Here is a 288,358-nt window from a genome sequence, read left to right as displayed (position 1 = left end):
AAAAGCTCAGCTGTGCACAATCGCTGCTTTACTGGCATTGTAGCACCCTCAGCAACCTACTCGGAAAGCTTAGAGCTGACTTTGCATTTTTTGGCCTTGATCTCTGGCGCTAAAGTTAATTGGGATAATTTAGAGTTCACACCCATCTCCCTGAGAAGTTGGTTTAAAAATACATGTAATGTGAGTTTTAAAATAATTTCTTTTGATTGGAAGTATTTGGAAATGTTCCTCTCCACTGGTTTTAAAAGGTGTCATTTTTTTACAAATGCTGAGATGTTGATTAATAGAATTCCGAAAGCATTAACTCAATTGAGAGGACTCCAACTTTTCCTTTTTTATTATTATGTTTCGTGAAAATAAATGCAATAAAAAAAAAGTCCCAGCAGCTCTGTTAAACTGTATCCTCAGCAGTCTCCCTCCTGATAGCCCTACCAGATGTTTTACGATGCTAGACACAGGGCTGTTTGCTCTTTTCTCAGGGGAAGGCCGAGCAAAGCTTTGGCTCAGCACCACAAGCCTTCAGCTTGTGACCCTGTATTTCAGGCACATTGAACACTAGCCTGTATCCTGGGAAGGGACCAGGTGGTTTTGTCTCCCCGCTATTAAGACACCTCAGGGAAGAACAGGTTTTTGGATGGCTATCTTCAGTTGCCCTCTTCCAGCCTCCCCGGGGCAGCTTATTGGAGGTGATGCTGAGGTCTGTCTTCTCCACTGCATGCCCTGGGGTGGCCCTGGGGGTTGTTTGGGAGGATGGCAGATGCAGGCTCTGGCTCCACCTAGCCAGGGCCACCTCCTGTGCAAGGACGGCCATGGCCACCCAACGTCAGGAGACCCACCAAGGGACACCCCTCTCCCTTGAAGCCGAACTTCTGGTTTTGTTCTTCCCAGGTCTGCCATGAAATATGCCCTCTGAACAGAGCAGGAGAGGCTGCAGTCCTTTGTATTTGGGAGGGACAAGGCGGGTGAGGACTGAGGGAGGTGGAGGCAGGGACTGCTTCTGCTCCCAGCCGCTGGCCAGCTGGCTGGGGAAGGATTTATTGCCCTGGCTGCGTTTGGGATGCAGTCCGCTCAAAATAGCCATCCATCTTACACGTCCGAGTGAGCTGCCACAGGAGATTCATTTGTAAGCTAGCCTACCTTCTTCCTGAAGTTTCTTTCTCCTTTATACTGCAAAGGCTAATATATTGTTCAAATTAAAGCGGGCCTGGGGACCAAAGACAGAGCTGGTTATTGAGTGGAATGGACTGATGAGGAGTGGGTAATATATTTAAAGACTGCGTAGGAGCCACTAGGGATGATATAGTCTGATTTATTTGATTTAGCATAATTTATAGTACACTAGACTATGTTGTGATTCTTTGGGATTTTTATCAGGAAATTTGCATTCAATATTTAAGGATCTCTGGGCAGAAACACTCTCGTTCTTTTATTATTTTGGCTTTAAACATATCATGTACCACAGAAGAATTTATAAGTATATAAAGGGTTTTAATACATTCAGATGGCAAAAAAAAAAAAAAAGTTTGAAAGCTAAGATCGGCAAGGGAGGAGGATTCCTGCTTCACCCTTTCCCAAAAGCATGGGTGAACTTCCTTAAAAAAGGGCAATACTGTATCTGCATTATTTCTCCCTGTTTTGTCTTTAGGACAGAGCCAGCCTTGGTAGAGTTGCTGACATCCAGAGGCCAGTGGCTCAAGTGGTGTAAATCAGCACTGACTCTCTCTTCTTGTCCCCTCTAAAAACCACAGCTCCTTCTTTTCTGAAATGGTCCTTGATTTTAGGATTGGAATTTTGCTTATTGGAATAGATAATAGTCAAAATTTTTTTGTGCTCTAAGCATGATTTTTACATCGTAAAAAGCCTGTGTTTTGTAAGTTAGTCGTCTAATAATTTCATTCTGTTCAGAGACCATCCCTAAAGGGAGATACCTCAGGTGAAACTGGGGCTGTTATTAGAGCAGAAATGGCTTCGGGAAAAGATTGGGTCTCTAAGCACACCATCAGGGAAGACTCAATCTTTTTTTCCTGGAAGTTTAAACCTTTTCCATACACAGAGCAGGAGAGGGTGGCGGTCCCCAGCCTGTGCTCCACCGAGGTACCTCGTGATGCACCGAACATCTCAGCAGATGCTGTGTCCAAAACATTTTAAATATTCATAGAAGAATCTCAAACTTAAATCTGTGACATGTCATGGTTTCAGCTGCTCTGCTGTACCTTCTCCTGATGTGATTTATTTGTAGGTACATTCCACGTTTTTGAGGTTTGCATCCCATTAAAGCATAGCAGGCTGCAGCCCTTGAGCTCTCAGCCTAAAGGTGTTCAGTTGGGAAAGTTTGAATCCCTGGTGATCTGCAAACTGCAACACTATTTTAAACCTTTGTTGACAGTCAAGCACATTGAGTATTTAAAGTTTTAATAGGCTTAGAGTTAATTCTGGAGTCCACCAACATCTGCGTACATCCGTAATTTACGAGCGCCTCTTACTTGGTTGGTTTAGTAAATTGTACCTAAGAGTGTTTTTGAAACTTTGGCAGCTCCACGTAGAGTTTCATGATTCATCTGTGCCTTTGCCAACCGCTTCAGTTCTTTTCTTTTTGCTTCTTTCTTTTTTTCTTCACCCGTTTTCCCCATTGGACGACATTCTTAAATACTTAATTCAGGACTGGGGTTTGGAATGCACTTTATCAGACACCTTTTCTGTGCCAAAACTCTTTACACACTCTATTAAGGACAACTTTCCACATACTAATGTATTTATTTGTGAAATGTCTTTTAAAGCCGATGTAGATGGCAGAAGGCAAAGCGCGATGGGCCAAGTCTACTTGTGGAGGAGCCCTGTTCCTTCTTGCAGCTTACACCCCTGCTCTGTGCAGGCAGGGCTTGCTCTTCTGCAACATCTCCCTCTTGCAGTGCCAGCAGCGCAGGCAGGGCAGCCACATGCTGTTTTGAGGAGAAAACCGATGAGCTGGGAGCTCTGGGAGGACCTGTGGAGAAAAAGGTGTTGGTGGGTGTGCACCATTGGTGGCAGTTCCCCGAGGTACCACTGGGTGCCTGACTTCTGGCCAGGGACATTTGCTTTGGCTGGGAGGGTCCTGACGAGAAAATATAGGACAGCTGCCTGGAGGCAGACGGAGAACATGGAGGCTTCCAAAAAAACTTCTTTGTGTCTTTGCCCTGGACAGCCCTTAGGAGCTGGGCTGGGAGCCGCAGGGCCGGATTATTGTAAGTAGAAGAGTCAGTCTTCCTCGCGTGTACGAACCTTTTAGTTTCTGGCAGCTCTTGTCAAAATAATCCTGTTTTCCTCAAAACATGTGAGTGTTTCTGGACTCTTGAGAGGGCTGAGTGCCTGACAAAGTCAGTGCTTGTCTCTATAGGCAGCTAGAGGTGGCGGGGGCACAACTGCGACGCTGGCTGCATTGGCAGCTCTCATAACTTCCCTTGTTATTTTTATTGTCTCAGCCTCCAGAGTGCTTTGATTAGGTTGGAATCCTAGCTTTCGTATTTATTTAATTTTTTTAAAGCAAGTTTCTAGCCCTTGTGGCTGTGGAAAAAGTAGCTTGAAAACATGCAATGTGCTTTGGATGTGCTAAAATCAGAAAGGGAACAAAGAGAGCCCAGTTGGGACAGCGGGCATGGGACACGTGGTTTTTTTAAACTCTGAATTTTTTCTCTGCCTTGCAATAGCTTCAGTCTTGTTATCACCCTACTGGCAGAGGTGTGAGGCCACGGCACAGCTTGCCCAAGGTGACACAGCAGGGCAGCAAGTCAAAAACATGCTCAAGGTGTCTTTGCCACATGTTGCGCTGCTGCTGCCTCACTGCCTCACAAGGGCATTTCCCAAGGGCTGGGCTGGTGCAGATGTTGGTCATGTTGGGAACAGCTGACAACAGAAAAACCAGGAACTAGAAAAGGAGTTGTTTACATCTCATAGCAAGTCAGCCTGCTTTCATTTCATGTTTCCAAACCTTGTAATGGTGCATTTTCAGTGTGTCAGGTTTTGATACCTCTATTATTGTTGTCACATGCTTGCAAGACCCAGTGCAATGCTTGCTGCAGTTGTCAACTCAGGAAAATTTGCCCTTTTGACATGAATTTGGTAGCATTAGTCTGAGAGCATGTGCCCTCTCTCCTGATGCTCTTGTGCTTATGCTGGTTGATTTGACTCAGGCAGACAGCTTGTCTGGGCTGATAAAAGAGGACTTAAACTGAAGGGAGACAGAGGAAGGGATGGAAAAAGATACAAAGTAGAGCCAGTCCCATCTTAAAAAAATCGCTAACTCACAAAGAGTTAATTTGAGCAGGTTTATATTTATGTGTCTGATATTTATCTGTCTGACAGATATGGTTGGTACAAAGCACTGGCGTCTACTCTGTCAGTAGAAGTATTTTATTATTATTAATAACTATTTGTTAGCTCTGGCATCTATATTATGCCAGGCACTGTGCAAAACCCAAGGAAAGCGTAGTGTCTCCCCAGAGAGCTTATACTAATCTATTCTATTGCAACAATATTTTTTTAATACTGTGTATAAATCATTCTTCTAGCAGTATTTAGTACAGAGGTTTACACTTCCCCATTCATGTTTTCATGGCAAACAAATTTGCCACAGTGAAAACACTATGCAGTTCAATCCAGCTATATTTTATGGAGTTTCTTCCAGGCAAGCCATTGGAAACTGTGGCTGCAGAGAGGCCCTTAACACACAGTTAACTTTGAAATCTGCCTAAGCATCATTAACTTTAATGGCCCTGAGCACATGCTTGGAGCTAAGCATGTACTGAAGTTCTATCCTGAATGTATACTGGATTAGGCCTGTACAAAGTGTTTTGGTGAAATGTGGTGTAAACCTTCAGAGAGATAAAAATCCCCAAGGATTCACTATGGATGTGGGTATGACATCATCTGTCACGAGGGGTTATGCTCAATTGCCTCATCAGGCAGTGCGAGCTGACCCTCCCATTCAGGACTATTTTCCCCTCTGAGGGATACTGAAGTCTCCATCAGCCCCGGGGGCCTTTAGCAAGGGTGGACTCTGTTTTGCTGCATGGAGAAGTGCTGTTGTAGTGCCTCACATGTAGGAGAAATGACTTCTAAGAGAGCAGATGAAATCATGATGGGCCAATAGTGTAAAATAAAGGTTTTTTAAAAAAACACCTTCATTGAGTCTGACTAGAACTGAATCTGTAGTTAAATAAATGAAATAGAAGCAAGACAAAAATGCAAAAAATAAAAATAAAAATTTATGTGTGCTAAACAAACAGTATCATCCAGTCTCTAGGGGAGAATAACTGAAAAAAGATAGTATTGGAATAACTTAAAAAAAAAAGAATAATGCCTAATGAGGTCCTTAGGGGACTATTTACGTAGACTGCATGAACGGTTTGATTCAAAAGGGAGCTTTGCCCCACATTCAGAATTGTGTCCAATTTAGTCTTACTTATTTAATACCTGAAGCCAGCTTGCGTCCACTGTTGAACTGACATCAAGAAGCACTGGAGATGCTTGATGGTGTCCTCTTGCCTCTTTGGGAATCACCAAACAGCAGATCCATGATAGCACTTGCCTAATGGCAAAGGCCTTTTGATTCTCCAGTGGGTCACTGCTCCAAAATTACCCCATGTGTCTGGACCTTTTGGGAGCTTCGGGGGAGTTGGAGGCAGAAAGCCTTCCTAACACAGAGAAATATCTGAGCTAATTTTTTTGTTGCTGTGGGAGTATGATGCAGAAAAGGGGTGCAAAGGAGATGGTGGGAGGGAGCAAAATCTTTGGGCTGCCATGTGCTCCTAGGTTGGCTCACCACATCTCATATGGCTTCACCCTAAATTTCTGAAGAGATACCCCTCACTGTAGGGATTTTTCTATTCCCCTAAAATGCTAGACCTTATCTCTTTAGAATAAGTTCAAGTGGGCTTTGGCTATTTATTATAGGCACCACAGGCAGAAAGTAACTCTTCCTTAGGAAATTAGCTATGCTGTGCTGGATGTTACAGAGAAACAACATAAGCCAAGCCATATCTCTAAGATTTAGGAATGACTATTTTTCTGGCTGATGCTTGTGAAATAAGTGAGGTTGGCACAAACAGTTCAATGAAGACTTCACTGAACATGTGAAAGCCCTGAGAACAGAAAGACTGCTGCAAGAGTGTGGGTGGGACATATGTGTGAATAAGCCATTTCTTTCCCTCAGATCTGATTGTTTTTATGTAAATACACACAGACATAATTATAAGTAAGACCACTTGGAGAACATAGATGTGTGAGGGCAACTGCATTCATTTCTTTTGAGTCTGTCTTCAACAATCAGTCCTAGAATTTGAAAATGGTTACGAGTATCCTTTGTTTTTAAGAAAGCTCAGTGAAAGTCATGTCATTTTTCTTTTTAGAATATACCATCATAAAAAGGAGATCTTCCCAACATTAGTCAATCACAGCATGGCTTTGTAGAGTGTTTTAATTTGTGTGACATGAAGAAGAGTTTGGTGCATGTCCTCAAACAGCTGTTTGTAAAATTATTTACTAAAAAAGCAAGAAACTGTTTTATTTAGAAGCACTAAACTACAAGATTGAGAACTGGAAACCAGTAAGAAAGAAGGGAGCAATAAAATATTAGGCAGCCAAATGGCTGTGGCTTGATATATCTCAGCTTTTATTTGATTTTCCCCAAAAGAAGTTGGCAGTGCCAATAGAAAGTCTGTGAACAATGTAACAATATGATGTACTCGTACCAAAATGTAAATACAAAAGAAATGTTTAATTCTGTTAAGTTCTGCAAGAAGCACAAAAAGATGAATCAAATTTTCAGTTCTTTGGAAACACAGAGAAAAATCAAATGCAGAGCTTAAGAGTTTATCTTTACATAGGTAGAAATTCCTTATTAAAAATTTGATCCCAATTAGAGAAGACCAAATGAATACTTTGATGATGATGTGACAGATGGGGTACCTGAGTGATGTGTTTGATCATGATCCCAGTAAAATGAATAAAAGAAAAAAGAAAACAAACCAAAACTCAGAATGTGCCTTACACATCTCTTTCTCAACAACTAAGGATATGAATGAGGATGTATTGACTTTTTAATGAATTTCAAGTTCCACAAATGGGAGCCTTTTAGGATCAAGATATTAGGTGAGCTTGAAATGTGACATTTTTATAAGGCTCTCAGATATGGGTCTTAATGCAAGAGGTTCCAACCCACTCAGATGGACAATAACTCTTCACTAACCTTGGATTAACACAGGCACTAGAGAGACTATGTAGGGAGGAGAAAATAGTCTCAAGCCAAAGGCCCACCCTGCGTGCCTGTGTGTAAAGCACAAGAGGCATAAAGAGCTTTATCTACCTTTCCTAATGCAATCTGTTTTCACAATAAAACAAATGTCTCATTTCTATTATTTTCTTACAGCATGCCATGAAATGGTTATATTTTTCAAAAGCATTTCCAATGAAAGCCAATGAATAGGTCTGCAGGGGTTCAAATATCTGATCTCCTTTTCTATGGGTCTGAGTCTGTTGAATATGACTCCAGCCCAGCCAGCCTGGAAAATGTGAAGTTTATTCCTAAGATAATGTCTGGACTCATGGCTTAAGCAGACAGCACACTGTCCTAGGGAGGCTCAGAGTTACCGCTGTTAAAATTGCTGGGTGCCTCCTAAGTTAGATGGGTGTACTAGACACTCATTTGATAACCAGAGGTTGTTTTGTTTTCAGAGGCAGGGTGCAAGTTTTACCCTCTAACATTGCTCCTTGGCTTTCTCTGGCTTATGGCCAAAGTACCAAGTCAGTTGGCAGGCAAAATTGTATTTCCCATCAAGACAATGGGCTTTGGTCACTACTCAAATACTCTCTTTTGCTCTTGTAAGCCAAAGCATATATTGTAATACTGAAGCTAATATTTACTGTTTGGTACACAACGCTCTATAGTCCTCCTGTGGTCTAGACAAAGCTCATTTCACTGCTCTTGTTTTCCTAGCTAAAAGCTAGTTAAAGAAACGGATGATTGCATGTGTGTAATGTTGAACTCTAAGAGGAAAGTCAAATGCTCTGTTTTTTGCTCAATGTAAGCTTGATCTGGGATCATTGGGACTTTACTTGTAGGAGGTTCTTTTTTCCTAAAGTAACCCAGTGGCTTCCAGAGGGTCAATGACAAAAAGACAAAGTAGTCTAAGAAGAATACTGTGATGTACTCTCTTCCACCTCTTGTCTTTAGTTTTTCCAGCTTGACAGTTTTTTCAGTGGCTGTGATTTTATGAGCAATATGCCTAGGTCCGTCCATAAGATTAAGAAAACATTACACATAAAACATGTACCCAAGTTATCTTTATCAGTTTCTCAACTCCGCAGAAATGATTAGATTTTGTGCAACACACTCCCACAGCAAAAGGATATCACAGTATGCTCTGACGGGCAAGTGTAGGAGGCTGTAAATTAAGTGAAATACATTTATTGGGATCATCCAGTTTTACTTTATGAGAAAGCTGGTTGTCTCAAAATAACCCTCAATGCCTTTTCTTTTTTTAAGGTCATATAGATAGCACATCTGGCAGAGCCTCAGTCCCAGTGCAAACAATAACATTAACTCTGACCAGCCCAAATCATGACTGGGTCAGCTCATTTTCTGTAGCAAAAGAAATCAAGCACAATTTCCTAGTTGCCAATATTTCAAGGACTATATGAAATAATTATATTTTCAGTAAATATCAAGGCCAGGCTGATGGCAAGGCCTCCACTCCAAAGACTCTTTGTGCTAATAAAAGCACATTATCTTTGTAAAGTTATTCACTATTTCATTGTGAGCAAGGCTGTGGCAGCCTGCCCCTAAAATAAAAACTAAAGCCAAATCCCATTTGTTCTGCATCCCCTGTGGGTTATTGCTATAATCTCTGATTGACAATGATTGCATTTTATGAATCCATGAACAAATATTAATTTAATTTACAACATGTCCATTTTTGTTAAATATCAAAGATGGTAATTTATAAATGACATCAGCAATAATTCTGCCTTCGTTCAGGGCCATTTCTGCTGCCAGTCCAGGCTTGGACTCAGCACTTCAGCTAGAAGCTGCCTGCAGGCACCAGATGATGCCCAAGTGTCTGTTTCTCTTTCTGAGGTCGAGGGGACACATCATTCCCCGCATACCTGGGAGGAAGGTCTATCTTCTTCTGGAGAGGGGCATCCTCTAGAGGCACCTGCCCTGTGTTGGTTTGACCCACAGTACACAGGGTTGTCTTGGAGAAATTCCTTCCAGGGCTTTGAAGTAACATGGGCTGCCCCCCAGCCCCAGTGCAGTGCCGCTCCTCCTGCTTCACACGGGTGCTTCACTGGGCTCAGAGATGCTGTTTTCACACAGTTGCTATAGCAGCCTTTCCACAAGTGCCTCTGGAGAGGGTGCTTCACAGTCCCCAGGATCATCTCATTGTGGTATAGGACAGACAACTCAGCCAGCAGCAACCACCTTCTTCCAAGGCACTGGGAAGCTGGAACACCCTTCCTAGTTCTTCACCATTTTTGGCCCCAAACTTGGCCACTCTGAGCCTAACTCAGTACAATAGGTGTCCTGCAGAGTGTAGGAAGCTCAGGGAAATGCTATGTGTAGATCCTGAGCTGTTTACCTGAGAGAAAATGAAACTCCCCTTCCTTTTAGGAGACCACAGATCTGGAGAGGAAACTTCAAGATAACCAATTTGGCCATCAGTGCTTTGCACACTTTTTCTACCTATGCCTCCTCCCTTGGACATGTTCTATGCTTGCAGCGCATCAGCCTCAGTCCACCTTCTTCCTCCACTTGCTACCCCCCGATGGACCTCCCACTCCTGCAGCTGCAGATATGATCTGAAACTAGTCAGGATATTATTGCTTGATTTTTGTTCTTCATTTCCACGTCTTCTCCAGGGAAAAAAAAACGCCACTGGGGAGCACAGAGGATGGAACAAGACAGTGCTCAATGTTACTGGGAAAAGTGTGGGAAGGGAAGAACCCCTTATACTATCAAGGCCAGGAGTCTCCATCTCTATGGAGACCCTTGCCAGCAAACTCTGCCACCACAGAAATGCCTCACAAGTGTCGTGGTCATCCACAAGTGGCAACAGAGACACATTTTGCTCTCAACTTAAGCGTCACATTGGATTGGCGTGTAACTGCACTCATAAATTTACGTACACCCAAAGTGAACTGCCTCTGTGCTGAAAATCTCCCCCGTTACAACCGGAGACTCTGGATGCAGGAAAGATGCTGTCGAAATGTAGCAGTCCAGATTATGGCCTGATTGAACGTTTATCATCTTTGAAAGGCATGGCAGCTGGTGTGAACTTTTGTATTAGATATCAGTGTTCCCTGCTCCAAATACTTCCATGTGACTGGCTTTGGTTAAAGAAGGTACTCTTGCTGAATTTAATTATATAGAAACACAATTTAAGGGCAGATACTACCCCTTCTTGTTACCAAGGAAGATGGCCTGGAGCATTGCTTCATGCCCAAGAGTCTCCCTAGCACAGCTTTCTGGCTGAGAAAACAACATGCTACATCCAGGAAAAATATGAAGGCTACATCTATGCCTAGAAACTGTCACAGTGGTATCTTTATAAATTGTACTGATATAAAAACAAAGTGCCTTAATTTAATTATGTGTGTTTTCCTTGGTTAGTGTAAGACGAGTTCTGGGGTTGGGATCTGAGGACCTTTTTCCTATCAGACTGTCTTGAAAGGCAGAGGCCTTGAAGCAGACCCTGTCTGTGCGGCAGAGATGTGCACACCTGCTGCAGGGCCACGAGGTGCTCACCCATCCCCTCTTTGTAGGACAAGTCTTGCTTTTCCCACATGCACTGTACCCATGGCTTGGTGAGTGACATTTTGGTTACAGTAACAAATTCTGGGTGAGGGAAGGTTATGACTGGGGCTGGGAAAACCATCTGAGCACAAGACTTTATTCAGCAATTTTCTTTCTTTTCCTTCTTTATTTGTGAGTTGCCAGCAAGCGGGTGGGACTTTTCCCAGACGAACTCGTGACTCACAAACTGAGTTGCCTGGCCATCCTGAGTGCTGCTTTCTGGGCAGACCTGCGCCCCAAGCCTCTCAGTGTGTAAGGGCAGTGCATCCTTCTGCTACAAATCTGCAGGGAGCAAGAGCTTGCCATAGCTTGGTGCTGCTCCATGGGCTGGTGTAAGGGAGGGAGCACAGGAGCCCCTGCGCCGCACTGCTGTGCCCCTGCCGAGGAAGTAGATGAGACTTTATTACAAGATTAATAGTGGTTTCTAACCTTTCTGCAGATCACACAGAGGAGAAAGACTCTTTGCAGCTGTGTATCTTAGTATAAGGTGCTCTAGGTGCAGAAATGCATTTTGAAGGAAAACAAGTGCTTTCATTTGGCATTTCCAAAAAATACATGCACTTTGTATTACCCACTGACAATCCATCACCTTTTAATGTCTGCAAGCAGCTCATGGTCTGTGGAGAGCTGGTGAACAGCTTGCTAAGAGCTTGCTGATCAAACCTGCTTGGTTGTGATCAGCCACATGGCATATTCCTGTGACCATGGGGTAAAAGCCCTGTGCTCTCCTTGTCATGTCCTGCTCAGATGAGGGAGACAAGTGACTCAGATTTGTACATCCCCAACGGAGTGGACAACAGTGAGACAAGTCTCAAAGTCCAAACATTTATTAACTTCCCACAATGTACTAACTGGATACATGATAATTGGCTAAGTATATAACGAGTTGTGGCAAGCAATACAGTATGCCTTGCATTTCTTAACGGTAGTGAAGGAAGAGGGGAAAAAGGAAAGGAGGGAGATGAAGGGAATAGAGATCACCGGTCTGGGTTCCTGCGTCGATCCTGCCAGCAAGGGTTCAAGGAGGCATCCGGCATCCGTCTTTTCACTTCACTTTGCTTCGCTCTGCTTCACCTCACTTCACTCTTCCCCCCCCCGCCCCCTTTCCCCCCCCTTGATTTATACACACTTTCCTTGGGTCCGTCCCCTAGGTTGACCCACATCCCTACGTATCCCATGTATGGGGAGGGGTAAGGTGTTTCATGGGATGATGTAATTAGCATGATCATGTTAGCCTTCATTAGCATATTGAGGGGTGTTAACTTTAATATGCATTTCATGGATAATGAAGCAAAGGTCATTCACTGGACAGATGGCCCTTGAAATTTGGCCAGGTGCCCCAGAGCAGAACCGTCCTGTCTCCACAGGGCTCCCTCCTCCAGCTGCATCTTGTGTTATTTGGGCAGCCTTATCAGCTTCGACCTCCACACTATCCACCCCATGACTATAGCTTCATTACTTTCAAGTGTTTGAGACATTCCTTAGCTCAGAGGGCCTCCACTCCCCCTGCTAACTTTATCTCTTTCTCAGGCTGTTTTTCTCAGTCCATGTTTCTCGCAGGCCTGTTTTTACAAGTCGTCTCTCACACTCCTCAAATAGTCTCCAAAATTATCTTCCAGCTTGCAGCTTTAGCAAACACTCTTGCTACAAGTACATCCACTATATTTGTAAGGGAAAGTGAACAGGAAAGGGACATGCAAGTCAGGCTGTGAAAATAATCTGCCATCCGTTTTTTAGAGAAGATGAGACAAGAGCCTCCAAAGTTTGGGAGAGCTAATGCTGCTGGTGCACTTGAGTGGGAGACATCTGCAGTGAAGGTATGTATGAACTAAAAGCCACAGCAAAACATGTCTGGTGAGGTTCTGGCCTGAGCATATTGAGGAAGATGTAGGAGAGATCCCCGTTATCATACTGAGCATCCTGGGAAATGGGAATTGCACCTAAGAGCACACACCAAAACCAGTAATATTTGTACAGGGTAGCAGGCACTGAACTTCCAGACAGAGCGGAATCAAACAGCTGGGGATAACTGGACAAGAAAACACGTGGCTGGAAAGATAGTCATCAAATTCCTCTTACTCCTTTCTCTGGCACTTTGTTCTCTCTGCAAAATGTTGACAACGTTCCTTAGACAGAAAGAGACTAGAAATGGAAAAAGTAAGTGGATAGACCGTGGTTATGGCTTATTTTCTTTCCCCAACAGGGGAATATTGTATAACGGAATTTTGTTCAAGTATCAGTTTTATTCTTAAAATAGTTATTATTCTTCATACTGCATATGAAACAAGAGCTATGTTTTGGGTCTAACATACTTCTTGATAGCAGGCTGTGAGTGAGCTTTTAAAAAAGTAATAAATAAATAAAATAAAATTATTTTTTATTAAATTCATTCTAAATTAATTTAATTTAAACTAAATTAAAATTAAATAAAATGTAAAAGGAGATATGAAAATCCCTTTTTCATGTGTACTTGGGCAAAACAGACATCTGTGGACCCAGGGACTCTCAGTACAAAATCTTCTGTCTCCTGCTCTCTGATAAATGAACTACAAAAGTGGAAACAGAAGACAGGTGTATTTTGAAGACAGTGACCAATTCTGATACTAGGTGTAATCTAACACTGCTGGATTGCCATGTTGCTCAGAGTCAGAATGATATCCACTGGGAGACTGAGCGTCTCTCTCTAAATTATGTGTCCATGAGCTGATGCAAATACAGGATCAACAGTGGAAATGTATAATGCAACAACAACCCATGTGTCTAAGTGCGCCTGTATCAAAACAAGGCCACTGTGTTTCAAGAAACATAAAAGCCCTGAAAGAAGAGAGACCTTGTATGGTTACACTGCAGAAAATTACAAGAACTCAACATCTAAAGCCAAAAACTAAGCAGCAAAATTCCCAGATCAATCTTTCTCATTTTCTTTTCTGTTTTTTGTTTGGTATTTTTTTAGTTTGGTTTGTTTTTTTCCTTGCATTGGATCAGAAGTATTATCAAAAAAGCATCTCTCAAAGTGATTTCAATACTTCCTGCAGTCCTGAGAAAAGATATATAAACCTGAGAAAAATTCTGGAGGGAGGGGACAAAGTAGCTTTGCAAGACTGTGGTTATTCATGGGCAGGTTGTGTGGCAGGGGCAATGTGCTTCATTCTGTGCAAGACAAAAGGTTTAAACAGTCCTTTCTCCAAATACATTACCAGTATAAAAGAGAAGATGTTGGACCTAATTCAGATTTTATTCATTCTATCCCGGTTGAAACAACTTCTGGAAATTTAGTGTGAGAACAGTTTCCAAAAATAGGTAAAAAGCTAAAGGATTGGTGATGGAGATGGCAGCATCCATGGGAAAAGGGTCAGGTGGCCACAGTACTCCCTCATCTTCTCTACGCCTCAGACAACTTTGTCTGAATTTTGCTGAGTTTTGAGTAAAAATGGAATTCTCTGGTATTATTAATTTTGTTTTCTTTGGATCACCCTTCCCTATATATTACCCCAGCAAATTAAAAAAGTGCAAGGAGTTATAGCTTTGATTTTGAGGTGGATATGTGTGAAATACACTGAGTCAGGAGGGCTATGCTAACAATATGTACTGTTGTATGTATGTCACATAGACAGATGACTGTGAACAGGAAAATGCAATCAATCATGATGGCACTTTCTTCCCAGCCCTCCTCTCATGTGACTATACCAGAAAACTATTGATATGCACACATGTGTAAACAAAAGTTGGCATATTTCTATTGCTTTTATATTTTTTCAGATCCTTCTGTAACACAAGGGATAATACTTGCCTCTCATTGTTTTAAGTGGCAATGATCCACTTGCTAAGTGGAAAAACTACAGTGCAAAAGGTTTTAATTTAAAATCCCAACAGAGAAAACAGATTATTGCTGAAAAAACAAAATTCTGGTACCCAAATATTGTAAGGAGAACCTTTTTAAAAAATAAGTTGCTTGATAAAGCAAGAGGTTTATAGCAGTGACCTTAAATCAAGTTTAATTTAGGCATAGTTTGTGTAAATTTCCCTGAAAACCTTTGCCAGGGTATTTTATTCTTCACCTCTGTGTCATTCATTGCTAATGCAGCTGGCTACACCACCACCCATTTTCTGAAGTGGAGCTCCAGGTGAAGTCACCAGCTCCCCCACCTGTCTAAGGAAACCCATAGGCTCTAAGAGGACTAATCACCTATCTTAACACTCTCCCAAAGTTACTTCCCAGTGCATCAGTCACGTATATGATGGTTCAACTAAACCTCATTAAACAAAAACTATCAACATATATCCTAAAACCACTACTAGAATAAAATGATCTTGAATCAAGTTTACTTGGCAAGCTACAGAAATCTGAGGCATTGTGAATGCAGAGTTTTTGGAGCTGGGAAGCCATTTGGTGTGCTGGCAAAACAGCATATGAATTCTGGAGATTTGGGAGCACCCGCAGAGGGTTGGTTACACAAGCAGATACCTTAAGCAGCGCTGCTAATTGGTTTAAATGAAACCAACACTGTACCACATAAAAGCTTAAACTATTGCTCGTGAAAACACTCTTCCATGGGGCAAAGAAATTAAATTCTCCCCAGAGACCTCTAAGGAAGAGAAATCATTGGGCTCCCTTGAAAGACCTCCCTCCTTAAAAGTTTGTTACTGGTTTCTGTGGCTACTTTGAGCTGCTCTGCTGTTATTAAATGACAGTGAAATTCCTTTACTGGACATGGTTTCAACACTTGGGTAGTTGAGGTTGTACAGCCTGGCAGCATTAGCAAGGTAAGCAGTGCTATGCATTTGCCACAGGTAAAGCACAGTTCTGTGCTGTTGGGGCATCTCCCTGTGAGCTCCTTCCACCTCTGGCCTATCTGCATGGACACCAGGCAGCACCATTGCAGGTGCTCGGTGGCACCGTCCTCACAATTGACGCACATGCCCAACACAATGCATGCCTCTCCCAAACTGAGACTCTTTTCTTCCTCTTTTAGATGGATTTTCATAAAATAACCTGTTGCTTAAAAAAAGAGTGTGGGCCTTGGGTGTAAAAAGCTGGAGTGCTGACTCTACACCATCTGGTGACTTCTTAACTGCAACCATGCAGTGCAGCACAAGTCCTCTGAGGGAAGAGGTGACTAATAAACTGTAGAGAGATCCTGAGCTGGTTTAGGAAGTAACATTAGATTTCTGTTGTCTTCACTAGTTAATGTGATATGTGAATGAGTAACATGTGATACAGTTTGAAGCCCTCGCTGTCTTTAGGAAACATATGCCAGTGTAAGTTCTTAGAGGAGGTGGTTTTCTTAATGAATATGTTCTTTGTTTGAGAATGGCAGTGAAGTCCCAGTTTTCTTCTGTCATCTTGTGCAACTTGTCTAAAGCAACACTTATTCCAGGGAATGGCAAATGTTTGAAATTTGAATGGGGTGGGCTCCATTAGCCTAAATTTGTACTGTCACACCCTGACTTCTGCATTGCAAGAAATCCTAATCCCTTCTTTAGCTGCTTGAAATGGACTTTACGGCATATCTCAAGCCAATAAGAAATCCCTAAATCCTCTGATTTGTACCAAAGCTAGAGTTAGCATAGCAGACATTTGAAAGCAAATTTAAGACAGAAATTTCAAACAGAGATTGTATGAATTGGATTTCCACATTGGACTGAGGCACTTTGGACTGGGCTTGCTTTTTGACCTTGCTCAGTGTCTCTCAACTCCGGTGGATTTCTGTGAAGACTGGCAAATGGTCAGCATCTTTGCAAATCAGACCCTTAGTAAGGTGCTCACTAAGAGCAAAGGACACTACTTCTAGACATCAAGTTATCAAACTGCTTTATTTAAGCTTTCTGCTGTGTGGTTCATCTCATTGCAGTGAAAGCTATTGAATACTCAAGCAGAAAAGCTGGGGAGGTTCTCATCACATCTTCATGCTGACTCCCTATTTTAATTTCTTGTATCTTCCATTTGTCCATGTGGACAGCCTTCCTGCATTTCTCTTATGTGAGGCCTCTGGGGAGGGGCTTTTATTGTCAAAACTCATAGAAGGAAGAAAGAAATGCAAAGAGACAGAACACAGCCTCTAGTCATGTCTACCTTGAAGGGGATGGATTGAATTTCATCCTGAATGAGAAAATTTTGAGAAAATTTCAAATTTTCTAGTATTTTCTCCAGCAACTTAATCCTTAATGCCATACTGCAGTAGTTAAGAAACAGAAACATACCGCAAATCTTAGGGATCCAGTCAAGAGAGCAGAAATTTCTGATGATAAAATGTTGCAACAAGCTATTTCCCAGCCATCTTTAGAGCAAGAAATCTTAGTAAGGATACTTCTGTAACTCAATTAAAAACAAATAAAAAAAATTTTCCCACTGCAGAAAGAGGAGCATCATTTGCATCTTAAATACAACTTTTTCATTTCAGATTCATTTCATTCAGATGTACTCCTGGGGAGAAATAATAGCACATCCGTGGATTCTCACATTTTTTCAATGTGCTGTGAAAACATCTGCTAGTACTCATCAAACTCCTCTGTGGTTGCTTGTCCCCATTTTACAGGTTGAAGAAATTAGACAGGCAGGTTAAAGGACTTGCCCAAGACCACACAGGGAATTGGATGACAGAGTAGGTATTAGAATCATAATTTCCTGGCTCTACTTCCAATTACTGTGTGCCAAGGAAAAGGCCTTTTTTTCTAACATAACACCTTGGTTATTTGACTTTGCTCTTTCTCTCTCTCTCTTACTCTTGCTCCATCTCACCTAAAATGTAATTGAAAAAAAAATCTCCCCTTTAGTGTACAGCTTTGTATTTAATCTGTGGTGCCAAATAGATCAAATAAATGTTGTCACCACTGCAGAAAGACCAGGGAGAGTTTATTTAGCTGATGTGATGGCATAGGTGGGTTATAAAAACCTCCCAGATTTTTGGCAGGGAGGTGACCTCTCGAGCCCTGATTAAACTCATTCGTGTTAATCAGGCTGGTCTGCATGGCTTCCCAGGCAGGACAGGTGCAAACCTGACAAAAACACTACCCTGAAACCATAGTATCCCACTATGGATGTCATTCAAAACGCCCACCTCGATTCCTTATTTTTCTTTTCCTGTACCTCTCCAGCCAATCATGCCTCTATATCTGATTTCGGTGACAAATGTTGTGAAGGGGTAGGAAAAAGGTTACTATGCCCTCCTAAATTAAGTTCCCAGAGAAAGTATTTCTTTATGGTCCTCCTTTGTGCCATAAGGAAATGTTCTTTCCATATTTTAAAGGCAGTGTTACTTCACTTGTTACACAAGTTGAGGGATTTGATATTAATGCATCCTCAAGATCATTATCTCCTTTTTTTAAAATTAGGAACCATTGCTCTTTTATAGATGCCTTTCAGTACATTTTTGGAGGAGTAGTTATCACCAGCCCTGGAGATCATGTATTGCCTTAGTCTCGTCCAATTTTGTCCAGTGCCTTGTTAACTGGAGCATCCAGTAGTAACTAGAGATTCATGAATCAGAAGTTATGTGAAACAGCCCTCTGGGAGTCACTGCAACTTCATTTGTGAGAGGTTTTGTAATGCTATTCCTGCATTTTTCTCCTCATGACAAACACAATGGTTCAGTTCTGGGTTGTGTTGGCAAAGGGACGCAGATGGACAATAATCCCAACCAGCTGTGCCACAGAGCTCATGTCCGGTGCCTGGGCTATCGAGGGCCCAGCCTTGGCCATGCAGTCCAGCCTGGGCAGCACCACTGCTAGCACTGCCTCCTGACCAGGTTGGGGCCTGCTAGCAAAAGGGTGAGCAGGACCCCACTGTGCCTGGTACCGCTGCCATGAGATGCTCGGGGATCTCACACTGGTGCGGTCAATAGCGGTGCTCCTCAGCTGGTGGTATGTCAGTCCAGCCGTCAAGTGAGTAAATGTGAGTGTGCCCACCTACTCTTATCCTCTCCATCCCCTCTCCATCTAATACTCTCATCATTCTCCATCCCCTTGGCATAAGCAGGATCCAGACACCATGGGGAATTTAACTCATGCCTGGAAATGTGTGAGGGTTCAGTGCAGATTGTAAAGGTACTGTCCATTTACCTTAACGAAAACGGCTCAACTGAGCAGAGAAACACCTCTGTGGAGGCTGCGGAGATGACATGTCTTGCACTGGATTAAGTATATTGTACACTTACAGCAGGATCTGGAAATCTTCGATTGAGTTATCCGAAGGTTAAATACATTAGCCCATTCTTAAGCTGCCTTAAACCCCTGTTACTGTTTTTGATCCAAAGTATCAGCAAGCTTGCAATAGCTGGGTGGTGCATGTGGCACTCTTCCTCATCTGCCTCTGCAGTTGTTCTTGCATGGAAATGGATCTCTTATAATGCAGAACTCCTTAGTGCTACGTTATCTCTGACCACAAAGATGGACTGCATCTTTCCTGTGAAATACAGAAATACAGTATGAGTTTTTTTTAAATTTTAAGCTTCCCATCTAATGATTACTTAAAAATAGTTTACCGACTCTTTAAAAGTGTCACAAAGAGCGTGTAAAGGTCTGCAGCCCTAGGGCATGGACTGCTCCTTGGGGTTGTGTCTAAGCAAGCACTAATACCCATTAACCTAATGATGCCGTTCATGCATGGTATCTATGAGCAATTGGATGAGGACATTAGAAACTGTGTAAGAGATACATGAGTTTGTGCTTGTCACCGTACTAACCTGCAAAGTTTGTGCATACTGCTGCTGTTGGAAAAGTGACAAGAATGGGACACAGGAAATTATATGGACAGAGATTTGTCACCACCACATCCAGACCAGCAGAGAAACTGTTCATTAGTGACATACTTTAAGAAAAATGTGTTCAGTATAACAGACTGGATTAGCTCAGCAGTACATGTTCAGGCAGGGAGAATTTCAGGTTTATAGCTAAGTAAACGAACGGTGACTTATCTTCTCTTGTACCAGGTGGTATGATGTGTGTCTTGTTCTTCTGCTGCTGCATCACACTCCTTGATACATATATTAAATGAATGAGGATCAAGCTGTTTTGGTTTCTAATCATGTTTTTTAAGAGGAGTCACTGGGCATAATGGTCTGTTTATAGAATATTCTCGGGTTTTATATTTGCCAGAGGTGTACACAGGCAGCAGCAGCGGTATAGTTTGTCTAGATGCCAACTTTTCACAAAAGAAAAGCTTCATAAATCACTTCCCCGAACTGTCAGTGCTGTTAGCAACTCCCTCTGGCACTGTACAGCTGAGGGGGTTATGTTAAGCATAGCACTCCTCTGCAGCCAGAGGATTCCTGCTGTCGTTTATTTTTCTTTCCTAATTACCTATAGTGAGGGAAAGCTGGTCCAAGCTGAGGAACCTTTATAAAACACACTGGATGATCAAAAAACTGCGACAGGCCTCTTCAGTGCCTAACAACTAGTGGTGCACAGTAGCCTGCATCTCTGCTAGAGTGAGCTTGGCATCACTTACTCCTTCCTAAGCATCATGGTAATGAGCATTCCTTGCTGACTTTAAAAAAAAAAAAGTGTTTTTGAAAAAGAAACAGTGTGGGTGTCTGGACCTGAAGTCATATAACTAATGCAGACATATAGACAATACACACAAAAGCTTCCCAGTGTCAGATGAGAAGAACTTGGGCCATAAATTCTCTGTCCTTAACTTATAGGCATGCAGATGGTTTTGATTACAGCAGATGTTGTGTGAAAATTAGCTTCAGCTTGTGGCTAAGTGGAGGAGCATTTTTAGAAAGGGGTTCAGGAGGTGAAGGCTATTTTTAAGACTCCTGTACGTAAAACAAAATCTTTGTCTATAGCAAGGTGGCATAGTTGACTCAAGGTGCAGATCGCACGCACAGAGCAGTAAGAAAAATATTTAGCTTTGCACAGCCACCTTGTATGGGGTTGCTTGTAGATGTGGCATTTCGCATAGCTTCTGCTTAGTGTTTTTATCTGCTTCAAACTGTTGCTGTGCCAGTTGTCACATGGCATGAGTGTTTCTCTGCTGAATATCAGGCAAGGAATTAAATGAGATGAAAGTACTCGTGTTATCTTACATGCTGCTGCTCTTTCCCATGCTGATGTGCAAAGAGAAGATGGTGTAGACTGGCCCTTTTTCCTGGCCCTGGTGCAGAAAGCCAGGAGAGGTTCCCTGCTACAGGCACAGATGATGGTAGCATTTGCACCCAGCTGATGCACAGGACTGCCCACCCCATCTCTCCAGAGCTATAAGGGCTGATTTAGGTGCATAAAGGGGCATGCATGCTGCAGGCAGTATTTCAGGGAGCTGGAGCCACCAGGACTTCCCTACCAGGCACCAGCTCTTAGAGCAGCATGTGCGTGTTGACATCTGAGGCTGACAGGGCAAAACCGCCACTACTGCCTTGGTTGCTTCTCCCTTTGCCCCAGATACATCCATCACGGCTGGGAGACGGCTGCCTCTTCCAGAAAGATGACACAGTGCCCTTGGACTTCCCAGGGAGGGCGATGGGTTGCGGAGGCACAGACATCTGAGCCGGCCATCACCGAACCACTGGGCACGCTGGGCAGCTCTTTGCCTTCCTGCATGGAGTGTTTGCCTTGGCAACCACTGCTCAGCATACATCTCCAGCTCTTGGAGGAAATCCTTCTGTAAATCCAAATATGTCAGGGAGACAGAAAAGTGTTTCACAGCAGCTTCGTCCTTGCAACATAGCCAGCCTCCAGCAACCACCCTAGCAGCCCAGAAACAGAAAAGGAGAGCTGCTGCTTCCTTCCTCAGAGAGCATCGTTTCACAGACATCCGAGCTTTATTCTGTCTTTTGTCCTTATTTCTACTTTTCCCAGAGTATGCAGACAGAGCTATCTTCTATTTAATATTTAGTATATGCAGATTTATACAGACTCATTTTCTGCTTTTTGAAACTCCCCAGTTAGCCAGTTCAGCTTCACTGTACTTGAACATTTGCTTTCAATAAGAAAAAATGTTGATTAAATCAGTGGCCTGGCCAAATCTAGTAAGTTTTTTCTGGCAATACCTTTAATGAGTCCCATTTATTAATTTTTTCCCCCTACCTTACGTGTGTAACAAATTTCCAGATATTAACGTCAAGAAAGGCAATATTTGGCCTGTCATATGAGAAAAGTAAAAACAAACCAGCACACTTCCTTTTGTAGTTCTGGATCTCATGCTCTCTTAATACCTATGAAAGGACCATTTTGTAAAGTATAAATTTGGAGTTAAGTGTTAAAGCATGCTGGTTTATATATGATTATGTACAAGCATGTATGTGCTTATATATACACATGCATATTGTAATGTGTACATTGTAATCAAGTGACCACTGACCCATGCATTCTTACTATTTTTGGCAGGTCTTTACTCTTCCCTCCGCCCCCCTCTCTCAGGGGATTGTTCTTTAATGTAATTACGCTAAATTTACATTCTCTTCGTGGTTTTTAAAAAAAAGAGCCATCATTTTTTAAGCGTTCATATATTATGAGTCTAGTTTTTGGCATCAAATTAAAATGACATTTGATTGTGTTTTTAAAATATTATGGCTAGATAAATTAATTACACCAGAAAATCCAGAAGAAACATACAATAAAAATAATAATAAACATCAGCTGCCACCTAAGTCCAAGCTCACATATTATACTTTAAAACTTTTTTATTTCAAGCAGGCCTGTAATTACAGGAAGGTGGAGGAAGAGGCCATTATTGATGCAAACGCCAGTGAAAATCTGTCGGTCATAGGCATTTGTCCTGGAAGCGTATGGTTCCCAGGGAAGGCAGCAGGGCGAGGGAGGATGTCTTACCCTGCTGGGGGGACTTCTCTGGGTTTAACATCTCTGTGGGGCTTGTGCAGGATGCTGGGCGCATTGCCCCAGAGGAGGAAGGCGCAGTGTCATGCTATCATGACAGCAACACGTGTTGCCCAGTGGACTCCACCTTGGCTCTGGTGGGACCACCTGCCACGCTGAGAAGGTGGTCAGGTTTCCACCACAGCTCTGTCCTTAACTTCCCAGGTAGAGCCAGCAGTGGTGTCAATTAGTTCCACTTCTGGTTCTGTTTTTGTGATATTTGCCTCTGTTAATGGAAACCGGACTCACACTATCAATTTATTTCTCATTCTGTGGGCCACCAGCTGGTAACGATATGATTCTTGTTTACTGCTGACCTTGGCTGGATGTGAAAAAGTGTCTTAGACGTAAACGGTTCCATCTCCCATTCCCAGACCCTTGAGCCATTATTTCCTTCTGCCCTACCAAGCAATGTGCTGGTTTTAATAAAATATATTGCCATCACTTTGAATATTTATATGCTTGAACCATTTAAAAAATCTATTCACATTAGTCTGGTTAGGCAAAAATAGCCCAAAGACGGCACCCACTGCCAACATTTTCTTTGGTTACTGCTACCGAAATTTCCCATTTCATTCTATGGCTGAATTGCAAGATAGTTATTCCTTATTAATCGTAAGCATAGTGCCATTAAGACTGCCAAGTAACAGTATAGCCAATATAACTCCTACTCACTTTATAAAGACAAACATTAAAGTCATCACTTACTTTGTGGCTAAAAAAGGGAAAAATGCAGGAGCATACCAGATGAACCTCAGACATTGCACCCTTCGGGACTTGCCCCAAAACGCCGCGTTGCTGTAAATGCCATCAGCTGCCAAACCCACCTGGTTACTGTGGATCCTGATGCCCTGGCCGTACAACGGAGGCAGTGGCTGTGCGTGCCAAACTGCTGTGGTGAAACTGCCTGTGTCACCAAACTTTTGTTTATTCCTGTAACTAAAGCTACACTTAAAGCCATATCAGAGCCACTTGCTTTTGTGAACCAGTCTGTCACAGTGTCATAGGTTATTCTGACTTTTTAAAATCATGGTTCTCTTAAATTTTTCCCCTCTGTGGGAAATGGACATTTGAAAGCTCGTTCCAGTTTCAGATGAAACCAAATGTTGCATTGGAATTTCCTACGGGACAGAAAGCCTCATGTTCAAGAGGCTTTAGGCAATATGCAGCACTACATGGCGCTTAAGGAGGAACAGGCAAGCTTTCCTCAGGAACTCGTTTCCAAGGTACGGTAGCTGGGCTCTGTGACTCTGATAGATGGTAGCTCATCACAGCAATACTGGTTTGCAAAGATAGAGTAAGCTGGAGTATTTCTCCCTGCTCCCCACCCCCAAATTTCCTGGAAAAGGATGGGGTATCTGTAGTGATTTACTGGGGTTACTGTGTCATCTTGAATTTAATAGGCTGAGATCAGTGCAGATGCTTTGGGTGCCCTTCTGAGAAGTGCACAGCACAACCTCTCTAGCAGGATGAGTAACAGCCCATTTAGCGGAGGGTGGTGCAGCAGTATATTTTGCTGTCTGCTTAGCCTTGGAAAAATACATCTGCCTAGAAACAGGGCCAGAGGCTGCTGTCTCAGGGCATGCAAATGTCTTACTGGTGCTGAGATGAGCCTTTTCTTTATTGGTGTGCATTTTTCACACATTCAGAGTGATCATTTCTCAGCTTAAAGAGCTTTCTGCATATTAATTAAAGGAAACGTGTTTTTTCTCATTTTCTCATTATAAACTTTTACAAAGTGACCATCAGTGAATTGTTGTGTGTTCTTTGGCACATACTTCCTTTAAACTTCAGTAAAACCTACTCAAACACATTAACAGTATACACACAGGCATGAATCACTGTTAATCCTTGCTCAGGGGAAGGAGTTTATGGGGTCCCAGCTGTACAGGGCTTGATGCTAAGATGCAAGGTCGTATTCTCGTGGAGCCACCTGTGAGTTTCTGAACCCAAAGGGCTGCCTTTGCTCATCAAGGCAATAAAATGTACTCTTGTTCTTGCTGGCGTGAGGGGTTTTGAGAATCACAATCCTGATGACATAATGGGTTGCAACGCACAGAGCGCGATACTGTCTCCAGCTCCCCCATACCGAGCACGGTGAAGTTCTGCCTGCTGGCTCCATGTGAGCCAGGCACTGGAAAGAGCCCCTAGGAGGGAAGGGATGGTGAGCCACAGTGGTCGCCCAACAGCGGGGATGCTGTTGGTGCGAATACATAAAGCATCCTTGTTTAACTGACAGTAGTTTAGCTGGAAAAGGATTCGGGCAGCCTGCTCCTAAAATGTGGGGGGTCTGTGGTTGAAGATAAAGGAGACAGGTTGAGCCATGCTGCTTGCACGGCAGGCTCTGGGGATAATATCCAGAGCCACCACAGCACAAGAGCACACAGCCTGGAGCAGTGCTGCTGGGACAGACAGCCTTTATTCCTCCAACTCCCGCAGGACGAGGGCATGACCAGCTGGAAGTGGACACTTCCATCCTTTTGCTTTTCTCCTCCCTTGGCCCTGAGTGGCCCCTTAATGCTTCTCTGGTAGCACAAACTGCCATAAAAAATTCTTTAAAAAGGACGACTGAGAAATTCCCTGGACTTGGAGGAAACTGATGTCTGAATGCAGATTTCAGCCCAGTGGGCACCCTGCCCACATAAATGTCTCCTCAGTAGACTGATGCATTGGGCTGCTTTGCTTGGACAGGCAAGTATCTATGTTATACAACTGGTAAAATGGGATCCACAATTGGTTTTTAAAACACATTTAATAACATGCTGTATGATGGAAAAGTGGTTATATGAAATATCCAGCTTGCTGGTACTAAAGGAATACTTCCACTAGACTTTAATAATGTTCAATGGGACAATAACCTCACAGCTGCCTTTTCAAAGTGTTGATTAAAAAAAAGAAAAGGACATGAAGGAATGGCCATAAATTGGCAATGACACTCATTAAACCTGCCTTAAAGCAGCTTCTTCCTGCCCTGGGCCAGGGCAGGTTGCCAGCGGGGGGGCAGCGCAGGGGCTCACTCCTCCCTGTCTGTGACCCACTGATGGAGCCAGCTGAAATTCAGCAGCTGCCTTCCCACTCACCTACAAGCCTCGAAACAGGGGAAGGAAGCGGCAAGGCAGCTGAGCACTGGCTCTGCGTGCTCCCCGTGTACGCTGCCAAAGTAGCCTCAGAGGGAAAATAAGTGTCTCACACAGAAAAGGGTCCAGCTGCAAATTATGCTGTGCGCGGGATGCAGAAATCTGGGAAGCTTTGTAGCAGGCAGCCCCTCTGGGGCAGGGCTGGTCCTCCTGGGGACAGGCCCACAAAGTCCCACTGTGCCCTAAGTGATGGAGCAGGGATGTGGCTGCACTTTGGCTGGGACAGGTCACTCTCCGGAGGTATTTGCTTCAGCTGGTTTTGAAAGATTCTGGAGCTGAAGGATAAGGGGTTTTAAAATATAGACCATACATAAATATTTATGTAGAGCTATGTAAGGGGTACTATAAAAGGGATATTTTTTCAGTGTGTATTTGAAAATAAATCTGCAGTTTGTGTAGTTTGCAAGCCTCCAATATGTAAAATGTTTTGGGTTTTTTTGTGTGTACAGTGACTTCTTCTAAGACAGGCTATTAAAGAAGAGGGGGACTAGTGACACAAACTTGCTATTTAAAAGAAACATTTTGTGATTAAATGAAAAAAAATCAGAACCCTACTTCCCTAAGCCAAGGAAAATGGTGATGTGCTTACAGTATAATCTGTGCTGTTATTGCATATCCATAATGGAAGATTCCTCTTCATCAAATCCATTAAAGCCAAGCCCGTTTGCTTAATGAGTCTTGCCTTCTGTCTGGGTCAGAGCGAGATGGGGAGAACTCTGCTCAGCAGAGAGCAATAACATTTCCACAGAGGCAGCAGTTTTTGTGGGGAGAGAAGAAACTAATTTTTAGAGAAATGCATCCTTGCAATGTGTAGGTCATCATGGACAAAGTAACCTTAGAGTTCCTTACCCCTTAGGGGGTTTAGCTGAAAAGTGCTACACATACTGATAAAGTATCTGAGTATGAAATTTTGTAAGATGACTTCGAACACACATGTGGAAATCCCTCTCCATTTCAGAGTAGTGAGTATAAAACCTTAGCCCTTCAGTCTTTATCATATCCAGACAGAGAGGCAGTGGGGAGAGGGGAGATGAAGGGGAGTGAAGAATGAGGAAAGAGCCAATGAGAACAGAGCAGGTTTGGAAGTGGGTGTCACTGGAGACTCTTCCTTTCTGGCATTTGGCCTCTTTCTTAAGGGACAGAGGTACCCTGTGTGGGCTCTGGTGGAGAAACTGGCTTTATGAACCTCTGTGAGGATTCCATTTGTTTAATAGTGTGATGTTGAAACAATCAGAGGATTTAGCAAGAATTTTCCTGGTGTGAAATATCACTAAAGTTGATCTTATTTTGGGAGTTCCACTGTTATCATTTTCCACTGTGGCTGATGAGAAATGCTTGTGAAACTATGTGCTGCTCAAGAGATCTTCTCTTTCTCAATCCCTTCATCAAAGCAAACAAAACAAAGTCTTTGGACTGGGCTTTTGGGGGCTGTTTTGGGGGGTTTTTTTGGGGGGGTTGGTTTTTTTTTTTGCACAGGCATCTCTGGTGGGCAGAACCTGTCTTGCGTGCAAGACCAGCCTTGGAGCTCCCCAGAGGACTGAGCATCCTAAAGTTAGACTGTGGCACACAGCTATGGATGGCAAAACCATCCTGAGATGTGCAGTGAAACTGCTCTTTGCCCCTACTGCGAGGTTGCAATAATACTTCAAAAGCACTTTGGTGCGCCTCTCCCTGGCACGGAAAGTAAAACAAGGAGTGATAGACTGGATCTTGCGGAGAAGTCATTCATCGCTCATTAACGTCTCAACTGTGGTGGGTGCAATGATAGTGACAAATGCCAGCTGTTCGGGTGTTTAATAACAGTTCTTCAATGGAGAGTGAATTGTACTGAGTCCTATCATAAATGTTCTCTGACAAGCAACTCATTACCACAAAGCTAAGACTTTTAAGTGAATGTTTAAGTCACTACATCATCATTTGCAGGATGGTATCAGAAAGAAGAATATACATCTGGTAATGTTATTCTTGCACAGTGAAACTCAGCAAAGTGTGCTGTTAATGTACAAACCCCAACAAAGATGCATTCATATGAAGGACTCATCTAAAAGTCACTGATGTCAGATATGCAGTGCTTGGCGATATGCTAGGAAATTGTATTTACATTCCCTGACTGCCATTAATTTCTGAAATGTGTTGTCCTCTTTTTTCCCTTGGGGTCACAACATTTCAGAAATAAGTGTGAAACAGCAGACAATTAGGTTTTACTGCTTAAAACTTAAAACTCCTGTGTAAGTAATCATGGCTGGGAGGCTGGAAAGGATGGATGGAAGAGAAACACTTACAGATAAATACATTTCTGTGCATTAGAGAAGACAGAGCCTGAGGTTGGTGGAAATGGTTTGTTTGGGTCAAACAGAAAACATGCTTGTTAGATCCTGGCACCTACCTCACTTCTGTCTGTGCAATGGGACTATGAATGACTGAGCTGTACATAGTGATCAGGGTGGTTTGGAGGCTTGTGAAAGAGTCTCCCACCTTTTCCTTCATTGCCATGTGAGGAAGAAGAGGCATAAACCTGCACAGCTTTGTCACAGGGTGCTGAAGTTGAAGGCACAACAGCAGAGCCATAGGTAGAGAGGTGAAGTTTGCTCACACACCATCACAGCTGGGGCAGACACGGGGGCTGCCGGCGCTGCTCGTGACCCCAGGGAGACAAGGCTTTCTGGCAGCTTCACCCATGAGGCAATCTTCACTGTGACCTGAGACAGCGATTGAAGTTGCAATCTACAGAATTAAGTGTTGTGTCCTCTTTGCTGGTCCATCTTGAGACCTGTTAGGCTGCCTAGAGCCTCACTGGTGTTTAGAGTCGCAAGAAGAAAAGACTAAGAAAAAGTCACATGCATCAATTAGTAATAAGGGCTGAACTGCTCTGATCCACAATTTGTTAAAGAATAGCAGTAAAAGTATAGACAAGTAACTGACTTCTAACATCTAAATGCTACAAGCTAAAACTAAATACAAATTTGAATTGATGGTTAGCACTTAATTTCTTTGTAAGTAGCATGCTATAACATTTCTTTAAGGCCTTGTGTATGACTGAATTTTATTTTAACTGTAATACATAAGGCAAGATTTAATGGCTGGCTTACAAGAACTAATAAGCATCTAAAGGAAGCTATCTTAAAATGTCAATATGAGCCTGGCTGAAAAGAAATGCCTTGTCTCTAGCCATCTGTTACACACTGGAGTTAAACAGACACACAAGTGCTTTTTCCTGGAAGCCATCTGCACAAATATTGATTGAGTAATTTCATAAAATTCCGATTTAGTAATTTACCAGTTGACGAGGTGATAGTGCACAGTGTAGGTCTGAGTTCCCTGGCATTTCTACTGCAGCTAAAACAACATTGATGTGCATTTCTTTTGCCATTAGCATTATTGCAAAAGGAGACACTGGAATCAAGTCCAACATAACCTATTGAAAGAGTCTGTAAAATATTTTCCTATTAACATCAGGATAAAAAATAATGTGGCATTCCAGAAAATTGAATGGCACTTACATTCCATAATCTTCATCAGATCAGCTTGCATGGGGTTTTGTTTTTCCTTTGACTGGTTTGAGGCTGTTTATATTAATTCCATCCCGTTTTATTTTAATTAGTTTAAAATTCTAGGGACTCAAGATCATCACAGTGTTTAAAAGACCGGGTTTCAGCAGCGGCTTTTTCATCCCCCAACTATTTAAGAGTTGCAAACTTTTTTTCATTTTTCCTCCCTCCAGACACTGACCTTGCCGTGGTGACTCACGCCTTCGTGACCCCTGGCTGGCAGGCAGCTGCCTGCACCAAACCACCGCTGGGGTTTCAGCTGGGGCAGCAAACCACCGCTGGGAAGCAGCCGCAGAGTGTACACCCGCCGCAGCGCATCCCTCCGCCACCTCTCCCCGGCCCCGCCAGCCCTGCAGGATGGCAAGCGGGCAGCGGTCTTGCCCTGCCTCTTGCCTTAGAAACAAATTTTTCCAGGGATGAACTATTCCACTATGGATCCACAATATTTTCCAGTTTCATCCCTTAGTGGGCCACTTTTTGAGGGAGCATTAAAGATATTTTTCATTCCAACCTCTTGTTACTGATTCTTGCCTGATTTCCACAAGACTTGGCCAATTAAAAAATGGATCTAATCTAAGAGTAGAAGATAGCTAGGACTCCACTACTTACAAAATATGGTGAAAGAGTAAAACTTCTTTTAATATACCTTTTGATGAAATGAATAAGTGAGCAGCATGGTAGAAGCAGCATGGTAAGCCCCGATGAGGCTTTTTTAATAGTTGCAGTGTAACAGAGGCAGAGTTTGGGTGCTCAGTTCAAGGAAAGTATTCACAAAGATCATGCTGTAATTCATGCTGAAGAAAAGCTTTTCTGGAAATAAAGACTCATTTGGTCCTGAAAGTCCACAGATCCCACCTCAGACCCCAAAACTGATGCTGAGGCAGGCACAGGGGGGCAGTTGAGTCACTGCATTCTCCCCGATCCACCTAGAGCCAGAGTTAAAGAGAAATGGTCCCATCTGCACTGGTGCTCCTGTCACTTCAGCATTGCCCCCCCCTCTGTCACACCGCATTTTCAGAAGAGCAACTTCTGGTCACCAGAGCTGGCTCAGGAGACAACACCAGGCGCAAGTGCTCAGAAGTGGATGTTCCTCCCTGCTGGGGCGGTGGGACCTGGGCAGCCCAGGGCACACGTAGCTCTGGCCTGTGGTTGCACGGGGCATTTGCAACCCAGCCAGAACCCTGCAAAACTTTTTTAGGTATCAGCACCGCAACGGCTCTTTTGCTCAGTCTGTAGTATTAGGAGCTGGGGTACGTCCAGCCTCACATCTGAAATGGGCATCTCCACTCCTCCCAGAGCAAAGGTAGAGGCTTAGCCCTGGCAAGCATGGATTTGCTTTGCAGCACGGCTTTACTGGTTTGAGTGTTTGGGAGCTGCAGCCCTAAGTACTGACAAAGAAAATGTGAAACCTGGCAGGGACAAAACTTCCAACTAGTATGACTGGATCCCTGGATCCATCCTGACTGTGTGTGATCTATGCATGCGGAAGCAGCCACCCATGGCTCGTGAACACTATTTTAGATGTTGTACGTCCCTTCGGTCCAGTATGGGTTGAATCCCATGGGTCACTTCATGGCTCATTTATAGACAGTTGGGATAAGAGCAAGGAGACTGCATCACGGGACCATTAAGGTCAGAGAGTTATGAAGTCCCAGGCAAAGAAGACATAGGGGAGACATGATTACCTGTAAAACCTTGTTGCCAAAAGGAGTGGGACAGACTCTTTTCTGTGTCCATTGCAGATCAGACACAAAAGGACAAGCTGTCACTTCAGCAGTGGTGACTTAAGAAAAGCATTTTACCAGAAAGAGTAGTGAGTCATGCAATAAATTGCTCAAGAGACTTTTTTAGCCCTCAGCACCAGGGGATTTAGAGAAAAGTTAGATGAACCATGAACACATTAGGTATAGGTGACCCTGCCTGGGATAGGGAAGGGGCCTCCAGATGCCCTTCCCAGCCTCCTCCCAGTGGACTCACAGTGCTGTACTTAATCCCATTGCATCTGGGCCTGCCACCCTTCTTGCACAGGAATGGAAACATCTGTCCTTCTGTCACTGTTATATAGCTGAATACATATTAAGTGAATGTATGTGTATAAATATATGTAGCATATATTTCACAGTTCCATTCTAAGACAGTCTTTCAACTTAAAGCTCCCAAACTGTTCACAAAGGAAACCTCTTAAAGTATGAAGTAAAAAGAAACTTCATTTGCACATGCCATGGCTCATAGTCTATGGGCTGGAATGGCACTGATTTTTTAGGTTTTAAGGTATTATGCTATATCACACTGTGACTTTGTTTAATAGGAACAAAATGGGGAAAAAAAACCCCAAAGGATCAATTCAAGTGAAGACTTGGGAAAACATTGTCATTTTATGAATTATTTCAGTGCTGTGCTCACAGCCGAATCTTAGCTGACGGAAAGAAACCCGATCTGCTCTTTATACAAACAGCAGAGGAAACTGGAGTCTGACCTTGTCTCAGCCCTGTTTCACCATTTGCCTCCTTTGGGAATTTGGGATCAGCCCAATGTTATCTGCTGAACAATGCTCCTGTGTCAACTCCCTGGCCCAGGCATCTGAGCAGCACTCTTTTGGATAGGAGAGAATGGGGCGCTTATTTTGAGGAGAAATGAGCTGTTCTGAGGACAAACATCCAACCAAATTAAATTAACCATTAGCCTAGAAATAGGACCGCACAGTCCTCAGCCGAAATGTGGCACTGGAGCTATTCATTCCCCATAAAGCTCTCCTCAATGCTGCAGGGCATTTTCTTGGGATGAATCTGGGGATCCAGTGGTTCAGCAGCAGAAATGGGAAGAAGAGCTTTGCGGAGGAAACCTGAATTCATGGGGGTCCTGGGGAGCACATGAGAATGCAGCAGTGAAGGGATGAGGTATCAGGATGAAGCTCAAGGTAGATTTGAGGTTCACTCACATGGAGGACTGTCAGTGAGCCATGCCAGGGCTGCATGGTTTTTCTAATTAACTACAATACAAAGCAGAAGCCTGGCTGCTGGGAGCAAAGCCTTCCAGGTCCTGTTTACCACAGGAGTCACACAAATGTAGCTTTTCCTGGCTTTCAGAACCCTTCTATGACCTGAGCCCCATTTCCACTTGCAATTACTACATTATACAGCTTTTCAGGAGAAATATTTTAATCTGTCAGCCTCAGTTCAGTGATGCTTTAAATTTATATCACTGACAACCGTATTTATATATATTGAAAACTGAAATGATAAGCCTCTGAGGTTCACCAAGCCGTGAGAAGGCAAATGCTCAGCTACCTTGCTTGACTGTAAAATGTTTCACATAATGCATTTTCAATAAAATAAGTGAAAACACGTGACTTCTGTTTTTTGGGTTAATAGATGGAGTGAAAGGTTCCATTAACCTACCTTCTTAGGTCTCTTTTCAGGAAATTTCTGTTGATTGTCACATTAGGATGGCTTTTTCTTTAGCTGAAATTATAAGAGAAAAAGACACAATTACCTGTATCATCATCTTAAAAATTAATAAATAACAAATCTAGCCCATTTTGTGGCAATAGTAAGTGATATGAGACACGCTGCAATATCACCTGAATGCTTAAATGTTAGCAGTCACTTATTACTGACCTCACTGTTTCAGAGCAAGGAGCTCAAGGTGAAAGGCTGCCAGGGGAGAAAGCTGACTCCAGCAGCCAAAGTGCCCTGCGTTTTCCAGCAACCCAGGGTGAGCCTGACTTTACAAGAAACGGTCTTTCAGAAAAGCAGATGACAGCCGGACTCAAAACTCATGGCATTTTGCTCACGGGTTGTCCTATGTAGCCTGTGGAAACGTCAAGTTTCCGCGTGCTCAGCAGTGCAGCTCCGGTCCCCAGCAGATGTTTGCAGCCCTCAAAGGATACGCAATAGGAAAACCACAGCACATGCTTCCCTGAAATGGCGTTTTTCCCCAAGATCATCCTTCACCACTGCCCATCCCGCAGGGAGGAAGCCTCCGAGGGAAAGAGCACTGACTTATGAAAACTTGTCAGGCAGGGCCCCGTAAGTCTTATTCCTGCTTGCATTAATGAAGCTGTCAGTGGTCCCTCTGCGTTTCAACCTCCTTCAGCACCCCAGGGTTTTTACTGTGCACGGAGGAAAGCCCACAATAGCCACTCACCTGGGGCCATGGGAGACACTGTTTGTTGGTCTGTGGTGCAGCATGGTACCAGTCCCTTTGATCCGGTAATAAGTACCTGTTTGTCCAGAGCAATCAAGCTCTGATCAGATTTTTTACATGCAAGAAACACTGAATGCACAAAGCAGTAGCTAAAGGCAACGCTCTAATAACTACCATAGCTGCCTTTTAACAGGGCTCAAGTCACCAGGGAACATGGACTAATTTGCTGTAATTCATTTAATATGTTTAGTCTAAGCAACATAATTTCAGCCCAATAGACGTTTGAGAAATCCCTCGTCAGTGTTAATTGGAAGAGGGCTGCAGTAGCGCCCGAGGTGCTCCCAGCCGGGGTGGGGGGGGCGGGGGGCAGTGCAGGGCTTTGCTGGCTTCCCCCAGGCAGGGCACAGCCGTCCCTTGGGGACAGCCCCAGGGTGTCCTGGCTGGGTGGCTGCCCCCCCGCCCTTGCTGCTCTTGGAAATGCAGTCTTCACTACCTTGTTTTTTGTTTTGTTTTGTTTTTACACAACTGGAATAATAAATAAATATCTGAAAGTCAGTGGCAAATTCTAAGCAAATAGGCCAGCTCAGTTTAGGTCTTGAAAACCCTACACAGCGTCCAGCTGAGTCATTGCATGACCCTCATATACCACTTCATGAGCCACACACCAATTTGCACGTGAGTGCTCTCTGATTGCTGTCTCCCTCTGAATGCAGCTGATAGTGGCTTTGAATATCGTTGCTGCAACTTCTGGGCAACCAGGAAGATCTGGACCCCAGGAGCAGGGAGTTTTCCTTCTGCAGAGACAGATGAGTTGAGACAGATACAAGATACCATATCCCCGTCTAATTTATTTTGAAGTATGTACATTCCTGAACAAGGATATTAGATGGCAAAAGCAATGAGAGTTTAATAGCTCACAGATGATGTGCACATGCACGCTTTGCGAACTCCAGCAGACAGCTGTAGCCCAGTCCCCAGCTTATGCCCCTCACTCTTTGCTTTCCTCAAACATTGCTCCAAGTGTGTAAAAATGCTAAGTCCTACAGCCACTCCCTCTCCCCTTGGCCTTGGCAACTTTGCAACATGAAATGAAACCCATCTGAAGTATCAGCAAAAGCTTTTTTTTTTTAATTCTAAGGCTCAGATGTCTGTTGACAGCAGATGCTCAAGTTAAAAGTCATCAATTGTCTTTATCAATTAAATGAACTTACTGATGGGTGGGACCAAAAATAACCCATTGTTATTTTCACATCTATGTCTTTGGCTATGTCATATAAAGCCAGACCCTATTCTTTGTGTCTCAGACACACAAAATTATCAGTTATGAGTAAAGAGAGCCTGATCTCAGTGTTCTACCTGCACAGGGTTTACAGTATCAGGGTGGTTTTAAAACATTTCTACTGTCTAAAAAAAGCTACTTGAAACCTGACTTTACACGTATTTACATGGGTTTGACATGGGCTTACTTCCACTGAACTCAGTGATGTCCTTTCAGTAATTCCAGACTTGCTGGGAGAGATCACCTCAGCCCATTTGGTCTGCAGGCACATACGTAAATCTGACAGACAGCATACAAGCATACCAAGGCTTTGGGTTTTCTGCCATCCACAATAGCAGTCAGAAGGTCTACAAGCAATCTCTCTCCTGTTCAGACATACAGCAGTGATGGCTAACTGACTTACAGATGCCTGGTAATATCTATCAGAGCGCTACGGCTGCCGCCTCATGAGCGGATCCCAGAGACATCCACACAGCAGAGAGAAACCCAACCTTCCCCTCCTCCAGAAGTCCCAGCTGTTTCCCACAACTCCCAGAGGCATTACCTTGGTGAGAAGGAGCACACACAAACCTTGTCCCAACTCTACTCATGATTCCTGGGAGACCAGCTCTGCTAACACAGAAACAAACAACCCTCTTCCCTCCCAACATGCTGGTTCTAATAATAATTTTAACTACAACTTTGTTTAACATGCATCTCTTATTCTAGGTCCACAAAGGTAATAACATCTCCAAAAAAATCCCAACTAAAACCTCAAAACAGTCCTACTGACACCAATCAGGCTGACAGAGAAGGACCTTTTAAAAAAAAAAAAAAAAAAAACCCAACGCTGAAAGATATGGTGATATACAAAAAAAAAAAATTAAAATATTGTCTCCAGGCAGTACATAGTTTTTAAAAAAAACCCCAGCTGTGTCACACAGGGTGCTGAGGTGGCAAGTCAGCTGATCCTGTCCTCTTGTGGTGGTTTAGCCCCTGCCGGGGTCTGAGACCACGCGGCCGCTGCCCCTCCCCCACAAAGGGAGTGAAATACAAAGCCCCAAGACTGAAATAAGGAAAGGTTTAATACAACAGTGCAATAGCAACACAACAAACAACAACAATAACAATAACAGTAATAGTGATAGCAATGAACAGAGCAAAATAGCTACCAAATACAGCAGTTTGAAGCACGATGTACAAAACCACGAGTGCACCGCGCTCCGCGCCAGGAAAAATGTGACCTGCCAGGATGTGACGTCCGCATGGTATCTGAATAACCCAGCTAGAGCTCCCCCCCCACTGCTGGGGAAACTTAACCCTATCCTGGTTAAACCAGGACACCTCTGCATCAGAGCAGGTTTCTTTGCCTTTGCCAAGTGGGAAGGTCCAGCTCCTCTCCAGGTGTGACCCTAAGCAGTAAATGGCATTAGGCAAGATGCCTTCTGAGCAAGTGGAAATTTTGCTTCAGTGAGGACTTCAAGATTTGGGCCACAGACTCCATGGCCATTTGCAAATTGCTGTGAAACTTTGTGCTGTAGGCACATACGAAATTAAAAAGCATTTGGGGGCTCTTATGCACTGATGAACACTGAACATACTATGAAAACCACGTTAAGCTCTTCAGCAATGCCTACAAACGGCCCAGCCCCTTCCCCCCCGCCTCAGCAGCCCTTTACATCTTTGGCTTCAAGTCTTAAAAACCATCTCCAGTCCTGGCATCCCTTGCTGCCAAAAGAACTCCAAGGGAAGAATCCAGATTTCAGCCACGGGTATGGAGTTTTGTTCCCTCTCTTCTTTTTTTCATGTTCTTCCAGAGAGTACCTCATGAAAGGACACCTGGAGTATTTTCAGAGCAGACATTTCAAAACTTGGAGAAAATGGACTTTATGCTCAGTGTTCAATAGTTAAGAGGTGGAAAAGGTCTGTGCAGCAACATTTTGTAGTAGACATTTTTATTCTGCATATGGATATAATTACTTTTATGGGAAGAATATACACAGTTCACACGCTTTCAGCATCTTTGTAAGCTTCGTTCATAGTCTATAAACAAATGCAAATCTCCCAAGTGGGCTCTGTACACTTTTCTGGCAAAAATCAGAGATCAATATTCCCATTTCCTTCCTCATTTCAACCAAAAGGATGTTCTGAAAGGGTGAGATTCACCATCCTTAGAGACCATAAAGCTATTAAAAAAACAACTGCTGCTCTTTACTTTAAAAAAAAAAAAAAAGTAGACAATGCGTGAAATATTTTCCTGTGCTATTTCTTTTGATTCAGTATTTAGTCTGGACATGATCTGTATTTGTCAATTAATACAGAAACTATAGGCTGAGTTTCACAGATCTAAATGCACAAGTCTAGGAAAGATGCTCCAGCAAGGAAGGGAGTGAGTAAACATGGGCTCGCAGGCAGAGATTTTCTGGGTCAAAGCTTAAAGCAGCTGTGGCTGGAAATCTGACCAAGAAAAAGGGGTATCATCACCAACCCTGAAATGTAATAATAAGAATTTGACATCGTCATGCAGTTCATTTTTCATAAAATTCCTCATTTTGCAAATATCTGGCAGGCTGAAGAGAAACGTGGGGATTCTAACTGTGGTTTCCACTCATTTATTAAGTGCCTTTGCTCAGGTAATGTCTAGAGCTGGATCATTTCTTATGTCCCCAAGAACGGATGGAACTTACTTGTTGCCAGTAATAATAAACTGATGGGTTTGGTAGCTCATAAAAATAAAGTCATGCCTGGAGAGGAATGGTGAAGCAGCCTGACAAATCTTCTGAACAGCAAAATGAACATCAACTAAAGTGCTAGGGAGGTGGCTGTTCCAGATGCTAAAAATGCTGACTTTCATTTCACAGTGACATACAACCAAAATGTTTTCCTGAGACAGCAAAACAATAAAGGAAATTTTAGGTGGAATATTAGGAAATATGTCCTAATGGTGAGGTCTACTAGTCTGTGGCATATCCACCCCAGGGAAATGATAGAGGGAAGCCTAATTGCTTGAATAATTTAAAACTTGATTGGAGAAAACAGTGGAAAATATGCTGTGAATGAAGAACTACCTTCCACTGGTAGATTTCTGTCATTCTTCAAAAAGCCACCAACTGGAGTCATTTTGGGAGTGATGGACTGCTGTGGTTCGGGTGCCAAGGCTTCAAAATGCCAGATCAGTCGCATCTGAAAGCGACCGGGAAGGCACACAGGCCATGTTCGGTACATGTGGACTTGTCCTGTTGCGATCGCAGGAGACACTCTGGAGCTGAGACCAGCCCCTGCACCTGGGAACTCAGCTAACAGGCAGCGCGCAGTTTTCATCAGCCTCAGCATGCACTGGTTACCTCCACCTCACCCAGGCGGGTACCACGTACATGGCACCACAGCATGAAGTTCAGAGCCTCATGGTCAGAGTTGTTTGAGGATTGAGATGGCTTTTGCTTCTTTTGAATTCCAGGATTTTTGGCTGAGCTTTGATTTGGTTTTAGGCTTTTTGAGTCTCTCTGGAGCTGAAGGACTTGTACGACTGTTCACCTAATGCATCAGATGAGGACACCTTTCCCGAATCAGTAATGAAAACCTAATGCTAGCTGGGCCTTCCAGATTGGAGAACCCTCCACAGGAAATGCCCTGCTACTGCTGCCCTGAACCTTGGAGGGTCCCATGTCACCAGAGGGAGAAAGTTTCCTGGCTAGCAAAGCATCAGGCTCCCTGGGAACACCGGGAAAGAGCAAAGACCACAAAGGTAACGTGCTTCCTGATGGAAAATTTGGGGTTGGGTGAAGATGCTCAGACTGGGAAGAACGCAAACAGTCTGGGCAAACTGTGGGTACTGCCATGGCTGTGCTACACTGACCTGATAGAATGGGAGATGGTTACTGCCAAGGAAAGCAATGGAGGAAGGGGAAAAAACACATTGAGCAAGTCCAGGAACCCTACTATTCATTTAAAAGCAAGCATGTTAAAAACTATGACACCCAATCACATTATTGCTTTTACAGACAACCTCTTATAGCTCATGCAAACCTGGTCCTGTCTGTTCCCCTGCAGAATAAAAACAGGGAATGAGAAAGACAGATATATTTTATTCTGAAGGTTTCAAGACTGACAATCGGTTCAGGGACTCTGCTAGTTTCCAATCCTCTAGTTAGTTCTCTGCACAATCTCTGTGACCCATCACTGTCACCCTGAATAACAGTGCCTTCAGCCTGCAGAAAGTGCCTTGGGGTTTTCACTGGCGAAAATGAAGGAAGCACAAAAATATTTTCAATCAGTACTGGAACAAACTTCACATTGCACAGCTGCAGTGTAAGTGCCGTCCCCCAGAGACCCTCTAGAATTTGATTAAGGTATATGGAAACTTGACTCATATTTTATGAACATTCATTTTTGTGATATGTTTTTAAAGGGACAGCATATATTTCCATCATGTGGAAGAAATGAAGGCTGTTATTTTAACAGGAATAATATGTTTCTAACATGCAGCAGTTTTTGAGGGCAGCTGAAGAAGCAGCACGGGAGCTGTGGCATTAGCTGCTGTGGGGAAGTCTCTGTTTGGTGTGAGAAGCACCATGAACCATTGTAGAAATCACAGCGATTTCATTTTTTATTTTTAAAAAAGAATAATTGGGAGAAGCAGAAGAGCTTTGAAGAGGGAGGATGTGGTTTCCCAAGCCACCGTGGGATGTGGCCCCCAGGCTGGTGGGAGCAGAGCTGAGTGCTCAATGGCAGCAGGCAGGGAGGGAGGCAGGGGTGCATCCCACACCTACTGGTGAAAGCCCAGACGAAAAGCTGTGATGCGCTCTGGGACAGAAAATAGCATCCAAGAGGGACGTGGTCCCACCTGTCTGCCCACAAAAAAGCCTTTGGGCTGACATCAGCATGGGGGCAAATAAATTAATAAGTGGCCAAACACATAAAAACACATTGGGCTAATTAATAGCAAAGCTGGGTAATGCTCAGCAGAGCACATCCTCCTTCGGGCCATACCATGGGCTGTGAGAACCACCAGCACGTGCTGCACCAGCCCGAGAAAGTGGGGAGCATGCAAAAACTGCCTCCCTATAGACCTTAACATTTCTGCAAGCTGTAACCATGAAATTTGCAGGATGCTCCAGCAACAAGAACAAGCTCAGCCCTGCCTTGTACCTGAGCCCCCAGGGAAGTCAGGGGAGCTATCAGAGATTTAAACCCCCGGTGACAGCAGAATAAACCTTGTTGTCTGCAGAAAGATGGTTGTTCTGTGGAAGACATACTTTGCTAAAACATCATTATCGCAGTAGGAACTCTCTCCATCTGTTTTTATGTAAATAATTTCAAAGTGCATGATTTATGTAATGGATTTTGTTTGAATTAGTTTTCACCAGTGAGATGAGGATAAAGATTTTCTTTTATATTACACAGCTGGTTTTACTTCTTCTTAGCATCCGATACTTTTATTATTTCTATACAAATTCCTTTACTGCAGGAGATTTATTACTTACAGTAATCTTGCGTGGTGTGAATTTCTTATAGCTCATTCATTTGGTCTTTCATGTGACTACTCAAGACTGGAGATAGAATGAAAATGAGGAGATCTAAATCTGGTAAATATTATGGGGTGGTTCATCAGGAGTCATGCCTGCTGTCTCTTTCACAGTATCCAACATTTTATGCACATCACTCAAAGAATTAACTAACTAGTTAATTCAAACAGAGCAGCAGAAATTTCATGCATCAGAATCCCTCAGAGATGTTGAAAATGATGAGGTTTCAGAGACAAAGACTGTTTTTATTACATAGCCATACAAGGACCCCTAAACCCACAGGTGCTAATACAAATAATAAATAACAATAAAAATTTCGAGAGCAGTTTTGGAAAATTCATTAATGCTGAACACAAAGCTGCATGTGTCTAGCTGAGAAATTGTTTGAGTACAGCAAAATTTTGTTAGGTGATAGAACCAGTAGTAAATTTGGCCTGATTTCCTGGGTCATTTGGATCCAAAGAAGAGAAGATAGGAGGCAGGGAATTATGTTCATTCAGATCATTTTCTTTTGGCAATTTCAGAGTGAAACCTTCTGATGCTTTTGTTTTGAAACAACATTACTTTTAGAAAGGTTATTTGATTTAAAGAATAAAAGTAGAAATGGTCAGAAGAGCAAATAAAACATCTTTGCCATAGTACGTGATGTTTCATGCAGTCCCAAACACGTGCATACGGACTGTGACATTTGATCGCTTCCTTGGCTGAGCAGCTCTTTGCACATCCCTATGCGGAGGATCAAAGTTTACTGACAGAAGTTGTACAGGTTCAAATTGCATATACTGATGCTTCTTTGTATTACACTAAATTACTGCCCCTCCATATAGAGGGATACCCCTATAAGATTTTATTGCCTGCCTTAAGAGTCTATTTGGTATGTATCAAAATAATAGCATTTGTAAATGAAGTGTGTGAGAGGCAAGGGGGGGAATGTAAAGTAAGCATTGCAGAGCTACAGCAGCAGGGCAACACCATTTAAAACACACTTCAGAGATGAAGGAGTGTAAGCAATTTGTAGGTATCACCTGCATTGATCTCTTTACAAATAAGCAAGAGCAGTGAGATAGATAGCTAGAGAGAGGAAGGCATGACACAGGAATCTCTTTTTGTTTCAGTCCCAGCCCTGGCTGTGCAGGGGATGGATTAAACAGCGGGAAAGAGAGAGGCTGAGGATGACAAACTAATGGTCTCTTGCTGAAAGATGGAGCCCATGGAGCCCCTCTGCCACCCACAGTGCCCATTTCACATATAATGGCAAAGGAGGAAACCTCAACTCCATCCTTGGAAGCCTCCGGACTTACTGCTGTGCATAACCTTATCGCAGGCAAGGTAAAAATCTGTCTCTGAAAGCCCTGACCCTACAGTGGTCTGGGGAACAAGATCTGGCAGCTTGATCCAATTCCATCCCTACATATGGGGCACAGGGTCACTGAGCATTGTAAGGTGTGGAGCTCCATTTTCACTTTGGGCTACCCAGTATCAGATCATACTTGTGTGAGGTACAGAAGGCATGCAAAGTATGGACACTGCACCTCAAAAGCCAAGGGCTGAAATAGTCTGAGTAAAAACAGTTTTTCCTCATTTCACTCTTTGGTTTTAAGTGAATGGATTAAACACTATTAACCTGGTCCAGATAGAGCAAAATGCATAGAGCAGAGTAAAATACAAGCAACGGCAGAGAGAAAGAAGAGATGTAGAAAGAGGTGTTTCTGGGCAGTGTCTGTTACCTTTACCTGCTAAAAAGCCTTATGGATTATACTGGATTACTATATAGACATACTGGATGCGCCTTCAGTTTTCAATCCTTTTTCAAAACAAATGAGTAGGCAATTACTGATATATTTTATCCTGATTAAAAAAAATAGCATTCCTCATTTTTTCAGTGAGAAATGGAGTTAGGCTTGCAGTTTCTTTTTGTTTCCTGTACTTACATCCTCTAAAAATTGAGTACTTTGACTTTAAAGCAGCCACTGGAGACCAGTGGATCAATGAATAGGGGGATCTGCATAAAGAGTTACTGCACTTTTGCCACAAGGCTAGCATCAAGTTATGTTGGCCATAAAACAAGGGAAGTAAGATGACTTTGTTAACTTACAGTATATGTTTCATTACTGTACAACTCTCCTGCTTGTGGGGAACGTTTTTAATCTCAGCTTCTATCAGCTGTTACAGCACAAAAGTGGAAGAAAAAACACACAGGACTTCCTGAGGTCTCCTTTGAGTTTGGAAAACAAATCAGACTATGTCTATTTTTTAAGAATTAATTTCATTCGTTGTCTGTCCTCAGTATTGCCACAAGAACATTGTGTTTTCCTCAAACTATTGTTTTGTCCATCCCATTTTTCACAGTCTTTATAGGTCTGCTTCTATTCTACAGACTGGTCATTAACCACATATACGTACGTGATAGCTGGTACCCAAAATTCAGCCTGTCCTCACCAATTGACTCCATCTTCTCAATCATGTGGTGTAAAGAATTCCATGCTCCAAACCAGAGGGCAGAGGAAGCGAGGAGGTCCTCAAAACGAGATGATAACTTTCAGCAATAACCTTTGCAAACCTAAGTGAGGCAACGTGGGCTGGAGCACCATCTGCTGGCATCGTCTCTGCTGACTGCTTGCATCGGGGCGCTGCGCGTTTTGATTGCTCCCACACATCCCTGGGCACCACAGCTTACTGCTCCCAGGGGACACGGTGGCCAGGGATCCTCACTCCCACTTCCCTGCGGGGCGTGGGACACGGCAGCATCCCCTGGAGGAGATGGAGGAAGGGGAAGGAGTGGGAGCTTCCTCGTCCGCCAAAGAGTGTCAGGAGCCCAGGGGGCTGCAAGAGCAGGGGACCAGCCTTGCTGCCACGGTCTCCAGCCGCACAGCCGCTGGGGCCGCCTGGGGAGCGCAGCTGGATGCAGACACAGGCGCAAGGCACTTCACAGCCAGCGGCCCCACAGGGCTGCGCATCCCCCACGCTCCCACTTTCCTGCAACCTGAGCAGGGGGGAATCTCGCAGCCGCTGCTGGAGAGGCAAACGTCTCTGCAAAAACAGCTGTTTGTTACAGCATGATACAGTATGTCCCAAACTCAACATTCTTTGCTTTCTGGGTACCGCTGACCTTGCCTGAGGCCTTCCTTGAGTGGAGAGAAATAGATTCTGGCAAGGTTGATTGGCTGCCAAGAGAATTAAATATGTTTATTTTTTCTCAGCACGTTGCCGTAAGTACTCTCCCTGTAAAGCATCCTTTTACTGTCTTGTCTTTTTAACTGTCAGAGGACATTTGCATGTGTTCCCCTTCCCTCATGAGCTGCTGCAAGCTCAGTTCATGTGTGGATTTTGTGCCACAGGCATTCCACGAAGGACAGAAGGGCCCAGGCAGCTGTGCAGAAATCCTGGCTTGCGTGGAGGTCTCCACAACTTGGAGCATCCACAGGTGCCAAAAGCAACTTTTTGCATGGCCACATTTTGTATTTAACAGCCACTGGATAAAATACACAAATACTAGAGAGAGTGCAGAGGAGAGACCAGGAAGAATGATCTCAGAAATGTGACCTGTGAGGAAAGGTCAAACAAACTGAGGCTTCTCAGGACACCCTTGAGATGCAAAGATCAAGAAAGGGGAAAGTAACTATCCCATCATGCTGCAAGGAGAAGCAATAAGTTATTTTCTGTGTCCCTGGGAACAGGACAATAAGTTGTAGACGGCTCATTTTACCAGGAAAAAGGTTCAGACTGCACATTTTGGAGACCTTCCAATAGCACAGATAGCACAGCACTACGTCGAGTTGTGTGTGGAGTCTCTACAGCCAGGACCAAGTAAGGCTTTTCTCAAGAATGAGGGAGGTATAACTGACCTTGTTCCAGTGCATGGGGGTGGATCTTGACATCCTTTTCCAGCTGTGTAAATCTTAGTCTCCTGGGACTAAACTCATGCATCCCTGGAGCAGCCTTCCCAGGAGGAAACACATCTGTCCTCTCAGAGGCACAACCTGGGTGTCTAGGGAATAGAAGAGAAGCTATGGATGAAATTATGGAGCAGATGAAAGTGGATGTTCAGAATTACAGGTTTAAATTTAGGCAGAAATTACACCCAGATTCTACTGTAGCCTCTTAAAAGATTTTTTCTCCACTTTGAATCTGAAGTTTAGTTCTCCCTACCACAGTCTCATGAACAATGTTGATAAAGGTCAGGTCAATGTCTAATCATGCTCATTGTCTCTTAACATTTTAGGGCCCAGTTGTATTATTATGCATTATTCCTGTACACATTCTCAACCTTATAAGCTAAATCTGGTTAGAAAAACTCAGGGGCTATTTTAGACTCCAACAGGGAGACAGAAAATTTGCCATGTTAGAGTAGACAATAAGGACTCTTTGTCTGCATAAAATTGAGAATTCCCATGGCCAATGACTAGATGTGGGAGGAAGGGGAAAACAAGGAGAGTTTTAAGGAAAGATAGCAGACTGAATGCAAGACTAAGTTTCAAATGTTTCCAAATCTCTGTCACTAGCATCAGTGCACTTAATAGAAGTTGTGCTAATATGCAAATGTTTTCAATTCAGCTATTATCTTTTCATATTTTATTTGTTTATTTAGTCATGGTGTTAACAGTGAAAATATCTTTTCAGCACAGTGCCTTCGGGGATATTAAATAAAGTTCCTTTATTTTGTCACGCAGCTCCTGAGAATAGCGTACATGTTTTATAGAGATGCAGCAGATCAGTAGAAGCATTCCCTCACAAGACATACAAATCCAGCATTTTGCACTCATGCAAAGGGATAACAGAAAAGAATTATGAAAGACACAGACGAGCAAAACCTGACACAGACTAGGAAAAATCCTACAGTCAAGCAACACAGAGAGCCAAATAGTCAAGCCTCTTTTAAATCAGGTATTCCTAATTTGTCTTCTAGATCCCAGTATGTAACTCACACTAACTTACACTCTCACCTGTTTGGGTTTAAGTCTGGAAGAAAAACAAATACTTCAGCTCTGGATTTCACCCTGCATGCAGAACCCCATGTATGCCTCAAATGTCTCAAATGTGTCTCTGGCCGAGGGTTAAATTTTAATCTGCATTTTAAAGTACATTTGGTGGTGAGTGAAAAACTCAAAGCGAAAAGAAACATTGCTGTAACCACAAGTTTTTCAAAATGTCATCTATTTGAAACTGCCCTGAATGCTGTAGAGGTTGATTAACAGCTGATGAGGCAGATGAATATATTGCATGTGGCTGATCTGCTCATACACTTCAGACAATTCATTATACAATGGTACTGATATGCATAATAAAAAGAAATTATAGGAAGTTTCTCCAAAGTCTATTATGTACATCTATGTGCAGATATATGCAAGCAAAACGTGGATTAACTCAGTGATCGTCAAGATGGCAGCATGAGAAAGCTTCTTTATTATGACTGTACAAAATTTAGGGACATTTTTTTCTGAATAAGGAAAGTGATGATGAATAATTTCTTGAAAGCATACCAGGCTGCTCATTATACATTTCAGTACTATGAAAGAAGACCAAATTTTATAAAAAAATCACTCTGTATCTTACCATTATCTGTATCCTACCAATATATAGGGTACAAGCTGACCCCAGAGTGGAGAAAAGCACTGGGTGTAAAATTTGTTACAGAAGCTTATGCCTTGAGATAGTGTTAGTCTCCTATTTGTCTGGAGTTCATCAACACTGCAATGAAAACAAGCCAAAGTCTCAAGAGGCCACAAATGCTGCATTCTCTCTGCTGTGCTGATGAAACTTTTAATTACAGAATGAGTGAAGCTAGTTAAACTCCATAAAACTGTCGATTGTGTTGGCCTAACACAATTACAGTTGCTGCAGAAACATACCTTTCTGCTAGCTCTTTCCCCTTTCTCTTACGCATATTGCTCCAAAAACCTGGAAGAACAGAGTTCTGAAACTCCACAAACGCAATTTGCATCACTGGTTTTGTGATGCCATTGTTAACAGCCAAGATCAATAAACGATTTAAGTGTGTCGGTATGCTTTGCTGGCTGCACATAGGTATGAAATAAACTGTTTCTGGTGTAGCCTTGTGTACTGGAGAAACTGAGTGTATTGGAAGAAATCCATATCTGCTCACTGGAAAAGTGGGGAATTTATCTCTGAAAGCCCACTTACAAATTTGTTGCCTGTTGAATGAGATCAGTACATAAAATGGATCACATTCATTTTTGGTGTGATTATGTCATCTACAAAAATGGGTTGAGCTCTACATGTCTTAAATTCCAGATCTTACACTTGGTCCTGTAATTTTTCTGCATGATTTTGTAACAGCAGTGTCCATCCCTGAACTCAGCTTCAAGTATACTAAAGCTGTGAGTCTTAAATTCATAATTCATGAAAATAAAACATTGCAGGAATGTGAAATAAATATGTGTGAATAAAAATATTCCCTAACAGGAACTGCATGAATTTTAAGGGAGTTACACCAAGAATGCTTTTGGCCAATTATTTGATACTAACAGTCACTAGATGCTAGGGAAAGTAACTCATTAAATACTTCTACAGGAGTTCTCATAGAAATGTCTGTTATATTGTATTTCTATGCTGCACAGCTGAGCAAAAGGGGATGCCATGTAGTGTACTGTTTTACATATTAACAAGGCAAGACATTGGCTCTACTAGGCATGGGGAGGGCAAAGCCACTATTATTTTTGAGTTAGCTAAGCATATTTTGATGTTTCTGAAATAAGATAGCAGGACAAATCCTGAGAAAGCCAGGCACCTGATAAAAAGAGATGCTTAGAATCTAATCCAACAATAATGGCCAAATTTCTACAGGGATAACAGACAAGGCTCTCATAGGCTACATCTATGGTAATAAATTAAGCAGTGTCAGGAAACATATTGTTGTAGCAGTCCCTACCTGTTCTCCCAAACAGTTCCTGGGCATGGTGGAGAGAGATTGGTATCTCTCCACTGCGCTTGGAGGGCCCATATTTACATCTTCCCATGTTGCATCTTCCAATGGATGTGTACTTCTTGCTTTAACTGCTCCCATAATGGTTCTCTCTGTCACTGCGGCCAATAGTTTGATGAAAAAGAGCCTGAGATCTGGAGAAGAGGATCTTCTTAGGGGTTTCTCCCATGTTCGCTGCAGTCTCGTCTCACAGACACACTTGGAAAAGTGAAATTCTCTGAAACAAAGGGCAGAGATCTGGTTTTCATCAATGTGTCCAGCACTCCTGCCTGCTCACCCCACCATGCTTGGCAGCTTACTTCAACAGGTTTTGCAGGAGCTGAGGAGTGAGCTGCATGTTTCGATGCAATAGGAGAATCACGCACTGAGGCTGTGCCCACTTCCCCAGAAGGACCTGTCGGTCCTGTCTGAGGAGCAGAGAGCAGACAGAAATGCTGCAGCCACTCCTGTGGTGAGTGGATGGTGCCTGTTGCCATTGCCCTGCTTTTCTGGGATGAGTTGACAAGCTCTATGATGCCCCGGGATTGCATTCCCCTCAGAGTTCTCAGGCAGGGAGGGGGTTGTGCTGGTGCCACCCTCTGCTAGGGAGCCGGAGGACACTGGAGGGGGGGTGTAGCTGCTGGGTGCTTGGCCACCATCAGTGCAAGGCTCAGGACCGCAGTGCCAGGATGAAACCAGCTCCAATTGCTGCATCTGATTCCCCACTTGCTTGCACACACACTGAATCACAAGTCACTCCAAGAAGTCAGAAGACAGCACAATAAACAGAGCCAAGAATCAGACCAAATAGGACTGAGATCTCTAAAAGACTTAGTCATATGAGTAGCTCACAAAACAGTTTCTTTCAACTCCAGCCTCGTACCATCAGTGTTTGCTTTTCAAAATCAGCATCTCTTGTTTTGTTCCACTGTGTATGTTGGCTGTGAGTGGCTTTTTTTTTGCCCTTAAAAACAATCAGCACAAATTGAAGGCATCTCAGGCACTTGCTGAAGTGCAAACAATCATTTAAATTACATGAGGAGGCCTTAGCTACCTCCCCACCCCCAGCTGAGTTGTGCTGTTCAGTCTTGGCACCTTCCCAAACACAGGAACACCAAATGCACCTGAAAGGCCCCACCAGGTTGAAAAACAACCAAAACCACTACCCAGTTCCTGTCCATACAGATTGTCTTACCAGCCTCCACTGGTTTCTTTTCAGGTTTAATCACAACTGTAAAGACTACCTGGTTATCTAGCTAAGAACTTAACTAATGGACTGGATGTGCTTAATGACATAGGTGTGGGTCGTTTACTCTGGACACTCTCTGTCAGACATGTGGTTTTCAGTAAAGCCTGTTGGGTACTGGGTTTTCCACAATCCAGGGGCAAGGCAGTGTGCTAGGCAAAACATTAAAATCCCAGAGTCCTACACAACTAAATACAGTTAGTGACATCCACTAAAGGAAGTCAAGCTCAGCTCTTCCTACACCAACCCCAGGATTTACAAAATTACTGTCCTCAGACTGGACACACCTGGCTACACGCAATCCCCTTTCACCTCCTTGTTGCAGGGATCTCCTCAAGCTTCGATGGAGGCTGCCTGTGGGAGTGCCCGTGGGCAGTGCGAGAGGGACCTCCAGCAAGCCCTGGGTGGGGGCAGTCAGAAGGCACCTGGACCTGTCTTTGGGGCACACTCAGCCTCAGCATCACAGCTGTGTGGTCAACCTCTGCCAAACCTCAGTGCACTGTCCCCAGTGTGATGCTGCAAGTGAAAGAAAACCCGTCACACCAAGTAAAGTCCAGTAAAATCACATGGGAATCAAATTCTGGGTTTTTATTCACCTTTAAAAGCAATCCAGGGTTAAGCATCCTCAGTGTCCTTTTTTCAGTCAGACCTAATAGGTTCTTTTCTAAAACCAGATTGAATTTTTTCCTAGGAATTATATATTTAGATATATATAATATATATAACATACATACATATATATGTACATCCACATTTGATAGATTGACAGCTATAGATAGTTGCATTTAATTAAGGCGGTACTACCAATCTCCTGGCTCTTCACATCTGCACCTGCTTCACACTGATTATGTTCTGGGTATCTTCACAAACCTCGGTTGGGATTCTGCATATCATGGTGCTCATTTTTGTGTTTCTCCCATCTCACTGACAGTGCCTACTAATTGAGGTTCACAGGACCTTTTGTCTTGGGAACACAAGTAAATCCTGTTGCTTTTTTTCAAGGTCCATGTTTCTGTGTTATCTGAAATTCATAACTGGCTTCATATCTAAAATATAATTTGAATGTGCAGTTTATTTCTACAGAATACCAGTCTGCCACAGCTGAAGGTGTTGAAACCCCTGTTAAATCATGGCTTATCTGCAGTTCTGTTTTTCCAATGATACTACACAGAAAAGAAGGACATATGGTAAAGTACCCACTGCAGCTAGCAGCTACATGAGGCTTGCTCTAGTATTTTACTGGTAAATCTTGGGGCCAGCCGATCATCATGTAAATCCACACTCCTTTGTTGGTGTTGTTTTGTAGGAACCTGGTACCATTAGTGTCTCCTCAAGTCAAACAAAACAGCTCATCAGTGGGGAACCCACCAGCCCTGCTTTGCAAGTGAAAGGCTCATCATGAAATCTTTCAATATCAGCAAGCTATTTAAAAATGGAATTTGTGGCACTCTGCAAGAGACTTCTGTAATTTCAATTAGGCTTTCTTTGGAATAGACTATCTGAGAAAAGAACAGGTTTGGAAAATAAAGGCTTTATCTACTTATTAGCAAGTCAATAAAAGCCATGAAGACTCCAAACTTCTGCTTTGGCTTTCTGTGCCTTAACAGGCCAAACAACCTAGCTTCATTTGAAACTGGTTTCAAATTACTTGCAGATGGCTGGATGTAGATGAAAGACTGCATAAAGGTGTTCCTTATTCTATTCTCTACTCCCTAGACTATTGGGCTATGTGCTGACACTTGGATGCTTGTTTTACAATATCATTTGACATGTGGGATTTATGTGTCAAAATTTCATTTAAAGCCAAGAAAATGTCAACTAGCAAGTACAGAGAAGCAGCAAAAGACTCTGCTTTTCAAGACAGAAGTCAGTGAGTCGGACACTGCCAAGTCTTAACCCTGTACCAAGCACACGCAGACAAAAATTTGACCCAACTGCCAGAAAACTAAGATTCCTTTGGTGTGTTCTGCTGAGATTCCATTACTGCCTTTATCATTAAGAAAATAATGTAATAAAATGAGACCTTTTCCCTGAATGCATTAATAAAGATAACTTGTTGGTCGAGCTCCAAAACCACTGGAGCCACATTTAATTTACTGCTTTTATGGATTTAGGATTTGGTTTGCTGCTATGTTCAGTCCACTGCAACAATATAATGGGAAATTGTAATGGCATGCTTAAAAGAAAGGGTTCATAATCTATCACTGAAGCTTTAAAATGTCTTGTGCAGACATCCACAATTAAATGCTACCAAAAATGGGCATTTCACATGGTTTCACCACAGTTTACCAAAAGGGGAAGGGAGGAAGATCCAAATAATCATCAGGATAGCTTTTCGTGCTAGTCCCCTTAAAACAGCTTGGGGTAGAGAACTGCTAAAACAGCTTTTAACTGTTTTGCAACGCCATTCTGCTGGTCCTCATAGTAAGTGAGTCTGGGCATTACTTCATAAAATATCAGATGGCATACCTCTTTATTTCCAATCAATAAAAATAATGAGTCATGTGAAGGTCTTCCTGATATCTTATGACGAGTTGTTCAGAAACGGCTTTTGTCCGTGCATAGTTCAGATGGGGGACACTTTGTCATCACCAGCACATAAAGCATTGAGAAAACCTGACCAGCTGTGGAGTGCGGGACCATGGGCATGTCACATCATGACAGGGATAAAGGTGGTACAAAAGACCCATATCCCGTCAATCTCCACATAAGAAGAGCCCTGCTTCTTAAGGGCCTGACTCTGCAGCTTCCTGTGTTGAGCAGAAGCTGCTCCAACAGCTGCATTCACTTGGGCTTGCTGTTGCCTGTGGAAAAAACGGGTAATTAAGTATTGGCTTGTTTGAAATGTCCCTTACCTGTGAAAGAGATCATTCTTCAGAGTGAGGTTTTAAGGCAAAATGCCAGCCTGAAGGCTTAGACATAAACTGGCATGGCTTCAGCTCACAGGCAAAAGATGGGCTCAAGCTATCCTCCAAATGCCACATGGGTTTCTTCCCTCCTCCCCCTGGGCAGCAGGAGTTTCCTTTTTCCCCTGCTCAGGCTTTAGGAGATGACAGCAGGAGTTTGCTCTCCGCACCGCTGAGCAGGCTCCCATGATGCCATAACATGATCCAGCCCTGGGTGAAAACAAATAAAAGCTCCTGACAGAGAGCAAACACCAAAACCACCCGGTTCCTTTGGATTTATTTTAAGATTGTGGGTTTCACAAATGTCTGACAAATGCCTTCAAATTCTCCTAGAAACGTGACCGACTCTTCACTTTCGGGCAAGAGAAGAAGGAATTTGCCATTTTCATTTTACCATCAGGATTGATTAAATGCTTTGTAGGTCGTGCTGGAAAAAGACGTTCTTCAACCCAGGTGACAAAAAAAGACTTATTTAGAAAGCGCAGTTTGTACAGGGACTTGCTCTATCTGCAGAATTAAACAAACACATTGTTTTTTATTTGCGTTCAGGAGTTTCCATTTGTGCAGCTTTTGCCAGAAGACTGAAGAGGTCTGTGATGTGTAATTTACCGTTCAGTGATTTTAAAGATGAATATTTGGATTCTCATTGATATTTGATTTTTATTGCTCATTTTGTTACCGGGGAGGTTTCCACATGCAGCTTTATATAAACTTGGTCTGGTTTCTTGTTCTGTCCTCAGGATACAGCAGGTCTTGCTTCGCTAAGAGTTTGGAAACAAATGCTCTGGGGTTTTTTGGTTTGGTTTTCTTCCTCTCTACAGCTCATGCTTATACCTTCTATTAATTCCTTGCTGAAGGTAAATTCTTTATTGTTGGGATTTCTGTCTGTGGTTTTGGGACTTCTCATGCTTGCAGACCTGGCAAGCCAGGCTCCCCACAGCAGCCACAGCGGCAGCAAGGCAGGGGGGATGCTGCCACACTTCCACAGGTCCAAAACCTACCTGAAGCCTACAGGCTTGTGTGTCTAACATGGGCCCACCATGACCAGCAAGAAATGGGTGAGACCCTGAACAGCCTGATCACACCAGGGTCCTTTCTGCCAGCTCAATCACTGTATGGATGCTGTGAAGTCCAACCCGACCAAAGCAGCTTTTAGGAAGCTCCAAGAAGCGAAAGTCCACAAAAAGTCCTGAGACCTAAAGTAGGGCTCAGATCAAGTTTAGAAGGTTAAATCCAAGACACTAATGCTGACAGCTGATGCTCAGCAGGCAGCTGACCTACCTGGGAGCATAGGGACCTGAATGCCCCATTGATAAGGGCTGAGTATAGTTCTCCTGCCCCAAGCCTTGGCAGTTCATCAAGCTTAAGCTGAGTCAAGGCCCACTAACAAGATCCCCTTAGAGGGTCACCCCAGTAGATGCCCAAGGGCATGCCTAATAGGTGTTGTCAGAATAGGACTTTTCACAAAATACAGCAGCAATGCTCTTGAGAGGTGGACAGAGGGAGGCAATATCCCTTCACACGACAGCTGAAAGGCTGTAATGCTCTGCCAAGGAGCAAGCAAATCCACTTCATTTCCTCCTCCCTGCAGAGGGCTGACAGCTCACCAGGTTCCCCTGATTGTGTTTCACCTGGGCGCCTAATCAAACAAACCATTCATGAAATAAGAGCTGACTGAGCAGTATTTCAAACCCTGCAAGTCTATGTACAATAGAAGTTGTTTTAAAATTACTTGCCAAATTAGCTCAAGCGAGCCAGAAGCACTAACTCCTAGCCAAAGCCCTCAGTGCAAGTCTGAAAGTTGAAACGTCCCTTACTTTTAGGGCTCTTGAAAGAACAGGAGATGAGGGAAATGACATTCACATTTATTACAGAAATGTAATTCATAATCCCAGCAGTGGGAATGCTAATGCCTTTTGATTGATTACAGTGATTTCTTCATGAAAGCAAAAAGATCTCTGGAGCTGAGGACACTACGAAGAGCAAATGAACCATCTGTAATCATGGCTATGACTCAGGAAAGCAGTTTGGTATATGCCCTACCTTAAGTACCTACTTAAGTGCTTTGCTTCATAGGGTTGTGTTTAACTCAATGTGTTTATTTCCTGTAATAATCTTTTTCTTGCCTTGTTCTCAGTGAATGCATTCTGTTTCTGCTTCATTTGACTTTTAAGAAAAACAGCTTTCCAGAAATGGCTAAAAACATTTTCAAAGATTTATCACTTATGTTTCTTATCTGCCATTAATAAACCATACAAGAACTGTCTCTAAATATTAATACTGACTTCAGTATGTCTATCATCCCACACGAAGAGTATATGTATTCCAACACCTCTGGACATCTCTCTTGACACTAGATATCTTTACCCAACAGCGACCTCTAGTTAATTTTTCCCTCCCCTCTTCCTGCATATTGGCTTGTAGTGTGTAAAGGCTGGGGCAGGCAGAAGTACCTGTCTTGTTCTGTGGGTATTCTACCACAGCATATGAACCACCTCCTATTTGTTGCTTTGTTTATAGAAAGTGAGGTTTATTTACTGCCAGACACACACAAATAACACTGAAGGCCAAAAAGACATCCAGAAAAGTCACAGTTACAATGCAATTGCATCTCATCCATCACTGATCCTTCTTAGGAGTACCTGGTGCAGCACACATGGTCCTTCAAGCGATCATCCAGCAAAGCACTTAAGTGCTCCCCCAACTTTAAGCACACGATTGGTCCCATCAACGTCTATGACAAATAATATCCTTCCTCTCACTGCCTCAGCAGTGGATAGGGGAGAGATCAGGTTTTACCAGATCCATGTATATTTGGAATAACAGGTGAAATAGTATCTTATGTCCAAATGTTGTGCAGTTTTCTATCACTGATAAACTTGAATTCTTAGAAACAGGTAACTCAGCACTGAACATACTCCTGAGAACTAGATGCTCACTAAGCCTGAGGTTTTAAACCTATACCATCCTTCAGACAGTCTTGTACAAGGAATACAGTGATCTTTAACTTAACGGGAAAATGTCTAAGTGGATTTTCCTTAAAGTTTCACATATGAGAACTACGTGTCATTGCTCTTTTGGAGGGAAGGACTTCTAAGCACTTGCAACTGAAGTCTTCAAAAGAAAGTGCCATGCAGAAACGTAAGCAGAGGGCTTTCAGTGTCATTTCCCTGGGCATCAGCAGTAAAGCAAACTGTAACCATTCAGATAACTTAAAAGGTTTGCAGTAACATATCATGATTCCTTAACTTTCTCCTATGAGTAAGTATGCTTTCAGATAAAGAACTGGCAATTTATCTCTACTGGCTGCTCCACTCTTGTTGCTTCAGCTACACCCCCACCCTGGGGACCACAACAGGGGGTGATTGCCTCCATCTGACAGCTCCCCCAAAATAATAATAATAAAAAAAACCAAACCAGAAAAGGGGGGAAAGACAGAAAGAAATATAATTGCTAAAACATGGGCTGTACTCAGAAATTGTTTTTTTTCCCCAAGTAATATACATTGGAATCTCAAGTAAATAGAGTGTATAATCCTTTGTGAAATGGACACAGAGTTAACACAGAAACAAATATGCAGAAACACAAACCGGCACATGCCCACATACGCATATACGTCTGTGTTTTACTCAGACACACACAGAAACTGTGATTCCTTTTATCCAGTTAATTGTATGTCTTCCCCCAACATCTTACTTTCTGTTCTTTCAAAGCCTTATTTTTTAATTAAAAACACTTAATTTTTAAAATTTTTTTATTTTTAACGACAAAGCCACAGCAGACTTGTGGTAGGCTTCTGGAGTGCAATTACCCAATTCCACAGCACCAGTCCCTTTTCTTTTTGGATGGTAGTCACAGGCTCCAGATGCCAATGTCCTGAGGCTAATTTTTTCCATCAGCAACATCTAGCTATTTGGCAGGCTGCTCTAGCATTTTTGCTGGCTGCCTCAGAGCGGTTAAATGGCAGTGCTCTCCATATATTGCCTGGGAAACTGATTTACCTGGGTGGTATTTTAATCAGTGTTTTGCCTTACCCATACATTTTATGCCACGGCTTCCTACTAATAAACATGCCTGTGAATTATCTTCTCATTAGACTTCCACAAAGATATATTTTTATTTGTAGTTGGAGTCCTGTGCTTAAATGTTCTTTTGCGATTCACAAGCTCCTGTGGTCACAAATCCAGGGTACAAGGATTCCTGCACCCCTGTGCTGAGAAGCACTGGAAGCCATGCAATTAATTCTCCTCAATTCACCAGCCAACCTGAGAGAGACAGAAGGGAAATGGTTTCAGACTGATCCCAATTTCAAATTGCATTTGTTTGTTTCATCAGCAGAATAATTCTCTCAGTGTTACTTCCAGTTCACTAAAACATTCTACATGATTCAAAACTTTTAGAACAAACTAATTTTCAGGTGAAAAACTATTAAAAATCTATTTTTTTCTAATTTGCTTAGCAAATGTTGAAAAAAGGGTGTTCTTTTTTGTTTGTTTTTCCTTTTTTCTGCCCAGAAGTGTTCATGGAGTTTTATATGAATTTACAAGTAGATTTACTTGCCTTGAAGCTTTGTTTTTTATCCATAACATGACATTAATTTCATATTATACCATAAAGATGACATAAAAATAAAGGATTGGTGATAACTTCATATATATATATGTAAAGACACATAAATACATATATATATACACACATATACATACATGCATGCTATTAGGTGCCCAACATCCATAGTCTACTTGAAAATATATAATGCCTAAGCTGAGTGACATAAAATTGGACCTCAGTAAAGGCAAGTAGAGGGCACAGTTCAGTCGGAATAAGGGCAAGGCTGCAAGGAGAATCAAGGCTTTTGATGCCCGTGTGGCACTAAATGAACAGGACAGACCTGCACCTGGGGACGATTAAGTTAGATACCAAGAAAAAAGTTCTCACAATGTAGCTAGTTAATAGCTGTCCAAGCCTGCTTGTGGAGGATGGAGATACTCAAGATCAGACCTGAGAAATGCCTGTTGGAAAAGGTTTGGGTGCAGCTGATGTTGCAGGATGACAGGGAAGAGCATCTGGGTGGTCCATGAGCCCAACCTCCATTCCAGCTCTGAAAGCCAGGCTTGCTCTCCTGGCTGTCCTCAGCTCTTTCTTTCACTGAAATTTGTCTCCCTTGCAAGCAAGAAATGACAAGCCATTGCTTCCATCCCCTACAATGAAAACATCAAGAACTTTTCAGAGAATGACAAACAGTAGTCTCTCCTCACAGGAAGCCAACGATGCGCTGCTGTTCAGCTGAAACACTGGACATCTTTCCTGTGAGCTGAGTGATGATGATTAAGCATTCTGCTGGTTTGTATATTAAACCTTTGCATTTTAATTAGGGGTTCGGGAGGAGGACTGTTTTCTTTGGAAGGGGAAGGATGTAATTTTCATTTTTTTCCTCTGGCTCTCCCTCCTTTCAGGAAACTCCCCCCATGGATCTGAAGCATGGATAATTTGCTTTTGTGTCAGGAAAAGTGTCGTCTGCAAAGCATGTAGGACAAAGGGTCCCTTGGTTGCGGGGTGAGTGCTTCAGGGCAGGCGGATAGCTGTGGGGTGGCAGGCAGCTCTCCCCACTGCCTGTGATGAGAAGCACTGCCCTTTTCACTGCCTGCACACTACTCCGAGCAAACAGGAGATCTCCTGTCTGCCCCTTCAGAAGCAGGTATCTCTGTGCATCTGTCTCATGCAGGTGCAGAAAGTGTCAGGGAAAAGCACCAGTGATCCAGTGTTAACACACACTCAGACTCCTCTGCATCCCTTCAGAATAATGGCACTGCTGGGTCAGTTTTACACTCTCCGATAGGCTTTCTCCACATAAGAAACAGGTTCTTCATGCCAGGACTTTTCCTCCTGTGCATTTTTTCTGCAATCCCAGCTGGTTCAGCGCTGTCAAATCCGTCACAAGAGCTATGCCTGCCTCCCCTGGAGTTGGTGACAAGCCACACAAACGACCACAAGAACATTTTGTCTCATTCCTGTGCCTGGAGCCTTTCTCCTCCCCACCCCAAACCACAGCCTTACCCAGAGCTGGTGAATGGAGGTGAAGCATTAAAACATTTTGCTCTGTGCCAGTGAAAAAAACATAGCAAGCAATCATATTTTGTAGGACAAGAAACATCTCTTGAGCTTTCTCTGAAGTGAGAGTTCATATCCATTCCTGACATGGTAGTGTACAATATCCATCTTCTCACCAATGTACCATAGTAAGATATAAGTTGATGACTGGAACAACCTGTAATTTTTATTTTGAATTAACGGAGGATAGGTCCTCTTTAGGATGAATTGAAAAGTCTCCTTCTTGCCTTCACCCATGATTTAATTTAATATGCTGGATTGTGCCTAAGTGTCGTCAAACCACCTGCAGGTTGGTGCCTCCTTGCTGCAGCTGGAGCCCCTGGGGAAGAGCTGGCAGTTCCACGGCTCCCATGGAAAACCAGGACAGCTGCTCCCTTCATTTATCATTTTCACAAGGAGCCTGCCACCAGCTTTGGACACCTCTACGTCCCTGCAAATCTGGCTCCACTGCCAAATACGACTTCTGCTTATGGTGTGAAAAGTGCGTAATTTTCTTCCTTAACAGCAGAATTTAAGAAACCTCATCCCTGCATCAAATGTGATATTGCAAAATTCTGTATCATTCATGAGCAGTTATATACCACTTGCAGCCTGACCTCCAGGGCTACTTAGCAGTCTCAATGTCCATTTAACTCAGCTGGGTCACCTCATTCTGCAATGCCTTTGGCTCAGTTATATTGTCTTACAAAAGATAGATTTACAGATGAAGACCCAAGGGTTAAGTTGCATAGGGTATGAGACCAAGATAAACCTATGGAGGCCTGGAGAAGTCATGGTTTCATGTCAGCCGTTACCTCACGCTGGCATTCTTGGGTCATCCAGAAATGTAAGTTGCACATGCATGCTCTGTTGATACTGCTATTTGTCCCACACAGTGTTTCTTCTTGACCAGTGATAAGTCAGATCCTGGGACATAAATCCCAATGCTCTTTTATCACCGAGTGCTGCCATGTGGAAGATAAAACTCACTACTCTCCCTGTTTTGCTGTCAGCCCTTTCTCCCCCAGCAGCTTGTCACATGCCATTCACAGAGTACACACCTTTCATCCACCCAGCAGTGGGCACCTGCCTGCTGTGATTTTTCATGCTCATGGCTGTAGGTCACAGGGAAGAGTCAACACCATTCACCCCACTGATGCAGCCGACAATCAACCCGTTGTGAGGCCTGCTGGCAGGCCACCAGGAATAGGAAGATCCAGCACTTAAAGATGAGCAGCAACACCGACGTTGCAATGCTGTTGTGTAATTTTCAAACTTGAGGCTGCAGCTTCTTGTGTCCTTAGCCAGTAACAATTTGACAACTGCTTTCACACCGGCTGGGCTCCAACATTGCAGGGCTTCACCTTTCTAAGAACGGCAGCAGTGCCTCATCCTTCATTTTTACTGCACTATCTGTCACAGACTTCCATAGGCTATGGCTTCCCAGACTCCTGTAAGATCAGGCTCCAAATAGGAGAGACCAGATGAAAGTCTTTAACTGAGGGAGAAAAATCAATTACCATGATAGATGGGTTGTAGCAGTTGGAGAAGAAATGAAAAACAGCCAGTGAGCTCTCCTACAGCACGCAGCAATAGTCCATGTGAAGCAGCCTGTAGTTCCCCTTTGGGAGGTGTTTCCAGCCACATGAAGCATCCATGGCCAGAAGAGCCAACGTCCACCACCAGCCAAGAGTGGTGCCAGGAGCATCTCCTGGCCAGTTCTCAAGCTTCTGAAAATACAGCCTTAAAGAGATCATACTGGTTTTCTTGTACTTGCATGGTTTGATGCTTAGAAAGTATTTACCTGTCAGCAAGGAAAAGTGGTGGTGAAGAAAAGATTTTTTTCTCCTTTGATAAATTGCTGATTTTCTAATTAACTTTTTTCATTATTTTTATGAACAAAAGTGGGTAAAATTAAAAATTAATAGCAGTGAGTGTATCACATCTTAGGTGTTCAACATAAGAGGCTCTGACAGGTTTTCAGAAAGCATCAAGCAGTAACCTTCTGAAAATGAATCCTTTATAGTTGTTCAGTACAGGTATCCAAGAAATTTGACCCCTAAATTAACAGTTTATTTTAGAAAATGTTTGTATAACCCAGGAATCATTCAATTATAATTTTGATGTAGTTTGAATATTTTGATTCAATTAAATTCTGCTGGATATTTCTACATATAGTCATTGGCGAGATCATTACTTTCTTACCTCTTACTAAGCTAATGTTAATATTCCGTTGCTTGCATAGAAGAGGTTTAATTATTATTTTAGGTATAAAATAGCTTTGTTTTATATTAAAAACCTCTGCTTATCTCCTGTAATTTCTGTCTAGCAGAAGATTTGAAAGACAGCACTTTTTCAATATCAAGGAAATACTATATCTGAGGTGGTTTCTTAGTGCTCAAAGAGAAAAACAGGCCTGCCAGATATGAATAGTGGCCACGTGTTAGATGATGGAGTTTCAATGCGCTTGTTTAATTTACAATCATACACAAACTTAACAGTAAACAACCTCAGCAAATAATGAGCATTTGATGTAGAGCATTTCTTACTAGGGACAATGAGCATGAAAGTCAAGAGGAATACATTGCTTCAATTTCATGGACAATGTGAATTAGAAACAGGCTGCATACATTCTGTTTTAACTTAAAAGAATAAAATGTTTTCATTGTCTAAAAAACTAGATTTATTTTCAATAACACTCAAACCCTATTTTTCTTCCTCCTAGCGATTTTCCCAAAATTTTCACAAATAGGGAGTAGCTGTCTTAAATACGGCCAATTAATTTTGTTACTTATTTGGCTGTGAGACAGCAAACTATCTTTCTTGCTATTAATTGATAGCTACAGAAAAGATGGAATGGATCACCTCAGAGAGCTCAGATCAATCTTTTTGTGTTTAACATTTGTTTTGAAAACACAACTTTGCAAGTGATTGATGTGAGGAAAATTGGCTACAGTCTCCTTCTGCCATATTGGCTAGAAATGTCTATATTTAACACCTAACGGACTGATTTCAATGTTTGGTGGCTTCCTCAGGCAAGTTTCTCCTATGTACCAGTCCCAGCCCATATCTAAAGGTGCCTAAAGGACACTACAGTGAGAGTGACAATTCATGGTATTTTCAGAGGTGGAAGCCCCACTTCTATTTCTGCTGTCACATCTGACAGCTGAGTGACTTCAAGCCACTTCTTCTCTCCCTGCCCTTCCCTCTCCTGCAGGAGAGAGAGATCAAGGAGCACCACCACACTCCTTGCTCGATGACTGCCTAGCACCAGACCAAAGAGCCTTGCTCAGCCCCTCTAAACAGCTGCCTTTGTAGAATAAGAAAGAAAATGCTGCAGCGTAAGTACCCCCACAGATGTAAAATGTGCATGGGAAAGAATACTACAGATCAGCAAAGCAAGGTGGGGAAAGCCCACTGGGAAGAGAGCGGGAGCAGCGGGGAAGGGCTGCCCTGAAAGATAAACAAGGAGAAGGATGGGAAGCAAACCCTGGAAAAAGAGAAAAAAAGACAAAGAACAGATGGTGGTGAATAAATAAAGCCAGAAACCTAGCAAGGATTATAAAACATTCTTATATAAACATCAGTAGAGGAAAGAGCCTGTAAGACTGGTAAAATATTATTTATTAACTCACAGTCTGTGCATTTTATGGTGTCCACCTGAGTGGCAGGTGTATGAGTCCAGTTCCCATGAAGAAAACTCACTCTTCAGGTGTGCTGCTGCGTCTGAAGGGAGGTGTTTTGTAGTTGGTTCAATGTGGATTTTTGCCTACATCCACAAGATGTGATTCTGCTCAGAATCCCCCCAAATGCTGCAGGGAAAGAAACTGCCAAAGACAGTTCAATCTGGAGCTAGGACCAGGGGACTATCCGTCAAGCCTCTGTAAAAAAGGGTGTTTTCCCTGTTCTTCAGAGAGGATGACTGTGGATGCCACACATGGAACATTCAAGTTATAGGACTGAATTGCTTGGAGAAAACAAATGCTTGGGGAAAGCTTGAGCTCTCTGAAATGGGAAAATATTCTTGGTCTGGATAAAACCAGAGGAAACAGTCTATCCTTAGAATGCCAAATATTTCTACAATGGGGAAGATGTGCTATAACTACCTCACCTAATAGCTATTATTTATGAAACTGCAAAAATGTGTTATTTTCACTGAAGCAACAGAAGTGAGACACATGGAAGGATGATACATCCTGGTGCCACTACACAGGGACATTGAGACAGTTCACTTACCCTGCAGTGTGTTAGGCCAGGGGCAGAGGGTGAAGCTAAATCAGTTTATTTTGCACCTTGTGGTCGGTTTGAAGGCTGGGGTCAATGAGAAATTATAACTGGTGAGTTAGATCAAGAGAGCTAGCCCAAGAATTATGTTTACTTACTATGCTGGATTCCACAAAGGCTATGTATTACCTCCTACTAACTAAACTTACTACCGATGGCACAACCAATGCCTGCAGTGCCTTTTGTTGTTGCTTGGACCTGCTATTCCCCTTGAAATACTAGAGCAGCAGTCAAAAAACAATGAATCTACTGCTGTTGGCAATTGTGCTTGGTTGTGCTTTACGTGCTGTGGTTATCCTGTGTTATTTGTGCATTATGTTGTTATGGGCGTCTTTCTATGGGACCCCTCTTGCTTGCAATTGTTGCAGAAACCTGTTGTGAATGTGTTGTGCCCTGAGATAAATAAATTACAGTGGTTTGTTGTTGTTGGGTTTAACCTTTACCAGTTTATACTGTTGCCTTGCTTCAGTTTCTCTGGCCTCAGTTGCCAAAGCTACAGGAACTATAGCACTCATTTTTTTATTTAAAAATATACATGAGAAGCAAGGTTTTGTTATTGCTGTCCTGACATTTCTATATGGATTAGATGTGTATATGGATAGATGGCTGTGCAGTTTTCTTCTGGAGCCATTATATTATTTACTAACATTTTCCCCCATCCAGTGGGTTGAGCACCAACAGAGGTTAACAGTTACCGATCCAAAACTGCAATTCATGGCAAACTGGCTAAAATCATGCCTCCTGCCTGAAAAGTGACATGTAAAGCATTGTATGAGTACAATAAAACTCCAAAGGCTAAACATGAAGTGGATAATATTTAGTGATAAAAGATAAGGTGTCAAGTCACGTCTAAGTTAGATGCATCCTATTTCTGTTTAGCTACAGTCCACTCTAGCAGGCGAACTATGCTACGTAACTATCGCAGGGGACCAACAATACCTGTTTAAAATGAGAACATAGTCTTTGCAGTAAATGTAAGCTGAGAGGAACTTCATACACCTCTGCCCCCTCTGAGGGGGCAGGGATTTTTCTTGGCCACCAACATTAACTCTTTCATTTGCCTGGGTACATATCCTTGCATGTGTGATCAGCTTTATTGGTTTAATCTATCCTTTTAAGGAAAGAATGAAATGTCTTTCCTTGATTTTATACTTTTCAATTGACCCAGACTTAGGATTTCGAATATGCTTTCCTCAAGGAATGGATATTTATCAGGCATCCTGAGGTGGGAAGTGCAGTCCCAGTTAGCCTTGTTAACAGCCTCAGCGACTTTCTAAAGCATCTCAAAGCATGACTGGCCACCACAGCCTGTACTTTCTCAGAGACTGGACATTTTAGCAAGGTTTCTTACATCAAACTGATGTGTACAATTCCTAGTTCTTTTCCTCAAATGCTGTAGAAACTCCTTCTGTGAATACCAAATCTCTTCCAGGCGTGTATTCAATTTGCAAATGCTGTACACATCTGTGCGTTTGTCATCTGGAGGTGAGGGGAAGGCATTGCAAAGGCCCCTTTTGGCAATGTCAGCATGTTATTTGTGCCAGTTAACATGGGCTTCCCACAAATAAAGACACTAAACCTTTAGCACCATAGCCACAGCTGCCTTCTTTCTGTAAAGTTTTTGACTGTAAAACACTTTAAAGTGTTTGTTAGTGTCTGCAGTGCATAAACTGCTGATCTAATGCTTTAGGTTTTAAATCAAGTTGACACTTGTATCAGTCTTAGTAATTCATTTGTGGTTGCACAGAAATATTCCCAAACATACACACCACCCAAAACAATTCATTCTGAATGCCACAAAGAGAAAAGGAAGACCTTTTCCCACACAGTGAGTAATTAAATGGTGAAATGCATCATCCTTACCTTATGGAAACCAGAAGTTTAAAGGGATTAAAAAAAGAGATTAAGGCAGCTAACAGAAAACAGAAAACACAGTGGCTCTCAAACACAATTCTGCCCATACAGCTTGCAGCTTGCCATGTGTCACAGGGGATGCCAGGTCCCCAGTGGACCATACTGTGCTGGTTTTGGTATTCTTCTCCCAGGCATTTGCAGTTGGTCACAGCTGGGGCAGGACATGGGAAGGCTCCTATGATCTTCACTGCCTTCCTTGGGAGCTGTGGACACAGCAAGCCTTCCTGCACCTGCCTCTAGAGCAAAGTTATGACACTGGGAAGAGACCACCAAGGCATTTGAACTGCATCCTTGGCAGCAGATGCCCTTTGCTCTTTCTTCTGGTGGTATATGTTCTAGCTCCAGTACCATCGCAGAGTAAGATTGGGCTAAAAGTGCACATGGGTGCAAAGAAAAGGAGAGTCCCAGATACTACCGCAGTCCCTCCACTCTGGGACTACTGATGAATGCTTATGCTCACAGCACTGACTGTTCATTAGCAGAGGCTGTCATTTTTTCATCTGAGATCACTTAGCTGGAGGGTTTTGCCAGTAAGTTTCTGGAGCCCCTCTTCACAAGGAATGCCAGACACAGCAAACTGCTCACTGGTTGCTGCATCTACACTTTTAAATAATTGACAGTTCCATTCTGTTCGTTTACACAGAGAAATTGATGTATCTGGCAGTTCCTTAAGAGATACCTCTGTGCTCAAACTGAAGCCACATCTGAAGAAACAGCAGACTGGAGATGCAATATTTCTTTTTTGCTCTTCCTCCTTAATCTAAATACCTTCAGCCCGAAATGCCAAATATTGGACTCTACCATCTCCTTTGCCTCTCTATGTATAATAAAAAGGAAATGTATTTCCAAAGATGACATTTTTATTGTGAAATAACCTGTTGCTTTTTAAAATACTGTTTTAATTTCCTCTCCATTTTCCCAAACTCTTCACAGTTTACCCAAACTAACTTTGAGTTTTCTAACGGTGTCCATCATTTAAAAAAAAATAAATCCATGCACACATTATTTAAATTACTAAAATCCACCATGGCCTTTCTACAATCAATGAGTTGCTTTTTTTTTTTTTTTTTTTTTTGAGGAAAACCTGGTTGAGAAGAGCTGTAGGGAGGGAACAACTGGAACGGGACAAGCAGTGGTTGACGGGAGGTTTGGAGACAAGTTTTGTGAATGACACTTCTGAATACAAGAAAAATGGGGATTTTGCTGTGTTTCCTCAAGGGAGCCACTCTCTACACTTGCCTGATCTCTTCCAGGCCCTTGTGACTGGGCCATCACACAATGTGGGTGATGTTGGTCTGCAATGTCACAGCTGTGCTGGTGGCACAGAGACCGAAATTCAATCTTTTAATGTAGTGGGGATTTGACTGATCAACTTGGTGGAAGACTGGGGCCTAAGCCCTAACTCAGCATCCAGAGCTAAGAGCCATCTGAAGGACTTGAATGAAGGCCCACTGTGCTCGCCACATGGAGGAGGCAAGCAGCCACATGCTGTAATCCTAACCATCCTGTTCAACAGCCACATATCTAAATATCCCATTAGACTCCATGGCAACAAACAAAAACAGAACGAAAAATGTAGAAATCTTGCAGATCAGTAGATGTGCTCTGAGCTTTTGAAAACTAGACTATCTGGATTAAACTGCCTAACTTCATAATTTTGGTGGGGCAGGGAGGGAACTTTAGCCTTAAACTCTTTAGTTTATTATCATGTCTAAGCTCTTGCTCACATTTCTGATCAGATGAAGCAGATATATTCAAGCAGGAATATAATTCTCTGGTGGGGTCTTTACATAGTTTTGTGTAACAGATTAATGATTTTACTTAGCTTGTTTATAATGTTCTGTTAACCAGAGAAAGGTGACATTTCTCTGGAAGAAATGCTTTTCCTCTAAAAAATATTTGTCAACCAAAATTCTTTGTGATTTGGCTGATTTTTTTTTGGCCAAAAATAATCAAACCTTCAAATATTTCAGAAGTTTAAATGTTTTGATTTGTCATTAACCTGAACTGGTTTGCTTCCTGCTTTACTAACAACTTTTTAAAAATAAAAATGCTTTTATTCAGCTCTCAATTAAATCCATTTTTGGTGGTGGTGATGATTTTACAATGACGCAATTCACTGAACCTTCTTCACCCTGCCCTCTAGTTTTGGGGGTTGTCTACCAAAACCAAAAGTTTATTGTCTTAGCATCTCTACCATTCAGACAGTCGGGGATAACTATTTGTCCTGTTTACTGCAATGCAGAAATGCCTTCCTAGTGAGACTTGCTGCTGCAAAGCATTAACACTCCATAATCCATCTGATCACAAGAGGAGAGTTCACAGGCAAAGTTGCAACACTGAAAATGTTCAGGGACATTATGATCACTGCCTGGGTACAATGCTCCAAACCTGGGTGCACAATTTCCTAGGTTTTCCTAGACTTCGGTCTATTTTACCTACATGAGACTGTTTCTGTGTCTAGAGCTGCTTTTATTTCATTAAATATCTCACACAGGAAGTTATTCTTCTTAATGCCCTCTTGGCCCTACTTCCTCATGCCAGAAGAGGCAGTCTCTCACTTGTGAAATGGCATCATGCTATTGCCTCCTCCTAGAGCCTCAGTGTTTTAGAGTCAGCAGTTACCCTGGAGGTAAAGGCTCTAAAATGAGCAGGTTAGAGGCCTTTCTCATCTGACTGAATCTGTATTTATTTGGTGCTCAGCAGCACAACTTCAGCAGAGGGGAACGAGTGTCACTTAACAATGCTGTTATCACTTGTGGCTCACCTCTAAATCCAAACCATATTTAATATATTTTTGAATAACAAGTGCTAGAAAAGGACAGAGTTTGCACAGCAGTCGCTGTGCCAAGTACAAACATGAAAAAGTCCCCACACTATGTAACATCTCCTTGATTATAGATGCTAGACTTTAAGGCTCAGCTCATCCTTTTTAGCCAGAGGATTGTACAGGGAGCCTGAGTTAATCCATAAACTACCATAATTCCCAGCTTTTCCCTTGGATTGCTGAGTACTATGACAAATGTGGCCAACATTGCGCCAAGACAGAGTGCCATAGCAGAGCAGAAAGTATCTGACTGAGCCCCTTTTGCCATAACATGTCCCTTGACTACTTTTCATTCACTGGTCTCTAGGTTAACTGCAACTATGTTTTCAGGCCAGTAGGAAAGTGCATTCGTCCAAGATCTGATCCTCTTCATTTCATTGACTAGGACATAAAGATTTTACACTCTTCTTGTGTCTAAACTAAAATATAGTGGGGAAAAACAAGCAAAATAGCAGGAAAATGACATCAGTACAGCAATCATTAGCAAGCAAATGCATAGCCTAATCACAGTTCTACCAAATTAAATTGGTAATTTCTCTCTTCCCTCACCTCAAGTCCCTGTCTCAGCCTTTGTGAACTGGCATTATGTATTTTACTGCTCTTTAATTCCCTCTTGAGTCACACCTCAGACTTTCCAGCATTGTATTCAGCTAGGCCGACAAGTCCACAGCTGTCTGCAGTTGTCCACAGTTGACTCCAGTTGTCTCCATTTAAATATTGGCTTAACATTGACACTTATATATGAGTTCCTCAGGGTGAGGGGGACCACATCTAAAAAACAGCCCCTTCTCAGGTAGCTCTTTACAAACTTCTATGATCTAATTATTGAGACCTGTGGCTTAACCTACTTGACTACTGTGGTAGTGGAAGGTATTTCACCATCAGTCAGCATAAAAGCATTGCTTGCTTGCCTCTTCTATCTGTCAGCTCCAGTATTTGCCTGACATGAATTTCAGTGTTAAGTCTTTCTGCTTAGCTTCATCCGCTGTGGCTGACCCAGCAGGATTAACAGCTTGAGTCATTCAACAGCAAATCCAGCTGCAAACCCAAGAACCAACCCCCAGCTACTCATCTTCACACAGCCACAAGAAGGCAAGACCCTTCTCCAACTGTCCTGAGCAGGAGCTCACTGAGAACAAACTCAGCATGTCTGTCTAACTCCAAAGCAGGGTGCTAAAAGCACTCAGGATATTTGCAATGACAGCAGCTGCAGCAGGAGGGCTAAGCCTATGCTTCTTCCATGAAACTCAGGAAAAGCGGTAAATGTTCAATATTCTCACAGGAAGTTTCTCTTCATGCTGCTGTTGTTTTGTTCACCCAAGTTTGAGTGTACTGGATCAGAGGTTCATCTAAACCAGCAAATCTAGTTTTTCCAGAATACATTCCCAAGCTCCAGCTAGTTGCGGCTGAAGGATTTCCTGAGCCAGAAGCAATGTCTTTCTGTTAAGACCCCTGGGTGGACTTTTCTTCCACAAACATTTGCAGGAACTTTTTAAACTTTGCATACAAACACAGGCATATATATATGGCACATTTTTGTTGCTATAGATACATTAGCTTAGAGGAGACTACATATCATTGATAAGCAAAATTATTATTAAAGCAGCTGCTTGATAGGGGCCAAATGGTTACATAAGCAAAACGAATCAAATTAAAGCCCATTTTTCTCACAACCACAGTTTTCTGAATCATTCATTGTTCAGGCTGAAGTTTTCCATCACTAAAGAGAGGGTTTTTTTTCTTATCCCCTTAAAGTCAAAGCAAAATCCCTGCAACCATTTTTAGGTTATGGGAGAGTGATTCTACCCAAACTTTTTCCAGAAGAACTACAGTAAAAACAGATGAAATTTGAAATGTGGCCATGACTGAGTAATCAATTAAAATTAGTGCTCTTGGATGCTTTGAAAGGAATTGGCTTTAATTTAGCAAAATTGTGGCTTTTCAAAATCACTGTGCTGTATACTCATGGCTAAGATATTGTCTACAGGTGGATGTACTGCAGGGGTCAATGAACGCACGTACTGATTTCAAAGAGATCCCTATGTTGCTGCAGAACCTGCCACTCACTGAAGTCACCATGTAGAAGAATAATTCTCTTTTATAGGGATGATGTTAATGTCATCCAGGGCTTGCTTTCACAAGATCTGAGCTAATCCAGCCCTTGAACCCCCTCCAACCTCCATGACATGAGAGAGTGCCCTGTGCATGCTCAGACTGTGGAAACAGGGTAGCAGAGGTAAAAGGGAAGGAATCAATAAACCAGCTATCTTTTCCAAGAGCACTACTGAGTCTGAAAGAATCATCTTCTTACTTTTTCCTTCTGGGAAGGAAATCCTTGCAGCAGCTCAGCTTTGGGTGGGAAGGGAGAGCCCTCCCTTAGAAAACCCAGTGGTCCCCTGGCAGTAGGGGGACACTGAGATACAAATGGTGGTGATTAGGACCGCTTAAGATAGGTCTTACCTCAGAACTCTTGTTTCTTGGATGAGTGCTTTAACTCCTTTACAGCCAGGGAACAGGATGACTCCTGGGTGAACTGAGGCAACTGGAGATTCCTGCTGTTCTCTGTGCATTCTGTGGGCACTGGAAGCAGCCGGGTCATCTTCTGAGCATGACCAGATTCTTTAGGGATCCAACAAAGTTAAAGAGCTGGTTGCTTAGTGGTGTATCTCCAGAGGCACCTGTTGCCTCTGTAAGGAATTCATTGACCAAGTAAATAGCTCAGACTAGGCAAAAACCTTGGTAGGGCCAAACATTTAGAAAACTGATAGGCCAGAGACCAAGTTAGGCTACTTGAATCTCCCCCTCTGCTTTTTGGAGTGAATATTTCCATGAATAGAATTTATAAAAGCAAGAATAAAGAAAGATAACACCATTCTGACTCATCTGAAAATTGCTATTGTGCTTTTTTCCTATTTTTGAAGTCTTTATAGCATCTGGACGATGCATGACAGATTACTACCTTGAATTTATGTACCACCAGCAAATGCTGTTATCCAGCAGGCAATACCAAAACACAGAACTCTAGAAGTTATTTATAAAATTTACATGTATTGTACATTCTTTTTTTTTTCCCTCAAGAGCTCATCTGTTCTAGTTTAATATATTTATCTATTTTGTCCTTCATCACAGCACACGATGAAAAGTTCTGAGCCCTTTGAGAAAAAGAAGGGCACAAAAAAGCTTGGCCAGGTAATATCACATAGACGATTATGCAAGAACATGAGGCTAGAATCACTAATATTAAAAAGCTATCATGGACGACCTGGGGCAGGGTTAGGTATGAAAAGAAAATTTCCTACATTCTGTAAAATCTTACGTTTTGACTGCTTTACAAGTTTCAACTCTTTTGCAACGATGCAGCTATAACTGAATAAAACCCATTAACATAAATCCAAATAATCCATGACAATTTTTATTTCTTTATGTCCTGGTTTAACCAGGATAGGGTTAAGTTTCCCCAGCAGTGGGGGGGGAGCTCTAGCCGGGTTATTCAGATACCATGCGGACGTCACATCCTGGCAGGTCACATTTTCCTGGCGCGGAGCGCGGTGCACTCGTGGTTTTGTACATCGTGCTTCAAACTGCTGTATTTGGTAGCTATTTTGCTCTGTTCACTGCTATCACTATTACTGTTATTGTTATTGTTGTTGTTGGTTGTGTTGCTATTGCACTGTTGTATTAAACCTTTCCTTATTTCAGTCTTGGGGCTTTGTATTTCACTCCCTTTGTGGGGGAGGGGCAGTGGCCGCGTGGTCTCAGACCCCGGCAGAGGCTAAACCACCACACTTTAAAATGCAGAATTAGTTTCAATATTAATTTTAGCAGTATTCCAGATTGAAGTATAATAAGCATCTGGTACAAAATAAGCAACTTATGTGTTCTTTCCCAAACATCAAAAAAATATTTCAATGTTGGCTTAATCAACCTCTAATTACCAGTGTAGGAAAGACTGCAATATTACAGAATCACAGAATCATAGAATCGTCTAGGTTGGAAAAGACCTTGAAGATCATCTAGTCCAACCATTAACCTAACACTCACAGTTCCCAACTACACCAGATCCCTCAGCGCTATGTCAACCCGACTCTTAAACACCTCCAGGGATGGGGACTCCACCACCACCCTGGACAGCCCATTCCAACGCCTAACAACCCGTTCTGTAAAGAAATGCTTCCTAATATCCAGTCTAAACCTTCCCTTGCACAACTTGAGGCCATTACCTCTTGTCCTATCGCTTGTTACTTGGTTAAAGAGACTCATCCCCAGTTCTCTGCAACCTCCTTTCAGGTAGTTGTAGAGGGCGATGAGGTCTCCCCTGTCAGCTGTCAATCAACACCCCCAGGTCCCTCTCTGACTGGCAGCTCTCCAGCCACTCCTCCCCAAGCCTGTAGCGCTGCTGGGGGTTGTTGTGGCCCAAGTGCAGCACCCGGCATTTGGCCTTATTGAAGCTCATACAGTTGGCCTTAGCCCATCGCTCCAGCCTGTCCAGATCTCTCTGCAGAGCCTCCCTACCCTCGAGCAGATCAACACTCCCACCCAACTTGGTGTCATCTGCAAACTTACTGAGGGTGCACTCGATCCCCTCGTCTAGATCATCAATAAAGATGTTAAACAGGAGTGGCCCCAAAACCGAGCCCTGGGGGACACCACTCATGACCGGCCGCCAACTGGATTTAACTCCATTCACCACAACTCTTTGGGCCCGGCCATCCAGCCAGTTTTTTACCCAGCAAAGCGTGTGCCCATCCAAGCCACGAGCAGCCAGTTTTGCCAGGAGAATGCTGTGGGAAATGGTGTCAAAGGCCTTACTAAAGTCAAGGTAGACAACATCCACAGCCTTTCCCTCATCCAATAAGCAGGTGGCCCTGTCGTAGAAGGAAGGTTTGTCAAGCAGGACCTGACTTTCATAAACCCATGCTGACTGGGCCGGATCATCTGGTTGTCCCGCCCATGTTGTGCGATGGTACTCAGGATGAGCTGCTCCATCAGCTTCCTGGGCACCAAAGTCAAGCTGACAGGCCTGTAATTTCCCGGATCATCCTTCCAACCCTTCTTATGTATGGGCGTCACATTGGCCAATTTCCAATCTGTCAGGATTCTGAAGCATCTCAGCATAGGCAAGCAAGAACCAAGTCAGACCCAAGAAAAGAGTCAGCTTTGCAATCCTTTGGCAACATAATATAGTTGTTCTGTTAGAAGCCCTATACTACCTTTTCTTTTATGGCCTCCCGATCTCACTAGTTGAGTTCTTAATTTTTGTCACTTGCCATAGAAAGACTTTGATCATGTACTAAATTGTTTTACAGTTAGTGGGTAGGACTGCAAGTAGCAAGAAACAGAATAAGAAATTTATCCTCAAGAGTCTCTCTCATTTTGATGGCTTGCCTTTGATCCCACAAAAAGCAGTTTACAACTTTAAAGTCCGTCCTAGCAGTGGGTGGATCACCTCAGGAACTGACCAGAGAACAAAGCACATTCCAAAGACAGAAACTGCAGGACCTGGCTTAAAACTCTGAGCTGCAATTCAGGGACTTCACCAAAAAAAGAAACCTGACACTTGTGCCAAGCCATCTGACAACCACAGAATATGGGAGAGCATTCAGCTCACTTCCTTTTTTATCTGTTTGTCCAGCCTCCAGCTTTCCCCTTCAAGATCACCAGGTTTGTTCTTCAGCAGCCACTGTCAAATGAAGAGTTATTCCTTGAATTGTATTCTGCTTTGCCTATACCTTGTGTAAATGACAGGAACTGTTTAACATTTATGGGAATGTAACAGAGAAAAGAATCTGGTTCTCCATTCCTTAGGATGCTTTTATAGTGTTGAAATACCTCAAAACTGAGGCATCGGAAGACGAAAAAGTGAGAAAAGCATTCAAAATGTCTACAATAAAAGAAAAATAAGGAAATAAAAGAAGTTAAAGATTTATTTTTCCTTTGGTGAAAGCCAGCAGGGAATTCTTGAAATTCTTCAAGCTACATTGAGCTACATCTTCTAGATCTAAATGTGAAACTGCACACGATTTAAGCACATGCTTCCAAACCCATTTCAACCGCTGGCAATTTCTGCTCCCACAGGAAGGCTACCTCTTTTCTTGTTCCTATACATCTTCTACAGTGTCTTCATTTAAGTTGTTTCTGACTTTTAAATTTGGTTTCTGGGTAGTGACTTTTGTGAAAATCATAAAGTGATAGATTTATTGCAGAGGGAAGCATAAAATGATGTAATTTTCATGTTGTGAGCACTCTCCCATGTATCTAGGAGAACCATCCTGTGTGAGAATTCCTACTGAAGCCCTGGGGGAGAACTGGATTCAACTGAATTATTCTCAGATGGCTAAGTTACAGTTTTATATTTGGAGATATTGAAAAGAGGGAAACCTTGTGGATGATGCCAAGAAGCGGAAAAGACGTTAGAGAGAAGAAAAAGAGTGGGACTTCCTTCTCCAGTGTCCCATCACAGAAATGGACCCCTGGCTTGAAAGCCATTTAGAGGATGGGAAATGTTTGCATTGTGCTTGTATTGCAGCACTGTGATCAGGAGGAACATCCATAGGAAAAAACAGTTAATTAAACCACCAACAATTCATTTAAAACAACAAAGCCTCTTGGGGAAGTTCCTGGGGTGGAGATATTTGGGGTGTTTCCTCCAAAATTTCCACAGAAAACCATCCATATTTTAGGCTCTAAGACATAAATTCCGGTGACTGATCCGGCCCTTAAGCCACAGATGACACTTTGCATGCTTTCAGCAGCCAGGAACTTGGGATCCAGCTGTGGTAGTTTCATTTGCACAGAGGACGCAGATCCCAATCCCTGTGAGCACGGTGCCACTTTCCCCAAGTCAACTCCTCTCCCCCAAAGCAAACTGTGAATCTCTTCCTTGGAATTAGCCTGCTCTAAATAAAAGCTACTGATAAGCTTAATGACCCTCCTAGGCTGCAACCAAGAGATTTAACTCCATTAAAAAGCCAGGAAGCTCTTCCTACCTACCTGTCTGTGGCTGATCATGAGATATTCCCCTTTAAGAAGTGTGTCAGAAGTTCTGCAAATCATTTTCAGAGGTTTCTAAATGCATTATTTACAAGTTCCTTTCCTTTCCCATAATTCTTTATAGTTGGAATTGTAGAATTAATGGAGCTTGGCTTTACAGGCAGAGACAGAAATAGAAACAATAAAACTTTAAAACTTACTAAAATATTTTATGAATAAGCTGCTGTAAAATGTCAGGCATCTACAGAGCACACTGTGGTGTGAACTACTCTAAAGACCTTATTGTTGCTTCTTGGAGATGACCTACATAACTCATTCATGGCATCTTCACTCAGAAATAGTGCATCTTTCCAAATACATGCTGAAAAACTTCTTCAGACCACATTCCAAAAACATTACAGTCTTTATATATAACCCATATATGTATCTTTCTTTCTTTCACATCTCTAAAATGGAGTGAGATGATTCAGTAATGCAACACTTAATAGAAAATTGTGCTTTCAGTCATCTGACTACAGCTTCCCTATTTGAGTTCAATTCCTAAAACAATTTATGGCAGGAAGAGATATTGCAGGGGAAAACAGAGTCAGGGAAACAGAAGAGGAAAAAGAGGTAGATTCGTGAAAATGGAAGCTTAAATCAAATGTGCCTCCCTTTGAATTTTCATGCATTATTTATTAAATTTGACTATATTATATTCAAAATATCTTGATGAAAATTAAAACAAAACATTTTAAAATATTTGAATCCCTAGGCAAAATTTGAAAAAACTCTATTGATCCAAAATTCACATCAAGAAATGACATTTCTAGATAGCCTAATGGATTAAACAGAGCTCTGTGAGTTATGGTGCCTTTGAGAGTACCGAAGTCGGGGCCAGTACTCACGATTCTGGACACCACCATCTCAGTACATTCTCTTTTGTATTTGCATTCATGTTTTATCCAACGTTTTCAAACAATAGTATTTTCTTTCTCTGTGCAAATCAAGGTAAGTTCTTTCTTCACATACAACTGTGCAAAACACTTAATTCAGAAGTGTTCAATACATATTTCTGGTTTGTACTACTGAAGAAACATGAAGAACCTACAACATTATTTAGGGAGAGTAAGCATTACCCAGATCATTAGTAAGTGAAGGGAATTGTAATGTTACTAAGGTCAGAGAAGACATACAAGGATGAATAAGGCTGAATTAACAGATAGGGTATTTTGCATTCAAGAATCAGCTAAGAACTGGCTGCAAATGCTTCAGGTCTACAAATGTTAAGATGCAATAATTTTTGGTATTATAGGAATACTGGAATAAGAACTGATTTATTTCAAAATGCAAAAGTAGGTTCTGATGAGAGCCACAAAAATTACTCAAGGACTAGAGAAAATGAGTCATGGTGTGACAGCAGAAAAGGTCAGTATTTTTAGTAGATAAAAAGATTAAAATAGATTTGGTTACAGTGAGCAATCATATCAGAAATCAGGTGCTCCTTAATCTAGAGCAGAACAAGGTATTATAAGAATCAATAGCTGGAAGGTGAAGTTTGACAAATTCATATATGAAATTAATCCAAATTCCCTCTTATAAACTGACCAAGCTCTGTTCCAATCAGGCTTGTTTCTGTCACTGGCTCTACTGGAAAATACTAAACAATCCAGAAAAATCTATCTGTGAAAAAACAATCCAGAAAAATCTGTCTCTACCAAGGATCTTGCTTTAGCTCTGTTCTTGCCTTTTTAAAGGTTGCCCTTTGCTCCCTCTCTAGTAGTGCTCTCTCCACTGCACTATTCACCTAACTGACAATATACTCTGCAATAAATGTATAATGTTGTAATTCTAGAATTAACTCTTACTTGGCACTGTGTCAAATGCTTTTCTGAAACTCAAATACATAAATTCCCCTGAATTTATCTATTATCTCCTCAAAGATTGCAGCGTTTGGGCACATGACCTACCTTGAAACCCATGCATAGCACTCTTGCATCTGCATGTCATGACTTTTCTCCAAAGCTGATTCTAATCTGATAGAGTTAACCATTCAAGGGTTGTGTGAACCATTTTATTTTCCACTTCTTTGCTACGGAGGACTCCATCATGATTTTCTAGTGGCATGCTCTCATCCCTTCCTCGATGAAATTATTTAAATGCCATTCCATACCATGCTGCTGGGCACGTTAACTCCACACGCACATACTCTCCATACAATCTTAGGACAAGTACAATCACATACGCACCATACAATCTTAGGACAAGGATTATCCTTCCCCCTCTATTTGAGCAGATTAAGATCTTTGAGGTATGTTTTCACCTTATGTGTGGTCTCTTTTCCTTCCCTGACTTTACTATTAGCTCTGTCCTGTCATTCATCCCATGGTCAACATCATCACTAGCTTTACTGCAAATTAAGGTTAAAAATGCTTTCACTTGGGCCAGGAGAGATTATTTTTAATCTCTACCTCATTTTTCAGGGGTCCTACTGTTTTTCTTCCTTTTTATGAGCAAAGAACCTTTGGCAGTTTGTTGTAATTTTCTTAAGTATGTTCATAGACCTTTTGCAATCCTTACACTTTGTCCCCTTCAAAACACAGACATTCCCTACTGGACAGTCCATGCTCTGGTTTTTTTTTCCCTAGATAATCTTTGCTATCCAGACAGTTCCAGCTGATGTTCACATCTTTGGTTTGATACAATTCTAAACTTCCTCAGCACTCAGACTGCTGGGTCCCAATGTCTTTATCTCTATATTTATGAAAGTTTGCTCTCTGAAGTCAGTAATCCTAGAATTCAGCTTACATGGCACAGTAGGGAATATGATCAAAGCTATTTTGGGTAGTGTAGCTATGTCAGTGTGACGTTCCACTAGAGCTAATATACTTTGAATCTGTTAGCTGGAACAAAGCATGTGGCAGTGCAGCTTCAGATATTCAAATCAGCCCATTCAGAACTAATTTGGTTCTCTTTGCTGGCTAGATACTGTTGTGTAGACATAATTCTTAGTTACAGACCTATTTCTTCCTTTTATCTGAACAGTTTTGGTTTTTTTTAAATTTAAACAAAACTAACTTTTGATTACAGATACAAGCTTGTTTTCTACAGTCAAGTCTTCCATAGCATGTTAATTACCTATCAAAATAAAAATGAATATAGATCACCTTTTGTCATTAACTGTGCGAATAAATGTGTTAGCTCTATATGGTCCTAGCAAGATTAGTAATATCTGTTCATCAGCCATGCATATATTATTACAGAGAAACATCCCAGCAGTACAATTACAGAAAATCCTATGTGTGCATATATAACTGTGCCTAAGCCAACCTTAGAGACTACAGCAGGCTCTGTGACCGACCAAAACCAAAAGGAAGTCTTTTGCTACCTTCTCCCAAAGCGACAGTAATCCAAAACAGCTTTATTTTTGCTGTCCCTTCCCATTTTTTACAGCCTACCACATTTGTAATGTACAGTGCTACCACATCACCTTTCGCCTTTAGCTCTGCTCTCCCTGGACAGCACACATTTTTTTGATACATGTGTCTCAACTGTAATTATTACGCTTGATTTCACATCTGCAGGAGCAGTTGAAGTTCCACCGTGCTGCAAAGTATCTTTTTGAGAAACATATAGGAACCTCAGTTGTGTCTCTCTAACCTCACTCAATACCATACCTTGAGCTTTCATTACCCACTGCATGCTGCATCATCTCCCTGATCACTATTCTTGGTGGTAACACTTTTTTCTTAACATAACAGAATTACAGAATAATTTACATCAGAAAGGACCTCTTGAAATCAACCTCCTACTCAAAAGCAGTGCAAGCTTCAAAGGGTCCTGTTCAGTTTTGCAAACCTCCAAATCTCTTGTCCATTCCCCTTGCCTCTGTGACTATTTTCTTCCTTATCCCCTCCTCACTCACCTGATTTTTCTCTTCCATGTGATAGAACCAGGCTTGAGAAAGCCTGACCTCCACACTGTCTTCCCCTATCCTTTTTTTTCTCCTTCTTGACAGACTGGCAGAACTCTGCTGAAGGCCATCTAGGATGCAAGGTCTTGAAGCCTCAACCTCTCATTACTATCCTTGACAGACTCCAGCAGACAGTTTCTTTTATTGTGAGACCACAGGTGAGCAAAGGAAGCTTTTTTGTTCCTCAGAGATTATCTTCCAGTGTCAGCTCTTTAACATGTAATTCTATCCCTGGCAGGCAGCACAACACTGTCTTCTGGACCAGCTGAGCTGGTAAGCACTCAGTTTTTCTTAACATGGAGTCTTCACATGAGGTCTGCTCCATGTTTGTATGTATCTTTGTTTTTCCTTTCAAATGCAGTTAATCTCATCTTCTCTCCTCTATCATAGACTTTCACATATCATCCTCTTTGTTCACTGCTGAAACTCACTACATCACTCCTTAGGAGATACATGCGGTAGACAAATGTACACACCTTTCAGAAGCATGTAATCAGCAGTCCCTGGAAGGATTTTGCTCAGATTATTCATAATGGATTTCTCTCTTAGGAAGCATACCCCAAAATTTGCCTTTTTTATTATTTATCTGAGGCAGTTTTTCTGTAAATTAAGCAGTTCAGCAAGTAATGGGTTTGATGGTATTCTACCAGTCCCCACTATTGCCACAAAGCATCACTGATTCTACCATGGGACACAATACCAGGCATTTTTGTTTATACACGTGAGCATTATCATTGCTACAAAACAAAAGAGCTGTAACAAAGGACTACCAGCTCTACACTCCCCAAAGCACTACTTAGCAGTCTTGACTACCATGGGATCTTCCCAAGCACTTAATGTCTCAGGCAGGCAGATGAACTGGACGTGCCTTTTACTCAGTCTCATGTTTTAAAATTCAATTATCAAGATGTCCTCCTTGCTTTGTCATTTCATTTTTACACTACTTGAAGTAATCAAATTTCCTTGTTGCTTTTTGTTTCTATGGTATAACCATCACTACTTAACTCAATTTAAGTCACAAAATACCTCATTAAACCCCATACAGAAAATGTTGGTAAGAGGAGGCTTGTGTTACTAAGCCCTCATTTATATCTAATTATAAGGATGGAACATATCACATTATTTTAATGGGAAGCATTCACATCTTGGCTTCACACCTTAACTGATTAGGGATCAGAATCTCCTATTTTCAGTTATTAAAACTAAGTTGCAAGAAACATACAAGGGTTGAAAATGGTGTACACTGGAACATTTTAGCTAGATATGGAAAAAAACTGGAGGAAAAGCGGGTGAGTTCAAACATCTCATTGATCAAGCACAGTGTATGATACTCAACAACAAAGTCATATGCAGTTTTCTGCAATTCTGCTGCCAGAGAACAGAGTAAACTGCTGAAACTTACCAATCTCTACCCAGTGAATGTGTGATCAGCCAATGGCACAGGATGCTCCATTACAGAAGCCGAAATTCAAAGTGCAAAAGCTATATATGACTGTGTAGTTCAGCTTAAAATTGAAAAAACGTATGGACCACTCAAAAAATCCACAAAAAATCCTCAAACCCAAACAAACCCAGAAAAACCCAACAACCACTCAACAACCCACTCAACAAACCCCAAACCTTTCCTGGCTACCTTAATGTTAACAGTTATTAAGATCATTCTGAAGACTAACTCTACCCAGCACTTGACCTCAGGTGAAGTGCTTACAAGACAAAGACAAGTAGAGAAATTCCTGTCTGAAGGCATGATTATTCTGTGCATTCAGTAAAAGCAGTAGCAAATCAGGCAGCAGACTGTACTTTACATAAATGTAGAATGACAAAACAGTAAGTGACCTTTCCCTTACAGACCTTCTCAAACTTCTCTAAAAGTCACTCCAACATAAGCATATAAAGCAAGGCTCGCATCAATCACCATGAAGCATAGAGGAACCTCCCCTCCAAATCATTCCCCCACCTCCCTGCCTCATGCTGGTTCTACTCTCTTTTCCAGGCTCTTGATTTCCCTTCTTTTAATGCTCCTTCCTGCTGGTTTACAGCCCCACACACCAGGGAGCTGGCTCTCTGCTGCCAGTGACTCTTGTTACAGTACCAGGGAGGCACACATGTTGTCCATTTCTTCCAGGTGCATTTTCTTCTCAAGTCCCACTGAAATCAGTGGAAGAAGTCTTGGCGTGTTGGATCGAAACCCAGTATTTTCAAATCGTTTGAAATTAAATGAACCCTACAGTTTGTTAAAAGGGAGATGATGGAAATGAATCTACACCCAGCTAGACAGGGCTTGAGACAGGAATTTCTGAGGTCAACACAAGCAAGTTTGATTTGATACTAATTTCTTTTGGTTATGGCACCAGTAAGACCATTTAGAAACTCTTTTGAATTTCCCATTTGAAAGTTTTCAACAAAATGCTCTAGGCATATATAAGTAACAGCAAGGTATTCCTCCGGGTTGGGCTAGTGAGTGGGCATAATCTAGTCCCATCCAGCCTCAAATGTCACCTTTATATAACAGCTACTGTTGACTGACCAGCTCTCTCAATCAACAGCTCAACTCCCATTTTCGCAGTTTTCGGAGAGTTTTTCATAGGCAATTAACATGCAGTTTTAGGGACGGCAACCAGGATTGTGTTAAATAGTCTAAGCTTCAAAAAAAAGTGTTGAACATAAGATTATTTTCAAGTGGATAAGGTGAAATGGACATGACAGTTTTAAGTGTAGTTTGTAGTGCAGCAATCCTTTGTTTTGAACATAATATTCGATAAATTTGAGTTTTATAATTGTAATGAGATTTTCAACTGATGTTTTCAATACCATGGTGGATCACTTCAGTCCTTTACCATGACATCTGCATTTTCAGGCATGTGGTTTGGCATCTAATGCTTCATCCAGCACAGGACTTATTTGGGTCAAACATACAAAAATAAAAATTTCTGCCCCATTACTGCAACTATCATCAGCTAAAGGATTTTGTATTTTCTACACTGCACAAGTAACTCATATGTGTCAAGAAACAGAACCATTTCACAATTCTAGCCTACCCTGATGCCTCTCCGTACTCCTAACAGATGCTCTTCTATTACATTTTATACATTTTAGAAGAAAAAGCATCTGACATTTTATGAGGAATAGCCCTATCAGCAATGTAAAGTGCAAGTCTAAACCAGAAAGTTTCAGATACTCAGTTTTCCTTTCCATAAGGCCCCTTTTCTTTTGCTTAGGCATCCACATTTTTTCCAACGTTTTAAAAATGTTGTATGTATTTATGGTGGAATTTTCAAAGCCACCAAGAGGATTTGGATGCCAGACTGCAGTTCTGTTTAATGAGATCTGAACATCCAAATCCATACACAGACTGAATATACATTAGGCTTTGTATACGTGCTAGCGAACAACTAGCAGAGCTAGCAGCTATGCAACACCCAAAAGTATACTCAATTTGATTCTGCAACACCTTAGTTATTCCAACCAGATCATCTACAGGGAATTAAACCACATACTACCATAGTGCGTTGGCTCTGTTGTGCCAGATAATAAGAGCAAGAAGCTGCAAAGCCATTTTACTTGCAAAGTAAGCCAAAATCTAAATATAAATGTCCCACCACAGTATATTCAATTACAAAGTCACAACTGCCTCCTATTCCAATTAGTGTTTTTACAGGGTTTTAGGGAACACCATCCTCCATTCTCAGTCAACCAGTGCCAGTTCTCTCCCTGGACAGATTCCCGTGTCCTTCAACTCCAGGGGGCCGGTTTTCAAGCAGCAATTTCAGCATGCTTGGGAGGAGGTCTAATCTCAATGGCCCCGCACACCTATGATGGCCAACTGGACTGTCAATTGGCCTTTGACTCCATGAGCTGTAGAAGTATAAAGCCATATGGGCACAACCGTCAGTCTGGTGCTAGCTGATGTTCTAGTAACATCTTATGTCAGGGCATCATTTTTTGGCTTATAGGTCTCCCAAAGAGAAGAGTTAAACATAGTTCTTCAGGAATCTACATGTCAGTTAAAGAAAACAAGTGACACAGAGCACAGAGAATTGATGGTGACCAAATATAAATGATATTTGAAATCAGCAACGCAATAGACTTAGCAACGACGGTTCATTTTTATCGGAACTAATTTTATCTAAAACTGCTTTAGGAACAATTCCTGTCTTCAACTGAAGATAAAATACAAACTAAATATGGACTAGTGGAGGTAACTAGTGTTTTTAGCATCATTTCAGAAAATAGGTATATATATTTTTATAATCTGTAAATGATGGATTCCCTAAAAATATGAAGGTTTTTCCTCCTTGCACAGGAATCTGCTTGAATGTCAATTTAATGATTACTACTGGTAGATGGAATTTTGATATCCATTTGGTAGTGATTTACACCAGTGTTTTCAAGGCTGCCAACAAGCAAATCCAGAAGGCAGGCAGCCAAAATTCCAGAAGAGACAACTGTCTTTTATTTTATAGCTTATGCATTTTGAGCTTAATATGATTTTCCACTAACAAGTTCTGTACCTTCTCCAAAGTGCTAAAACTGGTGTGCAGAATTGCAAAGTGACACAGCCTCTTCGAGGCAAGCTAATATTAAACTCATGGTAAATTATAGAAGTTACATTGTTTACTTAAGGAAAAAGCCAGTAAGGTTAAAAGAACTACAAATGATTTATTGCAGACACTTGTTTCAATGGTCACATTTTTAAGCTTGACTATGTTTGAAACAACAATATATCAGCTAAGTGTTGTTTCCCATTTGATAAAGAATAAGCAAATACATAAGAGACAAGGAAAAGATTGCTGTAACACTTAAGAAGAGCACAAAGTATGCTTTGGTTATATCTTGCACGTTTCTAATGCTAATAGTACTCCATCTGCAATTGCAATATTAGTGAAGAAAAAGCTACTCATCCATTAGCCTAGACTCTATACATGAAATGAGGCCCTAGCTACCACTGCATATCCATCAGTGTGAAAGATCAAACACAGTTTTGCTGTGTAAAACATTTATTCTTCCACCAATCACCTACTGGAAAGATAACGTCTATCAGGACAGCATGGGCTTATTGCTCCTCCCGACAATAGCTGGCACTTGACCATTACAACCTGAAACTAAAACCAGATTAGACAGTATAGAAAAGGTAGTTCTGTGTGCCATGTGTTCCTCCTGAAGCTAGAGAACTGCACAGAACTGAACGCCACAAAGAACACCTGTCATTCTATTAGAAATTACTTTACAAGTTAATACATATAAGTCAAAACCAAACATGCTATAGATAGCATAATGTTAAGAGGTGGAGAATAATATTCATTCTGAAATAATGGCCTTAAACTGATACTCCACGTTCAGATATGAACTGAGAATAACTACTCCTCTTTGCTTTCCTCTTCCTGGCACAGGTTTTTGTCTGACTATAAAACTTATCATCCTGTCTCCTTTCTTAGTAACATTTGTCTATCCCAATGAATTCCTAAGCTATGTCTCATTTCATACTTCATGGCAGTACAAAGAACAAATGGCAGCTTTAAAAGAAGCACTCTTGCATAGCAGCATAGATTCTCCTGCATGATAGTACAGTGCAGGTGTAGCCTTAGAAAGAGGATCTTATTCAAAGACAGGTTATGAGTCCACAGGCTGCAAATCTTTACATGCATGACAGAGGAAACAACAAAAGCCAGTGCACACATGATGCTGATCCTACAAGATCGCCCAGTCTAACCGCATTGTATACTTTTCCTCCACCTGTTATGATCTGTACAATATATCCCTCTCTACACATCCAACTTGTAACAGATTCCTGGGCACCAACTAGACCCTTCCCTATAGCCCAGTTTTAATACATGTGACGCAAAAGACTTTTAAATATACACTGAAGAGAAACCAGAGTTACTCTAGATGTATTTTCTGTGTATTTTATTGATCTGATACAATATACAAGCATACACAGCAGTATAGGCATGTGTATGTACCTGGATATACATACATATACAAAATGCCATATGTCGATACATACAGCAAACAAGGCCAGATTATCTGGTTTTGCAGAGATACGCCCAGCACAGGACCAAAGACCAGGATGGAGGCATACAAGCCCTTCAGAACTGTAACACTGTTTGTTCCTACAGCTACCTGGGGACAAAACAGCTTCTGTAATAGGTCAGAAAGACAACAGGTATCTATTTTAGATCTAGTAACGGAGAAGATGGTTGCTTTTATCTTACCACTGGTTATTCTGTTTTCCAAGGGTGATCCATTATTATTCAGATAATCATGGCTCACTGGCTTTACACCAGGAGATAAATGAAAGGTGCACAGAAACTGCTAAGTGGGATTCCACAGTACAAAGATAGCTAACAAAGCCTGCCAGGGAACTATGGCAGTTGACGAAACCTCACCAGGCCCAACAGGTTGTTGGGACCCAGGGGCTGAGATGTGGGAAGTCTGGGCAAACACTCGAGAAAGAGCTCACTAGGAATCCCTGCTTTATTCTTTGCCCACACCCAATTCTGCCAAACTTACACATCCCTCTATTACCCTCTTCTAATAAAACCACAGAAGTGGTTCAGAACCCACCAGCATGCTAATAGAGTTTCCCACAGTAAAGAATTACTAACATTTATTTGTTATTGACATGTTTTATGAGAAAAACAGTAAAATTGGTCAAGCTGGTTATCAGGCACCTGGCTGTGTGATTTACATAGGAAACCACAGCTGTTGGGAACTGAAAGAGGAGACACCTCATGGCCTCACAGTGGGGGCCACTGGAGGAACAAGATGGATAGCTATAAAGTTTGTGGCTATTTTATATTTTAACTTTTTCAGCTCATGAAAACAGAAAGAATAATGGTGATATAACTCTGACAGGCATATTTTGCTTGTTAAACAATAACAAAATATATTTTAAGCCATATTTTTTACCATAAAGTACTGTCAATTAATAACCTAGACCTGAATTTCTTCCTCTGTTGCAAGTTCATGGCTTGGATCAATAAGACATGTTCCTATCATTTTCCCACCAGGCATTACTGGAGAAGCAGTAGGCGTCTGCATGGTAAGTAAAGAGAGAGAAGGAGAAAAACTGGGGGTCATGGTTGGTGAAGGGTATCCAATATTATGGATAAGGGGAGAACGAGGGTATTTTTTAAGTGCTTGCCCTGACATTATATTTGGCATTCGTGGTGGCACTGTCCTTATGCCAGGCTGAGCTACTGATGTTATCAAAGGAGGAGGGAAAACAAGAGATTTCTCCTTAGGGAAGCTATAAATGTGTATGTTTTCATCTTTCAGTTTTGCAATATCATTAAACACTGAGGCAAGAGGTTGAAATCTGGGTTCCCAGCTGAGCACATAATCCCAGTTATAACCACCTCTGAGGTCCTCATCAGAGGCGCCAAAAGTTGCAAGAGAATCATACCCAGAGTCCTGCCTATCTGACATCAAGACATATTCTCTTGTGAGTTCTGCCATTATGTCTTTCTCTTTCATTCCAATTTTCTTAAGTGTTTGAGACAACATTTGATGTGCGTAGCCTGTGTCACAGGCTTCTCCTCTGCCTTCTCCTTTAATGGCCTGCATGCTCTCCATGTTTTGCATGGTAGTCACGACATCTGTTTCTCCAGACTGGCAGGAGAGTTGATCAGAGTCTCTTGGGATCCCCGAATCTGGCACCCGTGAGCCATGCTCGCTCAGTGCTGAGCCAGCACTCTTTCTGCAAGGATGTTCATTGATCCTTTTGATTTCCTCATCCTCTGCAGTTTCTCCTTCAGCAGAACTGTGGCCACTGGAGTCTGAATGCCTGCAGGGGACACCATCATCCTTCCCCTCTTTGATTCTTGCTAAGCTCAGCCATTCTGCTATGGCACCCATGGGAAGCATACTGGTCTCAGTACTCTGGATTTTCTGGCAGTCCTTATCTTCCCTGGCTGAATTCACATCACTAGCTGAGGAGGATACTGCTTCTTTTTTTACACAAGAGTTCACCAAATCTTTCCACTTATGTCTCAGAATAAGTGCAGTAAGACTGACTGCAAGCAGTAGGAACACTATCAAGGAGACTGAAACACTAATTGTCAGACTGTATGCTGACACTATGGGATAACTCTCAGGAGAACTGGAAACATTTACCAAAACAGTGCATACTGTGAACTTTGACTCAATTTTGGGGCTATGAGCTCTTACCAACAGTTCCAGGGTGTCATCATTCCTTTTGCTGCCATTTTTATTTCTGTGAACAGTCTGAGTCAAATAAATATTACCACTGGTTTGATTCACAGAAAAGAATGGAGAAGTTTTTAGCAGGGAGTAATGAACAACTCCATCCAGTCCACCATCGCTGTCAGATGCTGTTACTCTGCCAAGCAACTGGCCTGCTTCATTTTTCTCAGGGAGATTAAAGAAATACTGATCTTGTGTAAACACTGGGTCAAATTCATCTCTCCCCTCAATATCTACCTGAACTGTAATGGTAGCCAGTGAGTCACCTTTGTCTTTTGCTTGGATTATGAGACAGTACCTATTCTGACTTTCATAGTCAAACATTTGCTTTGTATGAATATCTCCTGTCAATGGATCAATAAAGAACATGTCATGGTCTCTAGGAGCTTCACGATGAGCCAAACACGAAGACTGGATGGAGTAGGTAAGGTGTCCATAGGAGCCTTTATCAAAATCCAGTGCATTAACAGCGCACACAAAAGAAAAGGTAGGCAGATTTTCACTGACAATGCAGCTCAAGCTGGGAAACAAAAACAGTGGAGCATAATCATTGTCATCTAAGATGCTAACAAGAACAACAGAAAAAGCCACATTTTTTACATCAGCTCCTCCATCTGTGGCTTGGACAATCAAAGTGAATTTCATGGTATCCTCATAATCCAGTGTTTTCATCAAATCCACTGATCCCGTTTTCCCATCCAAGCGAAAATGTCCCCTGTCATTTCCAGAGATGATAGCATAACTGATCTCTGCGTTAGTGCCTGCATCACAGTCATTTGCTGAAACTTCAGTGATGTGACTACCTACAGGGATGCTTTCTTTGACATGAATATGGTAGTCCAGGCTGCTAAATACTGGAGGTTTATCATTAACATCTAGCACAGTTATTAGCACAGTAGCAGTTGAATTCAAGGAGGGTGTTCCACGATCAGAGGCAAGAAGGACTAAATGGTGAGAAGCAGCTCTTTCCCTGTCGAGAGCATTGCTCAAAACAAGACTCCCAACAAGTTTGTAGGATGTTTCTGACTCCATAACACTTGTTTCCACGGAGAATAAATTCTCAGCATTGCCATCAATAATAGAGTATTCAACATATGTGTTTTCATGTGTCCAATCATAGTCGATGGCTGAAAACATGAGGACACTTTCTCCAACTGAGGCATCCTCGCTCACGCTGAGATTGTACAGAACCCTTGTGAACTGAGGGGCATAGTTATTTACATCTTCTACATGCACCTCTACAGAGGTAACTGCACTCAGAGTGGGACTGCCACCATCCGTGGCTTCTATCAGAAGCTGAATAATGGAAATCTTTTCCAGCTGTGTCACTGGTCCCGTAGCGAACACTGAACCTGAAAATAAAACAGAATTAACAAAAGCCCACACTTCACACTCACTAAGGCAAGTACATGTGATTCTAAAAGCTGAATCTACAGTCACATTTGAAAATGACTCAACTATAATTGCTGCACACCCCAAAGTAACTCTTGCATCCACGGAGTAGTGGGTCAACAGCTCAAAGTCTGGATGGAGATCAGTGATGAGTGGTGTCCCTCAGGGGTCCGAATTGGGACCAGTACTGTTTAATATCATCATCAGTGACATAGACAGTGGGATCAAGTGCACCCTCAGCAAGTTTGCTGATGACACCAAGCTCTGTGGTGTGGTCGACATGCTGGAGGGAAGGGATGCCATCAAGAGGGACCTGGACAAACCCAAGAAGTGGGCCCATGCGAACCTCATGCGGTTCAACAAGGTCAAGTGCAAGGTCCTGCACATGGGTTGGGGCAACTCCAGGTATTAATACAGGCTGGGTGATGAAGGTATTGAGAGCAGCTCTGTAGAGGATGATCAGGGGTACTGGTGATTGAAAAACTGGACGTGACCCGATAATGTGCACTCACAGCCCAGAAAGCCAACCGCCTCCGGGGCTGCATCAAAAGAATGCGTGACCAGCAGGTCAAGGGAGGTGATTCTGCCCTGCTACTCTGCTCTCGTGGGACCCCAACCTGGAGTGCTGTGTCCAGCTCTGGGGCCCCCAACATAAGAAGGACATGGACCTGTTGGAGCAGGTCCAGAGGAGGGCCACAAAAATGATCAGAGGGATAGAACATCTCTCCTGTGAGGACAGGCTGAGAGAGTTGGGGTTGTTTGGCCTGGAGAAGAGAAGGCTCCAGGAAGACCTTATTGCAGCCTTTTAATACTTAAAGGGGACTTATAAGAAAGATGGAGACAGACTCTTTGGTAAGGCCTGTTGTGATAGGACAAGGGGTAAGGGTTTTAAGTTAAAAGAGGGTAGGATCCAGACTAGATATAAGGAAGAAATTTTTTACAATGAGGGTAGTGAAACACTGGAACAGGTTGTCCAGGGAGGTGGTAGATGCCCCATCCCTGGAAACATTCAAGGTCAGGTTGGACAGGGCTCTGAGCAACCTGATCTAGTTGAAGATGTCCTCTGCTCATTGCAGGGGGGTTGGACTAGATGACCTTTAAAGGTCCCTTTCAACCCAAATTATTCTATGGTTCTACGAAATCATAGCTAATGCTGTGAAGCCAAGTCCTACCCACAATGATGCAGTGCCAAATAGACATACAGCATTTAGACCAGCAAAACCTTCTCTTCCTAGTAGCAGGCTGAACATGCAAACAGCATAAAATAAAAGGCAAAACAAAGCTAAAGCAATGTAGGCTCCTTATAAGAGGTGGCTATGCTGTGAGAGTTCATTACTGGAGGTTCTTAGTTCTCCTGTTTTGCTTGCAATGCAGTAATAGCATTATGGGCTTGTTTGTTATTTAGATAGGTTTGCAATAATTTATGTAAACACGTTTCACTCAAATTGCTTATTTAAACATGGGGGTTGGACTAGATGATCTTGAAAGGTCCCTTCCAACCCAAACCATTCAATGACTCTATGTTCATAAGCCATGTACTTCTGCTTCACTTGTCACGGCGTATAGCCAAGCATCACAGAGACAACGCTGTGTGACAATGTTCTGATCACAGTTGAAAACAGCCTCTAGCCCAACATAGGTTGGTGAATACAGAATAACAAATGGCTTAAAAAGAAAACAGCTTTAACTGGGTAAGACATTTGTATATTCAGTATTTGTAGATACCATCACCTAACAAACATTGTATTCAAAAATTCACCTCATGTAAACACCTGGGAACAGCAAATAAGCAATAAGAACTTTCTCACTGAACAACAGTTGCACATCCTTTTTGCAGTATCTAGTAATCTCTGAACCTAATATTCCCCAAAAACATATGTACGTATGCATACAAACATAGACACACACGTAGTTTTCCACCTCACAGAGTGTTACAACATTAGGTCAGAAAATTTATATCAGTAAATTTCTTAACTATTGAAGAAAATTATGTACTTTGGAGAGAGTGTTCTCAATTTAGAAAATGTTTAAATTCCATTTAGGATTACAGGATAACAAGCTCTCTGAAGAAGCAATCTTAAAAAAACACACTGCTCAAGCTGTAGAGAAGCTCCATTATGATAGGTTCAACTTATACTGAAAAATAGTATCAACTTAATTTGAATGAAATCTAATACATGAGCTGAAATGTTATGAATGAATGCAAAATGTACAGCAACTTTTCTATCAAATCACATCAGAGGAATAGCACTTAAAGGATGTTGTAACTAGCTGCCTTGTGTACGGTTCAGGGACAAACTGAGAACTCCAGTCTTTGATGTGATCAGTTCTTCAGTGATAATGGCAGATTTAGTCAAAACATATGGTGGACTTTGGCCACCAAAGATTTCCAGAACTCAAGTGATCACTGGCAACAGGTGAGGAAGTGCAATAGGACTCTTCAGTTTACACTGAAAAAGCTGAAATAATAAACCATGCTTACAAACTCACCATTCTTGTGATCAATGGAAAATCCCTCAGAGGAAGAGAGGATTTTGTAGGAAATCATTCCATTACACTCCGAATCCCTATCCACAGCAGAGACTGTCAGAACAGTGGCACCCATGGAAATGAGCTCTGGCAAGGTCACCTGATGTATAAAGCAAAATTGCAGTTTTGATACAGCTTAATAAAAGATTTTGAATATAAAAAATACATTTTCCTTCATTTGATCTTATTTGTAAAAAACACACACAGTTCCCAGCTTTGGAAAAAGTTTCACCTGCCAGTTTTCTTCTGGGACAAAACCTTAAAAAGCTGAGATATAGAAAACGAAGCATACAATACAGCCAAAATTCATAGTAAACTTTAAACAGTAGTAAAATCCATCTAGTTCTAGTTCATTATGACAATGAGTTCAGAGAATCACTGAATCTCTTTTTTCAATAGTAAACTAATGGAAGGAATAACTACAGTGGACTGCAACTAAAACTGGCTTTTCTCCCTGCTTTCAGAAACACCTTAATTTTCATACATGAAATACAGTCTGCAGTCCCCATCTGGAGTATATGACTGACCATTAAAAAAACAACACATGTACCCTGAATATTCCAGCACCAGAGCATTTAGTTTTTCAGAATGCTTTATTTTATTTTCATATAATCTAGAAAATCCTTTCCCTGAAGAGCTTCTGTTATTTGAAGTTCAGACACAGTACTTTTCTGACCGAAGTCTCCTTCTACCTTATAAATCCAATTTCAAATGAACGGTATGATGCAGCAGCTACTGTTGTCATAACTTCAAGTGTTAGTTTAAGTAATTTTAACAGAGGTATTATATGTACATATATGTACATAATAGCCATATATATATATATATATATCTCATAGAATCACAGAATGGTTTGGGTTGGAAGGGATCTTAAAGTTCGTTTAGTTCCAACCCCCCTGCCATGGGCAGGGACACCTTCCACTAGACCAGGTTGCTCAAAGCCCCGTTCAACCTGGCCTTGCCCACTCACAGGGAAGGGGCAGCCACAGCTTATCTGGGCAACCTGTTCCACTGTCTCGTCCTTAGAGTAATGAATTTCTTCCTTATATCTAATCTAAATCTACCCTCTCTCAGTTTAAAACCATTACCCCTTGTCCTATCCCTATACTCCCTGATAAAGAGTCCTTCCCCATCTTTCCTGTAGGCCCCCTTTAAGTACTGGAAAGCTGCAATAAGGTCTCCCCGGAACCTTTTCTTCTCCATGCTGAACAACCCCAACTCTCTCAGCCTGTCCTCACAGGGGAGGTGCTCCAGCCCCCTCATCAACCTTGTGGCCTCCTCTGGACCCGCTCAAGCAGGTCCAGTCCTTCTTAGGCTGGGGGCCCCAGAGCTGGACACTACACTCCAGGTGGGGTGTCACGAGAGTGGAGTAGAGTGGGAGAATCACCTCCCTTGACTCGCTTGTCATGCTTCTTTTCATGCAGCCCAGGATGTGGTTGGCTTTCAGGGCTGTGAGTGCACATTGCTGCCTCATATTGTTTTCCATCCACTGATACCCCCAAGCCCTTCTCTGCAGGGCTGTTCTCAATCCACTCATTGCCCAGCCTGTATTTGTGCTTGGGATTGCCCTGACCCATGTGCAGGACCTTGCACTGGGCCTTGTTGAACTTCATGAGGTTTGCACGGCCCCACCTCTTCAGCCTGTCCAGGTCCCTCTGGATGGCACCCCTTCCCTCCAGCATGACACAGCTTGGTATCATCAGCAAATTTGCTGAGGGTGCCCTCAATCCCACTCTCCATGTTGTCAACAAAGATATTACACAGCACTGGTCCCAACACCGACCCCTGAGGAACAACACTCGTCACTGCTCTCTACTTGGACATTGAGCCATTGACTGGCTCGACAGTTTCATATATGAAACTATATATGAAAAATATAAATACAAAAACACTTGAAAGGACAATAAAAGGGTAAAAATTACAGGATGATGAATAGGGAATTACACATATCATTGTCCAAAAAGCAGCAGTGTATCTTACTGTCCAAGCAACACATCAAAACATCAGGACTGTGGTGAGAGAAGCTCAGCTGTTTATGTTAACATAGTCAACAGAGCTACGCTGTTTTGCATCAGTTAATAACCCTGCCTGTATTTCTGCTCTGACCTACAAAAAAAATTCCTCGCACTTGCACAAACAAGTACTTGCCTAAACTATTCTCCAAAATCAGACACATATGAAGAAAACTTAAGGCAAGGTCTAAAAATCACTTGAGAATTAATAGAGCATTTTTTCAGAGTTTAGACTTATGACTAAGTAGGCAATTTACACGAATCCTGGCAACTCACGCACGTGAAAGTTTTACAGGTGCCTACAGTATGTCCCATAGTTATCTAAGGGACTAAACTGCTGCGCCTGCACATGCTCAGAGGTTGAAATTTCTTTACTAAGCCAAATGTTTAGACTTATTTCTTGACTAAATCTGTTTGAGATTTATAAATGAAACATTATTGAATTCAAGTCTTCTGTGGTGCTTCATTTGTGCCACCACACACAAAAAGTGCCAAGTCAAGCAAACAGCTCAGTTCACAGGATTGCAAAATGGCTGAGGCTGGCAGGCACCTCCAGAGATCATCTTGTCCAACCCTTGCTCAGAGCAGGGTCATCTAGAGCAGGGTGCCCACAACTGTATGTAGTTGAGTCTTCTCATCTCCAGTGATGGAGACTCCACAACCTCTCAGGGCAACCTGTGCCAGTAATCAGTCACTGTTAAAGTTTTTTTTTTTTTTTAAAAAAAAAAGTTCTTCCTGATATTTAAACAGAATTTCCTGTATTTCAGTCTGTGCCCACTGCCTCTTGTCCTGTCACTGGACACTACACAGAGGAGTCTGGCTCTGTCTTCTTTACTCGCCCCACTAGTATTTACACACATTGGTAAGATCCTCCCTAAGCCTTCCATTTTCCAGGATGAATGATCCATGCTCTAGGCTCTCTTGGGCCTCAGCCCAAGCCTAGCCCCACACAAGGAAAGCACTCCTTTAGCAGCCTCATCTTTCCTGTGGCAGCCTTATTGCAGCCTAACTTCACCTGGAGCTACAGGCTTTGTCTCTCCCATCCCTAACCCTAACTCCAAGCCATTACATGTGCTGAGCCTTAGCCCAAGCCCCACAGCCTTAGGGCTGATAAAGTCAGGGAAAAACCCTTTTAGCAGCCTACCCTTGAAAGCCTTGTATGACATTATGCTCGCTTTGGCAACACACATACTAAAATTGGAACGACACAGAGAAGATTGGCATGGCGCAAGGATTACACAAATTCATGAAGCATTCCACATTTTTTAGGGATCTGGGGGCGCTGGTTGACAGCAGGCTCAGTATGAGTCAGCAGTGCACCCAGGCAGCCAAGAGGGTGAACCCCATCCTGGGGTGCATCAAACACAGCATAACCAGCCAGGCAGAAGAGGTGATTATTCCACTGTATTCAGTATTGGTGCAGCCTCACCTCGAGTACTGTGTGCAGTTCTAGGCCTCACAATTTAAGAAGGATGTGAAGGTCCAGAGGAGGGTAACAAAGCTGGTGAAAGGGCTAGAAGGCATGTCCTGTGAGGAGCGGCTAAGAACTTTGGACTTGTCTAGTTTGGAGAAGAGGAGGCTGAGGAGGACATAATTGTTCTCTACAGCTTCCTGAGGAGGGGAAGTGGAGAGGGAGCTGCTGAGCTCTTCTCCCTGGTATCCAGTGACAGGATGCATGGGAATGGTTCAGAGCCTCACCATGGGAGGTTTAAGACTTGACATTAGGAAGCATTTCTTTACCGAGAGGGTGGTCAAGTACTGGAACAGGCTTCTTAGAGAGGTGGTCCACACCCCAAGACTGTCAGTGTTTAAGAGGCATTTGGACAATGCCCTTAACATGTTTAACCTTTGGTCAGCCCTGAATTGGTCAGGCAGTTGGACTAGATGATCACTGTAGGTCCCTTCCAACTGAAACAGTCTGTTCTATTCTATTTTATACTTCCTTTATAATTCCTTTAATCATCCCAGTAGCCCATAGTTGTCCATAGTTGCTAAAACAGCTTTGTTTTAAAACACTGTTGGGCAACGTGACTTCTACAACAGTCTAGCAGTTCAAATGCTTGTCCGTAAGTCCAAAAATTGAGCTCTGCACCCTCCTCAGTCTAGTAGGGGATGTCAGGGAGGTCAAAACTCAAATCCCTCACTCCCTAGATGAATGCCATTGCTATAAGGCAACATTACACGTTACAAACTGTATGTGCATAACCTACCACAGGGGCATTTGCTACACCTCTATGGACCTGTTAACTGAAAATTAGGAAATTCATGCCATAGTAATGGGGCCAGAATAAATGCACCAACTTGTTTACCATTCTCTCAGAAGGAGGAAGTTCTGAACATCGGACCCTGCTCCGCAAACTGGTTTGGATTATATCCAGTAACTCCCAGTGATGAATGCATGGTGTATGGAGTACAGCTAGCACTCACACAACTTTCCTTCTGAAGACAGAAACCACAAACATGAAAACTGAACAATTCCCTCACTCCTTTAGCAGAATTCCTACGAAGGAGAGGGGGTTTCCCAAAAGAGTTCTGCTCTGTTTCTCCTCAGTAATAGTTTGCAGAGACCTTACTTCTCAGTGCTCAAATGCATTTTTAAGACAAATATAAACAAGCACTCCTACTATTTATCATCATTAATGGAAAGACATCACATTTGTTGTCCATTTGCCACGTTCCCACCTGATATGAATCCTGAGTAAACACTGGTGGGTTATCATTGATGTCCAAAACAAGGATGGTGAGTTCTGCTTCTGTTTGATGTACAGAATCCGAAACGATGATTCTCAGCTTATATACAGCAGTTTCTTCAAAATCTAATGGTTCCACCACTGTGACTACACCAGTGTGTTGATCGATGGCAAATTTCATTCCAGAACTATCATAAATAAAACCAAAATGAAGTGCTGGCCTGGAGTCTGCATCACTTGCTGACACTTTAGTCACTATAAGACCAGGCAGGGCATCTGAAATAAAAATTTTCAGATTAAGTCACAGCTAAAAGATGATGTTACAATTTCTGAAGATTTTGCCAATTTTGTAATATTGAATCTTAGATATATGTAATCTTTCTGTATTAGCTTTTGTTGTATTTTGACTTTTTGTTTTAGAACAAGAGCAATATCCAGAAATGCTATGGAAACAGTATTGGATTTCTTCAAATGCATCTGCTTTATCCTGATTTTAATTTGGGTTTTCTTTAGACTTTCCCAGATCCAGTGTAGCCATAACTGTTTATTACCCAGCAACAGGAGCTTCCATGGTTTTCCACAGGCATTTAGGTGACATGAATTTATTGAAGAGAGTCACAAACCTCCACAAGAATATTTAACTGAGGCATCGGAGTCCCCTGGTCTGCGTAGAACCAGTGAATGCAATTCTAAAGCTTTTCCAAAGGAGAAGGCCACTACAGAGAAACGAGATCTCCAGACAGACCTATGTGGCACAAAATTCTTAAGAGTTCAAGGTATAGTCCTATGAGATTGAGAAGCTGGATACAGACAGTTTTTGTAATGTGCCGAATTGACAGTACCAGGGATTGCAAACTGAACCTATTAGTGATCATCTAACAAAGTCTGGAGCTAACAGAAACTAAATCATTTCCATTTCCATAACTAGGGCATTAAGCCTAAAAAAATGCCATGCAATGTCCTAAAGCAAGTGTATTTAAAAGGAATGCAAAAACCTAAATAAGTAGCCAGTAGTTAACAGCTGCTATGCATCCATGACTTCCATACTCATCATTACCAGTGGGACCTAAATTTAGGGAAGGCTAGAAAACATCAGTAGAAATACTGCCTTGATATCTTTTGTTAACAGGAGTACTAGAATTTCAGCATCTAAATCTTTATAAATTTTCTGCTGTGTATCTTAATGCATCACATGTGTGATGCCTGTATCTGAAAATGCTGGGCTTAAGACTCAAGGTCTGCAAATGTTGAGCTAATGTCACACAACATACCAGATGTATGCTGGGATGAGAACTCAGGAGGTCCTGGATCCTCCTCTTCATGATCATCAACTGGATCAAGCTATAGAGCATTTTAACACTTCATTCAAATTTACAGAAATTATTTCCTTCATCACAGTGAAGTTCAGAATGTCTCATTTCTAGCAATGCTTGTTTTAACGCTAAGTATTTTTATTGGAGAAAAGCAGAAATTGAAGACATCTGAAGAATATGACACTGGAGTCCAAAATGAACAGATTACAGATGTATTTCTGCAAGTTTGTTTTCCTCTTTCTGAATTGCCTATGGTTTTGTTCCAAACTATTCTTAAACACAATGTCTAAAGATTAAGAATAATGCCTCTGAGAGCAAAAGCAGATCACAATTTACTTTGATATTTCAGTATTAATACAATCCATTATCCTTTTTACCACAGTTGTTTGGTTACACAAATCATCAAAAGCACTATCATTGCCTGACAAATCCCAGTCTTAACAAAACTTAGCTGTACTATCACACTTACTTTCTGGGACCTTCACTTCACCTAGTGGTTGGATAACTGGAGCATTGTCATTAACATCTAACACTTGTATCCTCACAATACTGGTAGCAGAAAGTCTGGGGTTTCCTTTATCAGCAGCTTGTACAACCAACCTACAATTAAAGGAAACAGTAATTGTCACTATTGGCCAGAAATCACTGAATTATCCACCAGTGTTATAAGCAAGGGGAAAATTACGAATTAAACGATTAGCCCTTTCTGCTCCTCATTGCAACTATTAAATTCCATCTTTCTTTCTGTAAGGTTGACTGTCTGGAGTTTTATTTTTTGTGTCTTGCAGGAAAAACATCCAGGAGATTCTAGGTGGCAAAAACATAACAAAATCATACAAAGAAAAGGAAGTATTCATCTGTATTCATTTCACCCAATTTCATACCAGAGGTAGGTGGTTAAACATGCTAGCAAGACTCTTTCAAATAAGACACATTTCTGCAGTTGGTAATTCAGAGCAGGAATTAAAACTTAACTATGAAATTGTCCTTTGAAGGAACCTGACTCTCCTCATTGTTTATAAAGGGACAACAGGAATGTGAAAATCGGGTAATATGAAAACATCCAAAGTAACATTCAGCCAAAATGTCTGCAGAGGTATAGAATAGGCCCCCTATTATATTGTAAATGAGAGTGATAAAGTGAAAAAACTGAATACATGCACCATTTGACTATGGCAATGTTCCTACTGATTTTAGTGGGACCAGAATCTCACTGTCAGATTAAGAGAGTTTTTGCCTGCATGCTTCCATTTTGCTCCTGTAAGGATAAGTAGTAGATTCTGTTAACAACCTTTTGATTTCCACAAACAGTGTAGCAAACAAAAGAGTAATGACCCGATAAACATGGATAAAAGGATGTTTACTCTCTGTGGGAACTAGCTTCTGAACAATAAACAGCAAATATTTATTGTAAGCAAAGATTATTGGGAAGACTTCACCACTGCCCAGTATTAACAATTATCCAGATGGGACTTCAAAATTAAATCAACTCAAGAGGTGCTCTAAAAAAAGGAACAGAAAAAAAAAAATATCAAGCTGTGCAAAAGGATATACAAGTCAGAGCCTGGCATCTCAATTAAATGTTTTGTGTACTAACAACTGTTTGCATGTTGCATCATATTTTCTAGGTCCCCCTGCAGATCTTCTGAATGCATTATTTCTCCCTCTGTTTTCTAAGTCACAGTTTCTGTTCAAAGTGTCAAACAGCTATTTCCTAAATGTTTACATGACAATATGAAATACCAAGGCTGTAACTGAAGCTGTGGATTGTAGCACTTCCATTCCTGAACCACACCAGCTCTGCTCTGGCTGTCCCTGTGGTTTCTGACGCTGACAGAACACATAACTTGAGTTGCAGGCTAGTATTCAATTGGTGACCATGTATAATTTCATATAGAAAGTGTATTTTCTCTAGAATGAATATTGGTAAGGTACACATATGGAAATATTTTACTAAAAATAATCACATTCTAAGGTTTCAGGAAAAAACTCTCATAAAAACATCTCAGACAAGGCATTAAAATTAAGGTTCTGTCAACACTTTCCTTATAACTCCTATTACAAGGGGCTTAGAACTTCTGCGGATGAAAATGTTCAATTTAGATAAAACAAACAACTCCTTGCAAATGTGAAAGAACCAATGGTAACATTTTGAAATTAAACAGGAAAACAGTTTTGAAAGCTTCTTTTGCTATTCACTTTTCACCTAACAATGTACAGATTAATAACGTATTAATAAAGAGAAGGAATATGAAGATTCAGATTCCTCAAACTGTCAATTTAAAAGGCTAGAATTCCAAAATAAATACTGAAATGAATCAGGTTCCCAGTTAAAGACAGATATGAGAATTACTATGTTTACATGTTCAACGCTTCATCAAGAGTAAACATCCTTCCTTTGAAGGATTTATTTCAAGCATTCTTTTAAAGTACTACTTACAAATAAAATGTATAATGCTATTTAAATGACTAAAAATCAGAACTGATGTTTTTGATTCAGTGAAAAACTGAAAAATAAACTCCAAATGAAGTGTTCTGTATATTAAGTTAAAACAAAGTATCTCCTTTAGGGCACTATTATCAAATTACAACAATATTAAAAAAAAAAAAATCATGTTCTGTTGGTATTTTTGATGTGGTTTTCTATAAGTTATTCTGGTTCATAAGAATTCTGATTGGATGTTTAAAACTTTGAGGCCCCAGAGGATAGGAAAACTTGCAAATACTTTAACTGATGCTACAACCATATGGAAAAAAAAAGGTAATTTCTACTGACACATACACAGGAATCTACTTTTTATAGAGACTGTAGTACATAAAAAGGGTGTATTAATGAATCTGAATACTCATATTTTCTCTTCAAGGTATGATTACTTATTTGCTTTCTAATTCCAATTATGACATGAATGAAAAATTACCATGTCCACTTGATCATATTTTCTCACAGTTTCTTGGAAAACAGGAAAAAACTAATACTTGGTGCAAGACAGCTTATAGATGGAAACAGCTTACAGGAGCATCTTTAACACATTATGGAGAAGAAAATTTGAACTATATTCTAATTAAAGAACAGATCATGTCCCTATTTCTTGGATTTGGTTTGAGTTCTTTCTCTGTGTTTTTACATACTTATAAAAAATGGTTCCAGAGAAGGAATGGTTGTACAGTTCTTAATAAACTAAAATCCAAGAACTGTCATCATTCCTATAGTGAATCATCACACCCACTTATATCAGTAAGTGTTGCCATTGATTACACAAGTCAATATTTCTTCCCCTAAATTCGAGAAGTATGCAAGAATCCACAGTACAAATGGGCAGCTTTAGTGCTGTTCTCAAAGCTGTCTGGCTTGCACCCAGGCTCTGCGGGTAATGGATATCAACTATAAAATACGTAACACGAGCAATCTCAAGTTAAAGCGAACAAAACGAAAAAGACTTTTTTATAAGACCCTTGCATACAAACCTGTAAGATGAAGTGTCTTCATGATCTAGGACTGTATTAGTTGCTAAAATCCCTCGCACTGAATCAATTAGAAATGTTGCATTTTCATTACCAGATAAAATTGAGTACTCGGTTTCTCCATTCAGCTCACTGTCAAGGTCAGTTGCAAATACCTGTTTGGGAGCAAAACTGAGGCTTATTCAAAATGGTAGAATGTGATTTCAGAAAGAAAAAAACCTTATACTACAGACATCTATTTCTCATTACTTTCCTTTCAGCTGCACAGGTTTAAGCAAATAATCATACTGGTCCCCAACATGAGTGTCATGTGAGGTCACAAAATCTTCTCATGAATTGCAGTGGGATGCACGTGAATTCCTTCCCTGAGTAATTTGAAATTCAGTTACATGAAGCGTTAGGGCTGAATGCAATCATTTTGCACTGCTTATATTACTATAAGGTTGCTGTTTGAACGCTGTCTCTGTTTAGTGCATAAAAATGCACTCTCTCAGGGGTCTGGGACTGCCCTTAAAGTATTACTGTTATAAAAACAGACAAAGGATAAAATGATTAAATTATTAAGTTTTCAGAGCTTTCATGGAATACTTCATTAATTACTTTTAAAAATACAAACCAGAAAATGTAAGAAGGGCAGAGGCAAGCTCTAAAACCAGCAGACCAAATAACATTCAACAGCAGTGAACAGGTTTCTTAAAGACTCCTCTGACTCTTTGAAGAGTCATCGTTGTATTTTTCTGGTTGCTGAACAAGCATTATAATGAGTACGGGATCCAAACCATAGCAGAGGCAACCAGTCAGAATGAATAAAGGAAACATAGTAGAATGTATTCTGTCATAAAATTTTGACTACACATCTGGGTTGACTGCCTTTTGATTTTTCTCCACTCCTGGACATATGTTTCTCTAAATACAATGTCCATCAGTTTCTAATCACTTTGCCCTGGAGGCATTTGTAGCTTTCCATTTATTTATTCTCTAGAGGAGGAATATCTTTAGTACCTAACATGACCCTCACTGTGACCTGACTTGCAATGCAAGAACATGTACTGAGGAAATTATGTGTTCTTCTAGTTCAACTGATGTCTTCTTTTGCTCTAACATGGCCAGCTGGAAACACTTTCAGAGAATGGATCCATTCAGAGGAAGAAGTGTTTGCACATTTAAATTGAGACAAGCTGCTCTTTAGGCATCAGATTTTAAATTGAACACTTGGGTTTGACTCTACTAGTCTGATGAGTTGAAAGTATTCTTTTTATTGCTATAGCTCTTTCAGTAGACGCATTAATGCAAGACCCAGCCTACACTGTAACCAGAACCACAACTTTGAATGGTATTTTTCAACTACTTGAAGAGAGAAACAGAAATTAAAAAAAAAATAAAAAAATTTAAAGTCCAGCTGCACAACTATTAAGAAGATAAAGAATTCTCTTTCACTTAACAAAGCTGAATGAAAGATCTGAAATGTGGTCTAGAAAAAATACTTGAGTATTTTAGCTATTCAAGCAAAGCAGTAGCAACAGCAAGAACACCACTCTCAGTGTTTAACAGACACTGGTCCAGAACAGCCCTAGTAGGATTGTAGCCATGAACAGATCAACCAAACTTCTTTTTAACTACAGTACTGGGCTTGGGAAGATATATTTCCACTTACCTGTATGATGTCTGTTTTAGGACTCTGGCCTTCCCATACTGATGCTTTGTAATAGCTTTGTTCAAATTTAGGTGTATTGTCATTCACATCTTGTATCAAAACTGTCACTCCACAGAGCACTGAATTCAAGCTATTTTCAGCCATAACTGAGAAATGTATTTTATTCTTAACTTCATAATCAAGAAACTTTGGCTCTTTTACTGTGATTTCACCTGGTTTATTAAAATTTAAAAAAAATAGAGAAGTGACACATGTATTCAGGAAAAAACACACACAAATGTAGCTACGAAGTTCCTAACTTATATGGTCTCTTTAACTGAACACATGACAGAATTTCAGCAAGCTCCCCACCATGTCCTTCTTCTACCTAACATCACTCTCCACATTCTAGTTACTGTACAAATCTTGGAAGGCTAAGTTTTCACCGATCAATCACCATGTTGGCAATTTCCTAAAGCACAGCCTCAAATCGGCTTGTAGAGGGATAGAGAGAAAGTGGCTGCATGACATGTGTTCCTTGACAAATGACAGTGAGCCAGATGTGTCTGAAGAGACTCTTGGCCCTCATCTGAGAGCGGCCACATCTAGCCCTCCATCTATATCCAAATTGGGCAATAGCTGTATCAATTTCTGTATCTGACTAACAAACTGGTAAAACATCCTTCTGATGCAGTGAGGCCTGCTTGTCCCCAACTGTTATTCTATCAAAAGTAATCAGTGAAAATTATTGAGACTACAAGCACAACTAGACATATCCACATTAAACCTGAAATGTCCTTGGAAATCCGTGCTCATTGTTTCAATGTTCTAGGTAATATAGTAATATACTAAAAATTCTTCATTACATCTAAACATCAAACGTAGTTAATTTGTATGTTAATTTCATTAGAATTCAAATTCAGTTTTGCATGGATTTTTCAGTAGTGATGCCACGAATATCTATATTCCAGACCTGTGACAGCGTAAGAACCCATTTACTGTGGCTCTCCAAGCTAGTGCTTTTCAGTTTTTATTTTATAAGATAAGCAGCAGTGATTGACTATTACTTATGGATCTGTCCAGTGTTCAAGAATAGCATCCCCAACAAAGATTTCAAAGCTGGCAGGTGGTCTCTCTTCAGCACAACACTTAAAAATTATCACATTCTGTGTACAGTAAAAGCAAAATAGACAGTGTCAGAAGGAATACACTTCAAGATTTCAGAGAGTAACTGAAAGACTTGTGTAGAGTGGAGCAAATAATCAAGTTTGAGGTACACCACCTAGGAGGAACAAGTCAGAGACCCAGAGTTGCTCATTCTAGAAAAGTGCACATGAAGAAGAAACAGGATAACAGTCTTCAAATATGTAATAATAGGTTTTTTGCCTTTGTCTTATGTCTATTGTTACTAGGTTAAGAAGTAATGTTTAAATCATTTCAACAAACATTCAGATAAATATGAGTAAAAGCTTTCCAACTGCCAAGACTTGTACAGACTATTGAGAGGGTTTGCAGAATCGCTGTCACTGCAGGTTTTTAAGAACACTACAGACAAACTTCGGTCAGATTTCGGCACAATTGATTCCCCTCTGTGTCAGAGTTCATGTCTTTGGGTCACTTCCTACTACACTTTATATGATTCTACAATATAAATCCCCCTAGAATGGAAGAAAGTCTTCTCCAAAGTGGGGTTAATTAACATCAGTGCTTGAGAAGACAAGTAGAGCAGACTTTTGGCTGTTTAGAATACCTAGATAGAAAGGGCATCAATATAGCTCAAAATACTCTGCTGTAGAAACAATGGGTAGAGAGTCACTGGTGTCAAAATTAATGCTGAGGTAAGAACTGCTCTTAAAAGGTCCTGAAAGGCTGCACTTCAATTAATGTTTTCTAAGAAACCGAAGAAAGATTTCAGAAGAAACGGAACAGAAGAAATCACAATGGCTCAAATATCTCAAAAGAAGACTCGTGACATCCACTGCTACAGAGATTCTACTATTGTTTGTGAAGAGAGTGCTCAGGAGACTCTTAAAAAGCATCATATAACCATTTTCAGCCTGGCTTCATTTAAAAAAAGGAAAATCCCATTTGATCTGTTTTTTCTTTTTTCTTCCTTTTGGAGGTGATATTGGAGAAGATTCACTTTCTTGAGGATAAAGTTGTCTGGGTCTAAGATGTTCTTTAAGATTAATCTTTCTAGCTTTATTTCAGTGAAATAAGAAGGACTTGGAAATCAAGTGTATGCACTTCAAGTGCCCCTCATCTAAACAAACCAAAATAACTCTAACTGTCCATCAGCATCAGACATGATAGCTTTACAGGAGTACACCAGTTGATGCCTGGAGACATCAGAATAATCAGTGATTAAAGCTTCCAGGAACTCAGGGAGAAGGCCTTTTTTAAAAAAGAGGACAAAATATTTACACTGTTTCTGAGGAAAACTGCTTACAGTGTCTGTGCCATCCCAGAAAGACTACAGCTATTCAGAGGCAAACTCCTTTGCTGCAGATGTTTAGGAGCTGCAATGCACAGAGGGAACGCGCTGCTCTTCTGCCAGCTGAAGTTCCTGACTGAAGAGCAGGTGAAAGCAGACCTGCTGCAGAACACAAATACAATTGCCAAAAAAAATAAACAAACTTGACTTTCAGACTTGTCAAGGTTTGCTTGAAGCAAAGAGTATTAAACTCAACCAGGGTCTAATGTTTCCAACATTAGGAGTGTTTTGAAGGATTATGTTTATTGAATTTTGGGGCAACTTTATGGTAAGAAACAAGATGAAGTCTCAGCTCAGAATACAAAGCAGTAGTTTATCAGCTCCCAACACCTGGTGATCAATAGTTAATTGGAACTGAGTGTTTTAAACAGGTATACTGGTGTTCAACTTCTTTCCACATCAAGTTTACAATAGTGCAGGTCTCTCCACATCCCTGGTTTTCCTAATGATTTATTCATTGGAACAGGAGAGTAAGATATCTACCCCTTGATCTTGTGGTAGGAACTTGCTACATTTTAGAGACCACACTCTTTAAGCTACACACAGACACCCGAAGGAAAAAAAAAATTATAAAAAGGTACCTGTAATAGGGTGTATGGAGAATAAGCTTTCCTTGTCAGTGAAGATGCTGTACGTTATATTTTCTCCTGTAAATTTCTGTTCATAAGCTTCTACAGTTAGAAGAGATGTACCTATAGAAGCGATAAGACATTTTCATCATGTCCACTTTAGAAGGTTTTATTCTAATTTTATATTACTGTAATTAATAGAAGATGCACAGCCAAGCACCTACATACTAGACCAGGTGCTCATTCATGAAATAAAATAGTAGACAATAAAAACAAATGCTCCTTGACTTTCACTACATTACAACTTCATAGGCAAGGCACTGTCTATCCCTCCTGTGCCCAGTAAATTATTCATCTGATCACAAGACCATCACCTGCCTAAATAAAATGATGAGTTTTAACTTTTCCTAATTGCAAACTCCCACGTACCACTGGAATTACCTCTTACCTGAAGTCATATGTATTCCTTTTTTTCAGGTTATATTGTCTTTGGTCATTTAAATCTCACCTTTTCATGAATTCTTTTAAGGAAAATAGCCCTTTTTTGTGTGCATCATAGGAACGCATGTTACCTCTGAATCACCATAAAGAGTTTATTTTTCCTTCATTTATTGGAATTCAATTTGGATTTAACAGTATATTAAATGAAATACTCTTTAAAATTTTAATTAGCCATCTTTTGACAGAGAATGAGAAGATGAAACTACACGTATAGCTATGTGTCAATTCAAGCAGAATCCAAATTCCATGAAAAGAGCAATAATTTAATATAGTATACAAGAGATATAAAATAAAAATCCTGTTTGAAATGGGATTAGAGAAAAAATGTGTAACTGAATACATTATCTTGCTCAGAATCATCACATTTAACAAAAATGTAGCAAGTTTAAAAAGCACTATCAAGATTTCCAAAGAATTATTCTTTCAAACAAGTTATGAACTTGTTTAGCACATATGGCAATTGATTTTAATGATTTTAATTATTTAATTTAATGGTAAGTGATCCCATACAACTGTGATGGAGTGAGGATACTGTGCAACCTGAACTCTTCCAAACAGCATTACAGACAACCAGCTATTTTATTATGTTACAAAGGGCATGCTGTTCACACTCAGTGTCCTGGATGTCAGATGAAAGGACTTTAGTGTAAAAATGAGAGGAAATGTTGCTCTTAGAACTATCTGCTATGTTTTTATTTTAGCATCATTACTTATTAATTTTTAAAACCAGGAAATTTTGGTTTAAGTGGTTTCTCATTTGCACCTAAAATCTGACTGTCAAAACCAAAAATATGCCAATTTTGACAGATGTAATTTTCTGTACTAGTCAATATATTTATAAGTTATTTACTAGAAAAGTGCTGGAAGTAAGATCCAACTGTCCAATAGGTAAAGATTGATATGAATGCTGCACTGTTTATTTTAGGAACTAAAATAGGGGGTTGTAGGTTGAATTTTCATTGCTGACCAACTTTGATTTACTACAAAAGCCTGCAAGGGCAACCATTCATAGCATCTTCAGAGCAGAATTAAAGATTTAAAAAAAAAAAAAAAAAAAATCAAGATCTGAAGAATGTCACTTATTTATCTTCTAATGCTGTCAGCAGTCTTTGTTTGTTTGTGTATTTAAGAAAAACTACCAGAAATAAAGGAAGCAGCAGCAATTCTGCTTGAATCCCTGTTTTGCAGGGGTTAGGTTAATAAATTGTTGCTCTGGATCCTCAAATCCTAATCCTTTAAATTTCGTATTTTTCATGTAGTTAAAATTGTTTAGAACTTCTTTTTGGCAGAAAATAAATTTCTTCTATTTCTGATACCTTTCACAGAAAATGACTTCTTCAAACAGTGAATTTTTACAGTTCATTGTCAAAACTATATGACCACACTCTGAGGTCTGTTGTGTCACAACAGGGTCTACATCAGTAAACAGCAAAAGACAGTACCCATTTGCTGGAGCTCGCAGTTTCAAGTATATGTGATTGAAATACTGCTTCAAGCAGAGGTCACAACATGTAACACTTAACCTGGAGAAAATTAAGAGAAAAGTAGCTTTCTGGCTCCAAAGTACACTGAAATGGTACGACAAGGATGCGATCAGCACTGAAGCTAGTGCAAGGAAGGAGGGAGATCAGGGTCACAGCAGAAAGCAGTCAGATTGGTTTGAAACACTATGCAAAATGTTTGTATTTAGGGTTTTTTTCAGTTCAGTCAGACAACCTGATTGCATTTGAAAGTATCTCAAATTGCTTTAAGTAGCCTACACACCAACATTTACATTATGCCTGCTGACTTGAAACTGAAGCATAGCAGCATGGACAGGATTTGCCTACCTGGCCAAACAGACTCAAAAACATTCACTGTACTCTGTGTTAGGACACAACATAGGCATCAGAACTGAGCTACTGTATCACTGTACCATTAGTTTTTTTCTCTCTTCAGTGCTCATTATAGTAGTCTCTTTTCCCTTCCTTTGTCATCTAAACCTGGTTCATCCTTGCCGTTATTTCTTGAGACCTCTTAATTGCTCATGAAAGAAAAAGCTAAAGAAGCACAAAAAGAAATGACTTACAGAATAAGAGGCTACATATTTTATATCTATTAGAAAAAAATAGAGGAGTCAACAATTTTTACTGTTGAATCTGTCTTCAAGGAAGCGCTATGCAAACAACCATACAAGTGAAAGCTTGGTGAATAATAAAGGTTTCTTACCCTCTGGAGACCACGGTGACTTGATTATTTATTGACTAGTGTCTAAGTGCCTGTTGTAATGCAGTTTATAATATTTAAAGACATCAAATATTCAATATTGAACAAAAAGTAGAAGAATGGGGTTTTCTGAAGGTCATCAAACTTTGAGGTCAAACACTTAAAGAAAATCTGACTACAAGGACCAGTTCCTGAGGCACTCACCCAATTGACGAGTTTAAACTAAATTAAAACTAAGGACCCTTGGCTTTGGCTTTCATCATTTATACTGTTCAGATTTTTGGTTCTTTTAAAAATAAACTTACGAGTTTTCCCACTCTATTAGTTAAGGCAGAAATAAAATTAGGAGGAAAAGCCACATTTATTAATACCAGTTCTACAAATAATCAGTACATAATGTATATCTCCCCTGGACTGAATACACTGGTACCATTCATATTTGTAGGGGTCCCAGAATCACATACATCCTGTAAGCTAACTTCTATGAGATTTTTATTTATAATCATGTTTTTTTCCCACTGAAATGAGAAATATTTGATAGTTACTTATGCTTATATAAATAAGAAAATACTACAAACAGAGCTAAAACAGTATTAGTATTTGGTAAAATCTCTCATACTCTTAAAAGAATTTGATCTTCTTAGCAAATAGACTTTTATTAAATATACAAACTAACATTTTGGTATTAAACCCTCCTGTTTACCCTGAAGCTTTGTTAAATTTCCTTTAATCAAACCAACTTAAATTGAACCTTATTTATATTTTCTATAGATTGGAATGGCAGAACATGTGACTATGGCATTCTGATACCACAGTTCCTTGGGGCATTTCCATCATTTCAGGTTGGATTATCTAGCCTGACCCAGCAACGTATCTACACTTAGGAAAATTTAGGATCAGATCAGTTTATCTATTGCCATAAAGCCCTGATTTTGATTTTCTTTCTTTAAACCTAAAAAAACCCGATCTTCCCTCTTACTATTTTTTCTTAATTAGAAAGAAATTTTAATGCAGAATTAATGAAGGTTAATCCCACCTCTCTTGAAAAGACTGAAATCCTACTCCCCTGGGAAGCCTGACAAACAGGTTATCACCACACCTGCTGAAAATACAAGTGCGCTGCAGCAAAGGAGAGACAAAACTGAGAGCCCAGAGCTCACCTCTGGAAACACCCCGGTCTCTCTGCTTTCCACTTTCCGGACACCCCAGAATGGAGGGCCCCCACAGAACACCACAATTGACTCTCAATGGGTAGATCAATGAAAAAACAGAAGACAAGAGATTAACAAAGATTGCTGGGACATCCAAACTGTATCTTCTGGAAATAGCAATTCCCCCAGAGCAGACTCTGCTTTGCAAAGTGACACACAATTAATTACTGTACAGTCCCGACTCTAGTAAAACATATTCACAGAAAAATTTAATTTTATGGTGTCCAAAACTACTTGTAAATCCTGGTCAAATTCATGGAATAAAGAGCATTTTTTAAACATCAGGACAAAATGTGTCTAGGGATTTTCTTTTCCTTTTTTTTTTTTGCATTTGTAATAGAAGCAATAAATGAAGCACTGGTTTAAAAAAAAATAATTAAAGAATGCTAAAGTACTTCTTATCCCACAGGTTCTGTACTCAGAGTGCTCATTAAGGAGTGAGAGGGAAAGAAATGCTCCTCTGCCTGAAGAGCCCTCAATCTACACCTTCCATATTTCAGGAGTGTTTTAACTAGCAGGCTACTGCACGCTCCACTCTTTCCTGTTGAAAACCTTCCACTTTTTCCAAAATCCCACATGTTTTTTGACAGATAGTGAGAGAGCTACAGGGATGCTCTAGCTTGGTGGTTTGATCACTAATCACAACTTATTAAAAATAGCCCGAAAACAAAATATTTCACCTATGGTTAAAAAAACAAGAGTCAATTATAAAAAAATTTTTCACCTCATTGCCTATTTTCAATCTGTTAATTAAAACGTCAGTAATACTCACAACATTATCCTTATCTGCTGAAAATTTGGCTTGTAGTCCCAAACAGGCACAGAGAAAGGAATGGCTGAGTAGCCTCAGCAGTAATTACTGCAACAGCCATCTTCACCCTTCATTCTCTATTCTGTTTGCAATTATCCAAGAATATTGATTGGTTTTCCAAAATTATTAACACATTTCTTTTTTACCGATTCCTAATCAAATATATAGGCTGTTACTCAAAATCTACGAATTCACTAGTCTTACAATACCCTTAGGATATAAAGGAATATTGCTTTCATTTTACTGAGGGAAATTTGAACTATAAAGAGGATAAATGACTTGTTCAAGGTGAATGTCATGAGGCAGTGTTTGAATCAAGACTATAGTGCAGGTCAAATCTCTAAATACATCTGGTCAATTGTACAGTGGGATTTGTGGGCAGAAAAATGTGAAAGGCACTCCTTTCTGCCCCTCATTAGGATGAATCCAGCCCCTGAAGCAGGAAAAGGTACTTTACTGTATCTAATTGGCAGGAGGCATAACTACTAATATTCTCTGAATGACAGAAAGTGGAGCAGTAATTCTCATCATTATATGGAACAAAAATAAATAAATCTGTAAGCATGTTGTGATTGAAGCTGATTTGTGTATAGGTAGCATTCAATAGTGCAGGCTCTACCTAGAGATACACTGTAGAAGCCTGCCCGAGTGACAATCTACCACCGTCTCTGAACTTCTCTCCCCTTCATCCCACTCTACATCCCATTCTCCTTCTTCTGGAAAGTCCAAAACTTCAGTAAGGCTTTAGAGTATCTCTTGAAAGCTACTACAGTTCATGAAGGGTTTTGCAAAAACAAGACGTGTCATGCTGCAGCTGGTACACACGATTCACCTCATCTGAGCTTGTGTGCATTGACAAGTGAAATGATGAGTAAACACTGTCCACCCATCATTAAAGTCACTTTGTTAAAACAGTGAACCCACTGATGCTCAGGACTTCCCAGGCTGAGGTCTGGAAACACACCACATTTGACAGGGAGCTTTCAGTTTAATATGAGCATCACTGTTGTACATAGGCAGCAAACTCAAGAGCCAGACGATGCCTCCAACTAACAGACCATGCTTTTTCTTCATGTGGTGTATTGGAAAAGGGCAGACGGGTATTTACTAAGTACAAATTAACTTTTCCCTGCTGCTGCACTGGAAAAAGGTTTCCCTATATTATTAATTTCAATTACCATTCCAAAAGGAGAGGAGATTGGCAACTGCAAGAACACAAATTGGAATTTGATGCCTACCTGCTGCACTGTTCTCAGGCACGCTTGCTTCATACAGGCTATGGGTGAATGAAATCTCCTCCTCTTGTTCTTCTGTAAAGATAATGACCATAGCTGTGGCTGTTCGAGGTGAGATACCTTGATCTGCAACCATCACTAGCAGCTGGGTACTGAAGTCCTTGGAAGTCAAGGGCTCCTGAAGAATGATGTCACCTGTCTTCGCATCAATCCGAAATACAGTTTCCACTGTCATCAAGCTAAAAACAACAGCTCCATTTGATCCCAAATCCACATCTTCCACTCTCACAGTGAGTACTGTCTCATTCACAGGGGTTTCAGCAGGCACAAAAGCCCTTATAGGATTCTGCAAAAAAACAGGATCATTGTCATTGACATCATCAATGTGCACCACAACACTGACAGTGGCGCTTCTTGGAAAATGAGTGCTACAGTCACTTGCCACTGCCCTAAACGTATACTGGGATTTGGTCTCCCGGTCCAGTGCCTTTGTAGTAACTATAGATCCCGTTACACTGTCGACAGCAAATGCTCCAAAGGTGTCGTCAATGAGGGAGTACGTAACTTCGCCATTCAGGCCATCATCTTCATCAGAAGCAAAGAGGTCCAGGATGGCTGAGCCTTCCTCTAGGTCTTCTCTCACGGAGATTTGATACTGGATCTTTGCAAACAACGGGTTGTGGTCATTTTCATCCAAGACCATTAGAGTGAGCTGTGCAGTGGAGCTTCTCGAGGGACTGCCTAGGTCACGGCACTCAATTACAAGAGTGAAATTGCTGACGTCTTCTCTGTCTAAGCTACGTGTGACCAGCAGTTTTCCTGAAGTGTTATTTAGTGTGAAGTATTCTCCAACATTTCCACCTTTCAAGCACATAAAAAAAATAAAATGGTCACAAACAATTGCTTTTGAAAAAAGAATCCTCTGTGAATACCACTATGTTAATTGCAATAACATGATCCAATTGCTCATACAGCTGGTGCACTCATGTGCCTTTCACGTATTTTATTCCTCTTATACAAATTAAAACCTGCATTTCATTTAAATCAGTGAGTGGCAATGACAGTAAATACAGAATGTCATATCAATTTACAGAGTGGCTATTTTGCCAGATGCATGTCTTCTTTCCTAAAGCAGCACACCTTATAAAATCTCCTGCATCTATCCTGCTGCATAAAATGACCTCTTCCCAACCTTAGTTACAAATTCCAGAAACCTATAAAGCATTGCTGACAATTGTAATTACTTGCTCCTTGTTGTCTTCTACAAACCTGTCTCCTGGAAGTGAATAGTTGCGCTAGGTCTTGATTTGGGGGGTGTGGGGTGGGGAAGTTAAATATGAAGCAGTCGACAGAAAAGTCAGCGTTTTTACTAACAGTGAATGGCATACATACTTTATAACGTGTAGAAAGACCAAAGGTAATTAAATTAAAGATCATAAAAGATTGTGAAATTAAAACCAAGAAAACATAAAGGAATTCATAACTGTTTCTTCAAAGAAAAATGTGTTGGCTGTTACCACAGTAGCTATCTGCCTACATTTAAGCTATTGCTGAGAGCCACAAACCAAAGTAAGCACAGGAAACTTGTATTTGTGCAAAGACATTACAGGAGGCTTTGAACAGCTGTGGCGCTTACATTGGCATAGTGGACACAAGGAGAGTTTGGCAATATGAAAACCAAGTATGACATTACTAATTGCTGGGTGAAAGAAGCTCTCATGAAATAAAATTAAATAAATAGAAGTAAATAAATAAAATTAGATTAATTCTTATACTTATTTGCAAGGGTATATTTACATTCAGAACTTCCACAACTATAACAAAATCATGCCTTCATGATTATCATGCCTTCATGATTAATGCCTCCTTCCAGCATTTGGTAGTTTTTTGTTTTTCTTTTCTGTACCATTTCAAATCCAGAAAGCAGACTGAAAGTATGCCCGGAAAGTGCTTATTAATGCTGACAAAGGGGTGAAAGATTTTTTTTTCCACATGAAAGAAGCATGTGGACAAGATGGGAGTTAGGGAGACCTGGCAAAATCAAGACTAGTCTAAAACTTAGATACTGCTGTTTATATACTTTCTGATTTATACTAACAAAAATGACAGAGTGTAACTTACCAATTATTTTGTATCTTAGAGCTCCATTATCACCAGCATCCATATCTACAGCCCGGGTAATGTAAACAACAGAAGGCTGTTGGTTCTCTGGAATATGGATCTCAGAGGTGGGAAAAAGAAACATGGGAGAGTGATCGTTTTCATCCAGCACTGTGCAGACAACTGTCACTGTGCTCGACAGTGACGGGGTTCCGCTATCTCGAACCATCACTAAGATTAATAAAAAGAAAGCAAATTTTATACAATGGTTGTGGGTGCAACAATAGATGCTCCTTAATAATAGCACAATAGGAGAATTATCTGTGCTATGAAAAAAGCACATGCTCTTCTGTACCTGAGAATCTTACCACTTCCATCTAATTCAGAGGGCATAAAAAGAGGTAACGATGGTAGTAACACCACACCCATTCTCACTTCCAGTTTTACAGACACTCATAGATATTTCACACTGTTACCTTTAATACTGAAAACCTCCTGGGTTTCCCTGTCCAGTGATGCAGTTGTTGCCAGTTCTCCACTGTCTGAATTTATCTTGAATTTCTCATAACCAGGTCCTGGTAAGATTTCATACCGAAGCAAGGAATTCAGTCCTTAAAAGCAGAATGGAAGTCTTAGTAGAACACAGCCATTCTCCTCACATTCAGGTCTACAGATTTGTCTCTTTCTTCTCCCCCTCCCCAGGAAATGGGTTATAGATGAAGTTATTATTTTTAATGCAGTGAGTAACTGCTTCTTCATTAGCACAAAAGACCCAAATTTAAAATTTGGATCTTCAAAATCCCTGTCCAGATGCTGCTTTGTGCCTGTTTTCCAGCCACTTAAAGTGACCCCGGCACCACTTCTAGGCACTCAGGGTGTGCCTCCAAACAAGCTGACATATCAACATGGTGCAAGAGAACAGTAACAGACCATGGAATCCATGTGTTTGTCTTCTGCTTTCCCTGAGGTAGGTAGTTTATTTCTCAACAGGATGTCAGGCAGAGTACTGGGCTGCTCTGGCAGCTCTGGTGCTCCACTTAACTTCACTTGGAGCCAATGCAAGTATCTCTATATAGTGCAACACTGAATAGTATAAACATTCAGAGAAAAAATCCACTTCTTGGCATGCCCACCAGTTTTAAATATTTGTAATACTGAGCAGCCAGGTGCCTAAGTCACATCAGGACCCACAGGGTAGCCATCTCCTAGTTGTCTTCAACAGAAAAGCCAATTTGGTGCACCCAGCACATCTCAGGCCTTTTAGACTGCTTCCATTTATAGCCAGTCTTTGAAATTATATTGCTTGATTTTATAAAAGCATGCAGGATTTCCAGAAGGGAAGGTTAAAGAGTTTCCTTCCCTTCAAGTTTTTCTGAATGCCAATTCCATTCAGTTCCTAATCAGACCTACCATTCCTATATAGTACAAAGATATTAGCCTTCCTGTCTTTTTTTAGGAAATAGGCTAAAACCATACTAAAAGGCTAAAGCCTTTCTTTCAAAGTTGCCCACCTGAGTTGAACAAGAAATGTGACTCCACATTTTCACCTGTTATGGTTATAAAATAATTTCTTTCATATTTCCTCTAGCTTCCACACTCTCCTGAGGAAAGCATAATGTCATCTCCATCACACTTATTAACTTTAATGAGTTTAATCCTACATTATACTTGAACAGCTTGTACTATTGTGCTCTTTTTTTTTCCCAAATTTTTCTAAGTTTCATTCAATCATTCTGTGTTTTTCCAACCAACAATCAATCTTTCAGTAGGGTAGGGACAGTTGATGCACCTGGAAAACTACAGCACTCCTAGTCATACGAAAACTGCTATTCAGAGTCAAACACTGCCTGCCTGTTCTCATCTACTGCAGTCAAAAATAGGACAATCTGCTCTGCAGTGATGGAGAAACACCAGTGTGAGAGAAGAAACAGACCCTACAGTTTTTAACATCCATGACTTCCTTTGTTTGCCTTTATATAGCTTTGCTAAATAGTTGACAAGGCTACTGAAATTTGATTAAGAGAATTATTAATGTAAATGCATTTGCAGCTAAACTAAGTCAAGGGAGGGACATATTCCTACAATACACAGCAGAAAGAAAAATGAGTTACAGAAATCCTTCTAGCTTTCCAGGAGAAAGGAGAAAAATCACAGCAGTAAGGACAATCAAGGAGAATTTCTTGAAAGTTTAAGGTTACCGACATATATCATCTGATCTACCCATACCAGGAAACCGTTCAAATTTTACATTAAAAGAAGATATTCACGGCTCTGCCTGCATTTAGCTATCCTTAATCACCAATACGCTACAGATGGAAAAAAAGACTCATGACACTGCAGGGCTGATATTAACTATTAGCCTTTGGTCTCCTGCAACTGAACTGCTTCAACCCAGTGCCTTCACTGGCAGATTTCACAATAGACATTATTCACAGAGAGTGGCGCCATCCAAGTCGACTATTCACACACCATTTAAATTAAAATGTTTAACCCTTAAAGGACACAGATATGTCACACCTTAATTACTTTTATTTACCAAGCACTTACTGCCTCCTTTCTCATATCCAGCTGCTAGGAGTGCACACCTAGCAGTAGGAGAAAGCTGCACACCCTGCCCAAGAGAGGAGCATGATGATTATACATATTCAAATACCATGGCACAGCAGCTGACATGTTTGCACTTGATCCAACCTGTCCGTTGCATTAATTATTCAGTAGTGCTAGTCACATTTTGGGGGCTGAAATTACAAACTGAAATGAGAAACAAACTATTCTTCCTGTGCATTATGAGCTGGAAAAGGAAAAATCCCCTTCCCTTGCTGTCAGCTGGTGGCAAGAATTCCTTTCCCTGCAGGCCAAATGGCAGGGTGGATGCATGGTGCCTGAGCTGCAGCCACGGAAAAGCTTCAGCCTCTTTTCCCACTCCCCCACCCCAGCATGGGCAGTCCCTGTGTTCCCACAGCTTCTTGGAAGCAGCACCCGGGGACTGTTCCAGGTATGTTCACTACATGTGTCTAGTGCCAACACCGGTGAAGAAGCAATGGGAACAGATGTCCCCCCTGCCCCAAATCTAGGCTCAAGTCTCATTTTTATAATACTAGTGTTCTTAAAACCACAATAATCCATGGATATGAGCAAGACAAAGTGTCTAGTGAATGGCACTAAGCCCTGTCTTGTAACTCTAAGTCACTGATCCCTATTAACCTTCTGAGATTTTTCTCCTAAGTCTCCAGACATAACTACTGAACCAGAGGTGCACATCAGCTTAAACGAAGACCTTGATATATGCTAGTTCACTTCACTCAGAGCTTCTGCAAAGACACATCTCAAGACAAACCCCTGACCTATCTTAAACACACTGTGGGTATCTATCTGCTTTCCCCCTTATTTTTTCCAGCCTTTACCTGCATTACACGTGTCTTTACACTTGCATTTACTTGTGTTGCACTGTTAGATGTTGGCCTTGGGGTGAGTGGAGAGCTGCCACAATGTAAGAAGATTTAGAGGAAGTGAGACAACATAGAGCTGCAGGAAGTGCAGCTTGTAATGCGCAGGAGGGAGTTGGCTGAACAAGATGTTTCATGGATATCCACGTGAAAGATAAGCATTACAAGCAAAAATTTATTAAAAAAAAAATGTAAAAAATAAGAGACCTTGAACTGGAAGCAAGCTTAAAGCTTGGCTCAAACACAAAGAAGGTGATGGCTGCCTGCTTTCCCTCTTCCCTTCATGGGGAATGAAGCAGAAAGACAAAACAAAAGGTTGATGATGGCTGATATTATCAGTAAAAATGATTCCTCCCTGTGGTCAGTCAGGGAACATATGAAGTGAAAAGAAAGGAAAAAAAAAAAGAAAAAAATCTGTGATGGGAGGAAAGTCCTCTACTGAGACTATGCAAATGTTACTGGGATGTGAACTGCAATTTAAAGAACAAATAAAAATAAAGTAAAAAATGTAATATAAAAAAATAAAGAAAACCATAACAGGAGTCGTCTTATTCAAAAATTATGTTCCAAAAACTTAAGTGAGTAGCATTATACTTATATGACTCCTATATAAATCCTATTTTCTTACATTATGAGCATCACTTCAGTATTGGAACAATACTGTTACATGCACATGACACGGGGCCAAATCAGACAAATGTGAGAAAAAGACCCAACAGAAGGACTGGTTACTGGAAAATGTGTTTAAAAAAAAAAAAAAAAAAAAGCAGCAGCAAGGAACCATCAGCCACAACAGTGCTCCAGCCCAAAGCGTCTGCACAGGCAGGCACACACTGTGCCACCCAGTACATTTGGAATACCCTTTCTCTCCACCCTGCCCACCCACACCCCTGCTCCCTCCCTCTAACAGCTCCCAAAGTTTCCCTTCAGCTGTATTTCCCACAAGATGTGCAATAAATAAATATAAGGGACAGAGAAAGAGGGAGAGCAATTCAAGCAAATTCCCACTTATTTTCTCTATTATCTTGCAAATTTTTACTTCAAATACTGCCTTTTCTTCTTTTTTTTTCCAATAGCGATCCTCAGAAGAAAGAAAATACTCGAAAGAAAGTGCCCTACAGAGGTAGACTGTAACGCTGCTTAGCTGTCATGAAGATTTTCATAAACAGGGCTCCCCACCCATTTCTAATTTCTAAATACTTTATATACTTGCAGGGAAATATCTCTTCTATATAGCTCCTCTACTGAGCCTTTTGTAATCAATAGGTGCTCTACATTAAAATGACAAATCTTACTGAATACAGAAAGCTATTTTGCTAATGAGATCTATTTTATCTATTTTTTGTATAGCACAACCTTAAACAATTCTAAAAAATGTGCAGAAAGAGAACTCACAGTAAAAAGAAAGTCATTCACAGAGCTGAGACCACCTTTGGGCCAACTGCAGCAATAGTGTAATATTTAATTCCCTTTCTAGATTTTATCTTTACTGCAGACCACAGTCTCAGTGTAACTGCTTCATGTGACACCAACTGTATGCACTGTGCGTGGTATTTCTTTATCTTTAAGTAAGATCCGCTCCAGCACACAGGCTACCTGTAACATCATATGCATTTTAGATATTTCAGAAGAGCTGGTAGTTGAAGAACTGGAGGGAATTTTTTGTTGCTTAGCAAAGACTCACGTTTATTCCTTACCTGTGATTCAAAGAGCATATGAACCACCCCTTCTTACTCATGCATTCTGCATATGTTTGAAAGGCAATGCATTAACATTTTTATATATGTAAAATCTTATTTGAAATCCAGAGCGGCTTCCACGATCCTTTCACAGCAAAATTAGCTGGAAAATCTTGGATGACAGTGCCCCTCTCTGGTCAGAAAAGATTAATGCATATTTGCCCGTTCTGTTACAAAACCAGGACCCTTGTTTAGTGAACTGTTTAAAAACTATTCAAAACGCTCTGATTGAGAGCAACAAAACGTTCAAATATCAACTTTAACTAAGTTGAACATTGTTTGCCGATTTATAACCGGAGCACACTGGCTATCTGCACGTGAAAGCTACAGTACGCTGAGCTACTCTGCATCGTGCAAGCGCACATTTTACATTTAATATCCCAGTCAGAGCTGAAGCTACCCCAGTATGCAAGTCAGAATACCTCCAAACCCTGAACAAAGGTTGAAGGTCTGAACCAAAAGCCCTGTTTTGAAATTCAAAACTCATACATTACCGTGGGAAAAGCACAACAGCTGTACACGCAAGCACAGCAGGCAGCAAGATTTGATTGGTCTACTATGGTCTACAATTAAATTATTAGCAAAAGGACAGAAATTACCTGCATCGCTGTCCACAGCTTCCACCTTTGTGACAAACTCCCCTGGATCTTGGTTTTCATGAACTGCAGTCTCATAAAGCTGCTTCAAAAATATTGGGGTCTCATCATTCACATCAAGAACAATGATGGTTAGAACCTGCGTGGCGGAGAGAGCTGGGCTGCCATCATCAAGAGCCATGACTGTCAAACTGTAGCACTCCTGAATCTCATGGTCCAGAGGCTGGGCTGTAGTTAAAAGCCCTATTATAAAGAAAGAAGGAGTTAGAAGAGTATTCTGGTCCAGGTTAGGATCCCAGTTGTTCCAGCACTCACAGCTTCAGTGCAGCATCACCGTCCATGCTGTGCCACTGCTGCAAGGCTTCCAGACTTTGGAGTCAACCATTACCTGTGATTCCTTTTAGAGTGCTAATTGGCACAGAAATACTCATTTTAACATCAAAGGAAACTGATTCCTGGAATATTCAGGTGAAGTTCAGAGATTCCTTTTCATTTAACTTTGGGCTTAACTTTTTAACTTTATTTAACTTAAGTATCATCTTTTGCACGTTATGCAATTAGGAGCTCTACAAATAAGTGTCAGCTGTATCGCATAATGGATTCAAAATCAGAGTAAGAACCAGAAAATATTGCAACTATTAGGGTGAGATTTGCATTTGTGTGCAGGTGGTATAATAGTTACAGAACTCATTCAGGAACCAGAGAATTTCAGAGGGCTGAAGAATGAAATTCATCAGCACTTTGAGCCTCCACTGAATATGTTCCACCCACAGTGTAATGCACATTTCTTGATCTTGACTTCGCCTTTCCTTGTGTGTACGTATAGCAGCATATGTGTGTGCACATGCTTTAGGTATGCATCATGCAAAAATGAGAATTAATTATTTTACTGCACACACTTTCTTCCCACATTCCTTAATGTGCTATTGGAAGGCACTCCAGTACATCTACACAACACGGTAATAACATCACGTAGAAATTTCTGAGCTGAGTCTTGCTGAGCTTGCTTACTGCACGTAGTACTGCCATGCTCGTGTGGTGCTCTGCCCAAGGTAATCACCCCTGAAGATAGTAAGTCACCTCCGTAGAGTACTGTAGTAACGTGGTATTTCAGCATTGCATTGTACGCACTCCCAAATACTACCATGAGAAGCACAGTACAAGAAAGTCCAGAGAAGTTACAGTACCTGTGATTTTATCCAATACAAATGCTTTGTTTTCATTGCCTGAAAGAATGTGATATGTAACTTGTCCATTTCTTCCCTCATCAGGATCCTTTGCAATTATGTGGTGCACAAGGAAGCCCACCTCCACATCCTCCATGACGTAGGAATGAGATGAAGACGTAAAACTGGGACTGTTGTCATTGATATCTAAAATAACAATTTTCACAGCCAGGGAATCAAGCCTGCGATCAGTCAGATTTATTGCCTGGTCTGCTGCAGACACTGTAAGGATTACAGAGTGAGTAATCTCCCTGTCCAGTGGAAAAGCTGTGGTCAAGGTGCCGTACAAAGGGTGAATAAGAAATAGATTTTCACCCACGTTACTCATTTCTAGGGAATACTGTATTTTGCTGTTCAGAAAACTGCCATCTCCATCTTTTGCATTGAATGTGTAAACCAGAGTGCCAACAGGTACATTTTCCTCTATGCCAATCACTACAAAGTCTTCTTGAAAATATGGAGAATGATCATTCTGATCTTCTACATCAATACTTAGGAAGACAGTGTTATTCTGTGGAGGATTATTATTATAATCACTTATAATAACTTGCAAAAGGAAGTGTGAAGCTGTTTCATAGTCAAGTTCCTTGGAAAGAAAAAGATCTCCTGTCAAGCTATCTATTTCAAAATGAACATCATCATCATCATCTTTAGCGATACTGAAATGCAGTTTCCTGTTAGCTGTTAGATGATTATCAGGCCACTTCAGAGAATTCAACACTTGTGCAGGTTTAAAATTTTCAGGTATGACAAAGTGCTTGAAATCTTGAGAGAAGACAGATCTCCTATTGGGAACTGGGATTACCTGCAACAAAAGCAAAGACTGCAATATTTTCCCATTATTATTATTATGAATAGTGTAATGAAAATAGTTTTCTTTAATTGAGAGTTTAATCATTTATTATTTGTGACTATATTTATCCTAAGTATGCCTCAAAGCCAGAAAACAAACTGAACATGGTCCCTAAGAGTTCAAGTAGTCCTTGGCCAGTCATACCAGTCAACATAACTCTGTTTCATTCCCAGGTTAAAAAAAAAGGACAAGCCTCTCTCACCCTCTGAATCACAGGGGTCCAAAGACAACTTGAATACTGCTATCTCTGCCCATACTCTGAAGCACTTCAACTGTCTTTCTACATAGGAGAACATCACAGCGACAGATGTGACAACAAAAGTATAGTACATTATGCAGTTTGCCAAAGACAAACAGATAGCTGGGGTTTTTTGAGGGTTTTTTTTGTGTCATTACAGGGTTTCATTCATTATGGGTTGCTGCAGTGTTCCAAGTTCATGCTTTAAAATGAAAGAATCTCTTTAACTGTGGGAACTGCATTTGCCTTGTCATGACTGAAGCGCTTTTCTTCCAAGCTATCCAAAATTAATCATCTTTTGGGTGACACGAAAATAGCAGCCTCAGTGACATTCAACCTCTGATAAAGGAGGGCACAGGCGACCTGGACAAAGCAGCCCCACTGCAGTTCGGTGAAGAGCAGGCAGCTGGCTGTGGAAAGAGCACACACTGTATTTCGCATTCCCATGCAGAGTAGCCCTGTATAGACCAGCACAAAGGAATGAGCTATCCTTATACTGTGTTATAGAGACAGAATTTAGAAAAGAGAGTAATATAGTGGAGGGGAAAAAAAAATTTAAAAAATCTACTCTCTCCCCCATTTTCAGTCCATCCTGATATTTGCTTTTCATTCTGCCTACTTGGATATTTTCCAGTGTTCATAATGATGTCCTAATAAAGCACAAACATCATCTATTTGCAACACAACCCAGAATGCTGTTGCGTATTCTTAACAAATCAAAATGAGTCTGCCCTCTCATTTCCTCCCTCAACAGAAAAACAGCTAAAGAAAGTTACCATGAGACAAGGTGCTCATAATTTTGAACTTTTTCCTTTCTTCACCTTAATTCCCTAGCTCCTCCCAAAATTGTGTTTTCAAAGAAACAGTATCTAACATAACTGTTCTATCCATACAACATAAACAAGTACCTGGATGTAAACAGCAGCATGTCCTTGAAGGGAAGGCATCCCCTGGTCCGTGGCTGTGACCATCATTCTGTAGCCTGATCTCTCAGCATGTGACAGAGACTGGGTTGTTCTTAACTCCCCACTGACAGCATCAATCTGGAAGTATCCTGTATCCTCTTCTATGTGGAAAAAAGTTATGAGTTACTGCAGATTTCTTCGGCTTGCCTGAAGTACTGAACATTGTAATTAAAGGTAAAAAAGAGCAGGACCCAGAGGAAAGGGAACGTGCTGCACTCATTTGGATTTCTCTGGCTCATTTGGTTCACCTCTTCTTCCTTCATTGAGTACACAGTTATTATAAACCACTTACTCTGGATTTAGAAAGCTACAGAGAAACGCTATGGAGTGCTAAAGCAACTGCTCGATTTTGTACCAACATTTTTCACACCAATGGTGTGTGAATCAGGAGGGCAGCCAGACACTCCAGGATTGGTACTCCTACTTCCAACAGAAGTTGGCAGGCACAGCCAGAGAAAGAATTAAGTCTTAGTCTCTGAATTGGCATGAAGGGTCAAATAAGTGATGCTGGATACACAGCTGGCTCACGTCCCTTGCAGACTACGGGTCAGTAAAGAGCGCTATCTACTCCTAAGACACCATAACTGCAGTGATGCCACCTGCCGTGCCTGTGCTCTGAACCAGGAGCTAACTGGGAGTAGCTAAAATCTTACAGTAAATTGTTGCAGAGCACCATGTGAATATTGGAAATTATGCTTACAACCTTCATCAAGGACTGGCCGCATGCTAATAACAAGCAACTTTAATTAAAATTACTACTTGCAGCCACATTTATTATTTATATATTACATTTATTCTAGAGTTTCAAAGAAAAATTCTACCATAGAAGAGTAAATAGCTCTTTGTGACTTAGAATCATTATAATCATTTAGGTTGGAAAAGACCCTTAAGATCATTGAGTCCAACCGTAAACCTAACACTGCCAAGTCTACCACTAAACCATGTTCCTAAGTGCCACATTTACATGTCTTTTAAATACTTCCAGGGATAGTGACTCAACCACTTCCCCAGGCAGCCTGTTTCAGTGCTTGATTAACTCTTTCAGTGAAGAAATTTTTCCTAATTTCCAATCTAAACCTCCCCTGATGCAACTTGAGGACATTTCCTCTCGTCTTATCACTTGTTACTTGGGAGAAGAGACTGACACCCACCTCCCCCATTTTCAAGGAATGCACTACAAATTACTCTCCAATTTTTAGTAAACTGGGAAAGTATCTATTACTTGGTATATCTCACCATAAACTGAGAAAATCTAACTTGTTGTAACTACTTCTCTCAAAATACTATGCAAACAACTTTTTGCTATGTGAATTTTTAATAAGGTGTGCTAGTGAGCTAAAGTCATGCAGCATAACAGCTGCTATTCTAATAAGCAACTGTGGTAAAAATAAATTCAGTGCAGATGTAGTACACAAAACACCCATAAAGAACTATATTTCCACAGGCACCTAAGTGAGCATGAAGCTGTTTATGTTCTCCAAATCTTCACATGCAAATTAATTAGCTGCATATATAGATGTTCAGTTTTGTATCCAATCACCTCACCTGCAACTGTAAAATACTTGCACCTGCAGAATTTGAAAAAACACTGAGCAAACTACTTAGAAAACAGGGTTTTCACAATCAACAAATAGGAGTTTTTCCCAATATTGTTCTGCTATTTTTGACTGACTATAGGTTTCTAATGCTCCATGAGTCCCTTCTGGGTTGACTCTAGTGGTCTGGAACGTAACGAGGAAATTGCCAACAAAAGGAAACAATACGTATAGACAATTATATTGAATGAGAAAGTCCTCCATTTTTCGGGCTAGTTTCAAAATATTAATGCTGCTATATTACTGTTTTCATAAATAGCTTTTGGTTACTTTCCTGGTTTAGGTCCCAACAGCATGTCTACATTCACAGATACGCTATTTTGTTCTATATAATGTTTTATGACACAAAAATCCCAGCTAAGCAAAAGGCAGAGGAGATATGAAAAACAGAACACATAATGTGAATTGCATACATATATTTTTAACATTTTGCTAAAATTGACATTTAAAATAACTGATAGAGAGAACAAACAAGAAACAGAAAACAGAAGTGCATGAAAACTATTCCCTTCATTTTTCTACCAAAATGGAGCTACTGAACCAAAAATAAAAAATAGTTTAAAAATAATAATCAGAGACAAAAATACTGCAAGTACATAATTGCTATCTGAGCACAAGGCTATGAGGATTCACCCTTGCTTCAGCAGTCATGAGGACAGCCAGTACCTCTTAGCATAAAGACCAGCACTTGTTTTTCCTGTTTCAAGTAGCAGAACATAGATAGCTAAGCTCAACTGAAATAGGTATCAGTCCACAGAGCTTCTGAAGGGTTGAAGCTTATTTGACAGGAGAAAGGAATGGTCAGAATCTACATTTTTGAATAAAATAAAAGAGAGCTGGTCAGAAAAGAAATTACCAATAGCATTATTCACTAGAGACTAGATGACTAGAATTCCACTAAAATCCAAATATTGCATGAAATGGTCAGTTTTGCACATATTTGGTGGTGATAGAAGTAACAGAAAAGTCTGATAACGTTGGAAAGAGATATTGTGTAAAACCAGAACCCCTTGGGACTTCCATTTTGAAAGTGTTTTCGTCTTTTTTATCTGGTACTGCACTATAAACAGTCAAAACTGAAACATTTCTATTTCTCTCATATTTTTATTAGTCTATTTTTTAATTTATTCATGGACAATTTCAAAGTGTAGCCATTTGATTCTAAATCAGAAAAAAATTCAAGAAAAAACCCCTTATGAAATGGATTTCCCTTCATCTACAGACAGACTGATCAAACTTTTATACTACATTTTGTAGCAAAGCAATTTCTTCAATTTCTGAATTTCAAAAGCCTACCTAAAGACGGATCTTGCTTTTCAACTGATTTAATAAATGACACGTACTAATAGATAGACCACTTTTGTGTACTTTTGCCCAAGATTACCAAGGGCAAGTGCATGTGAGTGGTAGCCTGGTCACTTTCTAAATACACTCCAAATCCTCCTCCTCATTCTTTTTGAAGTTCAAAGTGATGAACAACGGGAAAGGTGGCTTTAAGTTGTACACGCAAAGAGCATGTCCGTCATTGCTCTAAAAGCTCATGTTCCCTGCACTTCCAGAAACATCTACTCAGCTTTCATCTCTGTAAGTCACCTCAGTTAGGCAACTGCTGCTTTTATCATACACCCTAAAGATGTCCCTTTTTGTATGAAGAGAACAAAGAAGAAAGTATAGGAGAAATGGATATGAAAGAAGGAAATTGAGAAGAGCAGATGAAGTATGGAACAGAAAAAAATTAAATCTCTCAATAACTGGACTCTAATGGCCCCCGTCTCTTCTTGTGCTTGCAACTCTACCCTAACCCACCAATAAAGGGATACACTTTTTCACTTAAATTTTCCATCTCTGGATTGTTCAGCCTGTTGGCCTGGCTTTCATTTACATGAGGTTCTCCAAAGTCCAGGCACTCTCTCAACTCTGTGCTCTCAAACCTAATCACAGAGAGTGCAGTTCTGGACAAAAAAAGATGGCCTGAGAAACACCAGGCAATGTGTGGCTGTGAACTTTGGTAGAACATTCAAGCCTTCCAGGGACTGCCATTCAAGCAAAATGGCCCAGAAAACAGGCAGAAAGTAACAGTAGAGTTTCCTCAGGTATTTGTGACCTCAGTACACAGAGATAGCTACATATTTTTACCTAATTTCCTGAAGAACTGTATCCTTCCTAGGTTTTAAAATACTTAGTGCTTTGGCCATCTCATTCTCCTTTGAGATGAAAGAAAAGTTTTTTCTCTTAACAGAAAAGAAGAAGGTAATGCCATGGCTCCCAGAGAGCTTAAACACCACAGGGCTGCTACAGAAATGCCACCCTCTGCAAGTCTATGAATGTTCCCTGCAGCTGCTTGGAAATCACCCTGGAGAACAAGTACTCGTCCCACAGATGTAGGTACACTTGCCAATTCAAGTGTGTTAGCAGCATAAACTAGGCTTCTCCTAGCACTCTGATGGTCAAGTGCTAATGTATCTACAGAACTGGTCCAAATATAACTGTAAAAGCCTCTACTTTGCCAGTGCTAGTCTTGACACACAAAGCAATAGTTTATGATGCACTGTAAATACAGACTAATTTTTGTTATAAATGCTATACTATAACCTACTGACAGTCATAAAGAAGGCCAGGCAAATCACTTTCCAATTGTCAGCATCACTAAGGAATAGTACACACAGCTGGGATTCACCTCTTCCTGAATTAGGTTACTCCTTCAGTGACATCACAGAAGTGGAGGTATGGCCATATGATCATGCATTTCCATACACATGAATGTTTAAGGATGATTTGGTTTGATTTTCTGAGAAGAGGGAGGCACATTTTTAAGGAAACACTTCTCTGAAGGCTAGAATTCATCTGTTGTGTAAATCTCATAGTTTTTTACAGATTTTTCCTTATGTAATTTGTTGGCATTTGTCATTAGTCCTCCTGCATAGCTTAATCTATTGCTGCTATCTTGGCACTTCTTTAAGTTCTCAAGAACATTAAAAATTAGCTTAACAGCTGACATTAACACTCATAGCTCTTAATCTTGTGGCAGTCCCTCAACTGTTGAAAAGAGCACTGGTCTGCATGCAGGCCTCCAATTAACCTGATGTCTTTGTGTTTAACAAATATGGCTGTAAATCAGATCAAATTTCTTTCTTCATATTTTAGAACTGAACAATGTCCCAGAACTAGAAAATACTGTTTTAAATATAAACCAGGCAAGAACTTCACCAGGAAACAGAAGACCAGATGTTAAAGGCTGTGAGCCAACTAACAACAACAACAAAAATTAGTATCAGAGAAGCTCAGCTGTTTCTGGATTTGTTTATTGGGAAAATATCTAGTTCCAAGGCTGGGAGGGCTCTTTTAGTGGGGTTTTTTTTTGCTGCTGTTTTTATCCTTTTGTTTTTTCTAGAGACAACATTTGCAAGGCCAGTCATATTTTGTTTTGTTAGTCATTTTTATAATTTGAACTCTTACTTACTCCCCTCTGGGGCTCTACAGTGAAGTCAGTAAGAAAATCCAATGTGCTGTTTGAAGGAAGGGGATATATAGTTAGATATACAGACAAGCAGAGACCACTGAAGAATACTTCCCATGTTGCCTGGCCGTCACCCTTCAAACAAAGGGTCGGGTACTACTCACTCCCCTTTTCTTAAGGGAAATTATTTCGTGCAAAATATCATTATTCAGACATCTATGATTCTCTCCAGTTCCCTCTGAAAGAGGCAGTTACTTGTATCCAAATTAAGGGAATAATAGTATGGCCATAAACTGACCCTACAGTCTTTTATTATCTACGTATATTTCAACTGCAAATTTTTCAACAGAGTTGTTAAATGTCTCATTTTTTTAAGCATCTCTTGGTGGAAGAGAGCAGAGTTAGTTCTCTGGCCCTTGTGGATTTGGATCTTAAAGTCCTTCCATTACTCCACAGAAGTCAAAAGGGTACGTAAAGACCCAGTATACATAATCCATGGGAATCTTTTGGTTATTTCAGCCTTGGCAAGAGGCAGCTACAGATTCCCTTGCTCTTTAAGTGTGAGGAGTAATGTGGATTTGCAGTATTTTGTTCTTTACTCTGCAGTGACAAATAATTGTAATGAGTTTAAACCAACCGAGCCCGCATTTGAGCTCTGCCTACACAGAGAAGAACACTTGAGGAAATACACTGGGTGGGTGGAAATATTGGAAATGTTTTCTTACTCCAATTAAACAGTATGCTCTATGTGCAAATTACCACAGACTACATATACCAAGCTTAAAAGGTACTGATTACATTCAGCTGGTAGAATAGAGCAGGTACCAAACTAAAAGAAATAGTTCTGTTCTTGGCACCTCTTGCTGGTTTGAACCAATAGTGAAGCAAAGCAGAAGGAACAGACATGTTTTCCTCACTGGTTACAGATGGAGTTCCCTTTTGCATGAAAGTGTAGCAAGCAGTATGCAGCAAAACCAGAGATCACATCTATGTCTCCTACCAGTATTAACGTCCCAGTCCCACTCATGTTCTGATTTAGGACTGGTCTGTTACTGATTTCACTGCAAACAAAACTGGATTCTATAGCTTACCCCAGAAGTGAACATGTAGGAATTATGGGGAAAACTAAAGAGAAGTGTTTTTAAGCAGCCATGCTATGTCAGGTTAACACAGTGCTAAACAAAGGGTGAAACATGAACTAAAAACCACAAGCTTCATTGTTTGCCCAGATTATCTGCTGATCCTTCTGATCCCTGTCTCAGACTGTCATGAACTGCTCTTTTAGCAGGAAAATTTTCAATTGGTCATGGGAAAAGGGAGATCATCTTTCTTTTAAGATGTTAAACAACTGACTGAAACACTAAACTGTACAGTACAAGATCACTGTCCTCATCTTTTCCGAGTGCTGTTTGAATGCTCTCTGGCCAGCCACACAAGCAACCACATCCCTGGGAAGGATGGGGCAGAGGGGGAAAGGAGGAAAGGTAGCTGCTTGACCCTCCTTAGATGCTTCATAATACATATCATGGTCCTGATTCCTATTCACACAGGCAGCTTTATTCTAACAGACACAAAAAAGACATAAAATCCTGTATGCATACATGGCACCTCTAAAACTCTAGTTATTTCAATGTGTCTTTTCTTATGAATAACACTTGAAATTCTTACCTGATTCTATTGAATATAATACGACACCGTTGTTTCCAGAATCAAAGTCTTTTGCAAAGACAGTGGTAATAAGTGTCCCTGATGGCTGCCCTTCCAAAACCTGTCATAAAGTAGTTTATAAATAATTTGCAAATATACATGGATAATAGCAAGTCTTAAAATAAATTCCTTGCCATAACACAAGAGTTCAGCTGTTGCTCTATTTTCCATTTCAGTAATATTTATAGTCAGTGCAAAGAGCATTTCAGGAAACGGTTAAATAATACAGTTCTAGCAATCCTCTGTTATGGTCTGCATATATTGCTAATTCAAAAATCTTTAGTACAGCAGACTCAGAGGTTAGAAATTTAAAAATTCTACTGCATACATAAATAAAATTACACATGTATATCCTTTACATCTAACAATATAGAAGGCAGAGAAGTGTAATCATTCGATAAATTCTGAAATTCCCAAGTATAGCCGCGTCTCAATCAAGAACGGGTTGCGTCCCGCTGTCAGCGCGGCGCTGTCGCCGTTTCCCCGCCGGGGGTTCGGGCTCCTGCCGCAGGGTGGTGCTCGGCCCAAGGCAGCGCCCCGCGGCAGCACCCACCTGGAGGCGCAGCTCCTGCCCGGGGGGCGCCTGAGGGAAGAGGGGCTTGTTGTCGTTGAGGTCCCTCACCGCGATGTACACGGTTGCTGTGGCGTTAAGCTGCGGTGACCCGTGGTCGGTCACTAGCACGGTCAGCTGGTGGTGAGCTTGTTTTTCATGGTCTAGTGCAACCCAGTTTATGATTTCACCTGAGGGACAAAGAAAACGAAGGAAAAAGGGAGTTAGATATTTACTACATGTTAGCACGCATCCTACTACATGCAATTACACATTTAATTTCATGTGAAATAATGATACATGTCTTCTGACACACCTTACTGCTGACATTAAAACCTCACTCTTCCAAGCTCCCCTCCATAGAAACATTCTGTCAATCACTTTAGCATCATATTACATCCTTTACCATACAGCGGATGCCCCAGAGCAAAGGTGTAAAACCGTATGAACCAACAGGCTGACCTTTCAGAGAAATCCATCTGGCCTTTTCTTCACCACACTTCAGGACAGATAATACATGAGCACAGGGTTTTAACTGCTGACAATCGGCCTTTATTATGCCCTTGGGTTAGAAATTCTCAACACAATGTCTGTACATTAATCAGGAAGCCTTACGTCTCCTACACATTCTGGTTAACCCAGTGAATAAATCCGACCCAATCTTCTCTCCATCTGCTCAACCAAACTCAATACAGCTGTAGATTTGCGGTTGACCAAAGTCCTTCGCACAGATAACCACATATTATTTTAAGATCTTCTTGGTTAACTCCTAGTACTCAGTTTGCCTTTAAACTTCCATAAATGTACTCGACTGAAACCTGCTTTGAAATGACAGTTTTATTTTGAGATTCATACAGACAAAGTCTGGGAGAGCCTGTTCACTCCCCATGAGGACAGGACATGTGGGAACAGGAATTTTAAACAGCAGATCTTTGCTTGCTACGTATCATTTTGCTAAACCAGATTATTTACAGTGCCTGTGATCCTCACAGGATTCCCTTCCTCTGGGCTCTCCATGCTGTGATCTGTGGGGTTATACCATGTGGACATAGTATCTATTACTCAAGGCATTTGTGATTCACTGCAGAGTACACCCTGTGCAGTGAAAAATTTCTCTCAGCCAGTTTGATTTCTGTGGAGCCATGTACAACATGAACTCAGTTTTGATGCAATTTACAGAAGTTTTCACAAATATTTGAAATCACTATAACTGTCAAATATCATAGTTACCTTTACAGTTACTTATGGTTGATTGGAACTTTTCAACTGCACTTGATCACAGGCAGTTAAGTTCCTCATACAAACTATTGAAGCTATAACTTAAAACAACTTCTTTTAATTTGTTCCAGTCAAACACCAAAACTTGTGACCAGAATGAAGTCATGAAAAAATCAAATCCTAAGGGTTAGTTCATTTTTCATGAACATGTATTAGATTTATTTCATTCCCCAAATTGTGAAGCTCTGAGTTACAATATTCACATATCAACCCATGAGATTCACAGAAGTTTCTGAAAGCTTTACACTTTACTTCCATTCCCTTAGGGAAAACTGCTTTGCAAAAGCAATACTAGGCAGATTACAAATCATAAAATGCTACCTGTGTTGGAATTCATCTTGAAATACTTTCCATCAGACAAGAGGAAATAGGAAAGTTGTCCATTTCTTCCAGAGTCTTTGTCAACAGCTGTAATGGTGCCAACCACACCCCAGGGAATTGGATTTTCCTCCATTTCAAAGAAGTAGCTCTCACGCACGAACATGGGAGAATTATCATTTTCATCCAGGACATTAACTATTACCGATGTACTTGCATTTTGTCTGAGGTTTTTCTCCTTGGAGGTGCTGACCAGGGCTCTAAAACTTAGGATCTGTGCACATTCATAGTTCAGATGTTTCCAAAGATAAATCCAGCCAGTATCAGAGCTGATTCTGAATGCAACAGAATCTGTGCTAGGCTCTAAGGAATAAGTCAGCTTGGACGCAACGCTGTGTGGATCAAGTGAGCGGGCTTGAACCTGAAGGATCCGGGCACCTGGAGAGGTAGCTTCACTGATTTCTACTTGATACACCAAGTTTTGAAAAACCAAAGTAGGGCCCATCATCTGCTCTTCAATAATTACCGTCAACATCAGCAAAGAAGTCAGAGGAGGACTTCCACAGTCTTCAGCTGCTATGTGTAGAGTATATTCCTGCCGCTTATCTGCAAACACTGTCCTGGTGAGGTTTACCACTCCAAGGCTTGGATCAATGCTAAACACATTTGACTGCTTGCTTGCAATACTGTATTTGATTGCCCCATTTAGGCCACTGTCTTTGTCTTCTGCATGAGCAATGTAGACAGCAGTGCCAGGAGGCTGGGTATGTGAAATAGTTACCTTATCAGATTTGGCAAGAAATACTGGAGGATTGTCATTAACATCTATCACAGATATGTTGACCTGGGTGCTACTGTAGACAGGGGAGTTACCCAACTGTGACTGAACAGTGAGCACCACAACAGACTGAGTTTCATGGTCAAGTTGTTTTTTGGTGCGGATAATACCAAACTGGGGGTCAATAGAGAATCTTCCATGTGGATCACCAGAGGAAATTCTGTAAGAAACCACTTCTAAAGAATCTAGAAATGGAAATAACAACAAAAAGTGTAAAATAAATATGAAAGGGATAACATGAAGGTTGGTAAGAAGATCTGTGAAGTCTGCATGCTCTTAAACTCAGTGGAGTGAGTGTAAGCTACACAGATGTTTGACTTCCTTGGGCTTTTTATGCTTCCTTCTTCCTGTCCCTGGAGCCCTTCAGTAAAAAAAAAAATACTGTACAGGCTTGATCTGACTGTATACAGTTTGTCCACTTGTGCACCATTTGATTTTCATCTCACTGGTATGATAAAACTCTACAGAGAAAGTAGTATAATAGCCTGTTGTTTTTCCCTGATCTAAAGTATAGAAAAAACACTCCTATAAATTAGTCTTATGGGAGTAATTTCACTGCACACAGGCATTCACTATAGCAAGGAATGAAACAGGTGGCACTTCTCTGAAAGAACTAGATTTTACTGAACTTACAGTTCATGGATGACCATTGCTATAACCCTTATACATCAGATGCTACATAAAGCAAAATATATCTAAAGGTTCAGGCATATGACCAAGGCTGCACCACAGATGCTACCTCACCCTGAGGACAGTGGTCAATGCACTGCCCTTCCAAGAAGAAGAACGTGGCAGGACCTGACTATTCAAACTTGTATAAAATCTCTGCCTATACCACCTTACATGTACAGATCCATCATCAAGCTGGTACATGGACTCATGGCTCCCACTGTTCTGCATAGGAACCAAATATATACGGCTCTCAGGACAGCATCTTTTATTACTAAGGCCTGGCATGAGCTAACCTATTTCTCTCTAAAAATGATAAAGGAACCAAATGGATTAAATACATTTGCAAAAGGTCCCATAAACATTCATCTGGACTTTACCGCTCGATTTGGGAAAATGTGGGATTTTTTTGGTTTTATTTGTTTAGTTGGTTTGATTGGGGGGGTGGGGGTGGGGGGAGGAGGGTGTTTTGTTTTGTTTTTTTTTCAGCAGCAGCACTTTGTATAGATTCTCTGAAACTTCTGAATACTCTCTGATCATGAGTATTGCTCTGAGATTTGTCTTGCATGGCTAATGCTTTAACACAAGCCACACCATCACATAAACCCTCCCTTACACTTTCATAACATGCTTCCCATCTCCCATTTACAGTTATAGAAATCCATCTGGAAGAAAATGAAGGCAGTTGCCAATCCCCATGGACCACCAAGGAGAGTACCACAAATCTCCATCTGTTCTAAAGAGCATCCTGATACAGCAGTGATTACATCATTTGCTGTAAATACTAACAGTAAATACCACTTAATGCTCAGGCAGAATAAATATGAAAGTTTGAAAAAAAAAATTATCTGCAGATATTTCCAGCTAATGGTGACAACAAAAATGCAGTGTAATCTCTGAGTGTGCAACTTACTTGGAGGCTCTCTGGCCTTTATGGTGCCAATCAGGCTGTCTTCAGGTGCATCTTCGGGAACAGAAAAAGCATACCGGGATCTCTCAAATACGGCAGGGGCCAAAGCGGACTGAAGGATGTTTACTGTGACAGCTGCATTGGTGGCAGAAGAAAGGCCACCCCCATCCCGCGCAGAAACAGTCAAGAAGAGTGCAGAATGTGCCAGGCGGCCAAGAGCTGAGATCAGGTAAATAATTCCTGGAAGTAAACAGAAAAGTCCACAAATAAAACATCCACACAAACAGGGTTGAAGACCCAAAGTTCAAATCTTAGGAGCAATGGGCTCTGTAGAAAGTATCTGGGAAGCAATCACCTGCTGTCTGATCATAAGTTTCTGATAAAATACCTTTTAATAGTAAATTCTAAGGTCTCTTGAATTTGCAAGCTGCTAACAATTATGTTTCATATAAACTACATAAGTAATTCTTGGAAAAGAAAATGCAATGCTCTGTCCAGAAATACAGCACTTTGGACGTGCCTTCCTCAAGATAAATACATTTGCATCCTTTAACTCCGATGAATGAGACTCGCTGACCCTGAATACAGTCTCTTCCAACTGCTAAAATAAGTCTTCAGTAGTATCAGGTAATTATGCTCAGTTTAAAAATACTCTGTATATTACTACAGAAACCCACATCTAACAATTACTACCTAAGAGGGTAGTATGGATAGAAAGAATGAACAGGCAGGAATCCTGTCCCATCTTTTCCTGCAGTAAAAGCTTTTATGAATGTCAAAGAAAGCTTTGTTTGAGTGAAGACTTCAGTCTCAGTAATGAGAATTACATGCAAACCATAGCTCTCTATGGGATGTTCATAACAGTCCAAACAAGTATCCAAAACTGATACTTGTTAATTGTTCCATGAGAGACATTGTCCTTTGCAAGCAAATTAAGGATTTATGAATTAAGATATAAGCCCACAAATAAATCATTAGCCTTTAGAGCACTCTGAAATGTCTCATCTAGATGAAGTGAACATGAATACTTAAAGATTTAGGGGGGCACACTGAATCATAGGGCAATATAGCTGATCACAGTATGTTTGTTACTTCATGAATTGTGTAACTAACTTAAAATCCGAGACACACAGTCAAAGATCAGGTGCTTTCAGCCAGGTAGAAGATGGAATAAGGAAACACAGTTATGTGCTAGAGAGCATTAACACTGTTTTGTCCTATCCTTTCCAGCATCTTCTCTGTCGTTGGAACAGGAGGAAAAACACTTGCACTTATTCTGCAGTGACAAAAATCCCTCAATATTTGAAGACCCTTTGATGGTCACAGATTTTGCAACACATGGAAAGCTATTTGTGAAGTAACATTTTCAACACAAAAATGAAGACAATAGGTGACAAAATGCAAGAAAATTCTTCTTCACAATGTCTGAGTTTAACTAAATATATACTAAACACTAAAATTGCAGTGAGCTAAGTAGTAAGGTTGTAGCAAACTCAAATGATCCAACTAATACAGACAACTCTCTACATACCAACAAATATTTTTAAGACATGCCTATTTTTGTAGAAGCTGGTAAATCACAGAATCATCTAGGTTGGAAAAGACCTTGAAGATCATCTAGTCCAACCATTAACCTAACACTGACAGTTCTCAACCACACCATACCCCTAAGCACTATGTCAACCCGACTCTTAAACACCTCCAGGGATGGGGACTCCACCACCTCCCTGGGCAGCCCATTCCAACGCCTAACAACCCGTTCTGTAAAGAAATGCTTCCTAATATCCAGTCTAAACCTTCCTGAGTGCAACTTGAGGCCATTACCTCTTGTCCCATCGCTTGTTACTTGGTTAAAGAGACTCATCCCCAGCTCTCTGCAACCTCCTCTCAGGTAGTTGTAGAGGGCGATGAGGTCTCCCCTCTGCCTCCTCTTCTCCAGACTAAACAACCCCAGTTCCCTCAGCCGCTCCTCGTACGACATGTGCTCCAGACCCTTCACCAGCTTCGTTGCCCTTCTCTGGACACGCTCGAGTAATTCAATGTCCTTTTTGTAGTGAGGGGCCCAAAACTGAACACAGTCATCGAGGTGCGGCCTCACCAGCGCCGAGTACAGGGGTAAGATCACTTCCCTGTCCCTGCTGGCCACGCTATTTCTGATACAAGCCAGGATACCATTGGCCTTCTTGGCCACCTGGGCACACTGCTGGCTCATGTTCAGCCGGCTGTCAATCAACACCCCCAGGTCCCTCTCTGACTGGCAGCTCTCCAGCCACTCCTCCCCAAGCCTGTAGCGCTGCTGGGGTTTGTTGTGGCCTAAGTGCAGCACCCGGCATTTGGCCTTATTGAAGCTCATACAGTTGGCCTTAGCCCATCGCTCCAGCCTGTCCAGATCTCTCTGCAGAGCCTCCCTACCCTCGAGCAGATCAACACTCCCACCCAACTTGGTGTCATCTGCAAACTTACTGAGGGTGCACTCGATCCCCTCGTCTAGATCATCAATAAAGATGTTAAACAGGAGTGGCCCCAAAACCGAGCCCTGGGGGACACCACTCGTGACCGGCCGCCAACTGGATTTAACTCCGTTCACCACAACTCTTTGGGCCCGGCCATCCAGCCAGTTTTTTACCCAGCAAAGCGTGTGCCCATCCAAGCCACGAGCAGCCAGTTTTGCCAGGAGAATGCTGTGGGAAACAGTGTCAAAGGCCTTACTAAAGTCAAGGTAGACAACATCCACAGCCTTTCCCTCATCCAATAAGCAGGTGGCCCTGTCGTAGGAGGGGATCAGGCTTGTCAAGCATGACCTGCCTTTCATAAACCCATGCTAACTGGGCCAGATCATCTGGGTGTCCCGCATGTGTTGTATGATGGTACTCAGGATGAGCTGCTCCATCAGCTTCCCGGGCACCGAAGTCAGGCTGACAGGCCTGTAATTTCCTGGATCATCCTTCTAACCCTTCTTATATATTGGCGTCACATTGGCCAATTTCCAATCTGTCAGGACCTCCCCGCTCAGCCAGGACTGCTGGTAAATGATGGAAAGCAGCTTGGCGAGCACCCCAGCCATCTCCTTCAGCACCCTCGGGTGTATCCCATCCGGTCCCATAGACTTGTGTGTGTCTATGTGATGCAGTAGGTCACTGACTATCTCCTCCTGGATTGTGGGGGAGGTCGTTCTCCCCATCTCTGTCTTCTGGCTGAGGAGGCTGGATTCCCTCAGTACAACTAGTCTTGTTATTAAAGACTGAGGCAAAGAAGGCATTAAACCCCTCAGCCTTTTCCTCATCACTTGTTACCATGTTTCCTCCTGCATCTAGCAGGGGATAGAGGCTCTCCCTGGTCTTCTTTTTGCTGCTCACATACTTATAGAAACATTTCTTTGTCCTTGATTGCTGAAGCCAGATCCATTTCTAGCTGGGCTTTAGACCTCCTGATTTCCACCCTGCATAGCCTCACAGCATCTTTGTAATCACTGTGAGTGGCTAGCCCCTTCTTCCAAAGGCTGTAAACTCTCCTTTTCTCCCTGAGTTGCAGCCAAAGCTCCCTGTTCAGCCAGGGTGGTCTTCTCTGCTGCTGGCTTCTCTTAGAGCACCTAGGGACTGCCTGCTCCTGAGTCAGTAAGAATTCCTTCTTAAAGAGTGCCCAGCCTTCCTGGACCCCTATACCCTTCAGGATCGTCTCCCAAGGGATCCTGTCAAGCAGGTGCCTAAACAAGTCAAAGTCAGCCCTTTGGAAGTCCAGGATGTCAGTTCTGCTGCCCCCTCTCTTGGTCTCTCTAAGAATAGAGAACTCTATTATTTCATGATCACTGTGCCCAAGTTGGCCTCCAACCGCCACATCATCCACCAGTCCTTCTCTGGAAAATAAAGACACAAAACCTCCAGCAGCTCAGAAGAACCAATCCTTTAAACTTTGAGATATCTTTGTAATTTCCTGGCTCTCAAGACAGGTTTAATGGAGATGATATCTGGCATTCAAGGCAGACATCTAGTGGTCCTATTTGTCAGGCAGCGTAAAAATTACATTTAACACAAAGAGCCTTAAGAGAATCAGTGCATGATTCAAGTACAATATATATTCTCAAAATTCAGTGTGAAGCCACAACACTAATTTGCTGCAATGCATTTTTATGCAGAATAATGGAAAATACATAAAATTCTTATAAATATTCAAATGTGCATGCAGTATACTTTCCAATTATACTGCCAAGACATTATAATAACAAACTGTGTCTTGATATGCTTAAAATGCATTCAAAGGTTCTTCAAGATCAAGGAAGAATGCTTTCCACTAACAAAGGACACTTATTCCAGTGTGACAAACCACAGTAAAACCCCAGCAAATACACAGATGGATTCAGAATTCATTGCTGATCCAGTTCCTATGCCAATAACTGATGCACTTCCAAGAATCAACCTTATTTTGGCCTTTTTTTTCTTTTTTGTCTTCTGATGATTAGGTTTTACAATTGGTTAAGACAGCTCAACAAAGTAGTCTTCCAAGGACATAAACTTCTGGCATTTCCTGAGGTAATCTGAGCAATTGTAGCTCAAAGTTTTAACCTTTTTTTTCCTCCCAGAGGCTAAACATATAAACATGGATTTTAAACACTGTCACTGTCAAATTAAACAAGACCAATCAAGTTAACTGTATTTTACTAACTTGACCAATTGGGTATTTTTCTATTGACAAGGCCAAAAATATCTCATTCCCATTTTGGATACTTCAAGATGTATGTGAAGAGTGGGAAAACTTCTACAGCAAAGCATTGTGCTGAAATTCTTACTCCCAAAGCATTCACTAGTGACTTTAGAACATCCCCTAGCAAAGGGTGGAACAACCAGTGCTCCACTCCAGGAACTCTGAAGACCTGGTGGAGCAGAAATATTTCAGAACCAAAATTACTTCTCTGCTGACCTAGACAGATCACAGTACAGTCCATGCCATTGCTGCTACACAAAGCAGACAGAAAAGAAAAATGGATAAAAGATTTTTCCTCCTCCGTTCTTTTGCTGTGTCCTAGGGAGGGAAGGGAATAGGTAATCCTGCCAACTCAGTCCTCTCTTGCAGGACCAGGGACACCCTAAGAACAGTGGCAGATTCCAATTAAAAAGTGTATGTCTTCCATATGGTTCCTTCCAGCCTCAAAACTGTAGTATGCAGGATATTTAAGAACCCAGTTTGACTTTTAATTATATACATTTTGTTTATTTCAGCATTTGTAGGACTCGGCATTAGCTTTGCATCTGGCGATATATAATCTATACAGACATTTGGGACAGCTCTACCATGTGTAGGGGAACATGTCACATTAGGCTCTATTATGGCACCATATGACAGGAAAGAAGCTGTAGAAGTAAGCAGCATCTGGAATCCTACTTTCTATATGGTTAGGTAAAAACACCAGACTGTGACCAAAATGAACATTCATGACACTTTGGTCAAAAGTAGCTGCCATCATACCTCGGAGCAGGCTGGTTAGGTGTATTTGATCTGCTGAAGTACAGTGCAGGAGATCCCCTAGTACTACATCACAAAGGCAGAAACATGGGGCTAACTGCAAGCAGCAGGAACTAGCTGTGAAAGTCACACACTCAGTGTGAGAAACTCAACAGAGGTGTGCTGTGCTAAATAACAGGCTGAAGATGAGTCACGGTTTTCCTTTCTCTCCTGTTCTGTAATTAAGAAAATACAATAGCTTATTATTATTACCATAGTCATTTGCAGCCTGCAATTTGTGGCTTCAGAAAACTTAAAAGACAATTAGGTTGCTGTGGTACAGAATATATTCTTTCATTATGAAAAACAGTTTCTAGAAAAACTAACAATGGAAAGGGAATAATGAAATGGCTCCTCTGTGAGGAACATTTTACGGAGACCAAAGCTCCCAGCAGGGGTCCACACAGACACAAGTCACTGCATGAAAAATGCCACCTTCTTTCTTGCAGCTTGGCTCCCCATATATATGGACAGTCTTTATCTACTGCCTTTAATAACATTTAATTCCCACTTTTTTGAATTTATTGTTTATATTACTGCAGTGCCTTGAAGATTTTACCTCTGGTTATTCCTCGTTCTGCAGGAGAGAGCACTGGAATCAATTCTGCTTCACAGGTGAACAAGCATAATTACATACCAGATGAAGCATTAACATCCAGCCTCACTTACACCTTGGCAATCTCATTTTCTTCACTAGACCTGCACGGCTGTAACTGACTGCAGATTTCAACCTTTATAAATCAAAACCATGACCCAAAGACTGCCTATCATGATTTGCATACACATGTTAGACAGACTCTGCATGACAGCAACTGGCACCACAGGCTCAAGTTTGGGAACAGCTCTGCACCGGCGCAGCACAGCCACATTGGGAGTTAGAGATATTTTGCTGCAGGACAATCTGTGCTTACTGGCTAGTGTAAACTGTTAAAACAGTTTTGGGAATTCAGTGTATGGTGAGAGCTAGTACTAATGAAGGGCAAAATCACGACTGTCAACTCTGACCTGCTTCATCCTTCCTCACTCACTGCATGTTTCAGGGCACTAACTCCCAAGAAGTTCTTGTTCACCACTTTGTGCCTATCAACAATGAAAGGTAAAATGATGCCAATGTTCACCCAGAACACACAAATGCATTAGTGAAAGACAGGATTCTGTGGCACCCACCATTCTCTGGCAATGACAAAATTTCTTGTGGGCTTGATTTTGCTGCTCTTATTTTTGTGGAGATGCACTGTGCTCCACAGGTAGGTTAGCTGCTAAGTGCTGTTTCTCAAGAGTTAAAGGCAGGAAATACATATGGTGATTCTTTTAAAATGTATCTCTGATCTCCATGATCCCGTGTTCAGTCCTAACATTACAATAGCATAGATCACCAAGCTAGGTTCACTCACCAAAAGCACATTTGTATAGCAGAAATAATTCTACTTATCCCAATAGGATTTCCACACATGCATCTAAATTGACCACTTTGAAAATCATCTCTTATTCCCCAGGGTTCTCATGTAAGCAAAACAAAAACCAGTCCTACATTTACAGCCATTCATAGGTAAACAAAACGTTTTCCACTAGTCAAGCACTGCAGATGCAAAGATATAAATCAGGACACACTAACTTCAGTAAAAAAGTCTGGATTGCCTAGAAATGTGTATTCATTTAAATAGCTTCCAATATTTTCTCATCGTTCATGAAATAAAAAAACAACTTTAGAACACAGCAAGAGGAATAAAATCAACAACTATCGATAGCATTCTCTAAGACTCCAAAACCGAACACCCTAACAACTTTAAAAGATGGCAGTATTTCTTCAGCAAACATCCTAGGATAGGTCAGCTGGCATGACCTGGCACAGCCCAGGCAGCGAGCAGATGGCAAAAGGGTACATATAGTTCATCACCCCAACTGACCTTCAAAGCTGGCCACTGGATCTGCTGTTTAATACTGCGTAGGCACTGGTGTTCCACTGACCTGCTCGGAGCACGTTTCGCCCAATCTAGCACCCCGGCTTCTCAGTGCACGGACACAAGTACAGCTTTGCTTTTTATATGCTTTTTATGTGTCAGAAAAATGTTCAGGATGAGCATAGGCAGGGTGATCGTACAAGAGGTGAATGCAGTTAAGAGGTATAGACTTTGCATTAACATTAAAACCAGCATTGTTCTAAGGAAGAATTGTAGTGCTTCTGCTTGAAATTTCTATTTAACTGTATCTGACTCATTGTCCAACCTCTAATCTTAGTATCGCATTTAGGTTCCAGTTTTAGCAATTTACCTGTATTTAAAATGCAGGTTTTAGTGAAGCTGCATTCTTGATGGTAACCATAACAACACTCTGCAAAATGCACTGCTCTAAGAGGTGGTTTAATAACTGTCAGGGGAAAGGAAAGACTTAACGAGGAATTACATTGTTATTTACAGTCTACCTGCTGTCATACCCACAGCTTCAGCTTATAGGAAGAGGCTTTAAAAAGCTTTATCTTGATGGCACAAACACTGTTTTGAATTTCAGTGAATAAGAGGACTACTGTAAGTTTGAAAGTATTCAGTATTTCAATGTTTTTGTAGTAAATAACTGGTTCAACTTGTATCAATTTCCTATCTACATTTGCACTTTACAGAAGCCTCATATCCCTGCACTGCTGAATGCTTTTTAATGGTGGCCCCTCTCTAGCAGGTTCTTGTGCTAAACTCCTCTTAAAATGAAAATATAAATAAAACAGCTCAGTATCTACAACCACTACTATTTAAACATATTGTGTTTAATACTAAGACTTTACTTAGCATATTAAAGTTTATTCCAGAGCACTTCATCCAAATCCAACCAGGTTGGTAATCTGTAACATAAGGAACCAGTGGCAGGATCTGTAAGGTAATATATACAGTTTTAACACTGCAGCTCTCCTGGAAGCACAACACTACTATAATACCACAGGTACACACGATTTTAGTGAGCTAAGAAGTATTCAACAACACACAAAATGTGAATCTCTAATTAAGGCAGTTCTATTATTCACAAGCAGAATATCCACCTGAGCATTAGCCTCTAATGTCAGACAAGACAGGGAATGAGCCTAGTATTAGAATGTTTTTGCATCATCTAAGCTCAGTTTTCTGTCACATAAGTGATTTTCAGACAAAGTCTTGCAATGCAGTATTTGGGATGCAAATTTCTTTGTCTCTAGAGAGCACAGTCCACTAGTTTAGAAGATCACATGCCTCTTAGTGCTCAGGGGCAGGTAAATGAACACGTAAAGCTGGCCTCTTTCAGCCTTCCCATCTGCCATTTAACCATGAAAAGGTTAAACACAATTCTGCAACTTAAAGAACTGAGCTAGAGGACTGGACTTAAAATACAAGGTGATACTTATATTTGCATTACCAGCTTTTTGGATTAAGTGTTTAGCCTATTTGCTATCTGAACACCAACAAAATTTTAAATTCTCTGATTTTTTTTTTTTTTTACCATTTTAATTAGAGACAATATTAATATTTTAGTAGTGCTTTCCATGCATGGTTCAAAGTTTACTACAAAACAAGTTAGCATGACAGTTGTTGTAGGGAAAAACTTATTTATAAAGCGTCCTCTGTAAATGTCCTCAGGTGCTTGAGGAGACTCATGAATCCCATTAAAAATTGCAGACAGATAAACAAAATTCATAATGCCTTTTTCCAATAATTTTGAGAAGCTGAGAGTTTAAAAAAAGGCAAATTTTTTAGAGCAATGGTTCTACCAATTAATACTATTGTATTTAAAATGTTTGGTTGCCTATTCATTTCATGAGGGATGATGAATCACTAAGGAAAAGGTACGCAACAGTAAGAGTCCATCAAAGAAAGGTCTCAAACAGAAGCTGGATCAGACCCATTCAGAGCTTTCCAAACCCCTACGTTGGTTCTAAACCAAGTGTTTCATTGAACAAGCTGAACACGTCCCTGCCAGCTACAAGCCAGGCAAGTAGCACTCTGAACCAGCTGCCAGCAGCAGAACGGCCTCACACTCCCCATTTAGCAAGAAATGGCACTGCTTTCGCTGTGAAGTCCCTAGTACAAGCAGCTATTCTGAGCAGGGAAGCTGCACCACTTTGCCCAAAATGCTTAAAGAAATATTAATAGGATAAAAAAAAAGTCCTATGACTTTAACTTTAATCAGGTGATTACAACACCCACCAGAAGGCAAACAGATCCAATGTTGCTCAAAGCCAAGGAAGAACTCAGCTGGGTCTTTCTGGTGACCACAGCAATCACCTAACTGTTAGGGATTTCAGTTCCTTGCTTACTTCATAAATCTATTGCTTAATTTCCTTTATTTTTAATGCTCAAGTCAAATTAAATATTTGATTGCTCCTTTTCCTCCCATTTTAAATTTCAACATAAAAACCCCTCAAATTGTCAAAAAATTTATATTTGCTACATATTCTTCAGAATAATGTCAAATCTAACATTCAGCTCCTCAAAAACTCTCACTTTCTATAGTACATATTAAAAGAAACCTGGAGATACTGAACTATTTGTCATGTTAATCCACTGCTGTCTCACTACTGCAACCTACTGTAAACCTCACAGGACAGGACTGGGGTTTGGGGTTGGTTTTCTGCTTAGTACAATGCTAATGTTAGTACAACAAAGCTTTTATGACTCACCCTAGGATGTCAAAACTAAACTTAATAAAGAAAAAACAAGTATTTCTTTGATATACCTTTCTCTATGTTGTACTATGACATGCTTAAATAATTCTTCCCTAACAAAACAAGCAAAAAAAATGCTAATTTGTCAGTAAAGCAGCATATAACTGAAGGGTCATAATTTGCTGTTGCAGGGAGATTTCCTGTTTCTGCCTTGCTTTGTTTCCTTTAATCTGACATAATAGTAACCCAGAGTATGTTTGTTGTCTGGTTGCATACAAACAGAACACTTTCACATAAAACATGAGTTTCAGAAAAACCCACACCAAAAATCAAAGCATACACCAATAAGTGGGCAGGACTCTGCCCTGGTGAACTGCTGTATTTTCAAAGACAAAGGCAGAGCCTTCCCCACACAATCTAAACAGCTCCAGCACTGCTGCACCATCCCATCAGGTCACCTTTGCTTGCTCAGCTTATCGAAGTCTTCCAAAAACATCTTTTTAATCAAGGACATTTTCAATCAAGCTGCCAGCCTGCAGATCCAAAAACAGCTCAGTGCACAACATGATAACAAAACTCAACTGCCATGGTAACCACAGAGGATATTTCTTTGAAGGCACTGTACCAAAAGATGCATGATTCCAGCAGAGATAGAGAATGAAGCCTAATATAAGCCCAATAATATAAGAACAGCAAATATATCTTAAGTGCATTACAAAACATTCCAGATGCTCATCTTAATCCTCACAAACTGATTTTCTACTACATACACTCCCCTACTATGTTCATTTTAACAGTCCAACAGTGTGAGGGCCTTTTGCCAAGGCTCTCTGCTCTCTTTGTGTGACCTGCTGCTTTCTTCTTTTTTTTGAGTTAACTGAGAACATGGGGTACATTGCTACATATGTACTTAAGACCCATACAGCCTCCATCAAAGAAAAGTGTTGATTGTCTGAACTTTACTGTACAAATCTCATGTTATTCCTCTCCTCAAAAATGGGATGTTTGGGCACAACTTTTTCTTTTTCACCATTTTTCTTGTTATCAGCCCACATCATCTGTGCAATGCCATGGGAGTTCACTCTCTGTCTCATCTGGTGGTTTCTTCTGCTTCTGAGATCTGACGTTGTCTTAACTACAAGAAAGGGGGGTGGCTAGAGTATTTTTGTAACTACTCTGCATTGTAGCATGCACAATGGATCTCAGGTACACATGTCACCCCACTAATGTCTGGTTGAGTTTTTGGCACATAGCTTGTAGAAATTTTTCTCTTTGTAAATGGTCAATTCTATTGGATTTTATTCATAAAAGACACACACATATATTAAGAGCTGGCACTGTGCATATTTTTTCATGTTTTTCTGCTATACAGCTTTCTTTCAGGGCCAAAATCTGCGTTCTCACACTTACTACAGCAAATTTTCTGTGCTTCAAGGAGAATATACTGTTTCTTGTATTCTTTATGTTAGATTTCTCATTAGATGAGATCCCAGTGAAGGTAAATGCCCACAAATTACTCAGCTGAGTAATTTTTCCTTTGTGACTTAAAATTCTTCAAAGGTGAAAACTTAGTGAGCTAAACCAATGTCTCAGACATATTCCTCTGATTTGCAGCATTCTGAATATGCTATCAATTTCGTATGAAAGATCAGAAAAACAGTAACTGAAGAAACTGCAGTTAAAAAAAACAAGTGGCCTCAAAATGTTCCAAAATAAAACACTCCTAATTTTAAATGTTATTCATGTGAACCTCTTCATATGTTTAGCAAATGTACTACATGCTGTATGAAAATGCCAAAAGTAGTTTAAAAATAAACTATTTTTTCCTACAATACTATATGAAAACATCATTAATCATCATAAAAATGGCCTTGTTTTCTTTAGAAAGGATGCATCCCCATTTTACTTTGATGCGTATTACAATCTGCTATATATTAAACATTTTATAATACATGGGAGTTAAGCAAAGTTTGGATTTTTTTTTTCCCAAAAAGAAATTTTGGTATTTCAACTTTTGTTTTCAACCTGTATTGTAATAAAAATAAAGCAAAATTTTTTCATGCAATGAAAATCTCCTAAAATGTGACTGTTAAACAAAATTTCCATTTTCTTCAATAAAACAAAACTTGCCAACATCCTTAACTGGAATGAATCTATTCTGGTGCTCTGAACCAAATCAAAAAGTTTATTTTAAATCAGTTTGACATTAAGTCGCATTTACATATGGTGCCATAGTACAGTAATGGAAGTAGTATAGCCCTAAATTGCACACTGCCAAAACAAGAAAAATATATCAGTGGAGCGGCTGTTCTGCACAAGCTCTGCACTTAACCCCTCTTTTTGCGTCCAATGCCAGGCACTGTTAAAGAGATAAGATGCTGGACTTGAATCTGCCTTTTGGCTGATCAGGTTAATAATTCTTACATTCTTAAATGTGCATGTCCTTCAGGTGTATTCCTCCTTTTATTCTTCTAGGACTAAGCTCCTAGACTGCTCTACATCTCTTACAGGCCATTTTAGTCACATGATGTCCTGTGCTATTCAGCTAAAAAGAAATTAGAATGCATCTCAGAGGAGATGAATTATTTTTTTAGCAAGTCAAAATTTCCTTAAAAGAATGCTCATTTTGCAGAAGCTTTTGTGCTGCAAAAAAATTTGTAACGCTAACCTACTGACCGGCTCTTTTAACAAGGCTAGTCTGTTGTATTCAATATGTATTTTTTGGCGTAAATACGTAACAGCTGGTATTATGACAAAAGGTTCATTCAAGTATCTTCAAGTCAATGGAAAGATCCCCAAATTCCTCACTGTGTTGGGTTTGCATGGCAAGGTTTTGGTAATGGTGGAGGCTACAAGGGTGGCTTCTGTCAGAAGCTGCTAGAAGCTTCCCCTCTGTCCAATAGAGCCAATGCCAACTGGCTCCAAGATGGACCCACCGCTGGCCAAGGCTGAACCCATCAGTGATGGTGGTAGCACCTCTGTGGTAACATATTTAATAAGGGAAAAAAACCTGCTGCGCAACAGCAGCTGGGAGAGAGGAGTGAGAATTTATGAGAGAAGCAACTCTGCAGACACCAAGGACAGTGAAGAAGGAGGGGGAGGAGGTGCTCCAGGCACCAGAGCAGAGATTCACCTGCAGCCCGTGGTGAGGCAGGCTGTACCCCTGCAGCCCGTGGAGGTTAACAATAGAGCAGATATCCACCCGCAGCCCGTGGACAACCCCATGCTAGAGCAGGTAGATGTTCCCAAAGAAGGCTGTGATCCTGTGGGAAGCCCGTGCTGGAGCAGGCTCTTGGCAGGACCTGTGGACCCATGGAGGGAGGAGCCCATGCTGAAGCAGGTTTGCTGGCAGGACTTGTGACCCCATGGGGGACCCACACTGGAGCAGTTCATGAAGAGCCGCAGCCCATGGGAAGGACCCATGCTGGAGAAGTTCATGGAGGTCTGTGTCTTGTGGGAGGGACCCCACGTCAGAGCAGAGGAAGGAGCGGCAGAGACAGTGTGTGATGAACTGACTGCAACCCCCATTCCCCATCCCCCTGTGCCACTTGGGGGGGAGGAGATAGAGAAATAGGGAGTGAAGTTGAGCCTGGGAAGAAGGGAAAGATAGAGGGAAGGTGTTGTAAGTTTTGATTTTATTTCTCATTTCCCTACTCTGATTTGACTGGCAATAAAATAAATTAATTTCCCCAAGTCAATTCTGTTTTGCCTGTGATGATAACTGGTGAGTGATCTTTCCCTGTCCTTATCTTGATCCACGATCCTTTCATTATATTTTCTCTCCCTGGTCCAGCTGAGGAGGGGAGTGATCGAGCAGCTTTGGTGGGCACTGGTGTCCAGCCAGGGTCAACCCACCACACTCACAGAAACATTGTCAGTAAAATACAGCAGAGGAAGGTCATAGCCTCTGTTTTAGGCATCTAATTTAGGTAGGATTCACAGAAACACAAGCCTAAATATCTTACATAGTTGAAAGAAACAGAGAAGCTAAGTTAAACGCTTATAGTGCTGTAATGTACACTGTGTGAATGCTACTTTCTCTACATCCTTTTCATACTAGGTTTAACTCACTAATACCTTCAAATGAACATAAACCAATAGCTGCTGCCTTTTACTTAGCCTTCATGGGACTCTCTTTTGCACACTGTGACTAGCAGGGGACTTGTTCTAAGAATATGAACAGACCATTTACCTGAAGACTGACACATGAAGTCACGCTGGCCCAAAATAATTTTCAAAGACTATTACTAATTTTGTTGATTCGAAACAGCTTCCTTGAACCAGGGCTACAGTAGGATGATAACCATCTTTTTATCCAATTCTCAATAAGGGTATCAGTAACGTAAATGGAAAAATGAATTATACACCCTTGGGCGAAGGAAAGTATTAATGCTTGTAACATAATGAAAGTTTATAAATTCAACTGTTAAACTCAGTCTTAAAGTTAAGGACTGCATAGGTTTTCTGCCACACCTGTGATTGTATCCTGTGACTTACATTTTTAATTACCTGCTCAGCCGTAACTATAAATACACTGTCCTTCAGATAGTTTGTTAGGTAATGATAGGAAAATAAACAAACATAGCTCAAACAGTTTCTTAGCCAGAAGAGCTCTTCAACTTGCTTTGTTCTAATCAATTCACAAATGCTGTTCATAGATCATGCATGGATCAGATATCTACAAAAGGAAACATAATGAAGCCAAGATGTTGTTTACACCAACATTAGAAACAAATGATAGCAAGAGTCACGAACTAGCAGAGGAACTGGTTTACAGTTCCCCATCCATACATTTTTCTAGTTACACAGTTCTTAAAGTGGTTTTTCCTGTGGACAGTCTATCATCAATCAAATGAAAAATACTTCATTTCAATTTTTTTCTCAAATGGAAATGCAATAAATGTTATTTACGAGTATAAGAGCATGTCACAACCAATAAATGCAGCGTCTAAAACCTAAAATAGCAAACAGATATCACTAATAAAGACTTGCTTAGAATTCAAAAAACTTTTTCATGGAATATTTATCTGCTCAATGAAAGGCTCTTCCTTCCCACTCCCACTGAATTTATCTATGTACGACATCCACATGTCACAGAGCTTGAAACAAAAGATGGAGCCCCTTCAAGGAGCTTCACCTCATAATATCTATGTATCAAAAGCACCATTGATGTATTCTATACAGTCAGTGTTTGACCTGGTATGATATCCTGTGTTGTACACACAGCTTGCTATGCAAAGCTAAAGCTTTCTTGACACATCCATACAATTGCTTTAACAAAGCAATAGCCAGAAGAAAGCCATAGCAGGGAAGAACTCAGATTACAGTTTTTATTTTATTATTTCATCCATTTCTCTTTTAAAAATGAAAAAGGGAATGGGGGGAAAAAAAATGAATCTTTAGCGAGTTTTCTAAGTGCAGCACTCAAAAAACATCCCCAAAGAAGACTACAGTGAGATAAATTTTAAAATCCACAATCTAGATGCCATGAAACAGAAATTATACATGCCATGGAGAACAGCATCATCTTGCATATGATTTTAATGTATCATAGTGTAATGTGACAACTGTTAGCTACTAATTAATTTAAATCTCATAATACTGAAAATATCTCTGTCCACTTCTACATGTAATGCTAAGGGCTATAATGAACATAAGCAGCCAAAAAGACTAATGCACTGATTTTCGTTCCTAAATGCTCTATCAGTGAGAAAAATTAATCATTTAAAAAAATAAAACTTATCAGTAAGGCAAATTCATGGAAGACTCCACCACGATCGCTGTGCCTCCTTTCAGGTCCTCTAATAATGAAAAGAGCAGATAAAACAGAATATGCCATATTGAAAATTAGAAAAACTGCAGAACACATCAGTAACAGACTGCACATCCACAAGATCAGAAAACCAAAGACCAAAACTGTAATATGATATTGTTTGGCTTATGGGTTTGGGGATCCACCTCCTGATGAATTCCTATTTCTTGTCATACTTGTCCCTTGCCCTCTGTTCACTAAATGCAGCCCACATAACTAAAGTCCCTCACATAACCTTCAGAGAGATACATCTAAATTAGGTCATATATCAGAGCATATCAAGACAGCTTTAGTATGATGAAAACTGGAAAATGTCACTGTCCTGACAAGAAGTAAGGAGGAAGAGATCAAAATCTCCGTGCTCTAGTAGTGAGCCACTTGTTTCATCTCCCTCTGAATACTGAACAGCTTTTGCAGGTATTTAACCCACAAAGACTGCAAAACTTCTATGTGACAAATTGGCAATTTTAATGTTCATTTTCTTTATACTGTTTATTTTTGCTAAGAGTTTAAAAATCATTCTGCTAACCAGTGACTGAGCATAAGCACTATTGTAGGTAGACATGGAAGAATATAAAAGGAAAAAGTGTATTCTTCAGAAAAACAAACCACACAGCATTAATATTAATAAGTTAAAATTAGACACAGTCTGACCTCCTGAATTACCCAGAAGATCTGATTAAGTGCAATCAGATTCCAAGCACTATAATGTTGGGAATAGCGTCTCTGACCTAAATGCTCTTCTCATCATGAAATGTCAGCAATAATGACCTCAAGCAACTTCACCCTGAATTTAGTCTGCCTTTGATAAAACACCATGATAGATCCACAAGATAATAGTAATTTATAAACCTATATGGTCTTCATGATTAAGCGTGACATTTTTCCTATACAAAGTGCCAAAACTAGAAAAAAAGGCCAAAAGGTCACAATCTGAGGAAGAAGCCTTTCAAAAGAGAGGACTGCTGCAAAGTCAGTGCTGCTAGCGTGATCCACAGGGGCGCTCTCTGACAAGCCTGCTGGAGCAGTTTTAAAATGACCAGTTAAATGCCTGTGGAGATCCAGCTCCCTAATTATTGATTGACCTATATATTTTTGGCATCAGTTATACCCCAGAGAATCTGACTTGACAGGCAGTTAAAGTCCACAGTTAAATAAATTCTGAAATAGCCAAGACAAGCAGACCAACTTCCTAAGAAGATTAGTTTCTTCTGTTCATCAGAATATTTTTGGGACTATGTAAGAAAGTGAAAATAGGCACCATTTTGAAAGAATAGAGCCTTGCAACATTTCGTATGCCAAGCAGCTAGCATACACATGTCCACAACAGCCAAAAAAATTCTTAAAACATATAAAATAATCCCCTGTGCCATGACCATCACAAAGCAAAACCATTGATCAGGATACATTTATACGCAAGGGCTGGCTCTCAAGTAAAATGGTAGCTAGAATTTAGTTAACCACTCCCTGAAGGACATCATGGACATTTGTAGATACACTACTCATGTTCTTCACAGCTGATGCTGAGTCAGCTTAACTATTTTAAGGTTAGAAAGCAGACTACAGGGGCTGCTTTGTGGCCATGGGAAAAGTAATTCAATCTATGTCTTCAAGTAACTTCACCCAGATTTGGTTTTGCCATAATTGTTTTCTTGCTTTCACTATCACTCCTTCATTGAACCTCTCTCCAGAAACCGGAATGATTCAGATATTATTTAAAAAAATAATGTTTTGATTATTTCTTACAAGGATGAATAGATTTATGGCTGAAAATAGTGGAAAAGTGGCATATTGCTTGTCCTGTATTGGACTGGTATGTACTATGTTTCCCATTCTCCTGTTTATTCCAGTGAATGCAAAGTCTTCATGTTAAACCTAAATCCTCCACCTTCGTCTAGAATTATTTTCCAGAAGAATCCAAGTTTCACCTGTATGACATGACCCCAAGTTAAAAAAAAAAAGCATCGTCAAGGAAAAGATACATGTTGCATAATTATAGCCTTTCTGAATGGTAGTACCTGTGGATGTATCCACTGTGAAAAAAGAAGAAAATTCTCCGGGGACCAGTTCATATGTGACAAGGCCATATATTCCTGAATCTCTGTCTGTGGCAACAACATTGATGATCTCTGTTCCTGGCTGTGTGTGGCTGCTGATGCTCGTCACATAGATGGCTTGTTCAAAAACAGGTTGATTATCATTAATATCTTCTATCTCAATGCGAACAAAAGCTTGGGCACTCAGCCCACCCTGTTGGATAAATCAGAAAGATAAAAACAAAAAACAAGGTCAATTTTAAAAGTGTACACAATAGAATGATGCACATCTGGCTTCAGCCCATCATTAGGAAACGAAACACACTGCAACAACATTGAGCAATGAAAATGTCTGTTAAAAACAACTTATAGTGTCTGTAATACCACAAAATACTGCATTTAGGCAAGCTACATGCTCAAAACAACTCCAGCAAGCTGACTGAGAATGTAAAGAAGTTTCAATTTCTTATGATGGTGAGGCCTGAACACAAAGTTACTTTTGTTAATTTTAACGAGCACTACACATGTCAAATTCTTGCTAGTCTAACCTCACTTGTTTTTCCTTCACAGAAAAAAGTCAGGGCTTTCTGCCCCAGAAACACAGGCCTCTCAAGTGACTGTGGTGCTCCAGTAAAGCAGGAATAACTTCTTTCTGTCTATGAGTCTTTCAGATTTAAAAGCGTGACCATCATAACAGCAAATATGAGGCTTTTTCAACTATTGATTAAGAACACAGACTGGGAGCAGAGCAGTGCAGGACAGCCAAAAGCTGACCTGTCAGGCTGCTGCCTAAAAGACCTATCCTCAATTTACCACTCTGGCAGGTTCAAGCAGTTCTGCTCATGCAGCGTGTGCGTGTGTGTCTATACATATATTTGTGTATATATGTGTGTGTAGTTATATATATCTCTCTATATATGCACATGTGCTTGTCTACAGACCCACACCTTCACTTTGTGCATGGAGACAGAACAATACCAAATTCGACCGAAGCACATAGCTGAAACAATTTATTGATGTAAAATTCCTAACAGATTACATAAAATTATTTCCAGCGCATTTGTGATTTTGCAGGGAAAGAGGTCTCACCACGCTTTCTACGGGGCTTGGCTCAACTTCTCTGCTCTTGTTTCTTTTCCCTGCCCAAGGAGCTAGGAAAAGAGTCAGGCCTTGGTCACAGCTTCAGCACCATACCTCTTTGTGACCCTAGCCCAGCCGCTGCACTGCTCTCTGCACAGTTGAAGCTCCTGCTACGGATGCCCACCAAGAGCCCACTGAAATATCACGCCGGCAGCCACGGGACCGTGTTTACCCTTGCTCTGCAGTGAAACTGGAGAAGTGAGGAGCAACTACAAGCTGGCTTATCAAACTATGCTACAGCAAAATCATGATTTGCTATGGAAAAGCACTGAATTTTGTGACAATCCAGAAAAAAGACAATTCTGTGGGTGCTGAAGTATAGACCCCACAGGGCCTTGAGTGAAACAAATTACAATTTATTTCTCAGAGGCACTACCTCCTACTCCCTGCAGACTCCATCAGTTTGGAGGGGTTCATATTTCCAAGATTATTTTACAGCCGTAACAACTAACATTTTTAGAAGAAAGCAGCTCCACTGTGGCACAGCTAATGGTGAATGCTGAGGCACTGACAGGTACAATGGAGTCACAAAGCAGCACATGTATATATAGCCTGCACGTGCTGTACAAAGTACATTAAGATACAGACAGAGGAAGAATCCTGTGCTCTTAAGTCAGGCCAAGCACGCTGTGCTAGCACCAGTTAGTCACTTGGGAAACTGCTGACACAGATCGGATGTTGGTATGTACACATGACAAGCTATGCTGAGCTAGTCCAAACTTACAGTTTTGCAGTCACAGTAGCTATTATATATAAAAAAAATAACTGGGTCAAGTATTTCTACAGCCTAATTGTTCATGTCAATTATTTTTAAACCTGATCTTCATGAAACTATCCAATGATTCAGACCGAATACTACTCCTTTAGACTTTCCCTGCAGCATATCAATCTCCCCCAAAACTATTTTTGAGGGTTTTCTTACAGGTTGAGACTTACTTTTGGCAAAAAAATACTATCAGTGTTCTCTTCCACATTTCCATAGGGATTTTTGCTTTATTCCATTTTGGTTTGTTCATCCCTGTAGTAATATTACCTCTCTTGGGTGGCAGTGACATTCCTATGGAGGCTCAAGTATGTGGAAAATTAAGATGATCTTGTGCATCACATGTCTATGTTTCACCCACAAACTAGGAGATCTGGCCCACATCCTCCTGGCATGCTTGGGTTTTCTTCTGAAGAAAATAAGCTATGGCATGCTTCCAGGGCTCATGCTGCTTGTGGAGGCAGCCAGCAGCTAGGACATGTGCCGGGGACCATGACTGTGAAGGTTACTGGGCTAGCATCAACCTCAAAACTACTGAGACAGCCATGAAACCCTGAGCCAATATGGAGAAGCGTAGATGTGCAGATCTAGTAGGCTCACTGACAACATCCCAACCCCACTTCAGAGTGAGTCCCTTCCTCAATACCTTGATTTCCTTGGGAAGGAAATCCCTGCACAGGAGCTAAAAGCAGGGGGCCCATGTGCTCTGTTCACTGTCAGGAAATGCTCTGCAGCTCCACAGCTTTCAGGTACTTTAAGACAGAAATCACAAACATTAAGGAAAGAAGGCCAAGGAAGAAGTGAGGTCAAGAATAAAACGCATCTAAAAAGATGGTTGGAACAGCAGGAAACCAAATTGCAAAAACTCACGAGAGCTTGTCTTAAACCGCTTCTTCCAAGTTTCATTATTGCTAAAAACAAAGACACAAAACCCCCCTTCCAGCCAATTTGTACTTATCCTATGGAGCTGTGTAAAGACTGCAAAGTCTTTGGAAAGTGATCAATTCTAAGTATATGGGGGAACCTAATCTCTCAGAGGAGAGACCAAGCTTTATGACGGAGACAGATCCTTCTTCTCCAGAAGCAGCAGTGTATCCCCTCACACATGAGTCAGGTACGATACTAACTAGCTAACTTACAATATTAACTGGTTATGGCCCAGTTCTTGCTCTGGCTGTGAAAATTTAAGTATCATCCCAAGTGAGAAGTAACAAACTGCTTCTATTTCTAACCACATGGATATACTTCATCTGCTCATAAGCAAGCATGACCTAGTAGATCTTCCAAAATACAACGGCTGATTTAAACAAGTCTGTTGCTGACAGAAAATTACATTTGTCAAGACATGTTACAAGCAACAGAAAGCCACAGTTCATTTTAAAATCCCTTTTCTCAAGTGTTCAAGTATTTTTAACTACTGTTGTGCTGTTAGATGCAACAAAGAGTCACAATTACAACAGCTTCTTTGTCAGACTCCTGAGAGTTGTGTGTCCTGTGGAACAAAAAGGGAACATAAGTAACTACCATCAAGTCAAAATAACCATAAGTAATATTTTCTTTACATTGGCAGGATCAAATTTGTGTGAAAATATAAAGCTATTAGTGCACCTCTTTATTATGTCTCAAAAAAAATTTGTTATCCTGCCTTTGGCAGGAGACACTCTTTAGCTTAATAAGTAGAAATGGTGCTATTTTGAATAGTTGCATTTCTTCATCTTGATGCTGTAAAATGCTTAATACATCAAGATTTCCACTACAGCATCCAACATTTTTGTCAGTGAACTGTGCTGTCAAATTTTTGTTCCAAACTAAATTGTGATATACAGGATCTTTGACATGAAGACTTTTTTTTTTTTTTTGTCAAACCTAAAAAATGTGTCACCTGAAGTCAAAATGGAGAGACATCGCCAGTTATTTCAAAAGCCTTAGCTTCTTCAGAAGCTTTGACTGCGAGTGTTGAGTACTTATCTCTACGTTTCAGCTGCTTCAGTGTAAAAGACAAAGAAAACGGGACAAGCAGTGTGGGTTACCAAGAAGCAAGAAATGAAGAACAAAGTATTTTTCTATGCAGAAAGGCAGTAAGAGAGTCACTAACACATCTGCCGATGGTGTATTGGACCTTTTACAATTATTATGTAGCAGCTGAAAAATTTAAGACCTAGGATTCCTTATAAAAGATACAAGGATGCTTCTCTTCATCTCCAGTTGATTAGTATTAAGATAATAAGACTTTTAATTGCCTACCACAACCATTCAATGGCAGCCTTCAAATCATGATTAAGGGCAGTCCTATCACAGCACTCAAAAACCTCACTTGGAGAAAACAAAACCAAGGTAGTCCACTCTGCAAAGGAAAAAGACAAAAAAAACCCACAAACCCAAACCTCTGGACTTTCAGTAGAGTGTACAGATGTGGTGTGTGCCATCCCTTATACCAGTGGGGGACAAAGAGTGGAAGAACACCCTGATTGTGCTCTACAGTTTTTGAAACTTCTCGCCACACTGACGGAGAGTTGGTACACTGGCATGTATACTGTGCTACCTATGGAGATGTTTATTGCTGAAATTGGTCCATGCCTGGCAGCAGCTCTCACAGGCATAGGTCATCTGACCTTCCCCAACTTCTGAAGGAAACTGTGTGGGCCAGCTCCTCCCAGAGTCAAGGCTGGACACTCCTGAATGCCCCTCATTGTGCACCAACCCCAAGATCGTGCAACTCATATTTTGGCTTTGAAGGCCAGACAACTGTTGTCTGTCAGCAGATAGTACAGATGCCACTACACAGAATTCAAGTTAGCATTATTCCAATGAAATTTCTCTGGACTGTGACAGATTTTCTTTTAACAGCTGCAGTCATTACTGTTTATTTGGTTGAAAGAAGAAGAGAGGTGATGGGCATCATAAAAAATGCAAATGAATAAATGATTGAATTATGTATGATACATAGCAATAAAATTTGCCACTATACAGCAGCAAAAATATGTGCTGTTAAAAAAAACGCAAAAAGGTTTCCTGTATGAAAATGAATTCACATTAAGGCTCTTTAAGGCAGAAGTACACAAAACAAGCATAAAGGAAGCATAAATTTACATATGTAGTAGTTTGGAGACCCCCAAGCAAATAGGGAAGAACACATATTGGAGTGTCCATTTCAGTCACATTGTGAGAGCAAACAAAAAAAAGCCAAACAGAAGAATTAAAACATATCAGACCTAATTTGCACATATTCAAAACCAAAAAAAAAAGTACTAATTTTGGAAACGTGTATACTTTTATTAGAATTCCTATTTTTCCACATTTTCTTTTTGCAAGTCTTGATTTCACAGTATGTCTGATCTAAATCTCTCCCAAATGCTTGTGGAGGTTCCCCAAGCAACATACCTTCATCCATTTATTTTTTTTTTTCTGGAGAGAAAAAAAAAAAATTACAATTTTAACATAAATTTAGAGACTCCCCAGATGCCTACTGAAACTGTTTCTGATCTGTCACAAGTGCATAAATACAGTTGTTGTGACTAAGGGTGCAGTTTGACCAGGGGGTGTTCAAGGCAGAGCTGGCATGTGAATCACAGGAGTGTTACTCACTGCTGGAACAGCTCTCAGTCTGACACATTTCAGACAGAGACCCAAGGAGAGGACTAGATGTAGTGAAAACACCTTCTGATAAACCTAGTTACATGATTTCTTTTCATATAAGAGCATTTAAAGGAGGAGTACCAAATATGTATGTGACGTAATTGACTTTGGGACCAAAACTGGTGCTGCCAACTGAAAAGGCTAATGCTAATATTCTGATCAGTCTTGTCCCCACTTAATCTGTGATAGTGCTCCCACAAGCTCTTATGGGATGTTTCTTTAACACCAGTTTAACAGAATCTGTTTTCCACTTGCCTCTCCATGGGCTCTTGTGTGCAATTTCAGTTCTCCCATTACACTTGCTACATAATGCATGAAAGACATGACTGACAAGCTTCAAAGCCATGTAATGGAGTAGGCATGAACAGGTGGAGGAAACTGATAGTTTTGCTGTAAGATAAACTGAGCACCACCTGAAAAATACTTTATTTTCCTTCTCATTTCTAATTAACTTTGTTATTTTTTTTCCTTTTCATCTCTGTCCCTGCCTTTGTCAACAGTGACCCTTCACCTCTTCTGTCTTTTCTGTACACACTTCTCCCCTGATCATAGCCTCTACTTTGCACCCCACACCTAATGTCATTAATCCATCAAAATCAGCAGTGTAATGCCAGGAGATAAAATATCCTACTATAATTCTGCGGTAAAGGTGGAAAGTGGCTCAACATAAGTCCAGGTATACTGAAAATCTCAAAAAGCTTATATTGAATTTAGATGCTTTAGTATTTAGGTGTCAGACGAAGTAGTTTTTAGAGATCAATGAGATCTGAAAAGTGCTGACTTCCAGTAAAAAGATCAAGTCCTGCCTGTCACGGGTAAGGCAATCCAAAATTTAACCCCTCTCCCCATTACTGAACTTCTGAAAACACAAGGTCCCTAAATGAAGATGAATGACAGGCAGAAAATTAAATACTCTATAGTTTCAATGTATTGACTGTTTAACTTTTGATGTAAGCAATAGAGCAATAATTTAACCAAAAAATGCATCAAGCTTTTTTCATGCAAACCTATTTTCTTTCACATTTTGAAAATAATCTTCTGGACCAGACCAGATTATCCCAGAAACTTGACAGAATTTCACTGCCATTGTCCAGCTCTCACATAGTCTTTATTAATAAGATTAATCTTGGCATTCCAGATACATGTATGTGTTCTTTAGATTTATACAGCTTCAAAACATGTGAATGAGAGGAAAAACGAAGTGGTGAAGTATAGCAGAAAACATATTTTCTGCTGTTACTGTGATACTGACTGCTTTCCTCTTCAAGGCTTGGCTATCTGTACTAAAGCGTATGCTACAAAATTTTGCCTAGAAAGGAATTTTGAAGACAGAAATCACAAATTCCAGAATGGTCACATAGAATTTCTTTTGCTGTAAAGATACAGGCACTGTCCTAACAAGAAGACTTATATTCTTAAATTATTAGATGTTCAAATGAGATACAGTCAGGAAACAAACATACAAACAAACAATAAAATATGTTCTTATATAATTGTTTCTCCTCAAAAGAAATCTATGGGGAAGAAAAGGCACACTGCTAAAGGCACTATTAATACAAGAGAATGCTTCTGTAGCCTCTGAAATAAACACTGAATAGTGATAGCTAAAGAAAAAAGCAGATGAATTGCCTAAGAATTATACATATATATCCAAATTCAACAGCATAGAAATACACTCAACTACTACATTCTCAAAATGCAACAATTAATACCAAGCATCAGCTGCAGCTATTTAAGTTCATCTACTCATGAATATGGAAATCAGTTCCCTAAATTTATTCAGTGTACTGTAACAAAAAGCACAGATATTTTAATGAAAAACACAGTATTTCTAGAAAAACTGCATTTTTAAAAATTTATATTAGATACATTTAGGACAGTATCTTAAATCCAAAGTTAATATTCAAAGTATGAAATAAAGACTGCATAGCCTGAAATAATTTAATTTCAACATTTTTCAGCTCAAATCGTGCTGCAAATGTGATCTGAATAACATTTGAAAAAGTGTCCTGGTGTTAAAATTAACATTTGAAGCCAATCAGTAACTTCCTTCTTCAGACTCTTCACAGCTCACTACTAAAGCTGAAGAAAGTTAAGGCAAGTACCAGCTGGTCTCATTCTAGACCTCTCATTGCAAATCGCTTTTGGATACTTTCTGAACAAAATGAACCCGGGAATTATTTTCTTCCAGTCTTTTTCAGGAGTCAAAATTTTGTTACATGGCACCGGGTAGACCAAGTGTCCACATGCAGACACGCACATCCATGTGTTCCCACCCCAATGAATGTCTCCTCACCCTCCTTGCCAAACAGAGATCTGAAATGGACTATTTCGCACACATACAACTACCCTGCCCTTGCTGTACCATGAATACCCACTTCCAAGCATCAGATCTTGTAAAGTGAGAAAACTTTCAGACATCTGCTGCAGGAAGGCTGTACCCAGCCACAGCAGCAGCACTGGCATCAGCTAGCTAGAAAGGACAAGAAATTTATCCAGGAAAATCACTGGCACCCACAGTAGCCACACAGCTCTACAACATTACTGTTTTATTACTGCTGCAGTCATCTTGAATGCAGAGAGCAGAGGTAACCTGGAGTCCACTGGTTCCAAGAGGAGGGACTAACACAGCCTAGAAATGGTTTTCAGCAACTTGTTTATGAGTAATTGGGGATTTCACAGCCTATTTTATCAATCTGGGTCAAAATTTATGGTTCATGAAGCATCACTTTCTGCCCTCTGTAGGGGTAAGAAATTTTATTCAAATTCATGCAATTTTTATATACTCATTACATTCTCATTTAAAAGTATACAGCACATCCAAATTTGCAAACACATTCACAAATCTGGCAGTATGGAAAGGTGAAACTTACCCCATCTGTAGCTTTTACTAGGAGATCATAAGTGGTTGGATCTCCTTCTCTGTCAATGTCTTGAGACACACAGATCTGACCAGTACGTGGATCAATCTGGAAGGCCTTGGATTTTTCATAATAATGAAATCCATCATAAAGAAAATACTCAATTTCACCAAACTGGTCAGCATCTGCATCTGTTGCCTTGACCTGCAGGGAAACCACAGAGATAAAAAATGAAGCCAGTGAAAGTATTACTCATTCATTCAAAAATCACGGACTCTGTTTAAAAGTTACCTGTTTGCATTGTAAAAGCACACGTGCATACACACAATAAATACAAACAGACTCTGCTACCCATGCTGTCTGTCTGCAGTTTGTAAAATAATGACTCTGCCACTGAAAGCATAACTATTGCAACAAGCATATAAGATCGATTAGACCTGTCTGCAACATTACTTGTTTATCTGTCAATAATTATCTCAATCAAGTGGACTTCCTGTGACTGGAAAAGCCATACACATTAAGCCATGTCAGTAGGCCATACCTTAAATTACTTTCCCTTCATGTTATTTTTACCAGTGGAGGTAGGTCTTATGAAAACCACACCACACATAGATCAGCAAAGTGCCACAGGACATTCTTACCTAATGTATTTTCTAAAAGACTCCCCAGAGCTTAATTTAGTTTTCATTTGAAAGACAGCTTGGTGGCACAGTGATCCATACAAGTTAAGGACTGGAGGGGGTTTTAATCTCCACTCCTCTCTCCAAGGAGCCAGAGCTCTACTAACACAGCTAAACATGACCATCGTACGCACGTGCAGCAGAAAGCAAGAGATGCACAGACTGCAGCAAGTCCCTGTGAGAGACAGTTACCTTGCCAGTGTTAGACTTGCATGTAGCTGTAACTGCTGAATGACAAACAAGCCTAGTATCTTTTCTTTTCAGCTGCATTAAGTACCTCTAAAAAGCAGCATGAATTCTGTTGTAAATCCCAAACAAGACATGAAAGCCTAGGGTGACTTTCAAGATGCTGAATCACCTTCCCTCAGCTGGGTTTTAAAGGACTCACAAGGCATTACACAAACAGTAGGCGGTCAATGCTCTTCAACTGAATGCATGATTAAGGCAGTGACTAGTCTAGAAAGTATAAAAACTCAGTAATTTAAAACCATCAGGTGATTTTAAATTTTAATACAGAACATACCTCTTATTATAACACTAATATTTTTCTTTTTACACACATTTTACCTTTTAAAATATTTTAATAAATATTTTAAATATTTAATAAATTATATTGCCTACCATAGCAATATGTTTTGCCAATACCACATACATGTGCCCTGTATGGGGAGAAAAGGTTGGGGCGGGGTGGGGGGTTTAACAGCTGCCCTCTCGTGGCCAGGAGGTAACTGGAAAGACAACACCGTGCTCTGTCCTCAGGGGCAGGGCAGGAGATGAGGAAACAGTGGTCACAAGCTGAAGCTGGAGAGGTACTGGCTGGACCTAAGGCAATATTTTCACTCCGAAGCTGATTCAACACTAGAAGAGGCTCCCTGCCCAGAGGGACTGAGTTCTCCATCCTTGGAGTTTTGAGACCCAAGTGGGCACAGCCCTCAGCAGCCAGGGCTGCCTCAGAGACCTCTCACCACCCCCTCCATCCCCAGCAGGGCCAAGGAGTAAACACTGCACAGCTGCGTTAGCACCGCAACACAACTGTGCTGCTTCGCCAGCCATCAGGAAGTCAAGTCAATAAGATGCTCAAGTGTGAAATTCTCTCCCCTTCAACCAGGGGTGGCTTGGGTAAATATGTATTTGATAAACAGAATAGTTTTGTACATTGCACCTTCAATTTTATTGCCCTAAGTTCTCTGATAACAAAAGGTTTTGTGCTGAGTTTGGGTATTCTCTGGCATGTTCCATTGTGAAAGCTTTCACTTAAATTTACAAACATCTGAGAAGAAAATAATTTATAAAAATATCTACACATTAAGAGAGCCAGTATTTTTAGTTCTCTAATTTGTCATTACTGGAGATACTTAAAGGACTTCTCCTCAGTTGGTTTCACTTTCTACTCATTCTTTGAAGATGATAAATCCTGTGGTTTTTCCATCAGTCTACCTGTGCAAGTACAATGACTGAAGACCTTAATGGAGGTTCAGAAATCTTACTATCGCAAAGCCCAAGAGTTAGAACTGGCAGGAGTTCACGAAGACCTGTGCCAGCCACTGCCTGCTCGTGACCGAGGTTGGTAAGGTGAGACCCACAGCCATCAGCCACAGACAGGGCAAAGGTGGAAGTCTGTACATGACTGCCTGTAAAGATAAATGTCTGGCACGGTTTTAGGCACAGTTTCAAAAAAGACCAAGCAAGACAGGCCAGGGACTATTCCTAGCAATAAGTTCAGATGAGGTCATCCTGGGTTTGGGTTGTAAATGAATTTAGCTGTATGGACACAATCTGTGCCAGGTCATTTGGCCTTAAGGGCCCCAGAACAGCCTTTGGCTGCTTCTCCTACTAGTACAAACATGGCCTCAAAGACCACTCAGTGCCTTCATCACACGCTCACTTCCTTGCCCACAGAGGAATTGTTTTGGCATTAAGATACTGAACTGGGACTGAAATAAAATGAAATGAACAAAAACATGGCTTGGGAAGGCTGAAAAGCATAGAAGTGGGGAAAGGGAAACCATGTAAAAAGTGCCAAGGCAAATTATAAAGCTAAAACTTACTCTAGACCAGTTACTTCCATCAGAATTTAAAAATACATGTGTTTTTCAATTATTTTTTCATTTGTTTTTTGTTTTTAAGCACCCTGTGGACTTCTCCAGTTCTGCATGGGATGCTTGAGATTTGCTGTATTTCAGAAGATGTATCACTGTGACTGTAATTGCACCACATACTCCAATGCATTTTTCCATGCCCCAAAACAGTTTCTCATAGCTCTGAAGGCCATTATACCAAAGTTTCTGGTGCTGCAAATAGAAAGTTCCTCCAGAGGAGCCCTGTGGTTGCAGAGCCCTTCATGCCCATTTCACACCCTTGCAGTTTGCATCCCACAGCTGCAGCACAGGGTGCAACATGTGGCCACTCCTGACCCCTCATTCTGGGTAAGTTAGCAAAACTCACACTCAACTTCAGCAGCACAAAGATCCCGCCCTAAAAATGCTTTACAGCTGTATATAAGTCAAGTCTACAGCACATGTATTTCACCAGCCTTGTACATTGTTATTTCTATCATAAAAAAATAATAAAACGTAAGTCTAGTGTGCTCTTGGTACTCTGCCACCCTGATGCTATGAAACAGTAATTCACTTGGGCCGTATAAGAAAAGTATTTATTTCTTGTGCCTGAAATCTAAACAGGTTCTGTCTTCTTGTGCCTGCACGCAGTTACATGTGTAAATGCTAACATTTATGTCTGCAATTGAGCATGAGTGATTAATCACGGGTGTGAAATTTGCGGGTATTGTTAGAAGTTTATCCCTTTATGTTCAGTGACTTGTTTCTTGTAAATTACGTAGTCCTCAAACTTTGAATAGTACATGTAAAGGCATAATGAATGACAAATTTAAATAAAAATGCTTCAGTTCAAAGCAATACAAATTTGAAGGTCTAATTGCAATAAACTTCAATTACTTTAATCATCTATCAGGCAGCAGAACTAAGTGGCATCAATTTTTGCATTTATAAAAATATAATCTTTCTCTCTGTTCAAGTCCCTCACATCCATTCAGTTTCCACCCACTTAACAGTCCTTTTTTTAAATCACTCACCATGGAACCTTTGATCCAAAGAGGGAAGAATCTGGAATTAAAAGTGAATGAAAAATTTACAGTAGCAGAGCTGAGGTTGAATGGCACTACACCTGAGGTCTGCGGAGTCATTAACTATTATCACAGAATTGTTTAGGTCGGAAAAGACCCTTAAGATCAAGTTGATGTAAGTTGATTCAGAAGGAGGAATCCAGTGAAAACATACTAACAAATTCAAGTTTTCTGATACAGTTAAGAGACTAAGTTATCACAGATTTTAGAAATTAAAGCACATGGTAGTGACTGTCCAAAACACGTTGAGTTATGATAGCATACTGCACTAGTACCAGTCCTATGGAGTATTACAGCAGTTAAGTGCCTGTGAATTACAGCAGTCCAAACAGAGGAAATGAAGGCAGCAGCAGGAATTTTCACAGTGGATTGATCAAGAGTATTGTATGTCAGCAATATCACAGAGGTGATAGAGCTGGAAGAATTTATATGCTTTGGAGATGTGGGAGGCAAGAGAGTACCAAATCTGTAACATCTCTTTTCTGACAGGCTGAATATGAGATTGGAATCTAGGAGAAAAGAAAGGGAGTAAAAGGAAGGGTTATGTTCACAGGGCCTTTCTCATTCTTTCACCAAATATGTTTTCAATACACTAAGTTGAAAACGCATGTTATTAAGGAGTGTAAACTTGGGAATAAGTAACTACAGGACAAAGTATTTCCCCAAGAAACATTTTTAAAAACCAACAATTCATGGCATGGATAGCTACTGGCTGGACTTCTCCCATCGGTCATGCTTTCTGCAGTCTAAGTTCTTTGTACACTGTCTAGACTGCAAATCCATCAGAGAAAAAAAAGTTTCTTCTGTCCTGTTGACACTACTAATAAAGTAATAAATGGTCAGAATGCAGACATCCTCTCAGGAGAAGGAAAAAGGGGGACCTAGAGAAATGTTACAGAGAACAACTAAAAAACCAATCCATCCATGAGGAGAATAAACAGTGGAAACTGGTGGACACCAAAGGGTGTAAGAAGATGCTGGCAATACACTTAAATAGGATGGAAAAGAAACATACTTTTCAGTGCTATGCTGAGGAAGGAGAGACTTCAGAGCTTACAGAAAGCAAATATTTGGCAGATCCTCAGCTGGTTCCATTCACTTCAGTGAAATGATGAGAACTCACAGCAATGCATAGTATGTCCCCATATTTTACGGGCATGAAACAGAGTTACCAATAAATGAATAGTAAACAAGATTATAGAGAATGATATCAGCTCCTAAAGCTCAGATTGTTTTAAACACTAAGCCATTCAAAGAGAATATTTTTTTTATTTCCACTGCTTCAAAATCCTCAAGCATATACATAACTATGTCACCCTATCATTTTAACAGATTAAAATAGAGTTCCTGACTATAGATTTAGCTTTACTTTCTTTCCTAGGCATTATTTCCTGTTTTATAACAACAGAATTTATTTTGAATAGCAGAACAAATATTTTATATTATATGCAAAATGGGAGAAATTACTTGTGCACACAAAACCACATCAGAAAATACAATCTTATTAACTGTGTGGATTAAAAACTCAGGAGCTATATAAAGTCCATTTCTAGGATTTAGAGTATGCAGCCTTAAAGCTGACTGCTTTGCAATGCTGAATTTCACATGTGGGTGACCAGAATTAATTTTATGGCTTTCAGATCGACAGAATAAAAGTAGACTACAATGGGAAAGAGCAGGGAGTTCGGCCAAATAACTCATGATAGTGGTCATCTCTGATAGCAATTAAATGAGACTGAAAAATATTAAATCAATTTTTCATGGCTTAAGAATTGCTCCCATAACATATTTTGTCAAGTTTACTCCATTTCATTTCAGCTAACCAAGATACAGCTTTCATAGCTCATAAAATCTGTTTGGGGGCCTCTTAATGTCAGAGCATAAGACAGATTTTTATTTTGTAAATAAAAACTGTTTTTAATTCTTTCAGTTGTACTGTTATTGTGAAAAGCAACTTAATTACCAGCAGTCAGTTTATAACAAATCGGAATGTAGGGTAAATAAAGGCATACTCCACAATATTCATCATCAAAATGTAAGACAGGTCAAAACAGATGGATTCAGACACAGCGAAACTACCAGGAAACTGAAAGGAAACAATTCAGTGGTAAGAGTTATGCTGTTGATGAATGGTGTAAGCATAGTCCTGTCCTGCAGACATCACCAACACAAAATCCAACATCCTTCCAGTTAAAGGATTGAAGGACAGCAGGCCTGTTCATGGTGGTATGGCAATGCCTGATGGCAGACTTTTACCAGATGAGCGCTGCAGTACCACATGCAAGCGACCAAATGCCACCAGAACAGCTGACCACAGCACTGTGAAAGTACCTGCTATGCCAGACCCTCAGGCCAGGTCCATGGCCACAAGGAAGGAGAGAAGCAGCCTGTGTTGGTGGCATGCTGTCAGTAAAATAAGATTGTAGAAATACTGGCAGTGAAACTACTGGTAGTAGATATTCTTCAAGAGTCATTTGGGTGTAAACATACCTGTGAGACTAGCACATGAGCTGCCAGAAACACACATCATCAGATGTCTTCAACTCAGTGTCCTCACTTATAACCATGGTTGGCAAGAAAACAGTATATAAAATACAAACCAATGATCTTTACCTCATAGCTGCCTGCAGCAGCGAGGACAATAATGCTGACACCAAACCTGAAGAGTTTTAATAAATATATTACTTCTCTGAACTTTGATCTGTCTGGCTCAACATGCATGATCACGGCCCATCTCCCTGGTATGGCAGGTTTAATGTATAGAAACAGGAACGAAGCTTCAGATCTACTTGCTGAAGTCCTACAGGCATGAGCCTTGACCTCAAGAACAGGAACTGTTTGCCTGAGGACTTAACAGCTTGTCTTTGAACAACAACTTGCACTGACAACAGAGAAAGCCCCACTCCTCATCCTCAAACTGGGCCCTATCTGGAAAGCCACAAACCAAAATAATATCTGGAATTTAAGATGAACATTCAGCTGGCATTGATGCTTACTTTGCCAACCACCACAGGTACCACATACTCCAAGAAACAAATAATAGCAAAATCCTTAGTACTCATCTTTGCTCTGATGCAAAGTATCTCCACTGTGCTAGTCAGGTCAATGGATTTGACTAATGTCAATCTTTCTGCACTTCATTCATTCCTTTACCACAGCTGAACAACTGACAGTAAGCATTGCATAGACATGACCTTACTAACCTCTCTTGCAACAGATGCCAATTCCCACAGTCACTCCACAGTTGTCAGTTTTCTAAAGGTGCTCATAACCATTTCATTCAGGTCCCATCAGAAACATTCATGAATTAAATCTCAACAAGCTTTAAAGTGAAAGTACAGAAGCCCAAACACAAGCAGAGAAAGAGGGTGGGCACCATCTGTGCTCCATAATGGCATGTGGAACATGCTATTCACTGTAACCTCAAGTCAGCATTACATTTCTTAATTATGGTAAGGTTTTCAGTTTTGGCCTTTCAAACAGTTACAAAATGGTTGAGCGAACGCAGTTCGTGCTTACCTGTTTTGGGGGTTTTTTTTGGTTTGTTTTTTGGGGTTTGGTTTTTTGGTTTTGTGGGTTTTTTTGCTTGTGGGGCCCCCCATGAGTTTTATAGAAATTCTCAATAAACTACAAGGTTTTAAAATGAGGTAAGACTTAAATCCATTTCACATATGAATCTCTCATAAAAGATCACACTGATTTTTATCTTTTTAATAACACATTTATTTTTTATAACATTCCATATCTTCCTCGAGACAAGTAAATGAAAGGAAACATATTTTACTTAATGAACGATTATGAGATTCTAGCTTTTTGCCTTCTCTGCTCTTCTATGTATGTAACTGATGACAATGAACAAACCTGCCAATGAAAATATTGATGTATCTTTGATTTACTGCTTTCAGTTAGTCTATGGAAAGCAAGAAAGATGAAAATCACTGGAGGAGAAAACAGCATAAATACATTACAGCATCATGCTTTCATGAAAACCAGACATCACCCAGAGAGCCAAGTCCAGATCCAGGAATAACTGGGTATTTCAGTTTGTATAGTAATCTGCAGTTCCTGCTTTGATGCTAGCCAGAGCCTGAATTCACTCCGATTTAACCCAAAAGTTCCTGACATGCCTTCAGTTTTCTTGCTACGCCTCCCACAAAATAGCACAAGCAGCTAAATCCCATTGATGCTAGCCAGGACCCAGAAGTGTGGGAGGCAGGTCCAATCTGGAAGGCATGCCCTTATCACTCTTAACACACCAAAAGGATGCAAACCATTACAAAATACAGTCGTTGATATCTGAATCCATAGCGAGCAGCAGTGTTGCTAATGCCTACTTACCACATGGTAGAGTAGTAGTTATAAAATGTGTTTTGGGAGCAGGAAGCTTAGGATCCAGTCTGCTAAAAGGCCCATCTACTCAGTCAGTTTGGTCTACACTGCCTTCCTTCTTATTGTGCAAATATAACCAAGTAGAACATAATTTATTTTTACTGTCTATGTAAACTGGAAGAACAGAAATGAAAACAGAACATATTTCTGAGGAAGGAAAACTAATTTTCATAGGAACTAGCAAACATTTACAGGACTAAAGCCGTATTAATCATCAAAGTCAAGACCCCTACTTTTCAGTAAAAGCAACTCTATCTATTCATTAATGCTGCTCACATACTCTGCTATAATTTTAGATTTTATAACATGATAAAACCTTGCTATGCACTGTTAAGAGTTTAAGTACAAATCCATTTTTATTCATTAACTTTAGTAAGCTACAGATCTCCAAGTCTGAGTACCTCTGCCAAGCAACAGCAGAGCAGAAAAATTTCCCTATTCTGTGTTGATTGCACAAAGCAAGGAGTCATGGGTTTAATAATCTAGAATATCTGACCCAAATAAAGAAATATTTTGTAAGAACATGTTATTTTAATGATCTTGCACTGGAGCATGTCTCAACTTTTGGTGGCAGGATTAATTTTAAAATTACATTTAATAAGATGGTTTAGAAAGCACAACTCAAGGTACTGGCTATCTTGTTGCTTAGGTCATTTTTCCCATTAGAACACCTACTATGAACGATAAATCGATAATATGACTTTTATTGGCAGCATGTATTATTACATTAATTAAAATTCATTAGAAGACGCAATTTTTTTGCTTAGATCAACATAATTACTGTACTTATAAAGCTGTAATGTGATATACTATCTAACTCAGCCTAAATGATCAAAATACATATCCTGAATGCAGAGTAGGTGTGTGACCTTAAAACATCATCAACAAGTCAACAAGTTAAGTGCAATGGATTTGTTTAATTTACCTACTCTCATCCACACACCCTTGAAAAAGTTATTTTTATTACATCCATTAAAAATCAGGCTTTGTAACGACTGTAGGCAATGGTCCTAATGTAGGTCTGATAACAGCAATATCATTATCATCATCCTAGTTTGTCTTGTTTTGTTTTGATCAGCATGGTGCGGTTCAACAGCACCACTTCAAGACAGGCTTTACAGGACACATCAGCATAGGTAAGCAAAGGTTTCCATCACTTTGCACCTCTAACACTCTGAATCTGAATGCTCATTCAAACAGTCTGCCAAATATTAACAAATATGAAATGCCTGCTAGTGTTCAGGCACTGCTTGTTTACACGGAGCCTGACTATCCTCCCATACCCTCCAGCAGTTAGGATGACAGAAAAGATGAACTTGAATTGCCCCACAAGGAGTATGTGAGAGGGAAAAAAAGATTAAAAAAAAAAAAACCAAACATGAATGTTCTGGAGTTTGATAACAGTGGTCAATCAGTAACATTTCTGTTTCCAGCTCCTTGCTCTGCAAGGTGATGATTCTCGATGTTGTTGAAGGAATCTGATGCTAGTTAGAATCACAGGAGATTCTGGGGTTGGCTTTTTTGGTTTGTAGGTTTTTGGTTTGGGGGGGTTTTTTGTTTTGTTTGTTTGATTTTTGTTTTGGGTTTTTTTTGGGGGGGTGTAGATTTTTGTGGGGTTTGGGGTTTTTTTGTCTTGTTTTTTTGGTGTTTTGGTGGGTTTTTTTGTTTTTCTTCTTAAGGTGTTTGTGTGTTCACGGAAGTCACAGAATTTTGCAAATTCCAGAGAATGATCTGCAGGTTGTGGCACCTGAATCTGTTCAGAAAGCTGGCTCCTACTGCCCTGTCCCCTTATGAATATCTGTTCGTGTGTTTATGTGCACAACCACACTATTAACAACATCTTCTAATCATCACTGAGCACCTTAGCTTGGGTCTCAGAAAAGTAGCCTGCACTACTGTCAGTTATTCCCTGTAAAAGTGCCTAAGCATTGAAAAGAATAAACTCTTTCCTAAGGAAAGCATATATTTTGTGTAACTGGAGTCTTATAAATCATAGCCAATTTATATTTGGAAGTAAGCAGATGAGGGCTCTCTTAGTTCATTTCTGCTTGTATGGAAAATTTAAAACATGGCCAAACTCACAGCTTGAATAATGTATTCATAGCACTTGGAAAAAATATTTTCTTATTTCGTTCACTTTAGACAAAAAATTAGCAAGGGATCTATATATCTCCTAATGATTGGTGCAGAAATGAAGCCTGACACAAAGTATAGAGACATTTCTCCTCTCCTTCCTTCTAAATCAATTTTTCATATACACACAAATTTTGTTTCCCAACTCTCCAACACTGAATGTCTATGCTTCTAGCTATTTTTGCTCTATGCAAGTCTCATACTCACACAATTTCGAGGCTATCAGACTACAATGAACAACAACAAGCAATCATCAGAAAGATCAAAAGGCACAGAACATGCAAAATCTTAACCTCAATTGCATAACACTAAGCAAAATCTAGGATACCGTCTAACAAAAAGAAGCCTTTAGTACTTTATTTGGTCCCCCCAAGCACACAGTAAATGTGTATAACTAAACCAGCAATTTCTTCAATTTAAGTTAGCTATATATTTTACAAATATGATTCAGATGGCCCAGCTTTGAATATATAGAGGTGGCAGAGCCACTCCCAAGAAGTTGAAGGACATCTACCTATGACCCATGATGTTTAAGCAATGATATGCAGGAGTACCACAAAGTCACCACCACTCTAAAGTTAACACAGCCTGTTCTAAAGACAGAGCTTTTAAACACTCTCAGTATTTTACCATAAATTACTTCCTGCTCCCAAACTACAAATCCTAATTAGTATTATGATAATTGCACTTACCATGCATACAACAAAAACACTGTTCAGTGAAGGGCTAGTAAAATTTAACTGATACGCATTATCATGCCAACTAAGCCATACATATCAATGAAAATAATTGTGTGCACACACCCTTTCACAAGATACAGATCTTTAAATCAACACAGTAACATCTAGGACATTAACTACACCACCTCAGAATTATGGGGCCAGAAGTACCTCTATCCCCTTTGCAGACCAGGCTAGAGGTCTGAGTAAAACCACGAGGTGCACCAGCCTTCCTTCTTTCTCCTACGACCTGTCTCTGCTCATACAGCCTCCATGCACAACCCCAATTACATGACGGCCAAGAGACCAGCATGTTACATGCATGCAAGTCAGGATACACAGTCAGATGGTGCATTACATGCATGTTTCACTTGACAACATGATGGATGAACCTTCATCAGATGGAAACCCAGGAGCAGACCGTCCTGCTGGGCTATAGGCATTGCACACCTGAGAAGTGCAAAGTTACAAAAGTTTCCAGGTCAGAACAGTCCAGAGCCACCTAACAGGGTCAAAGCAAAGAGAAAGGGGAGAGAATAATCAGTATTACAGCCACAAGCCTGCAGCACAAGTGAATCCCAGCCCATTACTACTAATACATTACAAACTCCATTTACTTTATTCATCAATACCTTTTGCTGCATGAGTTGAGAGCTTTTAAACAGCACGATCTAATACCTGATGAACCTTAAGCCTTTGCAAAATACACCACATAACACAAGGAACATTGTATGTGGGAGTAGCTCAAGTACATCTACGAGCACAGAATGTGGCTAAGTTTTATAGTATAACATCTAAGGAAATCACACTGTGTACTAGCAGCAAATTTCGATTAGTAAAAGCAACAGATAGATTAAGTTCCAGGAAGGAAATTAGAAGGGCTGACAAGGTATAAATTGGCCACGTCAGCAATACAGACAGAAGCATCCTTTTTTTTTTTTTCTTTCTGATAAGGAATTCTCCCACAAATAGGACACTGGAGTCCTACACTGTTCCTATACTTTTTGCACAGCAGTAGTCAGAGCTGTTTTGAAGTGGGAGATGATGAAAACCAGATGGCTAGGTCCATTTGCTCAGCTCCAGAATTCTATGAAGTCTTTTGCTTTCTCTTAGGAAAAGGAAATACTCTGTTCTGGGGACTGGTTCTGAACATTTTGGATGTTCAGTGATCAAAACAGTTAACTGGAATGAATTTCAGCTTCAGCGATCAGAAGACCAAGATGGTGCTGGCAAGTAGAGGCATTCATCAGTATCTGCTTTGCAGAAACAAAAATTAAAAACATCACAACTCCAAAAAGAAGTTTATGTCCAACTTGGTGCATGCAGAATTTGTACATCCATATGTTTAGGGAGGACTGAGGCCTCCCTGAATATTCAGACAGTATGTCTCTAATACTAAATCACTTTATCACATGTGCTACTTTTAGACGATCCATTCCCTATTTCCTCATTACATTTTTCTCAAACTAATGGATCAGACCATTTGTAGTATGGTATTTAAACTATAAACAGACCAGATATTCTTATTAAGCCAAAAGGATCCCTGCAGTTTTGTCACATGTATGTGCTAAATTTGTAGCTCTTCAATTTTCATTTTTGTGTAATGTTCCTCCATTTTCTGGAGAAACCAAAAAGACAGAATAGGGAACTGCTGAATAATGAGCTTCTGCTCTCAACTGCTTCCATCTCTCATGCATACATTTGGTACCTGTTCATGATGCTAGTTAATCTCAGCTGCCTTTATTGGAGCTTTTCATCATCTGGCAAAAAAACTAGCTTGTTTTTCCCACCCTCTGCCATGTCATTTCATCCCTAGCCCGGGTCTCATCCTTTCCTGTACCTCTGCAGAGAGTGGCAGCTTCCCATCACCAGCAGCTACACAGCACACACATAGCAACAGTCTTTTCACTTAACTTTTTAAACAAACAGTTTCTTAAAGAGAGCTGGCTCCTGTTAAACTACACAAATGGGAATCACAGCAGCTAAAATTTCACAACAGAGCTATTATATTTCAGCCACACAAGAGACACTGGAGAGCATACTGTAGAGAGATGGGAATATCTGGGATACAGTGTGTGCTCTTTTCACTTTGCACCACTGGTTTCCAATTTGCTTGTAAATACACCAGCATATTTTATTCTCAAGATCTTGTTCCACTGCACAGAATCGAAGCTTGTTTCCTAGTTTGTCCTAACACAGTATAACCCCCTTTTTTTCCTTCCTTCTTTCCCAAGTGGAACTGTAGCTTTTGAAGGAACGTTGTAAAGATATAAAACTTCCAGACTGGAGCAGAACAACTGAGTCTTTAGTCCAGACCTCATTCCTGGACAATGGCCAGTGCCAGAGCCTGAAGAGCAAGAACCCAGTGTCAATAAAACTACTCTCTTCCCTCTCTTTTCCTCCACCATGAAGGATTCAACATAAAAATAAATAGTTAAATAGGCTAATAACCAAAGGTCAGAGTTTTATTATTTCCCAAACTTTTCTGAATGAACTGTTTTTACTTGTGTTACATGCATAAATGTCTAAGCTTTCTCCAAAGTTGTTAAACTATTCACCAAGACAAAGCATGGCTACAAATTTTCTATTCAGGAAGAAATTTATCTCATAATTTTTTAATTTATGCCTTTTCAATTTAATGGAATTCAATTTGCTGTTAGACAAGGAGTGAAAAGTTCATAGTATCTACTCTGAACTATTAATTATTTCATAATTCCTCTACTCTGTCCCTTTGTTCATTTTCTGGCCAAAATACACATTTCTCAAATGGGAACATTTGACATAAGTCACAGCTTGCAGTGAGAAGCTGGGCTAACAGATCTGCAGGCTCCCATCATTCAGCACTAAAAAAATCCCATCCCTTTGACTGAGTATGAAGCTGGCATTGGTCAGCACTGTAGAAGAGGGAAACCTCAGCCTCTGACAGTGTCCTAGAAAATGGTGGAGCAATGCCAGTAAAGATCTTTCTCCACTGATGATGATCTACTAATCCTTGATGTCCATCCATGCTTCTGCCCATGGGAATTGCAGTAAGGTGTCTTGAGCCTGTGGGAACACTGGTATTGACTAATAACTAATCATTGCTAATGATCACTTACTCATGAAAGGTGAAAAGGCATGAGGTGATCTCTTAAAAGGAGAGATCCCAGACAATGTGCCAGAATCTTTCACCAAGAAGTAAGATGGAGCTGGTTGATCTACCTTGTTCAGATCTTTATCATCATGGGAGCTGGCATCAACAGACACCACTGTGACATGCCTCCACAACAACTTCTGACATTTAGATTCACTTCACCATTAAGTATGGAACTCACTTAACTGGCAGATGTTTCAGATTTGGAAATACACCTTTTACTATAATGCTAGAAGCATTCAGTGTGCAGATTTAAAGGCAGGATGCAATAATGGTGAATAGAACAGGACTGAAATCAACTGATAGAAAGGCTAAAGAGTATGAATTGACATAAGGGAATAATGGAAGAACACATGTGGCCTAAAGCAAGCATGGCACCTGTGCAGCTCAAATTAACTCCACCAGAGAAGTGATGGGAGAGGGGGGAGGCACGCAGTTGGAGGAAGCTCAGTGTCTTAACTGTAAAAGTTAAAATTAAAAATTAGCATTTTCAAAAAGTCAGTTCCAAGGGGAAAAAACCCACCATAAATATACATGTGTGCTACCATCAAAGAACTAGACTTTTCAGAAAGAGGTGAAAACTAAGAATGAAAAGAGAGGAGAGCAACCTTAACAAGAAAAAAAGCCGGAAAATAACATTGTGAAACGTGATTCTTCTTATAAGGTGTTAGAAAAGACACTTCAGAGATTTATGAAAGAATTAATTACACAGAGAGTGATAGGGTTTGGTGGGAAAGCACCTGCTCTACCACAAAGTAAGTGTAGTCCATCTGGCTCACCAGCCCTACACATGCAAACTTAGAGAATTAGAGAAGCCTGCACACTTTAGCAGTCAACTGCTGCATTTTGCAGACACAGTTTTTTGTGACAGGAAACAGAAACATGATCTCCACATAACCACCGTGCTCTGTGCTCCATTAAGATTCACAACTCTGTCATTTGAGCTGCTTTCACATCTGTAACCTAATGCTCCAGCAGCCTAGCCTGAACATACATCTGGTAATGTCAAGCACATTGCATGCACCAGGAGCACAGGTGGGATGATATAAAATGAGTGTTTTGAAGTGAATGCAGAATGAATTGGAGGTACATCTAGAAATAATTGAACACAGTGACCATGTCAGTAGCAGCTGAAGCTCGTGAACAGCGAGCTGTCTTTAATAATTCTTGGTAAAGCTACTTTACCATTAACACACACTCATAAATAGCCTACATGGAAAAAAGAAACTGCTCCTTCTTGACAGCAGCAGAGTTAAACAAGATTGCCACACAGCAGGGGATGCTTGCCAAGTACTTGATTATAATAATTATCCACTAGGCTGTGCAGTATGCTCAAAAAGATTTGTAAACAAGGTAAACCTTCCCCGCCAAGGAAGGTTTAGACTAGATATTAGGAAGCATTTCTTTACAGAACGGGTTGTTAGGCGTTGGAATGGGCTGCCCAGGGAGGTGGTGGAGTCCCCATCCCTGGAGGTGTTTAAGAGTCAGGTCGACATAGTGCTTAGGGATCTGGTGTAGTTGGGAACTGTCAGTGTTAGGTTAATGGTTGGACTGGATGATCTTCAAGGTCTTTTCCAACCTAGATGATTCCGTGATTCTGTAAACAGATTTAAATAAAAAAATAATTTAAAAAAAAATCATAGAACGGTTTGGGTTGGAAGGGACCTTAAAGATCATCTAGTTCCAACCCCCCTGCCATGGGCAGGGACACCTTCCACTACACCAGGTTGCTCAAAGCCCCGTCCAGCCTGGCCTTGAACACTTCCAGAGAGGTAGCATCCACAAATTCTCTGGGCAACCTGTTCCAGTGTCTCACCACCATCACAGTAAAGAATTTCTTCCTTATATCTAATCTAAATCTACCCTCTCTCAGTTTAAAACCATAGCCCCTCATCCTACCCCTACACTCCCTGGTAGAGAGTCCCTCCCCATCTTCCCTGCAGGCCCCCTTTAAGTACTGGAAGGCCGCTATAAGGTCTCCCCGGAGCCTTCTCTTCTCCAGGCTGAACAACCCCAACTCTCTCAGCCGCACCTCACAGGGGAGGTGCTCCAGCTCCCTGATCATCTTCACAGCCTCCTCTGGACCCACTCGAGCAGGTCCATGTCCTTCTTATGTTGGGGGCCCCAGATCTGGACACAGCACTGCAGGTGGGGTCTCACAAGAGCAGAGTAGAGGGGGAGAATCACCTCCCTTGACCTGCTGGCCACACTCCTCTTGGTGCAGCCCAGGATGTGGTTGGCTTTCTGGGCTGCAAGTGTATATTGCTGGCTCATAGTCATTTTTCCATCTGCTTTGTGTTCTCACTGAGGGACAAAACTTTCTTTGAAGTTACAATGCATTCTCCATCTGCCAGAGAGGCAGTCTCCAAAGGCACTATAAGACTGAACAGTAAGATTTACATTTATTTTCTCTCACTAGTGACAATTTTAAATGGTTTCTCTGTGTCTGAAAACTGTCCATAGAAACTGTAGTATTCTTTACTCACAAAAGATGGCCATTATCAGGAGAAAATATCAGGCAAATAAATGCACTGCTTCATACATGCACTGCTTCATACATGCACTGCTTCATACTTTGTAATATAAAATCCAAACTGACAAATTTGCCTAGTCGTTGTGTTAGGAACACACAATTACAGCTAATGGAAGTTGACTGTATCATCTCCTGCAAACTATTTAAGCAGTCTCCAGCAAAGCCAAAGGAGACAGATTCATTAGTTAAACATAACTAATCCTTAAGACACCCTTCACATTATCTCCTGGTTCTTCTGTCACTTGTCCAATGCCAACATCATAGTCTCATTTCCTGCAGCATTCTCCTTTTCACCCACTCCTCCTCTGCAGGGTTTGGTTTACTTCGTGGTTAGCCGCACCAGTTAAAGAGTAAAGGTTTGTAACACTGGCTGCACAGCTCTCAGTGACAACACTAGTGCTCTGTACACACACAGTCATTCATGAACCACGTGTCAATTTTAAATCTGCTGGAGCACCATATGTTATAGCAGTTAGAATAGATGACAATACAGGTGAGTGCTGAGAGCCAGTTCATCTGTTCTGTAACTGAATTTACCTTTCTTCTACTTAGAAATAATGATGAGAATGCTCAGTTGTCTCATCCTAAGAGTAACAGTGGGACTTTTTGGTCACCAATGGTTCCCACCCCTCCTGTGTCATAGCAGGATCACGGCACACATGTCATACTATACTTGGCCTGAAAAGACATGACTAAAGAGTAGCTAAAATAATGTTTCCTTTTATTTTCAGAATAAAATCTAGAATGAGAATAAAACTACAGAATGCAATAAAAATGAGGGTTTTTTTTCTCCAAGTCATTTTCTAGCCTCTTATTATATAAAGCTATTCTATATGGCAGTTCAAAAAGCTGGAACAGCAAATTGATCCTCTACTAAATCCTGTGGTATTTTACCTCCTTTAATGTAAAAAAGTACTTCAATTCCACAAAGTTCCATAGGCATCTTCTATAAGTACTGCTTAAGAAGCTCAGAAATACATCAAAATCAGGATCTGCTTACTCATACTTTGCAGGACAGACCAAGACTTGAATTATGATGATTAGTGATAATGAATACAAGCTATGGGAATATTAACCCATGGACTGAGCACTATGAAACACGATGTTGTGCAATTTCATTACAAAAGCAGAAAAGGAGTGAAGGGAAAACTCAGCACAAAACTCTGAGAAAATGAGATGATCAGAGAAATCCAGATCTTCAGCCTTCAGAGAAAGCAACAGATACACATCATGGGTACCAAGTGGTACAGTCCTTTGTACTAAAGCTGCTCTCAATACTAATACCATACTGGCAACAGCATGAGGCTTTTCACAGCCCACAACGCAAACGCCTTTCTTTTCTGATCCCATAAAGATCTACTTCCACCAAATTAGAATAATTCACCCATTCATAAAAAAATAACATCAATTTCCAAGATAATTTCAGAGCCAAAAAAAGACACTTTCTGAAGTCATTATGGTTCTTCCATCTCAACCTACTAGCAGGAAGAAAGAAAAAAAAAAAAACACCCAGAAAAAAAGGACTCTCCGGTTCAAGAGAAAAAGAAAGTTTAGTAACCTAAACTAATTACACTAGAAAGACAACTTTAAAGCAAAAGAATAAATTGAACAAGTCAGAAGGGCAAATTCCATTCAAATTTTGCTGGTGTGTGAAGAACCAAAACAACTGAAGGGAAGAAAACAAGCTTTCATGTAAAGACACTGACACCAGCATTATGCATTGCTCTTTCTTGCCACAGCTTTTCCAGGGAGATGTGCAGCTCCACAGACACAGCAAACTCAAAATCCCAAGAGCAAATTCAAGTTAATATTTGTTTCGTAAACATATGGCCACATACCAATACCTTTTAAAGTACATAATATATACAAGGCAGCAAAGAAAGGATAGGCTGAAACCAAAGAAAGGACAGAAAAAAATGTAGAAACTCTCAGAAGAAAAATAACAACACTTTAAAGCCATGAGAGAAGACAGGAAAGAAATACAATTAAAGGTTTTTTTCACCCAATTCTAAGAAAGGGCAGGAAAGAAGTTACAAAATTCCATTATAAAAATTAATATAAAATTATACTACAATGATAAAAACATGATAGATTCTGTGCTGAAGATAAAAACCATGGTAACATTGCTGTGAATTCCTACTGTTCTGCAGCATGAGGAATTCAGGATTTTAATCACACTATCACAGTAGAACACAAAGGCATTTGCAAAATGTATGTCAAAATCCATTTCCCAGCATAGGCAGTATTCTCTATTACAGCATGAAATCCTGAGGGACTGATTTGAACTGACCATGACTGCACTCCAACACATTTTGAAACTAACGCCACTGTTACCACCTGTGGGTTCCAGGCAAAAGAGAAGTCCTTTATGCAGGCCAGCATGCAGAAAAAGGTCTCTTTCTCAGAATGATCCTCCTCCCTGCAAGTGTCTCCTTTCTCTCCTGACGTCTAATCTATAACACGATGAAAAATAACTAGTAGTTGCTCTAGCTTCCCTCCAGTCTCAATGACTTCTTTAATTACAGGAGAATCACATCTTCAGTGTTTCAAAGTTCTTAAACTACAATTTTTCACAAATAAACACTCTTACACAATTTCTTTTTTATTATGGAATTAATAAAAATATGTTTAATACAAAATTCAAAGCAAACTGTGCCATGATATATTTACCCTCCTGTATAATCTTTCCCCTTGCAAAAAGTTTCACTATTTTTTAATATGCTGGCAACAGACTGGGAATTTTCAGAAGAATGATCATTAGCTTTATAATGTCACCACCTTGGCATTTAAAGGAAAAGGAATGCAGACTCTGTGTCTTTATCAAGGCTCATTTCACACCTAGTATAGAAAGTAACATCACTCCATGGCAATATCAGTGATAAAACGTGAGCAAAGTCATGCTGGCATGTATTCATCTGATACCTGTGCCCAAATCAATCACATTGAGATAACTTTCTCAAAGACAATGAAAATAAATTACTACAGAGCATTGACAATGTTTTGCAAAATAAATAAAGGGATAAAGACAAATTATAGGAAGCCTGGAACGATCAGATGTTTTGAACTACAATTTCATGAGAGCCCTCTGCTTCCTGACAGCTGCGGGCAGGCCTGACTGCTGCTATGGATGATAATACTACAAAGAGCCCTGCCCACAGCTCAGGCTACCAACGCCCAAATATTGAATGCAATAGGTAAACCCCCCCCCACATTTCAGGAATTAAGATGTAGGATTCATGCATTACGTGTAAAAACTCCCCTTCTAAAACTCAATTCCATGGTTATTTAGTTCTGCACTTCCAGCAATAAAAGCGAACAAGGTGTGTCAATACTGAGTGAGATAATTTCATGATTGAAGTGAGAAATGTCTCTTGCTGCAAAATACAGTGGTTCAAAGACTCTTCAGGCAAGTAAAATTAACACAGAACTCAACAGAAGAATCAAATCCTTAATTAATCATATTCATCATATATAATCATGCTCATCATATAAGCATGTCTGTCAGATCAATCTCACCTTGAAAACAAACTCATTAATTCAACTCAACTCATTAATTAAAGAATTACATGACAGCAAGTGACACAACTCAAAAGATCAAGTGTAGAAAAGCACAGTCTTTAGCAAACAAATCCTGTGATGTGTTTGCAGCATGTCTGTCTCCTTCACTTTACATGCAGCTCCTCTGCGTTCTGTGATGAATTAACACTACTGACAATAACTCCAAAGGTCATCTGACTTCATCCATGGGCATACCGGGCATTAATAGACACTTTGGTAATCTTTAAAAGCCTCTCATCTTCACATGTGTTACCAATAGCAGTTAGGAAAGTAAGCTGTTTCTGCTGGTTTGCAGATAACAAGCATCTGCAGTTTTGAACTCTAAAGCAGTGGAAATCAGGAAAACCTGCACTGAGATACTGCTTGCTTAGTGCCAAGAAAAAGTTCTGTGGTGAAACAGCATTTTTCTACAGCACTTCAAAGTACGAATAGTACTAAATCCTCTCTGTTGCATGCAAATACAGCTCATCATGTGGATGTCATCTCTGTACGAAGCTGTAGCAGCTGTCTCACATTAACACGCTTAAACACATAAATACAGTTACAATATAGATGTAGAGTTACAAATGTTGAATTAATTTTGAGCTAGTATATAGTTGATATAAGTCCTTTTTTTTCAGTGAGCATCAGAATCCCATAAATCTCAGCTACTGTTGAGGTCTCAGTCCTTATTTTCTTTGGCTGGGTAATATCTAAACAGATCTATTTTCCTTCTTTTTTGGGCTTTAATCACCCAGTAAAGTAACTATTATTATTTTGTCTATTGGGTTAACCTGTCCACAATTACATACTACTTTTATCAAATTTGAAAGGTCACACAGCAGTCATTTTGCGTGTGACCAGATAATGTCATGTGAACAACTGCATTTGGACCTTTTAATGTAAACAAGTGTAATGAGACTTTATGAATTTTGTGGGAAACTCTCAGATATTTCCTTAACATACATTTGGTTCCCATAAAAGCCCCAAACTAACAGCAATGGCAAAATGAAAACCTTTCTTTCCTCTGACCGGACAAGTTCCTGCTGATGTGTATCAGCACCAACCACAAAGAAACACACTTTTAGTACAGAGGTTTCACTATCTGTACACTTGCAGACTTTTCTTTTGCTTGGCTGCCAAAAGCAGCCGCTTCTTTCACAGTGGTTTCTGTGACAAAGACAAATGAAGCAGCAGTTAGCAGCCCAAGACATTCAGTCCCATTCCTGAAGACCGAGGACTAAAGAGTAAGATTCATTAGTAACATGCTACAGAGCGGTTCCTAACAATCTGTGTTTTTAGTATAAGGACAAATTTAAATTCTTCCTTGTTTTTCAGTTATGTCATATTCCCTTTTAAAACTCTTTTTAGAAGGGTCTCCTTTGAAGCACACCATATTTGGCTTTCCATTTATTCAACTCTTCTATTTACTTACCATCTGTAATATAATCTCCCAATTCCTGAGGAAGCCAAATAAGAGACTTGACAAGAATTGCCTCCAAGTCTACACAGGAACCACCAAGAAGCGGGATTCCTCCCGGCTGGGGATGTTACTGCCATAAACACCTCACATGGGTTACAGGGCTTGCACTGAGCTGGTTTCAGAAAAATCATAAAATGTCCCTGCTCTTCCTCTCCACAAAACCACTGGGGGAAAATTAAATATAATGGCTTATGTAGTGCTAACATCCCTCTTTGCTATCAAATAAGAACACTATTTCCTAGGTATCCAAGACGTAAGATTCGCACATGGATACTAGACAGCTGGCTAAACCCTAGCAATCCTAAAATGGAGCTGATGAAAAAGAGTAATTAAAAAAACCCTACCACCTTTCAAGTATCACCCATATCAAAAGTAACCTCCCTACAGAAGCTTAGTCTATCTGTTTTCATATTCATCTGAATTTATCATTCTTCCCAAACACTCAGAAGGCCAGAGCAGCTCAGAGGGTCCTGTTCCCGCCACAGCTAGACTTAATCACAGTGATCACAAGTTTTTTGACCTTTAGGTCTCACAACTTCAACTGCAACGGAGCAGATAGCTGAACACACCATGGCTTCAAATCCTGGAAAGGCTCCAAATCCTGGAATGGCTCCAACCAGTTTGAAAGGCAGCAAGGCAGTTGCTCAGCAGCCACAGTCACTCAGCACATTTCCTCTCAGTTTGTTCTCCTTTGACTAACTCTCCTTTAAATAACAGGTCAAATTCTAGGCTCCCATCCTTATCTTTTGACCTCTTCATTGGAAGTGGCTCACCTAGGGGAGAAACTGCTTTTCTAAAGTGACAGAACCATCAGTTTAAAGTTACATGTTCAAATGCTTTTTTCCATGATGGACACAAAAAATTTGGAGTTCATTTCCAGAAGGCATAAGGACAACAACAAACCTTAGCTTTATCAAAACAGAAGGCAAGACCCATTTCCTTAAACTACTATTCTGATAGTAACAGCTAAAAGAAAATCCCCATCCCCCTCCAAGTAAGCAGTATTTGGTCAGCACCAACAAAAGAAAGGAGAAGGAAACGTATCTGTGTTCCCTTTGGCAAACAAGTACCATGGCCAAAGGCACCGCTAGTTTCTGAAAGACAGATGTGCAAGTCCTTCCCTTGAACAAAATTAAATTAGTTCTAGATGATTACAGAACTTCCCTTCTTCTCAAAGCAATGAACACTGAAGTAGCCATTCAGCAGGAAGGATCTACAGCTGTGGCTCAGTCAGGTCCCACACTGTAGGGATGAAGGCTCCCAGAAGCACTGGCAGATTCTGGAGAGTCTGAGGGACACTCAAGAGATAACACAGGTACATAAACAAGGAGAGGGAAAAGAAACAGAATCACTGACGGAGAATTAGAGCCAAAGACAGAATTGTTATTTGGGGCCTAAAGAAAAGATGTTGCTGACATCCATTCCAGGAAGGTGGAGGAGAATAGTGAGGAGGTGGACAATTCTCACATTTTCAACACTATGTATCCTACTCTGTCTACCTATGAAATTCATGTATTCTTACTGACAGACATAAAAAATCACTTCATTTTCAAAACCACACTGAATATGATTGATGAGATCTTAAAGCTTGTTAAGATATTACTTCACTACACAGAAGGTCAGAAGTGCATCTTTTCACTATGGCCATTTCAACAAGCTAAGCATTCATGTACTAGTAAATGAAAATCTCACAAGGATGTATTATGAAAACAGTATTTTTATAGTATCGCTATTCAACATGCTTAAGAAAAATAGAGACTTTTTTTCTTACATTAACAAAACCCAGTACACTGACAAGTTTTATAAATTAAAGTGCTTCTTCTCCAGTCATTAATGGTACACAGTGCCTCATTTTACACTTGAATAACTTCTTTGTGTACATCATCTGGCAGCACCAAGCTTCCAGTCCAAGAGTCTGAATAAGGAGGTGGCACCAGAACTGTCATGTTCCATAAAGCTCCCGAGAAGCAGCAGATCAGCTACACTGGCTGCTTTTGTCCAAGAAGATAATGCATGCACGATTCCTTCCTTACTGTAACTGCATCTGCCACACATCTAGTGCCAGCGTGAAAAAAGTACTCTTTATGGTTTATTTCAAGTTCTGCCCTGTGGAGTTTTCTTCCCCCAAGAAATCCACATTTGCTTTTGTCATATAGCCTCAAGAACAAAGCTGTTTGTGAAAACAAGTCTACTTACACCAACTCATCTACCCAACCTCTACAGTCAAAGCTAAGGATAAGCAGTCATGGAAGGTCATCATCCAGGCACAGAGAATAATATCCAGGCAAGTGGAAGGAATGAGAGTATTTTCAAGCAGTCAGGTTTCTTGCTGCCTAAGGACTATGAACACAGGCCTCATGGAAGCATGTGAGCCTTCTCAAGAGAAACTAAAAGCAGCTGTTAAATTTCTCATTCTCCTTTGAGCCCTAATTTCACAGTGAGGAGTCAGTATCCTGTCTTACAAAGAAAATCAGGCAGTTGGTTTCTTTTTCACGAGAGGACCTGACCTGTTGGCTGTGGAGCTTCTCAGATGAAGGCAGTTTGGACACAACACAGCTGCTCAGCTCCGGAAGAAAGCAAATTTCATTCTGTAATAAAATACTGCCCATGGTCATTCTGAAGGTATAAAATGTGTGGCTTTAAATTTGTTTTAGGACAGTTGTTGATGAACTGTATCTGTAAGATATGTAGGCAATCTACACAGCTGGGGTGGAATTTCTGCAGTAGACACCTGGAAATTAAACAGTTACTGTCAACTAAAATAATCTCACAAAGTTTTTCAATTCCTGCTGAAATACTGCTAACATAAGAATCAAAGCTTGAATTCTTTGATAAATACCCTTGGACTCAGACAGTGAAGTCAAGCTGCTCTTCATGTATAGATGCATCTAAAGACAGGCTGCAATGAATCAGTTTTTTCAAAGTAACTCTCTTCACAGTATCACAGAAATATAGAGAAAAATTCACAATAGCAAAAATGATACAGTAGAAAGCCTCAGAAAGGTTACTCACAATTATAAGGAATTCATACTATAAAACTAATTAAAATAGTGCTGTCAAGTTCCAGAAACAAATGAAAATCTAAATAGCAAAGCCAAGCACACTGAATTTTGCTGTTCTTCATGGCTGGTACCACTGTAGTCAATGTGATAGCTTAAATTGCTATATAAGTACACTATCCAAAGCTAGATCTAAATAAACAGGAATAGTGTTATTATAAGAGGCATCAGAGAACCAATAATGATAAAATTAAAACTGGTCTTCCTCTTTATACTTACAAGCTAGATGACTACATAATTTCAGGTACTTAACTGTCTTGGTAAAGCCCTGGCTACTTGCCATTCTCAAGGGCTTAAGACAGGACTAGACTAGAAGAGAGATTTTTCTTTTACTCTAAAACTTTGGACAGCATTGCCCAATGAGGGTAATCAACTGCTTCAACAGGAGACACTTGCTCTCTTTCCAAGTCAGACAGTACTAAAAGGGAAAATGAAGAGCAACAACAGGAAGAGGAAAAAATGGCTGAGAAACCATCCCTGAGAGTTTATTTTCACCCCATTTTTACCAATCAAAGCTTTCAGCTTGAGTGGACAAGGAATTAAGAAATAGGACTATATGCTAAACTCTGCAATTACTGAACTAGAAGTAAAGAATCACCACAGCCAGGAATACAGGAGAAAAATGTACCTTTTGATATAAAAATATAACAACATTGACAGAACCAGAGAAGTGTGACAGTTAATAGACTAAGCTTTGATATTTGGAAAAGTTTGCCAATGTGTCAGCAACACTGCAGGAATGAAACAGACTGACCACTATCTTGGGTAAGACTGTTTAAGACTTACCAACCACACTGCAGAAAGACAAGAAAAAATACCACAGGGTCTTTAGTTGACTTAATTAGAAAAAGAGAAACCCTGCCACACACCAAAAATGCATCATGACAGGACTAAATGTTCCGCATTTGTCACGTTGATGTTACTAAGCGTTCCTGACTGTTTAAGCATGAAACTGCAAATGTTGCTGACAAATATGAAAGCTTCTTCAATAATCTACTGACAACTGTATTATTAAAAGCACGTTTTCCATATGAGCAAGTTTTTTAGCAGCACACAGAACAAGTCACCATCCTGGCTCCTGCTATGAAGAATTTTAACATAATTCTATTGAGCTGATGAATATTCTAATACAAAAATTTAACATGAACAATTAGAAAGAAACCCCACATAACTAAAGTTTCTTTATATACTGGGAAATATCCTATCAAAATCAGTCTTCACAATTCATATATCTGTCAGTTTACTATGTTATTGCTTACGACATAAAGAGTTTCATGGGATAAAGCACAGTGAAGCAATATATGTATTTTGTATGAGCAACTTACAGGAGAAAAGTATCTGTCCAGACAGAATGTACAAGACAGATGTAAGAAGCTGAAACAGCTTCAGTTGCAAATCAAATAATAAAATAGAAAAAGTCACATTATCAAAGGGTAGAAATACTACACACCATGATAAAATATTAAAAATACCAAAGAAACAATTACTAGTTTTTGTAGTTTGTGTAGAGGACTGGGAGCAAAGTACCCTCCCTCCCATTCTGATTTAAGCACTATCAATCATCCCACACTCTGCTTAGTAATGCTGGCTCACCTGGAAGCACAACTGTAGAAAAGTCTCAGTAACCTGAGCACGCTCCATATTTCGTGTTGCCAGCTTCAGATGCCAAAAGCTTTACATGAAGCTAGATATAGGTCAGAGCTGGACCCTGGCATAGGTAGGAGTGGGAAAGGTAACTAATTATTATTTTTAATTCCCTTTATTACACGTCAAATTGAAAAAACAGTCTATCTTATTGCACAGTTCCTACGGAAGACACTGATGTCTAAAATTCACCAAAAGATGTGTCAAATATTAGCTGTACTTCTAGAAGATTTCTATGTACCACCTCTATTAAGATGCAAAAAACCCTAACTTTTGCTGTGCAGACTCACCACAACCTGACATTTACATGTAAAGGGGGACTTCCCAATCTAACAATAAAGCTTGTGAACAGCAGAATGCTTGACTACTTTGATGTGGTAGCAGGCTAACTGTAACACATTGTCCTAATGATCTCTATAGCCTAACCTGGGGATTTTAAATTGGGCATGCATTTACCACATCTCAGTATCTTAAGAATACATTTCAGATACTATCAAAGTGGCTAAATAAAGACAAAAAGATAAGAAAGACATCTACCGTTAACTTCTTAAACCCATCCATTTTTAATCACAGTGAACAACAGCCTGAACTCTAGTTAAGCAGAGTTTACTAAAATACAATCCTTGTCAAAGGAAAATACAGTCTGAAAGACTTATAAATACCTGAAATTACTAAAGGTTTTTCCTACATACAACTACCAAAATGCAAAGCTTTGTGATCAACAGACATTCAGGACACTACCTAAACTTACTGAGGTTTTAATTGCAATACACAGGTTTAAGTTTACACTAGTCCCTTTTTTCTGCTCACAACACATACTAATCAAAGAAAGACTAACACATAACACAGGGATCAGTAAGAGACTACTCCACCAAGTAGCAGGCAAAGACAAGGGACACATTAAATGCTGAACAGGTGAAATTTCTAGGGAATGGGAATGAATATGTTAATAATCTCACCTGCAGAAATTAAATCTATTAGGCAATTAACTGCCTGAAGTGTTACTCCCACTACAGTGAATGCAGCTGAGGCTGTCCCCTTTAACCCGCACAAATCAATTAGGGTCTGAAGTAACTCATGACTGTTCCCAGTGAGTGCTCCTGAAGAAGCGTTCCTGAAGACTTTCACACTTTTATGCCATCTTTACAACTTCACTGCAAGTCCCTCCCACTGATATTCAGTGTCCTCTGCTTTATATTGAACTAATTAATTCAAGATAATTAAGTCAGGCTTTCAGTAGTAAAGAGGCCTCTGGGGGAAATAAACCAACAGCAGTGTCAGGGTAGGAACACAAACAAAGAAAACTGAAATTTCACAGTAACCTCTCCTTTATGAAAAAGAACCTTGTTTTACTGTCCAGGACTTTTCTTTCTCTTTCAACTTTCCTTTCCTAAGTCTGATTTCCACAAGATAAATGCCATGTTCTGGTTTTCTTATCATCAGTTCCCTGGGAAACATCCTGCCATGCTACAGTGTCTCACCAGGATAATATCACAATGATTAAGAACACCTTCAAGACTAGAAATGTTTTCCAAGCACAAGTCTATAGCTGTGATTGTGGAAAATATAGTCTGAATTGTGTCTGTTTCTAATGATCAGGAAAAGCGTTCACTTAATAGGTATCACATAGGTATCACCCCCTTCCAGAAAACGGGAGCTTGATTTCTGCCTCAGTCCTGGTATGAGTGAATTAACAGAGCTATCAGAAAAAGAGAGAACATTTATTTTATTAATTTCTTTGCTTTCCTTGAAGGATCAAAAAAATTCGCTGTATTTCCAAAGAATGTCAATGTTTCATTCAGCCTGCAACACCTTGTTAATTTCATATTTAATTTTAAATAGAAAAAAGCAATAAAATAAATTTCAGGTTCATTCTAACTGAAAGTCTGAATTAATTTTTCAGCTCAGACAAGGCAGGATAAGATTTGAAGCACTGAACCAGAAGAAGTGTGATAAAAGAGCTAACAGAAGCCACGGCTCTGGGGATCTGAACCAGAGAAGGTATCAATAACAGCCTAATCCTGCTACTACTTACTCTGTGATGGTGGTCTAAATGTCAAAACCATATTGATGATCCAAAAAATTCACTTAAAAGAACTTCTAACTGATGGTGCTGGAGTTACTAAATATTGATAAATTACCCCAAAACACATATATTGAAAGAACAAATCAAAGATGACTCTACAAAATTAATATTTGTATTTTAAGTTTTTGAATAACTTATCACATAATTATCCATTTTATTGATGCTGCAGCTAGAAGGGATTAATACGCTTACAGCGTACTAACTCTGAAGTTACAAAATCCTCCTGGAACTGTCACAAATACACATGATCTTCCCAATATCTAAATCTGTGTACTACATTACAGTTTGCAAGAAGGTCTACAATGACTGCACATGTGAGGAGGACATGTACTATTCCAGCAAGCTGAATAATTCTAGAGGAGTTATATGCAAAAAAGTGTTCTTAGAAGTTCACATTTTAAACAGGAGTATCCAAATAACTAGAGCTCAATTTATGCTTCTGTATCTGACTGAATCCCATTTTCATTATCTTTTAAAGGAGAAGTAACACTACCACTTTACTTTTGCAAAAGAATATGACAAGAATCTTGAATGGACAAATTACTGTATACTTGGTAAAAACCACACAGATATCTGAAGAGAAGGAAGTGTTCTAGATGTATATGATATTAAATGGGGCTATCCGTTTAAACCTAGTCCTGGAAATGGACCTTTTTACATCAAGAAACAAAAATAAGCCAGCCTGACTATCACGTTATCATGATGTCCCCTTCTATGGTTTGCAAAAGAAAAAAAAATTACTGCTTTAGAAGAAATCTCCACCCTGAAATGCGTTACTCTCCTTTTCCCCACCCACTCACTGCAAAATTTGGTTTTGGATCACAGTTTGTTACACAATGGAAATTTGTATCAAACAGAAGCCTCATATACCTACACTCTTACATTGTGTTTGAAATGACCAGAACATATCAAGCACATGAAGTGCCTGTAACTCTCTCTAAAAGATGCTGCTGCAACTGATGGTCAGTCCTGTCTCGGAGCTACAGGACTACAGAGTGTTCCTGTAGTGGAGACCAGTATATTTAATGCTAATCATATGCAGCTTCATATCATTACAAAACCATCTGCACAAATCCTTAACTTCATAACACAACTGTTCTGGGTGAGTGTCCTTCACTTTGACAGTGTTCAGTTACACACAAAAGGAAAACTGATACATCCTTCTGCTCTGAAAGGTTAATTGAATTCTGGCAGTTTGTAGAGCTCTACTTCAATCCTGTCGACCACATGAAACTCTTACAACAGCATTCATCCCTTAACTAAAACTCTTTCTTTTTTCAAGTATTGTTAGCACGGTAATCGCATACATTTGCAACACAACTCACACAAACCTAAACACTGCAGAACTCTTTTCAGAGACAATTCATCACATTCCCCTTGGCTCTGGTCATCTTTCTCTTCTGACCACCAAGTCATGGTAATGACAAAATGCCTTTTTTTCCTGGCTACTGCTGAGGGCAGCTTAATATTCCAGTCTCATCTCCGTCTCTGTTAGTCTGCCTCCTTCTTATACCTTAAGAGTGTTTCTATCTTCCATCGGTACTTTAATTACTTGGGTCTTCTTCTTTTCTCCTATTTGGTACATGCAAAAGCAAAGTTACAAACAAAATTAGGCTGAATTAGAGCCACCAGAGATCTCATACTTAAGAACTTCACAGATGCAAGAGGAACAGGACTGAGACAAACATCTCCCCAGTCACAGTTCCTACTTCTTGCTTTTTAGGGATGCACCTTATTTAAATCAATAAATATTACTTCTAAAAGGGATTACAGACAATCTACGTTTTCAGAAGTCCTGAATTTTCTGAATTTTTAGGGCATTTTTAAAGTAGGATGAGGAATATGACAGATGACTGTCTGCCTCTTGAGGCTCTCCGAAGGCTTCATTAACAATTCCACCTAAGAAAAACAGTTTTAGTACTGCACAGGGAGAATATCCACACTCACTGTGACAGTCCACAAATCTTCCCTGTAAATGACTCGTGAACTTTGTCTGACATTTGGAAATTGTTTCATAAACATTGTTTTTTAAATGAGTAACTCTCATATACACCATTTCCAGCCATACAACCCCAACCAGACAGAATGACTGACCATTAAGAATAACAATTTCTTTGCTGGGTGAGGCTGATTAAAGTCAGGAATGAGTTTTCTGCTTGTCCACAAGGAGAAAGTGGAGAGAATGAAGAATACCCAAGCAAGAAAAATTCACTAAGAACGGATAAAACACAAGCTTAAAAAGACTTGAAAGAAGAGCCTACATAGGGGGCAATCTCAATACCTTTCAGAGAGGACAAAGAAGATGTGGTCTTATTTAATTGGAGACACGTAAGATTCACATGAGAACAAAATGTAAGAAAAGCTTTGTTACGAAGAAAAGCCAGAAGGTGCAGAAGCCAAGAGGAGCTGGGCTGAATACCAACAATCACTTGAAAGATTTATGGTATCTCCAGAAGGTGCTTAGAGACCCCATGGAGGTTCAGATTCCAGGGGCTTAAAGAATGAATGGCCTAACGAAATAAATCCCTAACACATCAGCCAGTGAAATGTACCACCAGAGGAGGAACTCTACTAGCAACCCCAGTTAACCTGTATACTATTAAAAAAAAAAAAAAAACAGAATGAATTCATGTGCAAGTCTATAAGCCAAGAGAAACATAGATGGTTAGTCCTCAGAGCAAGAAGATGAGATTTTAACAGCTGTTAAGTGTTGAGCTAATGCTCAGAGGATATGTTGTTCGGTGGATTTTTTCCCCAGCATCACATGGAATAAAGCTGAGTAACTTCTACAGGCCTCCACAGCCCCAGGGTTAGATTTGAAGATATACAGAGAGAATTATAATGCTCTTGGAGAAAGAATATCACCAGGAATCATTTCTTTATGAGGAACTGTAACTTCTCAGAGACTCACAAATCAATGAAAATAATAAAGCCATTGGACATGAATACTTCAGACCATGTAATTATAACTTAAGTTTAAATTAAACAGAGGAATAAACAACAGTCTGTACATCAAAGTTTGTAAGTGATAAATACATAATGTTAAAAATGAACAGTTAACAAAGAAAAAAAAAGGGGTTTGGATAGGAGAGAAGTCTGGGACTTCAGTAAATCATGCTAAAATCATATAGGTATTCATGAACAGAAGCGAATAAGCAGAAATAGGTGTGCTAAGATGAGAAGATAGCACACTGTTAAAACTGGCCAGTGTGCTAGAGCTGAAGAAGTACCTTCCTCACTTCTGCCATCAGCAGTGATCATGGCTATCGTAACTGGAGTGAGAATACAGGAACGGAAGTTATGCACCTTAAAGTTAAAATTGAAACAGCATTCCAAATGGTCCCATTTTGGACATAGGACTATTAAAGCTTGCAACTATAACCATTCTAGATCTTAATGAAACCATCTCTCTTGAAAACATCAAATGGAGGGGCTACATTTAGAAAAGGAGAACAACTCACTACAATCCTATCAGCCTGACCTAAACAGATACAAATTTTACAACAAGTTTCAAAGAATAAAGAGAAGATAAAAAGAAGATAAATAAAACATTTTGCCAAGCACCTCAGTATCCTTTCAATAATGGATTTTTCTAGACACACAAGTAAGTTGATCTGGATTTCGTAAAGCAACCAATGAAAATCACATTTCTTTACATCTTATTTAGTACAGAGAACGCAGCCATTAGTCAAAGAATCATACGGTAAGAAATTAGGTAAAGAAGAAATGAAAACAAGATGTCTTGAAAACAGGAAGTAACAAATGGGTTGGTTGTATTGATAACCAGCTGTTAAGTCTATTCAATAACTGGAAAAAAACACAGAACATAAGCACTTTGATAACATTCACCAGTTCTTGAAACTAAAAAGTGCTGCCAATGTAGATCAAGAGAATCGTTATACAGAAGAACTAGAAGACTGAAGTAATTAAAATAGAACAGCAAAATATGAAATTACATACCAACAAACTGATATTTGTTGCTGTAAGCTGGGAATTTATTCACTGGAAACCGAAGAGGAGACAAAAAAATACATGGTTGACTATGAGTCAAAGTGATCCAGCCTAAAAAAAGACAAATTCAAGCTGATTTAGGTGAGATATTACCAGTTAAGTATTAACATTCCTGTGCAAATAACTTGTCAGTTCCTATCTGGAAAATATTGAGTATAGGTGATGGGGCAGACAGGTCCAGTGGTCTGGCTGGGGCCAGAGACTTGATGAAAACACCTGCCTGCCCATGCATTTCAGATGGCGCAGCAGTTCTGCTCCACTTCCCAGAAATGTGGGGTGGGCAAGGGGAGGTGTAGTCACTGGGAACCTTTGCAGATGGCAGGTACTGAGATTTGCCCCTGATAATCCCCAGCAATGTTTCTAACTTTTATCCATACTTTCTAGGAAAAATAAGCATGATTTAGTGCACGCTTATAGGCCTAAAACATGGTTTCCATTATGAGCAATTAGTAAGAATAATGCAACAGCATAAAATCAAAGCCTCAAAAAGTACACTTTAAGTGGCCCCCAATAAGATACAATAGACATCAAAGATCTCCCAGGAAACATAAATGTTTTTCAACATGGCATTTTAACAACAGTTTTAGAAACTGTGGGATAACCTGTGTCCCATAACAGCAGGGTTCTGGAAATGTCAATGAATGTTCTGGTCTAACTCCCAAATATTGGCTTGGGTTCTCTCTTCAGACAAACGTTTCTGAAAATTGAAAGCAGCCAGCCTTTCAAAAAGTGTGTTTCAACTGTCAAGTCTTTTCCCCCTCTTCAGATACAGGCACAAATGGAGATTAAAATAATTTTTTAAAAAACTAATTATTTATTAGTTCCATGAAAATTTAAACCTTAGTTCTTTAATTGCAAATTACAAACCTAAGAAATTTGGTGTTTATTTTTTTCAATGGAAAGAGAACACAAAAGCAGTCTGGTATCAGAGCAAAATCATTATAAGACTGCAGCACTGCCAAAGTCATTGCTAAAGACATCAACTTCAAAGACAGCTAAAAAAAGAAAAGAAGAAACAAATTCCAGGATATGGAGTTTTACTTTAATAGTAACAAAAGGGAGCAAACAAACAAACAAGAGAGGCCAAATATATGGGAGTTTGCTTTTCTTCTTCCTTTTTAAAACCAGAATGAAATGCTCTCTCTTAGATCCTTTAAAAATTATACAAATGTAAATCTAAACGAAAAAGAATTTTCTAAGTTGTGATTTTGTTTTCAAATTAAACTTTTGGGGAAAATAATTATTCTACTATTACTAGTGATGGCAGCACATATTGTTTTAAAATATGTTACATTAAGAAGTTGTTCTGTGCTCTGGGAAAGCAGGTCACATCTATATTGAAGTTTATTTCATCCCCTTGCTCTTACAGCATCATGCATACAGCACTTTTCTCTCCCCCTCAGAAACCCACAGACACACATTAAATTAGTTGGGATTTCAAAATCCAGAGAACCTGAAAATCCCCCAAAGAACAAGTCGTGGCTGATTTTATTGCCACTTACGTTCCTAAGCTTCCTGTACACTCATGCAACAAAAGCTTTTTTGAAAAGAGCCTCCCAGCTCCCCGCTGCCTCACAACTTGTGCAGCCATCAGTTGGTGCAATGTCATATAGTATTACCATATGGTAGCATTTTACACTTACTTTGCATAGGCTTATAGATCTACACAAAGCAGAAGGCAGGCAGGAATTACCAGGTTTGGTCATTTTTAAAATCCAGAGTTACTGAATCTTGTGCTCCGAGTTAAACAGCCAATCTTCAATTTGAGCAATTTTTGCCCCATCCTATTTTTGCACCATGAGCTGGAGGCTGGATCCTGACGGGGCTTCAAACACCAACTGACCCTTGGTGCTAAAAAGCTACCCCAGAGCCACACTGGAGTAACAAGTGTAAGCACAGCACACCCCAAGAAATCTAAAGTGCTTTCAATGACTTCATTTCTCAGAACACTGTAAAATCAAATTCTATTTGACATCTTCATGAGCAAGAGTAACAGTACAGCACACACAAAACACTCAAAACAGGAACCAAGTTGTTGAAAACTGAGCAAGCGCTGAGTTGGTGTATTCAGGTCATGCTCCCCTTCCCCCAAACGTAACTGCAATTTTAAGGTTTAAACTCTGTGTTGATACATTCTTGAGATTAACATGTTTTCTAATAGTACACCAAAAAACCCATCTACAGAGCATGCGCTTCTGGTATAATGTACAGCGTAAGCATTAACACAGCTATAATCCTTGTCTCAAAGAGCTTATTCTCCTCCATTTGAGAGCATCTTAAGACAACTGAAAATCTTCTCAGAAGAGAATGATGGACATGCTTTATTGAGACCAAGCCCATGTAAGTGTACATTGATCCTACAGAAATGTCATTCAGCATCATAGTGATAAAAGTACCAAACTGCAATGTATCCATAAAATTAGCTAATTAATAAAGAAGTTGGGAATTTCTTACCTAATCAAACTGGATAAATGTCCAAGGCAATAGCCTATCAAAAGTTTAAAAATGTATCCCTAAGTAAAAATAATTAGGTGCCTTTATATCTATGGAGGATGTCTAATATGTAACCCCACTGTGTATGGAAGCAGAGATAAAGGTATCAATATATACCTATGAGAAAACATAGTTTCTACAAATGATAGGTCTATTACCTATGCAGCCACACCGCAGAAAGACACCCGGGAGGAAAGGCTTGAGTAAATCATTATTCTGGACATGAGCTCAGAATTCAAAGCAACTACAAAACATAGCAGGAAAAAATGAATGTGTAGGATAAAACTGTATTTATTTGGGGTTCACACATTTGAAAACAAAAGGTCATGTAGGACATGTAGGTAATGGCCTCAAGTTGCACCAGGGAAGGTTTAGACTAGATATTAGGAAGCATTTCTTTACAGAACAGGTTGTTAGGCATTGGAATGGGCTGCCCAGGGAGGTGGTGGAGTCCCCATCCCTGGAGGTGTTTAAGAGTAGAGTCGACACAGCGCTTAGGGACATGGTGTAGTTGAGAACTATCAGTGTTAGGTTAAGGGTTGGACTAGGTGATCTTCAAGGTCTTTTCCAGCCTAGATGATTCTGTGATTCTGTAGAAGGTGATGTACCAGAGGCTGAGCGCAGTCGTCTCCAGCAGTTTCTCTGACTGGTAAGACACATCCAGTTCCTTGGACACCGCATTAAACCATATGTGTTTGTTTATAACTGTTAAAAAAACAGGGCATACACAAGTTGTTTGTCTCGCATATGTTTAGTCAGATGTTAGTTAAAAAAATGCCTTTCCTGTTACCCCTTTCCCAGTACCAGATGTAGGCACAAGCCCGTGGAAGTGGAGCAGACATAAGCATGACTACCTAATTCTCTGCATGAGGGAAGTAGCTGGGGATGGGGAGGGGGAAAGGGAGACAAAAACACTTCACACAAGGTCAGTGCAGGAGATTGAGACATCTGTCAAGGCTGGAAGTTAGTACATTTGCTTTTACTACAGCAAATATTGTTGGTACTGCAACAGTTTTATGCTTAAAGCAGTGCAGCCTGTGAGCACAAGTAAATAGGCATGACAGTATCCTGATTTTTATTTTAAGTCATATCCAGCAGGAAATGGAGCTAGTAAAATCTGGCATAAATGTAATGCTTGTTTCCGTTTAGTGCAAAGGAGAGGAAGAGACAGAAGGTAGAGCTGCGTCTCTAATGCTGTTCTTTCAGTTAGAGAATGAAAACCCACTTCTAAACAAAGCACTATTTCAAAGTCCATAGATTTAAGAAATCTAGAGTAACCCACATATCAATGGGAAGCTTGTGGAAGTGAGGAAATAAGCACAAAAAAGGGTTGCGACATAAGCATTGTCCCTTAAAATGTGGTCTGCTAACTCTCACTGTCAGATGCTACCATGAAGAGTGAGGCTTTGGGTTGTACTGTCAAGTTTACCTGTGTAAAGAAAGCCTAGTTAAAACTTTCTCTACACTACTTGATTTAAATGGGACTGAGTGAGGAATAGGAATTGACTTCGTACACAGCACAATTTCATCAGTAATCCACCTACTTTGGTACACAGTTCCTGCATCTATCCTGAAAACCATGACCAAGTAATTATCAAGAGGAATCGGCAGAGATTATACATTCAAGCATAGCTGGCCAGCACAGGGGTCCTTACAAACATCCTTCTGCATTAGAGTGCATTAAGTTACTGTAAATGCTGAGTTACTACATTTGGTCACGTATGTGTTAGACAAGACACAACTGTTTAATCTACTGCACATTTTCATATATATATAAAAAATATTACATATACAAATTTATATAGGAGAGAAGTTCAGTACAAAAAAGGTGAGAAGTATCTGCACATCTGTTGCAATGCTAAATACATCACCACTGGACATGTTCTCCAGGCATGACGTAAATCCTTTCAATTCAACATTCAACAGAGAAGAATGATTTCACCTAAGTGCCAATGAAATTAAAAGGCTCATGATTTTGTACAGCTTCTTACAGAGGAGCCTCTAAGAGCTTAGGACTGATTGAATGAACTGTGATTTACAAGTAGTATTTAAAAAATTTATTACTCCTCCTAAAAGAGGCACCTTTTTACACGGATTAGTAAACTTTCTTCATAGACTGAAAGTAAGGATACTATTTTCTATCAAATTCTATAAAATGTGAACTTTCTTCTACTATATCATCTTTGTAAACAATGTTTAATTTTGTATTTTCACCAGTGGCACATTTCAGCATTCAGGGTTCAAAAGTATCTGCTGGCCAAATGCTTTTTTGTTTTTTTTTTTCCCAGTTCACGAGAATGAGTACTAGAAATGAAATGGAGAGGTGATATAACAGATGTGTGAAATCATGAGTAGTTGGGACCGATCATTCTGTCTGTCTCCAGGTTCAAAGCAAAGGGGCAATTCCTCATGGAATGCTGATTGGCACACCCCTTGACACGGTACACTGCGGCTGATGGTACTTGGAAAAAGCTGAGCACTGAGTATGTTTCACATAAAAAAAAATCCATTCAGGGTTACAAATACATAACAACTCTATCTTGCTTGAGATGTCCTTGAGCTGAGAATGGTTGAACACCGAGAATCCATGAGGGAAAGATTCACATATGTTTGCCCTGTTCTTAGCTCACCCAGGATGTACGCTTTTAGCGACTGTGAGAAACAGAATATGGTCCTAGATGGGATATTGGTCCAATACCATACATACACAGGCTTGTACACGTAACACCTACGCCAAGTGATCTGTGTGGTATTTTCCCCAAAGTGTTTTCTTAGTTGATATCTGTGCTTCCGTACTGTTGACACCTGCAGCAGGATTTGGATAATCAGTTGGAGAGAGAGCCCCACTCCTCGCTACAGCAGTGTTCATATTAATTACCATTTTACACTGAATGGGGAACTAGGGATTGCTCAGACAAACTCTATCATTAATGCACTGCAGAACAAGTTTCTCCAAGCTACGTGCACACTGAAGCCCATAAAGCTCCCGACTAGGTTCTAAATCAAACTCATGCATTTTAAGAGAAATGCAGACTCTGTAAATCATTGATGTTTTTTCAGCATGCAATTAGAAGCTGGTTTTCATGAATTGAGCAGCGAAGCAAAATAAAAAGGCTCGTTCTGCTGCGTGTCAATCTGTTTGCATAGTAAGCTGGAACTTAAGAGATTCCTAACTCATCTATTTCCCAATGCTTTAAAACCTTCCAGGAAAGACTAAGCCTTCTGCTGACCTAGCAATTTATGAAAATCTATACAGATGATAAACTGACATTAATATTTGATAAATGAACAGGCCATACCCAGCCATTTACAGCTTATTAATAATTTGCTTGAGTGTATTATAAGACAACTGCTGAAGTCAGCTCTTAGTATAAAGGTGAACACCAGCAAAACCACTACATTTCTGAATTGGAATGCCTTCCATCTAAGAAAGCAGTTCACAATCATTACTCCAGAAAGTCAGTGGCTATGAATGAACACTTGTTGGACACTTAACAGAACGTTTATTCGTTATGCTGCATAAAACTCTACAAACTTAGCAGCCAAAGATATTCAAGGACTCCACGTTTGCCACTTGCGCTGAGTAGTCTTTTAGCTAATATTTTAAAACAGAGATCTCTGCAATATAAAGCAGATGATTAAGACCACTTAATATCTTTACTCCTCTTCCACTACCCCAAAGCTAGGGATACATCTAATTTCTCTAACAACAATACCTTTATCATGCACGTCTCTTTTCTCATCATGGCTGTAGACTAAACTGTGCAGACAATTTCACTCAGCCACGCACAACCCTTCCAACTTGCCCTCTTCTGAGACCCAGCTTGCTGACATCAACTAAAAGACTTCCCTGAGAACTGGGGAAAAAAGGTCATTTTCTGCAGTAATTTTAAAAATGCTTTTGTTCTCAAACTTTCACATAATTTTTAATTCTCAATTAAAACCCAAATGTCTCCATGTCAATGTTTTTGATGTTTTGATGTTTCGTATGTTCTCTAAGTGGTGGGTTTAGTTAGCAAACAGCTGCAGATTCAGTACATATGCAGAAGGGAATTACTTGCCTCCAGAGATCTGTTTTTTGCAGGTGTTGGACACCGAAAATTTAACACTTGCCACATTTAAGAGTAACTACAAACTAAGAGCAGTAAAAGTCAAAGGCTTCCACCTCCCATTTCTCACATCCTGGCATTTTCAGGATCAGAGCTTCTTACATCTACAAAGCATCTATTCAGTGTTGGATGCTGAAAGGACTGCATCAAGGAACAGATTCTCATTCTTACAAACATTTCAATTACTAAACGGAACAGTTTTCCTACTGTTGAAAAGCTAGAAGGGCACCATAATTAGAATTCTTAAGCAAAAGAGTATGTAGAAATCCTATCCATTTAAAATTACTTAAAAATAATTATTAAAATATTTTGGTTTCTGATTTTTTCATTTTTCTCCCTTCATGCAATCAGCTCAGCACTGCAATCAGTAGACAACTGCACAGATTCAAAGAGACATTTATTAATCTCCGAGCCCAGACCATCCATACTTCTAAAGCTACATATTAACAGATTACAAAAAGTTGTGCATAGCCATGACAAGTGATTTTATAGCCATTTATAGCTATTATAATCTACTGAGAATCTACTGAATGGCTTCTGGAGTGCAAAGGGATATTTGTTGTGAATTTAGAAAGAAGTAACTGCTACAATATCATATACCTAACAGATAAATGATGACAGGTTAACTGCTTTCAGACTCAGTAAAATAACATGAATTGAGTGAACAAATAAATAGTTTTGCATTATAGTTATAGGTTAGATGATAAATATCTTTGCTGTAACTGTAGTTCAGTCCGGGGTTTGGCCTTCCTGTTGTCAACTGTATTAGTTTTAAAACACAGTAGCATTCTAAGTCAACAAAATCTGTCTTTTCTGCAGCTGACTTCTTTAAATCAGATGCAGTGAAAATTAGGAAAGCTCAAGAAGCCAACAGAGGAATGCATGGCCTGATCTGATCTAGATTCTTTTTGTCTAACCTCTACCTAGGATGAGTTAGATTTTATAGCTCTTTATAATTTACATGAACCTAGTTTGCTGACTTCATTTCTGATTTCAGTAACTGCAGTGTGGACTAAACGATTCAAAACCAAAACCATCAGAGAAAGGACTGTTCTTTTAGCTCCTTGTTTCAACATACAGGGAAAGAAAAGGAAGAAAAATGCAGTCTGCAGCCAACGCTGCTACCTGCTCAGCAGCTCAGTGACAAATGACAGTCTCTAAATCTCCACCCTCACAGCAGGGATGTATCCTCCATCCCTTTTGTCCTCTTAGTTTTCTTTTTTCTTTTGCAGAGGCAGAGAAAAATTAGGAAAAGATGCATGTTAAAAATGTCCTTTTTAGAACTCTCACATTCTGCAAGTACCTCTTGGAAATGTGTATTTCAAGTAAGACTGAACAACTTCTCTCAAATATACCAAGCAGTTAAGAAAAATAAACCCATGCATCCTTTTTACAGATATTATACCTTTAAATATTGTTTTCTAAAAACCCACAGGTTTATTATTCCGTAATTTCTGGTATACCTAGGTTAGCTTTAAGAGCTTTAAACAAAATCTTCCTTTGTTGTAACTGCATTTACAAACCCCCCACAATCTCAGCATAAGAAAGTCTGTTATTTTTAAATAAATAAAAAAACCTGAGTTCTAACCAGTGAGTTAAAACAGTTTCCTTAATGGACCAGAAAAATGCAAGTTGTCATAACAGTGGAATGCATATGTATCTTTATCATTTGACAGATAACATATGTTTTTTCTCTTCCCCTGCTCTGTCAGAGATTACTCTAAAGCCAATAAACACGTATTTTCTAATAAAGCATAAAAGAAAATAAATTTAGTAAAAAATTACTGACATGACTGTCACTAATTCATTACAATTAATGTTCTCTTCAAAATGTAATTACAGGTACATAACTTGTCATACTTTTCATAAGAATGGATGTGCTGTATAAAGCGAGCAACATTTATGCCACAGAGTACCTTACAAGCTACAGCATAACCCAGCAGTGGAAACAAGTTTAACCTATAAGCCCCAAACATATACAGAATGTACTATACTGTATAACACAAAATAAACACCTTCATTAAGTTCAAAATACAAGTTCAGCCGAGAGCTGCCACAGTCACCAAATCTCTATCGATAAGCTCTGCACAGCCCAATAAGGGAGAAATACTGTTTTATGCAGGAGTCCTAGAACAGGATGTTTCCACCCCATCAAGGCAAAAGGTACAACACAAGGAGAACTGGTGCCAACCTGATGTGCTGAATTATTTCCCTTTAGAGAAATATCATATATTGCCACCTCAGCTAGAAGACTGAAAATCCTGACAAACCTGGCAACTCGGTACTATAATCTAAAGATACATTGTACTAAAGAGAACCACTAACAATGAGTATTGAGAAGCACCGCAATCACCTAAAAAAGCTTGAAAATAAAATTTGTAATCAGAATTAAGCCTACGTTAGCAAGGCTGGTCTACGGCAAAGCTTTATTCCTTAATTCATTCATAGGATTGAGAGAATGGATCAGAAGAGAGACACTTGGTCACACTCCTCACTCTTAGGACACAGAGGTGCAATCATCACCGAGGTATACATTATCAGATGCTGAATCCACCTAAAATTGCCAAGCTGACACCAAGGAGTGCAGATATAGGATATAATCATCACCATCACTCAACAGTCCACAGGCATTTGTAATCATGCTGGTCCTTGAGAATGGGATGAAAGGTATGGGAAGAAAAACAGGAGAAAGCCCAAGGTGCTCTCACTCATTCCTCCATCTTATCCCCTTTCTAGATCATGCTGAAGATCTTCAGGAAACAGATTCATAATATACTGAAAGTTCATCATAGCAATTGAATAAGAAATGTCATCCATAAGGCCAGTGACCACTCAGAAATAACATGCAGTACCTCTACACGAAGAAATGAGGATGTTGACACATCTGCAAAAATCAAAGCATTACTAAAACATCTGCTGACATCACATCACACAGAGAGTGCTTCTACTGCTTCCACTTCTGTTACAGTAAATTGCCTTGGTCTACAATTTTTCTCCAATTGTGTTCACATTTGCCTCCCTGTGCCTATTTTTTTTGCTTCTTTTTAATCATCCCACCAGTAAAGCTTGAATTTTACAAAGGCATGTTTATAACAACCAGTAATGAACCAGAGGTTCAGTATCAAAAAACAGCCAAAAATGTGATAAACACTGTTAATGTCTTCAAAAATCTCCTTATATGTTCCACTGCATGCCTTTGCTCTACTTTCTAAGGTCCGATAACCCATTACTTTCCCACTGATTTTCTCTTTTCTTCATTTAGACCTTCTCCCATTTGTCTGCTCAGATTTCTGATCTCCACCTGTGTTATTTTCCCCAGTGAGGCAATCATTACACTGCCACATTTCTTTCTTATATTAGCTGATGCAAACGAATTCCACTTATTTTTCAGGATGTGGATTCTCCCTTACTGGTCAATCTGCACTGGAAGGGAGAGCCTTTTGTCAACACAGAAAAGCCCATACATATGCCTGGAATAAAACAGTGTTTCCAGAAGTGGCTGAAAACTATGTCTTCTAAGTGTACAGTTAATTCTTCTAACCAGTGAATTCCTATGGAGTAGGAAAAACAAGTAAAAGACAGACTTACATGCAAGTTGATCCACTTCATAAATCTAGCCCACATTATGGGCTAGATTTGTGGAGAGTAGGGGGGAAATGAAGATAACCTAAATAATAATCACAGTGGGAGTAAAAGATTTCCCAGAAGGAAAGAAACTTCCTATTATCAACATGCAGTCAAGAACACAAGGGAACAAATTGCCCAGTGTTTAGTGGCTGGGCAGAGCTACAGCAAAGCACTAGGGTGGACAGCTCTAGACACATGATCTATAAAGCGATGGTTCATCACCAGTTGGTCCTCAACTGGTTGTGGAGCAGAGGAAGCTAAGTGACATGAGTGGCCTCCTTTGGTGTCATGGTTCGTTTCCAGTTCTTCAGGAGCAGCAAGAACACAGTCCACAGTAACCTCCTTTTCATGCTAGCTTTTAAGTTCAAGAGCCCTGTTAGAGACAGGACTCACACTACAGACCCTGAAAAATGGCTTGGCCAAACCAAAACTATTTTGTTCTTTTTTATCACTAGCTGCAACTCCTGGAGCAACATAAATGAAGCTGCCTGCTTCCTGATAGCTCTTCCTGCTCACAATGGTTGAGTAGAAGGAAAACGGGGGAAAAGATATGAAGATAATTTTAAAAGGTGAGTATGTTTAAAGCTGAAAAGGTGGGTATGTTTAAAGCTTAAGCCTACTATACAATGCAGTATGAAACCTGGACATCACTACGATGATCCAGGATTAATCTGCAAGTAGAAACACCAGCTCCCTTCCCTGGCAGTCCATGGGATGCTCATCTGTTACTCCTCCTACACAGGTCTCTCATGCCTCATTCTCGTTCACCTTGGGTTTTAATGTCTCAGGTTGATCATTCAGCCACCAGGACTTAACTATTTCTTTCTACTCTCTAAACAGGATTACGGCAGCACGGTGACGCTTTCAAAATCCAGTACACCACAGATGATATCCACAGTACAGGACACCTTCGACCTGCTACTACGATTAGTATCTGAAAACCTACAAGAAAAAATAATAAAACCACAATCACAGTTTATATTCTTTAAAACGCTTCAGGATGCTTCTATCTGATTAAATCAAGAGCAAAAAAACCGCTATTCAGCCACGCCAGCCGCGGTGGCAGGCGGCGGCCGTGCACCCCGACGGCTTCTGTCCGGCCGCGTTTCAGCACCACGGACGCCGCGGTGCGTCCGCGCCCGCACCCACCCGCAGGGCCGGGGCCGCCGTAAGGCCCCTCGCTCCTTCCCGGGAGAAGGGGGACTTTTAAAAAGACGTTATTAACTTTCTCCTGGGCTTTCCTGGGGCCACCGGTGCAGAATCTCCTTTCTTCCCCCGGGGGTGGTGGAACAGGAAAGGGCAGTGATGGGATTTTCTTTTCAGTTTGGGATACAAAATAAAAAGCTCCATGAGCTCAACCTTCCCAAACTTGCCACAGATTGATTTTTAGTAAAGCTGTGCAAATTGTGTACTTCTTGAGCTCAGAGTGCAACTAAAAAAAAACCAAAAAACAAAAAACAGGAAAATGGTTTTTGTGAAATAAATGATTGTTAGACCCAAAACATCATCAATGACTTCTAGTTTAAAAAAAATAAATTAAGTAGGCCACCCGGAGATAAAGACAGAATGATTTTTCTTCAAAAGTACTGAAAAAACACATTGCAACTCTCCCTAGGTCTCCTCTTTAAGCGCAGTTTTCCCCAAAATTCATGTAAGTTTCGGCACAAACTCTGAAACATTGGTACCTTCACCTAGGATCAACTGCTGTGAATTTTCTACTGGTGGAAAAGACTTTGCTCAGGTCAAAGGTACAGATTCTGAAATATCCTTCTAAGCTAAAAGCAAAAGGGCTATCTGGCAACTCCTGGCCCTGCAAAGCCCCCATTCAACCTCGCTTGCAAAGAATAAAGGGAGTTTTAATGGACAAGTGGCACATTTCTTCTATGAGCACTAATCAGTTTCTGTGAAGGCAGTGAACTGATTCTCTTCATTAGCAGAGCACTCTGGCAATATTACAAAGCCCCAGAAGTGCTTGTTAATTTTGGGTCCCTCTGTGTTACACTGTCTGGCCTTCTCTCTGCCTTAGTGTGGGTCACACTTACCCTCAGAGATGGGTCTCACTGATTTTACACTGAGGACCATCCCAAGTCCTCAGAAGTACCACAGGTGGTTCAACTCCCTCTGGGATTTAATGAGAGCTGATACTTGATTCTCTCTGAAGATCCGAGCTTCTGTGCTCATTATCCATGCTACAAGTTTTATGGAAGAAGGATGGTATTTTTAAGAGCACCTGTGAAGATTACACTATTAGGAATGCACTGATTAACTGAGCTCCACTGCTTGTGCTCCAGCATTCAGTCTGAGCATGGAGCAGCGGCCATGTGGTTAAGCGCTGTGCCCAAGGGCGGCAGCCCCAGAGCCAAGGAGGACGCATTTGCCACGCACCAGGCACCCGGCCTGGAACGGGCACACAGCTCGGAGCTGACAGCACGGCGAACGCAGAGCTTGGTTTCAGCCCCGTGCTGCGTGCCCTTCCAGGCCAGGCACCCACCGGCACACAGCAACGGCACTGCCACTTGCTGCAGCGGCGGGACTACCTTGCCTTGCTTCACCTCAACACACTCACCTCTCACCTCACCTCTCACCTCACTCCACCGCACCTCAATGCACCTCACCTCTCACCATAGCTTGCCTCACTGCGCCTCACCCTGCTGCACCTCGCCTCGCACCTCACCTCACCTCTCACCTCACCCCTCACCTCTCACCGCACCTCACCACACCTCACCTCTCACCACACCTCGCCTCACCGCACCTCCCACCATACCTCACCTCTCACCGCACCTCACCTCACCCCTCCCCTCTCACCGCACCTCACCTCGCCTCGCCTCAGCCGCGGCGAGGCGGAGGCTCACCTGGAGGAGGCAGCGGCCGGGCGCGGCGTGCTCGGGCAGGCGGCCGCGGTAGACCTGCTGCTCGAAGCGGGGCTCGTTGTCGTTGGCGTCCTCCACGCGGACGCTGAGGCGGCAGGCGGCGGCGCGCGGCGGGCGCCCGCCGTCCCGCGCCACCACGCGCAGCTCCAGCGCCGCCTGCCGCTCCCGGTCCAGGCGGGCGCGGGTGCTGACGGCGCCGCTCCGCGCGTCGATGCGCAGCAGGGCCAGCGCGGCCGGGTCGCCCTCCAGCGCGTACCGCACCTCGGCGTTGGGCGAACCCGGCTCGTCGGCGTCGGAGGCGCTGAGGCGGAGCACGGCGGTGCCGGGGGAGGCGGCCTCGGAGACGGCGGCGCGGTAGTGGGGCTGCGGGAAGGCGGGCGCCTCGTCGTTGAGGTCGGCGACGCGCAGCAGCAGCGGCTCCTCGGCGGAGAGCGGCGGCGCTCCGCCGTCCGTGGCCACCAGCCGCAGCTCGTAGACGTCGCGGCTCTCGCGGTCCAGCGGCCCCGCCACGCAGAGGAAGAAGATGCCGGCGCCGGCCGGCCGCAGGGCGAAGGCGCCGTCGCCGCCCAGCAGGGCCAGCGCGATGCCGCCGCCGCCCTCCGCGCCGCCGATCTCGTCGGCGTCCGAGACGGAGACGCGGGCCACGTAGTCTCCGGGCCGCGCCCCCTCGGAGACCCGCGGGCCGCCGCTCTCGGTGAGGTAGAGCAGGCGGATGGCGGGGCGGTTGTCGTTCACGTCCAGCACGGCCACGGAGACGAGGGCGCTGGAGACCTCGGGCTGGGCGCCGCCGTCCCGCGCCTCCACGACCAGGCGGTGCAGCGCCCGCGCCTCCCGGTCCAGCGGTCGGCGGAGCCGCAGCACGCCGCTGCGCTCCTCCACCGCGAAGTAGCCGTCGGGGTCGCTCTGCCGGCGGTTGATGGCGTAGCGCACCTCACCGTTGGCGCCCAGGTCGGGGTCGGTGGCCCGCAGGCGGCAGACGGCGGTACCCGGCGGCGCGTCCTCCCGCAGCCGCGCCCGGTACTCCCCGCGGCTGAAGGCGGGCGCGTTGTCGTTCTCGTCCAGCACCCGCACCGACACCCGCAGGCGGCCGCGGCGCCGCGGGCTGCCGCCGTCCCACGCCTCCACCACCAGCCGGTGCGCCTCCGCCCGCTCCCGGTCCAGCCGCCGCAGCAGCACCAACTCCAGCGGCTCCGGCCGGCCATAGCGCAGCTGAAAGAACGGCGGGTCCCCCGCCGCGCCGCCCTCCTCCTCCACCAGCGCGTAGCCCTGAGTGCCGAAGCGGCCGGCGTCGGGGTCGCGGGCGGCCGGGAGGCGGAAGGCGGTGCCGGGCGGGCTGAGCTCGGAGACGTTGAGCTGCAGGCAGTCCCGCGGGAAGCGCGGCGGGTGGTCGTTCACGTCGGTCACCGCGATCTCCACCTGCACCACCTCGCCGCGCAGCGTGGCCGCCGCAAAGCTGTAGCGCGCCCGCCGCTCCCGGTCCAGCCGCCGCGCCGTGCGGATGATGCCCGTCTCCGCCTGGACGTGGAAGTCCGCCAGCACCGCCGACTCGCCGCTCCCCTCCGACAGCAGGAAGCCCCCCGGCGGCCCCGCGCCCGCCGGCAGCCCCGCGCGGATGTCCCCCACCAGCGTCTCGGCCGGCAGCCCCTCGTCCACCGCCAGCCTGAGGTTGTACACCGGCGCCGCGCCGCCGCCCGCCGCCGCGCACAGCCACAGCGGCACCAGCAGCGCCAGCGCCCGCCCCGTCGGGGGGCCGCCGCCTCGCCCGCCCCGGCACCTGCCGCCCCGCCGCCGCCGCGCCATGCTCCGCCGCTAAGCCGGCATCGCGGGCAGCCCGCACCGCGCCGCGCCGCTCCCCGCCGCCGCGCCCCGCCGCCGGGCAGGTGGCTTCGCCCCGCCGCCGCGGGAGGAAATCCTCTCCGCCGCCGCCGGTGCCGGGGAGGACAAGCCTGGGCGAGGGGGCGGGGAGGGCGGCTCCCCGCCGCCGCCCCGCCGCAGCCCCCGCCCCGCCGGGCCCCGCCGCCCGCCCACCCCGCGCCCGGGGGCTGGCGTCCCCCACGCGCGGACGCGTCGCGCGGGGCTCGGACAGCCGCGGCGCCGCTCTAGGGCCGCCCCGAAGTCGGAGGGGTCGTCGCCGACATTGATTCTTGGGTGAATCGGCAGGCTCAGCCGCTGAGGGCAGAAAGCGGTGACCGGCACACGGGCTGCCTCTGGGGATGCAGAGGCATCCCTCATGGAGGAGGAGAATTTAAACGAGACAGAAACCTGCGAGGATGAACGGGCTTGCTCAGGTCAGCAAGAATTTTTCTCCCCTTAATATTCTGGTCCCCGTTTTCCATGACAAGGCCTGCTCATTATCCTAGCATTCGGTCAGGAAAAAGTGCTCAGCACGGCAGGGAAGCATTTACCAGAAATAAGCTTTAAGTAGAAACTTCTATGGGCTTTAGCGAGACCAGAATTTCCTTCCTTTTTTACTGTTTCTGACTCCCATATCTAACTGGGAATGGTCTAAGGATGAATTAGTGTTTCTTCAGTGACACTGAGAATATACAGCATCATATAAATGCTAAGTACCAACCATACATCTTTCCATGAAAGCTAAGTACAATACTTCAACCATTACCAGTCTCTTGCTGTTCCCACTGGTCCTTTACCAAACTTAATTTCACCTTTCTGGCAAGAGTCTGGCAGTCGGTCAGAAAAAAAGTAAATTCATCCTAGCACAGACAAGTAAAATCAGGGCATAGACAATAAAGTAGCAGGAGGAGATACTGTAGGTCGGTCCTCTCCTATGAAAGGACACTTGGGAGGGCAGACGTTTTGCTATTTGTCACTTCTCTAAGCCGTGGAAGAACCACCCAAGTACCGCTGTCAGAGCACCCATTCCCCAAGGAGGGGGAAAAGCCACTGGAACAGCCCTTCATGTATCCACACAGGGGAGAAGAAGGGGAAGAGAGGTGTTTTTTCCAACACTGTTAGGACCTAACAATTCCACATATCCAGGTGAGAGGGAGAATTAGGTTCTAAAGTAAGTCTAGAAGCCTTAGTGTGCCTGTGTGTCTGCGTGCCTGGGAGGGGAGACATGAGATCGTACCCACTGTATCTGACTTGCCTCCTTACATAGGGAGACAGGGCTGAGCAAAAGCTAGATTTTGTCAAATCTTCTTAGGCACATTCTGAGAAGGTCTCTGTATATTTATATACTGTGATAATTACAAGCATAGAAGCAAGAAGGAAACGCTGAGGCCTTTGCCAGTTTCATTCATATTCATTGAGAAAACACATGGATCCTCCCCAAGTCACAGATGTTCAATATGAAAATGCCTGAATTCCACTGAATCACAGCAAGTTTGGAAAAACAGCCATGTCCCATGCAGCCCATGCAGTCACTAAGAAAACATGTGAATCATGTTCAATCAGACACATTCACTGAAAAACTAAACAAAACCTTCTGTTGCCAAGGTCAGGCAGTGCCTGAAGAGTAAAGTTCTGTATTCAGATACCGCATGAAGACAGCGGGTGAAAAAATAAGATGGGCTCAGTTGTCTGCGGTTCTGGCAGTACTCGTGTATTTTGTGAGACCAGGGCACTGTAACAGTTTTATAGCAAGTAAAGTCGTATAAAAGCACTGCCCAACTACAGCATGTTTCCAGAAATACCACATCGTCGGGACACTACCGATGTTCCCTCTGCTGTGAGCGTGAGCCTTACCCTGTAAGTGTTCCTCTACCTTCTTCGTCGTTCTGCCTTCTCTGAGCCTTTTCTTCTTTCCTCTATTTTCTTCTTCAGCTTTTTCTGTCCCTCTTTTTTGCCATATTCATGACCTCATTCCTTTTCTTCCACAAATCACAAACAGAAGTTTCTAAATCTTGAAGAGATGTTTGCTGCCTCCTGGATATATTTAGCTACCCCTGCTGTGCCTCATCTTCTCAGTGACATGCTGACCAACACGAAAGACATGGAGGGAAGCTGCCACAATGACATTATCCCAAAAGAAGCAATGGTGCAAAGTTTTGGTGCACTAGCTACCTCCTACATCCTCAATGGGTCACTCTCGTAGTGAAGACACTTGCCAGCTACCGGTCTTTTAGAACAAGGCTCCTGCCCACTCTTTTACACCAAGTCTCCTAGTGTAAGAAGTGGAAAGGAGCAGAGCCTTGTTTGAAGGCAAGGGATGTTGGTTAGAGCATGCTAAATGCCTGTGCATCCCAGTTTAGAAGGGATCGTCTGTTTGTGAGCCAGCATGCTCAGTCAGATAGCAGCAACAGTTATTTCTCCAGCTGTCCTCCCATCCCTTTCCTGGAGGTGGCCACCTCTGTAGGCAGGTGAACAGCATGTGAACCCACTTTCAAAGCATTGAAGTTTCCAGCCCAGCCTCTTCAGGCAACCCTATGTGGGCATTGGTCTACTCCACCACGCAAGGCAGTGAACTCTGGTGCTCCCAGAGCAGCTCCATATGCCAATCCAGCTGTCCTTGTGGCAGGGACCCAACGTCCGGGAAAGGAGCAAGGAAGGAAACTGGAAGGTGATAACTGTATCAGATGGTCAAATTTAATCGGCCCATATTTGTAAATCAATATTTGCTGTAGCTTAAATCTTCCTGGATTAACTGGAAATTCTATTTCCTTCAAGGAGAATGAAACTGTAGCAACTAAAGCTGTGGTACAACACTAGAGCACAAAAGATCACTGAAACAGATAGTGTTGTTACAGCCATGAAGGTCCATCATTATTAGAGTTAATTCTACCTACAAACATTACCTTGCCTGTGCAACAGCTGTGGTAACTTAAGATGTGACCCTCCCATGCTGAAGACCTAGATGGCTGAGGCGGTAAAGCAGCATGACTATTTCCCTTTCTGCAGCTCGCTGGCTTACTGCAAACCATCTTCAGCAGCAGCAGCAGTTTAAGCCAAACCAGCTGACTCGGGACTGACGCAGGGTGGGAGCACTACAGGATCCATTCCAGTGCTCATCGGATGGGCGGTAGCAGCCAGCTGAGGGCAGAGAGTGGCTGAACTGCTCCAGACAGAGCTGAAGCAAATAAAATAAAAAATAAATCTTTCCGTGAAATTACTTCCTGTGCTGTTTGAAGGCAGTAGGGTCTCAGCTGCTCGTTACTGCCTTTCAGTCAGTGGGCACCATGCTTCCATTTCTGCCTACCAGGTGGTGTTCCCTGATCCTCTGTGGGTATACTTTTAAGGACAAAGATTAGTTTAAGCAATGCTGAAACAATGATTTCCATTAACCCGGGTGATTGTTTTTTCTATGCTGGATTACAGAGATCCCATATAAATCAGCTTTCTGGCAAAACTGTGGGGTGAGGAAGCACTAATATCTTCAACTACTGCAGCTGGATCTAAGAAAGTATGTCTGTCTACAGCCTTACTGGCTGGGGTCACTACGGATATTCAGCCTGGAATACATGATGTATGGAGAAAGCGTTAACTTTTTAGAGCATCAGGTGTTTCATTATTTATAGGTCTCCAGGCACACGTATATTGATTTCAGCAACACCTCTTTGAAGGAGTGTCAGCTGCACAAAAGATTTGCTGGTGACCAAATGAAGGCTGGTCACAGTTACTATAACAGAAAACTATGTATAGGACTGGTTGCCTTATAAACGCAGTGGAATGTAGTTGAGAGTGGTAATTCTTTTTTACTGGTAGCCATCCCTTTAATCTTGATCACAAACTAATTTGCAGAACTCATTTTGCTGTGGAACAGATGCTTTGCCTTCACTGATGAAGAATCATTTTGTTGCCAGAATCTGATTGGAAATAATGTACCTGAGTCTGTCTTCAAAGGTAGGAAAGACTTTCATGCTGGCTTGAGAGTTATGAGGCTATAGTACAAATAGTAGTAGTGGGTTTTTTTTTCCTTTTGTTCCAGATGTACCGTTATGCCTTCACTCCATCTATGGAGTGGATATTGCTGCTGCCTTCTATGGGCAATTATTTCAGAATTTGTCACTCAGAACCTTCTAATAGCATTTCCCAGATCAATATTTTCACATTAACTTTATTTCTAGTTTTCTTATCTCATATGCTATCATCCAGGCCTAATCATCTTTCCCGATGTTGTGTTTCCGTTTTATGGATCTTCATTAGTCTCTTTGCTGTTGATTCCATTCTGTTTCTACTCCACATCTTCCCATCTGCAAACCGAAGTGTCACATCACTTGTCAAGATGATAGCTGAAATACATTTGGATCTGTCTGGAAAATTTGAACATGTTCTTCTATTCACATTGTATTAATCCCACTATCCCCTGCAGGATGAAGGCGTTTCTCGTTGTGCATAATACATAACTGATCCTTTTTTATGAACACAGTTTCTAGAAAATATGAAATAAAATATGAAAATAAATATTAACAGAATTAAATGAGATTCTGCTAGACAGGTGTTCAGATTTTGATGTCCTAATAATTTTTTTATATATATCTAAGGTTAGTTTACAAACTTAGCCACAGATTTTATTACTCTAGCAATGGGATTTATCCAAAAGTAAAAGACCCTATTTTTGATTGCTGTTCACTTCCTCATGTGGTTTGCAATCTGTATCACAATTAACATAAAGTTATCTTTAAAACAGAAGGAAGGCTTCTTTTTTTTTGCTCTCTGTTATTCCAACAAGCTGATGCAGATTTCAGGCAATCCCTTTAAGACAGCAAAGGGTTCACCCTTTTGGGACAGGAATAAACACGCAGAAACTTCCCAATACATTGATTGTATTTCACATAAATCTGTCTTTTGCCATCTGCTTGTCACCGCTGAATCCAGAGCTTAGTGGTCTCTCGAAAACTTGGAAGTGAGCTCTAGAAAGCTTGATAAAATATAATCCCATGCTGGATTTAATACTCCCTTGATATAATACCTGCCTTGACCTCTGTGTTGAATTTTCACATAAAATGTATAGGATTATCTAGATTATCAATTTTTCTCACACAACAATAGATCACAACCTGCAATCAGATCCAGTAGCCAAATTCTATGTGTGTAGAAGAACAAAAGAAAAAAAGACAGAAGTGAGAAACAAAATGGGACTGAATCCTGTTATCTGATGTGTTTGTCTGAACTGCAGATGATACCAAAAGTAGGCAATAACCAAACATAGTTGCAGGAGCTCTAAATCCACAGATAATCTTCATCTGGATGCAGCTCTTAACTCAGGGATGTGAGTGCAGAATTAGAGATGTTATGCCATATCTAAAAGATACGATATCGTAGCATTTCCTACAACTCCAAAATATCTCTCTCTCTCTCAACTTTGAAGCTTTGAAAAGCAAGAGTTGGCTGAGAGCAAGCAAAACAAAACCATTACAACCATATCTGAAGTATGTCTTCATCATCAAGTAGAGGATTGCTCTGAATTAGCTCTTCCCTTCAGGGATGTCAGTTAGCTGATGTTAACATTGGCTAACACTGTGCACAGCACCACTGGTACCAGCAAGCCAAAATACAGTAGTTGGAAGTTAAAAGTCTGTTAACAGAGTTCAAACTGCAAACAAGATGCAAATAGCAAGAAAGACTGCAACGGCATGCCACGGGATAGGATGCATTATTTTCTGACACTTGCAGTCTTTAAATCAAGGTTAGACAGCTAACAGACATGTTCTATTTCAGCCACAAATGACGAGTCTTTAGGCAGGAATTACCGAGTAAAATGAAGTCAAGTTAAATGATTAGACTGTTCCTTTCTGGCTTTCACATTCATGAAAATCCAGTTTCCCAGGGCAGCTGCCCTCATCACAGAAGAGCAGCCCACACAGCGTGCTTGAGATCTGGAAACCTGCTGCTATCACTTCATCAGTTGAAGTCCCTGCTGAGGACTCCAGCTTGTGGCACTGAGAGGAGCGAGAGTTGACACATAAAGCAGTATCTTAATATGCTAAGCCACTATGCCAGCTGATTCCCTTGCTGGTTTGAGCTAATTAATTATTTAAAATAGCTGTAAATCAGAAAAGGGCTTTGCTTTTAAAAGAAATATACTGTAATCCATGTGTGAATTAAGGCCCCTGGCTATTTTCTCTCATGTGCACAAACACTAAAAGCAACTAATTCACCAGCAGTTTTTGTGCCTTTGCATTCCTTTTCCAGATGATAATTTCATAATGAGTTTGGATTCCTGCACCTTGGCTGCTGTGCTCCAACTGACACTACCACAGTTACGATCCTAAAAGGTTCGCCTGTTTTCTTAAAGACCCTATTAAGACAAGGCTATAAATACACAAGAACTAAGCAATCCTCCTTGTCCCAGTATGTAAGTGCCCTGACCTGCTGATTTTCAGGGCACACAGTATTATGCAGTACTATGTGTTTCTTTGGGGAGGTGACAGCTGGAGGTGCAGCTGTACAGGGTGAAACCCCCCAGAAGCCATAGGGGAGCAGATGTTTGCGTTACCTCCTGTAGCAGGTTTGTTTTTGTTGGCAGCTGGCAGTAAACTCCTGCTGGTTAATTCTGCTCATTTCATTGCAATCAGTGGTAGTGGAGCACCTAGCAGCTTTTGGATAGGCACCCATTTTTACTATGCGTGAAAACACATGCGTGCAAATCCTAATTAATGCATCCTATTTGCTTGAAAGTAAGCCAAACCGAGTGCTGGAGACAGGAGTTGATTGCCTATTTTAATTTAGGACATGCAAACTGTGTCTAAAAGCAGTTCTGCCAGCTTCCTCCAGCCACTCCACGTCTGTAGGGAGAAATCTTATTTTTATGATGCTCTCACCAAGGTCCTCATCGTTTTTTACAGCATTTACCTTTACAGAATCTTTATGAGGCTGAGAAGGTTCATTATCACCATTCCACAGAAGACCGCACACAGATACTAAATTACGTGTCCATAGGGCACATTTGCATCCTGCAATGCACGGAGAGCCCTTAAGTAATGCTGACTGACCCTGCTCTTCAGCTGGATGTGTCATAGCACCACCCTCAGGGTCCCCAGCCTGAAATGACAGACCCAAGGTGTGGCTTGTATGCTGGAAAAGCCCCAACCATCTCACCGTCACAGTTTCTAGAGCCGAACTAGTGTCTTTGCACAGTGAATGCATTGGGGTAAAGATCTCCATGCTGCACACTAGCTCGGTGTGCCTGAGCTAGGCACACAGGGAGTCAGCAACACACCCTACACCTCCTGCATCCTAAGGCAGTGCCTTCAGGCTTGTTCCCCCCCCCCCCCCCCCCCGTTTGCTTTTCCCAGCCTGTTCTAGCTGTATTTTACCACTGACCTTTTTTTCCTGGTGTGCTCAAGAACAAAATAATGGGCTTTTACTAATTTCAGCTACATATCTTCTGCTCGGATAGCTGGAACCTCAACTATGAGACACTTGAGATCACAGTGTCACAGCAGTGGTTTTAAAGTTTCAAACATGGAGATCACAGTTACCCAAAGCAGATTGTTCCCCAACATAGAATTGTGAATGAAATCTCTTTTTAAATGTATTTTCATCCCTCCTAGTCATATTCCTGAATATTCACCACTTTGACTATGTTACCTTTAACTGTTTATGGGTTGTAATGCTTTCATGTATCATTCAGCAGTACATAGAGAAATCAGTGTTTGTATTTCAGAATGAACTCAGCCAAAAAGGATAGGAAGGAGAAGCTTCTCAAGCCTTTAAGTAAAGCTTGAGATAAACTTCTGCAATATATTTAGAGGAAAAAGGAAGACTGCTAGGCATCTGTAAAAGGAAAGCAGTACTTCTAAACCCACATACATACCTGCCCTAGAATGTGGCTACAGGAACAAGAAAATGTCATAGGAAGACTAAATTCATACAGCTAATTTTAGGCAAGAACTGGCTGTAGGCCTAGCTTGCTATTTCAATTGCACTTGCCATGTGTTAGTGCCAGACTTGACCACATTGCTCCTGAATTCCTGCATCAAAGGCTTTATGGCCACTTCTTTCAAAATAACATGAAATGCATCCCTTTGCTGAATTGCGCTGAACAATGCCATCAGGCAAATGAAACCAGATTCCTAAACTCGCTCATCAGAGTAGGTATCTCAGGGCCAGCACAGCTGGGGATGGCCCCTCCCAATGCCAGGATCCCCCTGGTCTCAGTCATACTCTAAAGCTGGGTGCCAGCACCTTGGGGATTAGAAGAGTGCATCTATTTTTAAATACATTTTTCCTAACAAAAATTACTAGCCATTTTTAGTACCCCAAGGAAAAGAATTACTGCTATGCTTTTCAGACTTTGCCAGTAAGAAAGATATGACACTCTTAAAAGGAATTGTAAAGTGTTTAGGTGTAGAAATGGATGAGCAATGGATTACACTCTGCTGGAAGCAGAACTCCAGCACAGGGAGGTGTAACTGCCTGGAAGGGGAGGAACATGTTTATACCAGCAATCCCAGTGTTGCTCACATCTAGCAGAAACAAACCAGCACTGAGAAGGGCATAAAATATCCTCATGAATTCAAATGCCATTGTTCTTTGCAGCACAGCACTTACTTGACTGAAAATTCAGAACACAGTGAAACTAGGCGCTCTGCTGTCTTTGGGCTGTGCCTAGGGCATCCTTTTCCCTTCACGTGAACCAGGGAAAGACCATTTCTGCAGCTGGCCTCTGGGCTGGTCCCTAGGAGGGGACCTTCCTCAGGGATGCCACAGCCACCCTGGGGACCGCACTCTGCACAGGAAGAGCTGCTGCTGGGACAACACACGTGGGGCACAGGGGCAAGGACATGGGGCCCCACACTGTGCCCATCTTGCACAGGGCCTCGTTCTGCCTTTTGGCTTCCCAGCCCTGACCACCATGTCCTTGCCCCTGCCTACCACAACCCTACATCTGCCCACCACATCTCAAATGAAGACGGGCAAGACTCTGAGACCACCACACAAGCCCAAATAGTTATGCAAGGCAAAATGACATTTTCTCCTCGGTAAAATCTGGATGTTTTATCTCTGGCTCCATCTCCAGTTTATTGCTGCATGGTGGGGAGGAAAGGGGAGGAGACCATCGGGCAGTGTGACTTGCTGGGGGCTGTAGGTATTTTTCTAGGTCTGGGAGCAGTTCACAACTTCCTCACTGATGCTAGAGAAAACAACACACATGAAAGTGCTCCTGTGAGGTTCAATACAGGTTCTCTCTCAGGCTCAAATCTCAGTTTACACCCATAGAAAAACCCATATTGCCAGCATGAGCTCATGACACAGTGATCTCTCTCCGAACGCTCATTTTGGCTTACGTGCTTGGAACAGCCTGATATTTTCTCTGTAGCTCAGTTGTGTGATATTTCACCTCACTCTTCATCAAGAACCAGGAGGGGTCCATATTGCGATGGAATGAAAAAAAAAAATAACAGCAGTTTTAATTTAACGTGCATTTCTTTTATGAGAGGGCCTTTTGAAATGACAGACAAAATTTTTATTTTCATACACAAATACATTCTCTGTAAGGGGAAGAGTTTAGGTCTGCATTTTCTCTTTTTTCTCTCTGTCATGAAAGAGCTGCTTTCAGTTGTTGACACAGGCTGTCAGGACTAAACAGATTGTTGGCAGCCAGTGGGAAGGTAAAATGAATTAATCTACACTGAAATAACAGTTTGTATTTTAAAAAGTGGCATTCATTTGTGAGTCCTAAAGCTCTACAGATGTGAATGAATGAAGCTTTATAGTGATCCTGTCGGAGGGGTAAGCAGAGCATGCACTTTTCAATCCCAAGCACAAAAGGCACCTGACTTGTCCAAGGTCAGACTGAATGCACCTGATCCAAAATCTACTGAAATCAATAAAAGATTTCCTGCAACTTCAAGGTGTTCTGAGCTGAGACCTAAACTAGTGACAAAAATAGAAAATAATTCATGACCCTCAAATCTCTCTTCTAATTGCTATTTTAGGCTACTTTCCTCCCTTCTGTTTCATAGCAGACTTAAACCAGAGTATCAGCCAAACCATGATAATTTATTATAAGACAACATGATATAAGAGAACTTGTGTTAAAGCTTTCCAGCAAAAATTCATATTGCAAGGACAAATAATAGTACTTTGTGGCCAAGATAATCTTTAAAGGAAATCAGAATGAATTGAAATACCCCATGGGCTTCTTTGCTTAGGCACTATATCACTTATCTGAAATGCTTTATTTACTGCAACAATTTCATGCCATTATTGCCTAGATTAATTGCCTGAGCTATAGCAGAACTACCAACTAGAAGTCAGGACTCAATAGCGTGCTGGGGAAATTAAAAACCCGGACCACTCAGTATTGCACACTGTTAGGCTGTTAAACAAATGCAAGTCTTTTGCAATGAGCAATTAAATCTTATTAATTTAAAATACACCTTTTAAACTGCATAAATAGCAGCCATGTAGTCATAACTGTAGGATCCATTTGGAAATATAGACAGCTCTCAATTACATGCAAGTAAATTATCATGGCTGGGAATCAGTCATACCACAGGTGATGAAGACACCTAAGTTCCTCTGAAAAAACAAGTTTTTTTACTTGCACACAATACCACCCTAACAGCTCTACTGCTTTCACACCAGAGCTGGGCAATGCAGATTTGTCAGCAAAGGCTTGGGACTTGCTGTGCTCTCCAGTCAACAGAATCACCAATGTTTTTCTCCTACCAGTTGTTTGTAATATCTTCTCACACTCTGATTTACATAAGCTTTACATTAACTATGGTTTTATTTATGGATGGCCATCTCTTACTTCACTGAATATTTAAATTGATTGCAGTTACAATAATGGAGGATTCCCCCAACTGACTGCTAACAACAGTCTTGCAACAGAAAATAGCATGACATTAGCTTCATCCTCTTTCTCTCCTTCCCTAAGCTCCAAACCACATACTCACCCCACTCGAGACATTCTGACCAAGAAGAGAAAACGCTTTTCCAAGTCAAAGATCTTGAACAGAAAATGGCTCTCCAGCTACCCCTTTTCTCTCTCACATTAGCAGCTTTCCAGGCTGAGGGCCAGCACTAACTGGTGGCTGGGCCAGGAAAGGACAAGCTTCTTCAGATTGCTGGAGTTTCCCGGGCCAAAACTAACTTGTTCAAATCAAGGCAAGAGGTGGCCAAAGCAGGCTCTGGAACACAGGCACGGCATGCTCACAGGGGGATAAAACCAGCTCATCATCTCCATGGGTTTGGTTTCTAATCCAATGGAAGATGTATCTTCGTAAGGAACGTGTTGAACAAACCTGCTGTTGGGAGGCAAAGGCCTGGTTGAAATGACAAGGTCTGTCTCCAGAAGGATTCATCAGACTCTCGCCTGGCCAGGCAACAAACAGAAACAAACAAACAAACAAAGGTTGTCCTGGCTACTAATGCTGTCCTGAGCATTTAGAAATCCCGCCAGAATAAGACTAGAAACCGAACCAGGCCTTTGGATCGTAGACTTGGAACAACCTAAGACAGACACACTCAAAGGGCAAGATACTTTCCTTGCTTTCTCCTCGGGTTACAACCCCCATCCAGACAACATCACCTCAGCCCATTTCAGATCCGGTTTCAGACATTTTCTTCCCATCTGTGCTCCTTTCTCAGCTACCTCTGTGTAATGCTGCTGTTGATGGATTACACAAAGGAGAGATACAAGATAAAGTATGTATCATTAACATAGTAAAGACTCTCCCATCCATATTTCTTTCCAAGGACCACAATATAGTAAGCAACAAATGAAGACTGCTCCCCCCCAAGGTAGAGAAGAACAATCCTCATGTATTCTCTACAGGGATTGTTTTAGTTCATTCATGAATTATCATAACATATAAAAACATATGTAAAAAGTATTGGGTGAAATGCTGGCCTGACTGAAGTAAATGGCAAATCTCCCATTTACTCTAATGGGACAGGATTTCATCCACTAAGTTCCAAAATAAACCTTTTTTGCCTATGTTTCCTTGGATATGCATAGTGCATATTAGGCAGATGCTCTGTATTTGCTCAACAGCTAAAGAAAGTTACTCCTTTCCCCCAAAACATTGTCTTCTCTCCCCACTAGGAAGTAGACTTGGAATAGTTTCTTCAGAAAATAATACCAAATTCTCGGGGTTTGTATGGTCTAATCTGGGTTTGACATAACCAAGTGAACTTGCTGGCTGCTAGCCCTGCCATTAATGGGGTGTAACAGCACAGTTTGGGACCTGTCCTTTGTTTTTCTATTTGTACATGTCTCCGTGTCCAATTTTAAACACAGTCAATCATAAAACAAGGAATAAACTGTAAAGTGGAAAGGTTAAGGACAGAAAAAAGGATTGAAATTCCTTTCAATGACTACAAGGGAAATTACTTGAGCATCAGGGAGAATAAGTGGGGGCATAGAAAAATGTTCAGAGAGGATGCTTAGCCACCACAGCAGCGGTGCACAGTTTACCTCTCCCCACTCTCTGCTGCTCCTCTGCAGCTGCAGGATGAGACCCAGGCCAGCAATTCATCTCCACCGGTTCATGCTCCTGTGAGTTATCCTTAACTGCCTCAATTTGTACTAATAAACCAGGTGGTGAGTTGCAACGGGCTTGGATGTTCCTGCCAACGTTGCTTCTGGCCAGGGAACTGTGTCTGGGCAGGTACAGGGGTGATGATGCAGGGACTGCGGCCCCTTCTCCTGTGCACCCAAGTCACAGGCAGCAATGTGGGATATCCGAAGACATCAAACTGTTGCAGACAACAGGTGAGAAACTCCCCAAGAGGGGGAGATAATTGGGAAAATAAGTATCTTTTGGGGAAAGAGAAAGAGCGTTAAGATCCTCTCGGGAGACTGATCTCCTACTAAATTATTCCTCTGTGAACTCGTGCCTGACTTTCCCCCTGCACATCAATTCAGTATCAAAAAGCCTCACCAGAGTGCTGGGAGATGCAATTCCCTCCTCAAAACCTAGATCTAAAGCAACCACTCAATACGGGGAGTTTTTGTATGCCTGAATTCAGAAGCCACTTCATGTTACTTGATCTCTGTGTTAGAAAGAAAAAATACTTGGGCTAATATCTCAGCCTGGGGATTTTTCCCTCTTTGAAGAAATGCAGAGAAAAGGTGAGGGCAAAAATGAGAAGATGGTTCAAACTCGAGTTTTAAACAGTTGTTTAGACAGAACAAATATTGATCCCTTGGTTCATCGCTTTCTGAGTTAGAGGACATGAAAGAAAGCAGCAGTACATTAATGCTGTTAGAACACTTTTAAAGGAATGAAAATATCCCATCCCAGCATGCCTAACTTACCCTCTCTGTCTGCCTCACCTCAATTAATATTAACTGATTGTAACTGAATATACTTTGAAAAATAAAACCTCTCAGTATGGTAGAAGTCAACTCCACTGTTATTACTAGTACAGCTTCAAGGCACAAATATGACCACAGAATTTGCTGCCAAGGGCTTATGACCAAAAGTACTGGCAGAGAAAAGACATTTTAGAAAATGCAGCCATGAGGACAATGTAACTTTTTAATTTTCCCACAGGTGTACGTCGGGTGGATTTACTGACCTTTGGGCTATGAGGCAAGACTTATCTGTTGGCTTAAATCTTTGCAAAAGGGAAAAGAGGAAGAATGAAGGGGTTGATAGAGGAAGCTTTATAGTATGAAATTTGGAAGGCTTGATCCTATGGTCCTACTTCTGTGGTGGGTTTATAGGACACAAAGAGCACATGAAAAATCTCACTTCAGCGTTATTTCTCAATACTCATTCTCTTGTGCACTCCGATTTTTTTTTTTACTTCCTTCTGCAAAAGGAGCAAAATCCCAGAACAGACGTGGAGAATGTAGAGAGAGATGGGAAGTGAGTCAGGCAACCAGCCAAGACAGATATTTAAAATATGATAATGCTGCTTCTTAACTACTCCTTGCTGTTTTTACCTGTCATCCTCTTGTCTGTGGTACCTCCAGTGTCCTGTTCCCAGCACAAGTTAGCTGGGCTTTCCCTGAAAGAGTACATGGCTGACTCGAGCTTACAGTGGGAGAAACCAGCAAAATCTTTCTCACAGTTTGTGTGCAGCACAATGTATGCAAAAACACATTAAACTTGGTGTGCGGGTGAGCAAGACTGGCTTGAATAAAAGGAATGAAACAAAGAAAAAAAAAGAAGGAAAATGAGTGAAATGAAGAGCACGAGGCAAAGAGAGCAAATCATCTTCTAACAATTTATCAGACCACTGAAGGAGTGTATTATTTTTTCATTTAAAATGCAATATTTAAGAATAATAAGAAAGAAACTCATCATATTAACTGAGGCAACTAATGGAAAACAAATGCATAGCTCCAATGAGCCAGATATGGAGAAAATGCCAACGAAGAGATTTTGGCAAGGCAAAGAAGACTTCAGAGCAGAACATATACAACAACACTTCCTTTCCTCCTTCCATTATAGGATGCAGCAGCAAGGATCGCCACACACACACTGCAACTCATAGCATTGCTGTCCTGATGCTTCATTTAAAATGAGAAAAAAAGAATGTGAAATAAGAGCTGCAAACTTAGCCTCACAAAATTTATTTCCTCAGGAATGTGCACATGCTTTACTTTTCTAGCTCAATGTCCATCATGCAAAGTAGTTGGTTAAGTTGTAGAGCACGCTAGGTTTGGCATAAAGATCTCACATTTTTAATAAAAAGTGAGATTGGGCTGGACTTCTTGAGTGGAAGCTGTGCTATTACAGACATCATCTGCAGCCAGTTGTGTCTCGGGGTTTCACTGGAGCCAGAACTGGCCTTGTGAGAATTGGAAGGCTCCAGGATTTCAGTCCTGGAGCCCAGAAGATACGCTGCTCCAGAAGAAGCAGTGCAAGTCCAACATGGTGCCCATCAGCAGCACTTTGGGAATTTGGTGGCCACAGACTGTCACTCCCAGATGCCTGGTGGACCTCTGCTCCCCAGCCAAGTTTGGTGGTGCAGGCCAAAGTGATGGCCTGTCTGGATCTGGCATGTGTTTCATTTAGCTTACTACCCCTTTCCCAGAGGGGAGAGGGAATGGATGATCAGGCAGCAAACAGCCTGAACAGCTGGGCACATTTCCAAATAGTTGACCCTACACTGCACTGTCAAAGCTGCTGTTGCTGCCACTTCTCCCTAGGAAAGGAAGACAAGAGGTGGGACACATATGGAGCAACACAGGCAGGATCCACCTCTGTACCTGTGAGGAAACCTCCAAACTGTAATATAGCCCCCAGGGCTGATAGGGTTAGACGACTCTCAGCCCTATGGGAAAAAAATGTTTGAACAGCAACATTAGCATCTTGGACCAGCAGCCTAGATGCAAAACCATCCTAGCAACCACCAGAGATAATGCAATTGATAAGGAACAAGCTTTGCAGATAAATATAGTCATATGATCCTATAGTCATAGCTACAGGAGCAGGATGCCATGGTGCTATGCTTAGTTACTGCTCAGGCTGTATGTTTGCTAGGGACAATAATTGCTGTGGGGAGGCAGTGAGCAAAGCCAGCTACGTTTTATGTTCAGCTGTAGAGTTTCTTTTCCCTGAACTGCATTCATACCATGAAACAAAATTTATAAATCCAATGGAGTGAATCAGCAATGCTGCCCAGTCCCATTTCAAAGGCAAAAAATGACATCAAACTCTTTGGATGAAAGCATATGAAACTGCCAATGCCACACTCAATGCTCATTGTGGCAAATGACAGATCACAAACATTATTTTTATTGTTGCAATGCTTTCAGGCAAGAGAAACAACAAAGTTGTCAGCAAAGTGCTTTTAAAGTTCACATTTCTAGAAACTCCACAGTGAATTTTAGAAGTTATGACCCTATAAACACAGCTCCAATGTTTCCAGCACATGATTCCTTTCTCACTCTAAGCACCAAAAGAAAAGAAGAAAACCATTCCTTCTTTCCCTGTAATACTCACATCTCCCTGATGGTCTCTGGTGCACAGAAGGGAAACAATTTTTTTCTGCTCATGAACAAACAGGAGACAAACAGGCTTTGGGCATGAGTGGAGGAAGAGGCAGAGCTCTGGGCTGGGAGGAGACGGCTAGGGCTGCGGTTCTGGCCAGCACCTCCCACCCCGCTGGAAAGAGCGGGCTGAGGATGTGAGCGGACATGGAGTGTCCAGGAGGGAGGAAAGCAGAATTTGACTCTGCTGCACCAGTGTCCTTATCAGCCTCGGCACAGGGGGAAATTACAGCTGCCTAAGGAAATCTAAAAGCACTGAAAATGAATTAAAAAAGATGAGACATCAAATGCATTTTTGCAATGGGCTTACCCGAGTTTAACATGCAACACTGTTTAACATCTTTGGTGGCAACACAGACAGTGGGATCGAGTGCACCCTCAGCAAGTTTGCCAACGACACCAAGCTGTGTGGTGCGGTCAACACGCTGGAGGGAAGGGATGTCGTCCAGAGGGATCCTGACAGGCTGGAGAGGTGAGCCATGTAAACCTCATGAAGTTCACAAGGCCAAGTACAAGGTCCTGCACATGGGTCGGGGCAATCCCAAGCACAAATACAGGCTGGGCAATGAGTGGATTGAGAGCAGCCCTGTGGAGAAGGACTTGGGTGTATCGATGGATGGAAAACTGACTATGAGCCAGCAATGTGCACTCACAGCCCAGAAAGCCAACTGCATCCTGGGCTGCATCCAGAGAAGTGTGACAAGCGAGTCAAGGAAGGTGATTCTCCCCCTCTGCTCTGCTCGAGTGCTGTGTCCATCTCTGGAGCCCCCCACATAAGGAGGACATGGACCTGCTTGAGTGGGTCCAGAGGAGGCCAAGAAGACGATCAGGGGGCTGGAGCACCTCCCCTGTGAGGACAGGCTGAGAGAGTTGGGGTTGTTCAGCCTGGAGAAGAGCAGCCTTCCCGTACTTAAAGGGAGCCTACAGGAAAGATGGGGAGGGACCCTTTATCAGGGAGTGTAGGGATAGGATGAGAGGTAACAGTTTTAAACTGAAAGAGGGAAGATTTAGATTAGATGCAAGGAAGAAATTCATTACTGTGAGGGTGATGAGACGGTGGAACAGGTTGCCCAGAGAAGCTGTGGCTGCCCCCTCCCTGGAACTGTTCAAGGCCAGGTTGGATGGGGCTTTGAGCAACCTGGTCTAGTGGAAGGTGTCCCTGCCCATGGCAGAGGGGTTGGAACTAGATGATCTTTAAGATCCCTTCCAACCAAAACTGTTCTATGATTCTGTATCTGTTTACCAACAAAAAGTGAAGGTAATACTTTTTTATCTTTCCCAGGAAAAGTCGCAGGGAACGTTACTTCTACCCTCTCTTGCTTAATACTAATTTTGTTCCCTTTCTACTGAGGGAGAGAAGTGACTTTACATGAACTGCATGTGAGAATGTGCAGGAAAACCTTTCAACAAAAAACATAGGAGAGAGAAGATGAAAGAGTATGAAGTTTCCTGTTCTTGGCAAAGCATGTTGTCCATACAGGAAGATTTCTAAATTCCACATATTACTTCAGCCCTGTCTACACCAGAGAAATGCACCATGTTAAAAAATGTGTGAATTGACATGTCTTAAAACTAGGACAGTGTGAAAACACAGTATTGCCCTGAGGTATGAATGACAACAGCTATGTTATTTTAAAATGTGCTGGCTCCTGGTGGTTAATTGCAAGGTGTCTTCCAGAGATAATCACCAGCTTTCTTTTTCACATCCAGCATGCCTCTCTCCATAGTTATCAGTTAACATCACAGTAATTTCAAATGAACTACCTCAGTACTAATAGGATGCAAGGCATATATTTACAGAACAGCACGTGGACATTTGCGCTCTGGTCATTCATTTTCTATGGCCCCCTCACCCCCCACCCCACCCTGTTTTCTCTTTGAACAGAACAACAACATTCAACCTTCTCTTTTTTTTTTTTTTCCCCAAGACATAGGTGGAGATGCAGTATTCTGAGGAGCAGAAAGTTCTCACATTTCCTCATTATGACCATTATGGATAGTGGCTTTTAATCTGTGGTTTTTTAATAGTAAGAGATACCATGTTATTGCAAGCCTTATATGTCCTGGGATATTCCCAAGGACACAATTTTAAGAGAATTTAGAAGTTCTGTCCACAATTTTAAGACTTGTATTACCTGCAATACTAGATCTCTTTACTAGCGACTATTTATGGGGTTTAAGAAATTAAGAATAGTAAAGAACACTATGTGAATTACTCAGAAGCTAGACATTTTCCCATCACAAGGGCAACCTTTCTAGCCGACAGATACTGGAATTCTTCCACATCTCCTGCTTAGCTTCACCAATACAAAGCATTTGCCAGGACAGTCTCAACTGGGTCAGTCTCGACTTATCCTACAGTAAGCAGAGGCTAATAAACTGTTACTGAGCATGATGCTGAGCAGAACAGGAGATTAAAGAAAAAAAGCCCACAGACATGATTTACTTGAACATCTTTCTGACTTTGGTTTAGGTTTCCTTGGTGTGTGTCTCATTCAGTCTTTACCACTTGCCTTTATTATGCCAAGAATGTGAAAATTGTTGTCGGATTTTGTTATTAAAACCAGTGTGGGGTGTTGCTAGCAACCACCAGAGCATTTTATACACAGTGTGCTGTATCACTAGAAGGATGACTCAAGAAAAAAATCAAGTAGGGTGAGAAAACTGGGAGAATGGAGGGAGAACAGTCATCTGTCAACATCAGATTGCCCATCAGGAGAGAAAATAATATTTTATCCAGTCAGTATTTTCCCATCTCCAAGAACAACTTCCCACCACATAGTTCAGTCACCATGTTTGATGCAGCAAGGCAGAACCATGGGGGGACCTGGAAGAGTAATCCATAGCACTGCACACTGCGCCTGGACAATGTGAAGCTCTCCAGAACAGCTGAGGATCTCACAGGCTCCATGGGGATGCTGTTGATGGAAGAAGGCCAGGACAAGTTTGGGAGAAAGGAAGAAAAGAAAGGAGTTACCAGATCATAATTAATCAGGCTGGAGATACATGCTAAAGATAGCTTCCAATTTCTTAGCAGTGTTTTCCCCATTAAAGGCTACAGTTGCCTAAAAAAATCAAGGGGAAATTGAAACCTGTATAAGAGAATACTTTAAAAAATGCACTGCCGTAGACCACAGGACTACGTTACTGGAAATTCTTCAGGGTGTGAAAGTTTGAAACACACTGTGCCATTTTAAGCACAGTCATCCTATTTTAATGGCTGGAGAAAAACAGCATCATTGACCTTTCAACTGCATATACCAACACCACTAAAAGTGGGTAACACCAGGAGTAGTTTTCTTTCCCCTTAGGTAATTAAAGGACATTTACAACCTCACTTACAAATTAAAAAACTGGGTTTGCTCAGGAAGAGAAATACACTGCATTTCCCTACATTCATTTTAATTAGCAGCGAGCATTTTTATTTAAAATTTCATTTAGCTACCATGATGAGTTTGACTCACTAGTTACTTTTGAATTTCCTGTTAAACATTGATTTAGAGCAACATGGAATAATAAAACTCATTCACTGGGATTTTCAGTTCCAGAATAGAACAAAGTCATTAACAGAATTGATCGATTCCGGTAGGTTTGCCTGCCAAGCTTTCTTTGAAAGAAGCATGTTCATTACCATGTTTCATGGGAAGAAAAGAAATGAAATGAGCAGGAAAGAATTAATATACTTACAGGACATGAAATTTGACTCATCTGGCAGCTGAAGCCATACTCAAATTTTTGTATGGAATTTTTCTATTCATACTCTATATTGCTGCTTTATTGAGAGCAGATCTCTAGTTGTCAATGCAGGAAGCTTGCTTGTCAAGGGGATTTACTTGGAAACAGTTAAGTCATGTTAAGATTTGTGGTGTCTTTTCCTGGTGAAAAAAAAAAATGCTGTTGGATGCAGCACGAAAGTTCTTCTGATTGCACAAGCCACACCCTTATTTATCACATGATAGTCTCCCAACAGCAATGCATCCTGTCAGCATGATACTCCATGGCTCTAAACTCACGTCTCATTCTACAGCTCACCATTTGCCTATCAGAAAGAAGCAAACTCAGTGTTGTAAATTAATCCTTACATTCAATCAACTGTAAAATCAGCCTTTTTAAGCTATTCACAACGCAAACTTTGGCTTCACTCTTCATGCTTTACTCTTAAGCCTCGTTTAGAACTGTACTTGCAAGCGCTTCCTCCATAAAAATCCCACTGCAGCAGCAAAACCCTTCAGACTCCTCACTCTGCATTCCTCGGCAATTCTTCATGTGCCAAAGAATTTTCTAAAGTATCATGAGTTATACTTCAGAGCATGAGGCTACCAGAACATGCAGATACACACAATACCAGCACTTCTCAGAAATGCATTTATAGGTTGCTGTCAAAAGAATCTGCATCAGGATGCCCGTGTTTTCATTTTCACCATTGACTGCACCCACACTAGAACTCTTCTCTTCCATTCCTCCCCTTAGACCCATGCAGCATTCATCTAATCCACAAATATCTCCTCTCCTTCAGCCTGCCAGGTAAATGTAGCATGTTTTCAAGTATTTCCTTTCAGCTGTCATAGCTCTGGTCTCTTCTAGTCTTAGTTTTTCTACTGTCCTTTTCACCTCCCTGAGAGATTTCTGTTAATTACAGCTCTTTCTTACCTGGTCTCTAGGAAGTCTCTTCTCTAGGTGTAGCCCTTGGTACTCATAACTCATACTGATGCTGCATTGACTCTCCCGTGCTCCAGGAGGAGTTAACCCTTCAGCCCTCCTCAGCTGGGGGGGGGGGGGGGGGGGGCGCGGGGGAAAGACATTTGCAGCATCCAAAAGCCCAAGAGCTGTTACTGCAGCAGAAAGAGTAAAGGTGACATGTTTTCCAAGAACACATGGTCTCCCTAAAAATAAAGCAGAAAGGTTGCAAAAAATGTTGGAAGAAACAAGCGTTTCACACACTATCTGCACTTCTCAAACACAAGTGTAAGGTGTGGGGAATTTTTGAGGAAAGAAAAAAAAAAAAAACAAAACAGCACAATACAGTTTCCCCAAGTCTATGCAAACTTACGATTTATTTTCAAGTGTAGTTTTCTTGTCAGTGATTTCAGTCTTCCTTACCTGGAGACAAGCATTTAGCTCAATTATTGTTTTTATTGTTGAGGTCTAATTTGCAGGCAAGTGCTCCAATTAATCCATGCTTTAGATACACATTTGGGGCTTATGTACTCATTCTATTCAAAACAAAAACCCTAAAGAAAGGTTAGCAAAAGCCTGGTGATTACCTGCACCTGAAGTTAACATGTTACTGACTTAAAGGGTCACAACTGAACATTACAAAGCTGCAGCAATGGGAAAACAGTAACATCTAAGGGTTGATCCTGTAAATCCCTCAGATCAAAACCTTTAAAAAAATTTTCAAGAGAACATTTTGAAAAAAACGACTTCATATCTAAAACTCCACAGTTTCCATCTAAAGCAAAATTTACAGTTTTTTATACATCTTTAAAAATATCTAACTGCTGCTTTACAGCAATTGGTAGAATACACACTAAAGAGAAAATTCTCTTGCTTAGATTTGGTCATTTTGCTGGAAAACCTCTAAAGTCTTTTCCAACATCAAAATTTGTGAATGTTTAGGCTGATATTTTTCAAGTTACTGACACATCCTAGATGAAGTTACAATACTAAATGACTACTGATGAACTTTTTTTCTTTAAGGAAGCAGAGGAAAAATGCATGTGAAAAAGCATTCACAGAAGCAATTACATTTTGCTAGCCCTGCAATCAGTTTGCTTACAGAAGCTTACTGAAAATCAAACCAAGAAATAGATTCCCATCTGTGCATCAAAGTTGTTGGAAGGATCATCTTTAGTCAGGCATGGCCATTCCTGTTTCATCCAACTTTTTTGCCAATTTTCAGCCAACTTCTGACCTTCTAAGCACAGAACTAAGTTTGTAAGTCTTCAAGATGTAAAAGCCAGAAAACTGATTCTTAGCTGCTGCCATTAAAGAAGCATCAGATGGAGTCTCCCCAAGTGACAAGCTCTACCTAAATGACCACCAGTGAAATCTGTAGTTCCCTATCTGCCAAGTTTTTGAACTAGACAAAAACCAAGTTGAAAGCTTCTCTCTCTTCATGCAGCCTTCAACCTCATTTCAGCTGACGACTTGTTTGCTTTCAGTGAAGCTATTCACCAACTGCATATTCTGCTTATGAAACAGCTTCCATAGACACTCATATCTATGCTAGTTTCAAGTCCTTAACAAATCTAACATTAAATTTTATAGAACAAAATTGCAGGTTGACCTTTTTCAGCTGATCAGGCTTACTGGCATTCATTAATTTCCAAATCCTCACCATTTTCTTAGGTGTACTAATAAAAATTTAGAAGCCTCATCTGAACAATGCAGGATGTATCTTGTGCACAAAAAAACCACACCTTTATGGATGCTTGCATACCTGATGTGCCAGACTGATAGTTTTTCCAACTCACTTGAGGAAAAAAAACAACAAAAGACCCCACTGAGTGAAATCTTGACTTCAAAAAAGAAATTATAAAACTCCCATTGATTTCATTGTGACCAAATTTTCAGTTATGTGCCCTGGACAGAAATATCCCTTTAATTTGCTCCCAGTAAGACATACCAAAATTAGTTTAAGCTTTTTTCCACCCACACAGCCCCCATCCAGAACCTGTCCTAGACCTCATACTTAACTGCAGAGAGGTTTCAATGTCTTTTTTAAACACGTTAGAGAAAATTCATGAACAATTCTGCATTTGTTTTGTTAATCCCTTCACGCAGATAGGAAGCTCTTCATAAAATAGCCATCAGTACTTTCTCTCTCCATTACAGGTGGTCTGCATAAATATTTGTTACTGTACTATGGGAAATAGTCATCAATTTTAATCCTAAATTACTTTAACGTTCAATACATATTTAGTTATTTTTTCTTCTTCTTACTACAAAACCCAAAATGGAAAAAAAGACATGAAATCATATTGTATTGAAGGTTTTATTGATGGCCAAATTGCTGTCACTTAAATCAGGCATAGCACTTTAATTCTTATGTAACAGGACTAAAAAGGAAGTGGCTATTAAAGATTAACTTCTGTAAGCCTTTAAGTTGCTGAAGTCATACTGTTCTGCACAACTTTCACGCTGCCAGCAAATGACAGCATTCTAGCTGCATTGCTTACATTGTATGCTTTAGTATACAGCAAAGAGTGATCTTAAATTTTATCACTTTTACCAGTTACACTTTTTGGAATTATGTTACAAACAAAGAACATTTTATTACTTCTCTGCAATTATGTACAGTATAAAACAAAACCCAAGGTTTGTGGCAGAAACATGTATGATTTGATCATATACAGAAGACAACATCAAATTTTATGAAATAAATGACAAGAATTATTTTCTGAGAGAAACTTCCATTCAAGATTACTTTAACTGACATTGCGGTGACACTTTCCAGAAGCATGGAAAATACATCCAATGGACCAGATCCTCCTCTTTTGCTTCACCTTCTGACTTACATGGACAAATCTAATGTCACTGTATCCTACACAATCAGATACATGTGTATAACAACTCACTATCTAGGCTTACTTTGAAATAAAGAAGCACTTAAATGAAATCTGATAATCTTGATGTGTCATAAATACTTAAGGAAGTATATGTGATGATATTCACATTACTGTCAAGTGGAAGATAAAACTGCTAGGAAGGAAATAAACATGCAAATCAAATGTTAAATAATACAATTAAAAAAAAAAATCACACTGAGAACTTGGACAGCATATAATAGAGCCAAAAAGGAAAAGTATTATTCCAAATGATGTGCATAGCCTTTAATTTACAAACCAAATCTTTACTCAGGGCACAAAAAGAATGCCCTGGCAACTACTGCCCCATGCCAACAGATTCCTGCAGAAGTCCAGGGAAGAAACACAGGTTCTGCAGGAGACTTTCTGATCTCTCTTCAAAGCGGTAAACAGTGGAATAAATGCATTTTTTTAAAGGAGAGTACTGGTACAGAGAAGATGTGCTAGAACTGTGAGTCAAAGCCTCTAACTTCCCCTTCCTGATTCCAAATTATCAAAAGAAATATCAAAGAAAACCCCAAACCAAACCAAAAAATCCACAACAATCCCATTCCTTCTCAAGTAGGTTATTCCTCTCCACTGTGGTTTCCTACAGAAGATTTTACTCTGAGCAAGAAAATTCTGTATAACAGCAATACTTCATTGATTTCTGGAATGAAGCACTGGCAGCAATATGAAATATGCATAAGCCACAACCTGTATTTTCCCCTATTATGTTAGTTAAAATGAAAACACCTGTAATAAAGATCTAGAAAAATCCAAATTATCATCCAAATAAAAGATGTTTAATACAACTTGTAAATACCAAATACTCCCCTCCCTTTTTTGTGAAGATGCTTCAGACAATAGCTGTCAATGAAAATTCAGTTATTTATGCAGCATGGACTTGCTTAAAATGACACTGTCAAACATTCAAATTGTAAATACAAGACCACCTGTGCATCACAAAAGACAAGACAAAAATTCTCCTAATACAAACAACACTTCGTTTTACTAGCTTTTTGTAAGTTACATTCAAATAACTGCCATTTTTCTAATGTGAATCCCAGATTTGAAATGTCAGACTGGCAGAGGAGAGATAATTATTGTGAACTGCTTACTATCAATGCTATGGCCACAGAACAAATTCTCTTTCAGTAATTTTTTAAAATTTATTTTAAATTCTTTCACAAGATAATGGGGAGGCAGCAACATCAAAAATTAAGGCTGGAATGACTTAAGAGCTTTTCCTCTTATAACTTTTTTAAAAGTTCACTGAACTCTAATGTCATATATGCTTTGGATGAATGGAAAAAAAACCCAAGTGATTTACAGAGAAAGTCAACTGGTCCTAACCCTGTAGTAAGCATGAACAATATGATTTGATAGTGGTCCTTGCTGCAGAAGGTCCACCACTCTGAAACGCAATGAGTGAAGATGTCTAGTTGCATGTGAAAGCTTTCCTAGGGAAAGAAACACTTCGGAGATCCATTTCATTCAATAACACAGCACTGGCAATGCTCAGTGACTGTGTTTATAAAGCAAACTACATTATTATTGTATCGTCCTGCTTCTTTCTTGATTACTCTATTACTCTATAATTTAGTATCCATACTGTTCCATTACAGTATATAATTAGCATATGTACAGTAAGCAATACTGGTCTAAAATCTGAAAGTGTCACTCAAGAAATTTCCAGTAGATGGCTTCTATGCATAAATTTGCAATTAACTTTTGGAGTCAAGCAAGGGTCTTTCAGAAAACCTGGCTCAAAGTATTTTTAGACTTACACTCAATAGATTCATATAAAAAAGTAACCACCGGCACATCTATCCTTTTCAGGAACTATACATGCTCCACAAAGAGAAAGTTAACAGCTGCAACTGGTTTGCTGGGATCACACCAAAGAAAGACAAAAGGAAAGAGAAAAAAAATTTATTATAAAACATGTTGAAATAGCAATGACTTAGCTGACTTCCTGCTCTGCTGTTCTAGGCAGAACAAAATGTGACTGAATGCTCTCAGGAAAGTCGAAACAAAATTACAGCTTAAGTATGTTGCTGCACTAAAATCGCTTTCTCTTGATAATTTCTGGTTTCCAGCTGACAGGATGAGTTTCTTCAGTCTGAAGGGAAAAAAGAAAAATCTCATAAGGATTATTTTTAACTTGAAATTCACCTGTAATTAGGGTTCAGTTTAAAATATTACTCACCTAGTACATATACTCCATTTCATATGTAACATTATATTTACCTAATCTACTATGCAATTAATTTATCCAAATTAAATTTTATATCATCCCACTGTCTGAAGTACAGGACAAGACTTGTTCTGTTTTGGGGTTTTTTTTTTGCAACAAGGACAAAAATCAGGTTGCCAATAGAATTTCAGAAACAGCACTGGAGTGATCAAAGCATAGGAATAGGAATTCCAGAGACAGTCCTTCCAGCGGTATCTACATCAGTATTGGCAAATGCCAGTCTACAATTTGCCCAGTTGCAAAATGGATAAAACACCCCTTACTCCTTTATATCTAAGAGTTGCTCCAAGTCTAATTCAATGCAAAAATTCCAAGGTTTAATAATAAGCCTTATATTCTTTATATTGAAGACATACTTTGATAAACTATAGAATAATCTATTTTCTCCATTAGTAAGTGGATTCAGATCTGAGAATAACAGTTTGAAAACAAGCTATTTGCTTTGAATTCTAAAAATTGTTACCGCAAATGACTATATACAGAAGTACAATAAATCTTTAAATGTAATCTTTTTGCTAATTCCTATGTTTTAATCAATACAGCTAACCACAGTCCCCTACTGGCTTCAAAACACAATGTACATTATTGTAGTAAGATTTCTCCAAATTTTATCACAAAGGACTTTTGCAGAAGAATTGACAGACCTGACACTTATTTGTACTATAGCATTAATAAGGGTTTAGGAGTGCAGAAAGTAGCTACTGTCCTCTTAACATTATCATGTACATGTTGCTTTCAAATGTCAATAAAATAGATTACACAAGTTGATACGTGTAACATTTGTTTGAAAATTTCTGATTTCCTGAAAATACATTAAAAAGACACTTTGACATACCGCAGTATCATCTTCTTTGTATACTTTTATGGTTTTATCAGCTTCAGCAGTTAGCAATCTGCTTTCTGACTGGTCAAAAACACAAGCAAATATTCCCGATTCACTGTCCAAAGAGCCTGGCTGTACAGCTGCATGTACTCTCTGGAAATTGTATCCAGTTCTCCAGTCCCAAAGATGCATTGTACCATTATCAGCTGCAACAAGCAAACAAACATAGAAATTAATTGGTTAAAATACTAACTATGTGTTTTCTAAAAACAGTATCATGAACAACTAATACATCAGGAATACATCAGCTATAACATTCATGTAGAATAGCTCAGTACACCCTACAAGGTTACCTATTTTCTACTGGGTTCCTTCTTAATTAAGAAAGGCTGATCTTGTTTAACAAGGCTGATGGAAGCTTCCTCAGCATCTCATCCAGTTTGCATCAGATAACCCAGAGAGATGATACACTACATCACAAGGCAACTGCAGCAAGCTGGTTTGGAAGCACAGTAAGGACTGGCATTCTAAATATCAAGCTCCCTGTGCAGTGGCTCCACTGAAGTTGAACAAAGAGGCGGCATCCTGTCAAACAGATTCCAGACATTAAGGAGTCTCTAATGGGAAACAGGCTTGACGTTCGCAGAGGTTCTATTTCAATGCGGTTTAAATCACTGCCAGTATTACTGCTACTGGCATCAGCTACAGCATATTCACAGCAATCTGAACTCTGTATTCAGAAGTTTGCCTTCAAAGCAATTTTTCAGTTACAAACAACCATCCCCTCCCAAAGTATTATCTAGCCAAAACAGATCTATTAAAAATTTCTCCACAGCTGCCAGCTAGACATGAAATCCAGAAGTTTCAAGAAGGGTGTTTCTACAGTAAAATACTCTTAAGGTAACCTCAACTTATTTTAATTCAGCATCAGCTTCTTTGAAGTTGCTGTAGATAGCATGAGGATGTAAAAGGGAAGAAATCAATATTCAAATTTTAATTTTTAAAAAAAATCACAAATAATATTACTAAAATGATAGGGGGTTTGATGTGGAGAAAGAACAAGTTTTTCTAAAGCCTCAACTACTACTAACACAAGAAAGTCCTACAAAGACCTTCTAGAAGTTCCTTCAAAATAATAAAGAATGAATTATGTGCCCCATACAGTATCTTGTCAAGTTCTTGCTCTCACTATGAATGCGCCAGTTGTCAAATAGAGCTTTATCCAAATTTAAAAATCAAGGGCCCCTTTTATACAGTCCTGAAAACATAACCGGGGTAAGCTGACAATATAATTAGCTACCTTCCAACACATTTCCATCTTACTCCACATCCCTAGCCTACAGAACATACTGTATCAAATGCAATCAAATGGGACCAAATGCATTTCAGTGTTCCAAAGTGTACAACTGTTACTTTTTTTTGTTATGCTCTGGTTACAAACACAGGAATGTTTTTCATAAGTATCTGCTTCTGCAAACTCATGGAACCTGTCTTAAACTGTCTTCTCATGGTTTAAGGTGCTGTGAATTAAGTCCCATCCCTGTTTATAACTACCCAAAAGATTAGACAAGCAAAACCAAGAGGTGAAAACTCAGGCTCTGCAAATTATGTGGAGCAATACAGTCTAGCCTCTTAATTCACCTTCCTCTGATTGCTAGAGCTCTCTCAAGACAATCTTATGATTAAGCAACTGGTCTAGGACCTCTGAGATTTGGGTTTAACCTCCTGCTTTCACTCTGTTTTCCCATGCAATCTTGGACTGTTTCTCTGGAGCTCAGCTCTCAAGCTGTAAAATTAGCACTTCCTTTTTCCACACTGTTCACTCATTTCCTGTTTATAACAGCATCTATATTAACAACACACCATCTCCCTACTACGTAGACACAATGCCTTAATGAAAATATCTGAATCCAGTTGGGATTTCTAGAAGCTTACTTTCAAAAAAAGCTTGTCACTAAGAAGGCCTACATATGTACTTTGTCTTGTACAAACATAAAACTCTCAAACATCACAGATTAAGGTTTTAGTAACACATACTTCCAACAAAATATTTTTATTACAGTGCTTGGGTAACTAATATATAGAAAAATGCCACCTGCAGTAGGAGATAAATGTTCTTACATAAAATTATTCACGTTCAGTACAGTAAGCATTCAGGATTTTCCTCCTACCCCCACAACACAGATACATGAGTAGAAACTAAGTTTCAAGACTTTGGGGGCTCACAGACCACTGACTATACTCTAATGTATCAGATTATTATTAAATTCTTGAAGCTTTTGAATGTAAGAATTAAATTGATGTGTCACAATAGATACAAAATTCTCCCACACGCACTGGAGCCAAGTGGCTAATTTTTTAGTTTCAGAACACTTGAACATATAATATTGTTGAGTAAACATGGTTTTGATTCACAGAGCCAAATAAAATTTGGAGATTAACTATCAGTCTTTTAAACAACACAAAGATAACATAAGAAAATGCGTGCAAGAAAACTTTGAGACAACAGAATCAATGCATTTGTGCTGCATAAAAAAACAGAGAAGAGTTCACATCTAAATGGTACAGCAAGTTTTACCAAGAAGTTGCTATATCCTCTATCCATTCTCACTGCATCACCATGTTACTAAGAGAGCAGCCAATAAAGAACCAGATGTCTCCCAAGCAGCTTCCAATTTCCACACCACTCCTGAGGGGACACTAATGATCAGGAGATCATAGAGGATGGACTCTGGAGCCTTGCAGCAGCAGCCAGCTGGGAAAAGGAAACCTCTTCCCTGCAGAACATTAAAAGTCCTTTCAAATATTTTTTCTGTGCATGCAGCCCAGTAACATCCAAGATAAACGTGGCCCTACTCGCTATAAAATGAAGTTGTATGTTGTAGCAGGCCCAAATAAAGGAGAGCTCAGCAAACATCTCTGCCTAAGGACCTCTAGCCATATATACATGGGGGAGCAGAAAGAGGAAATAGAAACATGTATTTCTCATTTTACCTCCTGAGACCAAAACACCATCAGAATTTACAGCCAGTGTGTTGATAATAGCATTGTGACCAGAGAGGTTCTGAATAAAGTTTCCATCTGGGAATTTCCACTGCTTGATATTATCTGGAGAACCAGATGCAAATGTGTAACTGAAAGAAAATAAGCACAGTATATTAAAGTTCAAAAGAGCTGTAGGGATAGCAAATGTGCTTCATTGGAACTACTGTTAAATGCTAGTTACAAAATCACTTAATACTAAAACTGCTTTTCTGACATTTTTACTTCACATAAAATGAAGCAATTTTACAAAGTCATGAATTACCCATTTCTACTATTTGATTTCTGTTCCACAGACTACCTAAACTTTACATAGGATGTTAATACGCAAACAAATATTAAAAATGCACATAAAGTTCTTGTCAGTTGTTATTCTGGCAAATTTTCAGGTATAAGGGCATCATCAGCAAGGGTATCAGAGGAAAAAAAAAAAAAAAGCAGCAAACCCCAAACAAAAAAACCCAGTATTGGGTAGTCTTCCAAAACTACAGAATATTAGGCTGACAGCAGCTACTGCTTGATAAAAACACTTTATTTTCAAGAACTATGACTGATGAACCTGAAACCACTTTTTTTTTTGTTTTAGAATACAAGTAAAACCAGGGTTTTTCTCTGCTGTAGCTAACAGGCATATCGTAAGCTTTTTACAATTTTCCAGGCACACAGATTGGATCAGAATTTATTCATATCAAAGATTCTGAATTTCTGCACTGACAGAATTTTAAAATATTGAAGGTGCAGAAGTACTGCAGTTCTATGTGAATTCATTTTCTCCATTGTTTTAATGGGGATTTATCCAAACAGGCAACCGTTGATGCATCAAAATAAAGCATCTAAATTCTGCGCACTTCCAACATCACCTGCTTCAAAGATTAAATACCCACAAGAAGTTTCTTTTTAAGGCCCGTTAGATTGAAACGTCTTGTGCAGTGAACCACACATTCAAAAGAACCCCTTTGTATTAATCATTGTCTCCTTTAGCATTATTCACACACGCGCCATTTTACAAAACTACCTCACTTTCTGCTAACAATCATTCAGTTATCTATTTATTGTTGTCCTTACAAGTCCAGTGTCACTGATTTCTCAAGGACTGCAAAGGCACGTACATAAGAAATCCTGTGGGATAAAAGAAGTTTTCAGGATTGCTCACGTACACCAATGCCAGTACTTGGGGAGCACAATCAATGTAGTAAAAGGTATTTGAGAACCAATACGTACATTTTTACAGCATTTTAAGTTTTTCGCATTATTATGCCCTACCATTCAAAATCATGACTCACACTGGCTTTCTGTCACCACGCAATGTTATGAATTGGAAAGTGTAAAAGAATGAGGAAAACTTACTGTCTTGGATGTAGCACTACTGCTCTTACAGATTTCTTGTGATTTGTTAAAGTAACACGAGTTTTTCCTGCCACTAAATCCCAGAGCCGTATGGTAGTATCATGACTGCCTACAATGAAAATAAAAAATAGTAGAAACCATCATATTGATTCTATCATTGCTATTACTTTGATACAGCAGCCAAATTCTTTTATGTGAAAAAGACAAAAATATTATGCTTGTTATGAAAATATGATACTAATACCACCTCAGACAAGAAAGATGCTCGATTGTAATAGTCTTTTTACAGATTGAAATTCAAGAAGAACTAAGTAGTTACACAGCAAAATTAGATTTTGACATAATGGGAAAGAAGATGAACTTTACGCTTAACCATGGTACTGGTCACTTCTTAATTGAATTGGGGAGAACTGTGAAGTATCATAGAAAATGCAAGTGTCAATACATATTACAACAAAAAATGTGAGCACCAGAAACAAAGGAATTGCAGAAAAATGTTCAAACAATGCATAGCTATATTTGCTTAAACATACCATTAATAGTATGAAATAGCCATTGCATGGCCCATTTTCAACAGAAAAGTAGTAATTAAGTTTCTCTTATTACTTTTGTAGATAAACAAAGACAACATTATGACCCTCACATAATTACTGAGCAAATATATTAACGATTAAGTTTTTCAATCACGTTACTTGTGAAACCATGCCCACTATACCTGTAATAATTTGTGGTTCTGCAGCTTGGCACTTCACAGTCGCTACTGCATTTGTGTGTCCTGATAGTGTGTGCACACTGGCTTTCGTCCTTACATCCCAAATCTATGAATTCACAGTAAGTCAGTCATATTCAATGTATTTTATGAACTGTCATTGATTACATGAATTCCTTGCCACAGTTCTATAAATTAAACTATGGTATTTGGTTGTATTTTTCATCCAACAATTCGTCACACAACTGCCTCAGCCAACAAATTTCAAGGGGAGCCAGGAGCCTGCCACTGAATTTCTAGACATATAGATAACTTAAAGTCACCATAAAACCATACCATCCTCTAAATACTAAGTCATCATATACATACTATGTAGTCTACCTAGTAAATTAAGAAATAAAACATCATCCTGAAGTGACACTGTATTTTTGTGTATTTGGGCTCCAGTTTTATTGACAATGGAAGACAACACTAACATAAATCTTAGTATTTTCATGTCAATTCATGTTAACTTTTGGTAAGCATTCACTTTTACAAATGGAAGACGTTGAAGCACATTGACATATCAAGACTTTAAAACATGACAATGCTATACTTACTCGTGCTGTTGAATCTCTGCTACATGTTACCAGTACGTCTATTGTTGGATGCAAGTCTAAACCATAGACAGCACTTAGATGACCGTGGTAATGTCTGATAACCTAGATGAATTAAAAAAACGCACACACACCAACTGGATATTTGAAAGAATATTCTAAATGCTATCATTTTTATATTTGCCACCACCAATTAATTCCAATTAAATAAACTACAGCTTACCTTATTGTATTCAAGATCCCAGCATTTCACTTGTTTGTCTTCTCCACAAGAAAAGAGGTATGGACTTCTTGCACTTACTATCACCCCTCGTACAGTACTGATGTGTCCCGTCAAAGACAATTTCAATTTGCCACTAGCAAGGTCCCAAATCTGCATCAAAATAGGTATTTTGAGGTAGACAGTTAAAAGCTACACAGTGATAGTCTGGGTAAACAGCCCAGATGTAATTGATCCTGCTGCACTTGAAGTTAAAAATTAAAATAACAAACATTTGCTCTCCAGCTACTAACATGTAATAAATGAAATCTCAAGAAGTAGTAATGCTCCACAAATCCTTTATGACTAGGTAATAAAATGTTCTGCATTTCATTACTCTGCAAGCAGTAAGCAAGAAACTGTTTCCAAGGGCTGAAGAACAAGAAAAGCCACCCCCTGCAAACTTTGTCAGTGACTTCTTCCAACCTCTTACCTTTATGGTTCTGTCAGCAGAGCCAGTAACAAACCACTGATTTCCTGGTTCTACTGCAATACATCTCACCCAGCCCAGGTGACCACTGATAACCTTTAGAAAAACCAAAAATTTTTCTAAATCAGAAATAATACACATGCACCAGTCAATATAATTTCAATTCTCCAACACTGGAATTTGTTAGTATTCACCAAGAAATGCATGCTCCCCAAAAAGCCAGATGTGAAATTAGATCTGAAGAGAGCTTGATTTCTACTTTCATTAAATGACAAGACTACCAGAAATTTACATGTCATACACTAGACCCTGCTCCTATAGGCAACTTTTTCAAATCCTTTGAGAAGCTGTAACACTGTGGCTCAACACCTGAGGCTTTGCAGAGTAAGATGGTATTTAAGCACCAGTTCCTTATGATGCTCTATAGTGCTTACACAAAAATAAAGAACAATTATATAAAATCTTGGCTATTAAATCACATTGCCATATAATAAACACACCACCACCTCCTTTTCCCCAAGTAAGGGGCAAGATGAGTATGTTGAAAACTTTCTGGTAACAAAATACTGGAGACAGATCTCAGAAGAAAAGCTCTACCAATACATGGCTTGCTTACAGCAGTCTTTGTTTCTTTAATTTCTCCAAAGTCAAACAGCTAAAATCAAAACACATATTAGGTTTCACTGGATGTCATATTTCACGTACTGTCATACAGCTCATTTCAAAAGGTCTAAAGCACAAAAGTTCTTAGGCAGAAATACTTTGGAAAACTTAAGTGGATTCTTCTGACCAGATGAGACCACAGCCACACAGATCTGAGATAGCTGTCCAGATTTCTTCATAGTCTATGAATAGAAATAGGCATTTCCAGGGGAGAAATCTAAGAAATAATTAATGTGACCTATTTTAAGTCCCCATCTTTCACAAATTACTTCACACCAAGCTTAGGAAGAGCAGTTAAAATGCAGATCTTAAGCAACAGATAAGATGAAACCCACATCTGGTGTTCCAGCTATGCTTCTATTTGAGTTGCTTGAACAAGCTTTTGACCTGTTGAGCACAGATTTTGACAGCAAACCTCCACTGAAACTGTTTACAGGTAGAATTAGTACAGTGACTTGAATTGTATTTACAGTCTCTCTCTGAAAAGAAAGTGCTCCTAATAAGTAAGCATTTGTCATTTGTTTACCTTAAAACTCTCACGGGTTTATTTTGGTGCTATTTTTTCAAATGGCATTTGCCTTAATTTTTATAGAGAACATGTTGCAATACTGCTGTATTTAGAAAACCTATATATTCCTTTGAGCACAAGTGTTCTTCAAAAAATTACTTTTTGAGATTAGACTTAAGATTTATGACTAATACAGCATTCAGGACTCTGAGGATCTAAATGCCTACATATCATACTATATTTAGATGAACTGTGCTAAAACAAGACAATTCTGATACAAGAGCATGAGATTTTTAAATATCAAGCCTAACATTCCTAAAGCAAGAGTCACCCTTTCTCAGACAAAATATGAAACTGCTTAAATTTCATAGTAAGAATCGGCCCCTTAGAAGAAAAAAAAATTTAGACGTTCAAACAGATGCACCTGAAAAGTAAAAAAGGTCTGAACTAATACATATGCTTAGAGATTTTCCCTTCAACTCCACTACCCTGCCATACTCATCACCAAAATGTTTAAAGATGATATGACATTTTGGGGGAATGGCTATTAAAGAAAATTAAAAGGCAAATTAGACTAAGTCAAAAACAAGACTAGAAGTCAAGCAATCTAAACTGTAGAGGTAATTTGTGATTAAAGTATGAAGCTTATTCCTCCCATTTTCATAGCAAATAAGTCTGGCTGACTCAGACACTGACTGCCTTTGAGGTTTTTTTGAGACAATTTCATTATGTTAACATTGATAGAGTATTTCTTTAACATGTTATTAGTTTCAAATTTTGCCCCTTGTTTTTGAGTACCAAAGAATCTGACTAGGAAAAACAAAGTCTTTAATGGATTTATCACAATACAGCTACATCTACATAAACAAAAGGGTAAAATTAATAATATTCACAAAATAATTTACTAAATAGAATGAAAAATGTTTGTAAACCAACCTCTTTGTTATTTAAGGAGAGAGTGTGCATATGCAACTTAGTTGTGATCACTTTTCATTTTACTTCATTTTTGTGAATGAGAAGAAAAATTATGCCTTGAAGCCTTTATAGAACATAAAATATTCATTTACTTTTATATGCATGTTCATGTCATACACTTGTAACTTACTCTGTATAGTTTCCAAGGTGGATGCCACTGAGGTTTGGGCATGGTCGGGGCCTTCTTCGCCATTAACGCAGAATTTTTGTTTCCACCAGCTTCCACCATGGCCTGTAAGTTAAAAGGAAGGTTACTCTTACGCTTTATAGCTTACCTCTTTGCCCCAAACCTAAAACCTTCTCACTCTGACATCTCAACACTGATTAAATTTAGTCAGTCAGGAGATCTCCACACAACACACAAATGAATCCAGAGGCAATCCGGTGAATGTTACATGCTTTTCGCATTAGATGTGCAACAAACTCACCACTGACATCCCAGGAGGCTGCGAACGCTCAGATATTCCAGCATGCCTGTAAATATCACCCACACCAGCAGCTGTCCGATTTGCATCCAACCTAGGTTGAATGAAAATGGTTGATGAATTGGAATCAACTTCTTCTATTAAGTAAGTGATAAGGGCTGCATCCAGTCAAATGGAGTACACCTCCAAGGATGGAGACTCCACAACCTCCCTGGGCAACCTGTTCCAGTGCCTGACCACCTCAAGGTAAAACACACCCACGAACAAAGCCTCACTTCTTTCTCTTCTATCTAAACAGAATTTCCCCTGGTCCATGACATGCAAGAAAAAAAAAAAACGTAGACAAAAACAATGCCTGGCCACACTAAAAGTAGTTTCTTTAAACATTTTATAAATTAGAACATTCAAAATACTCAAAGTAGCTCTTATCCCAACTGATGTGTTTTGCCTTGAAATTCCCATAGATAACAAAAATGCTCATAAAGTAACACAGCAGTACCTGGACTGAGAAGCAGGAAGTGCTACGGCTAAGGACTGCGCTGCAGATTCACTAGGCATCCTCTGGACCTTAGTATCTGCTGTCAGAGCCACACCTTGAAAAAAAAAAAAAAAAAAAAAAACCAAAACAACCACATGGCAAAAGCAAAGACAACTCTATTAAAAAGAAAATCCAGAAAAGTATATTATACAAACATGTATATATACACACACATCTGTGAACCAGGGCTCATCACACTCCTGTAATATTAAATCCCATCATTCAATTACATTATTTTTCACATGCAAGTCACATCTTCTGAAATTTTTATTTTGGCCCAAAACCTTTCCGTCTTGATTCTACTACATATGTAGGTACACAATTTCTAGAGTAGAAAACAGTATGGTCCTGTCATTGGAAACAAAAAAAAGTCTAACTAGAAGCAGCGTCCATCTTTTTATCCAGTTTCAACTACTATGGAAAACCAAACATCACAGAAATAAACATGATCTTGAGAAGTATTTGCTAACTTAGGCTCTGTAGTGCAGTTTTTTATGCCATCCCTATGTGGTGGTTGGCATCAAGCAGTGGTGCCAGAACTACAAAAGGTTTAAGTCCTACTGAAGTGAGAATTTCAGACTACAACTCATGATTTATAACCTCAGCCTAAGAACAGATCACTTTTTTTTTTTAAATTTTAAAACTCTTTACACAGTGTAGTTTTGGTGCAGACTGGTACATCTATCCTGTTCCTCTACTTCTTTTCCTAACCAAAGTTCTGACAATTGACAACAAAAAGAACATTTGGGTTAGATGTCCAGGTTAAAACAAGAAACAACAAAAGAAATCTAATTTTTAACCCTGACACATCTGAATCTATTAAAAGAACACTGAACTTGAGAAAACCTCTGTAGGCAAGTCTTGACCCCACAGTTACAGGCAACTATGCGTGGTTTTTTTAATGGCTGAACACACACATCTGTTAACTTACAAATCAAGCCACAACAGATTTTCCACCATATTTGTCATAAACATAAGCACTAACAGTAAAAGATCAACAGCTAAAACTAAACTGCCACAAGGACAGAGCAGGATGGATCAATAACAGTGACAATTAGCAATGGCCAATGTAACAACAAAGAAACATAACCCTTCCAAGCACAGACAAAACCAAATGACGCTAAAATTATTAGACCCTAATATCTCTTTCTCAGAGCAAGGTGGTGATACCTACACCTTTCTGCTCTGGTGATGAAAAGCAGCATACATCCCTCTTGTCATTCAACTTCCTTCTAGCTGGAACCTCCCTCCCTGTTCACAATAAAATCGTAAGAGCAGCTCTGCCACAACAGTAGAGGCACCAGGGATCTGTGGGTCTCAGCAAGCTCTCCAAGAGAAAGGAGACCACAATATCAAAGCGGAGATTCCTAGAACATTTCTGTGATGATGTTACCACAGGAAGTGAAATCTCATAGAAATGGATGACCATCTCACAGCAAGCTCACATCCATTGATGTTTAGTGAGAAGACACTGCACCTGTACCTATACCCTCCTCCTACCTCCTATCCCAGAACATTTATCAGCCACAAAATTCTCTGCATCAATACTATGAAAGACAAGAATGGCACTTCCCACTGCTATCAGGTACGGATTCACAGTGAGAAGCAGCCTGATCCTGCTAGGATGGAGGATGTCTAGTTCTTACAGGAAGGCAAAAACCCCAGGCAAACACTTACAGAATTTTACTTACCAGGTCCAGGTGGGTATGGATGTGTACCAGTTATCAAATACTCAAGTTCTTGTCCTAAAGAGCAATAAAATGTCATATTAATAATGACATTTTATACTGCACTGCAAATGATGCACTCAAGAAATACAGGAAAACAGAGGAAAAGCCAGCAATCACTTCTAGTGTACTACACTTAGACATCACTTATTTTTATTAATTTCATTTGTTCTGGTTCTCAGTTTTCTAAAACTCAAGAGTAAAAAAACATTTTTAAAATGGTGAGGCTACCTGTTACCAAGAAGGACTCTCAAGAGAGAAATCTTCATACTGTCAAAGATGCCTTTTGAAGAAGATATCATGGAAAAGAATTCAAGTACAGAAATAGCACGGGTATCTGAAATGTAAGCTAGTCAAAACAACTGATTGTCTGTGGTATCAGAAAAGAAAAAGGTTCTTCTTAAGAGATTTTTCATTATCTCTCAACATCTTTCACTTTCAGAATACTTCCAAATAAAGTACCTTGGGAAAAAAATCTCAACTGAAATAAGGCAGCATTTGGCACTCTTTAGAAGAGAAGTTTCCATATGTAATCTAATGCATACATGCTTTATATATAACCATACACAGATTGAAAAAACCTGCAGATTTAAAGTAAGTTCTCTGGTTTAATAGATGCACAGCTAAAGAAAGTCCGAAAAAATTCTATGAAACAAAATAAAAACCCCCTAAACAACAAAAGAACATGTCCTTGACCATCATGAATTTGTAAAACAGAGAAATATATTACTCATCTTTCTTTATCACCTAAATACAGCACACACTAATGTCACCACAAAAATTACTCTTTTTACTCATGAATTACTGTAAAAATTTCAGAGCACCCTATTAGTCCTTGTCCTGGTTTAACCAGGATAGGGTTAAGTTTCCCCAACAGTGGGGGGGGGAGCTCTAGCCGGGCAGACTTCACATCCTGGCACGTCACATCCTGGCGCGGGAGCGCGGGGTTTTATACATCTGGTCCTCTCACTGTTGTATTGGTAGATATTTTGCTCTGTTCATTGTTATCACAGTTATTCTTATTGTTGCTGTTTGTTGTTTGCTGTTGCTCTGTTGTATTAAACCTTTCGTTATCTCAGTCTCAGGGTTTTGTATTTCACTCCCTTTGTGGGGGAGGGGCAGCGGCCTTGTGGTCTCAGACCCCAGCAGGGGCTAAACCACCACAGATCTTTGTTAAAACAAACTTCCTCCTTGTTCTGAATCACTTACCTCCTGTGGAACCTAGCAAGAAAAATACCAAGCTATCCAAAAAATGTATTTTGATTTCCATATTTATCTCCAGTGGATTAACACTGGACTGCATTCTCCAGATTTTGTATCAGTGAGACTGTTACAAAACAAAGGACAAATGTAAATTAAGAGCAAACTAACCTTGATTTCCAGAATACTGTTTGTGTCCGTAAGGATCCCCTGTGTTTGGGCCTCCTTTCTCCCTCAAGTTTTCTTTAAGAGTAGGCATGTGTAACACTGAGCCGTACTCTGTACGCAGCTTGACTGCCATCTTTACTTTGTGACTGTTGGAAGAGTAAAGCAATTAAACCCTGATTTTTGAACTGTTACTAAGTTTTGAAATATTTTACCAAAGATTTTATACAACTTACTTTACAATTCTAAAATTTTTCTTCCCTCAAGACTACACTGTTAACTCTACAGAAACATCTGAACTTCTGACTTGGATGAAGCAATCACTAACATAGTTTAAAACTTCACTGACTACAGCACTTACCTTTCTTCATCTAATGGGATAGGCTTGGCATTATCAGCTACAAACATATCATGGGTTCTCTTCAAAGATCTGAACACAAGTGTGTGCACAGAATGCTTCTGGACTTCCTAAAATAAAGAAAAGAACATTTAAATACATTCAGACATAATTAAATGAAAAACTGAAAACTGAAATATAAATTGAACTGAGTAGCAACTTCAGACTTCAGTACTGTTAGATGACATAGAACTATTTAGTTCACAAAAAACACCACTCTTCTTAGAAACTAAAACATTAAGTTTATCTGTTAATTGTTTTGAATCAGTGTTTACTCAGAATAACATTCCCTTTCTTGGAAACTGCCAAGACTTTGAAAAGCAAGCCAAAAACTTTGATCATACTTTCTGCACTGGCATCTACATGACAAATCCATGAGCATGCAAGCTTTTCCCTCATTCGTTCCAGTTCTGGTTTCATATGTAGACAATAAAGTAACCCACTCTGAAAACACTCCTGTAAATTTTATTTTACTACCACCATAAAAAGAACAAGGACACTCATCAGTTTCTGTGCACGGTGCCACTTTATGTAGGCTCAGCACAGTCTACTGAGAGAAAACTTGGAATCAAACCTGACAAAACTTGTTTTCCTTCTAATTTTTGTTTGTTACTATGAGCAAAACATACTTTAAATCCCATTCTGGAACTAACAAGCAGAATTAAAAAGCTATTAACGTCTTTAGAATATCTGCTTATCAACAGCATGATTTATTTTTTTATTAATATTTTCCCTCCAATGGACAAAAAGAAAATCCATTAGAAATCTGAGGCTGCCTGCTTAGGTACAAAGCTAAAACTCTCTGCATGACTGTTCTGGATGTCACACAAGCAATGGCAAGAAACTGGAAGCTACACTAATAACTTTTGGCACTGAACATCACTCAACTGCCCAGCCTTCGACAGTCATTACACAGGTGCTTTCCCTGTTGAGCTCTTTGTAGGTTTTGTTTTCCTGACCTGGAAGTTGTTTGTCCACTCACTGACCCATTCTGAAGTGGCTGTTACTCTCCTAACTAGGTAGCACCTACACAAGATTTTTGCGCTGGCTCCTGCAAGCTCCAGGTATTAAGTGAAAAAAAACCCCAACATTGGAATTGGATTAGGAATTTCATAATACAAAGAAGAATTACAGCAGCTAATTACTACTCAACAACGCAGTAGTTGTTGACATCACCACATGAACAGTAGGTAACACAATGCCTCTCCAGTAGAGAAGACTCTACAACTATTTTCTGACAGATGCTCTTCGGTAAAAAACAGCTAATAGTGTTGCATGGGGCAACAGTCTTTGGATCTTATATATTCCTGACAACACTATTTACTTTTAGAAGTACACGACATTCACCCCAAAGTAACTATTCCATGGTGTTAAACCCAGTGGCCTTCTCCCCAGCTTTACTTCTAAGCCCTCGCAACAAAGCTACCGTTTTCCTGACCAGCTGACAAAGCCAGTAAGTCAGGAGGCTGGGCATCACAGCATCACTTCCCCAGACCCCAGCACCAACTCCATATCGGGCGTGAGCCTGGCAAAGCAAAACTGCTGCCTACTCCTGCCTCAGCCCCACAGAGCCCGAGGACGCGCACCACGGCCCCTCAGACCGCCGAGAAACACCCCCCCTCCTCGCTTCCTGCACGCAACTCGCTGTCCCCCGGGGCGGACTGGGCAGAGGCTGGGAAAGCGGAGGGACCGCCATGGTCTACCGCCACAGCAGCGCTTTCGTACCAAGGGAAGGGGGGTGGGGAGGAGTGGGTGTGCGGTGCGGCGCTCAGTGGTCCGCACCACAGCGGCTTCCCTCCCCCCCCCTCCCCATCCAGGCCCCCTCACGGGCCCAACCCGCCCCGCTGCCCCGGCAGCGCTCTCCAGCCTCGCCCGGGGCGCCTCAATGGCGAGGCAGGGAAGACGCGCGGGCCCCAGCGGCGGGCGGGCGGGGGAGCCGACCACCCCGCCCCTCACCTCCACCATGGCGCCGGCGAACTCCCACCGCCTCAGCTCCCCCCGGACGGCTATGGAGGCGCTTCCGGCGCCTGCTCCGCGCCACACCGGAAGTGACGCGTCGCGAGGGCTCAGGCACGGGCGCGCGCGGGGCGGGTCAGGTGGGGGCGGAGCCGAGCGGGGAGGGGCGGGGCTTACCGGCAGCCTGGCGGCGGGCGGGGGATGGCGGGTTCGGGCGCCGCGGGCTCTGGCCGGGGGTGCGGCCCGGCTCGGGGCGCTGTCCCCTGCGACGGGAGCGCTGCAGTGACGGGTGCCGACCAGAAGAGCGCGATAGTCAGCTTTCTGAAGGGCACCTGGTGTTTTACTAACTCTGCCCCAGAGTGATGAATGAGGGGATAAATGGCATCTGTGCAATGGTTCTCCACGCAGACGGATTGAATACGCTCTGCTCAGCCTGATTTTGTAGAAATCTTTGGCCTTTGCAGGCTTTTTGGGCCGTGCAGCTACAGTTTTTAAGTGTTGTTTTCTTCATGAGTTCTCAAGGAAAAAGGCTGTTCAGGGAACCACACAAAATGAGGGGGATGTGGAAAAGCAGTCCCAGGACTGAAATGCAACCTCTAAACAAGAGAAAACAGTATGATACGGGATGCTAGCCATTATAACTGCCTTTTGGAAATAGTATCTTTAGTTTCGGTCCACAGGACCTCCTTTCAATGAAGACTGAAGCGTGCGTGAACGAGCTGGCAGCCCCTGCACACCACATCAAGGTATATGTTGCGAAAGGGCAGAGGCTGTAGTTCTTGTCAAAATGTACCTTGATACTCCAGCAGATTTTTCACTTGCATTCATAAGAAGAATAGCCAAATTCACATGTGCAAATTGCAAACAGGTGCTTACTTTCTTTACATATACTCATCTGCTCTTAAATTCGGTAAATCTTGTCCTCCCAGGCCTAAAGCTGGGATTTGGCAAGCACATCTTTTGCAGCCCCACCATCACGTTGCTCTTCTTTACCATTCTGCCAGCCACTTACTATGTCTGTCTGCGTGCCTAAGCTGTGAACAGTTTGCAAACTGTTTGGGCCTGAAAATAATCCAGTGCCACATCTGTTGGTTCAAACCAGTCTTCTCTATTAGCCACAGGATGGCATTAGCCTGGGATTATTTCTGGAACACAAATTGCCTGCTTGACATAATGACCATCTCTTTTCTTTTCCGGAGCTGATGTGCTCCAAGTGGCTTTGCCCCCCAGTTCCTGGTCTGGGATCGAGGTGGGGGAGACATGTCCATTACTCTGTGCCACTAATGCCAGAGGAACATTGCCATCTCACTTTCAGGCCAAGCTAGCCAGGTTTCATGCTTAACATGAGGACCTATTTCAGTAGTCCCTCCAGGGATGCTGGGGATCCCCACTGGCTTTCAGAGCCTTCGGTAAAGGTCAGCACAGCACCTCAAGGAGCAGGAACATCATCTGTCCTTGCTTAAACTGCAACCCAGAGTGCAAACTCCACGGGGCAGTGTGTCAAAATGGGGCAACTCTGTTGCATCCTCCCAAACTGATGAGGTTAGATTGAAGATACACAAGGTTTAAAAGGAGATATTGGGGACAAGGGATTTTGAATGGTTTTTGTTTTTTTAAGTTTACACACAGAGTAATATGTGCCTGGTGACTGGCTGGTTGACTGATTGGTGGATTTGATGTGTGGAAAAGGTTTAAGGGCTAATCTCTGGCAACATATAAAGTATCATGATATAGTTGTTTCCTTTCCATCGTCTGTTGAAAGAAATCAGGCTTATTTTTATGACCTTTTTAAAGGAAAGCAAATTTGAAATACAGATGCTTGTTACAGTCCAGGGAAGAAAATTCTTCATTTGTATTTTGTAAGAAAACTTCACTCATATGTGCTGTTTGTTACTATTGGCCCTGTAGTTGTTCTAATTTTTTTACGACTAAGCATTCCCCAGAGAAATTTGTAATCTCAGTTTATTTCCTGGTGTCCTTGTAATACTTTAGAAAATCAGAGAACAAATTAATCTAATAATTTCATTTTTTCTAGAAGATTTAATCTAAGGTGAAATTTAGTCCCAAATCTTCAATAAATGATGACAGCAATATTAGTTAGGATATTCACTTTTTTGTTTGTTTTGTTATATGCAACTACTTGATGTATTCTTGCATGCCAGCTACAGCTGCAATTCTGGAAATAGCAAACTATGTAATTTTTTATAAATCACTACTTATAAGAAGGTGACTAATAAGTTGCATGTGCTTTTAGTGCAATTTTAAGGCCAAGTGAACAGCCCCACTCATTAATGTTAAAGAACTTGCTTTCTCTCAGAACATGAAGATAACATTAATTCTCATTTACAAGAAACCTTTGAAGTAATGTTTGTTATGGGTAAATGAGGAAATGAGGATGTTCATCTCACCAGAGATAACATTCAAGTTTACAATATTCGTTTCATAGTATGACACTATTACACCACTAGTTGTTTAAAGGGACATTTCTAAATCAAATGCTATTTCTAAATTTAATTTAGTAAACACTGTAGCTCATCATGGCCCAAGAAGGTTCTGTTCCCCCACCCCAAGATCACCTTGGGGGTCACATTCAGCTCAGAAGAGCTGTGATCCAGCGACCATGACTTGTCCAATCAGGATTTGTGTAAAGAGGGTTGCACCACTGACAGGCACGTCGGCACAACAAACACAAGGGGCAGCAAGCAAATAGTCATTCTTAAAAACACACACACGCCTCTGCCAGTAAGTGCCTTTCAGTCCAAAAATACTGTACAAAAGGATGTCCTGGAACACTATTCCATCCATGTTGTATTATTCCAGTTCCTAATAGCAGGTGTGCTGTGGTATCACTACCACGTTAACTCCAGGAACAACTTCTCATTAAGCATATGAGTTGGAGGAGGGAATATGAAGGAAAAAAGATTAGGTGTCCTGTTTTGAAGAGAAAAGCTTTTTGATACGATTTTCAGAAGTAATTCAAGTCTTGGTTTTGGTTGTTCATAAGGCTTCATTCAATCCTTAGAAAGTGTCAGCCTAACTGTGATGGTTGCAAGCATGAGAGAAAAATCACAGCTCATAACCAGCATGCTAACATAGATTAATTTCTCCTGCCAAAATGTCTTTCTATATACACATATGTTTGCCTGTACAGATAGCTCTGTATGCGGCTCCAGATTTGGACTGTTTTTTGCTGGTAGGTAAAACTCTCCAGGCAAAACCTTTGCAGCATAGGCAAGGCCTCCGCTCACCAGATGAGCGGTTGCATGATCCCCATCCTGGGGCATCTGTTCGTTTGACACAAAGCCTCAAATGCCCTGTGGTATGACACCCATGTGTTGTTCATTGTGAATCCTCAGGGCGACACAACCACCCAACTCTCTTGGGGAAGCCAATGAAAAGTACTGGAGCTGGAAGGGTCAAAGGCCAAGTTTCAAAGGGGAAATCCCATCTGAAGGTAGATGAAGCCTGGGGGTTTCCTGTGCTGGCACTCTGCAGCAGGCTTGGGGGCTCCCGCACCAACCTCATCATCCAGTGCCTGACACCCTCTGCACAGACGCAGCCACACTTCTCCATAGGGAGGTGAAGAGTACTTAATGGCTGAAGAAGGAGAAGGACATAAGTTACTGCAGAACATGGTTTCACAATGGATTCAGGATGAATATTGTATATTTAATTAAGATTTGTTTGGACTGAGCCAGGATAATTTATGAGTAAGTTTCTAGCTCAGGACTAGTGAGACCTTGTTTAGATTCTGCTGTACCACAAGGTACCCATAAGCCCTGGGCAAAGGTTCAGCGTCATTATGTCCCTTCCTTGTACATAAGATGAGGGTGACTGAACTTCCCTCAGGGGTATATAGGGGGAAAACTGCATTTAAGGTTGTGAGATACCCAGAATCAGTGATAATATCTTGGCTAGCATCTTTAAGTGGAAATAACATGTTAATGATGTCAGTTTTGGCCTTAGGCAGATTTCTTTAATGCCTGTAGGGAAAAGTTTGTGTTCTTCCAAATCTAATAGTGTTGGTGATGTCCTCATGCAGGGGATCAAATTCAATGTAGTTAGAGCTCTGTGAGCCACAGCTGATTTTGGTCCAAGTTGTCTAATAATTAAACCAGTCAGGTTAAACAGTTTTCATATTTTGGGAATCTCCATAGTTTACGAGAATTCTGACAACAGCACGAATACAGGAAAAAGGCCTAAACCAAGCAATTTTAGCTGTTCTTATCTTTGCTTACCATAAAATCTCCCACCCCATCAAGTTGGTCTTTGAAACAGAACCTCAGCCCATGCTTTGCATCTTTTCAGACATCGATATGAATGACTTCAGAAAAGTCTGCTGGCCCTCACTTGGCACATTTTATTTAATTCATTATATTATGATCGTTTATAATGCATGAGAAAATCACAGGATACGAAAACACTGAAATGTTAAAACTCTGCTAATATGAGAGCAGTGATATGCCATACACTTGTAAAGCATCAGAGAGCATGTTTGAGTAGTCCACTATGATTACAAATGACTTCATGCTGTATTCTTTGAAGAGATTATTGAACATATTTAAATAATGTTTGACAGATATACTTTTTGTATTAAAAAAGGAAACCAGCAAATTAATATGTAAAATTTAATTATTTTAGTTCATTTACAATGTCATATTACTAAAGTAATGGAATAGCATTGCTTTATGCTATCAAAACAATGTTTTCATTCAAAACTATTAATGTAGTGAACATAATATGCTCCTTTTTGCTCTTGTACTTAAAAAGACCCAAAGACTTGCATACCTATCCAGGCACCATCAGAACTATTTAGAAGAATGTAGCAATCTGTATGATGTGAGTTTAATTCAAATTTAGTATGATATTTCTGAAACATTCAAATTTTCAGCAGAGAGAAAAAAAAGGTGTGGCATCTGATGATGTTTCTTTTATTTGGATGTTCATCTTTTCAGCTGCTTTAAAAGACTTATGATTTTTGAGAAAATGGTAACCTTGTGTAATCTGAGCAGGAGGAACTTTTAAGGATTTAAACATCTATTTGATGCCAGCATGTACAGAGGTCTCTGGGACATGTAGATAAGAGTTGTCCAGAGAAATTGCTCAATAACAAATGTATTCAGGCACACAGTGAAGAGAAAGGTTGAACATTAACAAAGATACAGTCATTACTCTGAAGGGTTGGTCCTCTCACTGTCAAGCTGGGAAATGAGGGTTGCTGTCTATATATATAGGAACAGAGGGGTCCTCTCCTTGTCAGAGCTGCTGGTGGGAGAAGGTCACTGAGCTGCTCAAGCAAGCCAGCACCATGAAACTGCTCCTGCTGTTCCTGCTCTGTGTTTCCTATGTTAAATCCCAGGGGTCTGCTGACTATGACAATGAGGTTGTAATGCTGATCATAATAATAATAGTAAAAAATATTAATTTAATTTAATTTAATTTAATTTAATTTAATTGTATGTGTGATTTACTCAGCTTATGTGAGTTAGCTAAGTCAGAAGCTGTGGGAAAAATGATCCAGTGCATGTTCTTTTTCAGCCTGAAGTGTTCAGTGAAATAACCTTTATATTATTTCTTTGTGTATATGTAACTGCACAACAGTTATTTTCTGAGTTTGTATCTATTTTCTTCCTATTTCTTTTCTCTTTCTGTAGGGAATGAAGAATGTCTGATGGTAAGATTAGTTATTTAGCTGAATTTCTTTAAGGATATTAATTTAGCAAAGTTGACATATGATGTTACAGACAATTAATATCAGGTGAAAAGGAGTACAAATGTGTAATTAATCATGTCCTATCCCAAAGACAGTCAAAACTTTTCAATGGATTCAGTAGACATTGAAAAAAAAATTAACTGCCAGTTCATATAGCTTTATATTGGAAATTGAGGTCTAAAAATTGTTAAACAAAAAGCAAGCAATGAGGATCAATCTCAAATAGCAGTTTGACCTATATTTAGTTTTGTTTAAGTAAAATAATTTAATGGGAAATACAGTTTAGAATCTCAGTACATTTTTTATATTTTGAAAATCTCTTCAAAAATTAAATATGTCAGGGTAATCAGAAATTGGATTATTTTCTGTTATACAATCCAAGCATTTGTGTCTGTACATTGACTACTGATAACACTACTATGCTCAATAATTTTTGTCAATTTTGTGGTTTGTATGCTGCCTACTTTTGAAACTAATTGAAGCCTCTGATCCTGGATCCTTACAAATATTTGTATTTGTAGCTAAGTCTGAGTGGGATGGGAGATGGTAAAAGATTTTGATTCAGTAGTTCAAAAAACTATTAATTCAAATGGTTTAGTTTCAACAAGTGCTCAGGGACCAGGCTTGCTTGCTCAGCCTCTTAGACTTTCCCATTTCTGGCAGAGAACATATATATCAGACGGAACTCTAAAATAACCTGCCCTGGGAGATGTTATTGAATGCTTTTCCTAATTCCATCGGTTAATAGTTGGCATGTGGCCTGAGACCTGATGATGTATTTGACTGTGGCCTGATTTTCTGAGATCTTACAAATTTTCCTGTAGCCGAGTGAAAAATAGGGACACTGATAACATGATGCTGAATATTCTTCTTAGCCCCAGGAATGTCTAATTACTTTTTTGTTTGTATACTACTAATTCAAGTTTCATGGTGCTTGGTGGCTCTGAACTACATAAACTTTATTCCTTGGTCAGAATAAGCTATTGAAATATTGTTTTGCTTTGGTTTGAAGGCTTTTTAGTTTGTCTATATCTAGGTGGAGGGAGTGTAACTAGTCTTACAAGGGAGGACATAGCAATGACTTTTACATAATATCAGTATAATATTTCCATTACTGTTTTTTCCATTCCATTCCATGTTTTTCCTTGCTGTTTAAAACACTAAAGTGTGCTGAACGGATGCCTCCACCCTGTGCATCGCATTTAAAAATAGCAATCCCAGATTCTGAAAGTTTCCTCTCCTTGGCTTTGCAGGATGACAGCCCTCAGCCCGGGGTTCGGGGCCACCGACCTTTGGACAAAAGGCGGGAAGCAGCCCCCACACTCCGACCCGTGGCACCTCCCATCAGCGGAGTCGGATACCAGCCCCGGCCCCCAAAGCCAGTGAAGCCAGGTGACAAGAAGGAACGCATTGTCTACCCCGATGCTGGTGGCTGCAAGCATCCTCTAGAGGAGCTGGTAGGTGTCTGCCTGTTGAAGCAGCTGATAACAGACTGTCCTCTTTTTTTATAGTGCACCAACATGGAGTTTTCTTCACCAAATAAGGGCCAGTCATTCATTTAAAGCAGCCCAATTTTGCTTCATTTTGCTTGAGTTTGGTAGGACTGCATTCAGAAGAGTAATGCCACAGAGTCCATAGGATTAGTCACAGAGTGAGACAGCCTATGGCAGAGATGGGGAGATGAGATTTGAACTGTAAATGAGGGAAGAAAGTATCTGTGGGTTAGCCTGCACTTTCCATGTGGCTTTGCATAGGTAACTATTAAGAAAGACAGGAAAAAGCTCTGCTGAAGCGCTGACTTGAATTTCAGATAATCTCAAGGAACCCTAGGAACCAAAAAAAAAAAAACCTCCCATGTCTTTCTTAAAATTTGTTTCAAACTGTAATTGTAGTCTACCCTTAGTCACTGCCCCAGCTCTTACCGATGAGCATGCAAGCATGCTGAGATCTGGCATACTCCTCGCTGCCTTGCAGGAGTCTATCACAATGTCCCTGCTGTGCTCTCTGACGGAAAATGCAAGCTGTAACGGTGCTGGGAGGCGTCTTAGTGTCTGAGAGTACATTTGAGGGTGAAGGTTTCCAACAAAGGAAATCTGTTAAAGCTTAATGAATACATGTTTGTGATAGAATCCCACTGCTGTCTGGGTATTTTCGTTCTCATGGGACTTCAGAATTTCCCACCTCTTTTTAAAACACTGCTGGCCTTGACGGTGCAGCACTTGTTGCAGGAGCAATGGTGCTCAGCTTCTTTAGATGATAATGTTTTAATGAATCGTATGGCCATTTCATGAGAGATACAGATAACAAGGTGTAGAGAACATGGTTGATTCTCCGAGGCTAGTGAAAGAGGAAAGGGGGAGATGTAAACATGCATATGCACCAGGTACTTCCTGCCAGGCTTTAATCATAGTTAACACCGTGAACAATGAACAGTGCAAAAAAGTAAAAAGCAGATAGTGGACCAAAAAAGTGTGAAAAAAGAGGGCTTTTCTCAAGAGCTTCAACAAAAGAGTCCCCCTGGGGAACTCAAGGCTCATTCTTGACCTTCAGACTGCAGCTTCTTTGTTGAAGTTGAATGTCTTGAGTCCCTACTAGATACTTAAATATCTGGTCTCACATTACTAACTATTCAGTGTTTTCAAAGGTATGGTCATTCACTGATGGGATTAGAAACTTTTTATACTGACTTTTATTCACAGCCCTTTTTGTTTTTTTTAAGGGAGTGCTGTGTCCAACTGGATGTGAGTTGCAAACTGCACTGGTAAAACAGGAAAAAAATGTGAAATCAGTTGTTCGTGATCTAAAGGACAAAGTGAGCAAACTGTCTGAATCCTCTACAACTTTCTATGAATACGTGACTGTTCTAGATGATAAATTGGTAAAGACACAAAAACAAAGAAAAGGTATGCTATTTCTATGAATTACTAGTGTAAACGGTATTTCAGTTCTATTGGCATGGCTACTGTTACTTGTTAATGGGACTTCTTAAAGAAATTAAAAATACAGGGGAATATCTAGCAAAGCAGGGTTCCATGACCATGTCCTTTTAAATCTTAAAAAAAAATCCTTTGAGAGAGGCAACGGAATGGACTTATATGAGGCCCCTAAACATAAGGGTCACGTGTTCTCCCCCCTTACCTGCTTTCCTATGTCCATCCAGTCCCTTTATGCCCAACATCTGGCTTGGCACCATGGCTTCCTGGAAAGAAGCTATAGTTCTTTGGCAGAATATAGCACCACTGATAAATCTACTAGCTAGCAAAGAAATAACAATACACATATACCACATCCCTGAGAATCTCTGCATAGTTTTTGCACATTGTGGAAAAGTAAGCAATAGAAATGCCTATCCTTGCTCCCCACTTAGGAAAGAAGTGGATTTTCAAATTGTGCTTACAGATTGCACTTTCATTATTTCATAACTGGAAAACATGTTGAAAACTAATCTGCTTTTCATCTCTTTGTTTTTCCAGACAACGATGATATACTTTCTCAGTACAACACAGAAGTAGAATTGCATTATAACTATATAAAGGATAATCTGGACAATAACATCCCATCTAGCCTCAGGGTCCTTCGTGCAGTTGTGGATTCTTTACACAAAAAGATACAAAAACTGGAAAATGCCATTGCAACCCAGATGGACTACTGTCGTTCCCCATGTGCTGTTTCCTGTAATATTCCGGTGGTTTCAGGCAGAGGTACTCATTCAACTATAATGACATCTCTTCTCCCGTTTTTATCACTGTGCAAATTGATAGATGCATCATTCAGTTGGTTTGAATGTGCCTTTAATGCCTGTGTCATTGATTAGGATAGCAGAGAAGATGGGAAGTGATCCTAAATGAAAAAAATATTTTATGAATACCTATAGTGGTCAGACCAAAGATTCTCTTACCCAATATCAGTCTTCATTAGTGACCAGTAGCATTTTAAAGAAATACATGCTTCAGCATCTTTGTAAGGTGGAGGTGATACATTTGTGACTATCATAATTGTAGCCTTGATTTTTTTGGTCAGGAAATTTTCGTCTTTCACAAGCTTATCTAGTTCAAAAATTCATTGGAAAGTATACAGTCTTCCATCACCCAGGTTGAACTTTAGAAATTCCTATTTGGAAAAGTAGAACAATGCAGGTGCACCTTTCTTTCTTCCCTGATTATTTCACATGATGTATCACAGAAATCAAAATGAAAGTAGAATTTTATATATATATGTTTAAAATTGTTCCCTTATAATCAGCAAGCTGAAGGATAACAAGATTGTTGCAGAAATTCAGAGCTCTTCCACTAACAGAGTGTCCATTTTGTTCTTGCAGAATGTGAGGATATTATCAGAAAGGGAGGCGAGACATCCGAAATGTACCTCATCCAACCAGATCCTTTCACCAGACCATACAGAGTGTACTGTGACATGGAAACAGATAATGGAGGTTAATGTGAAATAACTATGTTGTTAAATATTCATTAATATGGATGCTACAAAAAATCATATTAGTAATTTGCATTTTACACAAACTAATATGGAGTTATAACTTTTGTAGTTACTTGAGAATTAAGTCTGATTGACTTGTTCAGAAAAGTCTTGTTGGTCATCTTCAGATGCTCAGTAGGATAATTCTATAATGAAACTGGAAATAAATTGGTGGGATAGGGTTAGTAAATAAAAATGTATCTTACTATGACTAGAATGGAGAATGTATGGGTGGGCAGACAAGGATGGCCTGGCTCATTTCTTACTCTGCTACTATGAGCTAGACGAAAGACTGGGACAGTCCTTCAAGTTCTGCTTTTTCCACCTTTCCTTATGAAGCAAGACACTACTTCAGTGTGAGTAAAAATGGCAAGGCTGTGAAAAAGTTGGCAAGCAGTGAAAACTCAGACCTACTGCAAGGAAACCATATGCTCTGCTTGTCTTGAGATGAAGATAAAAGGGCTGTATCTTAATGTTTTATGCTCCTTTCTTAATTGAAATTTAATCTCCTGCAGGCTGGACTTTGATTCAGAACCGCCAGGATGGCAGTGTTAATTTTGGGAGAGTGTGGGATCAATATAAAAAAGGATTTGGTAATGTTGCGAAGAGTGGAGGGAAGAACTACTGTGATACACCAGGTAAAACACCAAGCATGAAGCACAAATAGGTCTTCTTAATGAAATTGTTTTCTCATATTTCTTGAAGCTCTTTGATTTTTTTAAAACTAACTAATCCGCTTTGGCAGACCTATAAGCAAATCATAAAGTTGCCTTGAAGTGTATTGTGAAGTCTCTTTCTCACTTTTTGCTTCTCAGGTGAATATTGGCTTGGAAATGAGAAGATCAGCCAGCTTACCAAAATAGGGCCCACTGAAGTTTTAATTGAAATGGAGGACTGGAATGGTGATAAAGTATCAGCTCATTACGGAGGTTTCACCATAAAGAATGAAGGAAACAAATATCAACTTTCAGTTAGCAACTACAAAGGGAATGCAGGCAACGCATTAATGGAAGGAGCTTCACAGTTGCATGGAGAAAACAGGACAATGACCATTCACAACGGCATGTTCTTCAGTACTTATGACAGAGACAATGATGGATGGTATGTACTTGCATTAGACATTTAAAATAAAAATATAGCTTAAAATAGAACTGAATATAGACTATTTCTCTAATTTGCTATTAGTTTTCACAGCATTTCATAGTATCTTGAAATATGTTTTATCCCTGCAAGTTACCAGCCAAATGTCCCTGCAGTTCTCTTGTCAAAGCCAAGAGCAGGTAAAACTATAATTATGTAAGTATAATTTGCTGCTCCACAGTGAAGTAAGAAGCAAGCACGCTGAATTTTATTGAATCCATGAATGACGTTACCACGGACAAATCAGCAAATATGGATGCAGTATATTCATTGTCAGAGACTGAGGGTGGCAGTGCCGAGGACACTGTCTTGCTTAAGTAGGAATATTGGTACTCACTTAAGTAACACATATGGGTCCTGAGGAAAGAGACAGGTAGCATGTCCTATTTAAAAAACAAAGTTCTGCCTACTCAGAAGACAGGAGCTCAGCTGTAAAGTAGATAATTTAGCACTGTAACTTTAAACTATGTGCTGTGTCTTTATCTTAATACCTGATTACATATTCATGAATAAAGGAATTTTTTAGATTGGGGAAGACATACATTTCTTATTGTTTTATATGTTCAAATTGTATTGATATTGCGATTATTATTATTATGAACTGCAAGTAATTGTAGTTATCAATCAGTAAATTAAAACTACATTCCCAAAGAGATGCAGCTAAAATTTTATTTGTTTTTCTTAGCTGCTTCATTTCCAAGTGCACTGTGTAGCACACATTTGAGATGGTCAATCTTTTATAGAAAGTTTGGAGAGGATTTTAGATGTTTAGTATGGTTTGAAAATTTCAGTACAGGGGCAGGTGTATGTACTCTGTTGATCTGTTTGCTTACAGTTCATCTGTCACTCTCAACACTTTCTTTCCCTCATCAGGTTAACTACAGATCCAAGAAAACAGTGCTCCAAAGAAGATGGTGGTGGATGGTGGTACAACCGCTGCCACTCAGCCAACCCCAACGGCAGATACTATTGGGGAGGGACCTACAGCTGGGATATGGCAAAACATGGTACAGATGATGGTGTTGTGTGGATGAACTGGAAAGGGTCATGGTATTCAATGAAGAAGATGAGCATGAAAATCAGGCCATACTTCCCACATTAACCATTATCAAAATGTACAGAATCAGGGATTGTCTTTTAATATTTGTACATGGTTACCTTTTTAGCCACGGTATTCAGGCTTGCCTTCACATATGAGAACCAAATATGTGTGTATGAGCATATTGTGACCTAAAGTGGAAAGCTATGTCAACTGTAAATCAAAATGTGACTGATGAAAATAACTCACAAGTGTATTTTGTTCCATTTTCACTTGTTCACAAGACAGAAGTAACTACTATAGAATAATGCTGATAGAAAACCCCCAAACCCAACTTGTTTCACTCTTTTACAAAGGACTTCTATACCACATTTGAAGAGGTTATTAAATAAGAGCCTTAAATAAATTAAATAAAGCCTTAAAACTAAAGTTTTCTTCACATGATTTCTAGCTATTTATGCATTATCCAGGGAGCAGTAAACACATTCCACTAAATAAGGGACAGTATATTTTTTTTATATTATAAAGGTAACAGTAACTACCTGTGTAACAAGTTGAGAAGGAAAAACATAAGAAGAGAGGTATCTAACAAATTGGTAGATCACCAGTCACTTAGTTCAGATACTGTATGCTGGATAAAATATGCCCTTTCCTGGGACCAGGTTCACATACTGTGCCTCTTAATATCCCTTCCACCATCCCACATCCTTTTATCATGGAACAAAATACAGTGTTAAAAGACCTGGCTGGTATGTCTTTCACACAACCACTATCGTGGGACTAGAGCAATTAGTGACTCCAATCATAGGGTAGGTGGAGGTTGGGTATTTCATTGAAGCTAGTGGTCTAGACTTCCTCTGTAGCCTGGAGCAGAGGTCATCCCAAAGACAGGACTTCCCAACCCTGTTAGGCAGGATCAAACATCTCTCAGGTGTCTGCCTTCCTCCACAAAGGAAGGGAGCTAGATCACTGGCCATAGATGGATCCCATCTAAAACCTCTCATGTTGATTTAATCTGTGAAGCCCAGGAGGACAAGGAGGAGACATTATGGCAGCATCTCACTACATGAGCTCAAATGTTCAGCATCCCCACAGGCAGGCTTCCACTGGGGCTGGGGAACAAAAACACAACGCGTTAAAGCAGAAGCCCTTTTTCCTCCACACATGGCTGTAAAAATGTCTTTGCTCTTCAGCAAACTCTCCAAAAAGGTTAGACAGTGGCTGTGTTTGAGAAGCACTGAAAAAAGGTTAAAAATGAGATGCTTTGCCAATACTTGATGATATTGTTAAATGTTATGAAACATACTGGCCAGTGAGACTGGGGGCAAGGAAGTTTGCTCATGCTTATTTCTCAATAGAAGCACAGAAATACTAAACAGAGTAAATACTTCTGTAATATTATGTCATAAGGTATAAAAGTAAATGCAGCATGTTCTTGTGTAATTGTGAAACCAATATAACTGTTTTTCCATGGAGCCAGCTTTTTGCTAAAAAATCCTTACCACACACTGTCAGCAAGCTGCTGATTTAAACCCCTTATCTGTAGAAGAATCCTTGCTTGAAACATATGCCGAGAAACACTCTAAACCAAGGAAATAGATACTATAAACATCCAGGTGCTCCTCATCTTGTTTGTGCTGGTTACAGTAATAACCTTTTAGTGGTCACTAGAAAATAATAGTCTCTTTTGGAAATTGTATTCTGATGAGTTATCATGAGCTGTCTTATTCTGAAAATACAGTATGCATGGTAAACTGTCTAGAATTAATCAATGGGTTGGAAGGTCTACCTCCATATTTGCAAAATCAAAGCTTAGGAGATCCTTAAAGTCAGTCGTAAAATCCATGTATCATTTATCAAAGTGTACTCCATGTTAGGCGTGTGGCAAAAGTCAGAACCCAAACCACCCACAGCTCTGCCTGAGAACTGACTCCTGCTGCTGTTATGCTCCCATCGAAATGGAAATGAGACAGTCCAGAAGTGTGACTGTTGAACTTGATCAGACTTCCACAGTTCATGTTAGTGGAGGCAGGAGTTCGTGGTGAACATACTTCTAAATTCTTTTACTTCTTTAACACTCTTAAACAAAGTAAATAATTCAAATTATGAATATTATCTCCAGTCAAGGTGTGAGCTGCCAAAGACATAGACAAAGTTTATGTAAAAAGGGTTTTAAAATCAACATTTGCTTGAAAAGGTTTCATAGAATCATGGAATGGTTTGTGTTGGAAGGGACCTTAAAGATCATCTAGTTCCAACCCCCCTGCCATGGGCAGGGACACCTTCCACTAGACCAGGTTGCTCAAAGCCCCGTCCAACCTGGCCTTGAACACTTCCAGGGAGGGGGCAGCCACAGCTTCTCTGGGCAACCTGTTCAGTTTTGTCAGTTATAAATAAGATAAAAGAACTATTTTGTTGATAATTAATCAGTGTTTATTTTTCAAGCCACAGATGTGCCCAGTTGCCTTCAAATTCACAGAGTAAAGGTACATCATGCACATATATATATATATAAAAATCTTTTCAACTTGTGGTCATAACATATATTAAAAGTCTTTCTACAGGGTTTCTATGGGCCTGATTTTCATTCTAACAATTTTGAGGGAATAGTCAGAGGCTCTAAATGGCAGCCAGACCACACCATTTTCGATCTCATAAGGAATGTTGTACCTGGGGTCGTAGTGGCCCCCCAGGTAGTAAATGCCATTGGGGTTGGCTGCCTGGCAGCTGTTGTACCACCAGCCACCCCCATACATTTCCGCACAGCTCTCCTCCCAACGGTCCTGGTCCTGGTCAAAGGTGCTGAACCGCATCTGGGCATGGGACGTGTATTCAGTGCCCTCTTCCAGCCAGCCGGTGATCAGTGCGTCGCCGGCGGTCCCCTCGTAGGAGGACACGGCAAGGGCATACCCTTCTGCTTCAGACCCTACCTGTACAATATACTCTGCATACACAGCATTTCCATCCCAGTCCTCTAACTCTACCCGAAGGAGAGTGTTGTTCTGAGTCAGCAAGTGTATGTTTTCATTGCCCAGCCAGAACTCTCCTTGCCCTCTGCCATCCACGCTGCCGAAACCTCTCTTGTAGTCTTGCCAGGTCCGGTTAAAATTCACTGATCCATCCATTCTCTGTTGGATCAATAGCCATCCTCCCAAAGTGGTCTCTTGGTCGCAATAAACTGACAAAACCTTATTGGATCCCGCTGGCTTGATTTTGAAAATGCCACTTTTGGCACCAAAAGTGTGTTTCTGGCGGATATCATCACAGTCTAAAAAAAAAAGTTGATCTGGTTTGACAGGAGTTATCAGCAAAATTTAATAAAAGGTTCACAGGAATCCAAGTGTCAATAGTTCTGAGGAAAATTGTTAAACATGCCTTGGACTACACTAATTATAGTGACAGGCAACATTAAAAAGAATTCAGAAAAGAAAATTTTACCTCCTTCTTAAATTGTGAATTGTGTATGCAATACCCGAGTATTAATGAAATATTTTCTTTTTATTTCTGAGGTGGCAACAAACAGACACAGTGCTTGCATTTTATCATCACACTGTTGTACTGCAGTTTCTAAAACAATGTGTCAGTTTGATTATGGATGGAGTTTGGCTCCACTACCTCAATAACTACTTCTGTGATGCCTGTGTACCTTTCCCAGTGTTGGCTGTCCTTTCCTTCACTTCTGATGTTCTGAAGCTGCGTGCCCGAAAGTCTGGGGTATCCTCTGCACTCTGATCATGTTGCATCTCACCTAGCTGCTCAGTTATTTTATGGGTCTTTAGTGATTTGGTTTCGAAAGTGGAGCCTCCCTTGTTGAAACTAGAAGAGGAGCTGGTCACTACAGTCTTGGAGTGACTTGCACTGTCAGATGGAAATCCAGATGGCTGAAGGCGAAGTTCTCCAAAGTCATCTTCTTCCTCCTCTCCTAAGTCTGTAAATTTCCCTTTTCCCCCATAAGTCCCTGAGTGACTGGCTACTCCAGTACCCATGTGGCTACTGCCAGTGCTAGTTACGTGGCTGCTAGTTGAAACACTGCTAGTTCCACCTGACTGCCTACTACCCGTGGACGGAGAGTCAGGGGTAAAAAATGACCCTAGCTCAGGGAATAACCTATCTAGCTTATGGAATTCATCTGTCCCACCAACATGGTACATGCTCCCTTCCCCTCCTGCTCCTTGTAAATGGGAGCAGTCTGATCCATCAGAAGAAACCATTTTTTCAACTACTTCTTCTCTAGGGCCATCAGGGCCAGTGACGAATCTTGTGGTGGTAGTTTTGGTGCATCTACGAACACTGGAGGAGGTTTTGTCTCCCAGACTAAGGGTTTCTCTCCCATGAGTAGGAGTAACTAATTTGCTGGTGTGTGAAGGTCCATCTCCCCTCGATTCTGCTATGTGGTACCTGCTGTCACCTCGGGAGGGGCTCATGCCTGTGTCTGGTCTTTCTAATACCACTTGCATCTGCCTGATGCTATTAACTATGTTCAGAGCTTGCATTTCTGGCAGAGGCTTATGCTTAAAATGCTCGGGAACATTAGAGTCCTTAAGTGGCCTCATTTTCAGTGTGCTCAAGGTTGTTGTTTGAAGTTCTGGGTGCAAGTTGATGGAGTTGGCTTGAGTGAGCTGCTTCTGGATGTTGTCATAGCCTTCTTTGTCCACGTGGTAATCAAAATTTCTAGCGCAGGTACCTTTGCAAGCTCGTATCTTAATATCAATGTCCACCTACATAAAGAGAGAGAAATAATTTGGTTAGGGAGCTTTCCTGACTTTCCCAAGCAAGTATATCCTGTAATCCCCTGGACTGGGGAAAGGTGGGAGCTGCCCTGGTACCTCACACCTACAGGTGAGCTTTTCCAAAGCTCAATTTTGAAATCATCCCTCAGGAGCTCAATGGAGAAGTACGTTGTAGCATGGGGCATAGGGGCACCTTCCTGGGTTTAGAGGGAGTGCTGCAGAGCTGGGCACACACTTCCTGGGGACAGGAGCAGAAACAGGTCCTCCAAGGAGAGGGAAAGACATTGAACTTGTCCAAGAGCCTGTCATGGCCCTGCTGTGAGGCCTGCCATCCTGGGGTTACCACTGTTTTCCCAAACAACAAAAGTCAGATCTCTGATCCAGGGATCAAAATGGGCTTTTGAGAAAAACTGCTATTTGTGCCAGGACTTTTTCTTGCATTAACATCAGAAGAATTGGCTGCAACCTGGGAACATGGGCTCTAATGCCAGCACTGGCTGTGGGTGGCAGTGGCAGCATCAGGGAAGGACAGGGCATGTCCTTCTCATCCCAGCTATTCAGCATCTCCTTACAGGAGGAGATATGCCTCATACAGAGCCAGTTATCAGCACATATAACATTCTTGCTGCCAGTCTGAGAGCAGAAGCGGCAGATGAAGCCAGGAGTCCTCCTGAGCTCACACTGGTTCTCACCCAGCAGGAAAAGAAAACCAAGCTGCACAGAAGGCAACTCGTTTGGGGATTTGCCTCAGCAAGTCAGATCCTGTAAGAGTTGCATGTTGTTTTTTTCCAGAGGGAGCACTGCTCGCCACGACCAGTATAATGGATAGACCTGTAGCTAAGCTCTGTAGGTAAGCCCTGGAAAGAATGGAAATTACATAGCAGCTACCTACCTCCAAGCGCTTCATCTCCATCACCTGTTCCTGGATGCTGCTCTGCAGAGCTTTAATTCTGTTTACTTGAATGACAACTCTCTGCTTTAATGTCACAATTCTCCTCCTCAGTTCTCCTGACACGTGACCATAAGTCTCATCAATCTCTGAAACAGAAATGCCTCACAGTCAGCTATGCACATGTGATTTTCTCTCCTAAAAGAGTAGCGTATTTTAAAATATGTAATTAAAACATGTAATTAAGAACATATTTCTCATAGTAAGCAGATAAGAGTCTTGTATTATTATGTTTATTCTGGCTTTTGATAATAAGGTCCAGTGCAGCATATATTTTCACCACACATTGCTTATGCACAAAAAAAAATAATTCAGCAATGGGTAATAAAACTGAGTGTGAGATACTCACGCTGAGCACTGTCCAAGTTTGGTTTTAGTACATTTATGGTTTCCACAATTATACGATTAGATTTTTTATAGTTGTCTTGATTTTCTGAGAGCAGCTTCTTGATTTTGTCTATTCTGTGACTATAATCCTGGTCTGTTTCATCAATCAGTCCTTGCATTCTGCAGCCTGATGGACATTTTGTACCCTAAAATCAGAAGAGGGAAATAATTGTGTTAAAATCTTCATGAATAAACCATTTTTTAACATTACATTAGCACACTTCTGGGCAACACGGAAAACACATAAAAAAAAATTAGGGCAAGATTCTGCAAGTTCTCTTCAGATGTCCTGTCCTGTTCATCCAATGACTTCGCCAAGGACTTGTGTGACTTTGAGCAAGCCACCTAGGGGCTGATCCTCCTACGCCTCTTGCACCAGTGTGATGGAATCAGTGAAGTGCATCCTCAGAAACCTTCCATAAGAGGGGCGTGAGGAACAAGTAAACCCTTAATTTTCCCCCTCTGTTCCTCAGGGGTGAAATAAGACATACATATATATATATATATATATACACACATATATTTCCCGAAGGGCTGCTATAAGGAGAAGTCTGTTGTCCAGTTTGAGCAAGGATGTTAGAGGCCAACTTACTTAAGCAAAATTTTCCTCAGAAAAGCTTAATGTTCTTACAGACTAAAGCTCTTTGCCAAGATTTCATCAAATAAATGTAGCATAGAGATGGGCTGAGATGCAAGAGGCAAGAGAGAGACAAATTAACAGTTTATACACAAAGACATCCAGTCAATCATTATGAATCTTTTACTGAACATTTTGTCACCTGACTTCCTAAAAAGTAACTAGTGAAGTTATTTCTAGCTATTTCTTTTCTTTGTCGCACATCTTTCTTTCCGGTGCCTTTCTCTTACCAACTCCAAAAGTGGCAATATCAAAATTCCGAAAATAAATCCTTCTTATTTTTTTCTATGAATACCCTTCTTTTATTTCATCTTTCTTTTCCAGACTTACTTTCTTTTCTGATTCTGCACCCCTGCAAACTTCTCTTCTCCCTCTTTCTTTCTCCTCATTTTTTTCTTTCTTTCTTTCCTGCAGAATATCTCTCCAGGCTGCCCCGATGTGAAGCATTAGCTGTCCTCCATCAGACCTAAAGCCTAACTAGGTGCTGGCTGCATGGCACCCATCGTAGTGGTCCGGCTGAGGTCAGCAAGCGTCCTGCTGAGAGGCCCCACTTTTGCCCCCAGAGCTCATTGCTCACCCAGTCATCGTCCGCACAGATGGGCCAGTTCTTCTCATAGTGGCAGGTGGACTGGGACATGTGCTCTACAATCCTGGGACCACGCACTCCTGCACCCTCCTTTTCAAAGCTAGTCTCTCCATCTTGTGCCTGCCAGGAGAAAAGGGGGGGAAAGCAAGACTGAGATTAACTAAACAGCTGCCAAGAGAACAGAAACATAATGCTGACATCCTCAAACACTCAGTGGCATAGCTGATGTGTGGCAATTACAGCCATCTGGAAAGCATCACACCAAACAGCGCAAAGATTTTATTCCTGATATTCCTTGTAAGATATGATTTTGTTTGTTTTGTCAGAATAAAGCTTTTCATCTCGTAAAATTAATGCTGCTATATAGAGAGCTTGTGATGCTCAGGATATATGATGATAATATCATTCCAAAGAAATCTCATGTTCTATGTGTAAATATAAAATTAACTTGAAATTAGATTGCAACTGGTTAAGTTAAAGCAAATACTTAAAAAATCCTATGTTCTCTTTCCATTTGCTGCTATATTTCTAAATGTCTATTTTCATTCTACCACCTTCAGTCTACAAAAAATGGCTTAAAGATATATCTGAAGAGAGTTTTCCCATTAGTGTTTCTGATTTTAATCACAGTTGCTAACTGTAAACTTGTAACACTCTTTTGCCTGGTATAAAGAGCAAGAAAGCTAAAGACTTTGTAATAAAATTAATAGTGTCAGTGACGGATGAATTCCTCTGTGCTAATGGAAAGAAGAGGAATAAATGTACTGAGATTTTCTTCAAACCTGAGAAGAAAAAGTGCATACATACAAGCTAATTCTAAGCCAAAACACTGTAAGGATTACTACTGTGTTATTGCTTAGTAAAAGACTGGAAAATAATTCTTTTTCATAAAAGAAAGCCCTGTTTTAGGGCTTGAGATGTAACTAGGTCTGACTGGATTCCTCTGCACACCTTGTGTTCTTTTCACGCAGCATAATTAATGCTTGAAAATATTAATGTTTAATTATTATTATGATTAGTGATTAATTCTGAGGCAGAGAAAGTTTTCCTAATTCTAGCCTCCAGGGCCAGAACCTCAGCCCTGAAGAACTGGAGTGTCATTATTAAAATCAGCAGATTCACTCTGGTTTGATTCATCCTGAGGATCTGGCCCAAGTGCCTCTTAAAAGTAACAAATAAAAACTTTACTTTTAGGTGGTCTGTGCCCTTTCAGTATTGACAGCTCAAATCCGACTGCTTCTGTTTTGTCCCATCTGCTTCCTATAATTTCTGTCATTTGTTAAAACATGTACATTCCTCAAAAAACAGTCACAAAGAGAAACATAAAGAATCTAACATAAGATTATGGCCTCAGTGAGAAAACAGCACAGTTATACTAGCATAGCTGAAAATCAAGCCTCTCTCTTTTCTTATCTAAAAATAGATTCTTACTTAGCTCTAGTTTAACCTGGTGTTGCTGCCACAGGAATCCTTGTTTTTTAATGTGTATTTTATAATAAAGGTACTGTGTGTCATTTGTAGGTGGAAAACCCTGCTGAAGCACCATCCAAAGGAGAGTAGAATTCACCCTAATGAACAGGAAAATTCCTGACTGGCTGGAGCCACTAGCATCCAGTTAGTTAGGTTTAAGACTTACAGCGTCACCTATAAATCTATAAATTCATGTTAATGTATATATTCTTTGCTACTCCTGAAGCCAGGCAGATTCAGCAAAACTGAGTTAAGAGAGCTGGATACTCAAGAACTACTGATGAAAGTCCAGCAGTGAAGTGGTTACAGTAAGCTTGTGCATATGTGTGTGCATTGAATTTTATGAGCTAGGTGACAGCCAAAATGTATCTATCTAATGAATGAACAATAAATAAATGCTCACTCTTCAAAACAGAAAGATATGAAAAGAATCAAGTAAGCAAACTCATACCCAGGCTAAGTTGAGGCACAGCAACATACAGAGGATCCTCGTTGATATCATCTTCAGAAGAAGAGCGAGCAGCACTCTAACTGAAAGGATGCTCTTCACCAGTCTTTTGGTGCAATTTAAACCTTAATGCAAAGCTGAGATTAATCATTATGCTCTCTTCTGTTTGGAGACAAAACATGCCAAATGCCCTCCTCCCTCTTAGGTGATTACTTAAGGCCTCTTGCACAAGTTTCTGATGTTATTTGCTCCAGATAAGTTTGTACAACACCAACATGTGGGCAACACCATGTATTCCAGGAAAAAATCTGTCTAAAGCTTAGTTTCTCGTAACTGGATGTTCAACTGAGATGTATGCAGGACCTAGCGGGATTCAGCAATGCTTACCTGCTGGAGGACACACATTCTGTGCGATGGGCATTTAGCCAGTATAATCAAAGAGTTGATATTTGAAAAAGGAAGTCATTGGTTTACCTTTTCTGTGTGACTCTGTTCCACTGCTGTGAAAGCCACTGGCCTTTCCAAAGCAAGTACTAGTCCAAGAAAGGATGATATGGTCTATCTGCCACCATTTGGTCATAAACTGAAATGAATTCCTAAGGAGTGCAGACCCCAGTATACATCAGTTTTTATAGCTGGACCTTACTGGTATTTGTATAATGCATGATATGTTTAACATTATGATGTCTCTTACACAAATGGTATATTATAATTTTTTATCAAGTAGGATTTGTTTGAAATGAACACATTTTTATGAAGAGGACAGTGGAGTGGTACTTGAAAATGTCCCAGAACAGATGTTTAGGATAATTAAGTCTTCCTAAGGAGTCACGTCTCCATAAATGTTTGTATAATGGGTATAGTTTGTGTGCGGCAATTGATGATAATGTGCTGCTGCTGTGAGCACTATAACAAGACTTACTGTTACAGACATTTGAGAGATATGGTCCATCTCAAAATTTGCCACTGCAATGAGCAGGAATGAGTGAGAAAAGCTTTGCTAGAGCATGTGGGCCCAATCAGCTGGAAGAACAAAATTCTCTCTTGGCTTTTTAAAACCGCATGACATTTACAAAACTCTCCATCCTCTACAGGTTGCAACATACCATATCATAGAATCATAGAATGGTTTGGATTGGAGGAGACCTTAAAGATCATCTAGTTCCAACCCCCCTGCCATGGGCAGGGACACCTTCCACTAGATCAGGTTGCTCAAAGCCCCGTCCAACCTGGCCTTGAACACTTCCAGGGAGGGGGCAGCCACAGCTTCTCTGGGCAACCTGTTCCAGTGTTGAGGGACATGCTTAAGCTTGACGCTGGCATTGTGTGACATATTTAATTCAAAAGAGCTGATTTTAGCTTTGGATCCATACCAGCAGCCTCTCAGGTTTTGTCTTATCCTCCTTTCCTCTTTTTTTCTGCCTTCAGGAGTCTTGAACACTCTCCATGTAAAGTTCACTGCAGTTGAACTGGACCCTTTGTTTCCTCCCATTTCTGGCCTTCCATTTCATGCTTCTCTTATTTAAGAAAACCCTCTTAAACCTAACTTAACTTATACCAGTATCACTAATAGCGAGTCCCATCCTCAGGTAGCAGAAGAGCTCAATAAGATGGTGCTTCATTAATTAACACCTACACAACCAGGATTTAGTTTTGCATAGTATTTAAGGCTTAATCTTATCTGTGCACATTCTGAAACAAGATGTTTTGTTTATTTCAGTTCCCTGCAACATGCTTTGTAAAGTCTTCTGTTGAATCCCATGCAGTAACAGTACTCATTTCAGCAACAAGACAGCCCAACTAACTTCAGCAACAGATGTCCAAACGGACAACATATTACCTTTGCTTAGTTTGAAGATCTGCCAGCCATGGCTGTGTTGTCTGGTTGATAAATGTCCATAAGGCAGCTTCTGAACTCAAAGCAGATAATCAATATAGTTACACACCAAAATGGTCATCTGCTAACTTCAGCAGGGGCAAGATTTGAGATGCTTCCTCACTCCAAGTTCTACACAGTTTTGTTCACTCTGTTGCGGCAGGTCTCTGAAAGAATTATAAAAACCTTAGAGGACAATAAAATGCTTAAAGGAGGGAAAGACGACAACAAGAGGAGGTCTTGCAGGATTAGGATTAATTATTTTACAGAACAGGGTAAAATGGGCTTCATCCAAAATATACTGGGGTCCATGGAGAGTCTCCCACTCAAACCAACAAGCTCTAATTTAGCCTCCATGATTGCTCAAAGATCACAACCCTAGGAACACAAGAATCGCAGGTATAACCTTCATGTGCTCTCCTTGTGTGTACACTCATGGACTCTGCTTTACTGCAGGATCATGTGTGATGTTTGTTCCACTGAACCCCTTCCTCCTCACACTGAGCATGGATGGTGGTCCCCAGGCAAGCAGCTGCCCAGAGCTGTACACGCTTTTCATTATATGATGATGCTCTGCAGACTGTTTAAAGCTTCAAGGATTTTCCTATGGTGCTCATCGCTCAGCTAACCCAGTGCTTTACAAACATTCATTCCCTGGGCACGACTTTCCCGTTTCACAGCTGCAGAAGCCAGGTGAGAAGGTTAAGTCAAAAAATAGTTATTTTTTTGGATCCATTTTGATAGTCCAAGTCTTCAGAGCAGACCATATATGCATATCCCACTGATGGCAGCTGTAGTTCTGTGCCTGCATGAGGGCTCAGGAGGAACATCCAGCATCCAGCTCTGAGACACCTGAGTGTCTTGCCTCTGGTCCCACAGGAAATGGGTGATGAGGGCAGGAATAGCACCTAATTCTGCAGGGTATCAGCTGTAAAGACAACACCTGGCTGTGTCCCACCTGGTCTTACTCACTACATGCATTACAACCTATGCATCAACTAAAGCATCCTTCATAATTCAGATGCGATGTGACATGTCACCTTAGTTCTGGCTTTTCCCAATTTGTAAGACCTTGATTTTGTGATCCTCAATAATATCTGAACATTATTTTTGTAATTTAATAGACCTTAAAAATCAAGAGTAGTCAGAGCACATCAGGCAGAATTTCTGCCTTTTCAACCATGTTAACAGACGATGTGACAATTTGCTAGGTGGTGTCCTTGGTACTGGCTACTGGACAGAGCAGTAGCATGTGCCAGGCCTCCTCTGACCCTGATGGAGGGTGCAGCTCTCTGGTGACCTTCAAACACAGAAAACTTTAGCTCTGGTCCAAGTAAAACTCAGCCACCAAGGCTAGAGGGACTGGAAAAAGCTGATAACTGATCATAAACATTAGGTACGCTAAGAGGGGTTTCCTGCTTCATGCGAAGGGGATTGCTGGGTAAAGGTGGGGTGAAGGAGGAGCTCCTCAAGCTTTCCAGTTGAGGGCTGAATCTGGGCCTGACCTTCAGCCTGTCTTTGCTTTCATGTTGCAATTATCCAGTCACTTCTCTCTGTGTTTGTTTGAAAGGCTAAAGGCCAAGAGCTAGATAAACTTTGGATTTAACTTTAATTCATGATCAAAGGACAGAAGTGTAGTTCACTACTTCAGCTGCCCTGCTCTTGGCAGGTTGCCATAGTAATAGTCAGGGAGTCTCAGATTTAACTCTGGTTTGTGTGCCCTAGATGTGAGCCAGCCCTTGTTTGCTCAGCACTGCCCCTGTCTCCTGACCTACCACCAGTCCCCACCACCAGCTTCCAAGCGATGCCTTCTCCTCCTCTTATTTGCTCATTCATGTCCCTCCTCTGCATACCTTGTCTTAGACTCCATTGTCCTTCAGTCCCAGGTCTCAGCTCCACTTTCTTTTCATATGCTCCTTGGACTACTTAACTCTTTTGAATTAGTTACTAACCAGTCCCAGCATCTGGTCCCACTTTTTTTCCCATGCAATGTCCCAGGGACTGAGGGACACAGCAAGTCCTCCAGTTCATCCACCTTATTTGCCTCTTTCCGCCTCTATCCATTCCTCGTCCACTTTTCCTTTTTTTTTTTTTTTTTATTATTGCTTTGGATTGAGCATGCAAAAGAGAAAGCATTTCTGTTCCTGATTCCCCCTGTTTTGTGCTACAATGGTCTTTGGAAGAGTGACTGCAAGCACAAGATATGAAAGAAAAGCAAACTCATTGTAGCCACCAAATCCTATAATAAACTTTTATTAACTCGGAGGGGGACAGGCTTGCCTAAATACAAATGACTTTCATGATAGGCTATGGTCTGAGGGTTATGTACAATAAAGACTGATTTAGAAAAGAGAAATATGACCTCTCAGTTATCAAAATAGGGGCATTAAGTCGAATTGCAATGTATTTGCTTGCAAAAAATTATACCAAGAGTATTATTCTCTAAGAGTCAGAAGAAATAGGAGATCTTTTCAGGCCCCTTTCTTATACCTAGAGGGTTGGAAACAGTAGAAAGGAGCCCCAAAAGGCATGAGTCTTGCCAGTCTTCTTTCAGGGCCCAGAAAATATAACTGCGGGTTTGAATCCTGAAGGCTCCCTGATGAACTTTGGCATAGGACCTCTTTGAAAGATCAGGCTTCTTGGATTTGATAGCTCTGACCCTCTTGACCACTGGAGCAGATGGTCCTCTCCAAAGAAGTTAAAATGATTTGTGAAAACTTAGGATACCAATCAACAAATCATCTGGAAGAATAAGCCAATCTTAGTTCTGGTGAGCAACCCATAAACTGCCAGCTCACACCAGTGAAATGTATGTAGTTACAGCAGATTTTCACCAAATAAATCATTGCAGCCAGAAGCTAAACCGGGAGAGGCAAATCACAGTTCAGACCTAGCAGAGTGTGGATACAGAAGGCAAAGTGACAGAGGGGAAAGGAATATTTTTTAATTCCTTGTTGCAAATATATAAATAATAACAACCTTAAAGTGGTGTCATAGGTGGGGTAAATTGAAAACAGAAGGTGGAAGGAACTTGACCAGTGCCACTCAAGTGGCTGTTTGCAGAACCAGGATCAGACTAGGCTTGCCAACCCTCAGCTTGCATCCTTTCCCCAGGCCTCTCTACACATACTGCTTCAGCTACAGGGAACCACGGGAGAGGCCTCACGGCACAAAATGTTCAGGAAAACTGCTTTGCTTGGTGAGGAAGTAGGTATCAAGGCTGGTGGTGAGCCACGCCACGTAAATATACCAGTTCAGTGGTGTGGAGGGGTTGTCCCTCATCCCAAATAGTTGTCAACCCCATGCTGACCCTATGCAAACATGGTTTCTTTTCACCTGCTCCTGAGAAACCCGCCTTCCTCTTAGATTTTGGCCCAAGAGTAAAACTTGAACTAAGTCAAAACAACCTCAGTAAAAGTGATACAAGGACAGCAACTTACCATGCTAAGGAGACTCAGATCCAGGGCAAGAGGCTCAGCAGCAGCCTCACCAGAGACCTGGGCACCAAAACTCGAAAAGTGTTGAGGTGGCATAAACTGCTTTCAAGATCTGTCTTGTTAGTGTAATGTCTCCCTGTCTTTAAAGTAAAGGATTTGAATGTGCTATTCAAAAGTACCAGATGAACTTCAGGTGTCTCACTAGTAGCTAAAAATAAAGACCAGGATAAACTTCATATTCTACTTCTTAATGGATCAAGCTTATAGAGAGAGAGATATAGCTACAGATACAGATATATAGGTATATATATATATTCTATCTCTGAGTGTATTTTTTGTTGAGCAATTTATCCACACACCTGATTTGATTTGCTAATACACCCCTCAAATGCACTCATCAGATATTCTGAGTGAGTACATTCAGACAGCATGACAAACTCTTTGCTGTTCTTGATCTGTGCTGTGAGTTTGCTTATGTGGATCACATGGAAAATTATTACCAGATCTAGAAAAACAAAATGCAAGTAAAATATAAAGAATTTCTGCTGCAAATTTTAACATTTTTGGTTGGATAATAGCACTAGATACTTTAGATTAGTTTTTAAATATTTATGAATAAAAAGGGGGTATTAAGGAATAATGGTTGTGCAGTGTAATATTATGTGCTATATAGCAAATGAAACTTTTATTCTGAGTAATATTTGAGAAACTTGTTAATACTTATGATCTGTTAATAATATATAATATTATTACAGATATATAGATTACAGATATATTAATTATACAGTATTACAGATACTATAGATTACAGATATAATAAATATCTGTTCTTGGTCATTGATAGTATACTTCCTAACACATCCTGATTGCAAATGTATTCATTACTTCGTGGTAAACTCAGTTAAGTAGCCTTCAGCAGTAAACTAGGCCTCTCTCAAGTTGCTATGTACTTTGATCTATGTCACAAATCAATTTCATCAGAAAACAGAATGAAAACTTTTGGAAACAAGCCACATTTTATGGAGAAATATCTCCAACACTCGCCTCTAAACAAAGAGCAGAAACTACTGGCATGCAGTTCAGGAATGACTGAATCAAACAGGTTAGACCAGAGTAACCTTCCAACCATCATAAAGTTTACTTTGGTTTGTTTGACCAACAGTAGAGCACAGATAACAAGTTCAGATTTTTTGTAATAATCAAAAATTTATTGAGAATTTGTACAGAAAAAATAACCATGTACAGAAGTAAGCACTGCTCAGGGAAGAGGCTTGGGCATTTTACAGTCAACGGTGGTTTATAGTCAAAACTGAACTGTGTAATGTTAGGTAAGTTCAGTGTCCAAGAGAGAAAAAAATTGTTTTCCCTGTTCAGACCAGTCTTTGTGAAATTGTCTCTTTATGAGTCTCCAACCTACAACAGAAAAAAAGAGAGCATTTTAATGTTCTTCTAAAGAAAGAAGTATGTAAGGCTATGATGACATGTTGATAGTGTTCATACATAGTTATACTAGTTGGAAATTAAGAAGGCAGCATTTAAAACATATGAAGGTAAGGGATTGTTTCTGATCATGAGACTATCCATCTATCTATCTGTTAAAAGAAACAGTAATGTGGAGGGTATGCTAAAATCAAAGTACAAATATTTCTGTGACAAAATGGTAAACAAAGCCAACTTCTCTATGATTAAGTGGGCTTAACACTTCAGCTGCCCATGCTTAGTGTTTGAAATTATAACTATGATCTGTTGTAATTTTAAATATCTTTTCAGCCCTGTGGTCAAACCTGTTTGGTATTGCCTAAGTTGTGCTGCTGTCCATCTACTGACAGTCTGTTGAATGGGATGATTTTCATTGCAGTTTTCTTCATGGAGTACCACCGGTCACGCCAGGTTGCCCAGATAATGCCATTGTCATATCCAGATGGACTAGCATCTTCCGATGTGTACACACCATCTAAAAAATATCAGTTGGAGCAAAACAGTTGCTTTCTAAAATAGTTAATGTGATCGTACATTTTTCTGGTACTAACACCTCCATGCCATCCCTGGCATGCTAACAGGCCACGTTCACTGCCCTTCTACCCCTAGTTTCCTTCTCTCAGGACTGATCCTCCCACTTTGGGCTGGAGAGCGGCCATAAGTTCCTACTGCTGGTGTTAACAGTTATTGCAAAGAATGGGCTATGCCAGCTTTGGGAAATCCAGGTGGCAAAAGATACTCAGTGAAAGTGATTCATTTTTCTTTGTCACTGAAATGTGGTGTCCTGGGTTATAGGTATTTAGAAGATACTTTACCTATATAATATTTGCCATTGAGGTGGCCAGCATGGCACCTATTCATCCACCATCCTGATCCATCTTGCTCAGCGCAGTTGCCAGCAAATTTATCATTGTCATTATCATAGGTACTGAACTGCATGCCATTATGAGAGGTAAAGGATTTGTCACTTGGATCATCTCCAAAATCAAAGCCATCAAAGGCATCCCCGGCTTCACCACCAATAAAGTAGGCATAAGTCAGTCGATACTTGTCTTTTTCACTTCCCACTTTGAATACAGCGTAGTCAGCAGTGCTGTTAACAAAGGAGAATGGTGAATATGAGCACACTGCCTTCCCAGTACATGCACAAATGAAAAATATGTGTTAGAACAGCAGAAAAGGCATTTATGGCATCCTAGCATTTGGAAAGGAATTGGTTTTGTGTGATTGTGTGCCTCAGTTCAATGACACACACCCAACCAAATTTTGTGCTCCAGTATCAGGCATGTTTTCTGACTACTAGTCTTCAGTGATGTGTGAAAGATCTACGTTATATAAACACACATATATATATCTCCCAGGTTCATAAACCTGAGGCTTATTTAGATCATGAGGAAATTCTTGGTGGGAGGAAGGAGTAGATGTCTCAAGAAATAGCAAGGATAATAAGCCTCCCTGGAGAACAGAATACACAGAAAAGAATAGAATAGCATAGTTCAGTTGGAAGGGACCTACAAGGATCATCTAGTCCATGAGATGCATAAGATGTGAAGAAACTTGAAGAGAAGAAACAGATTCCTTCTGCCAAATAAACTAGGGCTGCCAGCCTGTGGTCTTCAGACATGCACGTGTGCCTGGCAACAAGTCACACATGCTGACTGCTGTCACAGCTGTGAGTTCAGGAGCCGAAGCAGTGTCCTATGCATGTTAGCAGGTCTAAGGGCTCATCATTTTTTCAGAGCTGTACTGATGCAGCAGTGGGAGCAGTAGATTTTAAGCTGTCATTTTCAGAAGCATCATGAGCAAATACCCTTTTTTGCCACTCCAGTCCTCCAGTTCTATTCGTAAGGTATATGGCAGAGTGGACTGAGTAGTTATTAAATGAATCTTTTCATTGCCCAGCCAGAACTCAGTGGTGTCATCTGGAGACAGATGTCCAAATCCTTCTTTGTACTGAACCCAATTTTTCTTGAAGTCCTCACTCCCGTCCAGTCTCTGAGGGAAAAAAATAAAAACAAACCAACCCCAAAAACCTCAATCAAAAAGATATGTACCTTATGTAGTTAAATAAAAGCAGTGGTGATGCAATAAGCTTGCTCATGGTAACAATATGTAAGTGGCATACCCTCTGTAATACTGTCCAGCCGTTGCCATATGAGTCAATCTCACAGTAGACTAGGAATGACTGCTTGGCTTTTTGAGGCTTGATAAAGTAAAGACCACTTTTTCTGGCACCTTTATTTGCAATGTCTTGACAATCTGAAGTAAAGATATTCAAAGGATCATTATTAATCTAGCTACAGTTCTATCCCCACATTCATTTGATATTGTAACTTTCTTAGTGCAAGAAATACAATTCATCTAAATGTCATTGTTGCAAAGTTAGCTATTTAGTCCGCATACTTTAATGTCACTGCCATAAAAAAATCCTACTGAAGGTCAAAGGGCTTGGGTAAGATGAGGACGATTTTAGTCTCATACAGAGTTTAAGCAATTTAAATGTAAAATATAGTCATTGAATTAATTTCTACAGCAACAAAAAAGGCACTTTTGGAGCTAATGAAATAATTTTTTTCAGGTGACTCAGTAGAAATATGGTAATGAGTTATCTTCTCTTTGACCTGTGTCCATGGAAACTCTACTCATGTCCCTCACGTCTAGCATACATTTTGGGATAATCATATTTTGGCCAAAAAGACCAAAGGAGCAAGCCATACCTCTGTTCCATCTGAATGCCTTGTTTGCAGAGCATCTACCTAGCACTTGTACTGATCTGGTTTCATAACTTGCAATCTTATATATCTTTGCAGAAATCTATGACCCATAAGATTACAAATAACTCATTGCTGTGATGCCAACTGGTGATACTTGTAACTGAATTAATTGTCTACCATACAAGAAGCATTTTGCGCACCTCTTCCAGTTGTCTCCTGTATTTCAGCCGTGTCCTTGCATGGCTCCTGACAGTGTGACTCAAGCTGGGCAATCTTCTGTTTCAGCTGTGTGATCCTGTTGCTGTTCAGTATATGTGTATCTGTCAACTGTCTGAACAGAGAGACATAAAAATGGTTTGTTGTTTCAGCTGTTTCTGAATATGTAATACACATTCCCCTGCACACATGCCTCACCTATGTAGCATGCTGCTACATACACACCTGTAAAAGGGGGTGCCTCTATTAGCACTGATATTTAAAGTTGAGGAAACTAGCCAAAATAGGAAAGCACACGCTTAGCCTTATGCAAAACTTAACCTTATGCAAACCTTGACTTGACTCTAATCAGCAAAACTCAAACCAGTAATTGATGTATGAATATAACTCTGTGAAAAGTTCTTCTTTGTTCTCCTGAAGTAAATGATAAATTATTCCTCTTTAATTACGGATGCATTTGTAAAACATAAGTGCTGTAAATAAACTGCTGCAAGTGTCAGAATGCCTAAATCATATTTGATATAATTTTATAGAAGTAGAGATTTTTCTACATTCAGGTCAAAAAACCTATCCTTAAGATTCAGAAAAGTTAATGATGCTTTCCATTTTATTTTCAATGTCAATTTACAAAAGACTACCACTGAGTTTATAGCTACTTATGATTTATATCAATGTAACTGAGCTGACTTTCATGGATATATGCAGTAAAATTAGCCAGAGTGAATGATTTTACAAATATTCCACACACTCTGTATTACAGCACAAACTCACATTAATAAAATCTCCAAAGGTCATGAAAAAAATTTTAGGAGAATCTGGCACAGCAAAAGAAACATAAATAAAAATATTGCCAGGCTTCCTGACATTCTTATCTTGCACTTCTTGCACAATTAATGGCTTATGCAGATGAGCAGAGAACACAATATCAGATCCTCATAATCCTTTTGTGTCTTGCTAGGCAGCTACTACTGACAGTGTGGGCACAATGATCCACATGAGCACTGAAACCCTTTCTGAGGGAGCCTTAGCGGCACTTAATAAAAGAACATAAAGAAAACAATTTGGATTGTCAAGTGATATAAAAGGTGGAAGATACCTACTGTATAGTACTTTCATGAGACAAAATAGTGCTTTCATATTTGATAATTTCTTCAATTATTTTCTTGGACTTTTGAGTAAAACCATCAATTGAATCTGTAAAACAGACAAAGGTATAAAATTATTGCAATTAGGCAAATTAAAAACCAAGAAATCTAAATAAATTGTATTTTTCAGTTGTGTAGTTATTTTTGTATACTCACTTGGTAGTGTCTGCTTCTCTGGAGGATAGAGGCTTTGGATGTGCTGAATCAAATACTCTGCTGTTCCTGTGTTGTTAGAAATTTGCCGCAAAATTCTCTCCATTTCCTGCAGTTCATTATCCATAGTCAGATGGTATTTATTAAAGAAATCTGCAATGCCACAGGTCGTTGGGCAGTAGCTACCCTGAAGAGGAAAGAATAGTAATTCGCAATGTTTCAGGAGCAAAAAAGGACAGCAGAATATTTGGGCAGGGGAACTTCCAGGCATCACTTATACAAATGATTGTGGATAAAAAAGGGCAGGCATTTGCCACTTTGTCCGCTGTATTTGAATTTATAGAGGCAGTTTACTTTCACAATGTGTGCACACATAGCAAGGAAACAGTTCAAGCTCTTATTTGTAGCATCTTCTGGATATATGTTTTCACCAACAGTGCAGCCTCCTGTACATTTTTGCCAAGTGTATACCACTATTAATAAATAACAGGTTTAAGTGCAGCACATTTAATAAGTGTTGAAAATAACAGTGAGGATCAAGTGATAATGGTAGTTAATAATCAGCATAGGAAAGCTTTAATTAGACTCTTAAGATAAAAGAAAATTGTTCAGCTACTTACAAATCGTTCATCTAATATGCAGCAGTTTTCTCTGGTAGCAATGTACTGAAGAGAAGAAAGAAGACCATTTTCAGTGAATTTTCTCCTACAGCGCTTTCCGCGCTGATGTGTTTCATAACACCGTCTCTTCACTTACCGCAGTGCAGGTAGAAAAGAGCAGAGAGAGGAGAGGCCCCAGGGGAGCCCAGCTGCGTAACCTCAGCACCATCATGTCTGTCCCACCAGGCGCTGCCAACTGCTCGGTGCAGTCGTGCTGTCAGCAGCCGAAAATGTTCCACCCGGGCCAGGGCGGCAGCAGTTTAAGGGAGCAGGCTGAAGCTGGGGGCGGGCACCGGGAGGTGGTGGGAAGAGGTGGGGTGGGGGTTTGAGGTGGATTCCCAGAATTTGCACACATCTTTTGCTCCTCCCATTTTCAGAACCTGCTTCCACTTGATTTCTGCTCCAGCCAGGAGGTCTCAGGGGAGGCAGGAAGGTGAGACAAGACATGGAGATGCTACTTCTAAGTAACATGAGCGTAAGGAAACTCACACATGGCTTTGGGATGGGGCTGGCAGAAGTTTCACTCAAACAACCTAAGGAAAAGCCACAGTAGCTATCTGAATTATGCATAACAACTATCGATAGCCTAACAATAAATACTATTTTACGGTTACCTAGTACTTTCCTGACACAGATCTCAACGTGCTTTGCAAAGAGAATCAACATAATTTTCCCCATTCTGCAGATGACAAAACTGAGGCAGAGGAAGGTATGCAGTCATGCTGGGCAGTGTTATATCTGGAAAAGAAACCTGTGGTATTTCTCACAGACAATGAAAGCATGAATCTTCCCTATCCTTCAACTCAAAGAGTCCATTTGAACAACTTTGGTCAAAGCTTCCTTGCTGGGGAACTAATGTTGTCAGCATCTGCCTTATTCAATACACACACAAGATTGGTGACAGGCTCCTTCTTTTGCTACGGGCTTTTTTCCAGACAAATTATTTTACATATGTGCTTCTGCTTGCTATCGGTATTAACAGCTTTAATAGCTTTCCACTCATGCCCTGCATGTGATCTTTAGGCTGTGGCTTCTCCAGAGAAAGCCTGCTTTTGTGTCTGTACAGTATCATGTGTGATGAGACAATGTTGAATGAGGCTTTTGACTTCAATACATATTTGACCAAATGACAGAAAGAATGGTGGGACTGGGGCTTACTGCTAGATCTGTTGTTACTGGTTGTCTTTGTGATTTCAGGCAAATGACTTCACCTCAGTACAGTAGGACCAATGTTTCAACTTTGCTTAATAGGTATTTAAAATCCATGGACAAAAACACTCTGTTGAAGCTAGACTTTATACTATTACAAAATTAGAGATGATTATGTCCTGAAACATGGAGCGTTCCCAACCTCTATATCCTTTTTTCATCTGGTTGCATCTGGTCAAACAGAAGGTTCCCACCATGTTTGAGGATCCAGACACATATTGCCAGAAGGAAATCTGAGCATTTATGATGCTAAAAATCAAATTTATGGGACACTTATGTGAAGCTGAAGCACTGTTCATGGGAGAGTCAGCTTTCCAGTAACTGTACTGATGACCAGTGAGATAGCTGCCAGGCTGCCCAAAGTTCTTTCCAAAGGATGACCAGTGCTAGAAGTTTGGCCTTCCAAATCTGGCATTAATTGCCTTCAAGAGTCACGTGCTGAATATGCTTCTGTTGTCCTTACTGATACAAATAGGACATGGATCCACCTTTTACATGGTTAGTTGTTTCCTAAAGAGAGAAAATAAAGTAAATAAAACAGGGTAAAAGTCTACCTGCTCTTGTTTCCTATTGTTTCTTCATTGGTGCTGTTAACAGGGACTCAGGGAACTACCAGCGAATCTTCTTGCCACTGTGGCCCACACATTGCTTGAGCTTGCTTTGCTGCTTCATCAGCTGCAGGTTATCTGTTGGCGTGAGAATGACACAGGGTCCAGAGGATCCTGGAGGTACAATTTAAGTGGCAGATTCCCTTAGATACCATAATATTGTGTGAGTAGGTTGCTGGTATGAACTTCGTTAAATAACTGGCCTCCCTTCAACCACAGATGTACACTCAGGAGTGCAGATGGGCAACGTAATGCTCATGACATGAAAGGTGAAGCACATAATACAATCCAGGTATCCCTCATCCTTTAACAGAGTAAAGAACACACCCTTCCCTTTTATCACCAATAGTAGCCCATACAGATTTGAAACTCTGTCAGAGTTAACAGCGATAACACAAAATTATCACTGTATAGATTTACATTCATAAAGGCATCGATATTAAACATGTCATTGATGATTACCAAAGATCTGTACACTGCATTTATAAGTGTTGCCTGGTTGTGTTTCTGGTTACAACCTCTTGTACTTCTTAGCAGAAGATGTAAATATTTAAAACTCACAATTTTTTTGTTTGCTTTACTGATTACACAGTCATGATTTAGCCTTGAATAATTACTCCTTTCATATCTTCACTTCCTTCTCTTTGCTTCTATGGTTTCACCTTAGAAATAAGTTATTCCTGCTTTTCATTAAGTTGAAAACAACCTGTATTCTTAGTGGAATGACTATATAGTATTTTGCCTACCTTACATACCATTTTGTCTTGGTTGGTCCTGGTTGCAAAATAGCTGACCCATTTACTAAACAAATGTGCTAGAGACCTAGTTGTACCCTGAGCCGTGTCCAACACAATTTTACTGTGTTGAGGACAGTTTTTTCTTTCCAGTAAGTCTATTTGCTGATTTGGCAACAAATGAGGAATGATTCGTGTAGCACAGGCAGAAGGAAGAGTTCTCAAACTCAGTTTACTTTCTTCTTGCAATTTATTTTTGAGTAGATGTAAAGGTGATTCCTTATTTGTTTAAAAGAGATTTCTTCCACTCAGTTTTGATTAGTATTTTCATCAAACAGCCACTGAGAGACTATCCAACACCCTCTCATTATTCATAGTAAATCTTCCCTCAGAAATACAAATCGGAAGAAATGTGCTCATGTTTTTAAATTAGTTCCTGAATATCAGAGTATTCTTATGGGTCTCTTGGAAAAAACAACTGTTTTTTAAAATTGTGACTCATACTTGCAATCCTAAGATTCTAACTTGAAAAATCAGTCTATACCATTTCAGAAATGCTACAGTGATCCATTTTAACATTTCCAATGGTGTTTTGCTATTGTTTTAACTGAAAGTGTTCAGCGGACTTGACTTGAACTTGCTTTTTTCTTTTTTCAGATACTCCAGAAGTTGATTTTCTTATGTAAAAATAAATATGAAAAATAAACGTTGAAAATCCCTAAAAAGTAAATATTGAAAAAAATTGCCTACTTTGATTTGCAATCCATCATCAATATGCATTATGCTGCTTGTACTACTAGTAAGCTATACAGATTAGTGGGCAAAATTCCCTTTGCTAAGGGAATCTCTCAATCAATGAGAGAGTGACAATTAGGATGAGAAATAGAGATGACTAAAAAGCTGTCTAGTATTGAAGTTATGCTGCTAGTGTGCTATAAAACCAACTGCTTTACAAACAGAAACAAAAAAGTGAAAATGAAAAAAAAAGTTTTGTAACTCATCTTTCTTTCTCTTTCAATATTCAAAACTTGGGCAAAAAGTAAATGGCAACATTCTTGCCAATTCAGTAGTCCACTCTCTGCAACAGACTTCTTCCTCCAGGCTTTTGTTTCTTTTCGCTTATGAAACCAGTACAGACATTCACTATGCTTCAGTTCAAATACAGGCTGTAAATTGTTCTGTTTCTGATGAAAAGCGTGACATGTATGTATTTCATGTCAGCTATGGCATTCCATTTTGGAAAAAAATCATGGGATATTTTGCCGCGTGTACACTGTGAAAGCATAAGAGATACTTTCACTCGCTTTAGAATGTATTCTTAACTAATGATGGGATATTATATTTTCTTAAATCTAATCAGGGAAACTACACTGATGCATGACTGCTAAAAGTAATTCGGTTTCTGACTGATGTTCTGGAGGTCATTTTTTTCCAGCAGTTTTTCTATATAACATAGCAATGTAAAAGACACTCTGTTTTCTGCAAAGAATAACCAAGGGTTTGTTTTTTGTTTTTTGGTTTTTTTTAATGTAGCTAATGCATCATTGTTTTAATAGGTTGTTCTTATTTTGACTTCAAATATTACCACACACATCTTTTCAAAAGTATTTAACACCTAAAAAGGCCAAAAATCAGGGCACCTCGTCATTAAAGTACTGAAAATACCTCACGTCCATAAGCCAAATGTTTGATGGTTTGAATGAGCTATTATCTTATTTTTAAAAAATCCTATATAGTTTCTGTTTAGTGCTTACTTATTTTCATACATTAAAGACCTTATTTAAACTTTATTCAAATCTTAAGGAATTAAGAGAGAATATATCTCTAAAAACAACAGAAATGTGATATAAAGGAACAAAATCAATACAGTTCAGAAGATTACACATTTTATTGTTTTGTCATAACTGAGGTTTTCCTGAGTCCCAGAACACAGGATGTTATACTTCAACATGCTAAAGATCTACCAAAATACTACAAACCACCAAACCATGTGCTGGGATCATTTAAACATCATTATTCACATTTGAGTTGTTTGTGCCTTATATAGGGGTATTAGATGCAACATGGCAAATTCTCTCCCTTTACTGATTTACAGAGATCATTTTCAACTGTTGATTCACTTAAGAAAGGTTGGTTTTCAAACTGTCTGCGAAAGAGAGATTGCAATGTATGCTTTACCTTGAGGGCAAGAGCAGTGAACTACATTGGTTAAACAAAGAGATGCACTAATTTGTGGGAATGAGATAAGTAATAAATTCAAATATTTGCTGAATATTTTGTAATTAGTTGAGAGGACAGAGCCTCAACAAACTAAACAGAGCCTACTCAATAAACTAAAATATTGGTATCTGCTGATACTACTGGTTAGGGCAGGAACTTATTTACAGTGACATTAAAGGAAAAACAGCAAAAATGGAATGTATTTCACAATAAAACCCGGGTCTGTGAAATACTCTGCTTGTACTTTTCAAGCAATAGAGGAAGCCTGACTCAGAAAAAATCCTAGAAAAATAATGGAATGTGTATTTGCTTTGGAAAAACATACTTTGCATTGTCCTCCTGGACTTCCAGGATTAGCTCTGAACTCTGTTAATTCAGGATGATGGTAGTAGAAGAAGGAATTTCACATTTCCTTTACACTTTATCTTTGCTTTATGCTGGTGCACAAATCTGTTTGCAGGGAGGGAAGCACAGGCCTATATTTGAAACATAAATGGCACTAGCATAATAAAAGTAAATCTAAGTATTTAGGGTTACTGAAGGAAACTGAATCTCAGACTGACCTACATTTGAACCATGACCAAGAAAAATATTACATTCTTTCATTTCTTTTTTTTACTCTGTAATCTTTTTCTTTCTCCAGCATAAAAATTAAAGCCAGAAGATTTTTTTTCACCTTCCTTCTCACAGTTTATGAGAGGAATTAAAAATCTGTCTTAGTCTTAAAAGCCAGTGGATTCCTACCATGCGACAGAGTTATGGTGTCTATTATTGTTGACCCGTATCCCCTATTCAGGCTGCAAATACAGCCAAGTTTTTTACTAGCACCTCTGTGCATGAATTTCATATAGGCTTGTAGCTTCTGGGCTTCACTGACAACCACACAGTGCCATCTGATGTCCTCAAAGAGCAATAAACCGTTTCTAAAAGCTGTTAAATCCCATAAAGGCCAAAATCCCAAAATTACAACTTGACCTTCACAGAACACTGCTTCCCAAGCCTACCTGGAAAAGAGCCTCTCAATAACTTGCCTCTGTTTTCATCAAAACAATCCTAACCTCACGTGTGAAATGATGGACTCTGAACTAATCGTATTGCAGCACTGTCTTAGTATCTTACACGTAAGATATTAGTCCTCTTACACACATGGAAACATCCATGTGCAAATTTGCTAAACTTGTATTCAAGCTCCATAAGGGCTTTAAACGTGTTTCTGACAAAAGATGATCTGGCCCATTGCAGAACCACGAGCAGTTGCTCTCAAAATCCATGCTACAAAAACATTTAAAAGAAGTTAAAAGAATAAAGCACCTTCTAGATTCCAAGACTGTTCCACCAACGTTCTGCATGTGCACATGAACACTTCTATCTTAATATAGATGAAATGCATTTGTTCATCCGGGGTGAAATGCACACATTTTTGCCTCCGCATAGTGCAGACAGCACAGGGGATGCTGGCAGGAGTAGATGACACTTTTTGGGCTGGGGATCGTTTTGCATGCAAGGCGGGTGCGGATGGTGGTGAAACACAGCCATCTGCCGGCCTCTGTCTCGCTTGCTTTGAGCAGCCTTGTCTTCTCACGTCCAGAAATTCAGTTTTGCAGCACGAAATCTTGGCCCAACCCTTTTCAGTGTGAGTTTTACTTATATTCATGGGTTATAAACGATTATGTTTGTTAGTGATTGGCATTTATTTTGCATATGTTAAAGTACAGAAGCGAGTGAGGGCTGCAGCATGTTGCTTATGGAGCTTCATCCAAGGTAAACTGCATTTGAATTTCACCACGGGATTTGAGACCATTGCAAGACTTGCTGAGGATTAGCTGCGTTTTCTGCTACGTTACAGTATGTTGGAATCTTACTGCAATGTATTACATACTGAAATACACATGGAAGACACTTTAAAATTTAACTACAGAAAGCATTTGTCTTTATGGATATACTGATAGCTGTGTATTTTGTACCAGACAGTGCTCTTTCTGGTTCATTCTTCTAAATTTACTTTAAGGAGCTACAATAAATACACATCGGTGTATCTAGGACACAGCTAAATATACATAACATTTTTTTCCCCCACTGTGATTATTTGGATGTTTACTAGTTTATAGGGACTCAAAACCTGCAAGTTTTCAACATAATAATTAAATAGTCTAATAATTTAATAATCAAAAGTCAGGTCCTCTCTATGTGTAGGGAACCAGCTTTTTTTTCTTTGTGACTGTCTTGGTTCTGCCTGTTTAATAACTTAGTACAGTAATTGTTCATTATTTCTTAGGCATTTGGAAGGTTAGAAGATGGTGCTTTATGGTCTTTTTGCAATATGAAAACATCTCACCTCCCTAAACAAAGAACCAAATTCTAAGATCACAGCATGACTGTTTTCTATTTTCTCTCAGCCACATCATTTCTAACTGCAATTAGAAGTTAGTCTAACTGGCCGCTTTATCAACAATTTTGAAAAGTACTTATTTAAATATTTCCAACATGGCTACTTTTGACATCAGTAAAACCACCTCTCATCATCGTATACTTAGCATCGTCAGTGTCAGACTGAACGTTGTATTTTTCAGTGTTCCTGCAAAGACCCCGAGTTTTATAAAGGTTTAATTTGCAAGGGACTATTCAAACCTACCTAGAATTAAAGCGTACTTGTTAAGGCAGACCTAGCAGTGACTGTGTTGGATCAGCATGCAAGACTCTGATTCAGTCACAGTCCTTGTCACATCAGATGAAAGACA

At 40.6% G+C, this 288,358-nt stretch overlaps 5 protein-coding genes and 1 pseudogene across 6 annotated transcripts; 2 read left to right on the top strand and 4 right to left on the bottom strand.

Moving 5' to 3' along the window:
• Window positions 1–83,273: 83,273 nt before the first annotated feature.
• On the bottom strand, window positions 83,274–205,947 carry DCHS2 (dachsous cadherin-related 2). Its single transcript, XM_074864938.1, has 20 exons — window positions 204,130–205,947; window positions 158,512–158,703; window positions 150,082–150,313; window positions 132,135–132,371; window positions 129,718–130,737; window positions 128,122–128,309; window positions 127,530–127,629; window positions 120,753–120,910; window positions 118,715–119,558; window positions 117,531–117,770; window positions 112,223–112,357; window positions 111,768–111,977; window positions 109,650–110,507; window positions 103,696–103,806; window positions 100,642–100,853; window positions 98,991–99,142; window positions 95,995–96,125; window positions 94,205–94,488; window positions 89,472–89,610; window positions 83,274–86,941 (listed from the first exon to the last, which is right to left on the bottom strand). Exons 1-20 carry the CDS (start codon window positions 205,945–205,947, stop codon window positions 84,318–84,320), a joined length of 9,885 nt encoding a protein of 3,294 aa, XP_074721039.1. The 3' UTR covers window positions 83,274–84,317.
• LOC141943643 (U6 spliceosomal RNA) lies at window positions 92,690–92,788 on the top strand (annotated as a pseudogene).
• Window positions 205,948–228,993: 23,046 nt separating the features above from the next.
• PLRG1 (pleiotropic regulator 1) lies at window positions 228,994–247,684 on the bottom strand. The gene is made up of 15 exons (XM_074866629.1): window positions 247,599–247,684; window positions 245,607–245,713; window positions 245,252–245,394; window positions 243,845–243,898; window positions 242,115–242,208; window positions 241,619–241,709; window positions 241,321–241,422; window positions 239,048–239,140; window positions 238,579–238,728; window positions 238,359–238,460; window positions 237,766–237,868; window positions 237,051–237,159; window positions 235,656–235,795; window positions 232,674–232,867; window positions 228,994–231,703 (listed from the first exon to the last, which is right to left on the bottom strand). Exons 1-15 carry the CDS (start codon window positions 247,605–247,607, stop codon window positions 231,644–231,646), a joined length of 1,551 nt encoding a protein of 516 aa, XP_074722730.1. The 5' UTR covers window positions 247,608–247,684; the 3' UTR covers window positions 228,994–231,643.
• Window positions 247,685–252,828: 5,144 nt separating this feature from the next.
• FGB (fibrinogen beta chain) lies at window positions 252,829–260,392 on the top strand. 2 transcript variants are annotated; one of them, XM_074866627.1, is made up of 8 exons: window positions 252,829–252,981; window positions 254,565–254,768; window positions 256,031–256,214; window positions 256,785–257,012; window positions 257,630–257,743; window positions 258,300–258,422; window positions 258,600–258,885; window positions 259,798–260,392. In XM_074866627.1, the coding sequence occupies exons 1-8, from the start codon at window positions 252,907–252,909 to the stop codon at window positions 260,024–260,026; spliced, it is 1,443 nt and encodes a 480-aa protein (XP_074722728.1). In that variant the 5' UTR covers window positions 252,829–252,906; the 3' UTR covers window positions 260,027–260,392. The 2 variants fall into 2 exon arrangements, with proteins under 2 accessions (XP_074722728.1, XP_074722729.1); XM_074866628.1 differs by lacking the exon at window positions 252,829–252,981 and adding an exon at window positions 253,157–253,272.
• A 1,981-nt stretch (window positions 260,393–262,373) lies between these two features.
• FGA (fibrinogen alpha chain) lies at window positions 262,374–269,289 on the bottom strand. Its single transcript, XM_074866626.1, has 6 exons — window positions 269,174–269,289; window positions 267,244–267,372; window positions 265,992–266,175; window positions 265,586–265,731; window positions 263,610–264,681; window positions 262,374–263,231 (listed from the first exon to the last, which is right to left on the bottom strand). Exons 1-6 carry the CDS (start codon window positions 269,222–269,224, stop codon window positions 262,522–262,524), a joined length of 2,292 nt encoding a protein of 763 aa, XP_074722727.1. The 5' UTR covers window positions 269,225–269,289; the 3' UTR covers window positions 262,374–262,521.
• Window positions 269,290–275,669: 6,380 nt separating this feature from the next.
• Window positions 275,670–281,060, bottom strand: FGG (fibrinogen gamma chain). The gene is made up of 10 exons (XM_074866624.1): window positions 280,947–281,060; window positions 280,811–280,855; window positions 280,194–280,377; window positions 279,993–280,086; window positions 278,877–279,007; window positions 278,088–278,221; window positions 277,773–277,957; window positions 276,778–277,055; window positions 276,268–276,437; window positions 275,670–275,896 (listed from the first exon to the last, which is right to left on the bottom strand). The coding sequence occupies exons 1-10, from the start codon at window positions 281,019–281,021 to the stop codon at window positions 275,882–275,884; spliced, it is 1,311 nt and encodes a 436-aa protein (XP_074722725.1). The 5' UTR covers window positions 281,022–281,060; the 3' UTR covers window positions 275,670–275,881.
• Window positions 281,061–288,358: the final 7,298 nt, after the last annotated feature.

This window comes from Strix uralensis, chromosome 4 (genome assembly GCF_047716275.1).
Source record: "Strix uralensis isolate ZFMK-TIS-50842 chromosome 4, bStrUra1, whole genome shotgun sequence".
Taxonomy (NCBI): domain Eukaryota; kingdom Metazoa; phylum Chordata; class Aves; order Strigiformes; family Strigidae; genus Strix; species Strix uralensis.
This window is presented reverse-complemented; position numbering and strand designations above follow the sequence as displayed.

Excerpts from the sequence above, each read along its gene's own strand:
- FGB (XM_074866627.1), top strand. The coding sequence starts at position 252,907 with ATGAAACTGCTCCTGCTGTTCCTGCTCTGTGTTTCCTATGTTAAATCC. Across the intron at positions 257,013-257,629 it reads TCCGGTGGTTTCAGGCAGAG|AATGTGAGGATATTATCAGA; the intron begins GTACTCATTCAA and ends TTGTTCTTGCAG. Across the intron at positions 258,886-259,797 it reads GACAGAGACAATGATGGATG|GTTAACTACAGATCCAAGAA; the intron begins GTATGTACTTGC and ends TTCCCTCATCAG.
- DCHS2 (XM_074864938.1), bottom strand. The coding sequence starts at position 205,947 with ATGGCGCGGCGGCGGCGGGGCGGCAGGTGCCGGGGCGGGCGAGGCGGC. Across the intron at positions 150,314-158,511 it reads TAGTAAAAGCTACAGATGGG|GGTGGGCTGAGTGCCCAAGC; the intron begins GTAAGTTTCACC and ends TTTATCCAACAG. Across the intron at positions 110,508-111,767 it reads TCTAAGATACAAAATAATTG|GTGGAAATGTTGGAGAATAC; the intron begins GTAAGTTACACT and ends TGTGCTTGAAAG.
- FGA (XM_074866626.1), bottom strand. The coding sequence starts at position 269,224 with ATGATATCAACGAGGATCCTCTGTATGTTGCTGTGCCTCAACTTAGCC. Across the intron at positions 267,373-269,173 it reads TGTGCCTCAACTTAGCCTGG|GCACAAGATGGAGAGACTAG; the intron begins GTATGAGTTTGC and ends TTCTCCTGGCAG. Across the intron at positions 266,176-267,243 it reads TCTGTGCGGACGATGACTGG|GGTACAAAATGTCCATCAGG; the intron begins GTGAGCAATGAG and ends TTCTGATTTTAG.
- PLRG1 (XM_074866629.1), bottom strand. Across the intron at positions 245,395-245,606 it reads ATCCCATTAGATGAAGAAAG|TCACAAAGTAAAGATGGCAG; the intron begins GTAAGTGCTGTA and ends CTCTTCCAACAG. Across the intron at positions 231,704-232,673 it reads ACAAAGAAGATGATACTGCG|ACTGAAGAAACTCATCCTGT; the intron begins GTATGTCAAAGT and ends TTTTCCCTTCAG.
- FGG (XM_074866624.1), bottom strand. The coding sequence starts at position 281,021 with ATGATGGTGCTGAGGTTACGCAGCTGGGCTCCCCTGGGGCCTCTCCTC. Across the intron at positions 280,378-280,810 it reads GCATATTAGATGAACGATTT|GGTAGCTACTGCCCAACGAC; the intron begins GTAAGTAGCTGA and ends TTTCCTCTTCAG. Across the intron at positions 279,008-279,992 it reads TCTCATGAAAGTACTATACA|ACAGTTGACAGATACACATA; the intron begins GTAGGTATCTTC and ends CTCTCTGTTCAG.